The sequence below is a fragment of the Stegodyphus dumicola genome, chromosome 10, assembly GCF_044657685.1.
Source record: "Stegodyphus dumicola isolate Sdum_Otavi_A_Nest chromosome 10, ASM4465768v1".
NCBI classification, from domain to species: domain Eukaryota; kingdom Metazoa; phylum Arthropoda; class Arachnida; order Araneae; family Eresidae; genus Stegodyphus; species Stegodyphus dumicola.
In genome coordinates, this window is record NC_140777.1 from 83,924,523 (window position 1) to 84,212,880 (window position 288,358).

The 288,358-nt window shown below is 33.4% G+C and overlaps 4 protein-coding genes across 6 annotated transcripts; all 4 read right to left on the reverse strand.

Moving 5' to 3' along the window:
- Window positions 1-50,894: 50,894 nt before the first annotated feature.
- LOC118187893 (cytolytic toxin-alpha-like) lies at window positions 50,895-90,559 on the reverse strand. 2 transcript variants are annotated; one of them, XM_035358184.2, is made up of 10 exons: window positions 90,413-90,559; window positions 87,151-87,277; window positions 83,461-83,664; window positions 80,856-81,078; window positions 76,331-76,565; window positions 70,386-70,509; window positions 67,566-67,751; window positions 59,060-59,075; window positions 56,322-56,562; window positions 50,895-51,361 (listed from the first exon to the last, which is right to left on the reverse strand). In XM_035358184.2, the coding sequence occupies exons 2-10, from the start codon at window positions 87,265-87,267 to the stop codon at window positions 51,004-51,006; spliced, it is 1,704 nt and encodes a 567-aa protein (XP_035214075.1). In that variant the 5' UTR covers window positions 87,268-87,277; window positions 90,413-90,559; the 3' UTR covers window positions 50,895-51,003. The 2 variants fall into 2 exon arrangements, with proteins under 2 accessions (XP_035214075.1, XP_035214076.1); XM_035358185.2 differs by having other exon boundaries at window positions 90,294-90,428.
- A 12,037-nt stretch (window positions 90,560-102,596) lies between these two features.
- LOC118187892 (uncharacterized) lies at window positions 102,597-144,665 on the reverse strand. The gene is made up of 11 exons (XM_085825179.1): window positions 144,616-144,665; window positions 144,486-144,524; window positions 143,689-143,812; window positions 140,406-140,609; window positions 136,158-136,377; window positions 124,130-124,361; window positions 120,591-120,714; window positions 109,627-109,809; window positions 109,304-109,428; window positions 104,868-105,209; window positions 102,597-102,835 (listed from the first exon to the last, which is right to left on the reverse strand). Exons 3-9 carry the CDS (start codon window positions 143,800-143,802, stop codon window positions 109,348-109,350), a joined length of 1,158 nt encoding a protein of 385 aa, XP_085681305.1. The 5' UTR covers window positions 143,803-143,812; window positions 144,486-144,524; window positions 144,616-144,665; the 3' UTR covers window positions 102,597-102,835; window positions 104,868-105,209; window positions 109,304-109,347.
- Window positions 144,666-163,459: 18,794 nt separating this feature from the next.
- On the reverse strand, window positions 163,460-231,964 carry LOC118187891 (uncharacterized). Of its 2 annotated transcripts, none has more exons than XM_035358180.2 (10): window positions 231,811-231,964; window positions 221,951-222,069; window positions 221,653-221,856; window positions 217,352-217,574; window positions 200,677-200,911; window positions 189,481-189,604; window positions 179,970-180,155; window positions 173,615-173,630; window positions 171,362-171,557; window positions 163,460-163,950 (listed from the first exon to the last, which is right to left on the reverse strand). In XM_035358180.2, the coding sequence occupies exons 2-10, from the start codon at window positions 222,062-222,064 to the stop codon at window positions 163,581-163,583; spliced, it is 1,668 nt and encodes a 555-aa protein (XP_035214071.1). In that variant the 5' UTR covers window positions 222,065-222,069; window positions 231,811-231,964; the 3' UTR covers window positions 163,460-163,580. The 2 variants fall into 2 exon arrangements, with proteins under 2 accessions (XP_035214071.1, XP_035214070.1); XM_035358179.2 differs by having other exon boundaries at window positions 231,806-231,962.
- Window positions 231,965-264,560: 32,596 nt separating this feature from the next.
- Window positions 264,561-284,864, reverse strand: LOC118202136 (polyadenylate-binding protein 4-like). Its single transcript, XM_035374289.2, has 10 exons — window positions 283,927-284,864; window positions 283,353-283,546; window positions 276,355-276,473; window positions 274,693-274,852; window positions 271,400-271,474; window positions 269,537-269,770; window positions 269,181-269,375; window positions 268,020-268,170; window positions 265,863-266,362; window positions 264,561-265,183 (listed from the first exon to the last, which is right to left on the reverse strand). Exons 1-10 carry the CDS (start codon window positions 284,117-284,119, stop codon window positions 265,088-265,090), a joined length of 1,917 nt encoding a protein of 638 aa, XP_035230180.2. The 5' UTR covers window positions 284,120-284,864; the 3' UTR covers window positions 264,561-265,087.
- Window positions 284,865-288,358: the final 3,494 nt, after the last annotated feature.

Here is a 288,358-nt window from a genome sequence, read left to right on the forward strand (position 1 = left end):
TGCGATTAAATGAAAATAATGGATTTATATGGCCCTCAGGAAAGACAGTTGTACTCGAAGGCCTCCAACTGCGTGTGAAGAACCAGAATTGTGAATACATTGAGAAATGAAGTATCTGAAATTAAACTCACCTGAGAAGAGGAATGTGCTGGGAATAATCTTCAGAGTGTCAAAAATAAAGCAAATTCGCAAAAGGTAACCAGCAAATTTTATAATTCTGGACCAAAATCATACAAATCCAGCTAACACTGAACGCTAATCCTGCAGATCACATTTTCAGCAGAAAAGTTCAAGAGGTATTAAAAAATAATACAGTTTCATATTTGTCACATCTAATATAAATTTTATGTTAGGAAATACAGTTCACAAGTGTAAGAGTAGTAATACAAACTTAAATTCTTGGAAAATGAAACAAGACATTGGATCTTCAAATTCATTTCTGCTTTTGTTTCTCGCAAGAAGAATTAAATACAAAAATATAAGTTTGATCTTTATAAGAATGAAAACCAAAGTTCACATAACCGCTGAGATACATCTCAATAATCGCAAGGGGCGTAACCAGAATTTAGTCAACGGGGCTCAAATATTGTTAAAAATTGTTTATTTTGGCTTTTCCTTTTTATTTTCGTTGATTTTCTCTGCATTCTTCATTGAAGCGTTTGAACCCAATATGTTTCATATGCGTAGTGAGATTACTCAGGTTAAAAAGTAAAGCTTTGCACATTTTTCACCTAAAGATGAGATTGGATGCGACACATCAAACTGTGACAGAACTTGCCCAAGTGCAAAGGAATAGAGATCTACTTCCAATTGTTCCTCTTTCCTGTTGTAGAATAGCCCACCAGCGGCCGAGCGGTAAAATCGCTGAACACTGGTAGTTCGGTCCGAGGTTCGAATCCCGCGAACGGGCTGGCTGCATGGGCGTTTTCGTGGTTTTCCCCGTGTGTAACGTGTATACGAGCCAGTTTCCCTTAGAAAGTCCTCCACGAAGGCATCCCTCCTCTTAGGCAGATAGCCCTCGAGGCTTTGCCATAATCACACACACACACACACACCTGTTGTAGAATAGCAGTAAAAGAAACTTTGACTCAGATCTGAAACAACATCCTCCATCTCTGTACCTTCATATTCATTTTAATTGTAGGAAATCTTACGTAAACGAATTAGTTCTTTATAACTTTAGCCTTTATTATAACTTCTCCTTTTCATACTTCCCACCAAAACGCAAATTATATTAATTGTGACTCTTCGGTGGAGTCACTGAGCCACCTTCTAGTAGTATTTAATTGTGCAGTTCACGACTACTATTCAACATCTGAGTTAATTTGCCCTGTGCTATTCTAATTTGCATCACCACGATTAGTGGAAACTGTAGCACAAGAGAGTGCCCTTATTTTCTATGTTCTTTTTAAATAAAAAGGTTATTTTAGTCTTCTCAGGGCTTGTTATTATTCTTAAATATATCGGTAATTCATTTGACGTCTGTTAGGGTTAATAGAGGGAAACAGCATTACCAGATCAAGTATAGCTTTATAGAGTCAATAGCTTGTAGAAGCTCTCGTGTTTTGATCATGACGTTAAATCAAAACACCTACTTAATGGCTATGTCTAAATAAGCAGACAGAAACTTATGAATAATGTAAAAGACCCTTTTATTTAAAACTAAGTAAGCAAAAGTAAACGCTCCTTGTGCTTAGACGTCAGCCATCATTTATCATTGGCGGGAAATCAAAAGGTAGAATTTAAAACTAAAACTAAAATCTAAGTCTTCATAGAAAACGACTACGCAGAGATAGTTTAACCCGTAAACTGGCTCTTAACCTAGACCGGCGTGACGGTGCTATAGGCCAGAATAAAGCAGCGCCGTTGGCAGGAATGCTTATTGTAGAATAACAGATACAATAAGCATTCCTGTGGACTTCAGCAGTCAGAACACAATCTCAAACCCTCACTAAACACACTCGAACTAAGTTTACATTCTGGCAGGAAAATAGAAAGAGATAAGTGACAGTACAGATTTGTAGCATAAACTGTTAATTAACATAAATACTTTGCAAACGTATGAGACATCTGTGCGACACATCATATTGAACGCATTATGAGCTTTGGTAAACCCTTTATAATCTGGTGGAGATCTCTTTGTGTGTAATTTTTTCGAGAGAATGAATGCCTGGACTTATCTAAGAGTACAGTAAGGCTATTTAACCAAGGACAGGGATACTTTTAAATTAATAAAATTTAAAAGTAATAATTTAAAAAAGTAATAAATTTAAAAGTAATAATAATTTAATAAAATTTAATAATTATTATGAGTATTTTCTAAAGAAAATTGGCTAACTTTTGTGCTTTCTATTGGGTCAACCATGAGAACTTCCATTCCTTAGCCCATTTGCCGGGATATGAAACCGGTTCGAACAATCACTGTTTAATGATTTTAACACTCGGTCACCGGTGGACACCAGTGATTAAAAAATGGAATACCTAACAAGTGTCCAAACTTTTAGTATAAATATTAAATTGTTGATGTCATTTTATCAAATGAATGCAATAACAAAATGAGGCTTCTATTCACCAAAATTTACTGGCATATTTTGTATATGCACTAGAATATTATTGCAGAAAATACCTCCAATTTCTATAGTATTATGAGAATTCTACAGTACTTGAAAGATGCAATAACAAAATGAAGCTTCTATTCTCCTATTCTATATATTATTCTATAGTACTTAAGATACAATAATAAAATGAGGCTTCTATTCACCAAAATTTACTGGCGTACTTTGTATATGCACTGGAATATAACTGCAGAAAATATCTCAAATTTCTATAGTATTATGAAGTTCCCTTCCCCCTCCCCCCAAAAAAAAACGCTACTCTCACAAAGAGCACATGCAGGAAGAATAAACATTTTTACCAAGATACAAACACACACACACACAAAGGTAAGACAAAAAGATATTTAAATTGAATATTGCTAGGTATGTTTACACTAAAAGCAAGCACACTTATCGTTTGTGCCTTGCGTACAGAAAATTTGCAGTGCTAAATAATTATTTATTAATAAATTTAAACGAATTAAATTAACTCGAAATCTTGAAGGGATCACATCTCTAAATCAAAAATAATTACCGCTTTTAGTTTCAAAATACTTATTTATACAAAATAGTAAAAACGATACATAATTACACAATACGCAGGATGAGGATGTTCCAGGAAAAAATAAAAAATTAATATTAAAACTGTAAGAATGCTCAAACTGGGCTACTCACACAGTTTATTAAACATTCTTTTGTTTTCTTTGAACTTGTGCTTGAGTTTTGTGCCAAAGTTGTCAGTAAAAATTCATTTGTATATTATCTTTTTTCAAAAGAACTTTCTCTGTAAAACTTTAAAGAACTGATAAATCCCGCATGGTATATATATATATGAATTTAACAGATTCAGTTTCCTTTTCTCAAATATGAAATACATAACGCTCAAAAGTCAATAAGTAGCGTCCTGTATTTTTTTGTGCAAATATTTATTCTATGACCTTAAGCAAACAAAAATTCTCCCAACCAGTTTATGTACACTGTCAAAAAAGTGCGATAGGATCACCAGATGTAAAGGCACACTATTCATCTTTTGAATTCACTCTAAGATATTTTTCAAAATGTTTTTAGAATGTTTTCAAAAAGCATTCAATCTCGTTTCAAGAACGACTCAAGTTTTGCGATGACTTCAATATCGGTTCGACAGCGAAATTACTTTGGCGGTGAAGTGTTTGGTATTTTAAAACTTGTGTACAACATTATTTGTGATATGTGATATTTTAAATATGTTGTAGATCTTGAACATGAAGATTTACTTTCAACTTGAATACATATATTCGATAAGAATGAAATGGGAATTTCGGTCCTCTTATCCAAAAGAAAATCTGTGAGAAGCTTTAGATTACGAATCGAAATCATAAATGTCTGAAATAAATAATGTTCTAAAGATATTTAGGATTTGCTGTGGGATTTACAATTTTTATGAAATTGTTGAAGCCCGTGTCTTTTTAGACATTAGTGAACAAAAATAAAAGAGTAATGGAGACTCTTTCTGAATATTTTAGAAATACACACAAAAACATTTTATGTACTTAGTGTAAATTTATAGTAATGGATTTATGCAATAAAGTTATAAATTGAATACATATAAAATCGAAAGCGTAGTTTGAATTTCCTCTGCACAAATTATTGCACAGTTCATTTAAGATTTCAATGCATTTTTAAGTATTTGTTCTAATACAAACAGTTTTAAATATTTTCCTAACTATAACTTGTTGTAAATATCTATTCTGCAGTGTTGTGAACTTAATTTATTTGTTTTGAATTTTGCATTTTTGTAAATTTTTGAATTTCTTTTGTCCCATCTATGTCATACCATTTGTGCAAATGTTTTGTATTTTGTGCTGCTATGAATTTGTGTATTTTTTCTTTATTTTTACTTTTTAGTAGGAAGTAAAGGAAGTCCTGCAATCGCGAAAAATTTAGGGTATCATATTTCAACGAAAATATCCATTTTGAAAGCTACGGATTGTAAAATGGATTTAAAATGTATTCAGAAGAGATTTTTTTCGTGACGTCTATACGTATTGACGTCTACAAGTATGTATGTATCTCGCATAACTCAAAAACGAGTAGCTTCAGAGCGTTGAAATTTTATATGCAGGACTGCTATAACACGCAGTTGTGCACCTCCCTTTTCGGCTATAATCGGTCTCACTAAAAGTATAGTATATGTATATCCACTCAGTTTGTCGGCTCGGTGAACTCAGATTTTTATACTTATATGTTTGTAAACTGTGCCATTTTAAAAAAAATGATTGAATTATGTTATTTTTATGTTCCGGTTACGGTTTTTAGGCCTTAAGTTAATTTGCATACAATAGTTGTAGAATCATCAACAATTTAAAAGTTATTTAAGTGCGGGAAAGCCTAATGGTGCAACCATATTTGTTTACATTTGAAACTTAGCAGAATAGTGAATTAAGTCAATTTCTGCATCTTCAGTATCTTTTTGCCATGTGGGACCAGAAGTAAACTTTCAGTTTGGTGCACTGAAAATTCTGCCTTCTTGCCTGCTGGCCGAATTTGTTTTGCCTAGAAACTCTAATTTTAATTTTAATTTTTTTTTTCAGATTGTTTTAACTGTATTTGGTGTTTTTTATTTTTCCATTTTTAATGAAGACATTTTGATTATTTTACGTATTTCTGCCTTGCCGTGAAGTGAGAACCGAATTAATTGAATGAAAAATATATCTCCAATTAAATTCCAGCAAATAAGCTTACATGAAATGCCGCAAACAATGTGCATAATTTAATAGGCCGTAAGTCATATGGTGTTCACATCAGATTTTGTATGTAATATTTTGCAAGGTTAGAGAATTTTACATTAGTTTTCCCACTTGGATGATACACTTAATGTGAAATCAACATCATACAGATAAATATCGTTAAATTTGGATCTTTGTGACGTATATTGAATCTTCAATGCGACATTCGTCCGGTGAAAAGAAATGGCGATAAAAAGAATTGTGAAAATCTTCAACTCCGCAAGTAAAGTTGCTATAAAATGCACATAAGAATGCTTGATGCAGTTTGATCTGAAATTGGAGAGATTCATGAGTGTTTGCTTTTTATTTCAGTAAAAGAACTAGAAATGTTGAGCAATTTTTGTTGTCAACAAATGACTACATTCAGCATTGTTCCGACTGTATTTGCCTACGATATTGCTGAATGCAAAATGCTTTGGAAATGCAGTATCTGCATTAAGATTTTAATCGGGATTTATATCTTAATTTTATATATTGACATTACGAAAAAAGAACTTGCACTTTCATCTTAAGCCAGTTTGCTTTTGCTTATATTACGCATGCTCAGATCCTGGGCCCTTAGTTATAATGGCCAGAGTGGCACTGATACCTTTGTTTAGCGATGTCGGTCCCAACTGTGTATTTATACAGTCCGCTCGCTTTCTTTCGCCAACCGACAGGGTCATTCTGCTAATGAGTCATCCCGTACTCTTGCCTCTGTTGTACAGTGAAGCAATGGGGAAGGACGGCATTCATCGGTTTCTGCACTTTTCCTAAGAGGAGAGGAGGAAGAGATAAATGCCCCTTGTCGAGCAGACGATTAGGTGAAGGGTTTTATTGCCCTTTCTTTTCGCAATTTGCATAATGATCCTAGTATTTTAATTATCCCACTTCTTTCTCGTTTATCCGCATTGGGGTGCGTTGAAGGAATTTGTTTTAAGAGAAAGTTTTTTTTTTCTTCCTCTTCTTTCTATTGCTGCTGTGTCACTTTAGAACAACTTCCTGATCGTCTCTTTTTCTGGTTTCGTTTTGTTTGCGAATGCTTTCAAACTAATGTATTTTTGTGACACTTGAGTAATTGAAGAATCTTTAAAAGTGGCCGTAAAGTAAATTTTTGGTTAATGAAGCAAGAAAATTTGCATCTAGTTGAGAGCGAAATTTCTTCTTTGAAAGAGATACCAAAGTGATAGATGAAGGATTAAGACTTATGGACGGCACATTTTCCCACTAAGAACTTTTCCCAAATATTTAATTAAGCTACTGCACCTGTTCTAAAATGTTCTGGAATAAATTACGAAACTTGAAGAAACTGAAATTTCTACCTGAACAATGAGTGTTACGGCAAAATAAATTAGCTGAAATTGTTAAAGTAGCTAAGCAAGCAGGTGTTTTAAATAATCGAAATATAATATCAAAATGACTTGGATTTAAATATAAATAATCATTTAAACTGTGTGACGATCAAATTAAACAATTCGAACAATTTCGATCAAATTAAACAATTTACAATACTATTGGCTCTGACTCCAAATTAATCTTTATTTTTACAACTCCGTTTCATCAAATAACGATCAAATAACGTCAATCCACGTTTTAAATCAAAATTAATATTTATTTCGTTTTTAGCAAAATGTAAACAACTCTTTAGAACAATATCATTAATAATCTTTTGTCGCCTTTCCAAGAACAACAAAAATTGAATAATCTTTTTGTTGCCATTCTGAAAACAACAAAAAACAAATAAAACGATATTAATCAGTATTTAAAGTTTCTGTACAAGGAAGAATTCTTGTTTACTCTTCTATTATAAGTTCTCTCTTTTTTGTCTTCTATTATAAGATAATTTATTTAACTTTCTTTTCGACAACAGGTGAATGACCTATCCGCTAAAGCGTTTGTAACAAAAGGAATTTTTAAAGCGCAATTTTTCAACTAAATTTTAAATTTCACTTAATAAATATTTACCAAACCATACATAAACAATAAAAAAGAAAAGAACTGAAAGCTTTCAAATTTTATATTACTCCCATTTGGGAGTTTTTTCATTTACACACATATGTACGTTTCGAGAGCATTTGGGCTAACAGCCCTTTGGACTAAACATATTTAAAATCAGCATAATCGTCATTATTTCATATTTTGCACGAAATTAAATAAATTTTCATTAACAAATTAAGTGATTTAAAAGTAACAAACGCAGATCTTAAGAATATTTGTTCTACTTTGCCTGATGTTTGTCTGATATTAATTAGCATACTAATAAATTAAAAAGCAATAAATACTTCTGTTATTATTAATTACTAGCTGGACCTTTGAAATTACATTTGCTGACTGATAAAAATTCATTATATTTTTTATAAATTATTTTAAGCGGCCAACCACGCAAACAAATAGTACCTTAAGCCAATAAATGCAATTTAATCGAAACTCGTTTTCTTCATATTAGCACTTCTTTCGAACATACGTCTTTCGATACCCGACAGAGTTTATAGATTTCGTTTCGGATTTTGCTTTTATTTGCTATAAATGTCATTTCACTTTTCAAATTGTTGCCACCAAATATTAAATCCCTATATTATATTTAAACAAATTAAATAATGAAGAAACTGAATAAATGTACGTGTGTTTCTCGCATTGTGATAAAATAACACTACTTAGAGGCATCCAGTTTCGAATAACATTTGTTTTCACCCGAATATGGGCATCTGGAAGTCCAAATTTGGAATTTATTTTATTACCTATTTCATATTTTTGTAAAAATTTAACGAATTTTTTCGATTTGAAAGCGAGCAATGCAACACTGTACGAAAAAAAAAAAAAAAATTTATCGCCAGCGTGAGAGATTGTGTATCCGAAATCCTAAAGATATGCTCATTTTAAAATTATTTGCGATATTGCTGTTGAACTGAATTTTATGGTTTAAGTGCGAAGAACATGATATTAAATAATTGAAAGTAACACACAAAACGTTAAAAAAAGGCCCCTTTTGGTGAAGTATAAAATCTGAAAGCTTTCAGATTTAAATTAATAAATGCAATGTAATCTTCATATTAGTTATTCTTTGGATCATTTTATCATCATACGCCAGAAACGCTTTTTAAGACACCCTGAGGTTGAAACAAGCATTATTGAGTTTATCGATTCAAAACTGCAAGTTTCTTTTTTTTTAAGCCAAAGGGCGTTAACCCAAAGGCGCTATTAGTCTTGAAACGGCATTTTTCGTCAAATCACTAAAACCGTTGAATCAATTTTCAAGTTGTTGCCACCAAATATTTTCGCCTTGTATTATAAAACTATGAAATGTTTTTCTTTACATTTCCAAGTTCCTATATGTAGTCAGACACAAACACAACGCTTATAAATGCAGGAAATCACAATACCGACCAATGAATAAGTAACAGCTACTTAAAAACTTTCATATCATTTTTGACCGAATCAAAGCATAAATAACGAGCTTTGGGAATCAGGAACTGCAATAGCTGAAACACGTTTCAATTAATAAAAAATGACTAAGGATCACTTATCAATGATTTCGACAATGTCGATAGCGAATCTAGCATCGGCACAGAAGTAAATCCACGAATTGCTCTTCCAGATACAAATCCTGGTCAATCAGCTGATTGCATGGGGATTTTCATGGTTTTCCGCATGTGTCACGCGAACACGAGGCAAGTTTCTTTAAAAAAGCATCCATGAGAACATCCCTTCCCTTAGGTAAATGACCCCCTTATGCTTTACACTGACCTAAATAATCCATTCCAATCTAGTCGAGTAATCGAAATTTTATTAATTAATGCCATGTTCAAATTCTAGAACTTTTCATGAAAAATTTGCTTTTATAAACATAAAGATAAAATATTCGAGAAAAATGTATTAGTCCAAAAAAGAACAAGGAATTCCTGTAAGAGTTATTTATTGCGAAATATACTAAAGTTATTTTATAGCTTTTGATTTTAATCAGGGATTAATTTTGTTTACGAAACACTTCGGAAAAATTCAGTTTATTGAAATTCAGAGAAATACAGAATTTTCACATCAAGAGCGGCTACTCAACAAGTATCAGAAATAAACTTTTAGTTTGTGAGAAAAAGGCTCATTTGATTCCCAAAGGTTCAAATTGAGTTGGAGGACTTTGGAAACGAATCTCGTTCAACGATATTTGCTGTTATATAATGGGTCGAAAGTAAGCTTTTACTACTTTTTCAAAGCAAAATGAACAATACTGTAACTTTAACCTCATGAACAAATGTAAGAGTACAGACATCAAAATGATAGTAAACTCAATGAAACTTACGTCGAAAAGTCTGCTTAAAGCGCATCTCTAGATAAAAAATATTTTTCTACATTTCCCTTAAGAAGTTATAGTACCTTCAATTTCTTCTTTGCTTGGTTAAAGGCTTGCATCAAAATTAAATTTTGTCTGCTGGGCAAGATCTTTAACAAAAGATTTCGCTATTTGGTAAGTGAGTTTTAGCTTGGGCTTTATTCAACTTTTGCTTCATCAATTTTTTAATATGCCTTACGTACAGGTTACTTGTCCCATCTCTTCCAACTAAATAATAATAATCTTAGATTTTTGAGTTTTAGTTTATGAAATTGTATATTTAAGCTAACTAATTTGCGAAATAGAGCAGGTATTTTATAGCTGGCAGCAAGTATCCTTAAATACAAAAGCAACTTTCAATGATTTGAGGGTAATTTCAAAGTTACCACACGTAACAAGAGTTCGAACATGATAAGGTTTGCATTATAAAAACTAACCAACATTTCGCAATGAGATATCCTTAAGAAGACTTAAATTACACTATACAATAAGCAAATACAAAATAAATGAAAGTTAAACATTTTAATCATTCTTTGAATGTAAAAATTACTGTGGCAAGCCAAGAAGTGTTCGAGAATCAAGAACCCCGTGAAGAAAAAGAACTCGAAACTTGTCTCACCTTCTTCATACATTAAACTAAAACTCTATATGGATCTAAGCGAGTTATCGCTATGTCCACTGAGAAAAGAGAACATCAGAAGGGTGTAAAGGAAGGTAAGTACGTAGGCAAGGAAAGAAGTAAACTTAAATTGGAATCCAAGGGTCATTTAAGGTAAGAAATATGGTAAAAAGTAAACATAAGAAGGTTCTCTTTTATTAAGAATGCAATAAAACAGAAGGCACGTCTTGTGCATACAAAACTAGCCAGAATTTATGGCGTAACACAAAAGTAATGAATTCAAATTAAATATAAGTTAGCCAAACGCTACACGAAAATGATAATGCGCACGTTGTTTAACGGCTCAAACCTATTCGGCGTTACAAGCTGTATTGGCAAGAGTAAAGCAACGCCGAAGACAGACTGCTATCTTAGAATTTCAGTTAGTAACGTGGCCTTCAGCAGGTGGAACACGATCTGACTAAACAGCCTTCCTTTAAATACCTCCCCTTCTACCTCATCTGAATATGTGTAAAGCACCATAAAAAATTAGCATTCTGGTAAGAAAATGGAAAAGGAGAATGACGGTAAAGATACAGAACATAAAATAACTGCTTAGTTAAAATAAATAAATCCTTACAAACTGAACACATGGATTTCTATGAGACTGCTTGATGTGCTAGCACTTGTACTGAAAGGAATGCTTTTTATTCCTTACAAAGCAACTTGCAATTTACAAAGTCGTAATTATTTAAGATGACATTGACTACCACTAATTATATACACGTATTAGCAAGGCTCCTTACAATAGAGGGGTTTCCCTGCAGCTTTTTAGCTAATACTTAGACGTTCATGCAAAATACACTCATGTCCATAAATTAAGGATAATTCAGAGTCACGCGTAAATCGAACTCTAAAATAAATATATCTCCTGTAAAATCACTACACACATCTTCAAGAAGAAGAGGACCGGTATTTGGCAGTTATTGCCAAAAGAAACAGGCGGAGCACAGCCTCAGACCTGTCTCGTCAGCTCTCTTCAGCCATTGGTACGACAATTTCAAGGCAGACCGTGTACAGACGCTTAGGGCAGATTGGTCTATATGCTCGTAGACCTTTCAAATGCGTTCCACTTACTGCAACTCATTGTCGCCTGCGGTTAGCCTGGAGTAGAGAGCATGCATTGTGGACACCGCAACAGTGGGCTTGTGTGATGTTTTCCGACGAGTCCAGGTTTAGCTTGCAGTCTGATTCTCGCCGGACTTTTATATGGAGAGCTCCAGGTACCCGTTACCACCAAAAAAACATCATTGAACGACACCGTTACGGTGGTGCAGGAGTGCTCGTTTGAGGTGGAATTATTATGGGTTCCAGAACTGGCCTGAATCTTCAAATTGGAACCATGACAAGCCAAATCTATAGGGACGTCATTCTGGAACAACATGTACGTTTGTTTCGGGGGGCCATGGGCGCACAATTTGTGTTTATGGATGACAACGTCCTCACCGTGCAAACATCGTAAGCGAATGCCTTCAATCGAAGGATATCACCCGTATAGACTGGCCAGCATTCTCACCGAACTTGAATCCAGTAGAGCAAGTGTGGGACATACTTGGCCGACGAGTTGCAGCCCGTCAACCTCCCCCTACATGTCTACCGGAACTTCGGAGAGCATTGCTTTTTGAGTGCTGTAATATTCCTCAAGATCAGATCGATAATTTGATACTCAGCATGCCTAGGCGTTGTAGGGACTGTATTGCATCTTCTGGGAGACATACAATGTATTAACAATCATACCAACCATGTAATATTGGTTTTTTGTAAATAGGTTTTTTTTTTTGTAATTTGCTCCAGGGAGAACAAATCGCTAATTTTTTTAGTAATATCAAACATATAGCAACTTTTTTTGCTCTTTACCTTTTGTTTAATAAATAAGCTTTACAAATAAGTCAAATTTGTTTTGCTTCTAACTTTTCCTTTGCCTGAATTTGCATTATCCTTATTTTATGGACATGAGTGTATAATTGATAGGCAAATCCGCAGTCTATAATCGGATCAAATTACTTTTAAAATCATGATGCATGGACCATTCAGTGGCTGCAAGACGTGAGATATATGTTTTTAGGTATTTAAAAGCAAGAATAATCCTCCGAAATATTCGATTCTGTATCTCTTACAAGTTTCCATTTTTATGCTTATTCCTATACACGAACGAGATGTGACAATGTTTAGAAATGAAAGAGCTGAAAGAACAAATTAATTCATTTAAAGATTTAGTCAGAATTATATTAAAATCTACAAAACGTTTTTAATATCCCGAAAATTAGTAAATAGAGGTTAAATATAATAATATGTATGTTCATACCAAATTCTTTGCATCGTTTCTGTGTAAAAAGAAAAAACACAGCTGAGCGCTGGCTAGTTGCATGGGGGCTTTCGTAGTTTCTCCCATTCTAATGTGGAATTTATGTTACGTATTATATGCATTGCATATACATCGTATTGTCAGGCGTGAAATACTGAACATTACTCTGTAAACACGAAAATTGTTGTTTAAGAACAGAACCTTTGGCACCTTCATACTCTTATGTATGAATACGTTGTTACTATGTTCTCGTCCTTAGAGACCACACGGGAGGTGGAGGTACTTCTAGATAGTGGTAGACGTGGAATAAGTACCTGTTTATCCCTGTTAGACATCAGGTATCCCCTCCTCCCTTCACCTGTAGAAAACGAGGTAGTTAAAACGTCCTGCAGGCAAATTCCCCTCGAGTTGCTTTGCCGTAATCATTCAACCTAATCTAACGTGGAAGAAGTACCAATATGCATGCAATAAAGATTTGGGGCTCCCTAGAATTTATCGGGTTGGCAAAAAAGTAATTTCGGTTTTTAATGCGAAATAAAACTCAATTTCTTTTATACAAAAAATGAGCTTTAATCAAACAAATATCTTACGTTCTGTTCGATGACCTTTTGCCATCATTCTGGTCACTTCATGACTTCGCGCTCATCTGACTTCTGGTCTTTATCAGCAAAAAGACTCAAGCAATGTGATTTGACGTCCGATGGGGCAAGGGTAAGGGCTATACGTGAGAGATGCGATATTATGTGAGATATTACTAGAACTTGTATGGCTTCCCATCCAAGTTCTAGTGATATCGTCCTTGTTGCTAAAGATGTATGAGGCCTCGCATTGCATTGTACAATGCGATTATTTTGAGATTTGCAAATTCTGGCCTTTTTTTCTTTGATTGCTTCCTCCGGTTTCATAATCTATTGGCAGTAAACAACTGAGCTGATGATTTGGCTTCTTGGAAGTAGCTCAAAATCCGCAACACTGGTAATTGCAGCAAATTGACAGCAGCAGCTTAGCTTTCGGTATGATTTGTGTTGATTCGTCTTGCTTGAACCATGATCTTTCCGATTAATGTTATTGTAGACGATCTAGTTTTCATCCTCAGTTGATAATGCGTTTGAAAAAACAGTTCATTGCATTACATTTGAAATGCGTACCCCAAACATTAATTTTTTGTTTCAAGCGAATTTTTTTCAATTCATGCCAAACCCAAATATCGAGCTTCTAAACGAGTCCAAGACATCTTATGCGATTTTCAACTTACGTGACGATTCGATTCAATTATGACTTTAATTTTGTCATCCTCAACTTCAGAAGATCGGGTAAGACGTTGGTCGTCTTCAAGTAAAAAATCTCCAAAACGAAAATTTTTAAACCAATTCCGACACTGTGTTACACCAATCAGCACCATAAATTTTACATGTCTCTTTGTCAGCCTAACCCGCTTTCTTGCGTTTATGAAAATAGAAAAGTAAAACATGTCGAAAATGTTTATTTTTGTACCCCATTTTATAGTATTTAACTCTCTTTGGCCACATAAACTATCCTACTAATGAACCTAGCAACTTCTCGCACAGGCGTGAAATAATACCAGCACAGAAGAAGCGTGAAAATAACCCTTTATTATCATAAAATAAGAACGGAAAAGCACGTACTCCGTGCTTTACAATATCACCGACAACTTGCTGTGGAACCCAAGCGTTGTTACACAAAGTCTAAAAGGAGTAGTGCCGGACTATTCTTTTGCACCTCTTCAACAGAGCATTACATTTCACTTTGACTAATGATATTTTACTTCATTTCAAATGGTTACTTTACTTTGTTTGTTTTTAATTCAGGTTTTTGCATAGCAATACATATTTTAAAAGTTCTCTCAAGCTGCGATTCTTCCATCGACCAGAATCAGTGCATAAAAGAAAAATTAGCTTGCCTTCTTGTCTGAAATTCTCGGCTGACAAGCATGTAGTTCAGTTTAAACTTTCACCCAGCCTTCTTTAAAAAGATCTTCACTAATTATGTACTGTGTATTGAGAAACGCATTCACATCCAAAGGGGTTTTTAAATCTTAAAAGAAAAATCTGAGAGAAAATGACATCTTCATTAGTTAAAAATATATTTGATCAACGCTTTGTGAACCTCCTACTACGACATATCGATTGCATCTAACGGAAGTGATGGAAAGAGATACTCGTGCTATTATTCACAAGTTCAAACATGTAATTCACAAGTTTGCTAAAGGAGTTATGAATCCGTTAACTATTTCCAATAAAAGAAACAGGAAATTTCCTGCTTACATTAGTATGTACTTTGTCATTTAAATTGAAAAATCAGACACAATAGGATGTTATTAAGATTTAATAAAACGATATTTTAAGCGTAGAAACTTATAAAAGTATAGGATATAACTATTTAGCTAAATTTACAACAGATGTCAAAGCAATGAGTAAGCAATGCAGACTACAGCATGTGCGTCTTTATGGAAGAATAGAATAGTAAATAAAACAGAATTGGACTAAAAGAACAGAATAAATTAAAAGAGTAAATATCATGCTATTATGAAAGCAATGAAAATTCGGTCTAAATCGCGCTTGTGTTTGCTTTCATGGCAGGATTGCCAATGCAGGATAGTACTGGGTGCTTTGGCCTTTTCATGTTATACCTGATATGATTTAATAGACGGTTTGGTACTTTTAACCTTACGTATATTTCCTGTTGAAGCATTATTAGTTTCAGTTACGTCTTACATGAATTTTTCTTATTTTCTCCATTCTTCCAGCATAACTTCGTGGTGTAAAGGTAGCACACTCGGAGCGTATTCGAGAGATGCAGGTTCGAGTCCCGGCGAAGGCATTGCTCATTTTTCATGTCTCCTGCTTCAAAATAACCTAATGACTGCACAGTGACCCCCCCCGAACTAAAAAGGATTGAACGATAATTCGTCATCACCAGGATTTGGCGATTGGGTCCCCTAATCCCCAGTCGCCCTTTAAAAGGGAAGTGTATAAGGTATTTTCACACCTTCCAGCATGCCTTTGTGGTGTAACGGTAGCACACTCGGCTCGTATTCGAGAGGTCCAGGTTCGAGTCCCGGGGAGGACATTGCGCATTTTTCTAGTTTCGTGCTTCAAAATAATTAAATAATAATTACGCTATAACTTCTTGGTTCTTGCTTGTTAATTAAAATTCACAGATCCCTTATTTTTTCCTTGCCTAATGAAACTGAACCAAACAGTTTGAATAATTTGACTTCTACAAAAAGAAGCTGTTCTTTTGCATTAACCCTTTCCGGCAGGCTACCTTTTAAAGTTGGAATTTCGATAAAAAAAGAAAAGTAGGCAGTCTAATTAGGCCTAGAGAAGTACACAAGTAAAATTTTGTGAAGATAGTACTTATCGTTTTAATTCTGTGGGTGTGCCCGTAGCGGGCACACTAATTGAATAGAGCTTCGAAAAGAGTGCTGAAACGAGCATTGCTGGGAAAGGCGTAAAAGCGTAAGAGATTTTTCCTACAATTAAAAAACACTAGATTCTGAATACAGTAGCAGATTTATCATTACCTAGGGTGTGCCACGGGGAGACCTGCTACTCTACACCCCACTAAAATGCTCTTGTTTGGTTATGTGATGATTACATGCGTATGAATGAAAAAAAACGTAACTTGGGTATATGATATCGACATTATTTACATTTCGTATTTACACTTTATTCTATTTTTTTCATAGTGGTACTTTTCGAAGAAAGTGACACCACCTTTGAAAAAGCACAACCCAATATTGCATGTTTTGCACATGTACTGGGATCCGTATCAAACTCACTATCTAAAGCAATTCGTGTAGCACTTTCAGTGCTTCAGAAATGGTCAGCCCTCTCCGATCCGTTTGTAAAATAATTAAAAATCAGAAATATAAATTAATATTATATCTACAATTAGAAATTATAAACTTTAAAATAAAATTAAATAAACGTCTACAACTCAAAACTACTAAACGTAGCGCTAGCGAAACTTTGAACGAAAGCGAAAGAGAAAAAGAGAACTGCTCTTGTGAAAAACCAAACAGCTAACTGATAAAATTACCCTTGACCTTCAGAAAATCACCCCAATAATTTGCTACTTAATAACGAAACGTCCCCTCCCCCCCCAAAAAAAAAGGAGAGAGAGAGAGAGAAAAGAAGAAAGAGAAAAACAGGAAATGAAATACAGATGTGGACCCACCTTTCTGTTGTCAATGAACTGACCAATGGCATGCGGAGAAACAAAAAATACAGTCTTTCAGTTGTCCTAGAGTCTTGATGTGTCCGGTCTGGGCACACCTCGGGTTCGCCGTCCGTTCTATTTTAGGCAAGATTTCAAGATAAAAATTTAAAACTAATATAGAATAATGAGATTAGCATACAGCCACAAAATAACATAGAAATACTAATATATACTACCTTTATACCCTAAAAAAATCTGGAAGATTTCTTTGAAAAAAGAGGGTCTTAAAAAACTAAACATTTCTAAAATATATGGACTGGTTTGTGTTGAGCTACCATCTACTATAAATAAAGAAGGTTCAGAGTAACCTATAGTAACTTTTACATCCTTTATCATTCAGTTTCTCTGTGCGTACAGAAGGAAATCTTTAGGTTTGCCCAGACCGGGCACATCGTGCCGCAAAGGGTTAAACAAATTACTCTGATAATTTTGTACAGAAAGCTTTACAATTAAGGAAACTTCCATGTTTTTGAAAACTTTACTTTCAGAAAATTCAAATCGTATCTTATTCATCACCCAGTTCTCCTAAGATTAAACTCAATAAAAAATTACCCATACACTGATTTGACTGATGAGAAGATCAGCAAACACCTGGGTAACAAAAGCATAATTTACCACCAAAGGACAATCCATCAGTCTGTCGCGTGCGTTTTCCCTTCATTGCCATTCGCACAAACATAAAAGACGATAACAAACAATTACAGAAACGGTAACATAAATATTCAACAAGTTTTCGTGTTCAATCTACAAGATTGATACAAGGCAGGGGAATCCGGAAACACCTTTTCCCGAAATTAATTTTAACGCCGGCCCATACAAGGGTTAAAAAAGGATTAAAAGGTATTAACAGACCAGGCACGAAATTAGCCAATGGCGCAATATATTTTGGCAACAAAGGGTAAGATCTCTAAGTCGGCTGTCATTAGGGCAGCCATTTTAACCCTTTGTTCCGTTTTATTAATGGTTTGGAGCGGCGTCCGCTTAAAGGAAACGAACAGTTTCGATATATCCGAGCTCTATGGTAATTCGCAAATAAATGGTTCCCTTCCATTTGTGGGGGAAAGGGCTGCGGAGCTTACGTGAGAGCTTGAGTAATTACCAGGACTAGGGTAGGTGATAACTTATTAGGACATCTGGATTTGAATTTCGATGGGTCTTGCAGAGCAAACATATGACCGAATATCCTAACCTTTGTGTGCTGTTGTTTGTAACCCCTAAGCAAGCAGCGTCAAGGAGATATTACACCTGAGTACAAATATGACAGATGAAAGTTCTAAAGAGTTATTACTATACGAACTAATTATGAATATTATGGTAAGATTTCATTCAAGTGCATTAATTTATAAACTAGCTTCCAGCAAGTGGGACGTTAATTTATTAATGCCAACTTTTCAAAATAAACTCGCATTTTAAAATTAAAGTAATTAATTTCGTTAAATTAATATTTCGCAATCTCAACTGCTGTACAATAAAACAATATGTGTTACGGGGAATTAATAGAAGAAAGGAAAACTCTTGTTAAAATGCATAACTACCTCGAATAATATAATGCTAGCGAAGACTGATTGGTTCCGGTGTCATTGCATTCAGGTTCGGGTTCGAATCCCGGATGATTCAAGGACATTTGTGACGTCTTTGTGGCTTGAGAGCTCCTAAGACATGTCTAGTCGAATATTATCTTGAGAGATGTTTTATTACGAAAAGGAGGTAAGAGACCCTCTGATTCTATCCCCAAGGGCTCTATGACATGAATGGGATGGATTTTAGGCAGATGACCTCCGTATACTTTGCTTAAGGGGGCTCATACACCTTAAACCCCTTATGATCTTCGAATATGTGACTGTTGCAAGAATTGGAATAATTTATTTATTTTAAAAGCAATTACTTCCAACTTTTTACAGCTGATTACATAATATAGCTGCTTTAGAAACTAGTAACCAGAAAGTTTGTGTTGCCACAAATATTTTTGTAATTTAATCCGCTTTGTGACAAACGTTTTCATCATGTTTCCACCTTGCGCGCATAATATTTTAAAAATGGCTAATGGTACATACTTAAAATTTCATGGAATTCTTCATATGGGCATTATTTTCTAACTGAACCAAAATTTTGATCAATATTGTAGTATTCAAAAACATTATTCACGAAAACATTACAGATTTTTTTAATAAAATACATTTTATAAATTTAACTCCAAATAAAATAAAAAATTAACATGAAATTCTTAGAATTTTAGGTTCACAGTAGTTTCCAAATGTTATAAAAGCTATATATTAAATATGAAATTAAATTATGCAGCAGAATGTTTTAAACTGTGCGCGCAAGGTAGAAATTTAATGAAACATTTTGTCACAAAGCGGATTAAATTATAAAAATATTTGGGGCAACACAAACTTTCGAATTACTATTTCAGAAAGCAGCTATATTATGTAGTCAGCTGTAAAAATTTGGAAGTAATTGCTTTTAAAATAAATAAGTTATCCCAATTTTTGCAACAGTCACATATTCGAAGATCTTATGGGTTTTAAGGTGTATGAGTCCCCTTAACTAAATAGTCAAATCCAGTTTTTGCAAAATGTATTTTCAAACGTTGAGGAAAATTAAAAACATAAAGCAAACAGGTTTTCATTTCAATTCTTTTTTCAATTAAGGGGACTCATACACCTTAAATCCCATAAAATCTTCGAATATGGGACTGTTGCAAGAATTGGGATAACTTATTTATTTTAAAAGCAATTACTTCCAACCTTTTACAGCTGACTACATAATATAGCTGCTTTCTGCAATAGTAATGAGAAAGTTTGTGTTGCCACAAATATTTTTATAATTTAATACGCTTTGTGGCAAAATTTTTCGTCATGTTTCCCACCTTGCGCGTACAGTTTAAAATATTCTGTTGCATAATTTAATTCTATATTTAATGTAGAGCTTTTGTAACATTTGAAAACTACTGTGAACTAAAAATTCTAAGAACTTCATTTTAAATTTAAATTTTATTTGGAGTTGAGTTTAAAAAATGTATTTTATTTAAAAGAATCTGTAATGTTTTCGTGCATAAAATTTTTTAATATTAAAGTGTTCATCAGATTTTTGGTTCAGGTAGAAAATAGTGCCCATATAAAGAATTCAATCAAATTTCAAGTATGTACCATTAGCCATTTTTAAAATATCATGCGCGCAACGTGGAAACATGACGAAACATTTTGTCACAAAGCGGATTAAATTACAAAAATATTTGTGGCAACACAAATTTTCTGGTTACTTGTTTTTAAAGCAGCTATATTATGTAGTCAGTTGTAAAAAGTTGGAAATAATTCATTTTTAAATAAATAAAATATCTCAATTCTTGCAATAGTTACATATTCGAACATCATAAGGGGTTTAAGGTGTATGAGCCCCCTTAAGCTAAGAATTAAAGATTTTGTTTTGTTTGTTGTATTTTATCCTTCCTTCCCGCATGCCTTCGTGGTGTAACGGTAGCACATTCGGCGCGTATTCGAGAAGTCCTCGAGTCCTGCCGAGGGCATTGCACATTTTTCACGTCTCCAACGTAAAGAAAAAATCCTAATGACTCTACAAAATAAAGTAACTAGAATCCATGAAAAAGCCACGAAGCCATGAAGTTTGTTTTAATAACTGTTTTTATTAAATAAAACTTGGACTATAAATGCATTTTCTTGTGCATTTTCTAACAAAATTAGCGACAGCTCGTGGTGGTGCAACTAAAGGAACAGTCAATTTCAAGTTAAGACGTTATTTATTAGTCAAAGACTACTCAATTTAAATCTGCTCTAAGCTGGTACAATAACTCAATCAAATTTAAATATCGCCGGGGGCATAATGCAAAGCTGAATAATTATATCTTACTAGAAATGGTAGGAACTAAAAGTAGTTCCTACCATATCTAGTAAGATATAATTTACCATATCTAGTAAGATATAATTTACCATATCTAGTAAGATATAATTTACCATATCTAGTAAGATATAATTATTCAGCTTTGCGTTACGCACACTAAATGTAGCGTGCACACAACACGCTCTGTCTTATGACTCAAAAACCTCAGTTTAAATACTAGATATACTCATTTACATTTTGGAGAGAAACGGAAAAGTTATAGTAAAGCTGAAATTATGAAAAGTATTTAGTTTTAAGTAATAACTTTACAATTTAATTATAATATTAGAAGGCGAATAATTAGAAAAATGCCTCATAGTCCAATAACGATTCCAGTATTTTCTCGGGTTAGTGAAAGTGGTCTAAACTTTTTCCAAATATTTTCAAGTTCATCCATTAATATTCAAGTTTTACAACTTTACTATAATAAAACTATAATAAAAATTAAGAAATTTTAATTTTCTTTATATTAAAAAAATCTGCCAGTTTCCGGCGCATGTACTTATTTTGTTATTAGAAAAGCTACGATATATCAATGAAGGGAACAAAGGTATTTTTATCCAGAATATTTTTTGTTTTCCAAATTGGTAAAAAGGAATGGAGTAACAGGAAAGTAAGCGGGCAAAATTATTCAGAAATATTCAAGGAAAAAATTGCGTACGCAGATCATGTCATGATTTATGTAATGTAAGAGAGCATAAAAATTACAAAGCTTTCAGCCCGGCTAGTATCATTACAAAATAAGGTCATTCCAAGTTTTAAGCGTTTTTGTATATAATCACTAGATTAAACCATGAAAGAAATAGATTTATCTGTAATTTGTTTATAACGCAATCTGACTATGTTGTATACATCTCAATCTGCTACAGGTAAACGGAAACATAATATTGCATTTTTTCTGTTTTCAGACCAAACTAATTTAATGATTAATTAAAATAATTATAAATTCTAAACCTAAAATCCGTATACTGCAATGGAATTTTCTAAAGCGTTTGGTAATCTTATATATTAAAACGTGTAGAGTTACAGAATTCACATGATTTGAACTAAAAAGATTATTATTTAATTACTAGACAAGTAACGAAATATTTGAAAATTTTAAGAATATTGCTTTGCAACAAATAACTTTCCTTAAAAATATTTTAAGTGTTTAAAATGAAAACATTAATGTAAAAAGCATTAATATAATATAATTACATTTATCAATTAAAAGCAAAATATAGGAGGGATGCTTTAAATGATGTGCTTTTTTATGAAAATCTTTAAAAAAACACTTTTGTATTGATGTTATATACGAAAAAAATTCCGAAAACTCTACGCATTTAACTCCTACATCTCCTGGCAATAGGTTTACGGATTAATTTTGCTTTAGGGATTACTGCAAAACCTCGAGTTGAATCTGAGAGATGGCTTCGTGGAGAACTTTCTAAGGGGCTGGTATACACGTTACACATGGGGAAACCATGAAAACGCCCATGCAGACAGCCTATTCGTAGGACTCGAGCCTCGGACCGAACTACCAGTGTTCAGCGATGCAATAATGTTTCACTTGTGATTCAGACTTTAAGCAGAGTATTTACGTAAAAATAAAATATGTAGTAAAATTAAAATAGCCGCCCAACAGGGATAGTGATTAACGACGCTGGCGGCCGTACCGAGTTGAGTTGAGTTGAGAGCAGAATATCTGGACACTCGTACGGCTTACTAAGACTATTCGGGTTTAGCCCAGGTTCCGCAACTATCCGGGGCAACACCTCATGGGGCCTATAAGGGCATACATTGGTCCTGTATACATGCTTACATAGTTCATAACATATGCTTATAGTTACATAGTTCATAATATATGCTTACATAGCTACATAGTTCATAGTACATGCTTATATATGTACAAGTAGTTCATAATACATAAATCTTTCATAATACTTGCTTACATAGTTCATACATATACATGCTTACATAGTACATAGTTGCTTTCATAGTTCATAATATATTGAGCCTGTTACATAATACATACTAAGTTCATAATAATTTTCGTTGGCCATAGTACATACATGTTTCATAATATATACAGTGGGCCGTAATACATATGTTTCATAATATATACAATAAAAAAAAAGATAGAAGAGAGAGAGAAGAGAGAGAAGGGCCCGGCTTCGAATCCCGGAGAAGGCATGCATGTTTTTATATTTATAGTATCTGTTCGGCATGAGAGCACTCTAAATATGCGGCGAGCCGAAAGTTTTCTCGAGAGGTCGATGGTAGGAGAAGAGGGGTGGAAAACCCTTGGACGCGCCCCTCCACAGAGTGCTCTCTGTCAAAATTAAAGGGGAAAATGAGAAAAATTGCACTGTCACATGTGTAGTGCTCTACACTTCTCCCAACGACAGACGCAATCTAGCACTCCTTGCTACGAGGAATTTCGCGGGGTTGTGCTAATGTTACTCTCAGACAAGTGAGATAAGTCCCAGCAACAACAACAAAATAAGATAACATTAATTTAGTTTCCTGGGATAGAAAAAAAACTGGATGTTGTTTTTGAATGCAATTGTAACCAGCTTTTACAAGCTATTAAAAAAGCCCTTATAATTACTAGGAATAAATGATAAACCAAAATCAAATATTAACGTGTTAAAATTAACCTATAGCGGTGCCACATTATATCCTGCACGCACATTGTCATGTTTCCTGAACTTACAAAGTAATGTATTATAGCCTTTGTGAATAGTGTTTTTTCGCTTCCATTTTCCCTAATTCTCCTGTAACGATTTAACACCATATATATAGCCCTGCCTCACAATTCCCAATGGATTTCCGTGAGCCACTGTGCATTCTTTCTACCGTCCACGAAGTCGCACATCTGAGACTGCCCTCCGTTATCCAATCCATATCGAAACCGATTGTTTCATTAGTGTTTTTCCGGGACTGAGCAGTCCCAGGGGTGTCTCTAGAATGATAGAGAAAAGCAAGTCTTTGTGTGGGACGAAAACGATTGCCTTTTCTGCCGACAGATGACATTCGCATCAGTCGGGGCGTGAAAGTCGAAGTTGTTTCCACTTGGTGGAATATAAGGGACCTGGAATTAAGCGTGATTTATATTTAATCCCTACCCGGCGTGACATATGGTTATTTGTGTCACAATAGGGAGATGCAATTTTCCTGTTTTATCGATTTTTGGGTGCAGTCCTATATCCAGAAATCATTTTCCACATTTGACAAAATAATGGATATTAAGACAGCAGAGTGGAATATTGAGACTTAGAATGAAAAGCTCTAAATTAAGGAACAACAGAATGGAACATTGAGACGTAGAGGAAAACCTCTAAATCAAGGAGTATGCTATCCAGTTATATATGCATTGATTTATCCATTTCTTTAGGAGCACACTTCAAAACAGCTATCAACGCATTTGAAGGTTGCTTTCAAGAGTATTTAAGGGGGCTCATACACCTTAAACCCCTCATAATCTTCGAATATGTGACTGTTGCAAGAATTGGGATATTTTATTTATTTTAAAAGCAATTACTTCCAACCTTTTACAGGTGACTACATAATATAGCTGCTTTGGAAACTAGTAACCAGAAAGTTTGTGTTGCCACAAATATTTTTGTAATTTAATCCACTTTGTGACAAAATATTTCGCCATGTTTCCACCTTGCGCGCATGATATTTTAAAAATGGCTCCTGGTACATACTTGAAATTAGATGGAATTATTTATATGGGCACTATTTTCTAACTGAACCAAAAAACTGATAAATATTTTAATATTGAAAAATTTTATGGACGAAAACATTGCAAATTTTTTTAATAAAATATATTTTATAAACTCAACTCCAAATAAAATAAAAATTTAACATGAAATTTTTAGAATTTTAGGTTCACAGTAGTTTCCAAATGTTTTAAAAGCTATATATTAAATATGGAATTACATTATGCAACAGAATATTTAAAACTGTGCGCGCAAGTTGGAAACATGACGAAAAATGTTGTCACAAAGTTGATTAAATTGTAAAAATATTTGTGGCAACACAAACTTTCTGATGACTATTTCAGAAAGCAGCTATATTATGTAGTCAGCTGTAAAAAGTTGAAAGTAATTGCTTTTAAAATAAATAAGTTATCCCAATTCTTGAAACAGTCACATATTCGAAGATCGTATGGATTTTAAGGTGTACGAATACCATTAAATGGCTTATGAATACATGTATGTATGTGGTTAATTGAGGGGGGAAAAAGCTAACATTTTTGGAGGGGGATTTACTTTATTTTTATGTATGAAATGTATCGATATCTGTCCTCTAAAACGTAATGCTCAAGTACTCTTAGAGTTTTTGCACAAATGTAATAAAAGCTTCATCTATCGTTCTCGCAAAGATAATGACGCTAGCCATTTTTTGGTTCTGAATAAAATCCTATACAAATAACGTTATTTGTTCCTACATCCAAGTATCTATAACTGTTGAAAATTCATCCTAACTATAATTTATCACATTATTCGCTGAAAATTTCGCGGCCGGAGCAGTATTTTCGGCATACGCCGGATGAGGAAATAATATAAAGTATACATTTATTATTTGTACGGGCTTCTCTTTGGGGTATAAATCTGGCAAGGAATCAGGAGCTGTGAAAAACGAGCAATACCCTCCCCGAGACATGAACCCTGGATCTCTCGAATACGAGCCGAGTGTGCTACCGTTACACCACGAGGCACGCAACAAAGAGGGAGAAAATACCCAATGCTTCTACATGTAGATTTCATTTCCATGCCCATGCTATTAGTGTCATTTATTTTTCTTTTTCTGTCCTCCCCCAAAGCTGTATAAATTTATTTCGATTAGTTTTCTAATTTTCTTCATTGCAAATTTTTCAGAATTAGTTTGCGCTTTACAAAAAAAAAAAAAAAAAAAAAAAAAAAAATAAGTAATTATAATTACTCCGAAATTTAATATTAATTTAAATTGTTTTGGAAACGCGCACTGCTGAAAAAGAAAAATATTAAAAAAATTTCCAAGAATGTGTCGGGTCCATAAGAAATACGGAAGAAAAAGATTGAAATGAACAAATGATGGTGTCTAGTTTCACCGAGATTTACAAAGCTTTACAAAAAGCTAATATAAATATAATATTATCTTTGCAAATAGTGGAAAACTTTTAACAAGAATAAAAATTCTATTTTCAGTGCGATTTCAATAATATGCGATGCTTGTTAAAAATGCATTCCTGCATTGTATTCGTATTGAAAGTAATTAGTGTTTACTTGTTTTCCGAAGGTGGTAAGAAATTATCACATTTCTTCATATATGTTTTTGATTGTTGGAAGGCCAAGTGGTTCACATCTCCAGGAGGTCACAGCCGCATTCCTTAGCTTCGAAAAGTCTGAATAGTCTCTGCAGAGGCATGTGCTCGAACTATAATTGGATGAATAATTCGAGTTTGATCGACTGGATCTCGTGCGTCTTCTTCAACACTCTGAGCAAAGAACATGCAGCGTAAGCACATGCAGTGCCTGATTTTTAGTCCAAAGGGGCTTTGTCCCTGAAGAATTATTGTTTTTGTTTTGCGATTTTGCGTTGGTTCACTATAAATGTCCGTTTCACTTTTCAAACTGTTGCCACCTAATGTTAGAGTCCTGCATTATATTTGAAGAAATTAAATAATGAAAAATCTGTATAAATGCATATATATTTCTCGCATTGTGATAAAACAACGGTACCTATAGCCATCCAATTTTGATTGGCGTAATCCTACTGCGAATATGGGCATGGGGAAGCCCAAATTTGAAATTTGGAATTTGTTTTATTATCGATTTCATATTTTGTAAAACTTTAACGAATTTTTGATTAACAAGCGCAAGTATTTCAAAGCGAGAATTGGCAACGTTGTACAGAAAAAGCACTTTTATCTCCAATGCGCGAGTCTCTGTATCGGAAATTCTAAAGGATATGCTCGTTTTAAAACTATTTTGCGATACTGCTCTTGAATTGAATTTTATGGTTTAAATGCAAAGAACGTGATATTTAATAAATAAAGATAACAAAATGCTTAAAAAAGCCCCTTTGGACGTAATTTAAAATCTGAAACCTTTCAGTCTTTTTTTTTTTTTTTTTTTTTTTAATTACTGAGATTTAATAAAAGGGTCTTTTACACTCTTCTAGCGTTCTCTGTCTCCTTACTGGATGTAACTTAAGTCGCATAGTTTTACCTTGAGTCTCGTTTCAGTTTATGCTTCACTACACTAAAATAGCAATGACAATGAATCTGAGAGTATACTGAGCGGCTTGCAAAAAGGCTCACTGGCTTACACTGGCTATTTCAGCTCAGTTTATGTATTACAGTATTAACATACAGCATCTATGTTTATGTGAAAGTCTTACCTTAAAGAATACAGTCCGATTGCGTCAATGATGTATGATATATATTTAGAATAGATCTTGTTTGGCCACAATTCAACCCAGTTTTAAACAGCCCTTCTTTAAAATGTTATATTCTGATACTCAGTACTGAAATGGTATCGAAATGAAATTGCTGATACACAGAAAAGATCAATGTTTCAGCAATAACCACTTTACCAATAGAAATATTATTAATTCTCGGAAATTTTTTAAACATTTTTCTTTTTCAGCAGTAGTTTCTAAAACAGTTTAAATTTATATTAAATTTAAGAGTAATTATTATTATTTATTTTCTTGTAAACTGCAATTTTATTTATTCACAGTTCCATACTTTGCTATATTTCCCTCCATCTTTCAGTTAACACTGTATGGTATATTTTAATTTTATGCCATTTGTTTTAATTTTGAAACCCTTTCCTTTCAATTCCTGTTTCCACTTACAACTCCCTACCAGATTAAGGTTTTAGAATTGGATTGAAGAAGAAGAAGAAGAAGTATTTAAGAAGAAGTTAGAAGAAGTATTTAAGGAAGGTTCAGCTTACTTCGATAGAGAGTGCTAAGTGGCGAATGTTTAACTTCTGGCTAAGTCACTCTTGAAGCCTTTACGCTAGGCCGTATTATACGTTTCTATTGATATTCGCCGGATAGTTTAATTTAAGGGCAAACTATATTTGGTAATTATGTCTAGCTTCGGCTAAGTCTCGTTTATTTAATTATAGTTTATTTTCTTATTTCTTATTCTGAGTAAAAGCCGAGTAGAGGGCTTATTGTAAGCCCGAGAAGGGGCCAATTATTATTCTAATTTGAGTGAATCGCTACATAGTTCACTAGGTTCCTAGACGTTTTATCTTAGACAAGGGGCCAGGAACACTATAACACTACAACAATATGGTGAAATTTTATTTTTTATAAGGTTTCAGAATACAATAATTAGAAAAATGGTTTAATAACCATTTTATAAATCATTTTATGATTGCTTCCCATTTACCTTTTAAAAGTGTGGCTAGTTTCAAGGAAGTATTATCTAATTGTAAGAACACTTTTCTGCCAGTTTCTCGTCCACAAAATCTCTTGCTTGAAGGTTTTCCGAATCAGCGACCTGGATTCGATTTCCAACGAACGGGTTAGTTGCATGTTTGCCTTTCGTAATTCTCCCTATGCTTAACATAAATATGGGACAGTTTCTCTTAAAATGTCCTCCACGAAGGTATCCGTTCCCTCAGGCAGATAACCCTCACGAGTTTTATCGTATTCAAATAAGCATACAAAGAAAGAAAGAGGCCGTATCTAAAAAACTATAGGAACATTAGTTTTGAAATACTAATAAACATAACAAATGCTTTATTTAAAATAGATTGTTATACTTTTTTTATCTAATTTACAATTTCCTGGCAAAAAAACTTGAAAAATATGAAAAATTTTTAAAAATATAAAAAACTAACAAGAGAATAAGAAATTTTTCTGAAGAGTATAGTACTGATTTTTTTTTAAATTTTATTGCCATTATGAAACATTTGCTCCATTGTTTCAATTTTAAAATTCCCCATGAAACCTAAAGCCTGTCTTGCTCAATAAAGTGCGAAGTTATAAGATTTGATGAACTCTGCTATAGGTCAAAGCTTATTCCATACCTATGTGACCCAAGAGCAGACGCACATTGTGTGTGTCTGATAAAAGTTACCTTATTTCCACAGAGGACATACTGCAGTTTCAGCTGCGAAATAATAAAAATTTGCCAATTTTTCACCTTGCCATATCAACAGTATGTCATAATTCCTGACTGTTTGTCTCATGCAATATATATCCCATTGATGAAATATACATAAAATATGAAAAAGCAGCAAAACAAACGCTTGAATGATTTGACATAACAATGCTTTCATTCTACTTTATAGTCGTACGTCGTCTATCGGATGTCAACGATAAAGCTTAAGGGTATCAACATTTAAAAGCAATCCATCATTTGTTGTTTGGCGTGACAAAGGCAATTGGATATCGTGATCCCATTCAACAGTTTGTGTCTTTCCCACAAAATTAGAACTTCTGTGTTTGCTGCATAAACTTGTTTAGGATTGCTGGAGACGCGTCAAACTTGGGCTTTTAGAGAAGATTCTTTTGACTCTGGGCGTAATTTGGGAACATGCGTATGTGGGGTGTGGGAGAGGAGAGCGATGATGGATCAGTGTCTCTTGCGCATGTCTCCTCTAATTGCCTAATTGCATCCTCTTTGACAGCTTGACGTTAAGCACTGCACGCACGAGAGCTTGGTTAGGAAGAATTTGCTTTAAGATCAAAGTATGTTCAATTTCGATTATACAATTTCCTTGTAAAATATTTTATTATGAATGTTGGTTCAGTTTCGACGAAATTTCCTTGTAAAGCATTTTATTCTGAATCAGCGGGAATAATATTATTTTATTTTTATAATATTCTGTTATACAATGTAAACCAGTAGAGTGGGCAGTACTTTTAAAATCGTACCGCAATTACATGTATCCGCGGATAATACCAAATGCTGTAAGCAACAGGATATTTATGCTCTATACATATACGTAATAATAAAATTCCGTAGTCAAGAATACACTTAAAGTTCTAACTGTATGTTCTTTTCATTTTTAATGGCGACGTTCTCTTATTTGAAAGTACGTGGAGTAGTCAAGTTGTTTTTCCCGCCTTTTCTACAAGTACAGTTATAGAATGTTCTGTAAATATTCAAAGTGAACTGGAATAACTGACGAGGCTGACGTCATTTCTTGGAAGCTCCGCCTTTCCAGAGGCTATAAAAGGACTCGCAAAGGAATATCGGGGGCTTTTCTTAAATGTAACGATGCAGTAAACTTCATACAAAAAGTTATTAGTAATTCTTTTTTATTTACTCCGGAGATCAGATTTTTGTAATTGCTATTTACTCCTGAAATATAATAAATGGATCCTGTTTTTTAAACTTATCGTCTAATAATTTAAGCTACGACTACATCTATGATTCTTCACCAAGCTATTTAATCCGGACAAAAGCTGGTACATCACATATATATAAGGAAAAGGTAAATTTTAGCTGAGTAATTACGCATAGAGATATTACCAAAATTGATCTGTAAAGTTTAACACGTCTAGCACGATTTTTTTTATGTTAATTCTTTCTGGTACCTTCTGTTTCTTTCATTATCCGCCCCCTAATGCAAATAATGTTGAGCGTAAATAACGAGCGAATTTGTAGTTTAAAATGAGAGCTGAGGTAACCCACCTTTAAGCTTGTTTGTCCTGAGGCTTCTACCTGTAGCTGACGTCCGTGTTTGGTAAGTAACATCCGCTCTTCTTAGCACCCAAGTCTAGAATCCATGATAGCTGGAGCATATTTAGTTAATCTGTGGAATCATTAGGTTTTTTCAAAAGCAGAAGACGGGAAAAATATGCAGTGCTTTCTCTGGGACTCGAATCCTGGACCTCTCGAATACACTTCCAATTACACCACGAAGGCATGTGAAAAGAAAAGAGAAAATACCTCATATACTGGCATACTGCCACTTTTAAAGAACGACTGAGGATAAGAAGACCCAATTACCAAATTCTGGTGGTACGAATTACTGTCCATCATTTTTTATTTCGAGCGCCACTTGCAGTCATTAAGTTGTTTTTTGAAGCAGGCTTGGCTTTGGCTAATATGATTGCAGCAAAGCCTTGAGGGCTATCTGCCTAAGGGAAGGGATCCTCCGTAGAGGACTTTTTAAGGGAGACTGGCTCGTATACACATAAAACATGGGGAAAAGTACGAAAACGGCCATGCAGTCAGCCCGTTCTCGGAATTCGAACTAGCAATGTTCAGCGACTTAAGCGCTCGGACGCTGGTTGTTTTTTTTTTTTTTTTTTTTTTTTTTTTTAAACAGGAAATGTGGAAAATATGCAGTGCCTTTCCCCACCGGAACTCGCACCCTGTACCTCTCGATTACGAGTCAAGTATGCTTCCAAATACACCATGAAGACATGGGGAAAAGAGGAAGAAAATAGCTTATAAATAATTGAAAATTGACTTGCATAACAAAATTCCGGTAGATAATGGTGGCTCGTTTTCGTTAAATAGTCTATTACAGTACGTAGCTTTTAATAAGCAGTTTGATTATGTTTTATCTCTTTTTCTTAGTCTCTTCTTCTTCTATTAAGTGTGGAGAGAAACGTACACAGCAAGCAAGTGTACTTTGTTCTACGTTAAGCACTTTCAGTATATCTCTTTGGGGAAAACCACGGAAACGCCCATGCAGTCAGCCCGTTCTTGGAATTCGAACTAGCAGTGTTCAGCGAAATAGGTATGAAAACAAATGATTCGGATATTTTAACCTGATCCTCAACTCACGATAGATTAGTGAGGAAATACTGTCTAGGTACAGATACAAGTGGCCGGGACAACATAATTTTATCATTGCTTTTACAGGTAAAGTCCCACCACACTAATTGTGCATTTTCGCTACCATTTGCTAAAGAACACGCGGGGACGGTCTGAGTGTCTCCTACCTCTCTCCCCCTACCATCAAACCAAACGAGAGGACTCTTCGCTCATCAGCATTTTAACAACTATTATGAAGGACAGAAGCTGTACATTTTCCATTAACCATCCTTCTTCAGGACCAGGAATCCAGGATTATCTGTATGACAGCTAGCTTTGCTAAAACTACACCAATCAGATCAGCGCGATCTTTATACAGTTGAGTATCAAGTACAATTTCAAGGAATGACAAAATGATGACATTTTTCTGTCACTAACAGTAGGAAAGATCATTTCAGCTGCGCATATATGTTTGGGTTTAATGTCGATAAGAGTCATAAGAAGACAGTACCAGCATAGTCGAGTAACAATAATTCATTACGTTCTTCCTATTCTGGCAATACATGATTTTTGTAACTTATAAATCATTTATTTCTTTAGTGCTCAAAGTCATTTCTTAGCTAATGCTCCAGTTGAAAAGAAGTATACTATATCACGGAAGATAAGAATACATCTATATAGTAACCACTCAGTAGCATTATTAACGAGGAAAATATCAATTTCAATAGGAAAATATAAGTAAAGTCTCAGTTTCTCATGTTGAAATATCGCTCTGCATGAGCCAGTCTAAGTTTTTATATGCATTGCGAGCTGATTTTACGTTCATTTTTTAAAATTTTGCTTTTCAATACTTTGTAGAGTCCAGTAGATAAACTTCTGTATGAAAACAGGAGGAGCATGAAACTATACAAGAGAAGGGTTCAAGTACCGTTTATTGAATCTTTGAAAATTTACAGCGCGTCAACTCGATGCTAACAAACTTCGCCACTGCTTGGGCGGTAACTGAAAAATCAAGTAACGAAACTAAAATTTGAAGATATTAACAAATGACAGAACAAACATACAGGACTCAGTGAGATCTCGTAACTTAAACCCCCTTCGAAGCTAAAGGCAGCAGATAAATGCAATTAAGCCACTTGAACCAGCAATAAGCAAACGTATCTACGGCAGAGCTGACGGCTAGAGCCTAACTCTCCCTTTCTTCTACCGAAACTCGGCTTTTAAATACTTTCTACAAAGTAGAAATTGGCATTCCTTCACGCGCGTGCTACAACATTTAAATATTATGGCACTGACAATTAGGGAAAATAAGGCTTATAGGAAAGTATTTAAAATTAAATTTTAACTTGTTAGTTAAAATAAATATAAATCCCTACAACTTAAAGCTGCGCTTTTATCAAGTATCCGTATAAGGCAACAAACACATCATTCATTGTTCAGTTAGAAGCTCTTCATAAAGGCGTTAATTACAGGTGCTTCAACTACTTTCGCACGTAAAAGATATTTATCTTCCTTATACTGAACGTACAAAGGCGTAACGAATATTTTATTATAAGGAAGTCTTGCTAATTAGACAAACACGCCTAACATCAATTTTTAAACAACAAAACATTTAAACATCCTTTATATGCATTTAAAATTTATTAAAAGCACTCGTTTCTGTATACTCCTGATTTAGCCACACGTTGCGAAAACATAATTTAATATACTTCTTTATGTTTCCTTCTGTTACTTTCTCATACGAAGTAACGGAAATACTGTAATGCGGAAAATTTCGGGATCATATTTCGATGAAAATATCCATTGAAACCACTCTTGATTCCATTTGAATGATTCTTTTCTGCGTGATATCTCTATGTACGGACATAGTACACGACTCTTTTTTTCCAAAATGGGTTGCAAAATGGAATTAAAATGGATTAAGAAAAAATTTTTATGACATCAGTACATACGTACGTGCATACGTGTAAATGTATCTTGCCGAACTCAAAAACCGGTAGTCGTAGTACGTTGGAATTTTATATATGGAACTACTATTACAATACGCAGTTATGCAACTTCCTTTTTGGTTGCAATCGGCCACACAAAACATGTACATATAGAGAAAGAGATTCGTATCCTGTTACCCGGCTCGGTGGGTTCAGTATTTTTATTGTTACATGCTGGTAAATGGGAATGTCTCCTTTAAAAGCGGTTGAATTATGTTTTTTCTCATTTCCTCGTTAAAGTGTTTACGCCTTTAGTTAATCTTCTTGCAAAAGTTGTAGAATTATCAATAATTTAAAAGTGGAGCTAGTCCTGATCAGGCCGTCGTTTTTTACATTTGAAACTTTTACCAGAATAGTGAACTATGTGAGTTGGCCCACCAACTTCAGTGTTCTTTTGCATAGTGGAACCAAAGGTTAACTTTAAGTTTAGTGCACCGAAAATTTGGTCATCTTGCCCGTTGGCCAAATTGCTTTTTTTTTTTAGCATAGAAACTAAAATTTTAAATGTAAAAATTTGTTTAACTGTTAACTTTATTTGGCGTTTTAAGTTTTTCTATATTTCACAATTTTTAATGTAGAATGAGATATTATACATTTTTGCTTTGCTGTAAAATGAGTCTCTAAAGAAATTCGAGGTAATAAATTTAAATGAAGTGCAACAAAAAATATGCATCTTGCTATCATCTTTTATAGGCCATACAAGCAACTTATGTAGTGTCAATATCAGATATTTTTTAAAGCAAAACTCAGTTTATACTAAACATAAGTCTCAAGCATACAAAACGTTCCTATAAATGAATCAGATGAATAAATTTTGTCTCTGTATTATTTTTAAAATCTATATGGGGTTTTATTATACTTATCTTGTGCTTCTGATCTTTTACTTTATGCCTATTTCAGTGTTAATTTTTCCTCATATAAAATAATATTCCTCATATAAAATAATTTTTCCTCATATAGTTGCATTCTAGCACGAAAGTAAACTTTCATGAATAAGGTCGAATGGAAGTGAATTAGTGTAGAAAGCAAATATTTAACAAAAGCGTGTTTAATTTTTACTGAATACATTAAAATAATGTTATTTTGCGTGCATTTATTTTGACTTTCTGTTCCCCGTTGTTTCCCACTAGCATGATCATGACTGTTATTTCATGTTAAGCACCAATTACCAGTATTTCTTCTATAATCTGATATTAAATAAGAATATTCTTACGAAATGCACTATTATCTTATCAGTCTCATCAATATATTTTTAAAAGTACTGCATATCAAGAAGCTTAGTTACTTTAAATGTAACTCCAAAATAATTTTACGTAGTTTTATTAAAACATCTCAGTTACATAATATACTAAACGCATATATATAAAGGAACATGTAATAAAATAAAAATACATTTAAAATTCATTCCATATTCAATTCGGAATAAATCATATGCGGAACACCAAAAAAAAAAAAAAAAAAAAGAAAGAAAGAAAAAAGAAAAAAAAAAAAAAAAAAAGAAAGAAAGAAAAAACAGAAAAAACAGTGGGAAACTGCAAGACATATGGGGAAAATATGCTAAAACCATAAATCAAATATGAAAGTTCGTAGCACAAGTACTACATCAAAAGCTTTGAAATGATGAAATATATACGCCATTTTTTTTCATTTCCAAACTTTTGTTGTTCTTTGTGTTATAGATTTTATACTCCTCAATTTTTTAATTATTTTTATTTTATATTTTTTAGATCCAAATTTTCAATCTTTTTATTTTTACATATGTTAGATTACTTTTTTTTTACATGGTTTCGGATTCGATCCACTCAAACCGAAAAATTTTTATTAGAATTTTAAACTTTTTACTTGTACCTTGATTTATGCTGTTATTTTATACCCGACCTGTATACTTTGTGGTTTCCAATTTCAGATTATAAAATTTGTATATTGTTTTGTTTTCAAGTCCTGGATTATTAGTTTTTCAAGTGTTTTAGGGGAAGAAGGGGATTCGATTGACTCAATTTTACTCAATCTGTTTTTTAATTTGTCTACGTTTTTGATGCTATAAATTTGCAACTTTTTGCACTGCTTAAATTAAGCCTGTAGGAGTTAGACTGTTAAAGGACACATTTTTGTTTGTTTCTCTAAGGTTATTTTAAAATTTTAAACTTTAATGTGTCTTTATTGGTACAAAAATAGGCCGTTTTGCTTATTTACTTCTTTCGCTTATGCACTAACCCCCGCTAATGACGATTCAGCGAAAGATGTAAATTTCATATTTCATTTTTGGTTTTGACATATTCGGCCTACCTCATTTCCTTTGCTCCTGCTTTTTTTAAAAAAATGTGAGTTTTATTCCGAATTGAACGAATTGAACACACGATGAATTTTAAGCGCATTTTTTTATTAGTCCAAAGGGATTTGAATCCCGAAGGACTATTAGTTTCGTTTTGGCATTTTGCGTCGGACGGATAAATGTCGGTTCACTTTTCAAACTGTTGCCACAAAATGTTAGAGTCCTGCATTATATTTGAAGAAATTAAATAATGAAAAATCTGCATAAATGTATGTATATTTCTCGTATTGTGATAAAACAACGGTACATAGAGTCATCGAATTTTGAATAACGTAATCCTCCAACGAATATGAGCATGTGGAAGACCAAATTTGAAATTTGAAATTTGTTTTATGATCGATTTCCTATTTTTTAAAACTTTGACGAATTTTTGATTAACAAACTCAAGGATTTCAAAGCGAGCAATGGCAACGTTGTGCAGAAAAAAACATTTTTATCTCCAGCGCGTGAGTCTCTGTATCGGAAATTCTAAAGATATGCTCGTTTTAAAACTATTTTGCGATATTGCTGTTGCACTGAATCTTATGGTTTAAGTGCGAGGAACATGATATTTAATAAAGAAAGGTAACACACAAAATGTTAAAAAACGCCCCTTTGGACGTAATTTAAAATCTGAAACATTTCAGATTTTTTTTTTTTTTTTTTTTTTTAATTTTATTTTCCATTATTATCACTACTTATTGCTGCTATTAGCGCGTAAATGGATACATTTTGGACTGATTTTACTTTGTTTTCATTCATTATATATATATATATATATTCATTATATATTCATTATATATTATTATATATATAGAGAGAGAGAAAAAAAAAACAAATTTACATAATGCTATTCTTATTTGTCAAAAAGAATCATCGTACCATTTTTGCAGTTTTCATGAGTCAAAAGTAAAACTGAAATACTGAATTATTGCAATAATATGTCGTACACGTGGATTAAATTGAATTCGGCAATTACCACATGGCAAGCCTTTGGTAAACATCCTCTAAAGTGCTCTGCAAGATCAGATTTAGCTCTCCAGGCCGAAAGCGACCTTTGCCCATATCCAGAAAACAATACCCTCCCTGGAGTTGCGCACAGCCTACAATAGCCAGCTGACTATGTACTTAGTATTTGGTCAGCTTTACTCCGTTCTGGAAAGCTACCTGATACTCCATTGCGGCACGTGGCATTATGGTACGGCATATTTCGCTGTATAGCATACCAAGAGTCGGATTAAAACGGATTGAATTTCCGTCACTTCGCATTGGTTTGCCTACTCGTCACTTGTCACTAAGGAGCAGGCATTCCATTTGGAAATGCTTTGAGATTAAACTCTTGACCTCTTGTCCAAGAGCTTAGGTCTCAGGGCTTGTTAAGATCTAAGCTTTTGGACGAGAGGTCAGCAAGAATCAGAATACTAATCCAAGGATAACTTTATATACGTAAATATGTTCAGGAAATATTTTATACTTGCAAATAGATTGGAACACCAATTAAGGAATACCCTTTCCTTTAAAGTATTTAATTTTTTCTTATACATTATTTGTTTCATAATCAATAAAATGCCGTGATTAATTATTTTAAAAGAAGTTTAATACAAATAAAGAAAAAATACGGAATCTTTCAAATTTTATATTACGCCCAAAGGGGCGTTTTTTTAACTTTTTGTGCGTTAGCTTTATTTATCGCAGACCATGTTCTTCGCACTTAAACGATTCAACAGCGATATCGCAAAATAATTTAAAAAGAGCACATCTTTAGAATTTCCGATACACAGTCTCGCTGGAGATAAAAATGTTTCCCTTTCCGTACAGTTTCGCCATTGCACCCATTGAAACAGTTGAGTTTGTTAATTAAAAATTCGTTAAAGTTTTAAAAATATAAAATAGACTGTAAGGTATTTCTCCCACCTTCTTAGCGAGCCTTCGTGGTGTAGTGGTCTGCACACTCAGCGCGTAATTGAGAGGTCCGAGTTCGATTCCTGGCAAAAGCGTTGCATATTTTTCATCTTTCCTGCCTCCGAAATACCTAATGTCTCTAGAAGATAATAAAACAAATGTCAAATTCTAAATTTGAGCTTTCAAATGTCCATATTCGAATGGAAGAGTACGTTATTCAAAATGTGATGTCTCTAGGTATCGTTGTTTTATCACAGTGCGAGAAACCTACATACATTCATGCAGATTTTTCATTATTTAATTTCTTTAAATATTATGCATGGCTCTACTATATGGTGGCAACAATTTGAAAAGTGAAACAGCAAGTAGTGAACCAACGCAAAATGTCAAAACGAAATTAATAGCCTTTCTGTATGTGTATTACTAAGATTTAACCACACATTTTTAAGCCTCAGTCCCCAAAATAACTAATAATTAATCAAATGGATTACTTCTTTTTACTGAGTTAAGAAACTGAGAATCAATAATAATATAAAATTAGCAAAGCAACAATCTAGTATTTGGCGTACGTTTAGTCAAGAGCTCAATCAATTTCGAGAGCAAACAGGTATAGGTTCCTCTTCATCAGGAGCAAAGAAATCTGAAAGACTGAAAAAATAAGTCTTGCTGATTAGCTTTCGCTTCAAGAACTACAGATTTTGTTTACTAGTGCTATTTGATATTTTGTTATTTTAAATAATTCATCTGTGTTTTATAACTAACTGAGATTTTTGAAGGAACTATAAATTTTTTATATTTCTCTGTATTTCATATTTCACTGTATTCATATTTTCTCTGTCTCTTTCTGACCATTTTTATTTTCCCGAATTTCCAGGAATTTCTAGTTGAGTCGAAACGCTGCAACTAATAATTAAGTAAAAAATGTGACGCCATAGTGCAATATGATAAGAGGATAAATCTAATTAACAGGAAGGAATTCCTTAAACCTTATATTAAGAAAGAACTTTCCTGTAATTAACATCCTACTGGAGAACATTGCATAATAAAAGCAAATTTTTTAATGTCTTCTATTTTTTAAAACTTTAAAATTTTTAGAAAAATCGTAAAGTCACTACAATTTTTTTGGAAGCAGGTGATGTGAAAAATTAGCAATGCTCTCGCCGGGACTCAAACTTGGACCTCTCGAATACGCGCCGAGTTTGCTAACTGTTACACCACGAAGACATGCTGGAAGGAGGGAGAAAATACCTTATATACTCCCCCTTTTAATGGGCGACTAGGGATTAGCAATGCTCTCGCCGAGACTCAAACTTGGACCTCTCGAATACCGCCGAGTTTGCTAACTGTTACACCACGAAGACATGCTGGAAGGAGGGAGAAAATACCTTATATACTCCCCCTTTTAATGGGCGACTAGGGATTAGGGGACTCAATCGCCAAATCCTGGTGGTGAAAAATCATCATCCACCACCTTTTTAGTTCGGGACCTCTCGAATACGCGCCGAGTGTGCTAACACCTATAGCATGAAGGCATACTGGAAGGATCGAGAAAATACCTTATAAAATGATTGCACATTCATACAGTAAAATGTTTGATGATAAATGTCTCTTAAAACTCCAATTTTTTTTCGTAACCTTTGAAAATCATAATATCTATAGGATTGTTGACAATTAGTCAGACTTTAAATCATTGACGAGTAAATACATTAAAAACTGAGTAAACAGTTGATGAGTCAAATTCTTACCTTTCAAAAGGCTTAACGAAATTCCTTTTTTTCTTTGTCACAAATGTTCCATATAACTGAATTCCACAGAAAGATGAGAAATTTGAACGCAGTAACCAATCTGCCTGAGATTTGATGATCCTAAGTTAATGAAGCACTCTTCAATTATAACCGGGGAATTTAATTTTCATTCAGGCTGGTGGAAGAGGGAGTTTGGTTACTCAACCCTTTCTTAATTTAATCTACGGAATGGGAAAGTGATCTATGCTATAATAACATCAATTCAATTCCGATAGTTTTGATGTTAATTGCACTAGAATGTCCCACCAATTTACTCTCAAACGACTAACATCAAATATGATCTCTCTCAAAGGGTTATACGATAATACGCATGTAGGGTAAACTAACAAAACATATTAGTGGCTTTTTTTAATCATTGCCATTTACTCTGATTTGTGTTGATCTATGGCTTGAAAGTAAAATGAAATATGTAGGGCTTTGAAAGTAAAAACGTTGCGAATAAAACATTTTGCAGTTTTGATCTTGATGTTAAAATCTTGTTTTGATCTTGATGATCTGTATTTTTGGCGTTGTCACATTCGAAGATTTCTCATCTTTCTTACTGTAACTTCTGAACGCAAGATAAGTTTATGATTTCGGGTTTAATTACGAATTCTTTATGATAATTTTTGTAACTGTATTTTAATTTTTTATCGAATTATGAGTTATGCAAATATTATAACAATATATGCACATTAGGAAGCTTGATTTTAGTTTATACATATATATATATATACATTTATGTGTATGTATGTATAAAAATGTGTATTAAAATTAATTTTTATTTAGATATTAAAAATACATAAATAAAAATTCTAACTTTAATTCTCATTGGGAAATTAGCTTTTTAATTTAATTTCGGTACTTCCTCTTGTCATCCTTTACATAACGCAGATAATTTGCGAAATTTGAGAAACCAAAGTCGAAACTTAATACTCAGTGAGAAAGCTATAAGCCGTAGGGTTTTTTTTTTTTTTTTTTTTTTTTTTTTTTTTTTTTTTTGATTTTAAACTAAGCTTTTATCTTGGAATGTGACACATTTCGTATTCTGCTTCTTTTGCTAACTAGACAGACTTCCACTCTATTTGTCTTACGAAATACATTTCAAAACTATTAAGGAGACCAGTATAGCTCTTCAGGAACAAACTCATATTGCGCCAAGTTATTTTGTGTTGACAATAAAAATGTGTGTCAACACAAAATAGAAAATACTATTTAAAATCGTCCACGTCTGCAAGTTTCTTCTTCTTTGCACTTCAACACTATGACTGCAACATTTTCTAAATTATTTTTTTTTTCCACTGGCAGATTGTGAACAGTTACTGTGTAAACCCAGTTCATTAATGTACACAAGGCCAGATGTGGTGGTCTCTTCATTATGGAGGCACCTAAAAGATGTGCCATCATCGCCTCCTATGAAGGGACGGACAGTTACAACCATGCCTCTTCCGGGATTCGAACCCAAGCCTTTCGGCATCGCAGTCAGCTTCCCTAACCACTATACCGAGTGAACGGCATTTTTTTTTTTTCTAAATTATTGCATACTAGCAGCTTTGCTGCCAGCCTTCGTCTGGCTTTTAAATGTACCGGCAAAATGGCTGAAGGGAACACCAAACGTTAAATTTAAAAACTGCGTAGAATTTTACTCTGTAGAAGAAGTTCATAAAAAATTTTATTACGTATAGGATTTGGATTTGGATTATTCAGTTATGGCAAAGCACACGAGGGCTATCTGCCTAAAGGGAGGGATGCCTTTCGTGGAGGACTTTCTAAGGGAAACTGGCTCGTATACACGTTACACATGGGGAAAACCACGAAAACGCCCATGCAGCCAGCCCGTTCGCGGGATTCGAACCTCAGACCGAACTACCAGCATTCAGCGTCTTTACCGCTCGGCCGCTGGTGGGCTTGTTATTACGTATAACAAAATTACAATGAAATAAGCAATATCTCCTTATACAAATATTAATTATCCTAATAAATAAATTAACCAACTTCCCTTCGCAAAATCTTAAGAACTCAAATGATATAAAGGAGGTTAAGAACTTTGTTTCCTAAAGAAATCACTCAAAACTTTTCAATATCTTAAAAACAGTGAAATGAGCAATAATAACCATAAAAGAATACAAAAAACAAAAAATATAATTAATGATATTTTATCATATATTTTCAAGAGGAAAAAATTACAATGAAATAAGCTATATCCCTTAGTACAAATATTAATTATCCTAATAAAAAAATTAACCAACTTTCCGTAGAAGAAAAAAAAATCATGCAAAACTTTTCAATATCTTACAAACAGTGAAATAAGCAAAAAATAACATGAAAGCAACTCAAAAAACATAAAATTCTGCGCAGAATTTTACTCTGCAGAGCAACTTTATAAAAAAATCAATAAAAATGTATTATATATATATATATAAAAAGACAATGAAATATGCCAATCTCTTAAAAACAGTGGCATAAGAAATACGATGAAAAATTGTTGCCAAACCCATATTACTAAAAGAATGAAACTATTCAAAACGATGCGATTTCATCAAAAATCTATCAACAACAATAAGACAGGAAAATTGTTGTCAAAATCACATTTTTAAAGATGTGAGATGTGAGAAATGTACTGGGAAGCTTCATTTAAAAAATGTTTTTAAAATACAAAATTTTATCATCTTTCCAAAATTCTTTTTGTAAAAGCAGTCACAAGGATGAAAGTTTAATGTGTCCAAAAATCAAAGAAAAATAAACTGTACATTTTTAAAAATAAACTTTTTAGAAAAAATCCCGTTGAAAAGGTGTTAAGCTCCCTTTGTTAAATAAATTCGTATTTAATCGATTTATTAAAACACGAAATTTAATTTAAGTTCGTAAAATAGCTAAGTGCCTGCGTTTCATGACGATATGAAAATGGAGTGTGGTAGAGTAAATCTCGCTTTCCTATAGCCCATTATGTCTCAAAATGACGCGATTTCGTCACAAAACATAAAGTAAAAAAATATTCGAATTCGAATTTCGAAAAATCGCTTCGAGGTGCACTGGCTCTTGTCTAGATGCACCTATGTACCAAATTTCGTAGCCGTGGGTCTATTAGCTTAAGCGCAGCGCGAACGAAAGGCACACACACACACAGACAGACTCTTTCTTTTATTATAAGTAGAGATAATATATACATATATATGTGTGTGTGTACGTAACAAACCTTTTAGTTTGGAGATGATGTAGACGATGATTCATGAAGATATAAATTCAGTCGTGGCTGGTTTAACATGCTTTTTATTTTCTACGAAACATATTTGAAGGGAAATGTACAAAAACTAAACAGGCACAAGGCATGCGCCCAAGATTTAACATTACATCGGTGCTTTTGTATATCTTTATAACAATATATTTGATGTAAGAAAGATAAGAAGCAATATGTCAGCAGGACACAGCTTCCGAGGAATAGTCATGAGAATGGACATGAGCAGCTTCTGAGGTGTATGCTTGTAAAGGTACAGACAGCTTTGCTTTATTTGCATTGTTTGGTAAAGGTTTCGATTTGCAAAATTTAATATTATTATTGACAAAAGTCTTTTTTCCATAGGTAAGTACATGCATCATGAGAGTTGTATAGCAATCATATGATAATGTTTTGCCTTTGAAATGACGCCTTTCAGAGAGATTTATTATAAACATGTTATTGTTTTTGGATAAGGATTACGGATTTACTACTTTAGGATAGCACATAGAGGGTTCTGACATCAGATATTAAGCGGATTATTTGAGGTCTGATGAAATGTCAAATGTCATGTAAGATAATGAACTAAACCAAGACAATGTTCAGCCCCAAGCTGCAATTGTTTTTCTCGGCTGCCTTAGTAAATCGACACTTTACTGGGGAAAACTGGTCTTTTCAACTTTTCTGTTGTTGAGGCGTGTTTCTCACATGATTTAACATTTAATTTTGTACATATATAGAGGATTGTACTTGAAATTGTATTTTTCTGTGTAATGTAACATAAAAAAGTCTAGAGAGACAAGCAAATCCGGAAAAATAAGAATACAAGAGCATTGAGTAAATGAGTATCTCGTCAATTTAATGAGATATAGCCAAGCTGGCAACGGTTTAGAGACTAATTTTGTCGCCAAATTTGGTGAAATTTTCGTCCTGACCCTGTATCACCGTAATAGGTATTTTAACTGAATAAATGTAATTGATCGCTATATTTGCTGTAACCGTAATTCGACCCTCATATTGCCTTCCAGTAATTTCGAGAAGCAGAAAGCATTAGAAATATCTCAGCGGCCGGGTGAAAGTATATAAGGCTGGAGAGAGAGCATCTGCTTTCAACATTATTCCACCCCCAAGAAACATTGCTGCGGGCGTTCCTCAAGGTTCTAATCTAGGGCCTTTGTTTTACTTAATTTATACCATAAACTTCCCGATGTGTGATAACAATACTAATTGCATTACCGCCTGCTACACTGACGACACATATATTCTGTCTTCTTCACTCAACCCCAGTCATGCAATAACACGCATCCAGAACCGGATGCATGAAATCGAACATCGGTGCTGTGACAATAAAAATGTATGTCAACACAAAATAGAAAGTACTATTTAAAATCGTCCACGTCTGCAAATTTCTTCTTCTTTACACTTCAATACTATGACTGCAACATTTTCTAACTTATTTTTTTTTTCCAATGGCAGATTTTGAACAGTTACTGTGTATCCCAGTCCATTAATCTATACAAGGCCAGATGGGGTGGTCTCTTTATTATGGAGGCATCTAACAGATGGGCCATCATCGCCTCCTATGAAGGGATGGACAATTACAACCATGGATTTAGTTTACAACCATGGACAGTTACAACCATGGAGTTTGGATTTAGTTGCGTTAGTACGAGTGGAGAAATCGTACTAAGGCAACGAAATCCAAACTCTTGCTCATAAATCGTCACCGCGAGAAAACTGTGGATGTTGACATGGCATTATTTAATAAAAAAGTGCCTAAAGTCACTCAGGCAACATATCTTGGCGTCAAATTCAACTCCACGCTTACCTGGAACCCTCACGTCACGACAGCCATAGACAAAGCAACAGGTGTGGCAAGAAAACTTAGCAACATTATTATCTCAACATCCACGCTCGATCTCGCCAGAAAACGAAGGATCTATATCTCCACCTTACGCCCAATTCTTACTTATGCATCCCCAGCCTGGTGCGGGGCTTCAAAATCTGATTATATCAAAATTCAGACTTTTCTAAATAACTTTCTTAGAAAAATAACGGGAGCTATGGTTCATTAAAAACACTGACCTACACAAAGACCTAAAACTAGATGACATCAAAACATACATTGGGAAAATAAACAATAACTTTTATACCAAGGCTACCGACAGTAACATTGTTAATTATGCAGATAATTTCAGGTACGAACTCCTGGAAGAAGACTTTAATCTCCGCCAGTATGCTACTCATCTTTTTACATACAATATCTAAATAATTGGCTTATTCCTTTCCACTATTTCACATTTATTTTATTTTCTTACAGTTTCAATTCTAGCAGGCATAGACCTAATTTACTTCCAATTTCCTTTACTCACAGAGTTTACCACCCGAAGATCTTCATGAAAGATTTGCCCTACCCAGGAATAACTAAGGTGCTGGTAAAAGCGCGATAGATATCGCGCTGATGCCATCCTAATTAACAAGTTCCAAAGTATCTGCTTTCAGTAGCTGTTAGCTCAGCGTGAGTGTCGAGTACTATCTCGGACTTAGCTTCGCTCTTTAGCTGGGCTTAACATTGCGTTGTGTTCTTAGAGTTTGAAGTGTAGTTACTAATTGTACTCTGTGATATTGTGTGAAGAGTTGTATGACTATTTTAGTGGAAAGTTCCAGATCTCTGAAGTGTTCCTTTGATAAAATAAACTTTGTCAACCTATCATCGGAACTGCGTGCATTCTATCTATTACGAACCGGTAAGCACACAACAATTGTATGTACCAGCAGTTATTCCAAAATATCAAGAGGCTTAAGATTTAGTTGCTCCATGTTTGACGCAGTATATAGGATGGTCATAAAAAATCTTCTCTAGTATATGAACCCTTAGCGGCTAATCCGATGAACCAATCGAAATAAATTTCAGTTATTATAATTTGAAGATATGCGCTCAAGATTGTGATGATTTTTTTTTAACAAATGGTGGGCACTTGCCTATAACGGCATTGGCCACTACCAAGGCCAGAAGCGATGACCATTTTATTATGGAGGCACCTAATAGGCGGCCACCGTTACCTCCTCTGAAGGGATAGACAATTTTACATCCATGCCTTCTCCGGGATTCGAACCCGGGCCCGTTGGTATCGCAGTCAGGCTCCCCTAACCACTATACCGTCTGGGCGACGATTGTGATGATGTAAAGCAATTATTAGATATTATATAATTATTTAGATATTGTATGTAAAAAGATGAGTAGCAGCTGTTAAGGTGACAAGAAAAACATTTCTACATTTTCGAATGATAATAAGCATTTTTTCCACCTCAAACTGATGAACGTATTGAAAAACCAGAAATGGCGTTGAAGCGATATACGTATGATATAAATTATTGGCGTAAAATAGGAGTATTTTCAAAACAGAGCAATGTAAGCTGCTAGTGACAACACTAGGTAGATAACGGAAAAAACATTTATTGCAATTACAAGTTTCAACGTGTACAACGTTTCAAGATATTCATGACCCGTAACTTTGCAGCTACGTGGCCACCGCGATCTCCTGACCTTACTCCGGTGGATTTCTGGCTTTGAGGTTATCCGAAACCCACGGGGATTTCAGTGGGTTTCAGATAACCAAGGAATCTAATCCATGAGATTTGTCAGAATTGAAAGGTGCCTAAAACATGAAGTTTTACAGATTCTCTCTGCGATGTTCCGCTCATCATTTTTGTCAACAACCTCTCGCATGCAATGTCTGTGAGGTTGGACACTTTGAAAGCCAAAAACTTCTAATTCCAATAATTTTTCCTCTCTCCTCTCTTGTGTTCTTATTGGTGCTCTATAATACTCTTCTATGCGGTAGTTTTCGTCTTATGTAGCGTTGCTAAGTTATGGTTAATCTATGCTCTGATCAAATTGAGCAGAAGAAAAAGTGGGATGTGAGATAATCTCTTGTATCTGATGCAAAGATGGAGCTACCATATACATATTGTTTTGAACAAATAACTGATCCTACTACTCTATCATGATGATGTCTCTCCTTATTTGTGGCCATTATGAGTACCAGATTTCATGATGACGAGATGATTACTTCGTGTGTGACATTTTTTTACGTTAAAGAGTTTTTATTTATTCAAAACAGGGCGGGAAGAATGGATTTTAGTTAGAAGAAACAGCTGATTAAATAATTTCGTTGAAATTTATTTCTGATTTAATTGATATTTTTCATTAATTACGTAAATGTACTTACAACATTTAATTTCTGCGTCGACAAAAGTTTGTCCTCTCTCCCTCCTTTTAGTGACTCCCATTTAAAATTGTCTGCACATATTAACTTACATATTTCTCATTACTGTTTACATTCATTTATTTTTTTTTACTTCTGCTTGGTAAAAATATTTGACATCTCCAATAAAAATTGATAGCATTCGTTATGAAAAACTTTTACATCTTAATTATACTTATTACATTACATAAATAAAAATAAAATATCCAAATATTTTGCAACTTCGGAATAATATTCTGCATAATGACACCTAATTCATCAATATGTGGCATTTTAAGTATGTGGACATTCACTACCACAATTTATTAAATTTTTATAAAAGAAAATATTAGTGATACCTGAAATTTTTATTGCTGAATTTTCTTCTACTATATAAATAGAAAACTAATAACGTAATTTATTTTATTTTATTACATTTATACCACATTTTATTAAATTTTTATAAAACGAAATATTAGTGATACCTGAAATTTTTATTGCTGAATTTTCTTCTACTATATAAATAGAAAACTAATAACGTAATTTATTTTGTTTTATTACATTTATACCACAGTTTATTAAATTTTTATAAAACGAAATATTAGTGATACCTGAAATTTTTATTGCTGAATTTTCTTCTACTATATAAATAGAAAACTAATAACGTAATTTATTTTGTTTTATTACATTTAGCATATATTTTATATCTCAAAGTATTTGAAAATATAAATGTATCTAACAACAACTAATAGTTGTTAGCAACTAATAGATAATAGCAACTAGTTTTTCCCCGTTTCTGTTATTTTAGAGAAGGCACGTTTTTCGCTAATAGGTCTTTCTAAGTAAGGCTAGAATTCTCAGCCACTCTCTTGATTACAGCTTAGTGGGATTAAGTGAAGCATTTAAGCTAGGGTTTTGTACAGAACATCATTTATCTTCTGTAGAGTCTGAGAGGAAAGAAGACATTAGGAATTATTTTTCGAATTTCAGAAAATGTTTATAGTTCAATCCATTTCTTGACTTCGCAGGAGATTTCAAAATTTATCATAGAGTAAGAACACCTAAATGTATAAAATACGTTATTTTCTAAGAAGTTTACACGTACCGGAAATTCTAAATGAGCTAAGTGCAGCAGCCATCCACCAGTATATTTCATCCTCGATAATTTTCAGCCTTTTTTTCAATTATGCACAAAATACACTGGTGAGAAAAACTTAAGCAACAGGTGTTCTTTTTGCCATAACTCCAAGAGAAATCTTCTGAGAGACATGAAATTCAGAAATGTGAGACAGCAGTTTGTATTTAAACGATGACGAAACCATGGGTGCACAAAAATGAATACAATGCAAACAGTGTGGTATCAAACAAAAAAGGCTTTATTGAACTCATAGTATCGGTACACAAGACTGTCTGTACAAGAGGAAAAACAACAAGTAGATATTCCTTTGAATGGCATATGCCCTCCCATTACTGCAATGGTTGCTTCGCATCGTCTCTCCATACTCAGCACCAGACTGTCCAACAGACCTTGAGATAAGAGTATCCATTCCTCAATCACGATCTGTTTCAGTTGTTCGGTGCTCTCGGAGAATGTAATCTTGCCGCAAGCCATCTTCCCAAAGCATCCCACACATGTTCTATTGGATTTAAATCAGGTGAGTACGCTATCCAATCCTTTCGAGTGATATCTTCACTTTTCGGTAGCTTCTGAATAGCAGGAGTCCGGTGTAGCAGTGCATTGTCATCCATAAAATCGGTCTGCTCCAATGGCACCACAGAACAGACGCGTAAGGGGAAGGATCACCTCCTGACAACAGCGATCTCCGGTTACAGAAACTGTCGTAAATAGGGAGCTCTTTGCGCCCGTTCAGCATAATGCCTCCCCAGACGAAATCACCAGGACCACCATAACGGTCTCTTTCCGTGATGTTACTGGAATGAAACTATCCTGGGATCCTGGAATGAAACCGACCTCTCTCCAAATCAGCTGGCGTTGAGAATCGCTTGTGGCACTCATCCATAAAGAGAACACTACTCCATTGATGAAATGCGCAGTTTTCGTGCTCCTTGCACCATTCTAAACGGTGTCGTCGATAGCCAACTTTCAAAGGGATGCAGCATAAAGAATGGTGGGCGAATAGGCTACCTTTGTGAAGTCGCCTGACACAATAAACCAAGACATTTCTCGCCCCGTTGCTGTATACAATAGTCTAATAGCTGTACTTATGGTTTAGAAGGTTTTCCAAGCGCGCGAAACGACACTTTTGTTTATCCCGAACTCTTCAGCTACACTAGTCACACTACGCCCTCCTCCAGCTTTCCCATCATTCTTCCAGGTGTGAAGTCATCCAGGTAATTTCTTCTAGCCATATTTCACGAAAGAACTCACTTGTACTTGCAGTGAATGTCTTTAATTGCGTCTACGCCCTTCCTTTTATTGTAAACTTGACTTGAGCCCGCCGACCGCACGTATTTTGCGTACGCTCATGTCGCTTGTGACGTTTTGTTCCTGACATTTGCATACTTATGAACTTTCTACTGAATTGCGTGTTCATTGTACTCATCGCAAGAACCTCTTTTCTGCAATTTCATGCCTATCTGATTAAAATTTATATTGTTGCTTAAGTTTTCCACACCAGTGTACGTAATCTTTGTTTCTGTTCTTGTGACTTACCTCACTTGTCTGAGAGTAACATCAGAAAAAGTTCACGAAATTCGTCGGGGCAAGGAGTGCAGCATTGTTCCTGTCGTTGGCAAGATCCTTGAGCATAGTACAACTTTGCTCAATTCCACCCCTAATGTTGTTGCATCGCTGAGGGACGGGTACGAAGGTCTCCTACCCCTCTTCTCCTAGCACCAACCTATCAAAATGACGTTCGGCTCGCCATACATTTATAATGCCTCTATGCCGCACAGACACTACACATTTACAAACATCAGTGCTTTCTCCGAGATTCGAACCCGTGCCCTTCGATATGGCAGTCAGAGTAGATAACCAATATTCCGGTTGGGCGGCACATAATCTTTCGTCTGTCTTTCGTGGAAATTTTGTACGGGCTATGTGTGCTTTCTTCAAATTTCAACCCTCCTCCAAACCAAAACGATGGCAACCAGAGACTTGTGGTTTAGTTCACGGACTATATGTGGTTTCTTCAAAGGCTATTTCTTGTTACAAGGTAAACGCCTTGCTAGCATTCTATCATGTGTGCATTACCGCATCCATCAGACAATTTTATGTTTGGTTTGAAGCTTAAAATCTGCTGAACTCTGTTTAGAGATGTATTTGATAAAAGAGTTATTATTAAAGTAACTATTCGAGGGAGACCCAATCCACCTTGCCCCAGCGGGACCATATGATTAAAAATAGGTCAACCCTCCTCCAAACCAAAACGATGGCAACCAGAGAGCCGTGGTTTAGTTCACGGGCTATGTGCGGTTTCTTCAAAGGCTACTTTCTGTTACAAGATAAACGCCTTACTAGCAGTCTATCATGTATACATTATCGCATCCATCAGACAATTTTATGTTTGGTTTGAAGCTTAAAATCTGCTGAACTCTGTTGAGAGCTGTCTTTAATAAAAGAGTTATTATTAAAGTTTAAATTAAGCAAAAATATATATGACGATGGCGATAACAACATCAAAGTGGTACATTGTCGAAATGTTATGTTACATTTTATCGTCAAAAATACTATAACAAAATCATTGAATACAAAATAGAATTTTTTTTCTTAATTAAAATAAGAAACATTGTCCTAATTAAAACTTCTTACTACATATCAATATAGTATAACAAATCGAACAGTCGATAGGCATTAGCTTGTAGATGTACGAAATTCAAAGTACCAATGAACATAATTTTGCTCGCAAATACTCTTTATTAATTCAACAATTAAAACAGTAGTCATTCCAGTTTAACAGTTTAAACAGAAAAAAAAAAAAAAAAAAAAAAAAAAAAAAAAAAAAAGACGAAACCTTTGGACATAATTTCTATTTATTTTTAAAATCACAGAAACCAAACAAGCTAAATTAACCATTTTACTCTAAAATGATTTCTCATTTTGAGAGTCCTTTTTCCCATAATTAAATAGTACAAACTACGCATGGGAATGCCTGGGATACTTCGTAAGGTCCACAAGGCAAAGAACCACATGCAATTGTGACTTCTTGTACCTCTGACAAACGAGATTCTATAGAGCTGCCAAAGGTAATTTTACTAGCCGGAACTTGCATTTCTTTATCCACACAGATAAACTCTCCTTTAGCATTGCTCATGCCTGGAGCCATTAAGATGCCTTCGTATTCTTTCACCCAGTTGTCGTTGGGGCAGGAAGTGACCGCCGCTTTCATTAAAACAGCAGTTCTTTGAGAGACTCTACAGCGAGCACAGGCAATTGGCTTGTTTTTAATTGATTTAAACCTCTGCAAATCTCCACGATACCTGAAAAAGATTTTTTATAGAAATTCATAAGTAATTTTTACAGAAAAGAGAATTACAAATTAACCCCAGTGAATTAGCATTGTAATTGTCCAAGTATACAAAACCAGTTTCAAACCGCAGATTCAGAACCGCACTTTCTTCCTCGCTCATGGAATATATGAAGCTCGGAAGCTGATAAGCTTACTGTAACCCAAGTAACTTACGCATTAGTGGCGAACGGTTAAAGCTGCTGAATGCTGGTAGTTTGACCCGAGAACAAGCCCAGAGGAAAGGGTTGGCTGCCTGGTTGGTTTTTGTGGTTTCTCATGGAAACATAATAGTAGACCTGTTGTCCTCAGGTGGGTTTTGTGTAATGTAGTGGAGTTGCTTTTCCGTATATAACATGAATACGGAACAATTTCTCTTAGAAAATGCTCCACGAAGGCATCCGTGCACTACATTTTTTACCTGGCTAGTTAATTCTCATAATCAATCGGAACTAAAATCTGTAGAATGCACCGAATGAGCTCAAAATATTGACTATGCATGATGATCTGTTTCCGGTGAATTGTGCAATTATTTACAAATATTGGTTCAAATTATATCATCTTATATAAATTCAACCTCTTAAAAAGACAGAAATCACAAAAAAAAAATAAAAAAATCTGAAATGTTTCAGATTTTAAATTACGTCCAAAGGGGCGTTTTTTTAACGTTTTGAGAGTTACCTTTATTTATTAAATATCATGTTCTTTGCACTTAAACTATAAAATTCAGTTCAAGAGCAATATCGCAAAATAATGTTAAATTAAGCATATCTTTAGAATTTCCGATATACACAGTCTCGCGAGCTGGAGATAAAAGTATTTCTTTTTATATATAACGTTGCCATTTCTCGCTTTTAAAGCATTGAGTTTGTAAATCAAAAATTCGTTAAAGTTTTACAAAATATAAAATCTATAATAAAACAAATTCCAAATTTGGGATTTCAGATGCCCATATTCGCAGTAGGATTTCGTCATTCAAAATTCGATGGCTCTATGTACCATTGTTTTATCGCAATGCTAGAAATAGACAATCATTTATGCAGATTTTTCATTATTTAATTTCTTCAAATATAATGCAGGACTCTAACATTTTGTGGCAACAGTTTGAAAAGTGAACCGACGTTTATGAGTCCGACGCAAAATCGCAAAACGAAAACGATAGTCTTTCAGGGACAAAGCTCCTTTGAACTAATAACTTCTTATTAGTTAAAGGTAGAATAAAATTCAAAATTATTAATTTAGCAGGTATATAGTTCTCAAGGGTCGCAAACCTTCGCCGAAAAGGAATTCGCACCTACTGGAGAGTGCCCTTAGAAGGATTTCAAGGAAAATTTCTCAAATATGTTTTCATTTTTAGAATGGTAGACTCAAATTAATGTCAAACATTCACCTAAGACTCCAGAAAGGCTTATTTAAAGGGCTGAAGTCATGTGACTAAACTGCTGAGTACGCTAAATGTAAGCCACAGATAAGACAAATATTTTCTTTCTTATTTACATTTATTAAATGTAATACTTATTAATAATTATGCAAAAATTATGTATTTATTATGAATAATAGACCTTAAATTTATATGAACTTTCTGGTGTACTAAAAAAAGTATTTTCAGTTTCTAGTTTTATATATTTATTTAAAAAGCACGGCTTGAAAGAAAAACTTAAGTTGGTGGGGGGGCGGAAATTCTGACGCGTAAATGAGAAAGGAAGAGTTGGGTAAAAACTGAGAAACATCGCTTTGCTCAAATTTAATTTATTCTATTCTGACTTCTTCAGACCTTATACAGACATTAGGACTTTTCGGAACAAGAAACGTGGAAAACTCTGCTCTGATCAGTATTTAATCACGGATCTTCCGATTACCATCCGAACACATAACCAGTTACAGTGTGACAAAACACTGAGCAAAGGCAAAAAATTCCGTATACTCTCCCTCGCTTAAAGGGTGACTGGGAAGAGAGGAACTAATCGGCCAAACTCAGATGGTGATGAATTATTGCCCACCGATTTTTTAATTGGGCTATTAGGTATTTATTTGGAGCAGGAAACACGAAGATTCAGAGCCGCACTTTCTTCGTCGCTCATGGAAATGAAAAATCCAATTCAAGACCTATAAGATCCAGCGTCCCACAAGGAAGTATTCTCGGTCCAGTACTATATCTTTTCTACATATCAGATTTTCCTCAGCCTGGTTTGGACAATTACTCTCTGTTAGCCTGTTATGCCGACGATACGGCGATTGCAATTAAATCCATTCAAGCTAATCATGCAATAGACAAAATGAAAAATTACCTCTATGCCGTAGAAGACTGGTGCACAAATTGGCGAGTAAAAATCAATGCTAACAAGTCACAACTTTTAATTTTTAGCAAAACTAAGAAAAACATTGCTTTTAAAGACCTCTACCTTTTTCAGGAAGCTGTTCCTCTGGTCACAAAGGCCAAATACTTAGGAATTATTTTGAACCGAAGGTTCACATGGTCTAATCACATTAATAGTGTCAAGAGCAAAGCCATGGGCATAATATGCAGATTTCTCCCGGTCATTGGAAAATATTCAAATCTTAGCTTGCGTACCAAAAAACATATATATACCACTTGCATTCGATCGATACTTTGTTATGCTGCTCCTGCTTGGAACACGGTCACTCAAACTCAACTGCATCAATTACAAGTAGTGCAAAACAAATTTCTGCGCATTATTACTGATTCACACTATCTTATCCGCAATAAACTTTTACACAGAGACTTAAAACTTGAGACGATTCCAGATTACATCAGAAGATCTAATGAAAAATTCTTCAACAAAGCTGTGCAATGTGACTTTGTTAATTACTCTTAAGTCTTTAATTATGAAATTCCCTTCGAAGATAGAAGCGTCAGACCACTTGCAGCTCACACCTTCATGGGAGGAGACGACAACTTTTTCACTTAGATCATCAATTGTTAGCTATTTATACTTCCAATGCACCTGATTTTGATTGAAGTTCTTCTGTAGCTTCGTTGAATAATTGTATTTAAATTGTGTTGTATAGTTGTTTTGTATTGTTTTGTATTTAGCTCTACTGATTGATGTTGTTTAATTGTATTTGAATTTGTCATTGGAACTATCGCTGTAGTGTATCTTCTCGTATTGTTGTCATTGATTTCCATTGTCTTGGGTCCTCCTTGAAAGCTATGATCGCTCGTCACATTTTGCGAACTTGTCCGATTGGATTGTCTTGCTCCTTTTGGTACTTCTCTTCTTCCCCTTATCTCCGTTTTCTCATCTGAGATTTTCTCCACGTCCGGATTTATTTATGTCAAGTGCCCTTGGGCTTTAATTCTGGAACCGGCAACATTGCTCTTCGCAATAGCTCGGTCACTTATAGAGTCTAAGTCGAAGATTCAGCTACGCATCGCCTTCTGAATGCTGACTGAACGTGATACCAGTTATATACCTAAAGCAAGCAAAGGAAATGTAAAACTACTTTATCATTGACTGTTTAGCTTCCTTAAATTCATCGATTCTTTAAATTTTACTTGCTAAAAAATGATCATATTTTTAGTTTGGTTTGCCTCGGTTTATCTAGTTATGGCAGGGCTACCTGCCTAAGGGAAGGGATGCCTTCGTGAAGGACTTTTTCTTTTAGTTTTTAAGTGAAAATAGGTCGATGTGTACATAGATAAAGCCAAGGGTGTGCGCAGTGCCATTTTTGTGCAATTCTGGGATTTTTCTTTAAGTGAAAATAGGTCGATGTGCACATGGATACCGAGTATGTGCAATTCTTAAAAACGCGTCAAACAGTGGGTGATTCTGCACTTTACCCAAAATTCTATTGCCGACTTTTCGTCATGGGAAATTCCCAAATTGTTAAATCCATAGGATATTAAAAAAGGATTTAAAATCAAAAAAGGATTTAAAATTAAACTAGTATTTCAATGGCATCTTAAGAAATATAGAACTATATAAACTTACGCAATCTGAAATCAGCGCGTACGCTAGATTTGGCGTTTTTGCGCATACATTATAAGGTATTTCTCCCTCTTCCCTAGCTTGCCTTCGTGGTGTAACGGTAGCACGCTGTGCCGGTATTCCAGAGGTCCGTGGTTCGATTCGCGGCGAAGGCGGTTGCATATTTTTCATCTTTCCTGATTCCAATTAGCCTAATGAGTCTACAACATTTTCGCTGCAATATTTTACGGTCCTCAAAACGGAATAGTACCTTTATTAATTTATTTTCTAGACACAATATATATTTTGAAGCAAGAGTGATGTGCAACGCCCTCGTTAGGAATCGAACCACGGACGTCTGGAATACGCGCCCAGCGTGCAGACCACTACACTACGAAGGCATGCTAAGAAGGCGGGAGAATTACCTTATATACTCCCCTTTTTAAAAGGCAACTGAGGTTTTTAGGGGACCCAATCACCAAATCCTGTTTGTGGAGAGTCATCATCCACCACCCTTTTAGTTCTGCACCACTGTAGAGACATTAGGATATTTTGGAAGTAGGAAATGGGGAAAATGAGCAACGCCCTCGCCGGGAATCGAACCACAGACCATCATACTACGAAGGCATGCTAAGAAGACGGGAGAAATACCTTATAATTCGAACCCAAAATATACCTATATATATATATATATATATATATACATAATTACCTATATATATATATATGATTTCTCTAATTCACAGAACAAACTTCAATGACTTAGTTTATCATGACTTTTTCGGAACATATTAGTATGCACCATTTCTTTAGAATCTGTGATGGAGGCATCTTTTAAATTATACAGTTAAATAACCTACGTTTTACTACTCTAGCTTTAAATCGAATTCCTAATTCGTTATGAAATACAACATGCAGACGTTTATGGATTGAAGCTAGACATTCGATGTAACATGAGTTTCAAGTACCTTGTAAAATTTCTAATACAACTACTGAACCACTTACCTAATAGGACTGACTAAAAGATGATTATATTTTGCATCTCGTGGATCGTAATTCTTAAAATAATCACTAGGATCAACGTTGTCGGGGCTTGAAGGAGAACACAGAAATTCACTCGATCCTCCACTTTGACCAATATCTGAAGCTGAGGTAACTCCGCTGAGTGATGTTTCGCTGTCAGCAGAATCGCATTGACTTTTTCCCCAACGGATATATTGAGCTCCGCCAATCCTTGGCTTTAATTCTTAAAGGAAGGAAGAAAAATCTCCTTAAAATACAAAATAAAATAATATAATGCTATTGTTGCGTGCGTACGGGTTCGTTATGAACTGAATGCACAAGTTCGATGAAAAATGAACAAAATGTATTACTATTACAACAAATAAAACAAAACTCTTAAATTTCCTCAGATATTCGTGCAGTATTGCAATATCTTACAGTAGTTATCTTTTAACTACTCAAACGTTCAACGGAACTTAATTGAAAACAGCTAGAGAAAGCTAATCCGCGAAATGGCTACAATCAACAAGAGCAGTTTTCTAAGAAAACTCTTAAAACAACAACTAACTAACTAACGAGAGGTTTTCCTGACCGCTTATATAAGCTTTTTAAATGCGCGAGAATTCTCTGGTATTTTCTCGAAATCAAAAAGAGATATTTATTTATTAAATATTAAATGCACGTGCTCTTGTATTTTTAATGTTTCCAGCTTAGCTTTCTTTTAATATGCGACACGCGCTGCACTGCACGGGGAATAAAGCAATTTTATTTATAATTCTACTAACATTAACTACTTAAATACCAAATCCGTAACACTGCCCTCTTCCCAAGGACTGCACGTCCCGGGCAAGACAGGACAGGAAAAAATGCAGGGGACACCACAACATCGTCATAGACAAAAATGGTATTGCCCCACTGCACTAACCTTTTCTGGCATTTATTGAGTATAAAGACAAATGATTACATATCAGGTCATTACATTACACTGTTGACATAATAAATTACATTAAAGTAACAAGTCATTTAGATAAGAAGAACAAACATACAGATAAATTGGGGTACAGGTAATCGAGGAACAGATATATTGGTATAGAGGAAGATATATTGGTATACACATCCCGGGCAGTACAATCCCTGTACAGGAAGCCAAACTTACAACTAAGGTATACATGCAATAATAAAAATTACATTGCAATAACAAACAACATGAGCAATGTATTCAATAACTAACTTAAACAAATCAAATGCTTCAAATACTAAATACAAATCAAATCAAATACACATTTAGAAACAAAACGAACCATGGTCTTATACTATTCGCAATTATTTACACTACGTACTATAGCCATAGTAATGAGCTAACCTGTCGTAATGAATGACTTTAGGTTCAGAGTTCGATGACTTACGGATCCGAACCACGACGTCATTCAGCCTGTTCAGGACTGTGTACGGACCATCCCAAGGTGACTGTAATTTAAGACTGAGTCCTTTTCGTCGAATCGGGTTCTCTAACCACATCTTGTCTCTTTTGTTGAATCTATGTCCAGTAACTCTCGTTCTCGGTTTTCACTTCGTCGCCAAGTTGATTCGCTTTTGCGCAGAACGGTGCATCACTTCAAACCAGGCCCGGACATCTTGGATGTATTCCTCAGGCGATGAGGACTCATCCGTAGGGCGACCAAACAGGCGGTCACAAGGCAGACGGAGGTCTCGACCGAAGAGCACCTGGAGATGGAGAATAGCTGGTAGTCTTGTGTTTCTTTTTGACTCTAGTATGATTTCGGCAGCTTTCCGAGCTGGGTCTTTCCGACAAGACGTCGGCATTTCCAGGTGAGGATCCCTTCAGCGGATGGATAGTCATATCATCAAATGCTGAAAGCAGTTTGTTGTTGTTTTTGAAGTCTAAGGAAAAATTGCATTCCTTTAAAAAGTCCAATCCGAGTATGCATGAATCTGTAACATCCGCCACATAAGCCGTGGCATGGTAGGCGGCACTCCCAAACGTGATGCTCACGTTTAACTTCCCTGCTATGTCGATCTTATCACCAGACGCAATCTGAAGGGTAACACAGGATGGCGTCCAAATAAGTTTATCTTTAAACTGTTAAGCTAAATCCTTCCGAATTATGGTAACATTAGCTCCTGTGACAATGATCATATTGCAAGGAATTCCATCAATATGCCCATTGATGGACAGTCCGTTACTGTTGCCACTCACTGTAGAAATCTTGAGCGCTTTAAAACAAGGTTTTTTGTTATCTGGCAACCTCCGTTCCTCAATATGGTCACCAATTTGTTTCCTGCGTCGTTGTTGGGAATTGCTCCGTTATTCTTACTTTTCCGGTACGGGACAATTCCATTTATCATTGTGTGAATGGGTATCTCGGTAATTTGGTGAGATATCACGAAGCTGACAATGGTTTTGGTGACATATTTTGGCGCCAGACTTGGCGAGAACTGCCACGATTAATTCTCTATTTTATATTTTCTATTCTGTCAAAGAAGAAAAATGATATGTGTAATAAATGTAATATAAATGTAATAAATGATAAAATCTACGGATTGGAAAATGTAGCCTCAAGCTTCAAATGTGTGGTTTGATTAAAAAATTATAAATCTCACTTTCGAACAATTATAATATCGTTGCTTTAAATTTTCTTTTAAGCTCAAATGAATGACATAACTCATTTTATAAATTTAAAAAATGTTACCACCTGTATACATCAATAATCAGAACATACCGGGAGCTTCTTCATACTGAAAAGTAATAAAATGAAGTTTAGAAATAAAATTAAAATACATATATTATAAATTACAGATGAAGACACCACAGAATTTCAACATAAAATTTGATCAGATTTAACATTGTTCTGCTTATTTAACAATGCAACAAATATTTGAAGGAAAAAATAGAAAAGAAATTATGTTTCCTTATTGAACAAATAGAAAACCATGTTAACATTTAAAAAGTTACTTCATCCTTCTATAAATTTTCTTCCGTAAAATTACATAATCCTTTTGAAAATTTTCTTCTGTAAAATTACATAATTCTTCCCTAAACGTATGATCCTGCTGTAAACTTTCCAGTTATTAGTTTTCAGGATCTGGAATTCTTCCGGGGCAATTAGACCGCACCTCTAAAACACAGCTAGTTACTTTTCACTCTGTCATAAAAGTCACAGAAACAGAGAAAGTGTATAAAGAACCTTTTTATTAATCCAATTAAAGTTTAAACATATGGCAGCCAACTCGCGCTTATAGAAGCCAACACTTTTGACTTAAATCAAATATAATGGATAAACTTAAAATTAATGGAGTTTTAAGTATAGCCTAACAGCTTCATAGTTTAAATAGCGCACAAGCTGGCTCTGACAGAAGTCGGCATAAACGAGTCTAATGGTAAGAATTATTCAATGCCGAAGAATTCTAAAGGATCAAAGTTAGCAACGGGGCCTTCAAGCAGACAGAACATGCTCAGATTTCCTCCTCTAAAACCTTTCTTTAAGCACTACCGTCTTTCTACCTAATTTGAATATTGCGCGCAATGAAAATTTACATTCTAGCAGGGAAATGAAACGAGGCTTGATAAAAAAAATTAATTAATTTAAAATAACGGGCTAGAAAGTTAAATTAAAATGAAATTTAAGAGTTTAATTTATAAAATTAAGTTTACAAAAAAAAATTAAGTTTACAAAAGTAACCAAATTATTTGAACATAATATTTTTACTTCCTTGTACGAAGTAAAAAGGAAGTATTGTAATCGCGAAAAGTTTCAGGCAGCATATTTCAACGAAAATATCCATTTTGACCGCTATCGAATGCAATTTAACGATGTTTTTGCGTGATATCTGTACGTAAGAACAGAATAAAAGAATCTTTTTCTCCAAAAAAATTACTGAATTCTGAAGAGAATTTTTCGTGGCGTCTGTACGTACGTGCGTGCGTACGTACGTATCTCGCATAACTCAAAAACGAGTAGCCTCAGAACGTTGAAATTTTGTATATAAGACTACTATAACATGTAGATGTGCACCTCGTATTTTGGTTTCAATCGGCCGCGCCAAACGTATATAAATATATTTATATATATATCCACTCTGTTACCCGGCTCAGTGATCTCAGTTTCTTTACTCTTATATGTTTGTAAATTGTACATTTTTTGCTTTAAAAATGATTAAATTATGTTGTTTTTATCTTCCGGTTAAGGATTTTATGCCTTTAGTAAATCTGTGTGCAATATTTTTAGAATTATCAGCAATTTTAAAGTTGTTTAATTGCCGCTAAGCCTTTCTTAATGGCGGCCATTGATGTTTACATTTGAAACAGGAAACTAGTGGATTTGTTGCCAATCTAGAGAAACTTAGCTTCGCAACAACAAAGATAACGCCTTCATTTATTATTGCCAATTAAATCATGCTTAATACTTTCTGGAATTTTTTCGAGGAAATAAGATTTACTTCGTAATTTTTAATACAGATATTTTGAGTTTTTATGTATTTTTGCCTTCTCGCGAAGTGAGAAATGAATTAATTAAATGAGAAATACTCAGTCGTCTGTGAAAAACTGTTTCTTTTTTGTTTTCTTTGTTTAATTTCTTTTATATATCATTCTAGCTTTATTATAGTATTTGAATAGAACATGTGGCAACGATTAGATAATTCAATTCTTTAAATGATATAAATTTTGTGCATTATGAGTTATAATATGAACGAAATATATAAGTTAACTGTTATATAATTATTGGATTATATAACAGTTAACTTAGTTTCCGTTATATAATTATTATATAAGTTAACTGTTATATAATTATTAATAGTGTTAAGTGAATCTAGCGCCAGAGTGTCGCTATGGTAAATAAATACTAGAGTGAATTTTAAAGAATTTATTTATTCCATTGTGGTTTATGCGCTGTCGGCGAAGTAGATTTAATTCAATCCAATAAGTTTTAATGAAATGCAAGAAAAAATGCGTATAATTTAATATTCCAATTTAATATTCCAATACAAGGAAGTCCTGTGGTGTACACATCAGATTTTTTTCTTAACGAAATCGATTTAAGTTTCCCTAGTAAAATTTTATTCTAAAGAATAGACTTTATAGGGGAAAATAAAACTATTTCACACGCTCAGCTTCTTTCTATAACAAAGCAGTTATAAACACTTAAATATTTCTCTTAAAAAAGTAGGTAACGAAGTAAAACCCATAACAGAATCGGTTTCATATAGGATTGAATTTACCCTGTTTTTTTTCCGGTACAAAATCAAAAGCCAAGCTTTCACTATTTATTTTGTCAGGCCATTAGAAGTCTACGCTTTATTTGGCAGAGTTTTCTCGGTAAATGGGTGTTTATGCGATCCCAATTTGACACTTTTGTAAGCTTATTAAACTCATTAACTCATTCCTGACTCATTCCAAAATATTTTTTACTTAGGCTCACAAAATAGTAGTACAGTTAACTACGAACTTGTCGAGACCGCTATTTTAGGTTCAAAAGAAAAATTACCTTTTTTTTATTATTATTCTAATTTTCTTAGAAATTATTTTTCTTAGAAATTATATTAGGTATTTCTAATTTTCTTAGAAAATACTGATATCATTCAAACGCTCGAGTACATTCACAGAAAATAGAGACAGACACAAATTTTACAGATGAACGGTAGAATTCATCAATGATAGAGACATGTCCAGCTAGATGTGTGGATCAATGATAGAGACAACGACGGCGGAATAACAAAAAATTTATACCTACGAAATTAAATTCATATATTTATCAAAAACTCAATATTTTCTGGTTCTTTTGATTTGGTGAAAATGATTTCTATCATATAATTTCACAATTACTTTTTAGGACCATTTCTGCCTATTATACAATCATTTTGTTTTTCTATCAAGAGATTTTTAATACGAAAATAACAGCTTATAAGGTATTTCTCCCACTTCCCTAGCGTGCCTTCGTGGTGTAACGGTAGCACGCTGGGTCGGTATTCCAGAGGTCCGTGGTTCGATTCCCGGCGAAGGCGGTTCTTGATTTTTCATCTCTCTGTCTTTCAAAAAAAAATACGTAATGTCTCTACAGTGGCGCCCGAACTAAAAGGTTTGTGGATGATGATTCCCCATACCCAGGATTTGGCGACTGTTTCCCCTAAAACCCTAGTCGGCCTTTAAAAAGGCGAGTATATAAGGTATTTCTCCCACTTCCCTAGCGTGCCTTCGTGGTGTAACGGTAGCACGCTGGGCCGGTATTCCAGAGGTCCGTGGTTCGATTCCCGGCGAAGGCGGTTGTTAATTTTTCATCTCTCTGGCTTTAAAAAAAATACCTAATGTCTCTACAAGCTTACTAATAAAAATTTTCTTTGAACTCGTATAAAACTTCAAGTGCCGAGTATTTTTACTAAACTTGGCACTTGAAACATACGTGTTTACATTACCAAACTTGCCGCAGTTTGCAAGCCTATAGTATTATCCTTCATCAAATGGATTAAAGCCATGGGCCTAAGGCCAGATGTTCAAGAGACATTTCGTCGTGCAATCACATGTCCAGCCTAAGGCTGTGTATGTATATTTGTATACGTATATCCACTTTTTCTTTAAGTTCTTTTCGATTATGTGTAATATTATAACAACGGTTCTTAAAGTGTGTTTCGGCAGAGTATATTTCTTTTTTCGTTTGGGCGAATGCGAAAGATTTTGAAGTAATATTTTGCTCACTGTGTTATTATACATTTTTAAACGTAACTGCGTACTTATTAATAATTACCAATTAGTTGTGAATGATTTGATATGTGTATTATTATTACTGCGTTATTATATAATAACGTCCTTGTACTAAGTAAAGAAAATATTGCAACCGCGACAAATTTCGGGTATCATATTGCAAAGAAAAAAATCCATTTTGACGGCTTTCGAAACCATTTGAACGATGTGCTTGTGTGATATCTTCACATACGGTCAGAATAAAGGATTCTGTTTCCCAGAACGGATTGCAAAATAAATTTAAAATGGATTGAAAAGACATTTGTTTTCTGACGTCTGTCCGTACGTACTTATGTATGTACCTTGCATTACTCAAAATCGAGTAAACGTACAACGATGTGCTTGTGTGTCATCTTCACATATGGTCAGAATAAAGGATTCTGTTTCCCAGAACGGATTGCAAAATAAATTTAAAATGGATTGAAAAGACATTTGTTTTCTGACGTCTGTCCGTACGTACTTATGTATGTACCTTGCATTACTCAAAATCGAGTAAACATACAACGATGCGTTTGTGTGACATCTTCACATACGGTCAGAATAAAGGATTCTGTTTCCCAGAACGGATTGTAAAATAAATTTAAAATGGATTGAAAAGACATTTTTTCCTGACGTCTGTCCGTACGTACTTATGTATGTACCTTGCATTACTCAAAATCGAGTAAACGTACAACGATGCGTTTGTGTGACATCTTCACATACGGTCAGAATAAAGGATTCTGTTTCCCAGAACGGATTGTAAAATAAATTTAAAATGGATTGAAAAGACATTTTTTCCTGACGTCTGTCCATACGTACTTATGTATGTACCTTGCATAACTCAAAATCGAGTAAACGTACAACGTTGAGATTTTGTATGTGGGATTATCGTAACGTGTAATTATGCACCTCGCCTTTTAGTTGCCATCGACCGCACCAAACATATCTTACACGACTCGACGTGTAAGATATGACTCGACGACTCGACGTCGTGTAAATACGACTCGACAAGCTAAATTATTTTTATTCTTATATATTGGTACATTATGCATTGTCTGCTTTAAAAATTATTGAATTATATTGTTCTTATGTTCCGGTTAAGTTTTTTATACCTTTAGTTAATCTGCATGCAATAGTTGTATAATTAACAACAATTTAAAAGCTGTTTAAGTGCTACTAAGCCTAACGAGACCGCCATTTGTTTACATTTGAAACCCTTAGTAGAAGTCGGTTTGTGCACCAGCTTCAGTGTTTTTTTTTTTGCCCAGTGGGACCAGAAGTAAACTTTCAGTTTCATGCACTGTAAAATATGCCTTCCTGGCTGCTGGCTGAATTGCTTGTTTCTGAACAGAAACTCTAATTTTAATTGCAAAATTTTTTAACTGTCTTTAGCTCTATTTGCTGTATTACGTTTTTCCATTTTTAATGAAGTTAAAAATACAAGAAAATGAAAATAATTTTTACAATTTTTAGTGAAGATGTTTTGAGTTTTTATGTATTTTTGGCTTTCCGCGAAGTGAAAACTAAATCAATTGAATGAGAAATATATCGCTAGTGAAATTCGAGGAAATAAGTTTAAATGAAGTACAGCAAAAAATGTATATAATTTAATAGCCCGTACAAGAAAGTAATATGGTGTTCATATCAGATATTTCCTTTCTAGGAATATCCTTTCTTCTTTCTTTGAAAGCAGCTTGTGCATGATGGTAGAGGTGAATCATAACTACGTGAGAAGCTAAAACGTTTAGAGAGTAGTGTACTTGGAAACTGCCATTTTTCTATACCAGAAAATCTAAATCATCTTTCAAGAGAGACAAAATTTGTTTCAGTATTTTTGTTATTTCGTATTCTCCAATATTAGTAGAAGTGAATACTCTTGAAACTCATTCTTAAAAAGAAATAAAAATGCAGAGTACAGTTATTTAATGAGATACATTCCGCAAGAGAAGAAGAGGAAGAATGACCTTGCTTGTTTGCATTAGCTGTACATAAGTCACGTGATCTATGAGGTCAGCGGAATGTATCTCATTAAAGTATAGTTTATAAGCTTGGTTATTGTTATAGAACACTTTTTTAGGTAAAAATGTTGTACTGTGCCTTCTCATTCATTTCTTAATAAAAATAATAGCATTTAATAAAAAAAATGAAATTAACATGAAAAATTCGAATTTTTATTTGTCATTTTAAGTCTTAAGGGGTATCAGAAACCCCTATACCGACAATGTTAAATTGGCCATTTTCTATGTCCCTTTTCTCAAAATTTGCTGTAGATACAAGCTTGAAATTTTTTCTATAATTAAAGTATACCTATTTGATTATACTGAAATGAGCTTTTGAAACATTTTGAATTTTAGAGTAATTTACAGAATATTTCGTTAGGTATAGTAAAATTTAGCACTTTTCTCACACAAAAAAAAAAAAAAAATGTAAAATTTTTTTTTCTAAGTTTATCACAAAAAGCTCATTTCAGTAAATATTAGGAAAATTAGTAAATAAACCATAAAAATTTTAGATACCTGAGAGCAGTAGTTCCTGAGAAAAGGTACATCGAGTATAAAAAAATCACGTTTGGAGAAAAACGCGTTTTTATGTAAAAATACCCATTGATCAAAGCAGTCGATGACAAATTAAAACTAGATTTTTTACAGTTCTAATTTTCATAGAGATTAAAGAATGGTATTTTTATAAAGTTTTATATTATAAAAAATAATATATAAAGTTTTATATATGGTATTTTTATAAAGTGCAGAAAATTTGAAAGTGCAAAAATCCGAAATCACGATTTTTTGAAGATTTTGGGGTTCTAACACTCCTTAAAATATTTTTCAGTATATATAATTTTCATTTTTATTTTAATATTAAAAATAATTAGATCGGAGTTAAGAAGAAAGTAATACTAATTCAGAAGTCAAACAACAAAAAGTAATGTTTAACTACGTTAAATTCAATTTCATTATGAAGCTCTATTGACTGAAAATTATTAAAATTGTGAATTTTAAAATAATTAGTACCTTAAAATAATTTTTTTTAAATATGAAAGCTTTCAGATTTTATATTACGCCCAAAGGTACTTTTTTAACGCTTTGTGTGTTATCTTTATATATTAAATACCGTGTTCTGTTCTTCGCAGTTAAACCATAAAATTCAATTCAACAGCAGTATCGCAAAATAATTTAAAATGAGCATAGAGGTAGAGTTTCCAATACACAATCTCGGCGCTGAAATTTTTTTTTTTTTTTTTTTTTTTACAGTGTTGCCACTGTTCGTTTTGAAATCATTGAATTTCTTAATCAAAAACTCATAAATTCTTTACAAAATATTAAATAGATAAATTACACATTTTGGTATTTTCTGGTGTTTTCAGTTACTGAGTATTTTTGTGTATAACTTTGGGAATAAACGTGCCGAAAAACCAAAAGAGTTGACCAAAAATTTTGAATCTTTTTTACAACCTAAAGCAGTATATCTTCATAAGTTAAAATTCCAAACAAACGTTTCACAAAAATCGCCTTCCGAAACGAAAATAAAATATAAAATCTGAAAGCTTTCATAGATATTATATTACGCAAAAGGGGCGTTTTTTTAACGTTTTGTGTGTTACCTTTATTTATTAAATATCATGTTCTTTGCACTTAAACCATAAAATTCAGTTCAATAGCAATGTCGCAAAATAATTTTAAAATTATCCTATCTTTAGAATTTCCGATACACAGTTCCGCGCGTGCAGATAAAACGATTTTTTTCCCGTAGAGTGTTGCCATTGCTCGCTTTGAAATCCTTGAGTTTGTTAATCAAAAATTCGTTAAAGTTTTACAAAAAAGGAAATCGATAATAAAAAAAAATTCCAAATTTCAAATTTGGTCTTTCACATTTCAATATTCGTAGGAGGATTACGTCATTCAAAATTCGATGGCTCTATGTACCGTTGTTTTATCACAATGCGAGAAATATACCTATATTTATGCAGATTTTTCATCATTTAATTTCTTCAAATATAATGCAAGATTCTAAAATTTGGTGGCAACAGTTTGAAGAGTGAAACGGACATTTATAGTGATCCAACGCAAAATCGCAAAACGAAAACAATAGTCTTTCAGCGGCAAAGCTCCTTTGGACTAATAATAAAACAAAATCCTATTTCCAAATTCGGGCTTCCAGATACCCGTATGCGGAGGGAGACGAACGGTATGAAAAACTTGATGGCTCTAGGTACCGTTGTTTTATCACAATGCGAGAATCATACATACATTTATGCAGATTCCTCATTATTTAATTTGTTAAGTATAGTACAGGGTTCTATTATTTGGCGGCAACAATTTAAAAAGTGATTCGACGTCGATAGGGAATCAACACAATATGCCAAAATGAAATTAATAGCCCTTCTGTGCAAATTGCCCCTTTGGGCTAATAAAAGCTCAATTGGTTCACAATTTCGAATTTCGCTTAATGGTATTTATGATTATTTTTAAGATGATAATTATTACGTCTAAAAATTTACTACATTTTTTACTTACTATTTCTTTCTGCAACAGTCTAAATTTTCTGATATATTTTTGAGGCATGATGTATTCGCCATCCTTATAACTATTAAAAGCATCCTGGATTGGTTGAGTTGATGCCCCCTCAGCAATATCGAGATTGGCAATAGTTTTCAAGTAAACAGCGAAGATTTTATTGATCTTTTCAATGAAAGTTTCCATCTGAAAGTAAATGAGAAACTATTACTTTGAATTTGCTTTTGTGTGCAAAATTCAAACATGCAGTATTAATAGTTACTTGGATTTGTAAATAATAGTATTAATAATAATAAGTTTTTTTTTCCAGTTTTACAAACATTGAAAATTGAAATCCGGTTTTTATTTTCCTGCACTTTATGATCTCCCACATTTTCTGTAACAACTGGTCCTACAATTTGCTCACAGAAGTGCATTTTTTCACTGCATATATATATTTTTAACTAATAAAATTTCCTGCCTCATGCTTTCTTTAACCGTTGTACTTTCAAAAAAAAAATTTTATTGTTGTTGTTTTTAATAATAGAATTTGACTAAAGCAATACTTTTACAAAATTTTGTGTTTGGTAAGAAAATATAAAACGGAATGAAAGTAAAATTCATGTTTTTTGTGGAACACTTTTAAATGCTGGAAAAATGGATAGTTAAATATTTACCCTCTAATCGCATCAGCAAAATTTCCATCGCTAGATTCAGGTAGCAAGATGTATAAGATATTTCTCCCGCCTTCTTAGCATGCCTTCGTGGTGTAATGGTCAGCAAGCTCGGCGTGTATTCGAGAGGTCCGTGGTTCGAGCTCCCGACGAAGGCATTGCTCATTTTTTATGTGTTTTGCTTTTAAAAAATACGTATCGTCTGTGTGTACAGATGTTTTATTTTAAAGTTTTACTATTAAAGAGCTTTTGCGGTATTCGTTAATAATCAAATGAAATATGTTCCGAGTCACCAAATAATTATATCGGAGGTAACGCGTAAAATTTCTTCATCATTCAAGCACAAGAGTACTGCAATAAATGTCATCTAATTGTAAAGGAACAACACTGATTGAAGCAGCTTTTATTACAGCAGAAGCGCTTTTAACGATACAACACCATGCTTCTAGAGTTGAAACTAAATTAAAGGAAAGTACCGTAAACAAAAACAAAGACTAATAAATTTTAATTTTTCTGTCCACGGCATTTGTTTTGTTTATGTTTTTGTTATCAGTGTCACTTTTCTGAAAATGATCAGCCCAAGCCTACGCCATTCATGGTGACAAGCCCTTGTAAACTCTATAGCGATAAGCGATAAGCGACGGAGGACGTGGCACTGTCCCTTTACCATTTGGGTTAATCAGTACAGCACCACGTCCACCTTTATCTTACATTTCATATTACATTATATATTGTAAACTCTATAGCAGAAAACGGTGTAAACTCTATAGCAGAAAACGGTGTCCGCCGAAAACATCGCGGCAAAAACATCGCGAACGAAAACGTCGCGGAGAAAACAAAGCAAGGCGTAAACGTCGCGCTACAAAACATCGGGGAAGAAAACATCGCGAAGAGAAAACATCGTAGTTCTAAAACATCGTGGTACAAAACGTCGTCGTCGAAAATAAAGCGGTTCAAAAACTTCGCAATTTAAAAACATCGTCGTCGAAAATATCGTGGTAAAAAATAAAGTATCTGCAAATCATCGCATGACGATAGCATCGCAGACATGCTTTTTTCTGGCTTTAGTAAATGTAAATGGATATTCCCATAATGATTTGTGAGCGCAAGAAGGAAAGAAGGATAATTTTTACTTTCCCATTTTTTTATTAACTAATAAATTTTTGCTGAGAAAATAAGAAGGAAACTTAAGCATAGAAAATTATTGCAACTTATAGCACTTAATAGAATTTTAAACTGACATAGTTAACTAACAAAGGCCATTAATAAATCATTTTTATAAAGTTTTTACTAGTAATTTTTCATGAAAAGTATAATCTATAAGTTTCATTTAATTTTATATTCTTAAGTTTCCTTCTCATTTTTTCAGCAAAAATTTATTAGTTAATAAAAAAATAGGAAAGTAAGAATTATCCTTCTTTCTATCTTGCGCTCACAAATCATTATGGGAATATTCATTTACAGTTACTAAAGCCTGAAAAAAACATGTCTGCGATGTTATCGCCATGCGATGATTTGTAGATACTTCATTTTTTACCACGATATTTTCGACGACGATGTTTTTAAATTGCGAAGTTTTTGAACCGCTTTATTTTGGACGACGATATTTTGTACCACGATGTTTTAGAACTGCGATGTTTTCTCCCACGATGTTTTGCAGCACGACGTTTTCGCCTTGCGTTGTTTTCGTCCGCGATGTTCTCGGCTGTAACCCAGAAAACACTGTCATAAATTATTTTTATTCTGATATTAATAATTTTTGTTATTATTTATGTCTGTGTAATATTTAAGTAATTAAAAGTAAATTATTTTTTTGCTGTTATCTACGTCTGTGTGAAGTTTAAACAGCTACCTTCGAATGCATGGATAGGTGATTATTTTTAAAGCTATTATTGTAACTGGAGAGTTCTCAACGAATACAAAAAATATTGTTACTGTATATAACATAATATAAACAGTTATTTTAATAAAAAAAACTGTACTCAAATTAGAAAAATTCACTCAAAACTTGATTATAAATTAATGAATCTGAAGATATCATATCAAATAAGTTAAGCATTTATTATAAACTTTTTTTTCGTTTTTGTCTATTTATAGTAGATTTAACTTCCCACATGAAGGCATAATTTATGAATAACTAGATATCAAATTGAAATGTTTATCTTACCTTTTTTTGTATATTAGTAGGAATTACTGGTGGCAAATCCGACATCCAGACTCCCAAATTTTGCTTAGTTTCTCTCAGATCATCAAACTGTTCTTCTAAATCCTCTAATTCGTCTGCCAAAGCTCTATCATACAGAAAGTAAATTACAGTAAGACCCCGCTTAACGCGGGGGATACGTTCCATCAAAGTAGAGCGTAATGCGAAACAGCACTAAACAAGGCTATCTTTACATGTAAATATTGGGGTTGGGGGAAGATGGCTAGGAAATTGGTTAGGTATTAAATTTAAAAAGTATGTTTTTTTAATAAAAATAAAACCAAACATTTATTTTTTAAAGCCCAAATTAATACCACATTATTATTTCTTGCAAAAATAAAAACAAAATATAAATAACAAAACGAATATTCTTAAAAAAAAAAAAAATAAAATTCTCAGTCATATTTAGTTAGCCTTCCGCGTTTTCAGTGTTCTGCCTTTTTTTGACAAAAGCATCTAATGTTGTTTGCCTTTTTCTTTTGCGTTGTTCTCTTAAAAGTTCTTCATAAACGGATAAAGCATCTCTAACACCACGCCTTACTTTTGAGCTCCTGTCAAAATTCGGATCATTTTCAATGAATTGATCCATTATTTCAGTTATCGTAGACAAACTCCTTTTTACAAACGCCATCGAAAGTTCTTTTTGCTCTTCTTCTAAATCACTGCTGTCAACATTTCTGTTTTCTTCTTGTTCGGTTAATTCCTTGAGCTCATCATTAGAAAGACTAGCCGCTGCTTCTTGAATTATTTCTTCGACATCTTCCACATTTACCCCTTCAAAATATGTCTGTACAATACCGCACCAAACAAGAAATACAAGTACACTCTTTCGGATATGTATTTGAAACCTATCGCTGCATAATATTTCGGGGAATCCCCGTATGCTGCGAGCTATTTCGTGGAATCCCCGGGTTGAAATAAAAGAGAGCTAAACCGAAACAGCGCTAAACGAAACAGCGTTAAGCGGGGTCTTACTGTATATTAAAATATGGGTGTGATTTTTTATCAGTTATTTTTATTCTGAAGTTTATTCTTTTGAAAATATATGCATATTCTGTTTATCAGCGTGTTTTTAAAATTACAAGATATTCTCATTTTATTAGCTAGTCAACATTTCTCATTTTATTAACTAGTTAGCCCTTCTTCTTAATTATTTTCGGTCTTTTCTAGAAATACGAAAATTAAAAATACAAAGAGCTAACGAAAAGGGCAAATAAAATTTTATTGGCTGATATTATGAAAGTTTAAAGTCCTTAAATTTGTTTATTTGAAAAAAAAAAAAAAAAACAATAGTGTTTGGATATGTATTTAACATTTGCATTTTTTCTTTTTTTTTTTGCCTTATTTATTTTCTCAGTATTTAATTCTATATTATCAATAACACGATAGGCCCACCAGCGGCCGAGCGGTAAAGTCGCTGAACACTGGTAGTTCGGTCCGAGGTTCGAATCCTGCGAACGGGCTGGCTGCATGGGAGCTTTCGTGGTTTTCCCCATGTGTAACGTGTATACGAGCCAGTTTCCCTTAGAAAGTCCTCCGCGAAGGCATCCCTCCCCTTAGGCAGATAGCCCTCGAGGCTTAAAACTATACTTTTGTTACTGGCAATATGTTTTGTTTTAGTTTTGAATTTGTGTGAATGGCAACAATATTATATATTTTAATTTACCTTTATTCTTTTTTGGCGTGGAATAGTTTTCTTAACCGCACTGCATTGCAGTGCATTTTTCTGTTAAACAGTATTTCATTTTTTTAGAACAATTTATGTTTTTAGAAAGTTAATAAAGTTTGCCTACAAAGCTCATTCCTTTTAGTTCAAGGCGGCTAAATATTTACTATATATTTACTTCAACTCCATGGCAACTATATGCAGACTTTGATTCATGATTCGAAACATATATGTTTGCCGGTTTTTTTGTGTAAGAATATCTTGAATTTGAATAACTTTTTCGAATGACCGTTTACTATTTTCATCACATTTGTTCTCCAAAAATGGACGTCAGGTATTGTCCCCAATAATGATGCTCATGCCACAAACATAATTTGTAAAATTATAAATGCAAAGTAATTTTAAGTCTTAATTATCTGATTTATTTAATAACACTTAAGTGAAAATGTACTTTCACTTTTGTGAAATAAACGTAATTTGAAGCATCTAAACTTAAAGAACATCTCAAAAGTAATTTAAAAAAAAATTATGAATTATTCAAGAAATTGTAGTCCTATTTGTATTTGAAATGAAATAAACATTTCATATTTTATTTCAGGTTTTTAAAATTAAATATATATTCTCTAAATCAAAAGATCATATGTTTATTGTTTTTATACAATGTTTCTTCAAACAATTTTACATGACATTTACAAATTACAAACAAATAACGAAATGCAAAGAAAATACTTTACGATATTTTTTACACTTTTCAGAAAATATTCTTTGTCTAATTCTCAGCAGCATTTTGGGGATAAATATGCATTAAAGGATGGAGTTTCTTAACTTTAATTTTGCTTTATTCTTTATCTATGTATCTAAACAACTTTCATTATTAATATTGTTATGTGCGCACGGGTTCATAATAGATTAAATACACAAGTCCGATAAAAATTAATAAAATTTATCCTAATCCTAAGAAGTATAACAAAACCCTGGATTATTGCTCAAAGATATTCGTATGATATCTCAATATCAAGCAATATAAACAGTAGTTATATTTAAAAATACTAAAACGTTAAATTGAACGCAATCCAAAGCGCAGAGAAAGCTAATCGGTTCTCAAAATTACAGCACCTAATTAAACAAAAACTCACTAGAACAACTGAGCTGAGATGTTCTCTCTTTAACTTTTGTAGCTTTTTAAATCGGCCGCACGAAAGAGTTCTAGCAATTTCTGGAAAGCAAAACGCGTGGAATTACGGTCACAGTTAACATTGTAGCATTTGCATTTATTCAAATTAAATATCAATAACGGAGGTAAACTTTTATTTGTAAATGTTAAATGCACGTGCTCTTGTATTTTTACTTTTCCGACGTAGCTTTCTCTTAAATTCCGTCACGCGCTGCATTGCAGAGAAAATTAAACAAATTTAATTACTACTACAAAATCCGTAACAACGTAATTTCTCTGTTGCTTCATTAACTATATTTACACAGGACATTTGTAGACTATATTTTCGGGCGTAATTTGCTAAAAACTGCCATTAATTCAAATCTTCTATTATTCGAATTTTTTTCTACACCATTAGATGTTACCTTAAAGAAGTTGTATTGCCCTTTATTATTAACTTCCGAAATGCGGTACGTTATTAAAATATCTATTAAGAAAAATCTTATGATCAGCAAAATTATTTAGTCCTACAGTCAATTTTTTAATTCAATTATCTGGCATTCTTTATAATACTTCAAAATTAGTGTCACATAATAATTAGTACAAAAATTTCCAGATTACCTATTAAACACGTAAAAAGAATATAAAGCATATCTAATATACAGGACTGAATATTTTTTATTATTAAAATTCGTCAAAAATTTCGATCTTTACGTAATCGGATAGACCAAACCAAATGAAGATTATTGTAAATTTCTTAAATTATTTATTGAATTTGGGCGATTTTTTAAAAATTATTGGAGTTCTTTAATTGTTGTGCATTTACTGATAGATTTTTAGATCACAATATTTAATTCTCCACTAATTTGTTTTTTCATTTTAACTAGTGGAAAGATAGGATGTTTAATTGGAATAAAAATTTAAATCATTTGATTGTAAATTTACTGCATTGTCAAAATGTAAATTCACTTTTAAACAGAAGATGGCGTCACTAATATAACGTTGACACCATACGTTCAGAGTCGGTAATTTCCTTTCGTTGTTATATTTCTACATTCTACTGAATAAAAAGTAAAAAATAAAATATATAAAAAATCTTTTTAAATTACGTGTTTAAAACCGTATTTTTTAGTTTTCATGATATTCTTGATGATATGTAACTAAAAATAGAATCATGGGTGTCCTACAAACAAAATGAATAAGAATATCTACAGAATTTCGAGGAGCAATGGAAATAATTATGTGGAAATTATAAAACATGTAAATACAATTGCATTGATTTGAATTAAATTTCTCTCTTAAAGCTTTGATTTAGAATTCACTATTATTAGCAATATTGTGATTCCTTTTTACTTCCTTGTACGAAGTAAAAAGGAAGTATTGTAATCGCGAAAAGTTTCAGGCAGCATATTTCAACGAAAATATCCATTTTGACCGCTATCGAATGCAATTTAACGATGTTTTTGCGTGATATCTGTACGTAAGAACAGAATAAAAGAATCTTTTTCTCCAAAAAAATTACTGAATTCTGAAGAGAATTTTTCGTGGCGTCTGTACGAACGCATGTACGTACGTACGTATCTCGCATAACTCAAAAACGAGTAGCCTCAGAACGTTGAAATTTTGTATATAAGACTACTATAACATGCAGATGTGCACCTCATATTTTGTTTGCAATCAGCCGTGCCAAACGTATATAAATATATTTATAAATATATCCACTCTGTTACCCGGCTCAGTGATCTCAGTTTCTTTACTCTTATATGTTTGTAAATTGTACATTTTTTGCTTTAAAAATGATTGAATTATGTTGTTTTTAACTTCCGGTTAAGGGTTTTATGCCTTTAGTAAATCTGTATGCAATATTTTTAGAATTATCAACAATTTTAAATTTGTTTAAGTGCGGCTAAGCCTAATTTGATGGCGGCCATTGATGTTTACATTTGAAACAGGAGACTAGTGGATTTGTTGCCAATCTAGAGAAACTTAGCTTTGCAAAAACAAAGATAAAGCATTCATTTATTATTGCCAATTGAATCATGTTTAATCCTTTGTTGAAATTTTTCTAGGAAATAAGAGTTTAAGATTTACTTCGTAATTTTTAATACAGATATTTTGAGTTTTTACGTATTTTTGCCTTGTCGCGAAGTGAGAACTGAATTAATTGAATGAGAAATACTAAATCGTCTGTGAAAAACTGTTTCTTTTTTGTTTTGTTTTCTTAATTTCTTTTATACATCATTCTAGCTTTATTAGAGTATTTGAATAGAACATGTGGCAACGATTAGATAATTCTTTAAATGATATCAATTTTGTGCATTCTGAGTTATAATATGAACGAAATATAATACTGTTAAGTGAACCTAGCTCCAGAGTGTTGCTATGGCAAACAAATAGAGTGAATTTTAAAGAATGCATTTATTCTATTGTGGTCTATGCGCTGTCGGCGAAGTAGATTTAATTCAATCCAATAAATGTAAATGAAATGTAAGAAAAATGCGTATAATTTAATATTCCGTACAAGGAAGTCATGTTGTGTACACATCAGATATTTTTATCACAAATTACTGAGAATATTATGATAGCTAAGAAATTATTTTTTACTTCTCAGCACGTTTATTAAAATTGTGTACATTAAAACATTTTTATGCATATCCTTTGCTGCTAGAATTAGTTTTGCAGTTACTGGTTAGAAGTTGATTATTAATGAATGGGCTTTTGAAAAAATTAATAATATTATTAATAGCATTCAATTAATAATCTAACTGAACAAATTTTATTTATTTCTTAATTCACTGAATCATTGTACAAAACAAATCTGTAAAATTTCAATTTCCTCAGTTGATAAAATAGTATGAGTTTTTAATGTCACCGAACATTTTCCTCCCATGATTTCCTGTAAAAGGTAATTTCCATAATGTTGTAGTCCAATTGTGAAACATTTTTTGTCCTGGAATTGTGATAAAATATTGTCCTGAATTAGGGAAGTATGCGTCCTCCCAAACAATTATTTTCCTCTATTTCTTTTTAAATGTAATATTATATTGATAATAAAGGCAAAAATTTGAAAATAAAGTAACTGTTTCGTACCTGTTCTCATAATACACTGGAAGATCTTCTTGCAACGAACTTAATGGATAGAGTTCCATCCTCAGTGGATTGCCTAAGCCACCATTCACTTTCTTTACTTGATTAGGGAAATCATCGATGAGTTTCATTAAACCATCGATATCGTAAGATACTCCATGAATTGGAACGGAAGCGTAATAATTTATTTCCATCGAACTACTGTCTTGGGCGTCATTTTTCAATTTTTCTAGTTTGCCTGTTGTATTAAAAATAAAGTTAGATCAGTTGACGTTGCATTTTTTAGATATTGAAATAATTTTACAATTATTTATTAATAACTTAATTTTTGTTCGCCAATGACAGACGCATTAGACCCATTCTTTGCTTCCATGATTATTCACAAACATGTCACTAAGACAAACTACTCATAACATCTGCACTTGGATATGGGCACAACCACAGAATCGGCAGTAAAATATTTGATCTCAATGAAATAACTCTATAACTTTTACCATAAACTTAATAATTTTTGACTTTATTCTCCTGTTAATAGTCAGGCTTTTTTCCCGTCAATGAACTTTAGCCTTAAGAATCTGGTCAAGCTTTTATTCACAAAAAAACAGGCAAAAAGATTTATAAATATTGTAATATTTAATGCAAGACTATGTTCACTCTGCTGGGATAAATCCTAAAGTATGTCCTTTCGTGAAATTATTTTATCGTTTATGAATTAATTAAAATGCTTAAAAAATTGCTATAAATTACATTTAAAAGCATACATAGTGGCTGTTCCACTTTCACTTTGAAAGTCCTCAGAGAGACTATGCCTTTCCTTCGGCAGACAGCCTTCGTGTGCTTTGGCATAATCAATTAAACAAAAATCCAGACCATACTTGTTATTCGGTACCTGCCAAAGCATCACGAACAACAAACTATTAGCGCATCTTAACGAAAAAAATTATTTTTGTTTCGTTTTGTTCTTGCGCATATTGTTGACAGATGTATTCAGAATGTTATCAATTAGACTGTCATTCACTGGAACTTGTCTCTGCCTTCATATGAACTGTAATAAGTATGAAAGCAAAGTGATTAGGAACTATGCCACGTTGTCACTTATTCTGCAATTTTGCTGATCACAACATACGTTCTACTGTTTACAGGTGGACGCCATTCTTGGGACCAAAGTTAACATGAATCCCTATGCTTCCTTAAACCCTCTTCCCCAAAAACCCAAACAGAAAAAGAACAATTACAAGAAAAAGAAAAGAAATAAATAACTGAATAAAAATCTGCTCTTTATAGAAACATTTCGTGCGCTTTCTAGGATTGTCAAGTGCTTGCAAGTATTGTATCATGGGTGGTATGTTTGGTGATGTTAGAGCGGATTGCCTGATAAAATAAAAAAAAATAAAAAAAAAAAAACCCTTAAAAATGCTTCTTAGATAAGCAAAAGAAGAACAGGGAAAAAAAGAGATAGAAAGAGAAAGGAAAAGTATGACATTTTATGAATATCCGATTTTTAAAGCATGAAAAAGTGTAAAATATGTTTCCTTTTTTAATTTCAGACTCTATAGTGATGGATCGAAAACAATGTTTGCTTAAATCAATGGCGCAAACGAGGGTGAGCAAAATATGCATCGCAGAAGTCTCCAATTACCTATAGGCTCCTTAAATGATTTGCTGAGTACAGTTATATGTTTAAAATTTAAGCTAAAAAGAAAATAGGAGCTGATGATAATTTTTTCCATCGTTTTTTTTCAAGAAGCTGCTTCGAAAGATCCTAGAATTCCTTTTCGACTTTCACATTTTGGTACTTACTTATTACCCCGTCGTCGTCCGTTGAAACTGTCGCCAAGCAGCGCGATTTAGAGCTAATTATGGATAAACATACCAGCATAACATACTCATAACATCTACACTTTCGCTTGATGTCCCCCCTATTGATTCTTGATAAGCTACCTTTTGTTTTTATGAACAAGGCTATAAATTAACTTCTACTGCACAATTTTTAGCTTGCATTCTGGAAGCAAAAATGAGTTTGAGAACTATGGAATCTTATTTGAAACCGAAATCTAGCTCATTTACAGCAGGTCAAAAGAATTAACATCTGCTGAAAGGGGGGAATAGAGGGATATGGCTGACAAAACAGTAATGGATTGGAATTATCACCTGCAGGAAGATTTTACCCAAAGCATTCTAAACAAAGGTTTCAGTAAAATCGTGGGTCCTAACAAAATAATGGAAACCGACGAAAACCTTTTTACGAAGCGCAAAGGTAAAGCAAGTCGAATTCTTTCGCAAGAGTAGCTAGCTTGTGGATTGAGTACAGAGACTGACGATATTTTATAGGAAGAGTTACAAACAGAAGTGCGGCTTAGAATTTCGCATGAATGACTGGCGCTACTCTGGCGAAATCTCCGCCAACTTTCACAGTTTGATGACAGCCAACTTTCATGTTCAATGGCACAATACGTTCCCAGACTTTATGCCCTTAAAACATAATAAAATGGTCGGAGCGAGGGACCACAAAATATTTCGCATGAGGGCCCACGATTTCCAGTACGCTATTGGCTACCAGAAATTTAAAAAAGAAAAAAAAAAAAAAAAAAGGTATGCTTTACAAACGAAACTTTTTGTTCGTTAGTAGAACAATGTAATGACAAAAGAATATTAAAACAAGAATCTAAGATAGTGTTAAATCACGAAATAATAGAACAAAGAGAGAAATTAAATACAGAAATGATGAGCTGTTGCCTCGGTCAAGTTAGATCGTTATAACCTATTTCGGACAGTTAAGCAGGACATTTATTATGTCAGAATCTTCAATAATTATTGATTTTAGGAGAGATAGTTTAATGGAAAATATTCATGTTGTAGTCGAAAATACTGTGAAAAATACTCATCTAGTGAACTCATTCCTCTGTAAAATACTGCACTCATCTAGTCAATTCATTCCTCTATAAAATACTGCTCCAGGAAGAAATTATTAATGGTGTTTATTTATTTGGTCTGCTGCTGGAGCCTGTTACTTCAGTTAGAATAAAAAGGTTTCGGTGCAAATAGTTTTAAATTAGCAGAATCATTACGACTTGATAGAGATATTTGTTGCAAATCGTATGGAAACTTATTCAGTGAAATAAATTCTCAGATAAATTTAAAAACTGCGCAGAATTTTACTCTGCAGAACAACTTCATAAAAAGAAAGTTATTACGTATAACAAAATTACAATGAAATAAACAATATTTCTTAATACAAATATTAATTATCCTAATAAATAAATTAACCAACTTCCCTTTGCAAAATCTTAAGAACTCAAATGGTATAAAGGAGGTTAAGAACTTTGTTTCCTAAAAAAAATCACTCAAAACTTTTCAATATCTTAAAAACAGTGAAATGAACAATAAATAACATAAAAGAATACAAAAAATTCTGAAAAGCAAAGTATAATTAATGATATTTTATCTTATATTTTCACACTGAAATAAGCTATATCCCTTAATACAAATATTAATTATCCTAATAAAAAAATTAACCAACTTTCCGTTGAAGAAAAAAATTATGCAAAACTTTTCAATATCTTACAAACAGTGAAATAAGCAAAAAATAACATGAAAGCAACTCAAAAAACATAAAATTTCGCGCAGAATTTTACTCTCAAGAACAACTTTTCCAAAAAAAAATCAATAAAAATGGATTATATATATATATAAATGACAATGAAATATGCAATCTCTTAAAAACAGTGACATAAGAAATACGATGATAAATTGTTGCCAAACCCATATTTCTAAAAGAATGAAACTATTCAAAATGATGCGATTTCATCCAAAATTTATCAACAACAATAAGACAGGAAAATTGTTGCCAAAATCACATTTTTAAAGATGTGAGATGTGAGAAGTGTACTCGGAAGCTTCATGTAAGATCTCGCTTTCCTATAGCCCATTATGTCTCAAAATGACGCGATTTCGTCACAAAACATAAAATAAAAAAAAAATCGAATTCGAATTTCGAAAAAATCGCTTCGAGGTGCACTGGCTCTTGTCTAGATCCACCTATGTACCAAATTTCGTAGCCGTGGGTCTATTAGCTTACGCACAGCGCGAACGAAAAACACACACACAGACAGACTCTTTCTTTTATGATATGTAGAGATATCATAAATGCTTAAATTACTTGGATATTAAACTGAAATCTGTTTGACAAGAAAAGATTGTTATTTTTAATAATCCTGTAAATTTTACATTTTTTAATTTTCCGAATATTTTTTTGAATTATTTGGAATATTAATGGTTAATTCGTCGAAGATGCAATTATATACATTTTTTATTTATACATTAAATGCACATACGTTCAGCACCATCTAAAAAGATAATTCTTTGTGTGGTGCTGCCATCTATCGATAACCTTGAAAACTTTTCTTTTTCGGATTTTCAGCGAAACACAGGAAATGGCACAATCACTATTTGCCTAAAGGGGTTAAATATTATTATTCTCTAAAGAACATTATTATGTAGATGTAAATATATATAAGTGTGCAATAACCTTTCACATCTAATGTAAAAGATCCTCCTTTAGTTTTCACTCCTCCATTAATAGCTCCTTTAATCCGCTCTAAGTCGTAACTGTTTGAACTACTGATGCGTATCGAGGCCACCAAATCCCCGCCATAAGTGATGCTTCGGCAATAATGCGTGCCTAAATATTTCTTGTTCATTAAACTCCACCCGGCATTTGGCTTCAATGAAGTAGGTATAGTCTGCGTAACCTGCATTGCAAATACAGTTTAAAATAAAAGTGGCAAGATATATAGTTCTGTAGAATAGTACATTAGTTTATAGTTTCAGCATTAATAACGCATTGACATTTTTTAACTATGATTTAACTTTAATTAAATTTAAAAAATATATGAACAGAAAAAGAAAGATTCGAACTTTGATAATTGAAGATAAAAGAAATAAGAAGTTTATGTAACTGAATGTTCATCTATTGAAGAAAAATAACACTAATTACGAATTCAGTTTGATTTATTGAGCATTTTAACTTAATAGGAGATTTAATAGTCAAACTTTTACTGCATACGATTCTAATTGTATTGCTTATTGACTCTCACATCTTTAGATCCACAATAAGAGAAAAGTTTCTATTTCTAAGAGCATCAAATGAATGAATGAAATTGAACAGTATAAAATATATGTTGCAATTTTTTTAATAATTAGCTTCGATTTATTAATAGCAATAATTAAATTAGCAATATGAAAAAATTAATTGCATCAAAATAATTAGTATTTCGGAAATATCTGTGACTCTAAATACTCTCAAATCTAAGACTCACTCTATTTCTAGTGACCTTTCTATGCGAAAAAAAAAAGAATCTTTGATTCAAAATAATGTGTATTTTAAATATTTACTATGAAAATATTTTATATTTATGATAAAATGTAAAATTGTTAAAAAATGAATGAAACTATTTATCTAAAAAAATATCAAGTTCTTTCTTAAAGCTTATATTTTTCTGACCTCATTGAGTTTCTAAATATCAAAAACTAATGTGAAACCTAGCAAGAGTTATATAAATGTTTAAAATACATATCTATCTCTGTACATATATGCAATTCAGATTCTTTTTATCTCTTTATATTTCTCTGACTAAATAACGGAAATGTATTCATTCAAATAAAGCAGTAATCAAATAGATAAAAGTTTCACTACAACATTAAAATTTGTTCATGAACTTTTTTATCTGTTGGTGTGAAATAGAACAATTACAGGGGAAAAAGTCTCTTCTGGATTCTTAGTTCCTGTTTTTCTCTTTACACTATGTAACCTATTTCTTTAATCTTTTCTCAATCATACAAATCTAAATAGGCCGATATCAACTTAATGCAAATTTTGTGATATTTGTGCAACGTAAAATTAGATAAGTGTCTTCTACAAAAATGAAATTTCAAGTAATTCTAGTAATTTTTTATAAATTGAAAAAGTACATTCAAAATATTTGTATGAAGACTTTATATATTGAAGAAAATTCTTTTATCTATGTTAGAAATAATCAATAATATTCTGTACTAATTATAGATTAGGATTAGGATTAGATATTAAATCAGAGCATTTTTATGAGGAATTTGTAAGCTCTGAAAATATCCTGAATATATATAAAAAATAAATTTCTAAATTAGTTAAATTTCAAAATGTTATATTCCGAAATACAATTCGAGGAAAATCTGAGAAATATTTCTCAAAAAGGTATTAATTCAGTGTTTAAAAATTCCACCAAAACGTCCCTTTTGAAATAGAGTTGCTAAAGAAATTTTGTGCAACTTTATGCTTAAAACCATTTAGACATGAAATAAGAAAAAGGTGTGTGATTTGATTTTGTGATATTCAGGTCTTAATTTCTAAATTAATTGTATCAGAGCCCTAAAGAAGGCCCTCGGAAAATGTGAACAAAAATAAAATTTTGAATAAATAATAATTTTAACTAAATAAAACATAAAAAGATAAATAGAAATGTAAAAAAGTAAATTAAATTCATGATAAATAATTAAATAATAAACTGATATTTTTCCAAAATAATATTTTTGAGTCTCCACCTGGAAGTATAATTTCACTTAAATTTTTATAAAATATTTTAGTTCGGCTATAAAGGGCTCTGACTGAATTTAAACCCCGTTTTTTTACAAAAAAAAAAAAAATAATAATAAGTTTTCTTGAAATTAAAATTCGCTTAAAACATTTTGGGGAAAAAAAGTTATATTGAGAGAATTTACATTCCGCTTTCAAGGTGACCTAACAGAAGATCGTATTGTTATCAGTTGTTAATACATTTGCTCTCGATATAATAAACGTCCAATCTGTATTATTAATATTGTAAATGTTATTGTTGTTGCATTATTACTATTTTTCTTGCTGTTGTTATTATTTTTGTTTTTATTGCTATTCTTGTTATAGTTATTATCATCAGCCTCCTCCTGATCACCATCATCAACATCATCACTATTATTATTATTATTATTATTATTATTATTATTATTATTACTATTATTATTATTATTTACAATGCATAAAATATGGGTAGCATCTTCATAACGAAGTCTGAAGCTATTTCAAAGCAGGCAAATATTCGTGGTTAATTCAAAGGTTCACTTACCGTTTCAAAATGCACTTTAACTAATATTTCGATTCCATTGCTCTTCGAAGAACTATCTTTGAGATAATTTCCTTCCCCGCCGATGTCTACTATTCCGCCTTTAATTTTTAGAGAAAGTTTTCCGCTGATATCCAGAAAATCTTTTATTTCTCCTGCGTTTTCTACCATCTTATATTGAGAGTCGGTGAAATAATGCTCAATTTTCTGAAAGAAGAAGTCATCTTCTGAGAAAAAATTCTAAACTCACGTCGCATGAATGAAATTTCAGAAAATATTTGCTATATTTTCCTTGTCGTAAAGTTTCATTATTAGAGGAGACAAGGCTTTTGAGTCCTCAGCAAAAATAGCATGAAAATTGATTATCAGATTTTTGCAATCTGATAAAATATTTAATAGTACATATTTTCGCAAAAACTGACAGCACATAATCATTTTCAGCCATTTTGGTTTGTAACGTTATTATCTGAAACTAACCAGTTATTTATAATTGCAGCCTTTATTAAAACTTCTCCTTTCCGTTTCCTCACCAGGAGGCAAATCAGTTCAGAGAGAATTTAAAATGAGGTTTTTAGATTATAAGACAGAGCGTGTTTCAGCCTTTCGAGGCCACGTTACTTTAGTTTTGCCGTCTCTGATAAATTTGCCGTTCGCTGCTGATATTTGATAATTAACCTGTTGTATCATAAATTATAATACGACGTTTAGCTTAAGAGAGCTTCTCCTGATGCATGCGCCGTTCGCGTTTATCCTCGCGATGATGAATGATGACGTAACTGTTTATTACGTATGTATGTTATATGTATATCATTCTTACTTCTTCGCCCTTTTTCTCTGCTGTATGCAACTATGTTTAAGTTAATCTCTGTCATTAAAAATGTTCATTGATATTACAATCTATTTAGGCTCATTTATTTCTTCATAACCAGTTACCTATCAAACTGATTATTCGAATATCAGTTACATAGTTAGGTTTAAATTTAGTGAACCAGCTTAGATTTAAATTCAACTGAAGTCTTTGGCTGCTGGTCTTCGTTTTAAATTTGAATTTGACTGTTGTTTTAGTTGCACCGCTACAAGTGGTAGCTGATATTGTTAGTACTAGTGGTAGCTGATATTGTTAGTACTAGTGGTAGCTGATACTGTTAGTATATAAAATTAGGATTTTATATTACGCCCAAAAGGGGCGTTTTGTTAACATTTTATGTGTTACCTTTATTTATTAAATATCATGTTCTCTGCACTTAAACCATAAAATTCATTTCAATAGCAATATCACAAAATATTTAAAAAGAACATATCTTTAGAATTTTCGATACGCAATCTCGCGCGCTGGAGAAAAAAATGCTTTTTTTTTTTTTTTTTTTTTTTTTTTTTTTTTTCTCTCTCTTACAGTGTCGCCATTGCTCGCTTTGAAACCGTTCCGTTTGTTACTCAAAAGTTTATTAAAGTTTTACAAAATATGAAATAGATAATGAAAGAAATTCCAAATTTGGGTTTGAAGACGCCCATATTCGAATGGAGGACTATGTTATTCAAAATTTGATGTCTCTAGGTACCGCTGTTTCTTCGCAATGCGAGAAAGATACATACATTTATGCAGATTCTTCATTACTTAATTTCGTTAAATATTATGCAGGGCTGTAATATTTGGTAGCAACAATTTGAAAAGGTATTATAATGGACGAAGCAAAATGCCAAAACGAAATTAATAGCCCTTATGGGGAAAAATAGTAGTTGTTTTAACCTTTTCAATACTTTGCAATTAATTTCAGACGCAGCGATAATTCGTTAAACGTCTATAGGGTTTGAAATTAGGGTTATGCTTCCATAGCAAGCCAGACCCTATAGATTTAGTATGAGAAATGGTTTTTATAGCAAATTTAGCTTTCTTAAAAGCAAATATAATAATGGAAAAGTTTTCTATTATATGCAATCTCTCGAATATCTACTATTTTAAAATATGATATTTGTTACAATAATTTAAATTATGTAGGAAATTAGTTTTGTGTACTTCTATCCAAAATGCATATTTGTTTTTTAAGACTTTGCGAAAGAAAGTTTACACCACTCTTCTATTAATATACGATCCTAGAGATTAAGAATCTCCATAAACATGATCCATGTAATGAGAACATGTTTTTTTATTATATATTGCAGATATTTTTACATGAAAAAAGTCTTATATAATAACGTAAATTTCAATTCATATGATGGATGTAAATGATAACTGATGGAATATAGTGTGCTTGAATGGTTTGTTATTGCCATATTTGCAATGAAAACAAAAGACGCTCCTTTTGCGAATCAAGAAGAGAAGTCTAACATAATACGCCAATAAAACTGTATCAGAAATTATATGAATGAAAGATATTAAAAATTGCTGTTAGCTGTTACATTTTCCTTAAGATTCTGTCATCATATTTTTATTGGTGCTAATACATGCTTTTGATTGATTTTATTAAAAGAAACGAAAAATACTTCCTAATATAAATCAAAAATAAGGAATAAGCATTTCGATCCATAAGCTGAAGCCAGCCTGATTGTTGCTTAACGCAAGCGATCAAAGAGTGGAGCCAGACTTCCGACTCCCAGCTGAAGACGCAAATCAAAACACAGACTTTATAGTAAAGTCTAAAACAAATGACGAACGATCTCGTCGACTAGACGCCCAATAAAACGCCCTTTACGCTTTAGCAACAGTCCTGAATATTTTACCTGAACACTGCTATGGGATATGTTTAACTCCATCTGTGTATATTTATTTATTAGATTTAATACTTTTTAACGCTAATGTTGTTTAGTTTACACTAAATTACTCCACTACCAGAATCTCTTAAATTCTACTGATAAGAAAATAATGTAGTGACAACTTTTTTTTTTCTTTTCTTTTCTAACAGATTTGCTGAAATGTAACATCAATAAAAAATGTTGTTACAGTTAGCGTTCCGTTATTTTTGCTCCGATTCTTAATTCTTCCTCTAACGTCTGTAACGTCCATACACTTTTTTCTCCTATTTATATTTCTCGTGGGCCTCCCAAATGGCAAAGTGGTTAGTGACTCTTAGTGCCGTACCAAAGGCTCGAATCCCGGAGAAGACATGGATGTAATTTGTCCGTCCGTTCATAGGAGGCACCTGTTAGGCGTCTCCATAATAAAGCGACCACCGCTTCCGGCCTTAGTAGTGGCCAACACCTGTAATGGCTAGTGCCTGCCGTTAAGGAAAAAAATTCATATTTCTTGATGAAATTTTGGTTTATGCTGATGGTTTATGGTATCAGTTTTCCACTCTTTCACAATAAACAAACTTAATCTTTTTAGACAAGGCCCGGTTCATCGGGGATTGACTGTACTTGCTGTAGACTAAAGTTTCCTCAATTTCAGAAAATGAGTGCTAGTAACCATTTGTGAACGTGTTATCAAGCGTTATCAACATTCTGCAACTGAACTTAGTGAATTTAAAAAAAAAAAAAAAAAAAAAAAAATATTCATACCATTTATGAAAGGATGTGCAATTTCTTAATCATTTTCAAATACCAACACAAAGGTTAAAAATATTTTATGTCTTGCAAAATTGTTTTTAAATGAGCGAGCTATTGCTTAGTAAATACAGTCTTTCAATGAATTTATCAAAGTAAAAACAGAGCTGCAATTTAAATTTTAAATAATGTATTTTAAATATAGCAACTTACAATAGAGTTTTCTGCAACAGATGTGGGGTATATCTGAAGACCAGGTTTTTCTTTTCCCAGATCATATGTTTGGCCAAGCATCATGGGTAAAACGTACATCATTATTGCAGAAGCCATCTCCTCAGTTCTAGATGAATGAAATTTAACTCATTATAAACAATAGTTTATTCTTTTCTCATCTTTACTTATAAAAATTTAATTAATAATTACGCTCATGGCAACCTGAATTCATTCACGTTATAAGGTATTTCTCCTGCCTGCTCAGCATGCTTTCGTGGTGTAGTGGCCAGCATACTCGGCGCGTGTCTGAGAGGTCCGTGGTTCGAGTCCACCGTAAAGACATTTTTTTTAAGCAGGAGCGATGAAAAAGGAGCAATGTCTTCGCCGTGACTCGAACCACGGATACCTCGAATACTTTCCGAGTTTGCTGACCACTACACCATGAAGGCATGCCAAGAAGGCGAGAGAAATTACTTATAAGATTATTTGCAGATTTGAATTTTATCCTTTCTAACAATGAAGCAGAATAAAAAAAAATATTTACAGCGATCTTATTTCTGCACTGTATGATCATTGAAAGTCTGATTGGCAAAAGGTATGAAACAGAATACGATGAGTGTGATCATTGAAAGTCCGAATGGCAAAAGCTATGAATTGGAATGAGATCTGAGGCAGCTTTAGCCTTACTGTTGGTGATTAATAATCATCTCAAATACCAGCGCTCCCATTCCTATACCATATGTAAACGGAAGTCATTTTTACGTGTCTGTGGACGTCTACCATTTCTGTGTTTCACAAGCTAATTGAGAATCTCATTTATAATCTCCTGGTGATCAAGAAGGATGTCCTGGAGGTCACTCTTTCTTTCGGTGCAGAAGCATGTGCTGGCGGTCAATCTACTAGCGGTCAAGGTATTTTGAGAATCTCATTTACCTTTATAATCTCCTGGCGGTGATTGACTGGATAATGCACATCACTCATTGACTAATAACGTTAATACTTTGGTCTCCCATATAGAAGATCTCCTTGTAAAAGTTGAGAAAATACATGAAGTGAAAATGAACTGGGTGGTGGCCCATATTGGTGTAATAGGCAAAGAAAGGGCCGGCATGCTGGCCAAAGAGACTTCTATGGGTAGTGCCGGGGATGCGTTCGATATTCAGGCATCAAAAAGGATTGTTATTGACAAAAATCACGGATTTCTGTTTTTGATTGCTGGAAAGAGAAAACAGAAAAGTTTATTTGTTGAACTTTGAACTTTCTAAAGATATGAGAATTATATGCAATTTTGATTACAGTTAAATTATGACTGGACACCAGAGCTTCTCGTCGTAGCTCAAAACATTTACTTTGCAAAGTAATAGTCGTTATAGTTTTTGTAGTGCTGAAGGCAATGCACGACATTATGTCAAAGATTGCATATTATTGAGACATGTTAGGGGAAAACATGCCACCATAAAGGAATTCCATTGCCGCAGGTGTGTGTGTGTGTGATTATGGCAAAACCTCAAGGGCTATCTGCCTAAGGGATGGGATGCCTTCGTGGAGGACTTTCTAAGGGAAACTGGCTCGTATACACGTTACACATGGGGAAAACCACGAAAACGCCCCTGCAGCCAGCCTGTTCGCGGGATTCGAACCTCGGACCGAACTACCAGTGTTCAGCGACTTTACCGCTTGGCCGCTGGTGGGCCCCATTGCCGCAAGAAAAAGTCGTCTTCACCAGAATGTAAATCAATTTGAAATTAAAAACCAAGCGAAACTGCAATTTAAAAAGAGTATTATGGCAACCAGTCATCATTTATTAGGCTACCGCTCATCAGTTTATTAGGCTCATTAGCTGTTTTTAGGCTAACAAAATCAAAACTCAGTACTGAAATACAATATTTATAAAATAGCCAAACAGTGTTTTCAAACATTCTGAGATGTTGCTATAGAAAAAAAAGCACCTTTTATTTGCACATTTATATCTACATTGCAACATCTTGCAATTATGACGCCAGATATTCTCTTGTAACACATAAGATCTAAAGAATTTCCAAAATTTTATTTCTTGAAAGTCTTCAAACTTAAAATGCAAATAAAGAATATTAATAATAATAAATTAGTTATCATAATATGTATTATCGTTTGATTTTCATTAATCCACAATTTTTGAATACGTATTGTGAGTTCATTTTCTTTGCATCACGAAAATTTTTAAATTAATATTTATATTAATGAGTTTTTTTAAAACCTAGGATACCACATTTATTTGGGTATAATGAACATTCAACCTGAATTAAAGCTATGAGACAAAACAGTGCGTTACATTTCATAATTATGAGGGTAAACAATTAAGGGGTAGCTTTCATTAAAAATGGGTACCTTTTTAAGAGACCGACGGGAAAATAATGTTTGATAACATTTCGCTATCGTGTAATCTTTCATTAAAGTTTCCGAATTAAAACTAAGACCGTTAATAGATATCTTTTTAAAATAAGGAAATCATATGAAATTTATTCGAACTTTCGCATATTCTTTTATAAGAAAAGTATGCACTTAAGTAATACTAATTTTATTTTGTGTAACAAGAAGGTAAAATGAGAAAAAATAAATTTTGTCAATTAATTAGGTTTCGTAAATAATATTATTATTCCTTCTCAAATTTAACAAAGTATTCCAGTAAAATATATTCATTTTGAAAAGTCGGAACTAGAAAATTGTTAAAAGGAAAGAAAATTGTTAAAATTTAGAACTAAATCACATTAAAAAATACTCTCTGTTTATAAGTGTCCTTTCGAACCAGTTTAACGAGCTATAATCACAAGTATTTTTAGAGTGTAATTCATACTACGAGCGACCCCCAGCAATGTTTAGCGACGAAATTCCAAAACAGTGCGTTTAGTAAGCCATTTCTGAAGTTTGTGAATTTTCTGCAAATCATCAGAATATTGAATCAAATTTTTAAAATTAGCTTCACTTCTTGAAAAGGAAGGATGCTTCACGGATGTAACGCCGTCAAAATCGATGAAATTTTCTCTTAATTAATCCTAGTCTGAGTTGTCTAATTTTAGTTTTTAAAGCACTAATTCATCAAATGAGAAACGGAGTTAGGTTTTAAAACATTAATAGCATTGATAGGATTATTAACAAAATCTTACCTTTAAGTCAACAGTAGTGCCTTTTTGTATTTGATGTTAATAAATATGAATTAAAGTACATTAAATATGAAGTATATTTTTAATGCATCTTTTAACTGCCATGAGAAAATATTACTTACTGTATATAATCTGAAACTGCTGGGCAATCTCCTTATTCAGTCTTTACGACCTGTAAAAGCTGCCATTTTCCTCTCCGTCATAATCAATTAAGCGTGGGAAAAGAACATGTGCTAGCTTATGAATTTATTTCTATCATGTGTGTTTTGTAGCAGTGATATAAATTCATAAACCGATGCTGATTGTGCAAGATTTAGAATACTGTTTTTAAAATTACCCTCAAAAATACATTAATCTGAAAACCTTTTAACCCCAAAGGGACGGTATAAAGGGGGGTAATCAGAAGGGTTGTTAGTTTCGAAACGGCACTTTGAGTTGTTTCACTATAAATGTCCGTTTCACTTTTTAAATTGTTGCCACCAAATATTATCGTCCTGTTTATATTTAAAGAAATTAATTAGTGAAGATCCTGTATGAATTTATGTATGTTTCTCGCACTGTGAAAAAACCACGATACCTAGAGCTATCAAATTTTGAATAACGTAATAAATTTGAACATGGGCACCTGGAACTGCTGAACTTCGAATTTGTTTTATTATCTATTTTATATTTTGTAAAACTTAAACGAATTTTTGATTAACAGACTCAACCATTTCAAACTGAGCAATGGCAACACTGTACGGAAAGTAGCATTTTTATCTCCAGCGAGTGAGACCGTCTATCGGAAATTGCTGCTTTTAAATATTTTGTGATATTGCCGTTGAACTGAATTTTATGTGGTTTAAGTGCGAATAAAATGATATTTAATAAATAAAGGTAACATAAAAAACGTTTAAAAAACGCCCCTTTGGGCGTAATATAATATCTGACAGTTTTAATTTTCTTTGGGTGGGGAGGGAGGGTTATATATTCTTGATCTTTGTCCAAATAAAAATTCATTTAAATTAATTAAAAAAAAAAGAAGAAGTCATAGAAAATTACAAATAAATTTAAATATATTTTTCTTTCTTTCTTTTTCCTTGCGTGTATGTGTATGCGCATGTTTTGGCAGTTTTTAGCTTATTTAGCTCTGAGTTAATTGCATGAAATTTACGGAGCAATATTTTTTAATATAAATCCTGAGACTACGGAAGAACAATATCAATCCCGTTCATGTTTTTAAAAGGCAGTTTTTATCTATTTTACCCTAAAACTCATCTTAATGTAACTTCGCTTAACTGAATGACTATTTCCTTGGAATAACATACCGATATATTCTTAATTTATGGCAACCCATTTTCCTTTCCCTTTCACTGTGTACAAACGGAAAAAAAAGAGCTCCATTCATTCTTTGAAATAATTTTAACAAAAAGCATCTGATGTTATTATTACTAGAGCTTACAACCAGAACTGTAGCTAGGGTTTTCAGTGCCCGAGGACAACTGAAGAACTCGGGCCCCCCTTTTGCTTGCCAGGAGTGGGAAACATCATTCTAACAATTCTTAACAACAGTTTGACGCCAACTGGAATCTGCCCCCTTGATCCCCTCTAGCTGCGCCCCTCCTTACAACAAATATATCAAAATTCAAAACGCGCCGATATATAAATTTGCTATATCTACTTTAAGGTGATGTTAAAACTTTCATAGGTTGTAATTCAAACGTTTTCATCAATTTATAGAAATTACTAAATATACAAATTTTAAAAGCAAATCAAAAAGTAGCTGCGAATTTTATTTGGATTGAACCTAAATTTCGAACTGTGAGAGACGGAATCAAATAAGTTTAATAACAAAAGAGATATGCACCAAATTCATTCAACATTGAAGAAAAAACTTTGAGAGCTAATTTTCAAAAACTGCTCTTGCGATGGCATAATTTGAGTCCTAGAATCGAAATATGGAAAAAAATAAGTATGTCATTTCAGAAAACGTCCTATTTTTTGTGCCAGTATACCTATATTAGAACAAATCTATATCGAAACTTAACATATATCCTTAAATCCGCGCTTTCGAAACATGAAAAACGCAAGTTAAAATTTCGTAAATCGACCCTAACGGGAGATATAGAACTGTCCAATTTCTTTTGCGTAAGGTGTACTTTTTTTTTTAATTAACAAAACCTCATAGATTAAAGTATAAAAGCCAAATGAACCTAAAAAGAATTTCACTCATTATTTCAGATAATATAGCTATGTAGATGCCTTACAACTTGCTTGTGTCGAATGAAAAGAGAGTGACAGCACAAAGCAGATACTTAAATGATCGCAATGCCTACTGTTACCTAACAATTTTGTAGCTATTTAAGGATTAAATTGTTAAGTTACCACTATTTATCTGAAAAACGTGTCATCGTATGTGGTTTCTAATCCAGTTGCATGAGTTAAGCAGAGCTCTACAATATGTCAAAATCATTCACTGATAAGTCTTACAGAGTAAAAGTAAACAAGGTCATTTGACTTTCAGCTTTATTTTGCCAGATGCTCAGTGGTTTTGCATACAACCATTATTTTGCAGTTGTAACTAAATGAAAAGTCAGTACCGCACATAAAAAGCAGGGGCGCAGCTACAGGGGGTAAGGGGGAGCATTTGCCTCGAACGTAGCATCCAGGGCCGCCATGAAATGTTTTCCGTTTTGGGGAAACATGAGGAGCACATCTTCGCAGTCCCTGAAAATCGCAGGCGCTGAAAAATCCTTAGCTACAGCGTCCAGGAAGTGCTGCCATCTAGGGACGGAAAACATAATCAAATTAAGAATTCATCTGTTTTCAGATTAGAAGAAACAAAGCTTTGAATTTAAGTCATTGGTTAATAGGAAGTTACTTTAAAAAATGTCTTAAGGAAATCTAATTCATTCACTTGTTGCCTAAACAACATTTTCAGGGGCTGAACAAAATTAGTGGTTTGCAGACCAAAAATATTGCGTAATATTTTAATCACTATAAATCTTATAATAGTTTATCATTATAAATGCTCTGCTATAATTGCTTTCTCCTACTCCAATATTACTGAAAAGTGGCCACCTCTGCATTCTTATCAATCTGTTCACTATTTAATCACATCATGCCGAAATAAATTGCTGTCTGGACATTTCGTCGCGAAAATTTAATCTTTATTTCACTATGGTTTGTGCCATATGCCAATGAGTCTATTAATCTGTAAAATCTTTCCTTTCCACTTTTTGCTTTAGTGTCATATTTATGTGTTATAAAATTAAAAAAAAAAACACCAAAAAAAAAAAAAAAAAAAGGTTTTCATCCGCAGAGAACCCGTTGGCGCTTCGGGAAAGAATCCGTTGGCGCCGTTGCATTTTTAGTCGCCAAGCTCACGGTTCATCGACGATGAGCCGAGCCGTAACTGTGATATTTTGTAAACGTGATTTTTAGTGCATGTAAATTCAAGTTAGCAGACAAAACAAGCATATGGTAGTAAAAACTCACAGATAATAAGCATGTAGATGTAAAACTAACCGATTAAACGTGATATACGAAAATAAATTTGAATTAAACTCAAGTTAGCACAAAAAAGAATATATTAAGCATAAGACAATATATAAGCATTTATAACGGAAATAAAAATTCATTTAAAATTATAAATTAGTATTAATGTATAGAAATTAACCGGTTAAACGTGAGAAACGAAAAAAATTTGTCTTAAATTCCAATTAACACAGAAAACAATATATTCCTTACATCAGCAGTGGTTTGCTAATTGTGATGACCATGGTGATGCATCTAACTATTCTGTCATCTTAGATAATCAAGAATATTTTTTTATTTCAATTTAATCATTTATTTATGTCACACCTACCATCCTCTGAAAGGTTATTGTTAGAAAAGCATTAACAATGTATTATCTTGTTAAAATTTTACGCCATAAAAATTGATTTATTCTCATAATTTTAGGTGACAATAACCAATAATAAAAATAAAAGCATTATTTAATTATTTAAAATGCACATGCATATTTTTGCGGCCTACGGAAACAAATTATTTTACAGGTTGGAAATCTCATGGTTCTTAGAGCTGTTAGTAATTAAGAACACACGTGAACAGCCGTGTTACAAATTAGCATTCACCCCTCCCGCCGTATTTTCTTCCTTTCATCCCGAACCGAGAACTGGTCTCTATCTACGAAAATATTTCTATCTATTCGTTGTTAAAATTTCAGAAAAAATAATAATAAATAAGAGAAGAATAATGTAAATCTGCAAATGCGAACAACAACAGTGATATTTCAACAAAATGAACGCAAGAGAAATGGTTGCAAACTTCGAACAAGCGAAAACGATAAATCAGCTGGGTTACCTGGTTTGAACTATTATCGCCAAAGTTAGCGATGTTTACATTTACCGGGTTCTCTGCGGAAGTGCTTCCAAAAAAATATATATATATAATTAAAAAATACAAAAAAAGTTTTAACTCATAAAACTTAAAAAAAAATCAAAACTTGATTTTCCTATCCCTAAACTTTCTCGAGCTAATGTAGCTCCCTCTAGTGTGCATCATGATAACTAATTATGCAATTTTCCTATTTCTGCTTTGGCACTGACATTATAAATGCGTCGTTTTAGTTTTCATTCACGTCTGTTGCCATTTAGTAAAATGTTAAACATTTAGCCTTCAAATTCAGTCTTCTTTTTTTTTTTTTTCCTGTTGCGGAACACCAGTTCTCCACTGGATATTTACGTACTGGACGAACTTTCAAGTGATCACAATCCTGTTAGGATTATTCTGGACCTCAGCAGATATACTACATCAGACACCAGGGCCTTTCGTACAGACTGGCAGGTCTTTGCCAAGGCCCTCTCCAACACCCAGTACACTTTACCCACGATACACAAGGGGAGTGACATTGATAGTTTGGTCAAGGACCTCACTGAAAATATACAAAATGCTTATGCGAAAGCACAAGTTGAAGTTAAACCTGGTATGAAACACAAGCCTCAAGAGCTCAGATTATTGATTAAAGAGAGAAATGCTGCAAGACGAGCGTATCAACATACCAGACACCGTGATGATAAAAGGAACTTCAATCGCCTGTGCGAAGTGGTCAAGTTTCTTACAAATAAACTCTCACAAGATCGCTGGACTAACTACCTCAGATCTCTTTCTGCAGAGGATAACTCCTTATGGAAAGCAGTGAAGAGGTACAAAAAATGCTATAACGCCATTCCGCCCCTTCACGGCCCTCAACGGATCCATTACACCGGAACTGAGAAAGCAGAACTTTTAGCTCAGCATCTGGAATCTCAGTTCTGCATTAACAACATTTCAGACTCAGACACTGAACAGCTTATTGCTGACTTCCACTCCAAATTTACAACACAGCCATGCACAGACAACATTATCTCAGCCATGCCAGCGGAGGTCTGTCTCTATATCATGCGAATTGCGAAAAGGAAGAGCCCTGGAGTAGACGGGGTCACAAATGAGATGATCAAGCACTTCCCTGTCAAGATAATACTCTACTTCACCAAGTTAGTGAATATCATACTACGATGGCAGTACTTCCCAACTTGTTGGAAAACTGCCAAGATTGTCCCTCTTCTTAAGCCCAACAAGCCTGCGACTGCTCCTGAGAGTTACCGACCAATCAGTTTGCTAAGCTCAATTAGCAAAATCGTGGAAGCAGTTATCCTACATAGACTAAACATCTTCCTGGATGAGCAGAAGATCCTCATACCCTATCAGTTTGGGTTCAGGCGTAAGCACTCGACAACGCATCAACTCTACAGAGTTGTTGAGTTAATAAGCAGTGGGATGCAACAACATCGTGTCACTGGTGGACTTTTCTTAGATGTCGCCAAAGCCTTCGATAGAGTATGGCTGGATGCCCTCATATACAAATTACACAACCTGGGACTCCCAGGCTACATCACAAACATAATTAAATCCTACCTAACCGGTAGACACTTTGTCGTTCATGTTTCTGGTTCATTATCCACAAACCGGCCTATACGGGCTGGTGTTCCACAGGGATCCCTTCTGGGCCCTACCCTATTCAATATTTACGTGAACGACATCCCCACTACACACAACACAACACTAGCCATGTATGCAGACGACACAGCGATCCTAACGCAAAGTGCATTTGTTAGTTCAGCAATACAACAGCTACAACACCACATCCATTCGCTAGAGACTTGGCTGACCAAATGGAAAGTCAAAGTGAATGTCGACAAGACACATGCCATACTGTTTACTACTAAGAAGAATTTCCCGACTCACCTGCAAATGTATGGTGTGGACATTCCCTGGGTCAAGCAGGTCCCTTATCTTGGGGTGATCCTCAGTAAATCTCTTACATGGAACCCACAGGTTACACATATTCTCAGGAAGTTTCGAGCTAGTAAATCTTCACTCTTCCCCTTAATTGCTCGAAACAGTGTTCTATCTATTGATAATAAGTTGCTCATTTACAAAACCATGTTGCGTCCAATTCTTAGTTATGCATGCCCCGTCTGGGCATACTCGTGCAAAAGTTTGAGAAGGCAGTTACAAGCTTCCTAAAACGGGGTATTGCGTATGATATGTAATGCCCCCTGGTACATTCGGAATAGCCAAATTCGTAAAGAGTTAAGAATAGAGGATCTTTTTGATTTTTTTTGCCGCCTATCTAGGGCATTTTATGATAAACAGGAACTTCTGGACAATCCTGTGGTTGTTAACTATTGCTATGATACTAGGGACCCCAATTTCAGTAAACGCCCAAGGGCGATCCTAAATGTTAGTAATGTGTAATTTTGTATATGTGTTATGCAAATTGTTGCTCAGATTCTTTATTGTATATTGTTCTTTTTTCTTGCTTTTTGTTTTTACTAGTGGCACTAAGGCGTCGCACTTCGTATTTTGTTTCTCTTGTGTGTACATGTATTCTTCTGTGAAATAGTTGTTAAAAAATAGTTAATTATGTATGGATTAGTAATTAGGTACTTAAGGAAAAAAATTTGTATTTAACTATTAGCAATTATGAATTTAAACTCTTGCTCATTTAATTATTTAGCACATTCAGTTATATTTCTCATAATTCGAAACTTTTATCATGTTATTCGATGAGGGGTAGGGCTATGGCGCCCAGGCACCCTGGTGGTTAAGCACCGCAGTTCAACATAGGTCTGTTGTAGATTAACAAACTAAGCTATTTAAAAGCAGTGGATGCAGTCGCTTCCTACTTGTGAATCTGATTGAGTTAGATAATAAAAATGGATTTAATTCATAACCTATCTAGTTAAAAGCATTCAATATCTTCATAGAATGACATTATATATTTTTATATTATTTATTTCAAATTTTGTAAAAGGTTAATGAATTTTTTATTAGTAAACCCAACGATTTCAAAGTAAGCTATGGCAACACTTGAGTTTTTTTTTTTTTTTTTTTTTTTAAAATATGCAGCGTGTGAGATTGTCCATCGGAAATTCTAAAGCCCTGATGTTCTGAATTATCTTGTGCTTTTGCTGTTGAATGGAATTCCATGTGGCATAAGGTTGAAAAATGTGATATCTAATAAATAAAGTTAACACTCAAAACATTCATAATAAAAAGATAAAAAAAAAAAAATCGAAGCCATCTTACAAAGAAAACTAAACACTGATACGATGAACTAAGAAAAAAACTGAAATATAAAAATATATGCCAACACTTAACACCTGCGTCGGAAATTCTAAACATGTTGCTGTGCAGCTTTTAAAATTTTGTGATTTTTCTCTTGAACTGTAGATGGCGTAATAGCGAAGAAATCAATAATAAAGCTAAAAGAGCAGAAAATGGGTTAGCAGGAGTGAGTGCTATAGCAAACTCGTAGACTGCGAGCTCAGCGACAGCGCCAAAACCTTAACAAACGCTTTTGGATGACCATTAAAATCTGAAACCTTTTAGATTTTTTCCCCTCTTTTTGTTTTCTTTTTATCGAAAATTAAATTTATATTCCTTGATGAGAAATTTTAAACAGTATTTCGTTTGACCAATGTATATCAATCTGCGCTTATTGGAAATACTATAAATTCCTCATGAATTCACATTACTAATAGGACCTTTATAAATTCTTAAAACATAATTACTTATTTTATTGACAAAGGAAAAATAACACGAAAATATAACTTTATATGAGCAATGTAACTGTAAAATACGAGAATTTTTGTAACTGCTGGAGGAAAAGAAAGAAATAACTAACTAAATTATTATTGATTAGGCAAGAAGAATGATTTTTCTTTTACAAACTAAATGCTATTGTTTATTATATTCAATTTTATTCTTTCTTAAGTAACTCTCATTCTGTATAGTTTGCTGTTTTTTATAGCTTTTATGCTTTCTATTTAATTACCTCTCTATAATATTTCTCATTTTGTAATTACTGTATTAATTTTTTTAAACTGTTTTTTAAAAACAGATTTAAGGTGTTGATAGGTAAACACTTTTATAAAATATTTTATGTTTCTCTTTTATATCAAGCATCTCCTTTTTATCATCCTCCATTTTATTTGGTCCTCTTCCTACTGTCAGATTCTTAAGTGGTTTATTTAATATTATTTACACCTTAGATTATTCGAAAGATTTTTTTTTATTTCTGCTTGACAAAAGTAATATTTTGTTGTAACTGAAAATTTTTAAAACATTTAAATCAATGTTTATTCTAAGAAAATCTAGCAACAAAAGCTTTACAAAAATAAATGTAATAATAAAATGTGATATTAGATTAAATTTCCTCTACGTCAAGGTTAAGAAATTTAAGGCTGAGCAAATATTTGAATTCTTCATGTAACAGGAAATTCAGTAATGCAAGCCACATAAACTCCGAAACCCGTTTTTCGTATTTATTTTATTGATCTTTTATTTAAACATTTCTAACCTGAAAAAACTCTCAACTTCGCTCGCCTATAATATGCAGATGTAAATTCGGAAATAAATATTTGAAATGAAAGATTTAATGACTTAGTGGCTGTACATTTTTCAAATATTCATTTTTTTTTTTCTCCTTACATCGATGGAAAATATAAAACTGTTTCCTTCTTTCTTACCTCAAAAGTTGGAATTAAGAATTTTCCTTATACAAATTGAGCAAAAAAGATAAAATTTGTGTCGAGTATGTAAGTAATATTTGACATAAGAGGCTCTTTTATTAATTATTTGACATGCGCATAAAATTAAAAGTTTAGGAAAGAGAAATGTATGTATAAAAACTAATGTAAAAGAAATAAAGTTCATGACCAACTTTTCCTAATACCTTACAGCTTTGCTCTTTATCTTTTAATTCATCGTCAAATATCTTTCCTGTTGTTTTTATCTTTTAATTCATCGTCAAATATCTTTCCTGTTGTTTTTATTTGCCCATCGATTAGAGCGTTCAATTTTCAGCAGATCGCAGACATTAGAAGCACCGATTGTTATCGAGACTCTTTAAACCCTTGTCTAAGTAATGTTGTGGCAGGATTAGATCCTTAAGTAGCTCTCATTAAGCAAGTTACGCTCTGAAACTGATACCAAAAGTCTTAGCAGAAAGGACATTAAATGTAATAACTAGCGGCTTTGGACAATATTTATTCGTAACAGTTAATTATTATTTGAGCTCTTTGTCACAAAGAAGAAAACACAAAATGCAAGTTTTCTTTTTTAATCAATTTAAAAACAAAAGAAATAAAAAACTGGTTCATTTCTAACTGATCTCTCTCTCTCTCTCTCTCGCTGTTTATATATATATAATTTCTCTATATATATTTCAATGTTATGAGGCTACTCGTTTTTGAGTTATGCGAGATAAATACATACGTACGTACACACGTCACGAAAAAAATCTCTTCTGAATCCATTTTACCATCCGTTTCGGGGGGGGGAAAGTCCTTTATTCTGTCCGTACGTACAGACGTCACGAAAAAACCATCGTCCAAATGAATTCGAGAACGGTCAAAATAGATATTTTCGTTGAAATATAATACCTGAAATTTTTCGCGATTATAATGTAGAGTCATTAGCTTAATTGGAAGCAGAAAAGATAGATGAAAAATATGCAACCGCTTTCGCCGGGAATCGAACCACGGACCTCTGGAATACCGGCCCAGCGTGCGACCGTTACACTACGAGGCACGCTAGGGAAGTGGGAAAAATACCTTATATACTCCCCTTTTTAAAGGGCGACTAGGGTTTTAGGGTACCTAGCCGCCAAATCCTGGGTGCGGAGAATCATCATCCGCAACCTTTTAGTTCGGTCGCCACTTGTAGAGTCATTAGGTTAATTGGAAGCAGAAAAGATGAAAAATATGCAACAGCCTTCGCCGGGAATCGAACCACTGACCTCCGGAATACCGGCCGAGCGTGCTACCCTTACACCACGAAGGATGTGGAGGTACCTTATAATAGGGATGTGGGAGAAATACCTTATAATAATACTTCCTTTACTTCGTATAAGAAAGTAAAAACATTGGTTTGTGAACTTTATAGTTTTAGTATTTTATTTTTAATACTTGAAATTATCTTCATAATTCTAGTAAAACATGCAACACAGATATGTTTTCTGATCTTATCATTTAAATTACTATTATAACATGCAATATTTTTTTATTACGACTGTTTTTGCTACAATCATATTTTGTGCAGTTTTATAAAAGTATTCCTATTGTTCACTGATACAGTTTAATCAAAATAAATCAATTTAACCCTTAATGGACTGTTGTGCACGTACGCTGCGACCGTTCATAAAAGACTAAAGTAATATATAATGTACAACTTATTTTCTTACAGATTTCGATTTAATAATAAATGAAAAAGTGCTATGAATAACTAAAGAACGTTTTAGTTGATTGAGGGCATATAAAAACTCTGAAGTACTGTTATTCACAATAATATTTCCATCATTACTAACCTCACTGTATTTTTTATCTCAATGGGCTTAAATTTTATTTCAAGTTAAACACTCAGCCTCACCGCGATGGAAGATTTTTATACTGCACTGTTTTCAATCACTTAATCAAAAAAAATGTTGTGATTTTAGTGAAATTTTAAATAAGAAAAAAGCGAAATTCTTGTAACACTTTTTAATTTTACTCTAGTCCTCTAGAATACAAAAAGCGAAATTTTTCTATTACTTTTTAATTTTGCTCTAATTTTTAACTTTTTTTTTTTACCCTATTCACCAGAATATACAAGAACCCTATATAACTTCATATACAACGTATCTGAAGGCTTTACTGGAGCCTTATTTTCGCATTTTTTTTTTGGGGGGGGGGAGACTTCAAACTTCAAAAACTACGTTTTTAAATGATTCAAATGTTTATGCCTGAGATTTCTGTAGTTTAAAAAAATCAATTTTGTAAACAATACCAAATCTAATTTTTTTATATGTTCCCTTGGTCCCAATACTTCGAAAAATTTTCTACTCATAATAAAAAATAAAAGATTAAAAATGAAAATGAAAGCTATCAGATTTTATATTACCTCCAAAGGGACGTTTCGAGAGCATTTGGGCTAAAAATATTTAAAAATAGCGTATCTTTAGACTTGGCGATAGACAGTATTGCACGCTGGAGATAAAAACGTTTTTCTTCCGTACCGTGTTGCCACTGCTGGCGTTGAAATCGTTGAGTTTCTCAGTCAAAAATTCGTTAAAGTTTCACAAAATGTGCAATAGAGAATAAAACAAATTCCAAATTCGGGTTTACAGGTGCCCATATTCGAGTGGAAGACTACGTTATTCAAAATTAGATAGCTCTAGGTACCGTTGTCTTAATTAAATAATGAAGAATCTGTACGAATGCAAGAAAGATACATGCATACGTACAGATTCTTCATTATTTAATTTCTTTAAATGTAATACCGGGCAATAATATTTGGTGGCAACAATCTGAAAAGTGATATAACGCTTTTAGTGATTCAGCGCAAAATGCCGTTTCGAGGTAAATAGACCTTCTCGCCCCTTTGGACTAAAAATAGGGAAGAATACATTTAATAGGTGATTATCTATTTTAAGGCATGTGTTATGCCTAACTGTAAACTTAAAATTATGAAAAATACTTTCAATGTACTTTCATTGTTAAAAACTAATATTTCTATAATTTTCATCTATACAAATCAGTATAGCTTTTATATGTAACTGTTCATATTCATAAAAACCTTTTCACGTTTCTTAGTGTAATATTTTTTATTGAGCACTTTCATTTTGCATAATGTAGGCACCATATCGACACAATGCTACGCATTGCAAATAAATTATTTTACGTTTAACAAAGGACTTCTAAAAGCTTATCCATATTTTCAAACATGTAAATACTCAATATATGGTTCTTAAAATAACATTTATTTAGCACATACAACACAAGGTATAAATAGTAGCTCCCCTTCCTGCTTTCGCAAAACAAAATTAAGGCTCTGATCGTAGAAACCCATATAACTATCCGCATGAGACTCAAGCTTTTTGTCAACGCATATCGTCTCTCCTCTTGATACGTCAGTAGGAGACATAAGATAACCACCATAGACTGCTCTCCACCCTTCTTGATCCGGGCATTCTTTTTGACCTTAAAAGAAACGAAGAATATTATATATGTAGGTGGATCACTAGGTAAATAATACATTAAATAGTAAATTAGGCACGAGAAGATTTTGGTAATAGTTCAGAGAAATGCTTTAAATTTAAATGTATAATTTTATTTAATTTCCTTAATCGAAGTTTAGAATTTTAATCGAATTTAGTTTTTATCGAATTATAATTCATGATAAAAACGTGTAGGCAAATATTTAATAGACTTATTTTCTTAATTATCCTACCCCAGTTTTTCTAGTTGTATAACATAATTTGAGGTAAGCCCTGTTAAGTATTAAATGATATTTTTCTTCTAATTAATAAAAGCGCACTGCTTTAAGCATTTTACCTAGTTCATAGATAAGGCGTATATACTTTTTGATTTCTTTTGGAAGAACTGCTATGAAATGAGAAAGGTTTAATATTCAGTTTTAAAATAACTTGATGAACGTGAAGAATCTTAAGATCTGATAAGCGAATAATCGCTTGAGTTCGTGTGACAGGAAACAACAAAATAGAAGGGTAAAATAACCCTTTATTATTCCAATCAAGTGTAACAGAACTCCGTCTTGGAGTTGTACAATAAAGTCGAAACTTGGGCTTGAACTTAAGAAACTAAGAATTAAACTAAACTAATCTTAACCAAAGAGATATAGCCGAAGCTATCAAAATTCTAACAGAGTTGGCCCCTTAACGCTAATTGACTGCGAAGCTATCAAGGGCCTAAAGTACGGCCGAGCGTAAAAATAGTTTACGAGAAACTAGCCTAAAAAGTCGGACGCGTGCAGCCAGAATATCTGATATCTCTAAGACAGAAGAACTTCGCGGTTAAATACCGCTCTTCCTCATTAGCATTCAGGCATGATTCTAAAACTACGTTCTGGCCGGGAGTGGTAACTTGAAATTAAGAATCGATAGGAAAGGAAGTTTAACTCAAAATTTAACTGTTAATAAAATTAACATAATCCTTACAAATTTATCATAAAATTATCAGTATTTTATTTTGGATTTCTTTTTATTAAATTTCTATGTTAGCTAAGCCTTTCATACTAAAATTCAACAAGAAGTAGCAAATTTTTCTTAAAGCTCTTCCGTATGAAAAACAAAATCCACCAATACTTCTAATGCATAGTTTCCTTTGTTTTATATTAAATACACTAAGCTATGATAAGAAGATTAACATGTTATTTTGTCATATAAAGAGGCAGAAATATTAGCTTTTTAACCGAAACGACTATGGCTTTCTTTTTGAAGCGACTTTCCTGTTTTCTGAAACAATACTAACTGAAGTTATTTCGGATGATAGAGATTTATTGTATTATGCTCTATTTCGATACTATTATTATATACTACTTAAATGTATTCTTACGTGTATATATGTTACCGTGAAAGACCGAAATTGGAGAATGTCGACTTTCACCGGAGAATATCAACATTCACCAAATACGTCGGTAAAAGACCGAATATTTCACTACATTCTTGTATATTCGGACTCTCACTGGTGTATGTCGACAATCACAGATACGCTCTGGTGAAAGTCGAAAAGAGAGGTCATAAAGTGCCATAATAGTTTAAGTTGTTGCAATAAATAAGATTTGAATCCCATAATTTAGTAAGTTTTTTATGACTGTTATTTTATTTTCTCATTTAGAACGTACTATATAATTAAGTACGAGTAAGTACTCGTAAGTTTTTAACTTCTATTATTTTCCTTTCTCATTTTGAATGTATTGTGTGTTTTAGGTTCTCGTGTTCTTAAGTTCTTATTTCAAGTTTCGAGTGCGTTTATTCGCGACTGAATTACGTAGAAGAAAATATAATATTGTTATATGTTCAACATTCACCATTAGTACATGGTGATTGTCGACATTGACCAGTGTAAGTCAGAAATAAGAGTATTTGGAAAATATTTCGGACATACACCAAGAGACTATGTGAATGTTGACATTCACCGGATAAAGTCGACATTCTCCAGATTTCGGTGTTTCACCGTAACATATGTTATATATTGAAAATAAACTTCTTACCATGGAAGGTAAACACTGTTTGCGTCTCGTTCATCAAACAAGCAGCACAAACGACCCCCCTCAGCATAGTGTCTTCATCATCAAAAGGGAAAGGCTTGTTTTCCATAAATCCATACTTTACTCCAGCTAGGAAGCTCTGATTTTTCGCACCTGTGTACGTTTTCATAGTATTTTCATCGGGAGACTTAGGTAAACATAGGTAATTATAGCCATTGCCTGTTGAATTACGAATTGAAGAAGTTAAATATCCGGGATACAGTGTGGAAGCAGATTCTACAGCTGCACAATCGCTGGATCCATAATGCATGTAAATCGAAACACTTGGGTCGTCTAAGAGCGTTTCTACATTGAAAATTAAAAAGAAGGCACATATAAAAATAAAACTATCTACGAAATCTAATACTAGTTAAACAGAATATTTCTAACTAAGGTCGTTTGGCGATATCCTTTTTTTAAATGTGTGCAATAATAATTTCATACATGCGCAGTTTCTCCTATATCAACTACTGCAAAACAACAAGCTTAATTTTGAATTATTTCGGCAATGTTTACGTTTCGTGTCTTGTGATGGAAATGTTAAAAATGATTGAGAATCTGGGGGCCTGTAAAATAAGCTCTATTATTCGTTTCCGGACCGCCAGAAATGCGACATCAACAGAGATTCATCGTCAGATCTGTGATATATAGGATGAGAACATTATAAGTGATGGCAAAGAGGTGAGGCTGTTTAAGGAAGAATTGCATATGTTGACCTACCTTCGGACCAACCATCTGTAGCCGCTGACAATCTTCTGCTTTCAGTAGACTTTTTGAATAATGACAAAAATTCATTCACTATTTCTATGTTTTCATCTTAATTATTTACAAAGCTGATAGGAAACGTAGTCTGCGAGAATTTGTACCCTGAGTTAAGAACGTTTGCCAAGGAATACAATATAATGAAACTGGTCAATGTTTTGGCCTATTCTACTTGTTATTATGAAGAAGGTGAGGAAATGTTGATCCGTGTCGTAACGAAACACACGATCTGGTCTGACAGATCTGATCTGACGAAAGACAAGAGCTTGTGATCTTGTTATCTGGTGTGACCTATGTATCTAAGCCGCAGTTGATAGTGACGCACTTCATATTTGAAGATAATGAAATTCAAATATTCTCAACTCGCAAGTTTAGGGCAATTCTAGGACATTTGAGCCATGACATCCTGGACAGCTGAATTTTGGGACAAATTTCAGTTTGCTGATGAACTTTACTCATCAGAAATAACAATAAAGTTTGCTGCACACTGTCAAATTTGTAATATTAGCTATTTAACGAATAACAGAGCAATCCAGAACAAAGTTCGACCGCAACATACTATCTGCCAGAGCTCCATCATTTTAAGAGACTTGATTCTGCTGCTCATACGCAAGCTTTGATTGAATCTTACGATTGATTGAATCTTAAGCTTTGATTGAATCATTCCCATACAGCCTAGAGTTGGTGCTAATACATCTTCCTGCATCTGAAAAGTCGTTAAACCCCGATAGTCATTCTTAAACCGATAAAGAAGTGATAATAACTATTCAGTAATTCTTATCCTTCCAAGCGGTAAACGGTACATAGCTGCGATGAAAGTTTCCAAGCGGTACATAGCTGGGTCGCGGTACATAGAAGCACATAACGGTACATAGCTGAAACGTGGCACACAGCAGTAGATAGCTGAGACGCTATACATAGTGGTACATATCTGCCTTTCCAAGCCGTATATAGCTGCGACGAAAGTTTGACAAATTTCATAAACTGCGTGAAACACATAGCTGAAGGCATGCAGAATCTAATAAAAAGTTCTCGAATTGGTTAGTAGTAAAGTTTTTATTACAAAACGCCCTTGCTTAAAAATATCCTTAGTATCTTTGTAAATAATTTACAGAATGACAAAAATGTAAAAAATGAGGATAAAAATAAAATAGAATTGAAACTAGACAGAAATTAGTTCATTTTGAGTTACCCATACAGTTGTTTGATTGCCATAATTCTAACCTGTACTTTTTTTTTAATTTACTTTTATTTTTATTTTTTATACTTTCATTTTTGTATTCTTTTTTTTCCCTTTGTAATATTTTTTAAACTTTCTTCGACATTTTTAGTCTTATAATTATTTTGCAAGAGCATTAGGTCCTTCTAATTAGTAAATAAGTAGGGTACATAGGATCAGACAAAAATTTATTTATCTACTAGCAGCTACGCCGCTAGCCTTTGTCTGGCTTTTAAATGTACCCAAAAAAAATGCCTGAAGGGAACAAACACCAAAGGTTAAATTTAAAAAGTGCGCAGAATTTTACTCAGCAGAACAACTTCATCAAAAAAAAAAAAGAAAAAAGAAAAAATCTGAAATGTTTCAGATTTTAAATTACGTCCAAAGGGGAGTTTTTTTAACGTTTTGAGTGTTACCTTTATTTATTAAATATCATGTTCTTTGCACTTAACCATAAAATTCAGTTCAAGAGCAATATCGCAAAATAATGTTAAATTAAGCATATCTTTAGAATTTCCGATATACACAGTCTCGCGAGCTGGAGATAAAAGTATTTTTTTGCCATTTCTCGCTTTTAAAGCATTGAGTTTGTAAATCAAAAATTCGTTAAAGTTTTACAAAATATAAAATCTATAATAAAACAAATTCCAAATTTGGGATTTCAGATGTCCATATTCGCAGTAGGATTTCGTCATTCAAAATTCGATGGCTCTATGTACCATTGTTTTATCACAATGCGAGAAATAGACAATCATTTATGCAGATTTTTCATTATTTAATTTCTTCAAATATAATGCAGGACTCTAACATTTTGTGGCAACAGTTTGAAAAGTGAACCGACGTTTATGAGTCCGACGCAAAATCGCAAAACAACGAAACCAATAATCCTTCAGGGACAAAGCCCCTTCGGACTAAAAAAAAAAAAAAAAAAAAAAAAAAGAAAGAAAGAAAGAAAAAAGAAAAAAAAAAAAAAATCTGAAATGTTTCAGATTTTAAATTACGTCCAAATTAAATTACGTTTTTTTAACGTTTTGTGCGTTATCTTTATTTGTTAAACATCATGTTCTTCGTACTTAAACCATAAAATTCATTTCAACAGGAATATCGCAAAATAGTTTTAAAATGAGCATATCTTTAGAATTTCCGATACAAAAACTCACGCGCCGGAGATAAAAATGTTTTTTCTGCATAACGTTGCCATTGCTCGCTTTGAAATCCTTGAGTTTGTTAATCAAAAATTCGTCAAAGTTTTAAAAAATAGGAAATCGATCATAAAAAAAATTTCAAATTTCAAATTTGGTCTTCCACATGCTCATATTCGTTGCAGGATTACGTTATTCAAAATTCGATGACTCTATGTACCGTTGTTTTATCACAATACGAGAAATATACATAAATTTATGCAGATTTTTCATTATTTAATTTCTTCAAATATAATGCAGGACTCTAACATTTTGTGGCAACAGTTTGAAAAGTGAACCGACATTTATGAGTCCGACGCAAAATGCCAAAACGAAACTAATAGTCCTTCGGGATTCAAATCCCTTTGGACTAAAAAAGAAAAAAAAAATTTTTAATGTGTTACATATAACAAAATTACAATAAAGTAAGCAATATCCCTTAATACAAATTTTATCCTAATAAATAAATTAACCAACTTCCCGTTGCCTTCTCTCAACAAACTTTCAATATCCAAGAGAAATCTGATTCGAATTTTGAAAAAATCTCTTCGAGGTGCACTGGCTGTTGTCTAGATGCACCTATGTACCAAATTTCGTAGTAGCTTGAGAAATCCTCGAAGAAAGTACTCATGTCATTCTATTTAAATTTATGAATCTAAGCTTTTTGATTTCTCAGATGTTCATTAACATCAAAATGAACGATTTGGTATTGCATTTTTTTACCGCATAAGATCAGTTAATTTTTTTATCGCACAATTAAAACGTTATGCAGTGCTGTGAATTAATACTATACACTGTAATGTTTCGTTTTAAATTATCTAAATGTGTTTGTTATAGATACGTAAATGCGAAACTTGAAATAAAAAATAAAATTGTCCAGCTATATATCATAGCGCTAAAATATTAATCACATACATTCTAAAATTTTGGGTATGTATTTTTTTGCCAATGACTATTAATAAACAAGTAAGAACATGTTCATCATGCTGTTCATTTTATATTTTTTAATGAAAATAATTCTTAGAAATTTGTAATTATGCATTGTAATATGTTTGTAATTTGTAATATGTTTTATCCATTTATAAACCTTACCAAATGCTGTAAAAGGTATACTTGTAATTTGAAATATGTTTTATCCATCTATAAACCTTACCAAATGCTATAAAAGGTATAACTAAATTGCAATGTAATATATTATTTAAGTATAGAGCATTCTAATTATGAGGCCAAAATTGTACCAGTTAAGTTGCGGCTATCTTTGGAGTACCGAATCCAACGCCTCTTAATTTAGTTTCGATCGTGAAATGTTTATTACGTCAGCAAAGTCATTACTAAGTGGCTTCAAGGACTTACTTGGAACAACCTGAAATACACAATAAGAGAATAAATTTTATTTCGTTCATTTGCATGCATTACTTTTATGTAAAATTTTCTTTTTCTTTTTTTTTTATTTTTATTTCATTTAAACTTGCCTATTTAAAATTTTATGCTTAGTATTCTTATTTTTAAATACTACTGTTTATTTTCGTGCAATTAAATTTAATTTAAATGTTAAACTTACAATTTTTTTCATCAGTTTGTTTAATTCCTTTCGGAATTTTCCAGCCATTCCTAACCCTTTGCCCTCCTTGTATGCGTTTTTAGCACCATTCAGTTGCTCAGGTCCTTTTTCAGAATTTAATTGCGATATGGTTTCGATGAATTTTCGCAAAATTTTGGACAACCGGCCAATGAAATCAGCAATCTGAAAATTAATGAACAAAAGAAAATTATGTAATAGTAAAGGTTTGAACCATAAGAGGATATACTGTATATTCCAAACACGAAGAATGCTCATATTTTTTATCGAAATTTCAGCTTGTAAAAATTAAGAGATGTTTTGTATTTTAATTCTTCGAAAGAATTCTTGCAGGTGTTGCGATTTTGATAAAAAGCAATTAATGTCTGTTTATTATCCTGAAACTAGAGGCCCATTTTTGCTGCCCTGGGATAAACTATCTACAAATACAAAAAAAGGAATTTAAATCATTCAATCTTAATATTTCTGCTGTATCCAAATTATAATTTTTAAGCGAGCTATTTTTATTACATTTTCAGTAATAGACTGAATCAGTTACTTTTGTTCTTAAATGCAGGCAGAAGAATATTCGATTGACTAACTTAGACCATTGCAATATTTCGTGAAATCTCAATCCCTATTCTATCGCTATTGCCGTATGTTGTTCGGTAACACAAAAGGTTTTATAGTTTAATGCCTAAAGTATGTAACACAAAGGGTTTTATAGTTTAATGCCTAAAGTATGTAACACAAAAGGTTTTATAGTTTAATGCCTAAAGTATGTAACACAAAAGGTTTTATAGTTTAATGCCTAAAGTATGTAACACAAAAGGTTTTATAGTTTAATGCCTAAAGTATGTAACACAAAAGGTTTTATAGTTTAATGGTTTTATAGTCTTTTAAGAAGCAATATATAAAATTAGCAAATCATCAGAAACTGATAAATAAAGGAAAAATTGAATGGAGAACATCTAACAATGTACCAAAAAAGAAAGCAGATATAAATCTCCCATACTACTTTCTACAAAACATAGTACAATATGTACCTCTAAAATTCACATCAACATTTTTGTGGGCCATAACTGAACTTTTTTATTTAGTTTACATCAGTCAGCATATTAACTAACAAGACACGTATATATCATATTCACTTGAAACTCATTTTCGTTGAGTTGTATAACAATAATAGAAGTATGGTCAAATTAAGACTCGAAATGAAGTGTTGGCAAAATAAGTAGGATTTTAAGATTTAACAATATCTTGCTGCGACTTTTTCATTGCTATACCACTATAAACCAATGCGCTGGTGAAATTTGACTTATATAATGATATTTCCTGACTATTTACCGGTAAAATGGTCAAACTATAAAGTCACTGGATACTGGTAGTTCAGTCTGAAGTTCGAATCCCTCGAACGGGCTGGCTGTATGGACGCTTTCGTGGTTGTCCTCATGTGTAACGTACGTAGGTAAGTTGAAAAATAAGTTTCCCCTGTCGACTGTGGTCAGAGTTGTGTATGAAAGTCAAAACATAGAATGAGACATTAAAGATATGACATACCTTGATTTTATTATTCTCGTACGAGTACGTTGAGACATTTGTCATATCGCCAATGTCCCATATACCATTGGGTAGAGGTTGCTGGCGCTGTTGCAGTGCCTGCGCAAAGCGGAGACCAGCGTCTCATTTGAGCCCCGGTAGGTATGGAGAGAAGGTGCGTTTTGAATTCGTGGTCAAAGGAGGAAATGAGAGTGGTTATCCGCTATGAATGGGCACGTGGAGTATCAGGAACAGAAATTCATAACCGCCTCGTGGAAGTCTATGGGCCAGGTGTGATGTCGAAGCAAATGGTGCGGAGATGGTGTCTCACATTCAGTGATGGACGTCAGCAAGTGGAGGACATACCGAGAGTTGCACGGACGCGCACGGCCACTACAGATGAAAATGTCAGGAAGGTAGATGACATGATTAGAGCGAACCGGCGTATCACCATCGATGAAGTAGCGGAAGAACTTGGAATCTCACATGAGCGAGCTCAAAACATCATCCACGACATTCTTCGATACAGAAAAGTGTCAGCACGATGGGTGCCCCGACAATTGACCTCGACACACAAGGAACAACGCATGGGGGTCAGCCAGGAACATCTCGTGTTTTACCATGAAGATGGCAATGACTTTCTGTTTCAGATTGTGACGGGGGATGAAACGTGGGTCCACCATTTCACGCCAGAATCGAAGGCCGCATCTATGGAGTGGAAACATCCGTCATCACCTGTCCGAAAGAAGTTCAAGACAACTCCCTCTGCAGGTAAAGTGCTCCTCACAGTTTTCTGGGACGCTCAAGGAGTTTTGTTGCTGGACTTTTTGGAGGTTGGAACCATCAATGCTACGCGCTACTGTGACACCCTGTCGAAATTGAAAGAGGCGATTCGGAAAAAGCGGCCTGGCTTTCTCGCATCTGGCGTTCTGCTGTTGGATGACAATGCCAGACCACATTCGGCGACGGCAACGCAAAACCATATTGCAACTTTTGGTTGGGAGCGCCTACACCATCCGCCATATAGTCCTGATCTCGCACCAAGCGACTTCCATCTGTTTTGGGCTTTGAAGAAAAATCTCGAAGGAAGACCCTTTGGAAGCAATACTGAAGGGAAACAAGCCGTTCAACGCTTCTTCCATATGCAAAGCCCTGATTTTTTCCTGGAGGGCTTTTTGAAGCTTATCAAGCGATATGAAAAATGTCTCAATGTACTTGGTACCTATGTGGAAAAATAAAGGTATGTCATATCTTTAATGTCTCATTCTTTTTTTTTTTTTTTTTTTTTTTTTTTTTTGACTTTCATACACAACTCTGACCACAGTCGACAGGGGAAACTTATTTTTCAACTTACCCTCGTATATACGATAAGTTTCCCTCAGAAAGTCCTCAACAAAGGCATCTCTCCCATTAGGCAGATAGCCCTCAAGGCTTTGCTGTAATCACATAAACCAAACCAAACTAGTAAAATGTATTTGAAATTAAAGTTGCAGTCATTTAACTGCAGGTATTATACGAAGGGCGAGGGCGATGGTTGCACTTAAAAGACCATGACCTGCTACGCGTTACGTAAAATTAAGCACTTGAGAAAGATATGTCAGTTTTTCTCAATTAATTTCTTACTCTCATTAATGAGAAATATTACAGCTTTTTAAACAATACACCCTTGTCAGTCTGCCTCGAAACGCATAGATATTTTCTTCCAGTTAACCTCAGCTTAAATATGAATTTTTAATAGTTTCAGATTTAAAGGACTTTCGATAAATCGATAAATATTTAAAAATACAATTTAATTATGCTTTCATAATTCTGATTTGAGTATTTCCAGAAAATACGTTTGCGATGAAACAAACAGTTTCACAAATATTAATAAAACCTTTACTCAAATACTTTATAAAATTATTGACACATTTTGCAACAAGTCTGGTTCTTTAACAGTTATACTTTTCATATTCTAAATAAATAAGAGAGCTCTCTTTCCAATAGAATAGAAACTTTTCTATACTATTCCCATATTTATTCTCAGAAATGTTGGTGTTTTCGTATTATTCTAAGAGATCAAAGCACATCGGATGAAAATCAATACAATATATGTCATTTGTAACAGGAAATTTGATTACATGTGAAAGGTTTTTCATTTCGAAATATTTACCTAAAAGCTTAGTTGATAAACGAAAATATAAATTGGTAAAATTTGAGATCAGACGTTTCATACCTTAACTTTTATTCAGTATTTCTCTCATTCATTTCAAAACGAGAACGTTTAAGTATTACTGAGAAAACATACCTATGTCAAAGAAAGCATTTCAGCTTCAGTGCCTCAATATGTCTGTTATTAATTCTTGAATCGCATATAATTTCTTTCAGAAACAAGCAATGATTATTGATTTACTTCATGAAATGAACAGCTATGTTTTGCTGGAAACTTAAGAAATGTAGAAGACCTTGGTTGCCAAATAAAAGTAATGTTTGGAAATGGAAACGAGATCATATGCGCTTTGTGGAGCCTCAAGAATGGAGAGCAATTTGTTTTATGTTTACAATTTTGGGTATTCATATACCTTCAATAAACTCTTCAGGAAAAGGAATTCAAAGACACGTGCTCAGATTTATAAAGATAACTGAGAGTTTAATTGGAGCACTGCATATTATTGCAATATTTCATCTAGTTTTGAAGCTAGAACAAAAGAGACAATTTTTGCTTTGAACAAAGAGACATTTCGGTTTTGATATCTGCTTTCCTATTACGCATATCTGTTTCCAGAAACATTAAAAGTTTAGCCAAGAACATAAACAAGATATTCATGTTACACAGTGGAAGAAGAGAAACCAAAACGGCCAATTCTATGGAGATTTGGTTTCGCACACATCTTTTTCTCTATGTAAGTTTCATTCTGATAAATGTAGCTATAATCTGCTTATTCTCTTTAAGCAAGAGCCATAATTTTGGTTTGAATTTAGAAGCCCTACCAAATAATACAAGAAGTATCCCGAGAATCGCAATAAAAGTAGCTCTACCTATAAGCATAATTACTTTTAATTGTTCTATCTACTTAACAGCTTTATTACTTGAATTTATTTACGTCAAGGAACAAAGGCTAATAAAAAAATTGAATACATTAATTGAAAATTCGTTATGCAAAAATTTTGACTCTTATCATGCTAGTAATCAAATTCTACTGCTATCTGAAACAACTTTATTAATAAAAAATGTTAATAGTGATATGAGCAGTAGTGTTTTTTACATTATATGCTGCTTATTGATAAGCATTTTTGTTTCGATAGGACATATAGCAAGCAAAGGAGTTTTAAGCATGTCTCCTCTTATTTTAGCTCATACCTTATTAGGTGTATGTATGAATACATTCACATTTGTCCAAATCATTTTTCGAGCGTCTAACGTTGGAGAAGAATATGAGATACTGAAAATTAGTATACTGAGAATGGCAACGAGAAATAAATTGATATTTAAAAGTAACGCAAGAACTTGTGGCATCAGTATTCTTTCTTCTTTGCTAGATAGTTTTAGATCACGAATAACAGTTACAGCTTGGGATTTATTTCATGTAAATAAAAACATGCTTCTCACAACGTTTGGATGTGCTGTGACTTACGGCGTTTTGCTGATCCAAATTCAATAAACTTTAAAATGTTTTATGTAATTTGATGACAGAAACTGAAGATATCAAATCCATTGTTGAAATCTATTATTAAAGTAAATACTTCAGTTTCTTCTTGTATAGTTAAATAATTTTCATTCTTTTATGTATTTCTATAGACAAATTCACTATATGAACTTCTTTTCAAACAATTGTAAAACTTGATTTTCTTAGCACATGTGTTTGAAATATGTATTTTAAATGCTTTTGAAATTAGGTTTCCTGTTTTCCCTTTTCACTTCCGATTATCACTATATTACTCTATGTTTTACTAACTTATTGTTACTAGACCTAACTTTACCTACTTACTAGACCTACTTTACTTAACTTACTAGTTACCTAACTTTGTTATTTAGAAATCGTGTAATATTTTTAATAACCTTCATTGTTATGTACAAAGGTAGTGAACTTTTACTTGATTTTTAAATTAAAATTATATTGAGTTATAGTATTAAATAGTTATGTTAATCACAAATAATATTTTTTCTTGCAATTAATTATAATTCCATGGCTTCGGTCTTTTCAATTTCTAATTAGCAGCTTTAGATTAATAAAAAATGCATAACAATGCAAAACGTATTTGAAGTTTGTTTGAACGCTAAAATTATTTTTAAGTTAAAAATTAACTTTATTTGGACATAAATGAAAGAAAATCAGAACTTCTAAGTTAAAATGTTATTATTAAATTAATGTTTTTATATTAATAAAGCGATTTTAAGGTTAAACTTTGTCTTCAGTAATTCAACTATTAATACTAAATACTGCCATAGACCTAAGGATGTGGAAGAATGCGCCAAGAATTACTGTAAAATAATGCAGAACAAATGTTGAAGTTAAAAATAGAAATGTTTTTAGGGAGTGTAGAAATAAATGAAGCATGTCTGTATATATGAAGCATGTCTCTCTATATATGTGTGTTTGCTTTTATAACTTCTTGCTTATGAAACCACATTTGCAAATTTTTAAGTTTTTTGTTTTAAATAAATTCTGTGCTGTACTACGCTTTACTGCAGTCAACAAAGATTGAAATTAAAATATTTCCTGCTATTTTTAGATGTAAAATAATAGTAGAAATATCGACTCGAAGTTGTTACTTGATTTGAAAAGGGAAGGAGAAAATGGAATACAATTTATAAAATTTTAGGAAAAAAATTCAAGTATTAACGAGGTGTTTAAAACTAGGCAAATTAATTTTCTTTTTCTGCAAAAGAAAAACTTATATCAGATTGCCTACGAAACTAATGAACTTTTATTCAGAATCGATGCCAGTCCTCTTAATATTTTTCTCGAATTTTAAATTTAGCATTAGAATGTTTCTCTTCCAAAGAAGAATAAGTTTCAAATAAGAATAAGTTTCATATAAGAATAAGTTTCAAATAAGAATAAGTTTCATATAAGAATAAGTTTCAAACGTTTCCTCATTATTCTTACATATAAAATGCTTTCGCAATTACAGTTTAAAACAGCTCTTACCAACAGTAGCCCTTAGTATTTAAAAACCAATGTAAAATATTGGTGTTGAGTGCAACAAAATTTTTAAATTTTTCAGACACTCAAGTTGATCTTCTAAGCATTTATATTATTGGAAATAGTTTATTCTCTTTCAGCTTTTGATTAGTTTTTGTTCTATTTGTGTTTTATTTAAAAGAAATGAATTAAAATTGCATTTTGAATGCTATTTCTGCTTGTTAATACGCATTTCTATCATCGAAAAAAATATTTTCCAAAAATAATAGCATAACATTTTATTGCAAATTTATTGACCTAAAATTTTCTGAGTTGTTTAAAAAAATTTTAGGATAAACTTCGTAAAACAATGTTGGTAGAAACTTTGTAGAAAGAGACTAGTGGTCAATTCTTTTAATTTTCATTAAATATGAATATACAGACTACTGATTTTTAAATTACCATGATCATTATCATATTTATTTACAAAGCAAATCGAATTAACGACGACACAATTTTTGAGGAAAATTAGGAATTTTCGGAGCCTAAGTCTGCTTTCGGAGCCTAAGTATTAAAAGATTCATATGATTTAACCAGGAACAGTAATTAAGAAAGATAAAAACATGCTTTCAGAAAGAAGGAATCAGTCATTTTATAAATTACGTTTTTAATTATTAAAAAAAGAAACAAATTGATTAATTAAATCTTCTCTAGGGTCTATTGTATATCTTTTAACATCGGGGCTAATTTATACTTAATGTTAATATTTATAGCCTATTAAATTAATTTATTCATGTTGATAGCAATATTTTAGCTTCTGTATTTTAGTTGTGTCATTTGTTCTATAACTGCTTCAGATCTACCACATTTCTTGGAATTATCAAGTGACATTAACGTCTTTTTTCGCTACAACTTCTCAATATGTTAGGGAATATGTTAGGAATTTTTACAATTTATGTTATGTTATGTTATGTTTATGTATATTATGTTAGGGAATATGTTAGGAATTTTATTTGATTAATGGACCCTGATATAGACGATAAACCTTTGCCCAACAAATGAATATTTAACAGCAGACGCACACGAAATTGTCATGCTGTTTAACGTTATATATACGTAACAAAGAAATAGTGTGATACGTATCAACTGAAAAAACATTATTTTGTCTAATATCGTATTGATTACAGCATCGCATTGGAAATTTAAAAAAAAAAAAATCTGAAATGTTTCAGATTTTAAATTACGTCCAAAGGGGCGTTTTTTTAACGTTTTGAGTGTTACCTTTATTTATTAAATATCATGTTCTTTGCACTTAAACCATAAAATTCAGTTCAAGAGCAATATCGCAAAATAATGTTAAATTAAGCATATCTTTAGAATTTCCGATATACACAGTCTCGCGAGCTGGAGATAAAAGTATTTTTTTTTTCTATATAACGTTGCCATTTCTCGCTTTTAAAGCATTGAGTTTGTAAATCCAAAATTCGTTAAAGTTTTACAAAATATAAAATCTATAATAAAACAAATTCCAAATTTGGGATTTCAGATGCCCATATTCGCAGTAGGATTTCGTCATTCAAAATTCGATGGCTCTATGTACCATTGTTTTATCACAATGCTAGAAATAGACAATCATTTATGCAGATTTTTCATTATTTAATTTCTTCAAATATAATGCAGGACTCTAACATTTTGTGGCAACAGTTTGAAAAGTGAACCGACGTTTATGAGTCCGACGCAAAATCGCAAAACGAAAACAATAGTCCTTCAGGGACAAAGCCCCTTTGGACTAAAAAAAAAAAAAAGCTAATAACAAACGATAAAATTTGCTTAACACTGAACTTGGATACCAAGATTTCGGAGCATGAGATATCGATTTTTCGGTCTCCTCAAGATCTTTTTTTTAACACTTAGAAGAATAGTAATACGACAGATACAGTGAAATTTCTCATTGCTAACCTAAAACCACCATTTCTGAAAGTGACCAACATTTCTGAGAACATAACTAATTATCATTCATGAGTGAAAATCATCAATGATCACGTTCTTTATAAAGCAACTACTTCCAAGGAAAACTTAGAACATGGATGATCTTCATTCATAATTCGGTTTCACTGTATATTCTTGCTTTTATATCTTCAGATTCAGTACCCGCGGTTTCAATTATCTGGAGTTTGTCACATTCCAAAAATAGTTTTGAAATTTTAAACAATAAATTTTTCTCAAGCTACAAAATCCGCTTCAAGCGTGAATGAGTGTAACAAAGTAACTGTTACTGCACCGCAGACACTTCCTGTGCTCTTTTCTTTGGAAATCTTGATCAAGAACATAAATGGATACTTATGGTTGTTGTTTTAAAATAACCACAATCCAGAAACTTAAAAATGGATCTGGAAGAAACGTGTTCATTGAGTCAAAAGATATGTGCGTGATAAACAGCAAGTTAGACATACATATATGTGATGTACCAGCTTTTGTCAGGAATAAATAGATTGTTGAAGAATCATAAATGTAGTCGTAGCTTAAATTATCAGACGATAAGTTTAAAAAACAGGATCCATTTATTATTGGTTATGAGAAATAGCAGTTACAAAATCAGATATCCGGAGTAAATAAAAAGAATTACTAATAACTTTTTGTATGAAGTTTACTGCATCGTGACATTTAAGAAAAGCCCCGATATTCCTTTGCGAGTCCTTTTATAGCCTCTGGAAAGGCGGAGCTTCCAACAAATGACGTCAGCCTCGTCAGCCAATCCAGTTCGCTTTAAATATTTCCAGAACATTCTATAACTGTACGTGTAGAAAAGGCGGGAAAAACAACTTGACTGCGGGGCTGTGGATTTAATTCCACGTACTTTCAAATAAGAGAACGTCGCCATTAAAAATGAAAAGAACATACAGTTAGAATTTTAAGTGTATTCTTTATTATGGAATTTTATTATTACATATATATATAAACAGACATAAACGGCAAGAGTATTAAAGAGTAATGGAACGGATATTTCAACGCCGTCATTACTTTTATTGAAACTATAATTTTGAGCTGCCGTGCACTGATTTGGTACATGATATTATAAAGTACCAGTGTTATTTTTTCATTATTCTTTAATTCCCAGTGGGTCAAAATAATTATCAAAAATTTCTGTTTTCATTTTTAAGAAAGGAGAGACGCATTGAAAATGTACAATGTAGTGACCAATAGAATATGTAATTGTTCTTTAACATTGATAATGTAATTTATCATTTCAACTTTATCATTTTTATACATATTATATGAGTATCACGTTAAACACAGGGTTCTATGCTAAAATTTTATGCTTTATTAATCTTTACTTAAATAAAACACATAATAAGAAAAAATAAAATTTCGTTACTTGCATTGCAATAAATATGTCTGTGTTTGCTCAAACTAAGCAATTCAGTTATAAAGATTTATCGATTGCCCATATAGCTGTGATAACAGTTAGCCGGATAGCTGATGATATACCTTATTTTGCTCCTAGTTCATTACCTCTTATCCTAAAGCAGAAGACATGTTTCCTTTGCTTCTAATTTTATTTCGTCGAAATTCTGTAGTGAATTAGTTTCTTGTTAGTTTTTTTTTAATTTGTTAATTTTAGTTAGTGTATTTTACTAGAATATTTTAGATACTTGTTAGTTTTCTTCTATTAGAGAATTCTAGGTTTTCGTTTCGTTTCTTAGTGCAGGTACTTGTCATTTCAAAGAAGAGTTCGATGCATTGTAAAATGCCACTTCTACCAGTACCACTTCTACCAGTACTTCTACTAGTACTACTTCACCTACCAGTACCAAGCAATTTCAGTATTAATAACAATACTTTGAAAAAACACCTATCTTAGTTTTACTGATGTCACATATTGCTTTTGATACCTGAAACTAATTATTTATGTTTTCTGATATTTAAATTGTTTATATTTTACATTAAAAGTAATTTCACAGCGATTTTCTTTAATTTCAATCTCCATTTAAAGATATTCATGCGAACGTGAAGAAAATATTCGCAATAAATTCTTTAAAATCTCATCATTATATCAGCTCTTAATTCTTTTTACAGCTACTTTATTAAACAATCTTCTAAGTTTTTTGTATAATTAACTAATTAACTGAACTGAGGGGGAAAATTGCTGAATTTTAAATTTTAGAATCACAATTCATAAGTAATGTAAATATATTATGATACATTTTGACATTTTTCTCTTATATGATACAGCTTTGCATTAGTTATACTTTCATTTTTAAAGAAATGGTACTCTACATTCTAATTACAGTGAAAGAAGAAGGATGATTAGAGTTTACTCACCATTTTTTCATCATTTGGATTGAGTTCATCTGGCAAAGTTCGCATCCATGAATTAAAGCGTGATTTAGTTGTTAACAAATCATCAAAATACTCCTCAAAAAATTGAAGTTCTGCATCTAAGGCTCTGAAAAATTGCGTTTCAAAAACACCAATTTCAGAAGCTTATAAAGAATAATCAATCTTACATGATTTATGTAAAAGATATTAAATACACTGTTTCAAAAATGAAGGGGCAAACTGTTAAAAAATGGTAGAACATTCAACAATTATTTTTGACACTAAATTACGTAGTAAAAAATAAAACGTAAAGAACTTCAGATGCAAACTCAAGAACGATATAGAAGATGGGAAAGCAACTTTAATCCCAATAATTATTCTAATTCCTCGAAATAGCAATCGCCAATCTATAGTGGCAACAGATGAATTCTCGAACTTTCTACAACCATTCATCTTTATTTAAATATCTCTATGTAATAAATATTTGACCTATCGCACAAAGGCAAAACCAGCCAAAATTCTGTGACCAATTTTACATCAGATTTAACGAAAGTCTCTCAAAAAAGACTTGGGTCATTTGTCCCAACGGAAACGTGTCTAGATACGTTAGGCTTTTATCTGTTACTTTAAATAGGCATTTCAAGGTCTTTTCAACCCTCCTTCATTTACGATCGCAACGCATGTCGTCTTCATCACATAAGACAAACAACCTAGCGAACAACCTGGAAAGATGATATCTAGATAATTCCCTTTGTCTTACAGAAATCTATATAATTCCGTTTGTCTTACAGAAAATGGGCTGGTGTTCCAGCTTGCTGGAATACGTTCGCGACTGGATGGCTATTGTAACTTTGTCCAGAAATTTTGGGGAGACCGCCTGAAGGAAAGTACTGTACTTTCCATAATTGAATGAAAAAGTACATATCGACTTTCTCTCAATCGTCTACTGATCCATCGTCTCAAACTTGTAGCCGCAACTAATTTATGCTTGCGGAACTATAGCTTGCTTAAAACGGCAAGCCATAGTTCCACAAATGTACTTTATTTTCGGCCATGAATTTTGTAACAAACAACAGTTTATTTCGTTGTGCTGCATCATCTCTTAAAGTTTTTCTTTGTTTTTTGAAACACTCTGAGAAAAATTAAAAAGACACAAAAGAATGGATGGTACCAGGCAAACTGATTATTAAGTATATTTTGCATACTAAATGAATGAAATCTTAATTGATGTTTTATATTAAAATACTATTATTATTATTATTATTGCTAGATATTTGAAGGTCTTTTGAACTTGCACATGTGTTTATACGATGCTCTAATTATGTCTTTAACATTTTATAGGTTATTATTATTCTGTAATAGTACATGAACCTTTCATTTCTTTTACTGCTTGCTCTTCCTTATTTCAGTCTCGCACTCCAGTAATATATAGACTCAAAAGAATATCAAAAGTAATAAGGAAATGATGAAGGTGATTCATTTATTAAACTATTCATTGCTAAACTGAATTTACTGTAGTCTTGCTATAGTAAGTAATCTCGTGGTGTTTGCTATCGGTGCTAGTTAAGATGTGATTATAGTTACTGTTTGTTATCGGTGTTAGCTTCTAAGAAAACTTTTAAAACGAGGCCAGATTTGTTGAAGAAGTGATAGATTGCAAATTCCCTAAATCATATGTTATTTTAACAAATAAAAAAGTGTCTGGCAGATAAGTTAGTCTTTTGCAGATTTAACTAACTAGAAATAATTTTGTAAATAATCATCTGAAACTGCCTATTATTTGTAAACTAGCAAGCTGCAAGAACTTTGCATTTGTTTTAAGCTGAAATGAATTAAACTTTTTTAAGGGAAAAAATATACCTTTTTAATTTTACAAATGTTTCTTGAATGTTGGGTTCTGTAATTAAGATTTTAGGAAAATTGTTTCCAAAATGAAAATAAGATGTAAGAGTATATAAATTTTGGTTACAGCCGAAAACATCGCGGCAAAAACATCACGGACGAAAACGTCGCGGAGAAAACAACGCAAGGCGAAAACGTCGTGCTACAAAACATCGTGGGAGAAAACATCGCAAAGAGAAAACATCGCAGTTCTAAAACATCGTGGTACAAAACATCGTCGTCGAAAAAAACTTTGCAATTTAAAAACATCGTCGTCGAAAATATCGCGGTAAAAAATAAAGTATCTACAAATCATCGCATGACGATAACATCGCAGACATGCTTTGTTCAGGTTTTAATAATTGTAAATGGATATTCCTATAATGATTTGTGAGCTCGAGATGGAAAGAAGAATAATTTTTATTTTCACATTTTTTTATTAACTAATAAAATTTCCTCAAAAAGTAAGAAGAAAACTTAAGCATAGAAAATTAAATGCAAATTATAGATTATAATTAAGACACAACTTGTTTGACTTCTGAATTAGTATAGATTATACTTTACATAAAAAATTACCTTTAAAAACTTTATAAAAATGATTTATTAATGGGCTTTGTTAGTTAACTATGTCGGTTTAAAATTCTATTAAGTGCTATAAGTTGCATTAATTTTCTATGCTTAAGTTTCCTTCTTATTTTCTCAGCAAAAATTTATTAGTTAATAAAAAATATAAAAGTAGAAATTATCCTTCTTTCCATCTTGCGCTCACAAATCATTATGGGAATTTCCATTTACAATTATTAAAACCTGAAAAAAGCATGTCTGCGATGTTATCGTCATGCGATGATTTATAGATACTTTATTTTTTACCACGCTATTTTCGACGACGATGTTTTTAAACTACGAAGTTTTTGAACCGCTTTATTTTCGACGACGATGTTTTGTACCACGATGTTTTAGAATTGCGATGTTTTCTCTTTGTGATGTTTTCTCCCACGATGTTTTGTAGCACGACGTTTTCGCCTTCCGTTGTTTTCTCCGCGATGTTTTCGTCCGTGATGTAATCGGCTGACAAAATAAATTTTCTTATATTTCTATTTATGTGGTTCCCCTATTCTCTATGTTGTTTTACCTCGCTACGTCTGTCTGGCTAGCCATCTTTTTCTCTTCTTGCTTTTCTATATCTGTGTCTCTTTCTCACACACACGCACCCACGCACGCATATACAAGCACACATACACAAAACAAATTTAGTTTAATTATTATTAATTCTTGTCATTAATGCTCTAAAGAGGATATCATTCTCTTCAATACATTTTAATTTTAGTGTTTCTTCCTAATTTTAAATCATCGAAATTTCCTCTTCAGATAACAATTTGATATCATCTTACCTAATTATTTAGCTATGAATTAGTCCTATGTTATCATTAGGTTAAAGATTAAAAAGAACCTGAAAATCAAAATTAGAGATCACAAAACTAGCGGCAGCAAGAATAAAGGCAATTCAAATATCCAAACAAGTAAAATAACAAATTTTATTAAAAAGCACAGAAATATCTATTCATTCTATTAACATTCGCATGCGAATTAAATGCTGTTGGGTGCTATTCACAGAAACATTTTCAAACACAAAACGTGCTTAAGAAGGATATAAAACTTACGCATTTTTAATATGCAAGAAACCTCTATCATACATCGATAGGTCCGACAATTCCACTTCAGCTGGTACACCCCAGCCGTTGTTTACTTTTTTGACATGTTGCTCGAAATTTCTAACTAGATCTCGGAGTCCAGTAATGGTGTTGGGAATGCCTTCCAGAGGAACATTAGCAAAATAGTTGATTTCCATTGTTGCTTTACTTTCTAATTTTTTATCCAAGGTCTCCAGTTTTCCTAGTATAATAATAGACATACATTCCATAATAGACATAATACATTCCATAATAGAACATCTGGTGAAAATTTTCGCGGGAAGGTCACGTCATCCATGTGAAACTTTCAATAACTGAATTTGACTATAAGAAGTTATTAGGATACTAGCGGGCTGAAGCCCGCTACATGAAGGAAGGGATGCCTTCTTGGTATTCGAAAGTTGGACCGAACCACCAGTTCACAGCGATTAACGTATGCATGCAGTATCTTCTGCATGCGGAAAATCCCGAAAGCACACATGTAGCCAGCCCGCTCGCCGGGATTAGAAAGTTGGACTGAACTACAGTAAGACCCCGCTTAACGCGGGGGATACGTTCCATCAAAGTAGAGCGTAATGCGAAACAGCGCTAAACGAGGCTATCTTTACATGTGAATATTGGGGTTAGGGGAAGATGGCTAGGAAATTGGTTAGGTATTAAATTTAAAAAGTATGTTTTTTTAATAAAAATAAAACCAAACATTTATTTCTTAAAGCCCAAATTAATACCACATTATTATTTCTTGCAAAAATAAAAACAAAATATAAATAACAAAACGAATATTCTTAAAAAAAAAACAAATAAAATTCTCAGTCAGTCATATTTAGTTAGCCTTCCGCGTTTTCAGTTTTCTGCCTTTTTGTGACAAAAGCATCTAATGTTGTTTGCCGTTTTTTCCTTTTTTTTTTTTTTTTTTTTTTTTTTTTTTTTTTTGCGTTGTTCTCTTAAAAGTTCTTCATAAACGGATAGAGGATCTCTAACACCACGCCTTACTTTTGAGCTAAAGTCAAAATTCGGATCATTTTCAATGAATTGATCCATTATTTCAGTTATGGTAGACAAACTCCTTTTTACAAACGCCATCGAAAATTCTTTTTGCTCTTCTTCTGAATCAGTGCTGTCAACATTTTTGTTTTCTTCTTGTTCAGTTAATTACTTGAGCTCATCATTAAAAAAACTAGCCGCTGCTTCTTGAATTATTTCTTCGACATCTTCCACATTTACCCCTTCAAAATATGTCTGTACAATACCGCACCAAACAAGAAATACAAGTACACTCTTTCGGATATGTATTTGAAACCTATCGCTGCATAATATTTCGGGGAATCCCCGTATGCTGCGAGCGATTTCGTGGAATCCCCGGGTTGAAATAAAAGAGCGCTAAACCGAAACAGCGTTAAGCGGGGTCTTACTGTACCAGTATTCAGCGGTGCGGAAAATCACGAAAACACGCACGCAGCCAGGCCGTTCTCCGGGATTCGAAAGTTGGACCGAACTACCAGTGTTCAGCGATTTTACCGCTCAGCCGCTAATGGGCGCTTGTACGAAGTGTAACCGCGAAAATTTTCGGTTGATATTCCAGCAGTACACTCGTTATTAAAATTCCTTTATTTAGATTCTTTTTGGTAAACTCCAACTCCTGTCTTTAAATTTTATACTTAACATCTCTTTTGTAAATATGTTTCATAACAGTAAATATATACTGGCATTTAAATGCCTGTAAAATAGTAGAAAACATTTTAAAGCATTATTTTAAAATTTTTTTTCATTCCCGGAAGTAATACTTTTTACTGCGAGCAAACCTTTGATCTTAGTCGTAACTGTAACTGCTTTCGGCGAAGAGGTTAGTAGGATATCCTGTATAAAATATATGAAGTGGTCTCACTTCCATTATCTTTAAGGAGATAAATCCGTTTAATTTGAATTGTAATGTAAAGAAATTTAAAGAGATATCTCACATTATCTTACCCCTAAGTTGTTTTCTATCAAAATATCTATGTAGTCAACGTTTTCAAAAATGTCAGCTATTCTAAAAGAAACTATGGTCTGTCTCTGACAGCTAGCAAAAGAGACTAGTTGTCAGAGACACTAAAAATCTACTAAAGCTTGTAGTGACGTCCACCTCAGTGGAGCTAGTGCGTATTGTAACAGCTTTAAATAATATTAAAATCTTGTAGATTAAATAATTTAAATAGATGAACATTAAGGTATTTGTGAATGGCAATATTTGAAACCAGACTCGAGTGCCTCGTGCGAATCTCGTACGAAGAATGTAATTTATTTTTAAATGATAGAATATGTTTTCTCTTCTTGTTTGTACGTCGCCATTTTTGAGTGTTAAATAAAAGTTATTGCTGTGTTCCATCATTGGAGCTGCTTCATTTCGCCAAAGAAGTATTACAGTTAAATTATTTTGGAGGCACCGACCGAGATCGAATAATCGTGCGTATTTTTATTTTATTAGTTCATCACTGAACATAATATTAATGATACCAGATTATTACTTCCTGTTCATAAAGAATTGCTTTATTTTATTAGTTCATCACTGAACATAATATTAGTGATACCAGATTATTACTTCTTGTTCATATAGAATTGCTTTATTTTATTAGTTCATCACTGAACGCAATATTAGTGATACCAGATTATTACTTCCTGTTAATAATAAATTGTCTTATTTTATTACCGTATTTGATATTATATTTAATATTCTTTTTAGTTGTCCATACGGTAGATATATATATTGCTCTATGTTATTATTCTTATTTTAATCACAATTAATGTGGTAGAGAGAATGAACTTCATATAATTTAAATATTTCATTTTTGAGCTATTTTGAGGAAATATAGGAACACAGTGTTCGTTAATTTTAAACATAGAAACAATGTCTTACTTAATAAGAGCTCGTAAGGAAGATTTTCAAAATCTCGCAGCTGAACTGGGAGTTCATGTGACTGCAGATTTGAAAATAGTTGATTTAAAACAGAAAATTGTTGAAAGTAGAGATTATGATGAAGTCTTCGTCAAAGGAGTTTTAGACACAATAATAGAAGAACGGAAAGAGAGGGAGGAAAGGGAAAGAGAAGAAAGGAAAGAGAGGGAGGAAAGAAAAGAACGTAGGAGACAGGAAGAAGCAGAAGAGCGGAGAAGAAACGAACAGTATGAATTAGAGAGATTAAGACTTGAAGCAGAGACAAAGTCTCAAAATACCGGAGAAGATCCGGCCGAATACGGAGCTGCGTCACCTTATGCAGAAATTCGATGACAAGAAAGGAGATATCAGTCTATATTTGCTATTGTTTGAAAGGCAAGCAGAATGGGCTAAAATTGATAAAGAAGAATTTGTATCTCATTTACTAGGACTACTTCCTTACGAAGTAACCCAGTTAATAGCTAGAGAACCCTCCGATAAAGCTAAAGACTATGAACACGTGAAAAATTTATTGTTAAGACGGTTTAAATTAAGCCCAGAAAAGTTTAGGCAGAAATTTATGAAACATCAAAAAAGTACCGAATCCACATGGGTGGATTTCAATTATGAAATAGAAAATTATTGCAAAGAATGGGTGACTGGTCTAGGAGTTAAGACTTTTGATCAGTTGCTAGATTTGATGGTGCTTGACCAACTTAAACGTCGAGTTCCTCCTGAAATTCGAGATCATTTTCTTGATGAATGGGTAGAGATGATTTCATCTAAAACATTAGCTGAAGAACTTGATGCCTATGAAAACGTTTGCGGAAACTTTCAAAAAAGGCCTGTAGTGGATCGGCAGAAAGATACAATGCACTAAGTCATGGTAAATTGAGTTCAGATAATAAAAATAAAACTGAAAAAAAATTGTCATCAGGATTTAATTCGCAAAGCTGGTTTCATAGACCTAGAAGTCCACGTCCAGATGATAAATATGAAAAACGAAAAACGCAACAATGCTATCAGTGTGGGTCCTATCAACATTTAAGACCCCAATGTCCAAAACTTAAGAATAGTACTGAATCTCCTGCTAATCTTAACAGAATTAGTGCAAAACCAGAGGATAAATTTCTATTACCTTATACTAGTATGGGTTACGTAAATGGTCATAAAATTCCTATATTAAGGGATTCAGGTGCTAGTATTGATATAGTTTGTCGCAAATACATCACGCCGGAAATGCTGACAGGTGAAAATGTGTGGGTGCAACAGCCATTAGATTTGAATCCAACCTGTTTACCATTGGCTGAGATCGAACTAAATTGCGATCTTGGGCGAGTAATAAATAAGGCTGCCATTATTAGAAATGAACTCGACAAAGGAAGGTATTTATTAGGCAATCGAACTTTTGCACTGTTGAATAAACAAGGAAAGGAACCTGATAGTTGTCCTCACCAGGTTAATGCTGTCTCTACTAGAGCTCAGAAGAAAAGAGAAATAGCCGAAGAGAAGATCTTGGAACCGATGAAGGAAGAAAATAAAGCATCCAGAGATGTTTTTGAAGAAGAAGATAATTTACCGGAGCTAAATTCGGAAGATGAAACTCTCATGAAACTGGTAAACATTGACTCAGAAGAAATTGCACAACTTCAGCTTGCTGATAAGGAACTGTCTAAAATCATCCAAGAAGTTAAAGAAGGTACATGCAAAAATGAGAACTATAGTCTGACAGGAAAAGAGCTTTTAGTTAAAAAAACGACGGATAAAATGGGCTTTGAAAGACAGCTTGTCGTTATACCTGAAAAACTCAAGCCGTCAATTACAAAGATGTGCCAAGAAGGAACTTCTGGTCATTTGGGTGTCAAAAAGACCAAAGACAGACTTGCTAGATATTTTTACTGGACGAGGTGTTACAAAGAAACTGAAGATTTTATAAAAACCTGTGATGCTTGTCAGCGCGCTGGAAAAGGAAATGACAAAAAGAAGGCTCCAATGACATTAGTACCAGTAATTTCCGAAATATTCACTAAAATAAATGTCTATGCCGTTGGTCCGCTACCTATTTCAAAGACTGGAAAAAAATATATTATTACAGCTCTGTGTATGTCGTCCAAATATCCAGATGCTGTAGCGGGGACAGACATTTCTTCGCCATCTGTGATTGATGCTTTCTTACAGATTTTCAGTCGTATGGGTTTCCCAAAAGTGATCCAAACAGATCAGGGGACCTCTTTCGTCAGTGTTTTGACAGAGGAATTTTTGGAGCGTTTCGGCATTAAACATGTAAGAAGCTCTGTGTATCATCCGCAGAGTAATCCCGTTGAGCGATTCCATAGAACGCTAAAAAGGGTGTTAAGAGTCGTATGTATAGGAGCGACTTCGGATTGGGAGAATTATCTACCATCAGTTCTTTTTGCTCTCAGAACAGTCACACACGAAAGCACTGGTTTTACACCAGCAGAATTAGTTCATGGCAAAAACCTACGAACGCCAGTCACTGTACTTTATGAGCAGTGGCTAGAACCGATTGAAGAAAGTAATAATGTTGTCAGTTACGTTTTCGAACTTATTAATCGAATGAAGAAATGCCAAGAACTTGCCGTGGAAAACATGAAAGAAGCTCAACAACGGAGGAAAACATGGTACGATCAAAACGCAGTGAAAAGAGAATTTGCTAGAGGAGATTTAGTTCTTGTTTTATCAACGAATCGTCAAAATAAACTAGAAGTACAGTGGAAAGGACCTGGAAAAATAGAGCAGAAAATTTCAGAAACCAATTATATTGTAAGGTTCGAGGAACAAAATGAGCCAAATCAAGTATATCACATTAACATGCTTAAACCATATTACAAAAGACCAGAAATGATTAATATGATAACTGAAGTGGAAGGAGACTTAGAAATGGACATTCCTCGTTTACCTTCCAATCCAAGTATATTAAATTTCTCGGACATCATAGAGGAGAATGAACTCGAGAAAAGGTTGAAATCCGAGCAAATAGAAGATTTACGAAAGATTTTATGGAAATATTCTGGTTGTTTTTCAAATAATCCTGGACTAACAAACTTAGTTTGTCACGATATTGAGCTATTAAATAACGAACCAATACAAATAAAGCCATACAGACTGTCACCCCGACAGACTGAAATTCTCAAAAAGGAAATACAGAAAATGCTCGATCTTAAAATTATAGAGCCGGGAGAATCGGACTATACATCTCCCATGATTTTGATAGAATCTTCATCAAAGGATCCTCGGCCTTGTATTGATTATCGTAAACTCAATGCTGTTACTAAAACTGAATACTATCCTTTGCCTAATATTGAAGAACGTATCGAAACTGTAGCAAAAGCAAAATATATTACCCTATTAGATTTATCTAGAGGCTACTGGCAAATTCCGTTAACAGAAAGAGCCCAAAGATATGCAACATTTGTAACTAGTTTTGGAAGTTTCAGGCCTCTACGTTTACCCTTTGGATTAAAAAATGCCCCATATTTTTTTAGCAAAGTTATGACTAAAGTCCTGGCTGGATGCGAAGGTTTCGCTGTACCATACCTGGATGACATTGCCATTTACTCAGAAAACTGGGAAGAGCACCTTAAAAACTTAACTTCTGTTCTAGAAAGAATACAGAAAGCAAATTTACGACTAAAACCATCAAAGTGTAAATTTGCACAAGATCAAGTGAGATACCTAGGCTATGTTGTGGGACAAGGACAACGAACCCCGGATGAAGTAAAGATCCTGGCTGTAAAGGAGTATCCTACACCTAAAACCAAAACAGAAGTACGTGCTTTCTTAGGACTGGTAGGGTATTATCGCCAGTACATACCGAGATTTTCAGAAATTGCTTCACCCCTCACAGTCGCTTTGAAGGGGGTAACAAAAAAAAAGGAAATATACAATGGTCTAAAATATGTGACAAAGCTTTTAAAAATTTAAAAGAGTTGATATGCAAGAAACCAATTCTGTATGCTCCCGATTTTGATAAAAGGTTTATTGTACAAACCGATGCCTCAGACAATGGCATGGGTATAGTACTATGCCAATTAGATGATGAACAACGTGAACATCCTATCTTGTATATAAGCAAAAAATTTACTAAGTTTGAAAAGAATTATTGTACTACTGAAAAGGACTGCGCTGCTATCATCTACGCTATCAAGAAACTGCATTTTTATCTGGATGGTCAGCAAGAATTCTTGATTCAAACTGATCATAATCCTTTGGTATGGCTACAATCCAACGCCAAATGTAACTCTAGATTGATGCGCTGGGCACTCTCATTACAACCTTATAATTTTAAGGTCATTCATCGCAAAGGATCTTTGCACAAGAACGTAGATGTTCTGAGTAGAATTAAGTAATGCAACTCTTAGTGTATGTAACCACGTTTAGAAAAAATTTTATTATTTAATGTATGCTCAACTAATGTATTTGAACGTTCTCCATTTCTTTCTTTTTAAATGTGGTGTAAAAGTATTGTTTAAAACTTAAAATTTTTTGGCCTGAAATTTAGAAATTTATAAGAGAAATAACCTTTTCTCTTTAAGCAATCGAGCAAGCCGAGCTTACAAACTTTCGAAATTTACAGAATTTTTCCCTTCGGTAAAAGTCTCTCCGTTGGGGGAGAGGTTGTAACAGCTTTAAATAATATTAAAATCTTGTAGATTAAATAATTTAAATAGATGAACATTAAGGTATTTGTGAATGGCAATATTTGAATCCAGACTCAAGTGCCTCGTGCGACTCTCGCACGAAGAATGTAATTTATTTTTAAATGATAGAATATGTTTTCTCTTCTTGTTTGTACGTCGCCATTTTTGAGTGTTAAATAAAAGTTATTGCTGTGTTCCATCATTGGAGTGGCTTCATTTCGCCAAAGAAGTATTACAGTATGTTCCGGTTGGTCTTGCTTCGAAGGTGACTAGGTAATAGATTTTTAATTTTAAATAAATATGTACTGTAAATATTTTATGTGATTATTCTGAATGAAAGAACGTTACGATGATACTGAGAAAAAATTTGCTATCATGTTTTAGTTGAAATTTGTTCAAAGCGATGAAATTTATTCTAGTACAAACGCAGAATAATTGTTTTCCGGTATTTTTTTAATAAAATAGCTTAAAATAAATACTAAAGTTTTTATCATGCCTATTACATATTTAATATAAAATTCTGTTTGAGCCGAATTTAAAGGTATTGTCATTAATCTTTCCCCTTTATGCAATACTTTATAAATTTATCATAAATAAAAGCTTTCCTTCCATATGCAGCAGTTAGTAAAGGCTTCAGCAACTTATGGGCTGCGGGTCACCGATTGACCCATTTCATAATTTCAAGTCACTCAGTTGAGTTCCTAAAATAAAGTATATCATATAAAAGTAAAGTATAAAACATAAATATGTCACGAGCACTTGAAGAATACATAAAAAATAAATCAAAAATAAATAATAAGAGCAACAACTTTGTTTCATTAAAACGTTGCAGTAATGAACATGCATTTTTAGTTTTAAAATATAAAAATTGTAACATAATTTCAAAGAGAAATTTTAAGTTTTGCAACGCCGATCCATTATTTCCTCAATAAAATTTATATTGTTTATTTATCAAGAAAAACTGTTCTAAAATGAAAATACCACTGACCCGAAACGTCTTTATAATACACACTTTTGGGTTGACTTTGACCCTTAGCCAAAAAGGGTTGTCAAAGCCTGGGTTAGGATATTAGTCCGGCATTTTGAAGATCCTGCAGTCGACTCTAGGTAAACGCATCCAACCAATCAATCACCTTTAGGAAAGGATTCATATGGGTGGAATAAAAAATAGCACGTCTTTCATATATTGTTGTAGAGCAATAGTTAGCTCACCGTTCCTCTGTCCATTTCATCGAAGATTTAGCATTTAACTTCGTATGAAAGCACAACACATTGTGTCTTCAAAATGAATGGTGGTGTTTCATGAGGTCCGTGTGAAGTTTGTATTGGTGAAATGGACTAAAATATGCTATCTTCAAATCAATAGCTCAAATCTTGCATGTGATTTTGTAACACGCACAAGCCACGCATTATGTATGAACACAATCGAGATTCTCTTCAGTCATGGCTAGTATATACCTATACAGTCAATGGCTAGTACATTAACTAATGTAAACTTATATGTTAATTTGGACATGTTGCAGATAGAGCAAATGGAAGACGAAGATGTTAAGTTGTAGACCTTAAGCCAATAAGATGGTGTATCTTTGTGAATCACGGAAGAAGAGTTGAATCGTCTCTTTCCGGATAAGGGAATTGTCGGAGAGGTATCTTCAAATAAAAGAGGAGGAGACCATAAAAGGTCCGGAGAGGTCCATAAAAGGTCCTGATCTTACCTCGTTAGATTTCATTTTTTGGGGCTTCGTCAAAAATAAGATTTATTGGGAAAAAAGAATTAACAATCTTAATTGTCACAAATACAAAAGCTTTCAAACAACTGCAAGCGTTATACCAGATGTTCTTGGCAGAATACGGACTGAAACTGGATTTATTAGGTATATTTTAATTAGTGAAGAAATAATGAACTATTTACTTAAGCAGATTTTATAGCATTACTGAGAGAGACTATAGTTTTATTCTACACTGCTATAGTCTACGCTGTAGTCATTTCTTTAAGCATGAACAGTATGTCGAGACACTAATAAAATGTTCATTTAGAATGTAGAAGTGGAAAACCTGTAGAATATATCCAATTTTTATCAAATTTAATGCAAGTGTTTGTACCAGAAATGTACAGAAATTAAAATCTTTCTTATTTTGCATCTGGTATTAATTCATAGATTATTAGTTATCAATAAATGCTTTTGTTCAGTTACTTGTCAGCAATAACTCAAAACTGAAATGGTATACTGCGGGAAGCATCTTTGAAGCTGCCTTCAATCTTATGAACTGTCAGATGAATTAAGAAAGTTATTACAGCTAAAGATTTTAAATATCACACTCTTATAGGCTATTCAAACTTGCTTCCTCTGATATTCCACAGAAAACTTTCTTCTGGATGAAATACACTGCCCTCCAAACGTTAAGGAACAACATGTTTTAGGGGTCTAATTTGAGAATGAAGAAACATATTAAAAGAAATTTACAGAACATGTTCACTAAACAGTTCTTTAATCAATGCGACATAGAATATTTATATAGTTCAACAGAAACATGAGTTACAACAAAACATTACACTCTTCAGAGAAATCCAGTCTTGAAGAAACAGTATATGACAGTTTTTTGAGGTAAAACGGGGGTAGTAAAATTACAAAAATGGGTTCTAATAAGGAATGTGTCCACCCCTAGCGGCAATACATTACACTCTGTTAATTAAGTTGTCGGTTGTTAATTGAAGTTACACGCTGTCAATTAAGTTGTCGGTCAAAGAAATAGGAAGCAATGACCAGACACGGAGTAATCCTTGTTCAAGCACATCTAACGACCTTGCAGGAGGACTTAAAGCAGCAACCTATCTCCCAAAGCAGTCCCAAAGATGCTCTATCGAATTCAGGTCTGTGGATTGAGCTAGCCATTCCATCCGCTCCAAACCGTAACCCTCAAGATATTCTTCAGAAACTCGAGCTCGATGCGGTCACGAATTGTCGTCCATCAGAAGTAATCCAGGACCAACAGCAGCGGCATATGGGCGGATATATTGATCAAGGATCTCGTCTCGATATCTCACATCGGTCAAAGTTCCTCCATGGAACACCAGCAGGTCAATGTGACCACCGAGAGAGATCCCAGCTGAAACCATCATTCCAACAGCTTTGTAACGGTGTCTTTTCAAATTGTGGGATTTTTTTTTCCTCTGGTGCGTTGTTCCCTTCAGAACAGCTGACTACCTGAATCTTTCTCCAATGTGAACCTGGACTCATCTCTGAAGAGAACTGACATTCATTGTTGACTATGACTGGTCCAGGAGACACCTTATCTTGCCCAACATAAATGGGCACCTCCGTGTCCTCGGTAAAGGGAACACAAACAGCTGCTCGTCTTGCAAGCGTCTGTGCACTGTAGTAACTGAGATTCTTGTTCCTGTTGCCACTAAATGATCTGCTATGATAAATGATCTGAGCTGAGGCACAGTAACGTTACTGCTCCTATAAGGTATTTCTTCCGCTTTCTTAGCATGCCTTCGTGATGTATTGGTCAGCACGCTCGATGCATATTCGAGAGGTCCGTGGTTCGAGTCCCAGCGAGGGCATTGCTCATTTTTCAGCTCTCCTGCATTAAATATACCTAATGTCTTTACACTCCTTCGAGACGAAAGAGGTAAATAACAGTCTCTCGCAGGTGTTGTAACTCTAGGCCTGCCTAAAAGATGTCTTCCAGACACTGAATTCTCGGCTTCGAACTGATTCCATAGTCGGTAAACCATAGTACGAGAGACATTGAAACGTCTAGCAGCATCTGGTTGTGACGTCCTCATTTCCATCCATTTGATCGCCGCCACCTCAACAGATCGGGCAAACGACTTCTCCTGGATATTAATAGACTTTCCTGGATATTGTCCACGAAACTGCAATAACAACTGAAGACTAACGCTTGTGGGGAAAAAATAAAAAATTACAATTTTTGCATTTTTTTTCTTCAAGTCCTATATAGGAGTTATATATGAATACTTATATAAATATATGAATACTTATATAAATGAATACTTATATAAGTATTCATTTCTATAAAATAAAAGTAGTAGCTATTGTTTTTGCATATTTTTTTAAACTTCGTTACTGTCATGCATATGAGCTGTGAATTTACACGTTACTGACATTTTCGTAATGGTGAGCTTTGAAAACCGTGCTGTTCCTTAACTTGTGGATGGAAGTGTATTACTTGAGGAATTTTAATCATTTTAATCATCATCGCGCTTTAATCACGATGAGGAAATTTTACCATATTATTTCAATTATATTATATATTTAAGGTATTTTAATGCATCCTAAGGCGTGTCTTAAAATTACAATAAAATTTCCAAGAACAGCTTTTTTAATAGCTTGTCAGTTAAGACAATTTGTTGGTACTTACTTTTCTCTTTTAAGACCTTATTTACAATAGAACTAACCTTCTCCTACGAGGTCTAAAGCACTGCCACCTTCCAAAGATGTCTTGATTGTAGCTCGAATATCTTGAAGGTATTCTGCTTTGGAGGCCTTAAAACGTATACAAGCTATGAGATCCCCGCCGTAGAGAACACTTTGCACATAATGAGTTCCAAGATATTCTTTTCCCATTTTTTTCCAATAAGGTACAGGTTTGGCAGAATGAGGTAAACTTCTAGACACCTGAAAAAAACAAATAAAAACAAAAAAAGAAACAAAAGAGAAAGCAAAAAAGATAAAACAAAAAGAAAATGCGTTTGAAGGATTAGTGACTGTACACTGCGTAAAAGAAAAAAAGGAACAGTTCTATATATCTGCTCTGCTGGCCGATTGACGAAATTCAAATTGCGTTTTTCATATCTCAAAAGCGTGAGTTAGAACATATATATTAGATTTATTTATAGCATTATTCTAAAACTTATTAAGGTATTTTGACACAAAATCGGACTTTATCTGAATTGACATGCCAATGTTTTTTCATATTTCAATTCTTCTCTTTCCATTGCAGACAACCGAAGAAAAAGTCATCTTTCATACTTTCAAATAATTTTAACAAAGTGCCTAAACCACATTTGGCGTTATTATCGCTTAAAACAAATATGCCAAATTTCAAAACGCGACAATATGGAAATTCCTGTATATCATAGAACATTTTGAATAAAAAAACTCTAAATTTTTGCAGATGTGCCTAGAAATACATCTACTTTTAAGATGGTGTTTTTACAGAAGATTTTACAGGTTATAATTCAAAATTTGTTTCGAAAAGTTTACAAAAATTATTTAAAAATACAAATTTTAAAAATAAATCATAAAAAACGGGCGAATTTTATTTGGAATGAATCTGAATTCCGAAATGTGAGAGGAAGAATAAAATAAGTTTAATAAAAAAAAGAAATATTAACAAATATATACCAAACTCAATTAACATTGAGGAGCTAGAATTTTGAAAGCTATTTTTTCAAAAACTACTCTTGCGATTTTTACAAAACTTGGCAGTTTGGCATAATTTGAGTCGTAGAATCGAAAAATTGAAAAATGTTGGCATATCATGTCAGAAAATGTCTGATTTTGTGTTAAAATACCTATATTAGAGCCATGCTATATATAAATTTAATATATATCCTAAGTCGCGCTTTCGAGACATGAAAATGCAATTTGAATTTCGTCAATGGAGCCAGTAGAATGGAAGATATAGAACTGCCCCAATTTCTTTTTTCGTAGTGTGCATTTGATATACCTAATTGTTGTCCGCAGTAAATACATTAAAGTACTCATGATTATCGTGTAGTTATTCCAATTGTTTTAGTCATTGCAGACGTCAGATAGAATCACAAGTTCGTAAATTAATAATAATTTATATAGTTATTTATAATAATAGTTTGATAGAACATAAATGCTTAAAATTATAAAGCTTCCTTCTCGTCCCATTTACACCTATGATATACGTGGATTTGGGGAAAAAAAATTACTTCGTTTCACGTGTTTTAAGTAAATCTGCAATAATTAATTGACGTTAAACATTTGCGACAGTTATATTTCTTTTTTTTAAATATCAGTAAAAATATTATAAAAAATAAAAAATTTAAAAAAAGCAAAATCTGAAATGTTTCAGATTTTAAATTACGTCCAAAGGGACGTTTTTTAACATTTTGTGTGTTACCTTTCTTTATTAAATATCATGTTCCTCGCACTTAAACCATAAGATCCAGTGCAACAGCAATATCGCAAAATAGTTTTAAAACGAGCATATCTTTAGAATTTCCGATACAGAGACTCACGCGCTGGAGATAAAAATGTTTTTTCTGCACAACGTTGCCATTGCTCGCTTCGAAATCCTTGAGTTTGTTAATCAAAAATTCGTCAAAGTTTTAAAAAATAGGAAATCGATCATAAAACAAATTTCAAATTTCAAATTTGGTCTTCCACATGCTCATATTCGTTGGAGGATTACGTTATTCGAAATTCGATGACTCTAGGTACCGTTGTTTTATCACAATACGAGAAATATACATACATTTATGCAGATTTTTCATTATTTAATTTCTTCAAATATAATGCAGGACTCTAACATTTTGTGGCAACAGTTTGAAAAGTGAACCGACATTTATGAGTCCGACGCAAAATGCCAAAACGAAACTAATAGTTCTTCGGGATTCAAATCCCTTTGGACTAAAAACCTTAAAAATAAATAAAGTATGTGCTTAAAAAGAAGAAGATACAGGTAGGTATTGGTACTTTAAAGATTATTTGTCCATTAACATATTAAATACTTTCGTTCCCTATTTATTTTCAGCTCTTTTAGAGGTAAACTACTATCCTTCCCCTCCTTTATATTTAAATCAAATAATAATTTCATAATTAAATTTCCATTGTCTTTATGTGATTATTATTATTTCTTTCTTAAAACTTATAACTTGAAAATTCGAAATAGTTTTAATGCTATTGAATATTGAAACAACTGGCTCACGTAATTTTTAGATTCATAGCAGTACATTGATCAAAAAACAACAGATTAATCAAGAAGATTACAAATTGATCAGAGAGAAGCCTATGAATTTAAATCAATCAGGAAATTAAGAGAAACAAAATTTAACTTTTGATACTGGTAAGTATTACAGATGTTTAGAAAAGAAACACGATTTATTTAAAAATGGGCTAATAAATAGCATGCAAGAAAGTTATGTGATTTTTAATTTCTGACATAAATTACAACACTGCAGCTTAACAAAGATATTTGTAATTTTTCCTTGAATGAAGTAAAGAAAGTATTGTAATCGCGAGAATTTCAGGTGCCATATTTCAACGGAAATATTCATTCCCATATCCATTTAGACAATATTTTACGTGACGTCTGTACGTACGGAGAGAATAAATTACTCTTTTTTCCAAAACGGATTGTAAAATGGTGTTTTTCATGCCGTCTGTTGGCGTGTAAGAATGAATGCATCTCGCATAACTCAAAAACGTTTAGCTGTAGAACATTGAAATTTTGTATATCGGACTGCTATAACATCTACTTATGCACCACTATATTTTACTTTAATGGTCAGTAAAGTATAATAATCGGCAATACCAAAATATATATATATATGTAATTAGAAAGCTTTTTATATACCATCTCCAAGGAATTAAAATTCGATTAAAACCCTGAATTATAAAATTTTTTATTTAGTATTTTAATTAGTAATTTAAATTAGTATTATGTAGACCTTTATTGCATTAAACACATAAAAATTGTAAAGAAAAATCCTAAAAAAAAAAAAAAAAAAAAAAAAGGAAAAAAAAAAAATCAAAAGTAAAAATTTGAATTATTGGAAAAGTAGCCATTGTCATTGATCGGAAATTAATCAACTTATCAAGAGGATAAACCAATCTATCATCAATTAACAACAACTAAATTACGTGAAAGTGGGAGACTAAATTACGTGAAGTAAAGACTTCTATTTAGAATATATATATATATTCCTAATTTGAGCTAAATTTGCACCATTAATTGGAGATATTTTCATTTCATTAATTTGATTACATATATATGTATATACATATATACCTACATTCCCTTTACCTAGCTTAAATAAATTTCGCAATCGTTGGTCGTAGTCATATACTTCCAATTACAGAAGTGCTTTAAATGACGAAAATACTCTGTCTTACCTATGAACAATTTTTAAAAATAAATTGAGTAAATAACGAAATCTAACTTTTATGCAGTATCTCTGTTTCTATACTTATATTTGGGACAGTTTTATATTTGCTATGAAAAATAAAAATAAAGACTCCGTACGAAAATGTCGACTGGGATATTAAATTTCAAAATTTTTTCAATCAATTTTTGATGTCCTTTTCAGCTTACCTTGATAAATAGGCTAATTAAGTTAGACTAATTAGAAGCAATAAGTTTAAATGATTCAGAAATTTGTATAATTTAATAGGCCGTATAAGGAGGTCATGCGGTGTCCGCATCAGGTTTTTTTTTATTAATGTTATCAATGAATAAAAATATAGCTCTTCGTCAATAATCCCGAACGTATAGAACCTCTTGCACTGCAGATGAGTGTTTAAAATTATGCTACCAACACTACTAAACAAATCTTTTTCATTTTTATTTCAATTTTGTAGTATGAGGGAATGATATATGGTGATTTAGAAATATTTTGAGTTTTCCTTAGGCTTAGTGCTAAATAAATGCATTTATAATGTAAGTTGCTTACTGTTCTGTAGCTAACTTTGGTTAGGATGTCCACGGAATTGTGAGCGTTGATACTGTCCTTCACATATGAGCCCATTCCTCTGAATGTAAACATTCCAGCTTTGATACCAAGAGACAAATCACCTTTGACAGATAAAAATTCCTTTACATCCGAAGAAGTTTCAATAGTTTTAAAACTGGAAGTATAGAATGTTTCTTCAATAATCTGAAAAATTTTTAAAAAGTTGAAAATTATGTGCCACTGAAGACATTTTTCACTATCATAAAAACTTTTACCCTTTTTCATGATTTCTGTAATTTTTCTTTCAAATCAGGTTAAAATCTGAATACAATTTACGGAATTAGAATAATTTTGTAAAGAACTGCTATGCAGAAGTTCTTGCATTATTTAGAAATGCAGAATTCATTTATTGAAAAGGCTTCTGTTAAATATCCTCTCTCTCTGTAAGCATTATAAATCTGGCATTTTGTACAAAAACTGCAATTCATGATTTACCTTAAATGGATGAAAAGGATGACGCAGGTACAGGTACACGTAAAAGTATTAGGGATACCAACGATGTACCATGGGTTAACTGGTAATGCCTTCCCATACTGACTCTTAAAAAAAAAAAAAAAAAAAAAAAAAAAAAAAAACTGACAGCTTTCAGATTTTATATTATTCCCAAAGGGACGTTTGTGTTACCTTTATTTATTAAATATCATGTTCTTCTCACTTAAACCTGTAGAGTCATTAATTATTTTTGAAACAGAAGAGATGAAAACTGAGCAACGCCCTCGCCGGGAATCGAACAAGGACCTCTGGAATATGCGCCCAGCTTGCTGACCACTACACTACAAAGGCATGCTAAGAAGGCGGGAGAAATACCTTATAAACCATAAAATTCGATTCAACAGCAACATCACAAAATATTTAAAAGAACATATCTTTATAGAATTCCCGATACACAGTCTGGCCATTGCTCACTTTGAAATCGTTGAGTTTCTTCATCAAAAACTCATAAATGCTTTGCAAAATATGAAATAGATAATAAAACAAATTCCAAATTTTGGGCTTCTAGCTACCCATGTTTGGACGGAGACATACATTATTCAGAATTGGATGGCTGTAAGTACCGTTGTTTTATCACAATGCGAGAAACATACGCACATTTATACAGATTCCTCATTGTTTAATTTCCTTAAATATAATACAGGGCTCTAATATTTGGTGGCAACAAATTTAAAAAGTGATTTGCCGTTTATAGTGAATCAACGCAAAATGCCAAAATGAAATTAATAGCCATTCTGGGCAAATTGACCCTTTGGGCTAAAAAAGAGAAAAAGTGCAAGCTTTATAAGAATTTACGAAGAAAAATTCAGGAAATGGGCAACTGAAGCTTTCCAAAGGATCTAGAGTTTATATATAATGGTACATCGTGCAATTCCACCGTACATAATAATGATTTAGGACATAAAGAGATTACACAAAATAGTCTGAATACAATTTGAAATTCACAAATTAAATTGAACGTCTGTTTGGGTGTAACAAAAATAACAGATAAACGTAATAAGTATACAGATAAACATAATGAGATGAATATAATAAGTACTGGAATCATAATGATATAATGGAGTGTAATATTAATACTAAAGAGGTAGGTGACCATGGGGTTATTTCAGCTACAAGAGGTTATTACACTTTATAAAGTTCACAAGTGGAGTCATTTTTTTTTCATATTCACAGGATGTAAAAATTCATTTAATTTATGCGGTATCAGAACTTAACAAAGATCCAGGCCATAGGAAAAGAGTCGTTGCACATTTTTTGAAACTTCAGATAATGATGTTTATCTTTATTTAGAAACCTTTGGAATGCCAAGAGATCAGTTTGTGGGGATTTTATGTGAATATTATTGGGTAAAGGGGCATGAAGGGATGATACAGAAAATAACATACATGAATGAAATTATTAACGGCTTGTAAGGTTTATTTTCATTTTATAACAGTTATTTTAATTTAGTTTACTTTTCCTGTCTTTTCTAGCTTTAGCTTACAAATCCCCACCAGAATGAGGTTTTGGAATCTCGTTAAATGCAAATGAAAAGGAGAATGGTATTAAGTCAAGTTCAACTGAGAGAGTTAAGATTCCTGAGTAGTGCGCGTTTGCCTTTGGGCCGCGTCTCTCTAAAGAGGTTATCACACATGGCTACAGTCCCTGCTAGACGGGACTTTTCTGAGAAAAGAGATTCTGGTAGCACTGGATTAAACGGGAGGATTCCTAAGAAAAAGAGCCCCACTCGAAACAAAGTTCTGCCTAGCTACGAAAACGATGTTGAGGCTACGCGGGATTTTTTCAACCTCACCGAAAATGTCTCGGGTCCCGGATAGAGACAACCAATCAGACGAAAGTTCTCCTTCTGAAGAATCACGTGATCCCGATTTGAGCGATAACCGATTACTGTTTGGTGATCAAGTCTTTTAAGTGAGAATGGTCACCTAGCTACGTGCGTTTCCTGGAATTGTGCGGGTTCTGAGAATTGTCCCTTTCGACGTCAAGTCCCGCGTAGCCGAAACATAATGTGATTGGAGCTGTTACTACGCTCGGCCGTATCACGTGCATTTTGATACTTCGCTGGCTTATTTAATATTACGGGCCAACTAGTTTAGAATTGTGTTATTCTTCGGCTAAATCTCTTTATTTACTCATTGGTTAGTCTTCTTTCTTACATTTTGAGTTTAATCCCAAGTGGAGGCTTTGCTGTACGCCCTGAGAAAGGACCCGACTGTTAATCTTACTTTGAACAAATAAAGGGTAATTAACCCTTCTTAAGTTTACGTTTCTGTTCTTGGGTTTAAGCGATTATTCGCTTAGTTGTTCACTAGGTCCCTCGACACTTAAATTGACAGAATAAAAGTACAGGCTAAACAACTATAAACTCTATAGGCTAAACACCAATAAATTGCGGAAGGGATTGTAATACGTATTATATAGTTTACGCGCAACTTAACTTTAGAAAATTGTACAATATTCTCTTTGTAGCATTATGCGCATAGCTTGGTACTGTTATGGTACTCTGTCTATTATTCCAGATAAGATCTTATAAATTTTGTCTTTAGCAAAGGAGTAATAATTAAACAGAATAATAAGGATCTTTATATAAATATAAATATAATGTAATGTAATATATGTAAATATTTTATAAAGAATATAAATAAGTATTACATAAATAATATATGTAAATATTGTATAAATATGCTGTAAAGATATTTTATATAAATAATTTAAATACAAAATGTCTTACTCTTGGGTTTTGCACATCTTCGTTTGGAAATATATCTACGCCCACTGTTTTTCTCTCAATATCATAGGTTCGCCCAAGAATCATTGGTAAAACGTACATCATTCGTATGATCATGATGGCAAAGCTGAAAAAATAAGATAGCATTATTTATATCATTAATCATTTAGTTTGTAAGCATCTTTCAAAAATAACAGGTTACGTTTAACAGCCAACAAGATAATTCTTCAAATACTAAAACAAAATTTGAATTACGCATAAAGGATCTGAAATCTAATTGCAGTCGGTAAATTATTTCATGAATAAAATTGTTAACTCTTTTATTTATTTATTAAATATATAAATACCTGAAATTATTTTGAAAATATTTTAACTCTGAATAAATTTCAGAAATATTTCGATATATGATATATCCAGAAAAATTATACAATAGCTTATTTTGAGACATTCTTTGAATATATTATATTATTAAAATCTTTTTTTTATTATTGCATTGTTGAAATACTTATTTTACATTATTATATTATTTAAACACTTATTCCGAATGCAATTAAATATTCAAAATAAAATATTACGTAAATTATTCAAAAATATTGCATACATATCAGAATAAATCATCGTGTAACACTTCTGGGAAATGAGTACTAAAAATAAGCCAATATTATATTATAGCTCATAATTACGTAAATTATAATAGTTACATATACGTGTCTTGGTAAACGTATTCTTACTATACAAATGTATCAATGAGTAGAAATAGTCTACAGCATTCAACAGTTTATAATCATATACAAACATACCTCGTTTACAGACTGTCAGATTTCGTAAGTTTGGATCAGCTATAAGGTACAGAAAAAGATATTTATATTTAAATTTTGAATAAATTTAGTTAATGTTTTTATAAAATTACTAACAATATTTTACAGCCACCTTTTCATGGTTCGAAAATGCCAGATCTCTTATCATGTGTTGCCTTATCGAGAATTAAACCTAAATACGAGAAAATACACATCTGCCAGATAAACTAAAATAAAAGACGGTGAGCGAAGTGTGAGGAAAACAAAGTTTGTGAGTATCAAAAAGCGCATTATTTTACCCCAAAATGTCGCACAGATTTCTTTACATGCATTGGATACATTAAATTTATTGTCAAACGGATTTATTACGAAATTTGGGAAATTTTAATTTCTTCTGCCAGATACATGAATTATGATGTATTTATTAAAAATTATTTATCAATGATTTATTTATTACAAATGAAAATGATCAAATTAATAATTCATAGTTAATGAATTAAACTTAATTGATTTTTGTAAGTTTACGATCACGTAATAAATATTTATGACAAAAATTTCCATTAACTGAGAAACTACATAAAAATGAATATTTTACTATTAATAAGTTACGCCTTTGAATTCTATTTAACTAATCATACCTGTATTGATAAGAGCTATTAAACATTTAATTTTCTGTTTTGTTAGATATGTTGTAGGAAAATCCTTGTATGGATTATCATTGGACAGTTATAATATGTAGGATAAAAATGAATCAAATTCTTTACATAGTCCTCCATAATGGCAACTAACCAAAGGTAGTCATTTCTGAAACACTTTACTGTGTTAAATTATCTACTCTCCATTAAAACAAATAAAGATTTTAGTTTTGTTTTATTTTAACTATGGCAAAGCACTCGAATGCTATCTGCCTAAGGAAATAAATGCCTTCCTGGAGAGCTTTCTAAGGGTAAGTGGCTTATATACACATTACACATGGGAGAAAACGACAAAAGCGCTCATGCAGCCAGCCCGTTTTGCTGGAATACGAACCCTGCACCAAACTACAAGTTTTCAGCGAATTAACGCTCTGACGCAGCGGGGTCGGATTAGTTAGGAAATTTAGAGTAACTATATTTCTGAAGTTACATAAAATATAAATTTTATATTTTAAAGAGAATAAGCATCTTTTATGATTCAGTTATAGCATCTCGAGAGGAGAGATATCAATAAAAAGGTAAAAAAAAAAAAAAAGATAAGAATCGAAAGAATGATTTGGTAATCAAACGTTAAATCCCAAAAACATTACACGGTGTCTTCCAAACATGTTCTATTTAACTACGTATGACATAAACGTTTAGTTTTTAAAACACGAAATAGTATTTTAATACTAAAGTAGTAAATTTTATAAATCCGGCTTAATCTCATCTAATTGCTAATTAAATCGTTATTAAAATTTATGGTTTTACTTAAAATTATTAGCTAGTGTCGTATTAAAAACTAATGCGCTGAATCAATTTATTACATAAAGAATTGTAATAATAACTGCTAATTTGATGCGATCTGGTTTGATTTGGTTTATTGAGATTATGGCAAAGCACACTAGGGCTATCTGCCTACGGGGAGGGATGCCTTCGTGGAGGACTTTCTAAGGGAAACTGGGTCCTATACACGTTACACACGGGGAAAAAACGAAAAAAACCTATGCAGCCAGCCCGTTCGCGGTATTCAAACCTCGGATTAAACTACCAGTGTTCAGCCACTTTACCGCTCGGCCGCTGGTGGTCCTTCTAATTTGATGCGAATGCAAGTATGAGTTCCAAATACTTTTTAATACACCTCTAGTTATATTTCTCTTCAAGTTTTCAATTTTAAATACTCCGATAAATCCAATAATATTTCTTCGGATAACTGAACTTTTAATTTAATTATTATAAAAATTAAAAGTGGTAATAAAAATGGAATATTAAACAAAATGGCATACAAACGTAATTTTATTTTATTTTATTTTTTTTTTTTTTTCAAATATCTTTTAACAAGCTATAAGACAGTTTAATCCTTACTGGATATGTTTAGAAAATTGCTGAGAGATGAAATATTGTAATGATTTTATATTTGGTTTTTTTAATATTTCTTTTAGAAACCACAAATATTTTAATCACTGTTTGCTTTGTTTCAGAAAACGCATATCTTGCAGGTTTTTATAAATAAAAATTACGATATGTTTCACTATAAAAATATAAGCGTTTTTTCTAAAATAATTACTGAGGCGTATTTGCATACAGCCATAGTTTCATATTAAATGTTTTGAAGCACATTTCTGTAACCTATGACTTTTGTACGCCTTTTTAATGTAATTCCAGAAAACAATGCATTTAAATGTTTTCTCATTTACTGTTTTCAGTCCTGAGTGTGAATGTTTCCATCTGTTAATTCTTTTGCACTGAAAAGAATTTCCTTCTTGATTAGATATTTTTTAGCAAAAGACAATAGCTAATGCACGATGTTGCTGTCAGTGATAAGCAACGTGTAATTCCGGGATATTTTGTTATCCATTTTCAAAAGCATTTCATTTGACAGTAGTTTGAAAACTGTATTTTGTTAAAAGTATTGTAATAAATTACTATAATGCTGTTTGATATACCGGCCGCAGTTATGTATGTTATTCGAGTGTTGCCTTAAACCACATATAAATATTGTGATTCTGGAGTAACTTATGTAGCAGAAAAGCGGAGATTATTCCTATGAATAACCAGATAACATTGAAAACCGTGTAATATTCCACTACCAAAAAATTTAGCTTGTAGGATTATTAGGTTACTCGAAGCAGGAAACATAAAAAATCACAGATATCTTCCCTGGAATTCGAACATCAGATTTCCGATAGCCAACCGGCTCACCAGCGGCCGAGCGGTAAAGTCGCTGAACACTGGTAGTTCGGTCCGAGGTTCGAATCCCGCGAACGGGCTGGCTGCATAGGCGTTTTCGTGGTTTTCCCCATGTGTAACGTGTATACGAGCCAGTTTCCCTTAGAAAGTCCTACACGAAGGCATCCCTCCTCTTAGGCAGATAGCCCTCGAGGCTTTGCCATATTCACACACACACCGATAGCCAACCAGATGTACTACTACTTATACCCCAAATGCAAGCAGTAAAAAAAAAAAAAGAAAAAGAAAAATTCTTTGAAAGTTGCACAAGAAAATATAAAATCAGAAAAACTGAACAAAAAAAAAAAAAAAAAAATCTGAAATGTTTCAGATTTTAAATTACGTCCAAAGGGGCGTTTTTTAACATTTTGTGTGTTACCTTTCTTTATTAAATATCATGTTCCTCGCACTTAAACTATAAGATCCAGTGCAACAGCAATATCGCAAAATAGTTTTAAAACGAGCATATCTTTAGAATTTCCGATACAGAGACTCACGCGCTGGAGATAAAAATGTTTTTTTCTGCACAACGTTGCCATTGCTCGCTTTGAAATCCTTGAGTTTGTTAATCAAAAATTCGTCAAAGTTTTAAAAAATAGGAAATCGATCCTAAAACAAATTTCAAATTTCAAATTTGGTTTTCCACATGCTCATATTCGTTGGAGGATTACGTTATTCAAAATTCGATGACTCTATGTACCGTTGTTTTATCACAATACGAGAAATATACATACATTTATGCAGATTTTTCATTATTTAATTTCTTCAAATATAATGCAGGACTCTAACATTTTGTGGCAACAGTTTGAAAAGTGAACCGACATTTATGTGTCCGACGCAAAATGCCAAAACGAAACTAATAGTCCTTCGGGATTCAAATCCCTTTGGACTAATAACAGCAGAAAATTTCAGAAATGCTATGAAAATTCTAACTAAGTGCATGCATTAAATAAATAAATTATATGTATTAAATAAATAAAGTATATATAAGAACGACATTTTTGTATGTACAAGAAACACATTGTTTATGCATCGAGTACGTAAGGTATTTTCTCCCTCTTTTCTCATGCCTTCTCGGTATAATCGGAAAGATATTCAAGAAATCCAAGGTTCCAGCCCGGCGAGGGCATTGCATATTTTTCCCACCTCCTACATCCTTCCCCCCCCAAAAAAACTATTGACTTTTCAAGTAAACAAATAATAATAAATAATATGTGCAATAGACACGTTTGCTGTAATTTACTTAAATATATCTTCGTATGCATAGTCACATGCATGCTTTTCTGGAGCACTCTATTCCCCACACACATACAATAGGTATACCAGGTTGTTCAATAAGTTCTCGGAAAGGAAATGAAGAAACCAATTTTTATTTGTAAAAATGACTTTATTTTTCAACGTAGTTTCCCTCAACTTCAATGCACTTATTCCAACGGTCTTCTAATTTATGGATCCCTTGACTGTAGGGGTTTTTCGGCAGCTCTGTAAAATATCCCTCCACGACAGCTATTACCTCTTCGTTTGAAGAAAATCGTTTTCTACGGAGATATTGTTTGAGGTGTGGGAAGAGCCAGAAGTCGGAGGGAGCTAAATCTGGCGAATAGGCTGGATGTTGCAACAATTCGTACTTCAATTCAGTTACTTAGCAATGGTTTTTTGAGCTGTGTGCGCAGGTGCGTTATCTTGGTGGAAAAGGATTTTCTTCTTCTGTAATCCGGGTCTTCTGTCACGAATTTTTTCGTCTAATTGATTCAAAAGGTTACAATAATAATCCGAATTAATTGTTTTGCCAGTTTGAAGGTAATCTACAAACAAAATTCCTTTCGCATCACAAGAAACTGATGCTAACACCTTCTTGGCTAATTTTTGCACACGAACTCGCTTCGGCGCCGAAGAGCCGGGTTCACACCACTCATTAGCCTCCTGTTTTGATTCAGGATCATGATGGTAGACCCAAGTCTCATCCATTGTGATAAATCTCCAAATGTTTCTGCAAAGTCGCATCCGAATGTGTTTTTGCTCCATCGTTAGAGAATGCGGCACCCATTTTGCACAGAGATTTTTGAAACCCAAATTAGCACTCAAAATATTGCTCATTGTGCCCAATGAAATGCCTAAAGCCTATGTTAAATCTCTTTCAGTCAATCGACGATATTCCAATAAAATATCTTGTATTTTTCCGATGATTTCCGGTGTTGATGCAGTTTTTGGACGTCCCTCTCGCGGATCGTCTTCAAGGCTGGTACGACCACTTTTGAATAAACTAGCCCACTTGCAAACCATTGTTTTTGAAGGAGCAGATTCACCCAACACATTCACCATTTCGGTATGAATTTCCATTGGCTTTAAACCTTTCTTTACAAAGAATTTGATAACTGCACGTTGCTCAATTTTATCCATACTTGAAAAAAGCCACAATACTTTAGATATAAAGGGCGGTTAAACAATGAATAAATTAACAGATCTAAATGAAACTTTTGACGTGTTCCTAAGAAAGAACGAATATGAAAATGGCATCGAAGTTTTAGGTCTAATATTGACGAATAGATGGCGTTCCGCGAACTTTTTGAACAACCTTGTATATTGGTACTTGTATTTTAAAGTTTTCTATTTTGTTTGTTGCTTTATTTTTGCTTTCATAAATTGTTGAATGAGACAAGATACATGGAAAAGGACATTTGAAGTTTATCATGGTGCACATAAGTATGTAATTTTTTTCATATACTGGGTAAAATACTTCATTTTTCACTAACGATTTTAGTGTAACACTGTTGACCTTATAAAGTGGTTTTAATTATAGTTTCATCATTCGCATAATAGTGCCATAAAACTATGTTAAAAATTCCATTTGCAAATAAAATATTTCTTACTGTGCTTTCCATCGATTAATCGTAAAATTACTCGCATTTATACAGATTTAAATTTTGTGTCGTTTTGTCTATTATTAATTTAATAAAATTCGTAATTCAGTTCTCAAATACCTTGCCCCAGATATAAATGCAGCTGAATAAACGATGACAAAATGCGGCAAATCTTCAAGTCTCACATCAGCGAGCAGGATTCTTATTATTCAGAAAAATAAAAGTTTTTAAACCATTCACAGTGTATTATTATTGAACAGAAAATCCTACTTTCAAAAGCTCTGTCGCCAAAATTATTCAAATATGTCTTCAGTTTGGACTAGATTTCTGGAAGCTCTTCATTTTTCATTTTCAAAAAACCTGACTGTTTTAGTCAATGATCCAAATTGTTAAGCTTATTCATCCACAGTTTTAAATGAACTTGACTCCTCAATTACTTCTATTTCCTTCTCTCTCTACCAACAAATGACATTAAGAGGTTTCCTACCTTTAAGCTACACCAATGGTATTCAATCTGTGGGTCATGAAAAATTACTCTGGGGTCACAAGGTGCATTAAAAAAACTGTATACAAATTTTATTGAACAAAAATACAGCATTGGCAAACTTTTTTGGCTGGTAAAATGTGAAATTTGAATTGACTACTCTTTATTGCGGCCACCATTCGCCAAAAGAAAAATAACAATAAATCATTCACTTAGCTCACTGAAATATTCTAGCCTTTCTGCTATAGCGACCACTACCGATTAGTACTAGACATAATGACGATAACAATTCTTTTGATAGACAGAGAGTAACATCACGCTCGTTTCCAGAGGATGTGCACATAAACTGAGCCTAGATTTTCTACTTACAGGCCATGTGGCACATTTAGGAGTTTAATTAAAATTTTGATGTACAATTCCGTATTTAACTTTGTATTTGAGTTAAATGGACTGCTTTTAAACTCACAAATTTTATGCTTTCTCAGAGATAATTGGATAAAATGCAACTGAAAAAACTGACAACGAAGGCAAAAATGGTGAGAAAAGTGCTTCGATTTCGGCTGCTTTAAATTCCAACACCGACCAAATACACTTGGGGGCTTCTGCGAGATCGTCTAGATCTAAAGAAGTAAAAGCAAACAAACGAGTTTGTAAGTTTGATAGTGAGTTTATAAAATAAGGTTTTGTATGTACTGAATGTTGTAAGCATATTTTTTATAGTAAACGTTTTCACAACAAATTACCAATGTAGAGAGTAGAATAATTTATCTTGCCTTGTATCCAGCACAGCATCATCAGCAAAAAGAGGTAGTAGATGAACATTGCAAGATAAAGAGTTATATAAGAGAGATTAATATTACTGTCCTTTCTTTAAGGAGTGAGAAAAGAAAATAAGAGAAGAAACGAGTCATACAAATAAACTCCTTTGCAGGGTGTCCAGATTACACTGTTTATTGCTGTGTTGGCGACAGTCCATCACCAATTTGTATACCAATAAACCTACTTGACAGGCAACATCGCCATTTGCAGCGATTCTCGAAATTTCTCGAACACAGGCTTGCCGAGCGGTTTGGTGAGCAGGTCTGCAATCATGTCAGGGACTGGAGGCTTCGTGTCGAGTGAGCTGTCGTATAATTAAAACTCACAAGCCGTACACAATTTTGAAGAGTTATTTGCTCAGCAGCCCAGGATACAATAGGCATTATGTTTGACGAAACCGAAAAGCAACAAAACTATATCAAATACCACTCTCTGATGCAACAGTTGATAAATGTATATACCAAATGGTAGATAATGGGGAAAGCGAACTTATAATCAGATTTCAAAAAAGTGTCGTCAATTGGATGAATCACCGATTGCCAAAACGCTTCACAAGTAATTTTTTTTTCCTGCAAAATACGAATACAAAAATGAGGTCACTGAAAATTTTCTTTCTTGAAAGGAACTAAAAAGGACTATGGGAAAAGGTAAATTGGTAAAGTCTTTGCATCACGGAAACCAATATTTCTTGAACAAATCGTGTGGTGGTGCATAATGATGACATACCTAAGATGGTAGGAAATTACAGCGGACTTTCAACCTGAATCTAAAACATCTGTCCCAGTATAACAAGAATTCACTATCTGAGCCATACAAAAGCGCTTGTATCGAAAAGCAGGCCACCAAACTTAAAAATCTGTCTACGATATTGGAGTTAACCATATAAAAGCGCGTTCTTTGAATTCAAAACGTTTTCTTATATAAACGTTTTCAAAAATATGCGGAGAAATTGGCAGTGAACGTCAATAGTTTCTTTACGGAACTATTCGAACTTAAAGATGAAGTGTTTGCGTTTTTAAATGACAATGATAATGGCAGAAATCTTTTACAGTTTTTAACTGACGAAGAATGGTTATGCATGTTAGCTTACTTAAATGATATTTTTCTCAACCTGAATGAGTTGAATTTAAGTTTTCAAGAAGAACAGTTAAATATATTTATAGCTATTAGTAAAATCAAAGGCTCGAGAAAGAAATTTTGTGGTGCTCATACTGCAAAGAGATTAATTTTGCAGCATTTTCTACTTTAGAAAGTTTTGTTGTAGAAAACAAACTAAAAGTTCTCCAATTGGTTTACAAAAATGTAATAAATTACTTGACATATCTTAAGTATCATTAATACTTATTATCCTGAAGACTGTTCTGCCTCCAAATGGATCCGAAATCTCTTTCGGTGTGTGTTGTTTGCTACCCAAAAATTTATCATTTCATTTAACCCTCTCAGCGTTATGGAAGTCTAATTCCGTATGAAAGGGTAGCTTTCGTATTCGTTACACATAAAAATGTCTGCCAGCTTTTAACGTATACGATCTCCGATTGGATGTATATTGGTAGAAAAGAAATCAAGGTACAAAGTGAAAGGGTCATTTTTACTTCCTTGTACGGAGTAAAAAGGAAGTATTGTAATCGCGAAAAATTTCAGGCAGCGTATTTAGACGAAAATATCCATTTTTACCGCTTTCCAATGCAATTTAACGATGTTTTTGCGTGATATCTGTACTTAAAGACAGAATAAAATACTCCTTTCCTCAAAAAAATTATAAAACTGCTTTAAAATGAATTCTGAAGAGAATTTTTCGTGGCGTCTGTACGAACGTATGTACGTACGTACGCACGTATCTCGCATACCTCAAAAACTAGTAGCCTCAGAACGTTGAAATTTTGTATACAGGACTAGTATAACATATAGATGTGCACCCCGTATTTTGGTTGCAATCGGTCGCACCAAACTTATATAAATATATTTATATATATATCCACTCTGTTACCCGCCTCAGTGATCTCAGTTTCTTTACTTTTATATGTTTGTAAATTGTATATTTTTTGCTTTAAAAATGGTTGAAGTATGTTATTCTTATCTTCCGGTTAAGGTTTTTATGCCTTTAGTAAATCTGTATGCAGTATTTTTGGAATTATCAACAATTTTAAAGTTGTTTAAGTGCCGCTAAGACTAATAACTTTTTTGATGGCGGCCGTTGCTCGTTTACATTTGAAACAGCAGAGTAGTGGATTTGTTGCCAATCTAGAGAAACGTAGCTTCGCAACAACAAAGATAACGCCTTTATTTATTATTGTGAATTAAATCATGCTTAATTCTTCCTGGAAATTTTTGAGGAAATAAGTGTTTAAGATTTACTTCGTAATTTCAATATAGATATTTTGAGTTTTTATATATTTTTGCCTTGTCGCGAAGTGAGAACTGAATTAATTGAATGAGATATACTCAATCGTCTGTGAAAAACTGTTTCTTTTTTGTTTTGTTTGCTTAACTTCTTTTACACATTGTTCTAGCTTTATTATAGTATTTGAATAGAACATGTGGCAACGATTAGATAATTCTTTAAATGATATAAATTTTGTGCATTCTGAGTTATAATATGAACGAAATATAATACTGTTAAGTGAACCTGGCACCAGAGTGCCGCTATGGTAAGCAAATAGAGTGAATTTTAAAGAATGCATTTATTTTATTGTGGTTTATGCGCTGTCGGCGAAGTAAATTTGATTCAATCGAATAAGTTTAAACGAAATGCAAGAAAAAATGCGTATAATTTAATACTCCGTACAAGGAAGTCATATGGTGTACACATCAGATTTTGTTTAATTATAATCAAGAAAATACCGTTTATTTACGACATTGAGGAACTTTTCGCTACTCTCTTTATTTTTAATTTACGGTTATATGAAAAACCTGGAATAATCATAAATCCCTTCGAAACTCTTTCGATTCTTTGAAACATAATTTAAGATTTTTTGTCCTCTCTAATGATAATAAATGGATCTCTTTTTATTACAGTCATTTAAATACACCCAAGGAGATTCAACTATAGTGAAAGCATTTTTCCATTTTTGTTCAGATGAATGTTTCTTATAAAGAATTCTGCAACGCGTCCTGCGTTAAGCGATATGTTGTGGAGGATGACGATGCACAATATGTTTTTTTGCCTTTTTAATATTAAAATCAGCATTAATCACTTTGTTTACATTTAAAACTGAGCATTTTAATAATTTTCAACTGTCCTTTGACTTGTCGAATTTTCTTTTAATATTAAAGATCTTACCTTTGCAATATTCGAAACCTACAATTATACCACTTGAAGCCAAATTTTGAAGTTTTTTTTTTCCTTTTCTTGGTTTTCCTTTCCTTATTAGCAGAAAGACACCCCCTTCTCTTTTACCATGGAGGTAGGAAGTAAGATGGAGTCGCCCTAAACAAGTTTCTCCGTACCCTGCTCTGAAGCACCGGCGATCCCTACATGGTGACCAAAACATTGGGTCATTTACCATTGAGTTCTATGGGATTTGACGCGTTCGGGTGTAAATATTTTGTAATTACGTCGCAAATGTATATATTTTCTTTTTCTACAACACTTCAGAGTCCTAAGTATGTGAAAACAACATATTTTTAAACAACATTTCATTCTGAACGGAATTAAATGCTATACTTTTCACAGGACAGTTTTCTCAGAATGGTTTAATTTGAATGAAATATTTTCACAAGTTTTCGTTAATTACATTAGAAAAAAAAATTAAGGTAATTCGATTTTATTCGGTTAAGGTACAAAAATTAAGATCAAAGTTTATTGTATTATTAATATTAAAATTATGCATTATTTCTTTTCTATTTATAGAGCTTCTTCCTGAAATACTTTCTTAAATATTACATGATATTTTGGCTTCTTTTAAATCGAAAAATGTAAGTCAATTTATAATTAATGCTCTATTCGGTTCACTTTAAATTAGAGAATTATTAGGAATTAGCGAAATACTTTAAATAAGTATTTCGCTAATTCCTAATAATTAAATAGGTATTAAATAGTATTAAATAGTATTTGACTTTCTCTGAACATTTCTGAAAGGGAATAAAATAAGTTTTTTTTTTTTAAGTATTATTTAAAACTTGTAACTGAGTTATTATAAAATGTAAAGGGAATAATTCTTTTAATTATACTTATCAGATTTTTTTTACCCTTCATTTTAACAATACATATTCCAAAACTCTTTATTACGTTCTTAAGTGCGCATCTCATAGCATTTGCTTTACAATACCTTTTAACAGATTGCTTTCCAATACGAACAATTCTTGCTTAAATAGTTTTATAACGTATTTGTCAACAGGATTTCAATTTATGTTTACAATTCAATATTCAGGTTATTATATATTTAGATAACATTTATAATCATTATAAATTAGATACATTTAATCATTAGATTTCTTCACAGTACTTTCACATTTGTTTATAAGTGAATAAATTCTTCATTTCAAATACATTTATAAATAATTTAATGAATATTTAAGTATTTTGTCAAAGGCGGATGCATGCTTTTTGCAAGCACATGCATAAATACCCATACATATTTCCTATTTATCATTTCCGGCATGTGCAAATCTTTAATTTCTGTGCATTCACTATATTTTTCGTGTAAAGTAATTTACACTAATTTAGCATACACCCGAAAGTTTTACATAAAAAATATATATGAATATAATTTGAATGAAAATTATAAGTATTTTTAATACCCACTCAAAGGTCAGTTTTTCTTAAAAATTCCTCCACGATGGCATCTCTCTCTTTAGGCAGATAGCCCTTGCATGCATTACTCTATTTAATAAAAACTTAATCTGACCTATGTGCCTAATTACAAATATTTTAACATACATAATTTTATATTTACATTTAGCCATCAAGTTTCAAACTTTTCAAATCTTCTAGAAAATAAATTTTGGCAGATTTCTTTTAGCAATTTTCTTAAAATCTATATTTTTTTAGTTCAACAGCTTAGAATTTTATAAAACAAATTCATAATCAAAATCGCGCTGTTGTTAGTTATCGAAAAATAACCAAGATGTGATTTTTGCGTCAATGTCAGTAAACTATACAAATTGCTATTATCCATCACACTATGAATGTTTCTTTCATGCGAGAGTGTCCCTTTTTCGATTTCTATGGAACTGTCGTGTGTCGAAATACTATCAGAATCTTGTCAAGCGAGCTTCTGAATGTAAACAAAGAACACCCCGTCTGGTGACCCAAGCTTCAAAGCAGTGCTTCACTTCTAGCGCGGAATGGCCCCTCCTCCCTTTCCTACCTCCATGTCTTTTACCCGCTTTTTTTTTTTTTTTTTTTTTTTTTAAGCTCTTTTGCTTAGTTGACGTGCTCTGCTCTTTCTCCTCCTGCCTAATCCGGAGTGAGATAATGGAGTGGTTAGAAGCGTGGATTCAAGCCCACTTATTGGCTGCAATCGTTACACTTTAACAATCGTTTTGTAACAATTAGAATAGTTACAAAACACCGCAGTTGCGTTCAGTAGCAGGAGGGGTTATAAGAGTTTGTTGTTGTTTTCTTGGTTGACAATATTACCTATCGTTGCTTTAGATACCAAAAAACAACGGATTTAATAACTAGATACGAATAATTTTCTTCGGAAAGAGTAGAAACATAGCCTTCCAAAAAAATAAGGTATAGTTAAGCTCGAAAACAATTTCCAAGTACGCGACTTTTTACTTCCTTGTACGGAGTAAAAAGGTAGTATTGTAATCGCGAAAAGTTTCAGGCAGCATATTTCAGCGCTAATATCCATTTTTATGCTAATACCATTTTTCTATCGAATGCAATCTAACGATGTTTATGCGTGACATCTGTACGTAAGGACAGAATAAAGAACTCTTATATTAAAAAAATATAAAACTAATTTAAAATGAATTCTAAAGAGAATATTTCGTTGCGTCTATGCGTACGTACGTATATATCTCACATAACTCAAAAACGAGTAGCCTCAGAGCGTTGAAATTTTGTATATAGGACTGCTATAACATGTAGATGTGCACCTCGTATTTTGGTTGCAATCGGTCGCACCAAACGTATATAAATATATTTATATATATATCCACTCTGTTACCCTGTTACCCGGCTCAGTAATCTCAGTTTCTTTACTCTTATAAGTTTGTAAATTGTGCATTTTTTCCTTTAAAAAGGATTGAATTATTTTGTTCTTATCTTCCGGTTAAGATTTTTATGCCTTTAGGAAATCTGCAAGCAATATTTGTAGAATTATCAACAATTTAAAAGCTGTTTAAGTGCGGTTAAGCCTTAAGTTTCAAATAACATGGCGGACATATTTGTTTACATTTAAAACAGCAGAATAGTAGATTTGTTGTCAATCTAGAGAGACTAAGCTTCGCAACAACAAAGATAACGCCTTCATTTATTATTGCGAATTAAATCATGCTTAATCCTTTCTGGAATTTTTTCGAGGAAATAAGTGTTTAAGATTTACTTCGTAATTTCAATATAGATATTTTGAGTTTTTATGTAATTTTGCCTAGTCGCGAAGTGAAAACTGAATTAATTGAATGAGAAATACTGAATCGTCAGTGAAAAACTTTTTTTGTTGTTGTTGTTTGCTTAGTTTTTTTATATACATCGTTCTAGATTTATTATAGTATTTGAATAGAACATGTGGCAACGGTTAGATAATTCTTCAAATGATGTAAATTTTGTGCTTTTTGAGTTATAATATGAACGCTATGGTAAGTGTCGCTATGGTAAACAAATATAGTGAATTTTAAAGAGTGCATTTTTTCTATTGCATCTTTTGCGCTATCGACGAAGTAGATTTAATTCAATACAATAAGTTTAAATAAAATGCAAGAAAAAATGCGTATAATTTAATATTCCGTACAAGGAAGTCGTTGGGTGTACACATCAGATTTTTTTTAATAGTAAAGCAAAATCATCTAAGAATGTGCAAGCAGCCTCTGTAACCATTGTTTTTGAACGAAATAAAAGAATTAACCTCTTCCTGAGTTTTAATATTACATAGTGATGCTAGATGCTAGTTGATTAGAATTAGATTATTGATTTTTTTAAACTTTTGTATAGGCATGTTACCTTTATGTCCTAAATAGGCCCTCACTGCCAAAACGTTTGAATACCTCTGAGCTAGACTATTTTCTAGTTTCTTCCTCACTGAATATATTTAAACACTTGTTTCTGTTTGTTTCATTTACGCACTTGCAATTGATGGAGAATGTGAATAATATCTGCTTTACGTTAGTATCATTTCCGCAGAAAAGTGGATGTGCAGTTCACTATCATTACGTATAACGTTTTTATACTTGGTTGAAAGTTTTTTCAACGTTCTATTACGTTCTGTTTGTCCAATAACCAAATATGTTTCATGAAATACGTGAAATAAATCTCGGACTGCATCGTACTGCCTTCTTTAACAGGATAAATGAGTTTACTTTTTGTTTCCAACAAACAATCACGTCATAACTATGATAGTCCCGTGGTTATTTCTTAGCAATCATTTTTGTATTTTTAAACTAACTTCTGGCAAGTAGTTTCGGTTATTAGAAACGAATAGGAAATTTATTTCAAGGCAAGCTGGCAAAATATGCCAGCCTTGAAAGGTAAAGGTTGGAATGAAAATGAACAAAATTCTGTTCCTGCAATATAAAGGTCTAACCTTTCTTCTCTGGGTAAAAATTACCGAACTGAATGAACGCAGATTAATGAAACTTTCAAAAACGTACTCTTTAAATGAAAATTAAAATGAGAAAAGAGAAAATTTTTTTTAAAATTACAGAACATTATTCATAATAAAACAAACAATTTTTTTGATTAATTTCCTCTGTTCAACGCTTCAAACAGAATTTGCCATACACTTGTGAAACAGAACAGTATTTTGAAACCTTAAACCAAGTTGATTAATGAGTTTCGAATACGTGTTTCGTTCTTCTGAATTATTTGATACTCAAAACCGCTTTTTAGTAACAAATCTCCACTTTAAAACAAATTTCTAATAGTTCGCAAATGTTCAGATCTTTTCCCTACATGCATTCGTACTGAAATTAGACCAATAATTATATATACAATTGCTTAAAAATAGTAAAAAATCTAAGAAAGCAAAAACAAACTAATTACACAAACTAAATTAAATCATTTTAATTTTTATTTAAAGATTCTACTTTTGAATTTTTAGTCCAAAGGGATTTGAATCCCGAAGGACTATTAGTTTCGTTTTGGCATTTTGCGTCGGACGGATAAATGTCGGTTCACTTTTCAAACTGCTGCCATAAAATGTTAGAGTTCTGCATTATATTTGAAGAAATTAAATAATGAAAATCTGCGTAAATGTATGTATATTTCTCACATTGTCATAAAATAACGGTACATAGAGTCATCGAATTTTGAATAACGTAATCCTCCAACGAATATGAGCATGTGGAAGACCAAATTTGAAATTTGAAATTTGTTTTATGATCGATTTCCTATTTTTTAAAACTTTGACGAATTTTTGATTAACAAACTCAAGGATTTCAAAGCGAGCAATGGCAACGTTGTGCAGAAAAAACATTTTTATCTCCAGCGCGTGAGTCTCTGTATCGGAAATTCTAAAGATATGCTCGTTTTAAAACTATTTTGCGATATTGCTGTTGCACTGGATCTTATGGTTTAAGTGCGAGGAACATGATATTTAATAAAGAAAGGTAACACACAAAATGTTAAAAAACGCCCCTTTGGACGTAATTTAAAATCTGAAACATTTCAGATTTTTTTTTTTTTTTTTTTTTTTTTTTTTTTTTAATTTGCGTTTATTCAGTTTGGTAACTTTTACCCGGAGAAGAAAAGTTAGACCATCATATTGCATGAACAAAATTTTATTCAACCGACCTTTACTTTGAGATTTTTATAATTTTCAATCTAGCAATAAACGCGCAGATTCATCTCTTTGCATTTTTAAAACTTCATTAATGTCTATTCTCAAGAACATATATATAGATATAGTAGATATTTGCATTATTATTTTCACTTTGAAAGAAAATCGCATCAAGACAAAAGCAAGAGGTTATTACAACTCACATTGTGTAAAATCTTTAATGTTTGATTAAAATCATTCATTGCTATCAGTTCAACAAAATAAGCCATTTAAAAGCTTTATAAAATATTTCCGTGATTTTTTACGAGTGCAGCCTCCTATTATTGACAGAATGTTTACAATTCAGATGCCGAAAATATTCTATTACAAATCTTTTAAGCAACGAAAAAGTATCAATACGATGATTTCGTCTTTATTTGTAAAACTGAATGTTGAATACTTCAGACTATTGTTTAATTTATTAAAACGTAAATATGAATGATTTAATAAAAAGACTTTCCTATTCGCATATAATTAATTATGTACCTCGACTGCAGAGTTCTTTTCTAATTATTATACGTGAGCATTGTCATTTTTAACAAAAATAAAGCTTATGTGTAATAATAAAATTTTATCTTCTAGTAAACGATTGCTATGTTATTACTAGTAGACTCTTATTATATTGTTACGAAATGTACAGGCGCAGTAAGATAGCTTCCCCGCGAAGCAGATTTAAGGCGAGACATCGCCCATTTGGCGACATTTGGCGACAAAATTGGCGATATACCATGGACGGTTGCAGAACCTTCTGGAACGAATTCTTACCGGTTTGGCCCAGAATGTTCTCGAACACAAGCCGAAAACTATATAAACCCTGCAGGTCTCCAGTCAATGTCTCAGTGTGTGTGCCTCGTCTAGCGAGCTGAAAGTCAGTCATTCAGCGAGTGTCTCGAAGTCTAGCGCAGAGTTGGTCGTCGAGTGCATCGAGAGAGTCTTTTAGTGCATCGCGAATTAGTGCATCGCCGAGTTTTGTCTTAGACTGTGCTGAGTCGAGAGCTATACTCTTGTGTATCGTCGAGCGCATCGCGAGTTGTAGCGTGGAGAGTCTCGAGAGTACGCGAAGTTCCGAGAACGACCAAGCAGAGTCGAGAGCTGTACTCTAGTGCTTTTTCGTGAAACTGTCTCCACCGTGGTAGCCTGATAACCTGAAGGCTGTGTCGCTGATCGTGTCAGCGTGTTTATAGTAGATCTTCGACGACTGTAAAACGTGACTTTGGAGCTGTCCTGAAAATACTGGTAAATAAAGTGTGTTTCGATATTTCATCAAGTATCGTCGTTATTCACTCCAAATCTACGAACCCCTACGAACGTGAATTGAGAAAATACCGTAACAACTGATGTCAGGAAGAGAAAAACGCAACAACATATATCTTTGTTCCTTATTCCATTTAAAAGATAAAAATGCGATTTCATTAGATAATAGTGGTGGATATTAGTTTTATTTTTAAATAAGAAGAAAAATATAATTTCCTGGTGATTTCTGTTTCTGAAAGATTCTGTTCACAAAAGTCACATTCGTTAAATTTCTCTTTATTTACTTATATGAATCTAAGTTAGCATAACATGCCAAATAATGCTTATTGAAGGTATTAAGGCAACAAAAATTGGTGTAATATTAAAAGATTGGGAGCAGTAGCTTCGAAGGTTTAAATACAGAACCTCCTTCTTCAGCTGCAGAAGGGCAAATGATGAACGGAAACATCTTCCTTCCTTTCATTATTATTTAGTACAGGCTTCGCTTTCATCATCTGCAAATTTCTAGCACTAATATTACTTATATGAGCAATTATTTTTCACACAAAATGAATTTTTTTTCTCTTATTCGTACGTTTAGTATATTAACTTATGACACATTTTAGATGTTAAAGTTTCATTTAATAAAGTTTCATTTCAGATGTTCATTTCAGGTGCGGTGTCCGCCGATAACATCGCGGCAAAAACATCGCGGACGAAAACGTCGCGGAGAAAACAACGCAATGCGAAAACGTCGTGCTACAAAACATCGTGGGAGAAAACATCGCAAAGAGAAAACATCGCAGTTCTAAAACATCGCGGTACAAAATATCGTCGTCAAAAATAAAGCAGTTTAAAAACTTCGCAGTTTAAAAACATCGTCGTCGAAAATATCGTGGTAAAAAATAAAGTATCTACAAATCATCGCATGACGATAACATCGCAAATATGCTTTTTTCAGGTTTTAATAATTGTAAATGGATATTCCCATAATGATTTGTGAGCGCAAGATGTAAAGAAGGATAATTTTTACTTTCACATTTTTTTTATTAACTAATAAATTTTTGCTGAAAAAGTAAGAAGAAACTTAAGCATAGAAAACTAAATGCAACTTATAGATTATACTTTTCATGAAAAATTACCAGTGAAAACTTTACAAAAACTTATTTATTAATGGCCTTTGTTAGTTAACTATGTCGGTTTAAAATTCTATTCAATGCTATAAGTTGCTTTAATTTTCTATGATTAAGTTTCTTTTTTATTTTCTCAGCAAAAATTTATTGATTAATAAAAATATGAAAGTAAAAATTATCCTTCTTCCCATCTTGCTCTCACAAATCATTACGGGAATATCCATGTATAGTTATTAAAGCCTGAAAAAAGCATGTTTGCGATGTTATCGTCATGCGATAATTTGTAGATACTTTATTTTTTACCACGATATTTTCGACGACGATGTTTTTAAACTGCGAAGTTTTTGAAGCGCTTTATTTTCGACGACGATGTTTTGTACCACGATGTTTCAGAACTGCGATGTTTTCTCTTTGCGATGTTTTCTCCCACGATGTTTTGTAGCACGACGTTTTCGCCTTGCGTTGTTTTCTCCGCGACGTTTTCGTCTGCGATGTTTTCGGCTGTAACCTCAGGTGCTTATGAAAGTTTTCTTTCAAACAATTTTTAATCTTTGTTTCGTTGATGTACAAAATTTCTTTATTTCTGTGGTGAATTTGTAAAACTGAAAAAGAAATAAATGTTTAAATTAATTCATCAAAATTTTATTTCTGTGAATTTAAAAAAAAACTCTTCAAGTTTAATATTTTCTTAGTATAAACAGTGAAGTGCTGATATAAAATAAACATCATTTATTTTCCTCGTTAATACGTACAAACGACACAGGGTAGTAACTTCTCTTTTTCATATTTGTCGCAAGGCAAAGTACCGCAGCTCAGTTTAACGTCAGTGATATAATCTTGTTTTTCTGTCTTGGACATCACTAATATATCCTTATCATTATAGGTATTAGTAGTCGAATCCATGCAAATGTAATCTCCTTTTCTGCTTCTCATATCTTTTGTCATCATGTAGCCTGTATATTCCAGACTCCATTCCGGAGGACATGTTGTACGTCCTGGAAAAGTGGTTGCCGATGTTCTGTCCTCGATGAAACATAGCCCGCAAGCTACAGGTTTCTCACTGGACACCTTTCGGCCTTGCACTAAAACAGGTGCCAACTTTGAATAAAACCTATAGCAAGAAAATATATATACATGTAATATAAAATTATATGAATCAGAATTATAATATAACTATAAACATTCATTCTTCCTCTCTATTCTAAAATCGTAATAACTTATCTGCATTGCGTCATTCAAATTAATCATGCGATCTTACGTAACCGTTAATACCAGATGCCTCTTGACGACCCATCACCGAATTGTAAACCAAAACTTTTCTTCTCTTCGCGTGCTTCCATCTTTCATAACGACGCACTTCAGCTTTTGCTCTCTACTGTGCTAAGATGTAATTTCGCTGGCTTGCTTTCTATCCCAACAATATCAAAAATGTAAGTCTTCGGACTAGCGTCTACATCCCAAAACGGCAGCCTATGAGAGAGGCGATTCTATTATTTTCATCGGGGAGTAGGAGAGTTAGAATGGTTTTCTGAGGATTGCAACAGCAGTGGACTGCTTACATTTGGAAGTTCAAAAAATTGCTAAAGTGGATTGTTTTAGTTTCTACGGTTACTTACAGGGAAATATTAGGCAGTTTTTTTTCGGTTTGCTGATAGAGGGCAAGTAGACAATTTTCCTTTATAATCCGCTTTTATCTATTTAAACTTCAGAAGATTTAAAATGAAGAGAATATATTTAACACAACAGAACGCAATCTTAAGACTTGAAAATCTTTTAAAAGACAACAGCAAATTTTTAAACATTACTGTAAAAATTATCTTCTCTTTTAATTATAATAAATAATGAGATAATGCATGGATGAATTGTTAATTATATGATAACATTTATAAAAAGTTTTTAGTGATGAACTATAAATAATATTTTTAATTATCAATGTATTGTTTTTTTTTTAAAGATTTACAAGTCTTAAGCTTGGTTCTGTTGTGTTAAATATATTCACTTGATCTTAAATCTTCTGAAGTTTAAATAGATAAACGCGGATTTATAAAGGTAAATTATCTATTTGCCATATATCAGCAAACCAAAAAAACTGCCTAATATTTCCCTGAAAGTAACCGCAGAAACTAAGGCAATCCACCTTTGCAATTTTCTGAACTTCCTAATGTAAGCAAACATCGCGCACTGCCGCTGGCGTTCCTCAGAAAACCATTCTAAATTCAATACTCCCCGATGAAAATAATAGAATCGCCTCTCTCGTAATCTGCCGTTTTGGGATGTAGATGCTAGTAAATCTTCTGTAGAAAGGCACGACTAGAGTACCAAGTGATTGTGGCCACAAATATCAATTGGAAATAAAAATGGAATTAAAACTGCCTCGACTGCCAAGTTCTTTAAATACTACGCAATCAAAATTCTTCTTCAATATGGATCTAATCACGCATCTACACTGCTCCGTCTTTTTTCCTTTGCTCTTATTATGACAATTACTATTTCCCCCCCTTCAAAAAGAAAAAGGCTTAGCAACAGAGAAGCCTTTTTAAAGAGAAAGAGTTAAAGCACTAGCAAATGTAAAAAAAACATAAATCATAAAATTTTTGTCCTGTAAAGTATAATTTATAAATATAAATTTTTTTTAATAATTTTTTTAATTTTTAGAGTCCTATTGAATTTTTTAGCACTTCAATCCAAAAGTTTTTATGTTTGAGAGTTCACATAATCATGTTCACAATTCAGGGAAGGTTATTGTGATTACAGATTATCACAAAATAAACTTTTACATAATCATTACATATAATTAAATGTAATGCACATAGATATTTATGATACTTATTTCCATACTGATAAATTATAATTTAACATCATAAATAATAGGATTAAGATTTTCAGAATTTATGGTTTCACCGTTATCATCTTTCTTTTACAATTCCTAATTTTACCAAACTGGAAGCCTCGCAATACTTCTAAACAAACATATCCATCAATAGAGCTGTCCTCTTGAGCTAACCAGTGTGTTCTATGCACTGGTGGCCCAGGGTGCCTAGAAAGTTACTTGAAAAGGCCTCCGTTCCTTGCATTAAGGTAACTGGCCTTTGAGAACTGCAGCAATACATTCCATAATAAAAAAATATAATAATATTAATAATATTTAAAAAAAAACTGAAATGTTTCAGATTTTAAATTACGTCCAAAGGGGCGTTTTTTAACATTTTGTGTGTTACCTTTCTTTATTAAATATCATGTTCCTCGCACTTAAACCATAAGATCCAGTGCAACAGCAATATCGCAAAATAGTTTTAAAACGAGCATATCTTTAGAATTTCCGATACAGAGACTCACGCGCTGGAGATAAAAATGTTTTTTCTGCACAACGTTGCCATTGCTCGCTTTGAAATCCTTGAGTTTGTTAATCAAAAATTCGTCAAAGTTTTAAAAAATAGGAAATCGATCATAAAACAAATTTCAAATTTCAAATTTGGTCTTCCACATGCTCATATTCGTTGGAGGATTACGTTATTCAAAATTCGATGACTCTATGTACCGTTATTTTATGACAATGTGAGAAATATACATACATTTACGCAGATTTTCATTATTTAATTTCTTCAAATATAATGCAGGACTCTAACATTTTATGGCAACAGTTTGAAAAGTGAACCGACATTTATCCGTCCGACGCAAAATGCCAAAACGAAGCTAATAGTCCTTCGGGATTCAAATCCCTTTGGACTAAAAATTTGCATGCATTCATAAAATGAGAGCCTCCAACATTATCTTGCATGAAGAGGGTAAAAGGAACTACTGTACAGAGGTAATTGCAGGCCTCTGTTGAAGGAACCAGTACACCCTCATCATACTATACTTAACACACAATAATCCATAAATTTTAACATGCATTTACCATAATTTCATATTACGTATCTGTAATAATTTCACTTATTTTTTACACCTACGTCATTTTTAGAATAATTATAAAATTCGTATTCAAAATTCTCAACAAAATTTCAAAAACATAAAAACTTATCTTAATATCCTTCCCTATGAATAATTTTAATAGCTTAAAACTCGTTACTTAATTTGCTCACACATAATTTTGAAAAATTAGAAAAATTAATGAACAAGAATTTCAGATTTTCTCAAAACAAATTACAGAAATTTTAACCAAAGTTGAAATGAAAACTATAGAATCCGCAGCACATTAAATAATTTAGTTCCTGAGCTAGATTCACACGAATGTAATAATTTTTGAGCTGTTGAAAAAGCGGAAGTGCAAATAACTTTCTGTCGTACATACTTGCAAACACTAACTCAGATCGACCTTGAACTCGCTGTAATGCTGAATTCCTAAACGGTAATTCACTGATGATTTAAAGCACTTTTTTTCTAAATATTATAGACGTCGGCGAAGCAAATTAAATATTCCTTTTTACTAGGCATTCGAACTTCTCAATTTATCGAGAGATTACTTTCAATCTGTAAACACTACGCGTGATTATTTTTTTGAAGCACTTGCAAAACACCACAGCAGAAGAATGATCTGTTATTTATTAAACACTGAAAAAACAAACTTGATGATTTACTTCTTTCACATTATCTTGGATTTATCACAAAACGATGATTTGAAGAGCTGAATTAAATTTTCCATTGAGGTTTCAGGCTGCAGGAAACTATCCTACCGGCTTAATTGTCATAATAAGAGCAAAGGAAAAAAGACGGAGCAGTGTAGATGCGTGATTAGATCCATATTGAAGAAGAATTTTGATTGCGTAGTATTTAAAGAACTTGGCAGTCGAGGCAGTTTTAATTCCTTTTTTATTTCCAATTGATATTTGTGGCGACAATCACTTGGCACTCCAGTCGTGCCTTTCCACAGAAGATTTACATTTTTGATATTGTTGAGATAGAAAGCAAGCCAGCGAATTACATCTTAGCACAGTAGAGAGCAAAAGCTGAAGTGCGTCGTTATGAAAGATGGAAGCACGCGAAGAGAAAAGTTTTGTTTACAATTCGGTGATGGGTCGTCAAGAGGCATCTGGTATTAACGGTTACGTAAGATCGCATGATTAATTTGAATGACGCAATGCAGATAAGTTATTACGATTTTAGAATACAGAGGAAGAATTAATGTTTATAGTTATATTATAATTCTGATTCATATAATTTTATATTACATACATAGAGTAGAATTTTATTCTAATGTTAATAATATAAAATTAGCTATATAAAGTAGAATTTTAGTCGAGGTTAAAATGCTAACAAAACTTCGCAACTGCTTTTTATGAGCTGAGAATATATCGATACTTTAAATATTTACAAACAAAATAGAATATTAGAAACGAATATCTGGTTCCAAATCAAACATGACTTTTAGCCTAACATTTGAAAAAAGCTGAACTTGCCGAAAACTAGCATATTTTCATTTCTGGTAGAGAGTAGTTATGAAAGATGGAAGTAGAGAGCAAAAACTGAAGTGCGTCGTTATGAAAGATGGAAGCACGCGAAGAGAAAAGTTTTGGTTTACAATTCGGTGATGGGTCGTCAAGAGGCATCTGGTATTAACGGTTACGTAAGATCGCATGATTAATTTGAATGACGCAATGCAGATAAGTTATTACGATTTTAGAATAGAGAGGAAGAATTAATGTTTATAGTTATATTATAATTCTGATTCATATAATTTTACATTACATACATAAAGTAGAATTTTATTCTAATGTTAATAATATAAAGTTAGCTATATAAAGTAGAATTCTAAACGAAGTTAAAATGCTAACAAAACTTCGCAACTGCTTTTTATGGTCTGAGAATATATTGATACTTTAAATACTTACAAACAAAATTGAAGATTAGAAACGAATATCTGGTTCCAAATCAAACATGACTTTTAGCCTAACATTTGAAAAACGCAAAACTCGCCGAAAACTAGCATATTTTCATTTCTGGTGAAATTGAAGAGAAAAGTAGAACTGCAGAAAAGATTTAATTTGCGCATTAATAAGTTAATAAAAATAAGCTTAACATGTTCAAAAAGTAATTTTGAAGTAGTTATCAGAAGTCCAAATCATAGAAAACAATTAGCTGTATATTAGACACATTATGATCACTCATTTCAAATTTGATTAAGCATAGACTAACTGATCTGAGGAGAAATATACCATCAGAAAACAACAGGAAAAAAAGGCAATCCTTCTGGAAGCCAGCTGCTTCCCTGCATTGGATAGTAATATTTAGATACTGAAGCTGAGAAATAAATTATGACGTTATTCTTAAACATTCTTGGCAAATGCTTTGGCAGTAGTTCGTCTAGCGGTGGTCCAAGGATTTCACCTCTAGCGTCGCAACTCGAATGCCCTCCTCCCCCCATTACCTTGTATTCCGAAAACCGACAAAATAGAGCTGAGGTCCTATTCCATTATTCCATGCATCATAATTCAGGCGTCACGCCTGTTTTGAGCACTCTGATTTTTTCAAAGTAAACTTGCCGGTCATCCAAGACAACCGGTGAAGGTAAACCGCTTGGGATTTCAAAAGTTTTCTCAAATTCGACGCGTAGTGACGTGCAGCACAGGGAAGGAATGCAAACCTCCCTCCCCGAGGTTTACCTATATTTTTGCCAGATTAATCTCAACATCAGTAATGATCCTTCCGCAGGTTCACCTATGGAAACCTCGTTACGACTTTTACTTCCTCTAAATGATCAAGTCTGGTTATATTTTCGGCACACGGATGCGACCCGAAAGCTGCTTCCAGAGCCAGTCCGAAGACCTCCCTTAATCATTGAATCGGTAGTAAAGCATTCATTTGATGACGCACAGCTTTGGAATCATGTTCATAAATTAAACCCTCTAGGTAGGCACTTATTAACAAGAGTGCTTACTTAGGTAAAAGGAGGTAAGCATTTACTGACAAGAGTTTCAATGCAGATGCAGACCTTGAGATAATAAGAGTTGATGTCCCACTAGGTATCCGGATATAATCCCGACAGCCGAAATCCCGACAGACGGAATCCCGACAAGCCAAAATCCCGACAAGCCAAAATCCCACAGGGTCGAAATCCCGACAAGCCAAAATCCCGACAGGGTCGAAGTCCCGACAAGCCAAAATCCCGACAGGGTCGAAATCCCGATTGTCCAATATCCCGACAGGGTCAAAATGCCGACACGGGCGAAATCCCAATAAGGCCTAATGACCCCTTAACATACTTCCACAGCTGCAACTACTATATGCTTTGATGACTAGCAAATCTGAAGAAAATTACAAAAGATTATTCCAAGATTTAATTGATTTCGCTGAAGAAAATAATATTGAACTGAGGCCATCTAGAATCATTAGTGATCTAGAAAAGGCAGCTATAAATGCTCCGCGCACTCAAAATGCTGTCGAGGATTGGCACAGAAGATGGGACACCTTAATTGGACGGGCCCATGTCGGCGTTTATAACATCGTAGAAGGATTTCAAAAAGAACAGGAGCATGTGGAATACCAAGTTGAATGCATTCTTCGCGAAGAACAACAACCAAAACGTAGGAAGGTAGATGATGACAGAGAAAGGAGAATTATGACTGTTGTGGACGATCGTGATAATCGACCTGTGATGGAATATCTTCGTGCTATCGCTCACAATGTGTCACTGTAAATATGTCGTTTGCATGTGTAAGTGATGTTTTCTTTTTCTTAATAAAAAGAATTTTATAAATCTTCATTTCAAATTTTAACGGTCATTTCAATTTGTTAAAAATTATATTAAGTAATGACATAATTTTTATGATTTTTTGATTTAAACTTTTAATTAGTAATATGTAATAGTTAGTTAAAAATTGTATTTTATTAAGATAAATTGAGTGTTTATATTTAGATATTAACTTGTCGGGATTTTGGACAGTCGGGATTTTGACCCTGTCGGGATTCTGGACACTCGGGATTCTGACCCTGTCGGGATTCTGGCTTGTCGGGATTTTGACCTTGTCGGGATTTCGACCGTGTCGGGACTTTGGGTTGTCGGGATTTCGGCCCTGTCGGGGTTTTGGACAGTCGGGATCGGGATTCTGGCTTGTCGGGATTTCGGCTGTCGGGATTATGACCCAGACCCGTCTCACTGACGGTGCAGTCAATCAGGAAAGAATTTTTATTGTGGCATTCCGTGACTGCTGAAAAACTAATACATCTGCACCGAACGCATTTAGGGTACATACAAAATGTCTATGTTAAAGTATTATGAAGTGTTTTCAATCAAATATCTGCATGTAAAATAGATGAAGGTTGTTATTTTACCATAGTTTTTAATTCTTTAGCAGTCGTATAGGACAATGATGTAAAGCATACACAATAATTCAAACTTCTACACAGTCTTTTACGGTTAATGATGACACTAATCAACTGGAGAACTTTCATTTGGGATACGTCTATAATATTCTGTTCCAATTAGGAAAATATATTAATATTTTTCTCCCTTATTTAGACATCTTCATGGAAAAGTGTTTGCTTAATTTTTTATACTTATTTATCCTTTTGTTTCTTCATCTTACCTGTGATGTCTTTTAAAGACATTAGCATCTTCATCCGTTTGAGTGTCATTTGTAAGGCATATAATGTTTGCAGATCCTCCTTTAATTCTGTCAGTTGAGGTAATAATACCAGAGTACAAGGTCTTTGCTCTTTCTGAATAGCACTCCCCTTGTCCCCAGTGAGTATACATAGCACCACCGACATCCGTTGTAAGCTCTGCAATCATCAATACGCGCTTTAAATATCATCATGCACATTTGGTAATAATGTCAACATAAATAACATTTCAAAAGTCGTTTTAATTGTAAGTAATAATAATTAGATATTTGTAGAGTTTTTATTATTTTAATTAACCAGTTATTATTATTTACACCTTTATGCTTACTTCTTCCTTCTGTTTCCATGCTAGAATGCAAATTAGCTCGCATGTATTTAAGATGAGGGTGTTAGCTCTTGAGGCGACGTTACTACACTGCTAACTCAGATAAGATTTGTAAGTTAGGTTAGGTTGGGTTATTGTAATTACGGCAAAGCCTGGAGGGCTATCTGCCTAAGGGGAGGGATGCCTTCATGGAGGACTTTCTAAGGGAAACTGGCTCGTATACACGTTACACATGGGGAAAATCACGAAAACACCCATGCAGCCAGCTCGTTTGCGGGATTCGAACCTCGGACCGAACGACCAGTGTTCAGCGACTTTACCGCTCGGCCGCTGGTGGGCGATAAGATTTGTAGACTTTTCCTTTGCATTTTAAATATTGATATTTAAATATCTAGGTATTGAGCCAACTCCGCATTAAATTGATTTGTGTAGCCTTCGATTACTAGTTACTTGAATTTAGATTTTACATTTGAACTTACTGTTAGGTTTTCTTACCTTAAAAGATGGTTGAGTTGTAATCACCAGGTGTGCCTTCTGGTCTTCTTCGTTTTAAATAAAACGGTCTTTTACACCCTTCTCAAATTTCCAGTTGTTATTTTAGACTTAGCGATAATTTGCCTAACGTCTACTAAGTGTTTGGACATTAATTGAGGATTGCAAAACATATCAAACTTTATACATTAAATGAAAAAGTACAGTGCAAACAAACAAAACAAAACAAAATTATCCGAAGCTCCAATCAGAATAAAGGAAATAACACCGCTACTGCAATTATCAATTAAAAATTACTTATGAATTCATAAGCTATCTCATTTGGGTGATTAGTAAAGCCCACCAGCGGCCGAGCGGTAAAAGTATATGAACGCTGGTAGTTCGGTTTGAGGTTCGAACCTCGCGAATAGGTTGGCTGCATGGGCGTTTTCGTGGTTTTTCCTCATGTATAACGTGTATACGAGCCAATTTCCTTTAGAACGTCCTCCACGAAGGCATCCCTCACCTTAGGCACATAGCCCTCGAGACTTTGCTGTAATTAAATAAACAAAACCAAACTTGAGTAACTAGTATGACTATGTGAAACAAATGTAATGCTCCATATCTTCAGCTATTTTTTAATCTTATATGTTAAATTTTAATGATATTTTCTGCTAATTTAGAGACCTAATTCCTAACTTTTAGTACACTTTCTATAAATATGCAACGCAAACAAGACTCGCTAAACAATCTTTCTCTGAATAAGACTGATTTTAGAAAATCTAACTTTTGTATTCCTTTTCTTTGTGTTACTTTAAAAAGATGACTGGAGATACTTTAAAACTTTTAAAGAAGAAAGATTCAAATTGTAGTCTATCCTCAACAGAAAGAAAGAATTTTTTATGCACTAAGCATTACAAAGGAAGATATCAAACCAACTTCAATAATAATATACACAAATTAATAAAATATCAGTGTTAAAATAAAATGTCAATAATCAAGAAGTTAAAAATGAGAGATTACGAAAATCAGAATACCTGAACTACGAAAGATGTTTTCATGAATCAGAGTGAAAATTTTAATTGAAAATTAGAATAAAACATTACTTCAAGTTTGGAACAGTGAATCATGCCATATGAATACACCATTAGAAATGTTAATTTGTTATTTTTGTAAGTATAAATAATTTATCAATCCAAACATCTCCAACTAATCAAATCATTAAATATCAAATTTAGGCATAATACTAAATTTCTTAATATGAAAAATTTACAAGTTAAAATGTGCCCAAAAAATCAAAAGTACTGCGAGTCTATTACACACATATAAATTGAAGACAATAATACAATAATAATTTTATATCTTTAAATACTATTTCTGAGAATAATATAAAGCATAGATATAAAAAATCGTACATTACCTTGGGCACTGTGTATCTGAAAAAATAAAAGAAAAATGTTTAATTTTGCAACGTAGAAAGAGAATACATTAAATATTCAATATAGGAAAATGTGATCAATTGCTATAATATTTTATTATATGCTACGTTTCATATTTTTTAAATTAAAGGTTGTACTAGTAACATTATGATTCTTAACAATTTTTTTTTATATCTGCGCTCACAGTTAAGAAGCAGCTAACAAATTTAAAATGCATTTTATTAAAGACAAAATCCACTGAAAGAAAAAGTATATGTTTCAGTCATATCATATTCGGATGTTGGGTTTTTCCTCTAGTTAAGTTAATTATTTAGATCAATCAAACTTTTCAGTTGCTCTCTCCATTAAATTTTCATATTTCTTAATAAAATTATTCATTCCAGAAATATGTATATGAATTTCATATAAAAGAAGAAGACATATCTGGGTAAGATAAAAACCTGGGTTAATTAAGTCATTGAGCAACTGTCGATGTATCGTATCTGTAGGTGCTGTTTAAATCACATAAGAGAATTATTTAAATATATTAATCTTTAGTAAGTCCAAGCATGGTGACAATTAAATGACCAAATTGCTCCAGCAGAGCTAAGCCAGAAAATCTGACTATATATGCATACCGATTGTTTACCTAATGGCACTGACGAGCTAAAACATTATGACCATCTCCACATCTTTCAATGAACTCGTCTGTATGACATGGAGGACACATGATTAACTATAGGTTTAGGGCTTCCCTGCTCCGAGAACTTAATCTCACTGCAGGTCCACTCTCCCTTTGGGCACGTCGTGGAGGTTCAACCTCCACTATTACCCTCCAGAAGAGCAGCCCACCACCTGGGGACAGGCCCCAGGCAGCACCGGTCGTCTAATGCTCCTACCAGTCGCTTGGGCGAGCCCGTCGCAGCGGGACATTACCCAGCGACCCCGTGGAAGACCCCCGGGTTACTAGTACCACGCCGCGCTAGGACGTGCCAGACTCCGGGGCCGGCCAATAAGTGACCTTTCCCAGAGCCTTCAGAACCACCAAGTTCATAAATTTTATACCCCCGTGGCCGAGACTGCCTAGGTACAGATCCTATCCAGTAACTTCGCAGAGTTCTCTACGTCGACCCCCGGGGGGGACACATGATTAAGTGAGAATATGGTATTTAACCGCTGCTGAAGAAGGTGAGGAATCATCGCTTAGTGCGGTAGTCCGGCAATAAATAATCAATCAGTCAGTCAGTCAGTGAGGAATCATCCCTGCACTTACTTTTGGAAAGGCTGCTGATCTAAGCGAATTTGATAAAAGATATATTGTAATGGCCCGAAGACTCGGAACGAGTATCTCCGAAGCTCCACTATTGGTACATTGTTCACGATCTGCCATTGTTAGTATTTATGCAAAGTAAATCAATGACGGTGAAACCAGCAGTAGACGCCAAGGCGTTCAACGCCCACGCATCATCAAAGAAAGGCCGACAGAGACTGCCCGCTTGGTACAGCAAAATTGGCCCCAGACAGTGGCTCAGCTGACATTCCAATATAATGCTGGTTCAAAAGCAAATGTTTTGGAACACACAATTCAGCTGACAGCACACTCATGTGTCTCTGTTGACCAAGCGTCATTGTCAGCTACGCTTACAGTGAGTATCGAGATTAGACCATGGATTAGTGGAAAATAGTTGCCTGTTCGGATGAATCGCGATTTCTCGTCCATCACGTCGATGTTCGTGTCAGGGTACGCCATCTTTCAGGCGGACAGTTGCTCCCCTCCTGTACAGCAGGACATACACACTGTGGTGGTGGTGGTATTATGCTGTGGGAGATGTTTTCAGGGGCGTCTCTGGGACCCTTAAGTTATGGTAGAACAGACCATGAAAGCTGCGAACTAGCTGAACATAACTGCAGATCAGTTGTACCTTTACTTGACATCTACTTTTCCAATTGGAAATGGAATCTCCCAGCATGCCAACGCCCCAGGTCACAAGGCTCGAATTATGTTGGAATGGTTTAAGAATCATAAGTATGAATTCCAATTAATGTCCTGACCCTCTAACTCGCCGCATCTTAAACCGATAGAGCACATTTGGGATGTTATTCAGCTGCAGCTCTGAGCTCAAACACCAAAATGTCGGAATACCTCGGCATCGCGTCACTGCTGAGATGACTTGTTCCGAATGTTGACTAGTCATCTACCATGAACTCGTGGCATCCACGCCAAGGCGAGCTGCAGCTCTTTTGCAAAGTTCGTGTAATGCGTTATTAAGTATGTGGTCGTAATTTTTTGGCTCTTCAATGTATTAGAATCTGGACAGTAGGTTATATATTTATACTATATCTGCATATACTTTTACTGCACTTGCTCTATTTAGAGATGTTTAATTCAGAAAAGGTCTTAAATTTCCGATCATATTTTCAAAGCTAGTCAATTAGTAGTAGAAAAATGAGAAATGTATTTTTTTGGTTACAGCTGAAAACATCGCGGCAAAAACATCGCAGACGAAAACATCGTGGAGAAAACAACGCAAGGCGAAAACGTCGTGCTACAAAACATCGTGGAAGAAAACATCGCAAAGAGAAAACATCGCAGGTCTAAAACATCGTGGTACAAAATATCGTCGTCGAAAATAAAGCCGTTCAAAAACTTCGCAGTTTGAAAACATCGTCTTCGAAAATATCGTGGTAAAAAATAAAGCATCTACAAATCATCGCATGACGATAACATCGCAGACATGCTTTATTTTTTTCAGGCTTTTTTTAGATTATACTTTTCATGAAAATTTACTAGTAAAAGCTTAAGTAAATTATAAATGATCTTTGTTAGTTAACTATGTCGGTTTAAAATTCTGTTAAGTGCTATAAGTTGCATTACTTTTCTATGCTTAAGTTTCCTTCTTACTTTATCAGCAAAAATGTATTAGTTAATAAAAAATATGAAAGTAAAAATTATCCTTCTTTCCATCTTGCGCTCAATCATTATAGGAATATCCATTTACAATTACTATTAAAGCCTGAAAAAATAAGATCTTAAGACTTAATCTTATAATATAACTTTATAATAACTTTATATAACTTTATATAACTTTATATAATTTTATAATTTATATTTATAACTTTATATAACTTTATAATTTCAGCCTTTACCATAATTTTTCCTTTCCGTTTCTTTATCAGAACGTAAATGAGGTTTGCTAGTATTTAAGCTGAGGTTTTTGGATTGTAAGACAGAGCTTATTTTCGGCCTGCTCGTGTATTCTAATTTTAGTTCCTGCCAGTTCTGGTAAGTTGTATTAATTCGGATTTGCATGATTTAGCTGAAGACATTTAAATTTTATACGCCGGTTAGTATTACTGAGCAAGCTCAGATTAAAATTTAATTATGTAGTCTTTGACTATTATTCTGCGTTTCAAATTGATCTTAACTGTTCTCTATTTAGTTGCATCATTGGGTCACCACGAGCTGCGGTTGATTTTGTTAGCAAAAGAACATGCATTTATATCTTAAATTCTGTTTAAATAAATAATAAAAAAATATTTAAACCTTTCCCTTTTTTTGAAGTTACTTTGAGACACAGCGATTATTCGTTTCATGTCTGTTGACGGTTTTTAATTAAACAAATAACGAACTAAATAAATTTCTAGCTTTCTCTCATTTCTTAGAACTTTTCTTATATCGAGTTCTTCTGAACAACACACAGTTGCAAGAAATTTATTAAAGCAACGCATATGTAACCACCTTTCGGAAACAAAGAACGATATCTAGTCTAAAGTTATAAGAGAAATTACACATCTTCCTTGCGGAATTTAACGCCGCTTTCGTAACATGTGAAGTTTAGATCTAGAAGATTAAAAATTTGAAGTCCCTCCTCCCGGAGAGAATAACTTTTCACTTTACGTTGTTAAATTGCCTTATTTTTATTTTGTACAAAAAAATTATTCTTTAAAAGTATTTTTAAAGGGAGAAGGAGGAAGATAATGCAAAGCAAAAGTTTCAAAAAACAAATTTCAATTATTATTATTTTCAAAAAGAGGAAATTTTTACTTATTTTGTTTTAATTTATTGTGGTGTATTTTAAATCAATAAAATTAACGAAAGGATATTCATGACGAAAACATTGAAAATACTGAACATTTCAGCACCGTTGCACATTGAACAAGCGAAGGTCAACTGAGCCTTTTCTTTACAACTGTAGGGACATCAGGTTAATTGGAAAAGCCGGAGAGATGAAAAATTAGCAACGCCTTCGCCGGGAATCGAACCACGGACCTCTGGAATACCGGCCTACTGTGCTGACCACTACACCACGAAGGCACGCTAAGAAGGCGGGAGAAATACCTTATATACTCCCCCTTTTAAAGAGCGAGTGGAATTTTTAGGGGACCCAATCGCCAAATCCTGGCTGAGGAGAATCATCATCCAACATAATTTTAGTTCGCGCGCCATTGTAGAAACATTAGGTTATAAGGTATTTCTTCCGCTTTCCTAGCATGCCTTCGTGGTGTAGTGGTTCTGCACACTGCGCCGGTATTTCAGAGGTCCGTGGTTCGATTTCCGGCGAAGGCGGTTGCATATTTTTCATCTTTTCTGCTTCCAATTAACCTAATGACTCTACAAAGTTAATTGGAAAAGCCAGAGAGATGAAAAATTAACAACGCTTTCGTCGGGAATCGAACCACAGACCTTTGGAATACCGGACAAGTATGCTGACCACTACACCACGAAGGCACGCTAGGAAGCCGGGAGAAATACCTGATACAACGAAATTTAAGAAAAAGCATTTTTTATAAATATTCATAAGCATATTATTATTATTAGCTAATCCTGATCCAAACTAAGCATAATTTTAAATGTACGTGAAAACCATCATTAATTCCTATACTTCAGAAAGTGCATTTTTATAACTATGTCACGTTTTATATAGCTACAGCAATACTGTAATTCTGTAATTTTTCAAACAGGTTTTAACTTCTCTACAGAATATAAGACACAAGATTAACTTAAAATAAAAGGGAAAAGATCGGAAAGATTTCAAACTTTATATTACACCCGAAGAGAAGATTTTTCATTTACACACATACATATTTTAATGGCATTTGGGCTAATGTCCCCTTGGACTAAAAATATTTAAAAACAGCATATCTTTAGAATTTCCGAGAGACAGTCTCGCGCGCTGGAGATTTCTTTTTTACCTGTAGAGTGTTGCCATTGCTCGCTTTGAAATCGTTGAGTTTGTTAATCAAAATTTCGTTGAAATTTTATAAAATATGAAATAGACAATAAAACAAATTCGCGCTTTCAGGTACCCATGTTCGTCTGCAGGACTATGTTAGCCATAATTCGTTGGCTCTAGATACCATTGTTTTTTCACAATGCGAGAAAACATACATACATGCAGATTCTTCATTATTTAATTTGTTTGAAAATAATACAAAGCGATCATTTCTGGTGTCAAAAATTTTAACAGTGATACAATGCTTTTAGTGATTCGACGCAAAGTGCCGTTTCTAGACCAATAGCCCTTCTAAAGAGTGACATTCTCATGACAGATTTTTTGGCTATTATCCTTGTACACAGATAGTCCTGCAAAAGCTTCGAGAAGTAGGCGAACTCAAACATTATGTTAAGTTACAACAGAATTTTAGATTCGAAAAATTTTCTCATTGTTTAGAGATGCTCATTAACCATTTGCTAATGCATTGCTTTTAAAATGTTCTATAACTGTGCAGAACTGGAAAAAAACTCGAGCTGTCCCGTTATAATTATAAGGAAAATAATTGCGCTAATTATACAGATAAATTTAGTAATATCAATTTGATATTAATGAACTTATCTATGTTTTAATTTAAAATATTTCTTTAAAATGAATCTAAAATGTTAAACAACAAATCACACATTAATTTTTATATCCAGAAATGAAATGTATGGAAATGTATATATTACTACATAAAATTCAGTAATTCTTAATTAAAATTCCTTAATCTAAAATAATCAAGACAGAGAGTTTGTTTGCTATTTACTGCGAAATATTTTTCTGACTTTTTTTAAATCAAAATGTAATTTATTACATATTTAATGGTAGTTATTTAATTTTCACAGAAAAATGGACAAAATTTACTCAATCGCTAATTTAAAATAACGAAAAGTTAAATTTATTTACTCACACTATATAATATTCAGTCAAAAGTAGCATTCAAAAACCATTTCTTGAGTTAAAATATTATACCACCATACAATTTACAAAACTATTTCAGTAAGGGTTAAGAAATATTTCTAATAGTTTCATTAAAAAAATTCTAAATCAATTTCAAACTATATTTTTAATGAAAGTTATAAATGAAATGATTGATAATTACAATTTTGTGTCTTAAAACGAGGAATTTTCGGTAATATTTATCTGGTAGGCTTCCCTCTTCACCTTTGTAAGCGTCAAAAGCTTCTTTAAATTGCTCAACTGAGGCATCTTCTGCCAGATTTAGATTTCCAAGTGTTCTGTAAAACACAAATGAAATCTTTTCAAGCTTATCGTTGAACTCTCCAATCTGCAAAAGAGAAAAATAGTTTGAGAGATTGATGCGAAAACGAAATTCAGAAAATTATTAGAGATCAAATAGGATTATTAAAAATTTTTAGCAAAACTAAACAGGGAAAATAGCTGTAAAACTCAAGTTTCTGAAAAGTTAGTTTTCAAATGCAAATTCAATTTCTAATACAATGCTTTGAAAAGAATTCACCTTTCATTTGTACACTGACTTACTGCTATGTTGACTTCTGAGGTTGTCACATTTGATTTAAGTTTCAACAACAGGAGACAGAAGACCATCAACAGAGCAACTGCACCATCATTACGACTTTCATCTTTTGTGCTCTATTGATGGAAACTATCTACCATCTGCTATCAGCGGTATTTATTTGAAATAAAATTTTACAAAGTTACAATGGTTGCGCAAATATACATATGACATACAGAGACATATTATACAGGTCTTGTGGTGTTTACATATATGGCAATTTTAACAATAAAGCTCATAACATAAATATTTAGAGAATTGTTACTTAAGTTGAAAATTTATGTTTACTGATTTTTTATATATCAATTTTGAAGAATAACCAAATTATATAATATAAAATGTCATTATACATTTTAAGAGAGTCTAGAAATAAATGAGTAGTCTGTAACTGTAGAGATAAGTAAAAGGTAAACAGTCCTTGAGTATATAAGTAGGTCTTGAATAAAAGAAGAAAACAGTCCTTGAGTTGTAGTCTTTAAATTAAAAATATTTGAGTAGAAATTCATCGAAGTCAAGATACAGGGGTTGGACAAAAATATGGAAACACCTTTAAAAAAACATGTTTCTTTCCTTAATATGGTGTAGGAAACCCGTTGGCATCCAAAACAGCTTGCAGTCTTCTCGGAATGGATAAATACAGTTCCTGTATGTTTGCCAAGGAAATATTATACCATTCTTCCTGCAAAACGGTAGCAAGTTCAGATAACGATGTTGGCGATGGATAACGAGAACGCACTTTCCGTTCCAATGTAGAACACAAAGGTTCGATAATATTCAGGTCTGGTGACTGTGGTGGCCAGGGGAGATGGGACAACTCATCCTCGTGCTCCGAGAACCAGTCCTGGACAATGTGAGCTGTGTGAACAGGGGCTTTGTCGTCTTGGAAGACACCATCACCATCGGAGAACAAAATTTGTACCATGGGATGAACTTGATCGGCCAAAATGTTCACATGAGTCTTGGCAGTCATGTGCCCTGACACAGTTATCATGGGGCTAGCAGAGAACCACGATATGGCTGCCCAAACCATAACAGAACCCCCGCCATGTTTCGCTCTTGGCAACAACAGTCTGTATTATATCTGTATTATAGGCTTGAGATGGCATTCTCCAGACGTAAACTCGGCCAGAAGTGCGAAACAATGTGAAAGAAGACTCGTCAGACCATATTACTCGCTTCCACTGCTCTATAGTCCAGGCTTTTATGACTTAAACACAACCTTTTCCTGTTACGGGCATTAGCATCCCTCATGAGTGGCTTCTCAATTGCAGCACGGCCAGCAATTCCCTGTTTATGAAGCTCCCTTCTAATTGTTTTGGTACTCACAGGGTTCGGTAACACAACATTCATTTCAGCAGTAACTTTTGCAACTGTGGTCTTCTTATTTTTCGTCACAATTGCCCTTAATGATCGTCTGTCACGATCACTCAGGACACACTTTCGTCCGCGCTGTGATTTAGCAGCTGATGTTTTTCCGCTTTTCAAATATGCGGAATAAATCTTCGATACAGTACCTCTTGAAACACTAAACACCTCGGCTACCTTGCTTACGGAAGCACCTACCATACGTATAACAATTTGCCCACGTTCGAAGTCTGTTAACTCTTACGTAATGCAATGACAACCTCACATAACAGTACTCCGACAACAACTGAACTGTTTATCACATTTACGAAGTTGTATAGGTGGCGTCAGTAGTCAAAAACGCCAGCGCCACCTACATATTTCATTAAAATCAATCTTTCTTTTCAAACATGCATTTCACAAGGTGTTTCCATATTTTTGTCCATCCACTGTAATTGACATATAAACATGTACAATGATAAATACAATAAGATTAGACAGGACGTAATATGGGTAATTAGATTTTCTATAACAAGAATTTCAGAAAAAGCATGATGATAACATATTACACGAAATTTTGAAGAAGGATGAATCCTTAGAATACCGACGTTCCCAAGTAGGAGGGAGTATGCTATGTAAGTATTTACGGTGCTTTGAGATTGTCACAATTTAAAGATAGATAAGTTATAAGTGATTTTTTTTACGAAGTACTCGTATATTGCTTTTCTTGATTTGCTTGAACCAAAGTGGAGCAGATGTTGAATTATAAGGTTTAAGATGAAATTCTTTAGTAATTTCACAATGAAACAAATAATGGTCTATTGTTCCATCGTGTCCACAAATGCATTGGCTTGAAGAATGTAATCCAAATCTATGCAGATAGAAAGGAAATGGACCATGATCTGTGAGTAGAATTGTGATTGCACGTTAAGTAGATATTAGATTTCTGGAAGGTGTAGTTTCAAAAACAGTTAACTTCATTCTGATTCGTTCGTTTATGACTCGTTTCGTCACATACTCATTTAATCCGGAAGGCTCGGTAAATTTTGTGGCAAGCGGGGTAGGTTAAGTTAAAATAAAAATCGTGTTATTAGAAGGAAGTTTCTCCTTCTTCACATTGTACCTACTGGCTAGCAATCTAAAGTTTCGAATTTCGAACTCCGAAGAGGCATAGCTGATTTTTATGTTTCCTGTTTTGAAGAGCTGCACAGACGTTACATTCTGAATGGAAATTTGGCCGTTGATGATACTGCTTGTCTGACAGCCGCTTGTCCAAGTATAAGTGAACGCCTGAAGTTGTAAAGATTGGTAAGTGTTTAACGTTGTAATGGCTAGTAGGTTAGTTGTGCGTTTAGTCCGATTCAGTTAGTTAACTTCGCTTAAGTAGAAGTTAAAGCTAAAAGTTGCTAGAATGTAATCTAGCTAAAAAAGTTAAAATTTGCTAGAATGTAACTCGTTCAATGTATTCTACGTCTCCAAGTAGCCATCAACATCAATTTGAATAGCCTATTTTGTTTTATTTTAAGCGTAATTTCTACAAGTTGTGAGAAATAAAGTTTTATGGTAACCTTTTATCTTTTGAGCTTATTTTGATCCACAAGGAGAGACAATAACCGGCCAACACGTAGAGTTAACTTCTAAAACAGTTAAGTAGTTTAATTAAGTTCTTAGGCATAATTGTTATAAATGTACCCATCACCCCCGTTTTTCACAGCATCCTCCAGTGATTTATTTATATATTAGCATAAGCGGACCTATTATGAGCTACGTACCAAAAGCTTAGTTTCCCACTTAGAAAATGACAGCATAAGAACTGGCTTGCTAAGGCCCTTATCTATTACCTTACAAAAACACAATCTCAGTAGTTTGCTACTACTTTCTGAGCTGAAAGAGTGCCCCACAAGAAGTCAAACAAAGAAAATATTTTGGCTCATTCTTACTGCTTTACTTAAGGGACAAATCTTCACTTTTTTTAATATGCATAATTCTATGTACCGTATATACTCGCGTATAAGTCGATACCGCGTATAAGTCGACCCCCCCCCACTTCGACATAAAAAATTCATAGAAAATAAGAAACCCGCGTATAAGTCGACCCCCCACTTTCGAAATCGATCGAGAAACTTCGAAAAAAATTTTTTAAGTACTGCATTTATTAATTTTTTTAAGTACTACATTTATTCATCTGAGAAAAAAGTAAATATACGATAAAAAATACCTTGGTAAATAAACAAAATCAAAATCCTTCAACGTCTGATTCATGGTCAGATTCGCCAAACATTTCATAGAACTCTTCTGTCGTCATTGGCTCGTCATCATACATATTTTCAGTCTCGAACTCTGTATTGTTACAATCACTACTACAGCCTTCGTCGTCATTTTCACTTTGAAAAACAGCATCATCTTCCATGCCGTCTAGTTCGTTGCTAATACAACATTTTTTAAATGATTTTATAATCATTCAGAGGGTATTTCGCAGGCATTCGCATTTTTTAGGGCTAAAACATAAAAATTTCCAAAAGTGTCCACAATTTTGGCCACCACTGTAGTTCGTAACATAATTTAAGTCATGAAATTACTTCAAGTAAGTGACTTATTTGATAAGTCGTCCAATTCGAGTACGTGAAGAAAACAACTGCATTATACAAAGAAATTTTTGAACTTCCGATTCTTTTAATTTTTTATGGCCCTGCGTGTAAGTCGACCCCCCCCCACTTTGAAGTCTTTTTTTTGCCCAAAATATCTCGACTTATACGCGGGTATATACGGTATTAAATTTAGTATTTATTATTAAATGAAAATTTAATATTTTGTATATTAAATTAAAAAAGCAAAAAATAAATATTTTTTAACCTTGAGAGTTTTTCCATTTCTGGAATATTATTTTACAAACGGTTTTGGTAGTGAACAGGTAATCTACTGCAAGAACAACTTGAAATGGACATTCATTTATAAGATTTGAAGTTTAATTTACTTCTAACAAATGTTCTACAAAATTCAAATGGCTTTATTACAATCAAAACCAAAAGAGGGCAATATCACCTGCTTTGAATTCACTAGAGACCCAATAATAGAAGAAAAAGATTTGGCATTGTTGACATATTTGTTATATTTTATTACATGGCAGTTAATGAAAGACAGGAAGAAAATTACACAGAAAAAAAATTAAAAGGAAGCAACAACATTTAAACATAGCATAGCATATCGGCTGAATGTCAAGTTATCTTTTTCAGTAAAAGATAATTTTCTGGGAAGAAAATAACTTAAAATAAGATATAAGAAAAAAATAACAGATTGTTTTAAAAGACTTTTCTGGTATCAAAATACAAAGCGAAAATTTAGCTGCAACCAGAAAAGGAGAGTCTCAAAAAGCATAAACAATTGCTTTCTAGCAACTGGCAATTATTCAAAGTGCAACAGACTTGAAAATGCGTCATATAATCCGTGAAACGTTTTTAGCTGTAATGGGGCTTTATCTGCCCTGCTGGGTTTCGTACAAGGAATTAAAAATAGTTATAGTTTAAATAAATTGTTGGTATAATATTAGCTAATGATTTTACAATATTATGATTCGAAAACATATGCAGAATATTAACGATTGTTTAGCATTTAATAACGCGATAATTTGTAACATTACATCCAAATAATTGGTTAAAATTTGAGGCAAAAGAATCATAATCTGATTTTAGAATAATGTAAAACAAATTTGTATTTTTTAATAATTGGCTCATTCAAAGTAATCTTATCGAATTCTAACTTATACACTATAGAAAAGTATTTCTCCTAATTTCCTGGCGTCCTTCGTGGTGTAGTGGTTCTGCACGCTGGGCCGGTATTCCAGAGGTCCGTGGTTCGATTCCCAGCGAAGGCGGTTGCATATTTGTAACCTAATGATTCTACAAGTGGCGCCCGAACTAAAAGGGTTGTGGATGATGATTCTCCGCACCCAGGATTTGGCGACTAGGTTCCCTAAAACCCTAGTCGCCCTTTTAAAAGGGGAGTATATAAGGTATTTCTCCTAGTTTCCTAGCGTCCTTCGTGGTGTAGTGGTTCTGCACGCTGGGCCGGTATTCCAGAGGTCCGTGGTTCGATTCCCGGCGAAGGCGGTTGCATATTTTTAACGTAATGACCCTACAATGCATGCTAAACAAGGTGTCTGCAAAGTTCCTGAGCATCTTCAACAGCTTGCTGTTTGGCAGTGGAACAAATTATACCTTTGCTACTTTCAAAAGCAAGTTTCAAAGATTTTATGATAAGTCATACAAGTTACACAACCACGATATACGACAAAATGAACCGTGGTTGACGGTATTCCAACTGCAGTGCATGCAAATGTAATTAATCAATGTATCGAAGTAAACTCAGGTTTTTGTTTGTTCAACGAGGAAAAATGATTCCAAGAATCTTATTATGCAGCATTCTACACCAAGCTTTCACTTTCGGGCTGTCTTGCTTCAGCTCCCTTAGGGCTTTCGTATCTCCAGTTTCTCACATGTGTGCATTAATCTAAAACATATTGTTTAGAAAAACATTTGATATACGTGTACAAACACCAGACTTGAAAATGTACAGCAGTATCTCTTACAGTGTGACCACAGTAATGAGGTAAAATAATTTAGGACTTTTGTGGATACCCTGTATATCTATAGAAAGGAAATTACTTTTTCGATTAATGTATAGTAAACCCTATTGCGCATATTTCATTATTATCCTGTCTCTGTAATTTATGATTATTTGAGAACATACGTATATAACGTTATAAGGTTTCCAAAAATATCCATTAATAAGACTTATAATTTTTGAATGCTTTATGTATTCCTTAATCTGTTATTGATTTGTTTTCGTCATAATATTTTAGGGCAGTTCTTTATTTTCGTCACAATATAGCTTGATGTATAACAGTTGTTTAATATTTTAATAAGATTTTATAAAAATTCACTTCCGAATTTTTTATGTGTCGGGTTTTCCTTTTTACGTTTGTAGCCGAAATTACAGATTCCAGAAGCAAATCTGTTGTTCTAATGTGGATCCTAATATAATGGATATAGTTCTGTTTATGTATTTCAAAATCTTGGGAAAATTTTTAATCAAAAGAATTACAAGATTCTCCGCAACAGTCCATAAACATGATATACCTGATGCCATCGAAAACTGTTCGTCCAGATCGAAATCCGGTCTTACCATCATGTATTTTTCAAAATTCTGTATGTTAGTCTACATGTATTTCGTTTACTATTTGCACAACAGTACAATATTTCATTATTATATTTTAATTAACACGCAAAGAACTTTTTTTTTTTTTTTTTTGTAAAAATGCAAAGTGATACCTCAAGGAGTAAAGACCTTATTTTATCCTAACCAATTATTTTTAGTTATGAAACTTTCCTTTCTCTTCTGTTTTCAGTTTGCCAAAATGCAAATTTTAATGACGTAGTATGAAAAGGTTGGTAGACGGTTGCACGGATTTTCGGCGATTTACGTTGGCGCAATTGTTGGCGCGATTTTTACAAACGTCAGCCATCTTGAAAAACGCTGTTTTTACGCATAGTAAAGTATTTGAAACTTTAAAAAAATATATATATATATATATATCGTTAAAAGTACTGGATTAATTTTTTGTTGTAAATGTCATTTTTTAAGATGGTAAGCAAGTGTAAATAAATACATTTACTATGAGTATAAAATACTAAAGTAAGGTTATTATTACTTTCATATAGCAAAGAAAAGAATAAAAACATTGTGCCAACGTTTAATTAAATTAAAATATTACTGAAATTAAATATCGAATTAAAACCATCATGCCAACATTTAAAAGAATTAGAATATTATTAAATTCAAATACTTTAAAATACGTTATATACAATAGAATATAATTAACATTAAAACGTATAGACAATAATTATCTCAGCAATTTATGAAAATAGTGTATTAAATTTTTTAACAAAAATTGAAGTATACAATTATAAAATAAAATAAAAATATGTACTTACATTTTTTTGAGTCATTTAACCTGTTGTTTATTGATAAGTACCACAAAAAAAATCGGAATCATAATTTATATAACATCTTTGAAGGAATTCGAAGATGTGAATTAAATTTTAAAACGGCGCGGAAATGCACAAATTTACATTAACCAATCAGGGAGCTGATTATAGCTCGTTAATGCACAAATATTCTATAACTAATCAGGGAGCTTATTACATCACGCCTAGAATTAAAATTATTTAAAAATTCATACATAATAAAATCATTTTTTAAAAAAATTTAAAAAAAAGTTAAATTGTATTTTAATATTTAACAGCCATAAATAATGTTTAAAACATTAGATTAAATTTATACATATTAAAACCAATTACTTTTAAAGTAAGGTGATGTCACTGATTACATCATCCACAACATAAAATTCCATAAAATATGATAAACAATAAAATTTCTATTTCAAATAAAAATGCAAAATTAAATTGATTTTTAATATTTTGAAGCCATAAATACTATTTAAAACGCGGAATTTATGCACAATAAAACACATTATTTTTTAAATAAAATGACAACAAAGTATCGGTTACCATAAATAACTTATCCAGCAATGGGTTTACCATAAGTTGTATTACTCGCCAAAAGAAAAATCGCCAAAATCCGTGCAACCGTCTACCAAAGTAGCACCTATGAAAATCTAAATGAGTTCAGAATCAGTATTTAAACAGCAGTTTTAAGAGTAGTAGTAGGAGAGTAGTTCCTAATTGATGTCGCGCATTTGAAGTAGCTTTGTACGTGAATAGTTGGTGCTTAGCCACTCTCTTTAGATCATATTGATATTCTAGGTTCGACTTTGCTGTGTGCAGCCGATTTAGCGGTTTGAGATAATTAAGGAGTCAGTCGTGTAACACATCTTACTTATTGTGATTTTGCATTTTTTTTAATTTTCTGTTCGAGTTTTTTAGCGACAAGTGGTGATAATTATAAGCATCGAGTGAGTTCAATCTTCGTTTAGTTCAAATAAAAAAGTACAAAAGTATTTTGTGAATTAAAATTTTTAAAATCTTGTAAAGTCTGATAGCACATAAAATGATCCAAAACTTAAAAAAAAAAAGAAAAAAAAAAAAAAAAAACTTAAAAATCTTAATATATTCTTAATATATTTATCTTTATTTAATATAATCTTAATATATTTATCTTCTATATAAAATTTGGTTTGATCCTAGTATCCGGTGCACACGAGATTTGGCTACTTTTGGCGACTTTATGATGAGCAGTAAAAATGGGACATATACGATGAGTAGTAAACGGGTCATTCAAAGAATATATATAGTTAAATATAGTATATATTATGTATATACACACGTAGTATATAGTGTATAGTTTAAAGACGTTCTTTGGATCATTTTTGATGTTGGCGATAATTTTCAAAATCGCGCCAAGGCTGCACCGTATACTAGGATTTTACCATAAAATTTTTCTAAAAAAATCTGGAAAGATTCAGATTTTAACGGTCGAGCAAAGCAGTTTGTTAATGTTTTCTACGCTCTCGTTGAGCTCGCAGTTTACCAGTCTGCTGTTACATTCACGCCTACTAACCTCCTATTTTTTTGTCTTTTTAGCTTTATTATTAAACATCATTTTCTTCGCACTTACGCCATATACAATTCAACAGCAAAGTCACAAAATTCCCCCCTTCGTTATTCAACAAGCATACAAGCACAGTTATTTTAGATACACTCTCTTTAAGTTTTACCTCATCCTCCATATCTTGCGTTAACACTGGTGGAACATTTAACAGCCATTCCTGAAAAGCCTTTTTGGTGGCTCTGATGTCATCAAATTGAGACTCAAGACGATCCAATAGGTCAACAAGAGCTCTAAACGATTTTTAAAACATGTTTTAGTTTTTGTTCAAAAAGCGAAACTTTGAAAAAATTACAGATAACAAATTCATCTCAAAACTAATACTTTTACTCTATGATATCTTCCGTTCAATGAACGGAAGTAATTTAAGAATACCAATCCGATACACGATATTAATAAATATACAGTAATAACTTACATTACGGAACTCCCTCGTCATAACACAAAAATTGACTATAGTAAAAATAAACGGGAAATAATCAAATACTATTTACATGCAGTGTCGAAATTAGGTTAGTCGAAACAGGGTATTCATAAAACTTTTATGCGGATTTTTCGTAACCATTTGTCGTAGATATGTACTTTCAGTTCTAAAAATTTTTTTAATAAGGAAGATAATCATGTTATGAAGTCAGTTTTATTTAAAATTACGAAATTCATTTTTTTACATGGTTCTCCGGCCTATATAGCAATATTTAGTAAAATTTTACATTCATTTTAAAAAATAAAATACAAAACATTTTACTCCTGTATGAAAAAAAATATTGATATATTTAATTTCCCATTTTAAGATTTTTTTCCAAATGTTTCATTGCCAAAAAACCATCATTTTGTCAAGGAGTCGTTTAAAATAAATTAGACTAATTCGAGATTGGTTTACCCACTAATTCGAGATACCATTAAGTGATGTTTCTGTGATATTAAGTGATATTTCTCAGTATATATTAAGTGATATTTATAAAAGTGGAGCACTCTATAAATTTGTTTAATATGCGAAAAGTCTTTTTATACAAATAATTTATAAGTTTATAAATACTAAAAATACATGCTCGTTTATATCAGAAACTTTTAATATTCGCGTACGCGTTTTTTTTTCCTTTAGAACATCATCTGATAGTATTACAAATCAAAATTTATCCTATAGTCTTCACATCAATGCCCATCACTTAATCTGTTAACATCAGAAAAAATTTCCTAATTTATATTTTGCTTTTAAAATAACGTACATATTTAAATACTTTTCCTTAAATTTGTGTACGAGTCCTGAACTTTCAAGGAACATAATCTCAAAATTTAAATATCTCTGACATTTTTACTGTATGGGGGCTCAAATATTTGATCTTTTATTTTTTATAATGAGCATCATATATTTCTGGAAATAAAATCATAGTAGAATCATAAAAGTAGCCCCTAAAATTCGAGGTTAATAAGGAGGAATAGTTATTTTAAAGGATAAATCCAAAAAACAATTATATTGAAATTTATATAAATTAAAACCACTGCAAAATAAAACCAATCAGTCAGCAATCTATTTAAAATCCTGAATAATTCTCACATTCATCATCTAAGGCAAACAACATCAGCTCCTCAAGCACATCCTGACTTTTGTTGTTGAGAAGCTCATCATATGGGTCCCATTCTAGCGAGTCGATTCCCGTTGCATTACCAGTAGCCCCATGTCAAATCATTCTCAGTGCGATCCATAGCCTTATTTGGTCTCTATTCACTGTTTCATTTTTTCCCCATGATTTGATTGCGAAATCACATAACACACCAAGTGACGCAGCCCACATAGCTTAACCTTTCGCATGCGACTTTTCGCCACTTATCATCCAATTGTTGCATTGTTTACGCCTGTGATCTTTGAATGATTGATTCAAAGAGAACTCTAACGATTTTATCACCGAAGTTAAGCAAGCTAATGTAACAGGAATCCTAATATTGTTCCATGCTGAGCGACTTTTAGTGTTCTCATTGACGTGACTACGAAACATATAACACACCAACAAACGGCTACAGACGAAAACATCGTGGCAAAAATATCGCGGACGAAAACATCGCGGAGAAAACAACGCAAGGCGAAAACGTCGTGCTACAAAACATCGTGGGAGAAAGCATCGCAAAGAGAAAACATCGCAGTTCTAAAACATCGTGGTACAAAACATCGTCGTCGAAAATAAAGCGGTTCAAAAACTTCGCAGTTTAAAAACATCGTCGTCGAAAATAAAGCGGTTCAAAAATTTCGCAGTTTAAAAACATCGTCGTCGAAAGTATCGTGGTAAAAAATAAAGTATCTACAAATCATCGCATGACGATAACATCGCAGACATGTTTTCTTTCAGGATTTAATAACTGTAAATGGATATTCCCATAATGATTTGTGAGCGCAAGATGGAAAGAAGGATAACTTTCATATGTTTTATTAACTAATAAATTTTTGCGGAGAAAATAAGAAGGAAATTTAAGCATAGAAAATTAATGCAACTTATAGCACTTAATAGAATTTTAAACCGACATAGTTCACTAACAAAGGTTGTTAATAAATCATTTTTTATAAAGTTTTTACTGGTAATTTTTCACGAAAAGTATTATCTATAAGTTGCATTTAATTTTCTATGCTTAAGTTTCGTTCTTACTTTTTAGCAAAAATTTATTAATTAATAAAAAAAATGTGAAAGTAAAAATTATCCTTCTTTGCATCTTGCGCTCACAAATCATTATGGGAATATCCATTTACAATTATTAAAACCTAAAAAAAGCATGTCTGCGATGTTATCGTCATGCGATGATTTGTAGATACTTTATTTTTTACCACGATATTTTTAAACTGCGAAGTTTTTGAACCGCTTTATTTTCGACGTCGATGTTTTGTACCAACGATGTTTTAGAACTGCAATGTTTTCTCTTTGCTGTGTTTTCTCCCACGATGTTTTGTAGCACGACATTTTTACCTTGCGTTGTTTTCTCCGCGACGTTTTGCCGCGATGTTATCGGCGGACACCCAACAAACTGTGTTTATTTCGTAGATCTCCTGGTTGCCTCTGCCAAACATTTTCCATCTACAATTTTACACCAATCTCGTCCATCCACCCCTTTTCATGAAAATGTACGAAAATGCCCGACGGGAATTTTATTTTGGTAGTTTTCCTTTTGAAAATGACCGTGGGTTTCAGTTTTGTCTCATCTGCCATTCATGTTAATACTACTATAAGCCAGGTCTTCTCATGGCCAATACTTCTGACATGAAAACCATTTTAGGTCTTTTGTTTCCAATCCGATTGCTTATCAAGTCGAAGTTCATCGATTTTTCATTCGTGTTCCCAATATTAGATAACGGAAGGTTGTATTTTTGCCCCACACTAATAACAAACTTGTTAGATCTCGTGATTTTATGCTAAAGATCTTGTCGTAATTTCTGCGCAGTTTTCGTATGCTATCTTATAACTATATTTTTCTGCTCATGAAACGATTGCACTAGCTACTGCTGCTTTAAATTCTTTCCTTTGTTATGAATTAGCTCGTGTTCACTTCAGTGCATAAACCTTAATCATATTTCTTTTAACAATACAACCAATTTTGCTTCTGTTCTTGAACCTATTCTTCTGCAATGCAATTTTATAAATGTGCGCAAGAAGCTATTGCTCTCCATACAGAAAATTTTGTCATTGTCATATTTTTCATAACATCTTCATTTTTTCTCCAGTTCCTTAACATCTTCCCTGTTACCCGTTCTGCAGCACAGGTGTTCGATTCCTTAGCCTGATTTATGACTTAAGCTTGCTTCATATTTTCCTCTTTTCGTCGTATCCATGATTAGACGCACACTTTACGAATTTTTCGCTGATTATGCTTATAATACAATTTTTTTAACACAAAAGCTGCAACGAAACTCGTTACAGGTACATGTGAGTTCACGGTCGGCACGTGCTTCTTTAGGCTGTGCTGCCAGATGCGAGAATATAAAACTAGATGATGATCGCTTATTTAAACTAAATTGATAGGCCGTTGATAGTTTGGTGGTCGTCTTATAGGACAGATATATAAATATGCTAAAATTGTAAAACTTTGACAAAAATATATACCTCGTCTTACCTGAGGATAGTCTAATTTACAGAAATATACGCTATAAACGTTTGTAAATATTACTTTATGGATTGAGAGACTGTATAAAAAGCTAAATTTCGTTATTTTTATAAAACTGATTTCTTTTAATTGAAAAAATATCATAATATTTTGAATGCCATAATATTAAAATGCAATAATACTAATATACCTAAATATTTTTTTTTAACTAAAACAACTTTGGAATTACAACTATATACCTATGACGGTTGCAATAATAAAGACCAGGTAAGGATTTTCATAGACATGTTATATACTGCATAGGAAGCGAACATATACCCCAATATGTGTTCGTGTGGGTACATAAATCAAAATTCACATAATGTACACGTATTTTGTAAATTTATCTTTAAAAGAAATATTTTTGGGGTGAAATGTTGAAATGTTCATCTATTTAAAGTTTTGTATAAAATAGCCGAAAACTGTGTATTTGTTGTAATGAGATCCAAATTGTGATCTTTAAATCCTTCTGTCTTACGTATTTACATATCCCAATGAGCAGTCAGTTAAAAATGCTCTCAGCCCCCTACATCAACTCGCTCTAATTTTTTTTCCTCCATTCCATTTGATTCTAAGATTTCTTTTGAGGAGAATTTGACTTGCTACTAACTACGTACTTTGAGGACTTTGTAATTTACTTTTGGTTTTAAACAACACCTGCATAGTATCAGAAAAATTGGTATGTAGAGACACTTTATAATTGTGGAGTAATATAGGTAATATAGTAAATATCTGTAGCAATTAACTAATAAATCGTACATCAAGAAATTTTTATGCAACAGTTTGTTTGGAAAATATTAAAATTTTTTCTCAACTATTAAAATGGCTAATACTACCAAATAATCTAAGTACCGAACATAGAATAATTTAGAAATAAAAAATATTAAGAAGAAATTGATTTTCTTTTTTGCTTGAAATTTTTAAGGAAATGAAAATTGGAATTAATTTTAAATTATCTAAATGTTTATCGATTTATGACTAAAGTGCGATTAAAAGAAATGGCAACAAAGGTAAACTCTTTTTATCATATTCTGATTTGTTTATATTAAATCCGCAAAATATGGAATTATACAAATTAATAATTATTACAGGAAAACTTAACAAGGATTTTAAAAGATTTCAAGACTACATATCATTCGAATTACTGGTTGCACACTCATAATGCATATTTAAGAAATGGATCCTGGCTAACAAAAACATACGGCATTTTAATCTTTTAATGGTCCTGCAATGAAAAAAATTCTATTTAATAAGTCCTTGCTCTACTACAGATTTTGTAAAAATGAAAGTGGTCATCAGTCGACTTCAGTGAAGTAAAATTTACTTTACCAACTAAGTGCTAACCAGAAAGTTCATTAAATTCATAGGCCAGTTATTACCTTGATGTTAACTGTGTAGGGTTTATATTTATTTTAACTAACATTTATTTTAAGTTTAAACTATCTTTCCTGTCAAGCCTTACTTTCCCCTGGAACGGCCAATGCCAGAGTATGTAAATTTTAGTAGAACGCGCAAGAATTCAAATTATCAGCGGAAGTATTCTGAGTCAAATAGAAAGGAAACGAGTTCGAGGTGTGCTGTTCTTACTTCACGAGCGCGGAGGTAGTTAGCCAGAAATTGAAGAACCCCGCGTTTCGGCCTGTGTGCTTGCCTGGAAGAATTGTTAATCGTTCAACGTGATCTTCAAGTTTGCTGAATTAGCAGCGGTATTGTAAAACGCGGTGAGGTTAGTTACTGTTAGATAGCCTCGTAGTTAGAGTCTTGTCTTTAGTTTCTTTTCAGGTTATATTTTTTATTTTACCGCCGAGTTGGCGTAGTTTGTGAGCGTCAAGAGCACGCACTTGTAATTTATTACGTTGAACAAAAAGGGACTTAAACCCTTAACAAGACTCTGTCATTTATCCAGTTTCAACAGTCACCTCTTGGTTGCGTGCAAGTTGGAGGCGCGCAACGCTACAACTGTTTAACAGTTAATTCAATGCACAATTTCGAGTTTAGAATGAAACAGATCTTTATGAGGTTTAGTGTTTTTACAAACTGAAAATATTAATGTAAACTAAAATGATGTCTTCTCGAATAAAATTTACAAACTGAGATGAATTCTCTTCATTCAAATATTCCAGTTAATTACAATATCCTCAATCTCGAACATACAAGCTATCTTACTTTTTATACTATCTACAAACACCTGAGACTGATATGTTGTAACAATTTTTTTAAAACGACTTAGCAAAAGCAGTTACTAATTATCGAGGTTTGCTTCACAATTATTGCAATTAAAGGTACTCAGCTCCAGTTTCAGTAGGTCTTTCGGTTCAAACTGATAAGCGATAAGCAATGGAGAACGTGGGCACTGTCCCTTTACCAAAAGGTTAATCGGTATAGCACCACGTCCACATATATCTAGAGCCTAAAGAGGAATCATAAGACGCCACGCACCGGGCGCTCAAACCCAAAGCCAAATTCAAACCGGGGGCGGTCCAACAGACCAAATGCCCACGAAAGACACTCAGGTTCAAACTACCGTACTTTACTTCCCGAATTATTTGATCCTCTGACTTCTTTGTACAAAGTAAATAAAATATGCCTCTAATGTAGAATTGGGTGCCCCTTCGATTAGTGACAAATTTTGTTCAGTTTTGGCGATGAACCTCATTTCTGGCTACCGTGATAGTTTTAACTTTGTTTTAGCATCCTGATTTTTTTAAGTGAAATTAGATCGATTATACATGGACACCGAGTTTGTGCAATTCTTTGAGTTATTATTTTGGTTTTGTTTACCGGCCATCTTGAAATTGTGCCTCCCTGGCGCTGATCTTGGCGTCAAAAAAGAATCGCTAAAAAAACAAGAGAGACCCGATTGTAAACTTTTACCGAAAATATTGCAATCGTGAAATATTTCGGATAATATATTTCAACGGAAAAAGGAGAGAGAGACATATAGACAAAGAATATATAAATGAAATTTGTAAAAAAAAAAACTTTTAAAGTAATGAAATTTTTAAAATTTATTTAAAAAGCACTTAAAAAATAAACTCTTTCGCTACTGCTGCAAAGGAAAAAATTAATTTAATAGCGAATAATAAATAAAAATTCTCTCTCTAACATGCAACCTGAAATTTAGATGGTAATTGTGTGCTATTGGGGAAATTAATAACTAAAATTTGTAAATAAGTAAACGGGAAATTCTTAATTAAAATGCCAAACTAAATAATAAAGTATGAGAAGTATTGCAGATTCCATGGAACGATGCCAACTTATTAAAGTGTGTGGTGTATTTAAATTATGGCAAAGCACACGAGGGCTATCTGCCTAAGGGGAGGGATGCCTTTCGTGGAGGACTTTCTAAGGGAAACTGGCTCGTATACACGTTACACATGGGGAAAACCACGAAAACGCCCATGCAGCCAGCCCGTTCGCGGGATTCGAACCTCGGACCGAACTACCAGTGTTCAGCGACTTTACCGCTCGGCCGCTGGTGGGCCTTGCCAACTTATTAAAGGGAAGTGGAACCTCTCCATACAACGCGGTGAGTTAGTTACTTTTAGAGAGCCTCGTAGTTAGAGTCTTGTCTTTAGTTTCTTTTCAGGTTATTATTTTTATTTGACCGCCGAGTTGGCGCAGTTTGTGAACGTCAAGAGCACGCACTTGTAATTTATTACGTTGAGTAAAAAGGGACTTAAACCCTTAACAAGACTCTGTCTTTTATCCAGTTTTCACAGTCACCTCTTGGTTGCGTGCAAGTTGGAGGCGCGCAACGCTACAGTGTTAAGAAATATGGTGGCTTAAAATATTGCTATTATCTTGTAGGTAGTACATTAGGTTGCTTTAAGCAGGAGAGATGAAAAATGTGTACTGCCCTCGCCGGGAATCGAACCACAGACCTATCGAATACGCGCCCAGTGTGCTGATCATTACACCACGAAGGCGGGAGAAATACCTTATATACTCACCCTTTTAAAGGGCGACTGAGGATTAGAGGACCCATTCGCCACTGACAATTCATAAAGAGCTCGTTTCATCATTTCGCATTTCTGAACGAAATCCCAACTCCAATAATTTTCTATTCAATTTTATAAAATCCGAATTTAAATCTTAAAGAAATTCAGAAATTTAAAATAATTCTCCAAAGCGCGGATAGATAACTAATTACAATTAATTTATAAGATATTTCTCCCGCCTTCTTAGCATGCCTTCGCGGTGTGTTGGTCTGCACGCTGGGCGCGCATTCCAGAAGTCCGTGGTTCGATTCCCGGCGAAGGCGTTGCTCATTTTTCATGACTCCTGCTTCCATAAAAATACCTAATGTCTCTACAGTGACGCCCGAACTAAAAGGTTGGTGGATGATGTTTCTCCACACCCAGGATTTGGCGAATGGGTCCTCTAATCCTCAGTCGCCCTTTAAAAGGGTGAGTATATAAGGTATTTCTCCCGCCTTCGTGGTGTAATGATCAGCACACTGGGCGCGTATTCGATATGTCTGTGGTTCGATTCCCGGCGAGGGCAGTACACATTTTTCATCTCTCCTGCTTAAAGCAACCTAATGTACTACCTACAAGATAATAGCAATATTTTAAGCCACCATATTTCTTAACACTGTAGCGTTGCGCGCCTCCAACTTGCACGCAACCAAGAGGTGACTGTGAAAACTGGATAAAAGACAGAGTCTTGTTAAGGGTTTAAGTCCCTTTTTACTCAACGTAATAAATTACAAGTGCGTGCTCTTGACGTTCACAAACTGCGCCAACTCGGCGGTCAAATAAAAATAATAACCTGAAAAGAAACTAAAGACAAGACTCTAACTACGAGGCTCTCTAAAAGTAACTAACTCACCGCGTTTTACAATACCGCTGCTAATTCAACAAACTTGAAGATCACTTGAACGATTAACACTACTTCCAGGCAAGCACACAGGCCGAAACGCGGGGTTCTTCAATTTCTGGCCAACTACCTCCGCGCTCGTGAAGTAAGAATATCACACCTCGAACTCGTTTCCTTTCTATTTAAATCAGAATACTTCCGCTGATAATTTGAATCCTTGCGCGTTCTACTAAAATTTACATACTCTGGCATTGGCAGTTCCAGGGGAAAGTAAGGCTTGACAGGAAAGATAGTTTAAACTTAAAATAAATGTTAGTTAAAATAAATATAAACCCTACAACACCATAAACAGTTGAATTTTTATGTCTTTAATCGTTCAGCAACTTTGACGGATAGAATTATTCAGCATCTCCCAAGTCCTGAGTTTGACCATTATCATGATTTTCTGCCTTTGTTTCGGACCCTTTTTCCAAAATTTTGATTGATATCAAAGCTACCGCGCTTTTCATTTTGATTTTAAATTTCCGAAGTTGTTTAATAGCTTTTATCACATAAGATGCCATTTTGTAAATAGTTCTGATGTTTAGAAGCAACTTCTATTATTTTTTTTAAAGAAAATGATTTGATTTTACCGTGACAGCATGAAATTTTTGCATATTTATCTTTATTAAATTTTACCTAATAAATATAGTTGTCTCAGTCTTTTCTGGGGAGTTTTTAGAGTACGCTGTAGGCTCGAAATGCGTCTCTCGAGCAGGCGAAATAAAAAAAAAGGGCCAAATGAAAGAAAAAAAAAATATTCATTTATTTTTATTTTGTGTATCTGAATTACTTCTGGCAGCTGAACTTTTACTACTAAAACATCTCGCTGAATACAACTCTGTATGCCTCTCTCTTTTAAAGTATGTCTAATCTAAAATAACACGTTTTTCTAGAAAGACCACTTTAAATTTTTAAGGTATTTTTTCCCTCTTTGCCGCTTGCCTTTGTGGTTGAATTCGAAGCACTAGCATCGGGAGGTCCGGAATTCGAATATCGAAGAAAACATATCGGAGTTGGAGAAACGGTGTGGAAGACCCTCGAACCCGTCCCCGGAAGCGTAATGGCAGACCGCACATTGAGTTGAACAGTGTAAGCGAATTTCGCTTACTGCGCATGCTTGATGCTGTACCTTTGGCGCGGGGAGAAATATTGGCGACTAAGCAACCCTACGTTAGCTTATTCGTGATCTCCATGGCTGTCGAGTGTGTTCGAGTGATGTTTAAAACTGCAATGTTGTGGAACTTTGCTTATTAGTTATTTTAACGTCCATGCCGATTGCACTTGCTTACTTTTCTAATATATGTTTCATTTTAATTTGTCAATAACGGTGCATTTAATATTTGTTAACATATGTTCGTAATAATTCGTTATTTAAATGTAATTTGTTTACATGTTGCAATTCAGTAATTGTAAACTGGAGTATCTCGCTTAATTTGTTAGCGTATATTCGCGCTTTTATTTTCTCATTTCAAAGAATTTAATAACTAGCATTAAAGAATTGTAAAATTTCTTCAGTGTTATTTGCAAGCACTCGTTATATTCCTCAGTGTTTCTTTATGTATGTACGAATGGAACGTATGGTAAATCCTGAATTGTTTTTATTGCTTAAAAGTATAATGAATAAATTTTCAACTAATATATCCTAAATTTCAGTCTTTTTCTGAAAGAAAATTTGTACAGTTCCAAAGGAATGTTCAGAATTTCATAGGTATTATATTTTACATTTTGAATGTAAACACTGCTTCACATTACTTCGCAATAATTTCAGCTTTCTAGTTGTTTGAGCAGTATAGCAAAAAATAGTATTTTAACACAGTAATTAATTTACATTTACATTATACTCTACGAAGATTTAAACGCCAGATTTGTTTACAATTAGATGGCGATACATCTACCATATACCGTATTTATCTTCTTTTCAAATATGCCAACATAGTAATTACGCCAAATTGTTTTCTGGGCATGCGCAGTATGCGACATTCGTTTAACACTGTTCAACTCAATGTGCGGTCTGCCATTACGCTCCCCGGAAGTGCTCTCTATCAAAACCGGGATGGAATTCAGCATAGTCATACTATCACCTATATGGTACTCAAGGTTCTTGCCAACGACTGGCGCAATCTTGCATTCCTTGCCGAGATGAATTCCTTGACTTGTTCTGATGTTACTGCCACGCAAGTGATATAAGTCACAAAAACAACTCAAGTATGTACGCTTCTTATATAATATCTGTTATTTCTGTAGTTGCATAAATGTTTTTTTAACAGAAATAATATTAATAAGGAATAAAATATTGCACAGGAGTAATTATGATGCTTACTTTGTTTCTAAATATCTAGGAACATCTGCATCAAGAGCTGAGAGTGGGAAAAGTTCCATGCTGAGAGGAACTCCAATGCCATTGTTCACCAGCTGAGTTTGCTTTGGGAAATCCTCTACTAATTCCATTAGTGACTCCATCGTATTGGGAACACCTTTTAATGGCACCGTTGCGTAGTAATTAATCTCAAGAGAAGCTAAATCCTTCAGATCTTCTTGAAGACGAGAAAAGTTTCCTGGAAAGAGGACAGTACAATCAAAATAAGCAGAGATAACAACCTTAACCTTATAAGGTTCCAACCTCTTCTCTTGTAGCTATACATGTGGAACCTGGAGAACTGGCAAGCGAATAATCGCTTTAGCTCAGGATACAGAAACGTAAACTGAAGAAGGGCTAATTGCCCTTTATTTCTCAAAATAAGAATTTACATTTGACTCTTGTCTAAGAGCGTATAAAAGGCCTCCACTCAAGTGGACAAGAGACACTAAGACAAGAGCCAAATGCTTGAACTCAAGAGTACTAAGAAATCAAACTTAACTAATGCCTACCTAAAACGATATAGCCGAAGCTATCAAAATTCTAAAAGAGTTGGCACCTAAATATTAACTAAACGGCGGAGCTATCAAGGGTCTGAAATACGACCGAGCGTAGTAATAGCTTAGAGAGAGAATAGCCAAAAGGCAAACGCGGGCTAGTCAGAATCTCTGGTTCTCTAACGAAGTCAGTGGAACTTCAACTAAATACCGCTCTTCCTTCCTTTGCATTAACCGTGATTCTAAAAATACACTCTGGCAGGAAATTGTATGCTGAAATTAGAAGGGACAGGAAAGTCGCTTTAACTAAAATAACTGTTAAAAACTTAAAATAAACCTTACAACCTTCTAATTACTAAGAAACACAATAAACTGTTAGCTTCAATAAACATGTTATTTACCTCACACGACAATTATTTCTGATTTCTTTCTATTTTTCAGACTCACCGTTAAAAACCTGATACTGGGGATATCTTTTCTATTGATATGAGGATCGGATAATCCAAGATTTTGTTTAAAATTAACTTGATCAAATAAGGTGGTGGTGGTGGTAGTAGATTTATGGCGCAAAGCTCAATAGGCCATATGCGCCAAACACAAGATTCTTTTATAACATATAAACTAAAATGAAAAAAAATATATATATAAAGACAACAGCAAACTTTTAAAATCGAGGCAAGTAAAAAGATATTTAAATGATGGGATGAAAATGCTGAATATGACTTTGATAATGAGATATGCAGTATAGATATAAAATCCTAAAACATCTGATTAATTAAAATTCCAACATAAAATCTCAGGACAAATATCAAATTAAATAATAGAAACCTGTTTCCTTGAGATAGTGAAACAAATTTGTATTGCCCTCTCTTCCGATTAAACGGTCGAGAGGCAGGTCGCAGCTATTAAAATACTTGTCACGAAGACTATTAAAATATGAACATTCAATTAAAATGTGATAGACTGAAAGACAAACATTACAAGTTTCACAAATAGGCTCGTTCTCAGCTTTCAGAAGGTAGCTATGTGTCACTCTACTGTGACCAATTCTAAGGCGAGTCAAAAGAACTTCCTCCCTGCGATTGCTAGTAGTATCCCAATGCTCTATTTTAGGCTTCACCCTTCTCAACTTGTTATGAAGTTGAAGGTCCCAAAGTTGCTGTCATTTCTTTCGGATCTTCTTTTTTATGACACAACGGATATCTTTAAAAGAGATGAGGCGGCCGGACATTTCAACAGCAGATTTCGCTGCGATGTCCGCCAGCTCATTGCCCTTTATTCCTGTATGTCCGGGGACCCAGCAGTACTGAAGTTCAAATCCACCACATGTCAATTTAATATTCAGCTTGAGAACATCCACTATCACAGGATTCTCAGTGCTAGAAAAGGATTCTAAAGCTTTCAATGCACTGTAGGAGTCCGTATATACAATGAATTTTCGATGGTGCAGCGTTGAGATGTACAAAAGCGCATAATATATGGCAGTCAGTTCGGAGGTTAAGACAGAGGAAGCGTCGTGTAAACGTCTGCCTTCCATTTGGTCACCAATTATAAATGACATGCCAACATGGCAAGCTGACTTAGAGCCATCTGTATATATGGGAACATAACTCCTGTAACTATGCCTGTGCTCAGCAAAAATTTGTCTGTAGATGCTCTCATTAGTAGTTGTTTTTCCGTAATTGTGGAAAATGTCAAGAAAGTTGATCAAATAAGAATTCTATACCAACGAACTTTGATGACTAACAGAAGTATTGGCAAGAACTGTGTTAAGAATTTGCTAGGTGTTTACAGAGCTTGTATCTATTACTTTGTAGATTCAAATTATTGTCAAATGGCTTACCCCACAAATGACACTGATCACCTGGAACAACAGGTGGGACAAAAGAATATAAAGATACTGAATTTGTCAGAGCCATAATTAAGAAGTCATAAAAAACACAGAAATATAAGACAGCCATAATAAACACATCGGGCACTGTTTTTTGTTTAACGCAGTGATGCCTAGAATAATGAAATTTTTGGAATTTCATCACAATAATGCTTCGAATAATCTTGTGCTCGACGCCTAAGTCTTGTGCTCGACGCCTGCATTCTTTATGCAGGACGCATAATGAATTTTATCTCCAACAGTTTATTATAAAGTCTTTATTTGCCAGGAATTAATTTAATTTATCTCTGGTCCAAAATCATGAAAGACTGTAAAAAAATGTCAGAGGATAGTTAAAAGACTGAAAATATTGAAAATGATAGAATTTTACTAATTTATTATATTTATAAAAGTATGTACGTGCGCTGTGTATGTAGAAGCAGTTTTTTGTTCCGTTAAGTCGAAGTCTTCTCCATCTTTCACTCAAGATGGAAGATCTTCTATCTGTCTAGATATTACATATTTGCTTTTAAAAAATATTCCAAACTAGTTTCACTGTTTTGTAGGAATGGCCTGAACTTTAGTATAGCATTGATCATTGAACAGATCAATCACTGTGTTTATCGAGTGTGTTTATCGAGTGGCACTGGTTGGCTGTGATTCTAAACCATTTTCCACTTCTAAGTAAATAAACTTTAATTTTTGAAATGTGAATGCCTAATTTCCTGAACATGCTTGAAAATTGAAAGTGAGTATGTATCATTTGTATTATCCTCCTCATCATCAATTTCCATCTGAACTTCTTCACTTCGCTTTCTGATCAAAGAATACTTGCAGTTCTTCTACGGCAGTTTGATACTAAAGGAATCTTTATTTATCCTCTTCTCTGCTTTTTACCATTGTTTTATGCAGACTCCTTCTTTTTTTGCTTCCTCGTACGAAATAAACGAAGTATTTTAAGAATCGAGGTATCATATTTCAACGAAAAAACTCCATTTTAATAGCTCTCGAATACTTATGAATGATACTTTTGCCTGACATCTGTACGTATGGACAGAATAAAGGACTCTTTTTCCCAAAGCGGATTGTAAAATGGATTTAAAATGGATTGAGAAAAGGATTTTGCTTGACATCTGTACACTGCACACACAAAAAAAGGGGGAACAGTGTAATATCTCCCGTTCTACTGGGCCAATTGATGAAATTCAAACTGCGTTTTTCATGTCTCGAAAGCGCTACTTAGGATATGTATTAGATTTATATATAGCATTGGCTCTAATATAGGTATTTTGACGCAAAATCGGACTTTTTCTGAAATGACATGCCAATGTTTTCCCATATTTCGATTCTACGACTCGGCAAACTGACAAGTTCTGTAAAAATCGCACGAGTAGTTTTTAAAAAAATTAGTTGTCAAAATTTTAGCTCTTCAATGTTAATTGAATTTATATATATTTACTAATATCTCTTTTTTTTTATTAAACTTACTTGAGTCCTTCTCTCAGAATTCGAAATTTAGGTTCATTGAAAAAACTTTTGAATTTATAACCTATAAAATTTTTATCATCACCTAAAAGTAGACATATATCAGGCATACATCCAAAAAATTAGAGTTTTTAATTAAAAATTTCCTACGATATACGTGAATTTACATACTGACACATTTTGAAATTTGGCATACTTTTAATACAAGCGATAATAACGCTAAATGTGGTTTACACACTTTTTTAAGTTATTCGAACTAATGAACGATGACTTTTTTCTGTTCGTTTAAAATGAAAAAAATCTGATGTCTCCAGCACATGACTTCCTTGTACAGAATATTAAATTATACGCACTTTTTCTTCCATTTCATTTAAACTTATTGGATTGAATTAAATCTACTTCGCCGACAGCGCATAAACCACAATAGAATAAATGCATTCTTTAAAATTCACTCTAGTATTTGTTTACTATAGCAACACTCTGGCGCTAGATTCACTTAACAGTATTATATTTCATACTATATATGAGTTATAATATGAAATATAATACTTAACAGTATTATATTTCATATTATAACTCATAATACATGAAATTTATATCATTTAAGGAATAGAATTATCTAATCGGGGCCACATGTTCTATTCAAATACTATAATAAACCTAGAATGATGTATAAAAGAAATTAAGCAAACGAAACAAAAAAGAAAGAGTTTTTCACAGACGATTGAGTATTTCTCATTCAATTAATTCAGTTGTCACTTCGCGAGAAATACAAGGCAAAAATACATAAAAACTCAAAATATCTGTATTAAAAATTACGAAGTAAATCTTAAACACTTATTTCCTCGAAAAAATTCCAGAAAGGATTAAGCATGATTTAATTGGCAATAATAAATGAAGGCGTTATCTTTGTTGTTGCGAAGCTAAGTTTCTCTAGATTGGCAACAAATCCACTAGTCTGCTGTTTCAAATGTAAACAATCAATGGCCGCCATTAAAAAAAGGCTTAGCAGCACTTAAACAACTATACAATTGTTGATAATTCTAAAAATATTGCATACAGATTTACTAAAGACATAAAACCCTTAACCGAAAGATAAAAACAGCATAATTCAATCATTTTTAAAGCAAAAAATGTACAATTTACAAACATATAAGAGTAAAGAAACTGAGATCACTGAGCCGGGTAACAGAGTGGATATATATATAAATATATTTATATACGTTTGGTGCGGCCGATTGCAACCAAAATACGAGGTGCAAGATACGTACGTACGCACGTACGTACATACGTTTGTACAGACGCCACGAAAATTTCTCTTCATAATTAATTTTAAAGCAGTTTTGTAATTTTTTTGGAGGAAACGAGTCTTTTATTCTTCCCTTACGTACAGATATCACGCAAAAACATCGTTAAATAGCATTCGATAGCGGTCAAAATGAATATTTTCGTTGAAATATGCTGCCTGAAACTTTTCACGATTACAATACTTCCTTTTTACTTCGTACAATGAAGAAAAAAAAGAAAGGAAAATAGGTTGCTATAAATTAAGAAGTTCGCCGAGTGAATTATTCTTGGTTCAAACTGGAAAAAATGCGCAAGATAAATTTTTGAATTTCTCCGTAAATTTCGCACCAAATTTTACAAAATTTAATATTCAAGCATAATTTGAGTCGTATAATAGTAGATAGAAAATGCGGGTTCACCTGCACGCGGTGTGCGGTGTGGGCGTGGCCAATGACGTCACACAGAGGGCGGGACCAAAGGCAACGTCATCACACTAGGAGGCGTGGTCACGAGTGGAGTTGAGGTGTTGGTAGATTGCTGATTGAGTTGTAGACCTCCTGCTTCTCATTTAAAATTAGTTTTGTTTTAATTGGCAACGGGGTCATGGCATCCTCTAGGGATAAAAAATGAAAATAATTTATTTAGGAATTGCTTGAAAAAAGAAAATAATTTATTTAGAAGTTTCTTTTATTAAAAAAATGTTCTATGATTCAAAATATAGGATTGAACCCTGAAATATCTGCTTTTCTGCAAAGAAATAACTGTTAAAAATATTGGAAAGAATAACATAATACTCATTAAAATTTCACACACACACACACATACACACGGGCTTTTATCGAAAGCCTCAGCTTTCTGACACCTGAGGGTCTCTCTTCACAGTTTCACAGTCATGGGGTTTTTTTGAATTCCCAGGTGCCAGCCCCTTCCCACAACTCCACTGTGGAGTCATTGACTAATGATGACATTCAAAAAAATATTAATTTACTTTTTCTTTATCAGCCTCTATTTTATAATGACCGTACGCTAATGTATGGATGCCATCCTCCAAAATATACCTTCTATCATCGAATGGGGAGAGACTTAATTTATTCTGGCGAAGAGTGAAAAGATGATGCTCTTCACATGCAATTCTATATTGAATCTCACGTCTAGACTGCAGGTTTTGAAGGCAGTGCTTGTAATTCTCATGCAGGATTTTACTTCGCATGACGTGACGTGAAACGCCCTTTGCCGTCTTCTTCTCCCCCGTCTCCGATAAAAAGGAATACAATTTTGCTCTCAGACCCACAAATTCATAAACCAATTTAGATGAAAATTCATCTTTCATACATCCAATTTTTTTCATGTTTTTCTGACTGTAAAGAGGATGATTAGGGGGATAGTCTGATGTATCATAAATGTCGCAGCGATGTTTCATATCCTCATATACATCCTTCGTACGAATTTCATATGTGAGAGAATCTGTGTCAGTGAATAACAATGACGCATTTTCTCCGTACTCCTTCTTTATAATATTGTAATGGAAGTTGTACATCAGAATTTTACTTAATTCCAAAATCACAAAACCTACATAGATTGGTCGATTCAAAGTGAGGGTGTTTTTCAATCTCTCCACTGCAACAAGATTCTCACTGAAAATTTCGAATCGTTTAAAAGTGGGACATGCTACCAATTTTTCTGCCTTTTTCCGTTCATTCACAAGTTGCACGTTAACATGGTTTCTTATATTTTCCATAGTTTTACCATAGATGGAATTATTCAGTAGTTTAAAGAAATCTTTCTCAAAAGCAGATTTTGAGTTCTTGCGTTGTTCTGTATTAAAATCAATATATGGTTTTAGCCAGGCCTTCTGCTTAAATTTCAAAATCCTATGTACGGCAGTCAATCTCAAACCTTCCTTTAAATAAAATTGTAAGTTCTTATAATACACAATATAATTTTGTTTATGCTTCAAATTGGGGATTAATTTAATTTGGCTATTGAAATTTTGATAGGGGAGGATGTTCTGAGAGAAAGGAGAAAGATCTTCTAAATTAATTTTTAACTTTTCAGGTGCGAGAGGATAATCATTATGAGCGTCATGTAGTTCAGGAGGATACTCCAAATCAACTTCTAAAATATAACCTTCTGTTGAATTTTCACTAATGGAAAGAATCCATTCAGGGGTCACAGCTTCCGCAGAAATCCATTCAAATTCGCCATAGGGTAATGCTTGCGACATCGCCCATCCATACAGGTTATTTGCATCTAGATACATGATATAGCTCTCTGGGTTTGATGAATCGTAATTTGGCATATAATGATTATTTGCCTGCGCCCACCGCTTTGTAATCACTGAAATTCCCCCTCGTATCCCCTGTTCAATGAAGAGATGCATATCTACATCGGTTAAAAGTTCTAGAGGCTGCTCAATCATTTTTAAACATGCTTGCCAGGACAGACCGGGTGATGTCATTACATGAGCACAATCGATTTCATAAAATTGCAAACACAATTTCCTAAAATTTTCGAATACGTCTGCCAGTTGTAAAACGTCTGATTTCACGTACAAGTCGTGATATTCCCCCATTGTACGGATGTTGAAGCTGTTCCATACTGCCTGTGCATGTTCGTAATCTGACGCTGAAATCTCCTCGTCCGTTAAACTATTGTGAAAGGCGGCAGGAGGTGGTAACACCGTCTCTTCAAACATCTCAAAGGACTGGATGTAATCGTAAGGGTAAATGCCCTTTTTCAAGAGAAGAGAAAGATCCCCTTCTCTTACATTTTCCTTTAAAATGTTGAATTTTTCTGCAGGCAGATTTTGTACCAGTTTTTCAAGAGATGTATTCAAAAACTGGAAACTGTCGATGAATTGTAAAGAAACTTTGATCTTATTGTGTTTCTTGCTAAGGCTCTTATTGTGTTTCTTGCTTAAAAAGTCCTGCTCTTGTTGTGGTGTCATAGTTAATGGAACGATGTGAGTTAATGTTTCCGCAAGTTCATCTTTTTCACGGATGATATTTTGCAGAAAATTATCTACGGCATCTGATCCTCGATACACGTGAGCAGGTTTTAAACTCTTGCCATCGGGACCTATTATGATGTAAGCGTACCCGCAAGCTTCATGCTTCATAATGGGTTGTGTGTATGAGGTAGCATGACTCGGTTCCGATGTATGCACTTTTTTGACGATAGCCTCAAAGTCAGCATATATGATATATGGAATTGGATGTTGGAAATGTTGATTTCTAAATAAAAGAAATTTATCTTCCTCCGAAGGCATTTTAATATGCTGCTGTGAGTGTTCTTTACAGAACGTTATATGATTTTTTAAATTTCGCTCCTCTGAAAATCTGTGGAGACAGCGATAGCAGTAAAAGGTGTATCCCTTATGACGTGTTAAATCTCCCATTAACCGCGAAAAATTTCTAATGAAGGAGGCAGTCATTATTGCCTCATTAGAAATTTTTCGCGGTTAATGCCACAATTTTCAGAGGAGCGAAATTTAAAAAATCATATAACGTTCTGCAAAGAACACTCACCGCAGCATATTAAAATGCCTTCGGAGGAAGATAAATTTCTTTTATTTAGAAATCAACATTTCCAACATCCAATTCCATATATCATATATGCTGACTTTGAGGCTATCGTCAAAAAAGTGCATACATCGGAACCGAGTCATGCTACCTCATACACACAACCCATTATGAAGCATGAAGCTTGCGGGTACGCTTACATCATAATAGGTCCCGATGGCAAGAGTTTAAAACCTGCTCACGTGTATCGAGGATCAGATGCCGTAGATAATTTTCTGCAAAATATCATCCGTGAAAAAGATGAACTTGCGGAAACATTAACTCACATCGTTCCATTAACTATGACACCACAACAAGAGCAGGACTTTTTAAGCAAGAAACACAATAAGAGCCTTAGCAAGAAACACAATAAGATCAAAGTTTCTTTACAATTCATCGACAGTTTCCAGTTTTTGAATACATCTCTTGAAAAACTGGTACAAAATCTGCCTGCAGAAAAATTCAACATTTTAAAGGAAAATGTAAGAGAAGGGGATCTTTCTCTTCTCTTGAAAAAGGGCATTTACCCTTACGATTACATCCAGTCCTTTGAGATGTTTGAAGAGACGGTGTTACCACCTCCTGCCGCCTTTCACAATAGTTTAACGGACGAGGAGATTTCAGCGTCAGATTACGAACATGCACAGGCAGTATGGAACAGCTTCAACATCCGTACAATGGGGGAATATCACGACTTGTACGTGAAATCAGACGTTTTACAACTGGCAGACGTATTCGAAAATTTTAGGAAATTGTGTTTGCAATTTTATGAAATCGATTGTGCTCATGTAATGACATCACCCGGTCTGTCCTGGCAAGCATGTTTAAAAATGATTGAGCAGTCTCTAGAACTTTTAACCGATGTAGATATGCATCTCTTCATTGAACAGGGGATACGAGGGGGAATTTCAGTGATTACAAAGCGGTGGGCGCAGGCAAATAATCATTATATGCCAAATTACGATTCAACAAACCCAGAGAGCTATATCATGTATCTAGATGCAAATAACCTGTATGGATGGGCGATGTCGCAAGCATTACCCTATGGCGAATTTGAATGGATTTCTGCGGAAGCTGTGACCCCTGAATGGATTCTTTCCATTAGTGAAAATTCAACAGAAGGTTATATTTTAGAAGTTGATTTGGAGTATCCTCCTGAACTACATGACGCTCATAATGATTATCCTCTCGCACCTGAAAAGTTAAAAATTAATTTAGAAGATCTTTCTCCTTTCTCTCAGAACATCCTCCCCTATCAAAATTTCAATAGCCAAATTAAATTAATCCCCAATTTGAAGCATAAACAAAATTATATTGTGTATTATAAGAACTTACAATTTTATTTAAAGGAAGGTTTGAGATTGACTGCCGTACATAGGATTTTGAAATTTAAGCAGAAGGCCTGGCTAAAACCATATATTGATTTTAATACAGAACAACGCAAGAACTCAAAATCTGCTTTTGAGAAAGATTTCTTTAAACTACTGAATAATTCCATCTATGGTAAAACTATGGAAAATATAAGAAACCATGTTAACGTGCAACTTGTGAATGAACGGAAAAAGGCAGAAAAATTGGTAGCATGTCCCACTTTTAAACGATTCGAAATTTTCAGTGAGAATCTTGTTGCAGTGGAGAGATTGAAAAACACCCTCACTTTGAATCGACCAATCTATGTAGGTTTTGTGATTTTGGAATTAAGTAAAATTCTGATGTACAACTTCCATTACAATATTATAAAGAAGGAGTACGGAGAAAATGCGTCATTGTTATTCACTGACACAGATTCTCTCACATATGAAATTCGTACGAAGGATGTATATGAGGATATGAAACATCGCTGCGACATTTATGATACATCAGACTATCCCCCTAATCATCCTCTTTACAGTCAGAAAAACATGAAAAAAATTGGATGTATGAAAGATGAATTTTCATCTAAATTGGTTTATGAATTTGTGGGTCTGAGAGCAAAATTGTATTCCTTTTTATCGGAGACGGGGGAGAAGAAGACGGCAAAGGGCGTTTCACGTCACGTCATGCGAAGTAAAATCCTGCATGAGAATTACAAGCACTGCCTTCAAAACCTGCAGTCTAGACGTGAGATTCAATATAGAATTGCATGTGAAGAGCATCATCTTTTCACTCTTCGCCAGAATAAATTAAGTCTCTCCCCATTCGATGATAGAAGGTATATTTTGGAGGATGGCATCCATACATTAGCGTACGGTCATTATAAAATAGAGGCTGATAAAGAAAAAGTAAATTAATATTTTTTTGAATGTCATCATTAGTCAATGACTCCACAGTGGAGTTGTGGGAAGGGGCTGGCACCTGGGAATTCAAAAAAACCCCATGACTGTGAAACTGTGAAGAGAGACCCTCAGGTGTCAGAAAGCTGAGGCTTTCGATAAAAGCCCGTGTGTATGTGTGTGTGTGTGTGAAATTTTAATGAGTATTATGTTATTCTTTCCAATATTTTTAACAGTTATTTCTTTGCAGAAAAGCAGATATTTCAGGGTTCAATCCTATATTTTGAATCATAGAACATTTTTTTAATAAAAGAAACTTCTAAATAAATTATTTTCTTTTTTCGTCCCTAGAGGACGCCATAAGCAATTCCTAAATAAATTATTTTCATTTTTCATCCCTAGAGGATGCATTAACCCCGTTGCCAATTTAAAAAAAAACTAATTTTAAATGAGAAACAGGAGGTCTACAACTCAATCAGCAATCTACCAACACCTCAACTCCACTCGTGACCACGCCTCCTAGTGTGATGACGTTGCCTTTGGTCCCGCCCTCTGTGTGACGTCATTGGCCACGCCCACACCGCACACCGCGTGCAGGTGAACCCGCATTTTCTATCTACTTATAATCTAAATATGGAAAAAATTGGCATATCATTTCAGAAAAAGTCCCATTATTTTTTAATTAAATTTTATATAATCTATATATATACATATATATCGCATAACTTAAAGTGATTCAAATTTTGTACATTCAGCACATTCAAATTTTGTACATCGGACTTCTGTAATATGTACTTAGTTGCGCATCTCCTTTTTTGGTTTGGTTGCAATCGGCCGCACCAAACATATATATACCCACTCTCGTAACTCAGCTGAGGCTCGGTAAACTCAGCATTTTTATTCTTATATGCTGGTAAAATGTGCATTGTTTGTTTTAAAAGGGGTTTAATTATATTGTTCTTATGTACCGGTTAAGGTTTTTATGCCTTTAGTTGATCTACGTAGAATTATTAACAATCTAAAAGTTGTTTAAATGCTACTAAGACTAACGAAGGCGCCATTTGTTTGCATTTAAAAATCCTAGTAGAATAGTGAATTAAGTCAGTTTTTGGACTAACTTAAGTGTCTTTTTGCCGAGTACCAAAAGTAAGCTTTCAGTTTTGTGCACCGAAAAATATGTCTTCCTGCCGGCTGGCTGAATTGCTTGTTTTTGACTAGGAACTCTAATTTTAATTGTAAAAAACATTTTACTGTTTTTAACTGTTTTTAGTGTTTTGTTTTTTTTCTCTGTTCGACAATTTTTAATGAAGATGTTTTGAATTTTTATGTATTTTTGCCTTGCCGTAAAGCGATAACTGGATTGATTGAAAGAGAAATGTATCTCTAATGAAATTCGAGGAAATAAGTTTAAGCGAAAGTAGCAAAAAGTGTGCATAATAGGTCGTACAAGGAAGTCATGTGGCGTGCGCATCAGATTTGTTTTGAGAGGATATTGTTTTTTATATAGTTATACGTCTTAAAACGTAAGGTAAAACAAATTTATCTACCTTTTGCACAAATGACAAAATTTAAGTGGTTCGTACATAATACAAGATAAGTTTGTTACGCGGATATTTTTCGGTCACAACGCATGTTTGTTGGACCAGACGTTCATTACAGGAAGCACCACAGTATTGACCGTTGTTTTATATTTAAGTTTAGTTGAAATTTATTAAATATTTCTCATGAATAATTGTGTTAATTCAAAGTAAAAATTAAATACTTAAAAATTATTTTAAAAAAGAAGTTATTGCTTTCCAGCAAACCGTCTTCTTTGTGGCAAGGTGTCTATCTTTGTTCGAATAATTAAAGTTAGTTGCAGTTTGGTATTGTAATTTCTTATATTTAAGCAGCAAATAAAAGGTTGAGTTTAAATTTCAGCTTGTAGTTTACTGGCACAACAACACTAACTGATAAGACAAATGAAATGACAGATGTTTTCCTCTTATCTTCATTCTAAAATGTCAGATCCTATGCTTGCGAGTTTGGAAAGGAAATAACTTAAAACTTAAAAGAACAAATTTGTGGTTAAACTTTAATAACTTATTTTTAATTATCTAATTCAAATCTACGTTAACTACTTAAAACTATGTTAAGTAATGTTGCACTGGGAGTATTAACTACACATTAGTATGAAAGTTAACAAATTTTCGAACGCAACAACAATTGTTCAGGAATATTTTTACATTTCGAAAATAACAGAATCCATTATTATAATCTAAATCATAATAAATTTTAATTGCGAAGTTTATGGAAGGCCTTAAAAATATAAATAATATTAATAAAATTTCACACAAAAAATATAACCTAATGCAAAACACCTATAACCTTAACCCTTTTTTTTTAAGTTTGAACGGACTATTGGGCACTTTAAAAGGTTATATTATTTATATATTTCTCACAAACACACTATAATATTCGCATCGTGCACTGTTTTTATCGGCCAATAACGTAACATAAAATACTTGTAAGTTTAAACAGGTAGCTATTTATATTTTACAAATTATAAAGAAATCTGAAACATTTTACTTCAAATTATACAATAGGTAAGTTCTACTAAAATTTGATCTCATCTCTCTGATTTTTTCTCTAAAGTCTAGAAACTGTGAGATCCTGGCAAATTTTTGCCCTTACTTTGTGATTATCATTACTGGCAATAACAAACCCTCACATGTAAAATGCAATTTAATGATAGTAAATAAAGATTGAGTTACGAGCTATATGTTACAAAGTACACAAAAAATACAATTAAAAACCCTCTGCAACTTGCAAATGCAAATTAAATTAATTTGAAATATTAACATAGTCGACGTAATTGATGCTGTCGTTAATAGTCGCCCTGGTTGGTACCCATCCTATCGCTGGCCCTTATTCGAATCTACGAAAGGGTTTGGTTGTTTATAAGTGTATAGTGTCTGTGCGGTATGGGAGCCAGTGAAAGCTCTTCTTTAGAGGGGTTTGGTAGCTTAAAATATCCTGATTCATCCTCTGAATGTTTTTCATCAGAATTATGAAAACATTTCTGCTTTTTCCCAGCGTAATTTTGTCGCCCCCTTTGATGCATCCTTGTAATTTGTAACATTCTGGATGGTGATGCGACTAAATGACCGATGTAGTTCTTGACGAATGCATTAAGTTGATAGTGTTCCGCCATTTGTAACAACAAATATTAACATGAAACATTTAGCTTTTTTTTTTTAACTTGAAATAAATCAAGGCCAGCATTTCTTCTACAGCCCTACTGCTTCTAAGCTAGAACCTGACTAAATGAAATTTCTGTTTTCCGAAAGCCAATAGCCTAAAATGCAGAGGGGCAATTCAAATAGTTTAGGAATAGATTTGTTGTATAAGCAGTAATGAGGGGCTAACTATGTAAGGAATTATTGCATTTCTCTGTGCATACACTTGTTTTGCAAGTGACTAGCATGTCCAGCTACTAGATGGACAATTCATAGTCCAAGACCCGTCGATAATGCTACTGATTTCTCATTTTTCCTGATTGCGAAACACATAAAATGGTATCCGCAAATCAACAGCGATAAATTTCCCGATTAACTATCATAATTAGTTTTAACAAATTGCTGACCAAACTAAAAACAAAATTAGGAAGCGTTTCTGTCTAGCAGGTGTGATGCTTCTTTGGTGATATGAAGCACCTCCAATGATGGAATACAGCAATAACTTTTATTTAACACTCAAAAAAATGGCGACATGCAAACAAGAAGAGAAAACATATTCTATCATTTAAAAATAAATTACATTCTTCGTCGCACGAGGCACTCAAGTCTGGTTTCAAATATTGCCATTCACAAATACCTTAATGTTCATCTATTTAAATTATTTAAACTACAAGATTTTAATATTATTTAAAGCTGTTACACGGGAAAGAGCAAGCGGAATCACTTCCTTGCTTAAGGATCCTTTAAATCTTATCTTTCCAGCAACGGCCTGATAAGCAAATTAACTCCAATCTTGAAGTACACGTAATTGCTAAGTATCAAACTTGTTCATTTTCCTTTAAATACTATACCAATTTGCACTTTATGGAAGGATCATGAATCAAGAACATGGAAAGAATAGAATTAAGCAAAACTTACTAATTAAATGAAAGTCCCGCAATACCAGTAGCAAGCTTCTTCAAATATGGAAAATATTGAACTGCTTATAAAGTTGTTAACATTTTTTCTGCATGTGGAGCCTATTCTGTCGGATCTTATTTTCAAGTACAATACCATCTTTCTTCTATACTAGCTGCTAAAGCTTACTCAAATATGTAATTATTCGATAGTCACATATTCCATATTACATTCCCTTATTTAGATATTCCAATTATGCATCATAGTAGCTAATCTAGAAGAAAAGAAGCACTAAACGTCTGGTATACAGCTAGCCAATTAACCACAATTTTAGTCAGCTGTTTGGCAGAATGCAACAAATGGCCGGAGTGCTTTTTCTTTCCTTGCTAGGGATGTAGTTTTTTTAAACTACGATAAGTAAGTCCAGAGCTGAGTTGATTGCTTAAGAGTTGATATGTTTATAAGGTATTTCTCTCGCCTTCTTAGCGAGCCTTCGTGGTGTAGTGGTCTGCACGCTCGGCGTGATTGAGAGGTCCGCGGTTCGATTCCTGGCGGAGGCGTTGCTAATTTTTCATCTTGCCTGCTTCCAGAAAAGTACCTCATGTCCCTACATGTTTTTAGTGCCACGCGTTTTAAACACAGTTAAGGTCTGCTGTTCTTTTTTCATCATCAAATCGTCTAGACCTTTGTTTTTCCACTTCGTCAAATTATTTTCGAGGGAAAAATAGAACACTTCAAGCTATATAATACCGAAAATCTCTAAGATCTACGGCTGTTGCCCAATTTTGGGCTTTTAAATGTCATGCTTCAGCTTCAAGCTATATAATACCGAAATTCTCCAAGATCTACCGCTGTTGCCGAATTTTGCTCTTGTAGATGTCATGTCTTCAACTTCAAGAATATTTCTATATTCTCCAAGATCTACAGTTTTTGCCTAATTCTGGGATTTTAAATGTCATATCTTTAATTTCAAGCTATATAATACCGAAATTCTCCAGGATCTACAGTTGTTGCCCAGTTTTGGGCTTTTACATGGCCTGTCTTCTTGTTAAACCCATCTTCATCCGGTGCGTGCATTGGATTTGGGTACTATGGTAGCCTGATGCAAAAATATTGGGTAGTCATCAGCTAATGATACCATTAGAAGATGTTATGAAATTTGATAATAACAGGTAGTACAGGTTATTTATGTGTAGTTATTTCCAATAGAAAGGTATCGTATCAGCACCGTAGTTTATTGTTCTACGGCTCGTGAATCTGACGTTAAGTTCAAAGCTGCAACGAATAGTTCTAAAAGATCATGATTTTACTTGATCTCTGCATATGAACTTATTTTTTTAGTAAGTCCAGGAAAGAATTTTAACATTGATAAATGGCCGAGCCAATTATTCTGCTTACCTGGAAGCTCTAAGTCAGGTGAGAAAATCACATACCCTTACGGAATAGAAATTAAAGGAACTTTCCCTGAGTGGCAGGAAGTTTTGGCATTGTTATCTTAACAAATCAAATACACTGACTTCAAAAATATTCCATTCCAAACTGCTAGGTTAGCAAAAGAAATGAGATCAGTTACCTTCTATTCCTAAACCAAATGATCCAGTGTCCGCTTGAAGATTAGTCTGAACAGCAGCTCGGATTTTTTCTCTGTCCGCTGCATTCTTAGCAGTGAATCTCAAAGATGCCACCAGATCACCTCCATAAGTAATACTTCTGACGTAATGTGTTCCAACATCCCTTCGATCCAAGGTTCGCCAACCGACTCTTGGTTGTGCTGTTGAAGGCAAAGTTAATGTCTCCTAAAAAAAGCAACATATATAAACGTTCGAACAAAACTTCTGATTGTTTGATAGACAAAGAACTATGTAATTCAAATGATCAGTAAATGATAAAAAAGCCAGCACGGAAGTCAGGGGGATTTAAATTCAAAGGATTTTACACGCCGCACTGAATATTTGTCGCTAGTAACACCTTCTTTTACTAACTAAAATAACGCTTCAGATGTTAATGAAAATTATATATCAACTGAATATATTATAAATTAAATATACTTGTATAACATTTATTATTTTATATATACGAGGGTTGGAACTTTAATAGTGGCAACACAGCTGAAAAAAGCTTTCTGAAAGCTACAATTTCGTATTTTTTTTTTTTTTTTTCCAAGAGAGGAAACACATATTCTTAAAAAGAAATGTTTGAGTAAATTAAGCGAAAAACTCTTTCATGATTAAATGCATCTTTCTAGAACTCAATGAATTAAAGGATTTCTAACATTTTATTTTCAAAAAACAAATTGTTTGCTGTTTTTAACCCCAGTATTACAGAGTATTTGAATTTTTCTTTAATTTTAATAAAATAGGTACTGCGAAAATTTTTATTCATGTTTGCATTTTTTATGTCCTAAAAGTGAACGCAGATATGGAACTGAAAGAAATCACATCACTAGCTTGGGCAGATAAAAAAATGGTGTCCGCCGATAACATCGCGGAAGAAAACGTCGCGGAGAAAACAACGCAAGGCGAAAACGTCGTGCTACAAAACATCGTGGGAGAAAACATCGCAAAGAGAAAACATCGCAGTTCTAAAACATCGTGCTACAAAACATCGTCATCGAAAATAAAGCGGTTCAAAAACTTCGCAGTTTAAAAACATCGTCGTCGAAAATATCGTGGTAAAAAATAAAGTATCTACAAATCATCGCATGACGATAACTTCGCAGACATGCTTTTTTCAGGTTTTAATTATTGTAAATGGATATTCCCATAATGATTTGTGAGCGCAGTATGTAAAGAAGGATAATTTTTATTTTCACATATTTTATTAACTAATAAATGTTTGCTGAAAAAGTAAGAAGGAAACTTAAGCATAAAAAATTAAATGCAAATTATAGATTATACTTTTCATGAAAAATTACCATTAAAAAACTTTATAAAAATGATTTATTAATGGCCTTTGTTAGTTAACTATGTCGGTTTAAAATTCTATTAAGTGCTATAAGTCGCATTAATTTTCTATGCTTAAGTTTCATTCTTATTTTCTCAGCAAAAATTTATTAGTTAATAAAAAGTATGAAAGTAAAAATTATCCTTCTTTCCATCTTGCGATCACAAATCAATATGGGAATATCCATTTACAGTTATTAAAGCCTGAAAGAAGCATGTCTGCGATGTTATCGTCATGCGATGATTTGTAGATACTTTATTTTTTACCACGATATTTTCGACGACGATGTTTTTAAACTGCGAAGTTTTTGAACCGCTTTATTTTCGACGACGATGTTATGTACCACGATGTTTTAGAGCTGCGATGTTTTCTCGTTGCGATGTTTTCTCCCACGATGTTTTAGAGCTGCGATGTTTTCTCGTTGCGATGTTTTCTCCCACGATGTTTTGTAGCACGACGTTTTTGCCTTGCGTTGTTTTCTCCGCGACGTTTTCGTCCGCGATGTTTTTGCCGCGATGTTTTCGGCTGTAACCAAAAAAATGGATGTCAGATGTTAGTCTAAGGCAAAACGGTGGAACTCAATTCGTATTCAAGAAGCAACACTAGAAGGAAGAAATCTCTACTGTTTCAAATTGTATTTTGTAATATTTATGTAATTTATTATACAATGTTTTTTAAGACAGATAAATAAATACAAATTTTGTAACCATTTTACTCTGTGTATAAATATTATTTAAGCCTTAATTTTGAGGAAAGCATTTTAGAGAAGACTGTGTACTATTTTTTTTTAAGTTAAATCAAGGCGATCAACAAGGACATTTGTCACTGTTTACCTACAGGCTGGCAATCAATTCCTTAGTGTAATCCCCCAGTGTGTGAAAATGCACAAATTTAGATACTTAAAATTAAAATTAAATCGAATTCCATCGACGTCCTTCAAGGCTGTTAGCCACCAGTGCCCTTCAATGCTCCATTAAGGTAAAGGTGACATAGATTTTAAAAATTAACTTCATTTACTGACGCGGTGCAGTGAAGCAAATTTAAATAGATTTTTAGTGCCGAAGCGCCCGGGTTCGAATCCCGGAGAAGGCACGGACCTTTGTAATATGTATAGTGTCCGCGCCGCATGAGGAGCTCTAAATATGCGGCAAGTCCTCCCGAGAGGTTGATGGTAGGTGAAGAGGGGTAGGAGACCCTCGGACCCGGTCTCTCTCCGCCGGAGCCGCTCTCTATCAAAATTGGAGTCGGAACTGAGCTAAATCGCACTGCCACCTGTAAGGCGCTCAAGGCTGCTGCCAACGACAAGCGTAAATTTGAGCTCCTTACCACAATATATTTCGTGGGCTTGAGCTGACTTTAAGTCAGACCAATGAGCATTAGCAACAACAATGTACTAGCACCTGAGCTGTATACACTATGTAAGGATTATGTTAATTTTATTAACAGTTAAATTTTAAGTTAAAGTTCCTTTCCTGTCAAATTCTTAACTTCAACTTACTACTTCCGGCCAGAACGTACTTTTGGAATCTTGCTGAATATTTAATGAGTAGGAGCGGTATTTAAACCACGAAGTTACTTACAGAGTCAGAGAGAATCAGTGTTTCTGATTTACGCGCGTCTGTCTTTTCGGCCACTCTCTCTCTCAAAGCTGTTATTACGCTCGGCCGTACTCAGGCCCTTGCTAAGCTTCGTAGTCAAATAAGTTAAGGGGCCAACTCGATTTGAACTTTGATAACTTCGGCTATACTTCTTTAGTTAATCTTAGTTTTAGTTCAATTCGCAAATATGTGGCATCTCCTTAGAGAGATGTGTTATGCCTCCATAATGATACGTGTGTAATCCCTTCAACAGCATGTGAACAACATCTTCTTACGCAGTGTTAGTGAACGCTTGTGTGCCTCACGGTGCACACATTGCTGGGGCACTGCCCAATAATTAGTACTACAACATCCTCGTGCCTTTTATCAGTGTTTTTATCTATGTTCTTAGCGATGCTACAATAATCAACGCCTTAGCAATCTAACCGCACTCTTCTTCTGCACACATGAGTATTCATGAACTCATCATTCATCATTCAAGATGTACTTGTATTTATATCCAACAGAACTACCTTACACTAACATTGTGCTCCAGCTTTCATGTGACTTCATGTACTCCATTTATCTTTTTATGCCTTAAGTGACTATGTGTATGTACCTGTTTTTTGTGCTCTCTGTTTATGCATTTTACGCATTGTGCTTTGTGTATTGTTGCCTATGCATTTTTACGTTTTTTTTTTCTTTGTACGTCTTATTATCCAAGTATTTTTAGTTTAACTACCTACTATCTGTAACACCACAGCTTTCCTCTTCAAACTGTAATACAATCCTACTAATGCCCTTGTAAGGCCATGTACTTCCCTTTGACAACCTCAATAATCTCCTGGTGCAGCCTCGTGTGGTTCCAGGAAGCTTTTGCCGTAGTTAGAGGAGGGTTTGGAACACATGCCTGTTTACCTCTGTTAGACACCAGGCGTTCCAGTCCTCCGTAACCTACCTACCTACCTTAGTTTTAGTTCAATTCTTAGTCTTTTAAGTTCAAGTCCAAGTGCGGGCTTTGTTTGTACACTCCCAGGCGGAGTTTTGTTAAATCTTATTGGAATAATAAAGGGTTAGTTACCCTTCTATCTTGTTGTTTCTTGTCACCGAACTCAAGCAATCATTCGCTTATCAGTTCTTAGATTCTTCACTTCCAACATTAACTTAGAATTCCGAAGTGAGGAACTCTACAACATAACATTTAATGTAAACATTTCGTGTTACAAGTTTCACTGGCGTTCTGTCAATAAATTTGTATCTGAATATAAATAATATTTACCAGTAAATAAAAACCTGGAGGTATTAAAATAATAAAAACAATTCCTTAGAGAGTTTTAGTAATCTAAGAACTTACAGTTTCGTAATGAACTTTCACTAAAATTTCCACTGATTGTGACCGAGAATAAGTTTCTCTCATGTAATTCCCTAGTCCTTCGATCTGAATCTTCCCAGTTTTTATCTTCAGAGACAATTCTCCCGAAACTCCGAGGAAATCTCTTGCTTCTTGATTATCCGAAACCATTCGGTACATTGAATCCGTAAACTGCCTTCTAATGATCTAAATAATCCAATAAATAAAGTTACAAGCAGTGCTCACGAAATGTATGCAAACTAGAATATGCGGTTGCTAAATGAAGTTTACTGTCACTTACCGTAGCATTATCTATTTCTGCTTGAGGAAAGATATCTACACCCGGACTGTCTGTCTTCATATCATACGTACGACCCAAAAGCATGGGTAGTACGTAATACCATATAGCTGTCATAGTTCCTAAATATAAGAAATTTATTACAATTTGTTCTATTATTAATTAAAACTGTAGGTAAATTGCCATACGTTTGAGCGTACATCATATTACCTAAATGCCTGCCATTTATTTACCAAATGCGTAAAGTAGACTCAAAGACTACATATCGTTATACTCTATTAAAGAACTGGATAAAAAAATTCTGATGTGTACGCCACATGACTTTCTTGTACGGAATATTAAATTATACGCATATTTTCTTGCATTTCATTTAAACTTATTGGATTGAATTAAATCTACTTTGACGATATCGCATAAACCACAATAGAATAAATGCACTCCTTAAAATTCACTATACTTGTTTACCATAGCGACATTCCAGCGCTAGGTTCACTTAACAGCGTTATATTTCGTTCATATTATAACAAAATTTAATTTTAACAAAATGCACAAAATTTATATCATTTCAAGAATTATCTAATCTTTGCCACATGATCTATTCAAATACTCTTAATATATCTAGAACGATGTATAAAAGAAATTCAGCAAGCAAAACACAAAAGAAACAGTTTTTCACAGACGATTGAGTATTTCTCATTCAATTAATTCAGTTCTCGCTTCGCGACAAGGCAAAAATACATAAAAATTCAAAATATGTGTGTTAAAAATTACGAAGTAAATCTTAAACATTTATTTCCTCGAAAAAATTCCAGAAAGGATTATGCATGATTTAATTCGCAATAATAAGTGAAGGCGTTATCTTTGTTGTTGCGAAGCTTAGTCTCTCTAGATTGGCAACAAATCTACTATTCTGCTGTTTTAAATGTAAACAAATATGTCCGCCATGTTATTTAAAACTTAAGGCTTAACCGCACTTAAACAGCGTTTAAATTGTTGATTAATCGTACAAATATTACGTGCAGATTTACTAAAGGCATAAAAACCTTAACCGGAAGATAAGAACAACATAATTCAATCATTTTAAAGCAAAAAATGCACAATTTACAAACATATAAGAGTAAAGAAACTGAGATCACTGAGCCGGGTAACAGAGTGGATATATATACATAAATATATTTATATACGTTTGGTGCGGCCGATTGCAAACAAAATACGAGTTTCACATCTACATGTTATAACAGTCCTATATACAAAATTTCATTGTTCTGAGGCTACTCGTTTTTGAATTATGCGAGATACGTACGTAGATACGTTCGTACAGACGCCACGAAAAAATTCTCTTCAGAATTCCTTTTAAAAGAGTTTTATAATTTTTTTTTTTTTTTTGAAGGAAATGACGTTTTTATTCTGTCTTTACGCACAGATGTCACGCAAAACCAGCGCTAAATTGCATTCGATAGCGGTCAAAATGGATAATTTCATTGAAATATGCTGCCTGAAACTTTTCGCGATTACAATAATTCCTTTTTACTTCGCACAAGGATGTAAAAATGCACAGTTTTACTGTAAAATATTATCCTCATTCGATGTAAATTCGCTTGATTTTTTTTACTAGTTTTTTTACTTCATTAAAAAAAGTATCTTACAAATATTCTAAACTGAGAAGCGGCATCCTTATCTAGGTTAAAAATTTTCTAAAGTACATTTATAAGACTTGGCTTCTTCCTTTAACTACTTACTAGCCAGTGACTACGCCCTCTTGGCTACGCTTATTATCCACTCTCAAAGGTATTACATCGAAGAACTAAATTCAGCTACAACTTCATAAATCTCATCTTAGGCTTTTAAATTAATAAATTCTAAAGATGTTCCTTGCGGATTGGTAGTAAAAATTAATAAATCTGGTTTAACTGTATTCGATAAATTAGTACATCAGTTCTCAACCTGTGATGTGCTTTACTCTGAGGGCACACAATCATTTAGTCAGGATAAAAGGCGAAAAAATTGGTAGTAATGGCTGAAAATAACAAAATGTTTCTAGTGAATGCTGATAATATTAAATTTAGGAAGTATAAATTTGACATAGTATAAGAAGGAATTCAAGTCGGAAGACTTCCGCTGTGACTGTTATTGCAGAAATGGATATAAAAGCAGTTTAATTAGTTATAAGAAGCCCCCCGTAACTGTCATATTACTCGATTCTTTAAACGTCCAGTGCAGCGACGCTTTCCTTATTCTTTCACTGAGTATCGTATGAAAACGATTGCCAGCCAACCCCGTTTTTAGTGCTGAAGGAATCTTCAAGTCAGTTAACTGTTACCTTATTCTTTTACGGTCGTAAAAGTCAAATCACTTTAAATACAGATATTTGACATTAACTTGTGTTTGAAGTGTTACTTAAATAAAAATGGATAAAGTGATAAAAAAATTTAACTTCCTAAAGAACTCATAGTTCTGTAAATAATAAATTCTTGCCCTTGAACTATAAAGAATTATTTTATTTATTTGCTAGATACCATAAAAAGTATTCTTTTCTTATTACTCAGTGAATTTCATTCAAAAAGTAAAAATTCTCCAGGATTTTCAAGTTCCAGAGAAAGTCTAAAGATTACGTATAATTAATTAGCAAATTCCACACCAAATATTTAATTGATTCGTTCTTTTTCCAAGGAATTCTTCTTTGTATAATATTAATTTCGGCTTGAAAATTCTAAAAATCACATATTTTATATAGATATTACATAAAACTGGGGTTGTAATTTTATGATTTCTAATCCATTATACTCTTTTTTTTATTTCATCCGTTTAACCCAAAAATAAAAAGTGAAAGATTTTTTTTTTAAAAAAGGGAGTTTAGATACACTGCGAATAGGACTGATTGATACAGCTTAAATTTAACTCTTCTATTAATAACAATCTGTTCAAGTAGCTGTTGATTACTAAGGTTGCAGGATATTTCATTCCAGCTGGTGTCAAACTCTCAGAGGTCTTGTAATTTGTGTTAGTAGGTTATTTTTAAATTAAATTACTTTGAAGACAAATTAGCTGAAATTAAAAACAAATAGTTATCCTTCAGAATTTCAGTTGTTTTCCATACTTATTGCAAAACATTGCCACAAAGGTCTTTTCCATTGCCAGACTTCGATTTGTAGAAGTTGTTCATTAACAAACTGTAAAATTTAAGTTACATTCACATCAGCCAGCTGAAACAAAACCATTTACCTAACACGCAGATTCATTTTTCAGGGATAAAACAGATGTTACCTGAACGATCACAAATCACTGATGTATTGTTAAGTGCTCTTTGATAGCCGATACCTTGGCTGCAAAGGAAAATCCATCTGATGGGAGTTATGCAACTGGAGTTTTCCCACTCGTAGTATTTTCACCACTTTAAAGCTAAATAAGAACAGAAGGAACATTTTGGTGCTTACAACTTAGTCAACCACTTGTGGCGAGAAAACGTAAAGTAGCAGTAAGTCAGATGTAAAATTTAATTAAATAAACTAGTAGCCAAAGACTACACACATCATTTAACGCGAAGTTAGCTTAAGTGGCGTGAATATTTAGCTATCGGCAATTAGTATAATGCGAGGCCGAAGACTACAAATCTTATCTGGTATAGCATCCTAGTAACAGACATTGTAACATCCTAGTAACAGACATTGTAACATCCTAGTAACAGACCTTGAGAGGCATAACACGCTCTATCTGAAAATCTAAACCTCACCTTAAATACACGCAAACTAATTTGCACTCAGACGGAACATCAGAATGGAGAAGTAAGAGTAAAGATCCAAAACATACTGTAACTGGTTAATTAGCATAAAGAAATCTTACAACCTTGTTTAATCAACTCTGTATGTTTTCTGAATCAACATATTAATATGTCAATTATCCTTGAAATATATCATTTATTGGTGCAGTTCATTAATTTGCATAACTCAGAGATAATATTTTGTTTAATATGATTGCTGCATGTGAGCAATTTTTACAATTTGGGCGTTTATTGATATTTATTTGGTTTGAACCAACTAAAGTGTTCTTAGTAGTAACTTACTAAAAAGCAATGACATGTTTGACAAACAGTTACAAACAGATGCTAGGCTAGAGACTCTTATATACCTGGTATAGCCTAGTGATCTTAAAATAATAATTTTTAGTAGTATATTTAATTTTGGTAAATAATGGGAATAAAAATCTAATAGCACAGATGAAAGAGATAATAATCTAATAGCACAGAATAAAAATCTAATAGCACAGATGATATGAGCTTCAGAAATTTGAAAAATTATGTCTTTTTTTTTTTTGCCAATATATTTAAATGAAATTTCTCCAAGCATTCTTAAGGACACTAGTTCGTTAATGTCAGTAAATAAACAATAATTAAATATAGGATTATTATTTAAAACAAACGTTAAACAATGGGTTCCACAAATTGTTTAACAGAAAGATCTGGCTGTCCTAATTAATAGCACTTCAAAATTCCAAAGAAAAACACACAAAAAAGGTGAAAGCTACCAAATTTTATATTACGTCCAAAGGGGCATTTTTTTCATTTACACACACATACACGTTTCGAGAGCATTTGGGCTAAAACTGTTTAAATCTTTAGAATTAGCATATCTTTAGAATTTCTGATAGACAGTCTCGCACGCTGGAGATAAAAATATTTTATTCTGTACATTGTCGCTACTGCTCGTTTTCAAATTTCTGAGTTTTTAATCAAAAATTAGTTAAAGTTTTACAAAATATGCAATAGACAAACAAATTAAAATCGGGCTTCCAGGGGCTCACGTTACGGTGTAGGACTACGGTGTATGACATGTTACGGTGTAGTTATTCAAAATTTTATGGCTCTAGGTATCGTTGGTTTTACTTCCTTGTACGAAGTAAAAAGGAAGTATTGTAATCGACGAAGTAAAAAGGAAGTATTGTAATCGCGAAAAGTTTCAGGCAGCATATTTCAACGAAAATATCATTTTCACACCTATCGAATGCAATTTAACGATGTTTTTGCGTGATATCTGTACGTAAGGACAGAATAAAAGACTCGTTTCCTCCAAAAAAATTATAAAACTGCTTTAAAATAAATTCTGAAGAGAATTTTTCGTGGTGTCTGTACGAACGTATGTATGTACGTGCGTACGTACGTACGTATCTCGCTTAACTCAAAAACGAGTAGCCTCAGAACGTTGAAATTTTGTATATTGGACTACTATAACATGTAGATGTGCACCTCGTATTTTGGTTGCAATCGGCCGCACCAAACGTATATAAATATATTGATATATATATATCCACTTTGTTGCCCGGCTCAGTGATCTCAGTTTCTTTACTCTTATATGTTTGTAAATTGTACATTTTTTGCTTTAAAAATGATTGAATTGAATCATACCTTTCATTGCTAGACGATCATCTCCCCCCTTCCAAAACTCGAAAAATACATATACATTACTTTATTTGGCATTTAATATTTATTAAAATTTTTAATATGTTTTATAAATTAAACAAGAAAAAGTATAGAAAATATTCATAAATATCAAATTTGAATAAAAGTTATTTTTATAATCATAAACTATAACTAAATACTAAAAGCGTGACCACATAATCCTCCTGAAACTATAAAATCCCCCATGGGGGAATTCCTCCTGGCTGAGAATCCCTAATTTAGGCTATCATGGGATCCCTGATTTAGACTACCATACTTTCTGTATATTTAGAAAGTGAAAAAATATGTGATGCAGATGTTAGATACGCAATGTTTGTAGTTTTTAGTTAGATATATCATTACACAGTATTATAAATTAGATATATCATCATATTGAATACATTTTTATTTAAATCAATCAGACTAAACAAACATAAAAGAGATTCTTAAGAAATGGATGTACAGATATTTCTTTTAAATAGTTTAGTTTGATAATTAATAACAGGCATATTAAACATGAAAAAATAACATCTTATATTTTTAGAATGGCAACAGATTCGAACGAAAAGTTAAATAACGCATTAAAGTGAAACAATGCAATATCGAGTTTCGAGAAAGGCTCTTTTAGGCTAAAGAAAAATAACATTTACAACAAAAAAAATGTATAATGTAAACAAGCAGAACCACTACTAACAAGCAGAACTTCACTTTCTACGAAATATTTTACATCAGGATCAGCTTAATTAACACCTCTCGAAATTACATATTGTATTTAAGTAAATAATATACTTAATTCTGAACAAACATATATTGAAATAATTGTATGATATTTAAAGTTAATAATCTAGAAGTTAATAATACCTTTAATGACTGGTATGATCACTGAAAGATACACTTCTGAAACAAAAGGTCATATAACGCTTATATTGTTTGAAATCCTTACAGTTGCAACACAGGTTGTTTCAAAATCTCTTTTAAAAGTAATTTGTAATAAATCTTGTTTTAAAAAGTATATAAAGATATTATTTATAACATTTGTTTAAAATTCATTGCAAATAATAAACAATTTTACAAGATCCAAACAAAACCACTTTTAACAAGTACGCACAACACAAAACAATGTTTACAATGAGCTATATACAGGGTGTTTATAAAGTCGCGGACCCATTTTGATGTTTAATAACTCATAAAATAATCAGTGGCGTAGCGAGCATAACTGGCGCCCGGGGCAAAATACCTTTTTGGCGCCCGCCCCTCTCTCCCGAAAAAAAAAAAAAAAAAAAAACACAGTGATATGATGAAAATCCATGGAGGTAGGAAAGGGAGGAGGGTCCAACCCGCGCTAAAAGTGAAGCACTGCTTTGGAGTTTGGGTCACCAGATGGGGTGTTCTTTGTTTACATTCAGAAGCTCGCTTGACAAGATTCTGATAGTATTTCGACACACGACAGTTCCATAGAAATCGAAAAAGGGACACTTTCGCATGAAAGAAACATTCATAGTGTGATGGATAATAGCAATTTGTATAGTTTAGTGACATTTACGCAAAAATCACATCTTGGTTATTTTTCGACAACTAACAACAGCGATTTTTATTATGAATTTGTTTTTAAAAATTCTAAGCTGTTGCACTACAAAAATATAGATTTTAAGAAAAATGTTATGCTTGAAGAATGAAAAATACCTTACGGTACATTTAAAATTGTATACGTCTTTCGATACCCTTGATAGAGTATTCGCTACTTTTATTTTATTTTCCAAACGTCAAAATGTTTTAAATAAAACAAATTTTTTTCACATCCATATATTATTGTAACATGTACCTTTTAAAATTTTTTAGAGGAGAGGCTTTACTGCTGCTCATTTTAAACCCATCGTTTTAATTTCATATATCTGAAAAATAATCACTTTGAGCTTACACGTTTTATAAATATAAAATTATGCATGTTAAAATAATTGTAATTAGGCACATAGGTCAGATTAAGTTTTTATTAAATAGAGTAACGCATGCAAGGGCTATCTGCCTAAAGAGAGAGTTGCCATCGTGGGGGAATTTTGAAGAAAAACTGACCTTTGAGTGGGTATTAAAAATAATACTTATAATTTTCATTCAAATTATATTCATATATATTTTTTATGTAAAACTTTCGGGTGTATGCTAAATTAGTGTAAATTACTTTACACAAAAAATATAGTGAATGCACAGAAATTAAAGATTTGCACATGCCGGAAATGATAAATAGGAAATATGTATGGGTATTTATGCATGTGCTTGCAAAAAGCATGTATCTGCCTTTGACAAAATACTTAAATATTCATTAAATTATTTATAAATGTATTTGAAATGAAGAATTTATTCACTTATAAACAACTGTGAAAGTACTGTGAAGAAATCTAATGATTAAATGTATCTAAATTATAATGATTATAAATGTTATCTAAATATATATATTATATTATATAAACCTTAATATTGAATTGTAAACATAAATTGAAATCCTGTTGACAAATACGTTATAAAACTATTTAAGCAAGAATTGTTCGTATTGGAGAGCAATCTGTTAAAAGGTAAAGCAAATGCTATGAGATGCGCACTTAAGAACGTAATAAAGAGTTTTGGAATATGTATTGTTGAAATGAAGGGTAAAAAAAAAATCTGATAAGTATAATTAAAAGAATTATTCCCCTTACATTTTATAATAACTCAGTTACAAGTTTTAAATAATACTTTAAAAAAAAAAAAAAAAAAAACCCTTATTTTATTCCCTTTCAGAAATGTTCAGAGAAAGTCAAGTACTATTTAATACCTATTTAATTATTAGGAATTAGAGAACTAATAATTCTTATATTAATAATAAAATGAACCGAATATAGCATTAGTTGTAAATTGACTTACATTTTTCGATTTAAAAGATGCCTCAGAAGACAAAAAATCATGTCATATTTAAGAAAGTATTTTAGGAAAAGCTGTATAAATAGAAAAGAAATAATGCATAATTTTAATATTAATAATACAATAAACTTTGATCTTAATTTTTGTACCTTAACCGAATAAAATCGAATTACCTTAATTTTTTTTCTAATGTAATTAACGAAAACTTGTGAAAATATTTCATTCAAATTAAACCATTCTGAGAAAACTGTCCTGTGAAAAGTATAGCATTTAATTCCGTTCAGAATGAAATGTTGTTTAAAAATATGTTGTTTTCACATACTTAGGACTCTGAAGTGTTGTAGAAAAAGAAAATATATACATTTATATGTATATTTACGAAGTAATTACAAAATATTTACATCCGAACGCGTCAAATTCCACAGAACTCAATGGTAAATGACCCAATGTTTTGGTCACCACGTAGGGATCGCCGGTGCTTCAGAGCAGGGTACGGAAGAAATTTGTTTAGGGCGACTCCATCTTACTTCCTACCTCCATGTGAAAATCTTGTTTGGAGACCATTTGGCGCCCCTCTGCGAGCGGTGCCCGGGGCATCATACACCCCCTTGCCACCCCCTCGCTACGCCACTGAAAATAATAAAGATAGATTAAAATTAATAACATAAATGGTTAGATAGACTCAAAAAGTTTCATGACCCTTGTCAATGAACTTCCACGTGTGCCCCCCTTCGTCGCACGGAGAATATCAAGTCAATATTCAATTTCACGCCAGGTACCGGCAAGCATGTCGGCATCCACAGAGGCTATTGCGGTTGTAATTCTGGCTTTTAGGTCATCCATGTTCGACATTCTCCTCCTGTAAATGTTGTCCTTTACAAATCCCCAAAGGAAAAAGTCCAGCGGCGTTAAATCTGGTGATCTGGGTGGCCAAGGAATTGAACCTCCTCGCCCAATCTATCTTCCTGTAAAATGATCATTCAAAGAACTACGAACGATGGTACCCCAATGAGGTGGTGCACCATCTTGTTGAAAAAAGACATGTGGCTGAAGCTCTTTTAGTTGTGGAAATACGAAGTTTTCCAACAAGTTTAAGTATAAGCAATTAATAAGCAGACGATATTTAGAAATGTATAGATATTTAGACTGGAAAATGAAATTATCTGAAATTAACCACACGCGTAGACGATATTTACAAAAGTAAAGATATTCAAACCTGAAAAGCAAAATATATGTTATTCCATCAATAAATGCCATAAGTTTGTTTATACCTTCATTATCTTATGAGTTATTAAACATCAAAATGCGTCCTGGACTTTATAAACACCCTGTATATAGCAATCGTATCAGTTGCCACTTATGCAATTAAAGATTTAATTCACCATGTATATAAAAAGTAATAGTGATTGCAACAATATTTTACCCCTTTATATAATAATTTCGAAAATTGTTTATAATAATATTAGCAATTATAAAGAGAGAGAGAGAAAGAATGTAAGAAAAAGGATTTAAGAACAAAAATTAATTTTGGCTACCTTACTTGCAACGTCTCAGATTTTTGTACGGTTCAACGAAAGGCGGATATTAAGCGAAAATCATGGGAGATGTCGCTACAACAGATGCAGATTGAAGAACTTGATCACAACTTTTGACGTAAACTGAAGGAAAATCTGTTAAAGCATGTAGATGCATTACTTAGAGAAAATAACATATGGCTTTTATTTATCAATTTACACCATGGAGCGATATCAAAAACTGGGAAATATCAAGCACAGAAACAGATTTAAGGTTTCTCAAAAATAAAAATATTATCACGTGATGCTTTTTGCAGATTAACTTTTTCACGATAGAATAATCTGTTTCTCTGATTTAAAAAATAATTGAAAGACTCTTTTCTTATAGTTTATGGGCTCTCAAACAAGGGGAATTTCCCTCAGGGGAAGGAATTCATATTTTAAGAGAGGAATGCTGTCAGCTTTTTTATTACTTCCTTGTACGAAGTAAAAAGGAAGTATTGTAATCGCGAAAAGTTTCAGGCAGCATATTTCAACGAAAATATCCATTTTGACCGCTATCCAATGCAATTTGACGATGCTTTTGCGTGATATCTGTACGTAAGAACACAATAAAAGACTCCTTTCCTCCAAAAAAATTATAAAACTGCTTTAAAATTAATCCAGAAGAGAATTTTTCGTGGCGTCTGTACGAACGTATGTACGTAGTTACATACGTATCTCACATAACTCAAAAATACTCTCACATACGTATGTACGTACGTATCTCACATAACTCAAAAACGAGTAGCCTCAGAACGTTGAAATTTTGTATATACGACTACTAATACATGTAGATGTGCACCTCGTATTTTGGTTGCAATCGGCCGCACCAAACGTGTATAAATATATTTATATATATATCCACTCTGTTACTCGGCACAGTGATCTCAGTTTCTTTACTCTTATATGTTTCTAAATTGTACATTTTGTGCTTTAAAAGTAATTGGATTATGTTGTTCTTATCTTCCGGTCAAGGTTTTTATGCCTTTCGTAAATCTGGAAGCAATATTTGTACAATTATCAACAATTTAAAAGCTGTTTAAGTGCGGTTAAGTTTTAAATAACATGGCGGACATATATGTTTACATTTGAAACAGCAGAATAGTCTATTTGTTGCCAATCTATAGAGACTATGCTTCGCAACAACAAAAATATCGCCTTCATTTATTATTGCCAATTAAATCATGCTTAATCCTTTCTGGAATTTTTTCGAGGAAATAAGTATTTAAGATTTAGTTCGTAATTTTTAATACAGATATTTTGAGTTTTTATGTATTTTTGCCTTCTCGCGAAGTGAGAACTGAATTGATTGAATGAAAAATACTCAATCGTCTGTGAAGAACTGTTTCTTTTTTGTTTTCTTTGCTTAATTTCTTTTGCACATCGTTCTAGCTTTATTATAGTATTTGAATAGAACATGTGGCAACGATTAGATAATTCTATTCTTTAAATGATATAAATTTTGTACATTATGAGTTATAATATGAACGAAATATAATACTGTTAAGTGAATCTAGCGCCAGAGTGTCGCTATGATAAACAAATACTAGAGTGGATTTTAAAGAATGCATTTGTTCTATTGTGGTTTATGAGCTGTCGGCGAAGTAGATTTAATTCAATCCAATAAGTTTAAATGAAATGCAAGGAAAAATGCGTATAATTTAATATTCCGTACAAGGAAGTCATGTGGTGTACACATCAGATTTTTTAGCTATTTAGTTACAAGTTCTGGTCTTCTTCGAGGGCCTACAATTAGATCAGGACTCTAAAAAACAACTTGTGTCTTTTCACTGTGCCTTATAAATACCACAGAGTCAGCGAAAAGGTGTAAAGGACCCTTTATTAATGCAAATAAAGTTTAACATACGACACCAGCTCATGTTTACACAAGTCAACAATTCTGGCTTTAAACCAAATATATTGGATAAACTAAAAGTAATGAAATTTAAGTATAGCTTAACAGCTTCATAGTATAACTAGTCCGGAAAGTGGCTCTGACAGAAGTCGCCGCAAACAAGCTTAATCGCAAGAATAACTCAACGCTGCAGAATTCTAATCAGGAGAATCAATGTGGCCTTCAAGCAGACAGAACACGCTCTGAATTCACCCTCCGAAACCTTCCTTTAAGTACTTTCTTCTTAATACCTAATTTGAATATTGCGAACGGTGGAAATTTGCATTCTGGCAGGGAAATGAAACTAGGCTTGACAGGAAAGCCTATTAACATGAATTAACTGGTTAAAAAATTTAAATGAGACCTTATAAAGTATTTAATTTTATTTCATGAATATGAAAAAAATATTACCTTTATTCGAGTTTTGGTACTTATCAGCGTTTTCCATACTTTCGCTGTTTAATTTATAAAACATATTAAAAATAGTCTAAATCTTATTAAATGTATACTTTTTTTTTTCGAGTTTTGGACGAGGGGGGAGGTATGATCTCCTAGCATTCTTGATATGGGTGCATAGTTAAAAACCACTGTTCCAGCTTAATTCTAAATGCAGCATCACAGTTATTCGCATTTCCGGCAAATTTCAATTCAGTACACATGAATTTTGGAAAATGAGTTTTTAATGAAATTTAAACATTTAATTTAAATAATTTAATTAGTGATAATTTATATTTTTTGTTTTGTAAAATGAGTTTTATATATACATATATATATGAAATGTAATTTCTCATACATTATTTGTTTTGTGCAGCTGGGGCAACAGGAATGAGACAAATTTTGGAATATAAAGTGGTAGGTTTATTTTAGCATCCATCTCACAAGCGTTTTCTTATCGTACCTTGAGCAGAAGCCCTATTTATACATATGTGTGCGTCACGAGGCTCATCCAATCAGCGATATTAATTGAAATCACGAGGTGACGCTATCCTCTCATCAGGAGTGTTCTTAAAGACTTTATGTAATATGACAGATTTATGAGTTTGGCGATTTGGCGAGCGCCAACAGGTTAATATATTTTATACTAAAGAAAGGATTTCGCCAAAATTTAGGAACAGGGATGCAATTTAGGTAGAGAATCGCCAACACATTATTAAGCAATATTATTAGAATTTAATTTAATCAATTGATTTAAAAATATCATTACATATATCTATCTTGCATAACTCAAAGTCCGTTTTTAAGTAGCCTCAAAACATTGAAATTTTCTATATGGGACTGCTATAACATGTAGATATGCACTTCCCACTTTGGTTGCAATCGATCGAAACAAAAATATATAAATGTATGTATATATATACACACACACACACACACATATATATATATATCCACTCTGTCACCCGGCTAGGTGAGCTAAGTTTTTTTAGTCTTGTGTGTTTGTAAATTGTGTATTCTTTTGCTTTAAACGTGACTCGTGACTGAAGTATATTGTTCTTATGTTCCGCTTTAACGTCTTTATGCCTTTAATTAATCAGCATGCAATAGTTGTAGAATTATCAACTACCTAAAAGTTGTTTAAGTTCCACTAAGCCCAACGAAGTTGCCATTTGTTTACATTTAAAACTTAGTAGCATAGTGAATTAAGGCAGTTTCTGCACCAATTTCAGTGTGTTTTTGCCGAGTAGGATCAAAAGTTTTCTGCAGAAAAAAAATCTGTCTTTCTTCCTAATTTTAATTAATTTAAATTCAAATTTTAATTGTAAAAATTGTTTTTTAATGGTTTTTAAACTCTATTGGTGTTTATATTTTTTCCTGCATTTTACAGCGTTTAATGAAGATGTTTTAAGTTTTTATGTATTTTTTCCTTTCTGCGAAGTAAGAACTAAATTGATTGAATAAGAAATATATCTCTAATGAAATTCGGGGAAGTTTTAATGAAATGCTGCAAAAAATGTGTATAATTTAATAGGCCATACAAGGAAGCCATGTCCTCATTTTTAATGTGGGGGGAAGGAGAAGGGGGAATAAACGATTTTTAAAGATTTACTTGTAATGCTACGTGAGTGAAAAATTAACTAATTAAAACTGGGGGCTGGACATGTGAACAAACATTTTAGATGTTCCCTTACAAAAATAAAGAGTGCACTATGAATGACTTAGAGACTGAAATCAATATCATTAAATATAACTCATATATTTAATTATCTTAGAATGTAATTGTATTTACTTTAAGAATGTCATTTTCTTCAGCCACTCATTGTCTACTGTCGGATAGCGATAAAAAGGGGAGGTGCACAGTTAGATGTTAATCATTCCCCTATACAAAATTTCATTGTCCCACATGTATACGTCACGAAACAAAATCCTTTTTGAATCCATTTTACACACAGGGTGTTCTCGGTAATGAGAGATCTGACCATTTGGCTAAGCAAGCAATAAAAAGGTATTGTGATATGGACTTAGTGATGTCTGCTTCCATGTCTTATTGGAAGCATGTGGCTTGGAAGAAAACTGTGAATGATTGAAATGCTGAATATCTTCGAAGGCTCAGTGGATAAAGAGATTTTTTTCCAAGTGTTTTTCAACGACCTTTTGCAGCCACCGACTGCATTTATATCCTCATGAATCATGGTCTACATCATCTCCAATTGAAAAGGTTTATTACGTACACACACACACACAAACATATATATATATATACTTGAACGTCCGGCGGTCATACGAAATGACCGCTGTTCTGGATATTATAAATTGTAATTTAAATGATTTGTGCAAAGGTGTCTACTAATTTAAACTGAATTACCCAGGGCAAGCTGCGAGGACGCCCCTTTGCTTACTGCACCACGGGGTTTCCCCTTCTACTTGCTTAATATACACTGGTGTGCAAAAATTAAGGACGAAGTCGAAAAATTAGCATATCAGCTGAACGAAGAGGCAGAGCGGACAGAAAGGTCAATCAGGAGATTAAGTAAGGTGATGTACGGTAGCACATGCGCAGATATGCAGGTAGACGTAATGGGGGAGTGTCTGAGTAGTATAAAGCATGTTGTCGGTGTAAGATCAGTATTTCTGGCAAAGAGATTGCACGCCGGACAGCAGTTAAAATCACACCGAGTTGCTGCCTCAGCGAGAAATGGCGAATAATCAATCTGTTAGACGACATCTGGATGCTTTTACCCGAGGTCGAATCATTGGGAAGTTGGAGGAAGGCCGCAGTGTGACAAGTGTGGCTGCAGAGTTCGGAATGGCTCACAGCATCGTTTCACGACTTTGGAGACAATTTCAAACTACAGGAACAGCTATCCGGGGGTTTAGTAGTGGTCGTCCACGAGGAACCACACCCGCAGATGACCGATATATTGCCTTACAGGCCAGAAGAAACAGGCGGCAGAAAGCGGGAGAAATCACTAGACACACGACACAGGCGACTGGACGACCGATATCGCGTTTTATCGTGGCCAGAAGACTGCACGGTGGTGGTCTGTTTGCACGACGCCCTGTACGGTGTGTACCTCTAACGCCTGCTCATCGGAGAAGGCGTTCTCTGTGGTGCCGGGAACACCGGAATTGGAGAGACAATGAATGGGGACGACTACTCTTTACAGATGAGAGCAGATTCAGTCTGAGTAGCGATTCTCATCGCATACCCATCTGGAGAGAGCGGGGAAGCCGCAATCATCCCTCGAACATCATGGAAAGGGACAGGTATGGAGGTGGCGGTGTTCTCGTTTGGGGAGGCATCATGCTTGGTATTCACATCTTCGACGCAGGTTCAGTCAACGGGACCCGTTATTGTAACGAGATTCTTCTTCCATATGTGCGTCTTTTTAGAGGCGCTATGGGTCCGCAGTTCCTTTTCATAGACGACAATGCACCATGCCATCGCACAGTAGCTGCCGAACAGCTCTTAGAGAGTGAGGATATTGAACGTATGGATTGACCGGCACGATCTCCGGATCTCAATCCCATCGAGCATGTATGGGATTTTCTAGGCAGACGCTTGGCAGCTCGTACCTTACCACCAGTAACGATTCCGGAGCTTCGATTGGCGCTTCAAGACGAATGGGCAGCAATGCCTCAACAACTCATTGACACCCTCATTCTCAGCATGGGCAGACGCTGTGAAACCTGCCCAGCAGTCAGGGGAGATCATATCCCCTATTAAAGACCGGATGTTTCTTGCTGGACACCCATCACAGGGGTGTTTCCGCCTTCAGTCGCATTGACCTAAATGCTACGTTTTCAATAAAGCTTCTTTTTATCCCTCTGATTTCTCTTTTAGTAAGTGTTGATTACATTACTCATGTCCTTACGTATTGGGGATCTTACGGTATTAAATATGTTGATTTGGAAAGCTTTTGTACAAAGTTATATTGAAAAACCCGTCAAGTCCTTAATTTTTGCATACCAATGTAAGTTTAGGGCAGCTCTCTATTTGCTGGCCTCCTGTTTTCTATGATTTTGTCAGGAGCTCCGAAGCCTTTCCAGTCTTGCCTAATTTTATTTGTTCTTCGAACTTTTAGTATTATTATTCACATAATTAGATTTTTATCTTTTATGTGTCCTTATATTATTTTTCTTATGGTCTATGTATGCTTATGGTCTAGGTATTGTACTGTTGATGTATCATTTTTCCTTTGTATCAGTATTATTTTTAAGTATTATTATTATTATTATTATTATTTTGTATTATTATTAAGTTGGTTTGTTTCCTTTTATAGGACTATTAACATAGTTCAGTTATTCCTGGTATATTTTAGTATTTTTTTCATAATAGTATTTGCATTTTATATTTTTTTCTTTGCTCTCTCTGAACCGAGATATTAGGTTTTTATTGTTGAATTGTATCTCCTTGTACTATGAGTTATTTACTTAAATCTCGTGGAATACTTCATGAAACACAAGGAGTTTTGTATTTGTTTTCTTAGTTTAAAAAAAAAATCCGTTTTACAAACCGTGAGTCTTTTATTTTGCCGTTATATACAAATGCTATGCAAAAAAGATCGCCCAAATGGATTTGGGAACGGTCAAAACGGATATTTCTGTTCAAATATGATACATGAATTTTTTCGCGATTATATATTTCTTTTACGTTTCGTACAGGGAAGTAAAAGAAAAACATGCCTTTACATGCATTTTTATCATATGAAAACATATCAAAAATCATTAACTATAACTAAGGCCTTTAATTATAGGCAGTATAATTTGATCCTAGAAAAGGATATTAAATTAAGGCCCTTAATTATAAGCAATATTTCTTCTCAGAAGTTTCTTTTGTAATCCACAGCTTCAAATTTCTGCTAAAGTTAAAGCAGAGAAAAAAATTTTAGTGCAACTAATCATTTTGTATGGATTCCACATTTAGATTCCTATCACTTCGACTGTTCTGAGTAAAAAACGCAGCTGAGAATTTTCTTAGAGATTTATTTTTACTTTTAAATATACCTACTTTCGGATATTATTTTTGTACGTTTGCCTATTTTTTATTAGAAAAAATTCCAATACAGTTTTAAACATTAGTATCTTATCAGTTATTAAAGCAACTTGTTTTGAAGTATTCCATTAATAATTGATATATCTCAATTTACATGTATTATTACCGTGGAATCTTGACCTATATGATTGCTATGATTCATAATAATAACATTCATTTGCGTTATGCCTCTAAATATCTATGTACTAAAAATGCATTGGTTTGTAAGCATAAGAATGCAATTCTAAGCTGATTTTATTAGTTTAGTGCAAATGGTGATTCTAACTTCAATTGTTAAGAATTTTAGCAACAAAACTAGCTCTATAAATGAAATTTTTAAGTGAGGCAATAGCAAACTATATTAAAATTTCCTGAGTCGCCCCAACTTCTCAGCCTGGTTAGGGCTCACCTGCTGGTTATCGCCAAGTGAGGAGAGAAAAACCAGTTGAGTAGTTAGTATATTTCTTATAAGGGCTATGATGTGAAGACTGTATGTCTAAAGGATACGATATATTTGTGAAGAACTTGTTGATGGAAAATGGTTCCTATTCAGAATACTTGTGAAAGAAAACATGGAACCCTCATTTAACCAATGCTTTTCAGTCAAAGGAATTGGATTAGACAAATAGCTCTTCATTTTATCCACAACCATCCTGCTTAATTGCTGTGTATACTCCAATTTTCAGCAGTGATATCAATTATGAACTAGTCTGTTACTAAACAGAATATATATTTTTAATAAATAATAAAACTGCTTTTAGTTTCAAACAGTGTATCTATTTTCTACAGCTTCAGGTAGAAATAAACACGCAATAACCTTGTTAAGAACATATATGCAGTTTATTAGGAGTAATAGAGAAATTTCCATCCAGGACTCTCTTGCTTAACTGTGTCCTACCGTTAGCAGTAATAATATTAATTAAGAATTAATCCTTTACTAAATACAAAGCATAGTTTCAATAAACATTTTAAAAGTGGCTTATATAAAGTATTTACCTAACTGCAAACTGACTTATTTTTCTTTAATTTTTCGTGATTCAAAAATGCCCATCGACTTAGAATCGTAGCATTAATATGGTTGATACAACAGGTTGATACCCTTTACCAATAGAATCGAAACTTTGGGAAAATATCGACAAAAGCAGCCATACATTGTTCATTGTTGGGTAGGTGTTAATGGAGATACCAAGTTCATGTTATTAAGTACGAGTTCTAGTTGTTGGTTTAGATAAAGGGGTTGTTACTATACTGCCGATTTAAACGGGAAAGTGAATTTACTTGCTCAACAGATAAGGAATTTTGCTGCACTACTGTTGCATAGAATTGATGAAAGTGGTATCAGAAGGTGAAGACGGAAAGAATCAGACAATGGTTAATGCAAAGAGGTCAAATATTTGCGCATTCCAGCAAAGGAAAAGCATATGAGTGGTCGAAAACTTAGTGCAGTGGGTCTTATTCTGAATGATTTTGCTAAGATGCAGTATGAGAAATGCGTGTTACTAGAATGTCGAGCTAATTCAGATTATGGCTCATGAAATTACTCGAGAGCATAGAATCAGCAATTTTAACGCAAGTTTGGCATTTAGTTCAACTGTTCATGAAGCACTGGGGTTTTCGCTTCGTAAACATACGTCAATTGCACAGATGTTGCCAGAAAATTACGCAGAAAAATTAATAGTACGTTATGATAAGGAGTTTCATGATATGATGGCATTTCAAAAAGAACGATCATATTGGCCAAACTTAAAAACTCGAATATATTTTGCTATGCCAGCAAATTATACAGCAAAGGGAAAATGAAATAAAGAGGTAAAAATTTCATCAACAGGAAATGAAACACAGAGAGTGACCATTATGCTTCGGTCACTTTTGCTGGGTATAAATTTCTTTCTCTCATTGTGTTGATGTAAAAACACTGCCGAAGTCGAAAATGTTCCCGAAAAGCGTCATAGAGAGCGCGAACGAAAACAAATGCTTTCGTAAAAACATGGTGATTGTTGGGGTGGCACCGTCTTCCTGCAACCTTGTTGAGATCTGAGTCTTCCATCTTGCATGCAACAAAAATAATAAAGAAATATTTTAAAGAAACGAAATAGGATTGGCTATTATTGCGAGCTGGATAACCTCAAATTTTTCACTACTTCGATCAGCATATTAACAGACCATCAATTGACAGATAGAGAAAATTGCATACAGAGGAGCCCTTGAAAGAAACTCGAATGCTTAAACCTATGGGATGTCTGAAGTGAGATAGTCTACCTCATGTATGCACTCGAAGAATATTTCTGGAGAAAACTCCGCTGATGCACTTTAAAAGTGTTCGATCTCGAATGCACTTCACGTCACATGCAGTTGATGCTCTGTATGAAGACAACAACAAAGAATCAAGTACCAGGGCTTAATTTCTAAAATTAAAAGTGCCGGAAGACTGTCATGGAAGAAGCAAATAATAAATAAATAAAATAACTAAAAACTAAAATAATTAAGTAATGAAATTAAAATTAAAAGAAATGTAAAGAGACAAATAGAAATTTAATAACTTTTAAATTAATTAAAAATAGTTCAATAAAAAATAAATCAATCCGACCTCGTCTTATTTGGGGCTCCGTCTGGAATTACAATTCCACTCAGAAAGCTAAGAAGTGCCTCCCCGATCTCTGTTTGAATTTAAGCCCTGTTTAAACGTAAAATACACTATTTCAAAGAGTGATATATATATATATATCAAGCAAAGTAGTAATTATAATTTTTAAAAAAACCAATTTTGGTCTAGAAAACATCTTGCGCAATATGCTGCAAAATAAGTAAAATATAAAAATTGTAGTAAGCTCGCCTAAAAGTTACCAAGAGCTGCTGCTCCAAAAGGTTCAACACGTTTTAAAAAAAATTAATACATATGAAAATCAAACCATTAGACATGTAAAACATTAAAAAAACAGAAACAGATAAAAAGGTAAGCGGAAAATGGTAAATTAGCCAAATTCGACTTCCAAACTGGCTTTTCAAGGGAAATTTCATTTATTTGAATGTTGAATCAAGCTAATCCCATTACGCGTTTCGCCGAAACAGACAATTGAAACTTTTTCGCTAAAAATTTTTTTAAAATTTAGACAAAGTGTCTTGGAAATTTTAATAGTCTCAATTCTCTGTTCCAATATATATATATATATATATATATATATAACCACTTTCCCCCCCAGCACACAATGAAAAGTGATAAAACGATTAAAGTGTCACAAAGGAGAATAGTGAGAATTCTAGAAACAGTATATAGAAGGAAATTTTAACGAAAATCTGTAGCTTTGAAAATAAAGAGGGAATGGCCCAGGTCTTTCTTATCGCAATGCCCTGTCGATATAATTCTAGCCGTCAAACAGAAATTTTTCCTGAATATGATCTGATAACAGCGTGAGAATAATGTAAGCTCCTCTATACTATGGCAGTAGTGGTCCCCCGCGTTTACATTTAAAAAAGTGTACAGGAGCTCTGCAGTAGGAAGTCACTAGCGTGGCACGTGCACTTGCACAGTGATGCCTTTTGGCTCTTTCAGGGAAAGAAAAATTAACCCGCTCTCATAAATTCATTACATTTCCTTGGAAAAAGCCTTTGACATGTGCGTTTGGGGCTTTTTTTCCCTCAAAAGTCTCAACCTCTGTCCGAGGTTTGTGACCGAGGGAAACACAAGCCTACATTCAGAAGTTAGAAGTCCTGTGCGCTCCGGCTAAAATTATGATTCATCTCAACATTATCTGAGAAGTACCCGAGCCGGGCTCCACTGGGCTCCTGCGCAATTTAAGCTCTATCAAGTACAATGAATCTGAGTTACTAATGACACTACTTGAATAATTAAAATGATGTCAAAATTGATTCATTAATGCTCCAGTGCTTAGTTTTAATTTTTTATTAATTTTTCTTCAGTAAATTCCTTGCAATCGGTTTACAATCATTCTCGGCTTATTAGCGGACAAATACGATATACAAGAATTATTTTTGAAAATTCTGACTAGAAATAACTATTTGTAATCCCATTGTTAATTAAATGTATATCCAGATGTTGATTGGTGGTAACGAAATGGCTATATTTTGTGTTTGTTTATCAATCTTTCTGCTTTATTAAGTTTTATAATTCAGTTTACAGCAGCGATATTAATTATCGATCTTTTTATATGAATGGTGAATATTTTCATTACTTAAATGTAAGGAATTTAATTACAGGCAATATGCATGTACATGTGGTGAAAAATATATGCGATTATACATACATACTGTACGTGGAAGCAGGAAATTTAAAAAAAGCGGGGTAGTGCCATGCAGAATGCGTAATTAGAGGAGTTATGGTATTACAGGTACAGCAAATACAAACATAAGTTCCAACTGCACTGCAAACATCAAAACAAACTTATAAAAGTTCAGGAACATCTTGTCATTTATATGGTATCAAAGAAAACTGGAAGTTTATCATAACATCAAAACTGGTGATCGTTTGGCAGCCTAACATTCTATAGACCCAGGGTACTTAACCCAGTGCCCGAAGCGACATTGCATAGCGCCCTCCAGGCTTTGGTAACAATTTTTTTTTTCTGCAAGTCTTTCTTGGAATTGCACATAGAGGGGGTTCTATGTGCATATAGAGGGTCAGAAACTTTGCTGGCGTTTTCTTGAGTTTCGGAAACAGCGAGGATTATGTCGTGTCTTAACTTGATCCTTCTTATTGCCTCTGTCCGGTTTAAAATAACGATGCGAACGCGCGCCTCGGGCCTGGGAGGCCTGACTACCCAATTTCGGAAAAAAGAAGGAGAGATAAATTCCGGAAATGCCTGTGAATGACACTAAAATGACCTTGAACTCAGCTACTGAGAAGATCGAAAAATTTCACCGAAAGAAGTAATTTCTGTATTATATTTTTGTAACGACCGAGCCTGGCCAATACCTCCTACATGGAGGAGGTACTGGCCTGGCAGGCCTGACGCGCTTCCTCAAGGGTTAATAGTACGATAAAGATTTAAGACTGAGAAAACGATATTACAAGGCTCACCACACCGAAAAGGGCTGACAAAGAGTGACAAAAGAGGAGAGAACTACAGGATAGAGAAGCGTATTACTTGTTGATCTGAAAGGGAAGTGTGTGTTTAATGTGTGGTGCTTTTGTAGCGTTGGCCAAGAAATACACTGGTGTGCAAAAATTAAGGACGAGACGGTTTTTTCAATATAACTTTGTACAAAAGCTTTCCAAATCAACACATTTAATACCGTAAGATCCCCAATACGTAAGGACATGAGTAATGTAAGCAACACTTACTAAAAGAGAAAGCAGAGGGATAAAAAGAAGCCTTATTGAAAAAGTAGCATGGAGCGCAATGCGACTGAAGGCCGAAACATCCCTGTGATTGGGTGTCCAGCAAGAAACATCCGGTCTTTAATAGGGGATATGATCTCCCCTGACTGCTAGACAGGTTTCACAGCGTCTGCCCATGCTGAGAATGAGGGTGTCAATAAGTTGTTGAGGCATTGCTGCCCATTCGTCTTGCAGCGCCAATCGAAGCTCCGGAATCGTTACTGGTGGTAAGGTACGAGTTGCCAAGCGTCTGCCTATAAAATCCCATACATGCTCAATGGGATTGGAATCCGGAGATCGTGCCGGCCAATCCATACGTTCAATATCCTCACTCTCTAAGAGCTGTTCGGCAGCTACTGTGCGATGACATGGTGCATTGTCGTCTGCGGACCCATAGCGCCTCTAAAAAGACGCACATATGGAAGAAGAATCTCGTTACAATAACCGGTCCCGTTGACTGAACCTGCGTCGAAGATGTGAAGGTCTGTACGACTACCAAGCATGATGCCTCCCCAAACGAGAACACCGCCACCTCCATACCTGTCCCTTTCAATGACGTTTGAGGGATGATTGCGGCTTCCCCGCTCTCTCCAGATGGGTATGCGATGAGAATCGCTACTCAGACTGAATCTGCTCTCATCTGTAAAGAGTACTCGTCCCCATTCATTGTCTCTCCAATTCCGGTGTTCCCGGCACCACAGAGAACGCCTTTTCCGATGGGAAGGCGTTAGAGGTACACACCGTACAGGGCTTCGTGCAAACAGACCACTACCGTGCAGTCTTCTGGCCACGATAAAACGCGATATCAGTCGTCCAGTCGCCTGTGTCGTGTGTCTAGTGATTTCTCCCGCTTTCTGCCGCCTGTTTCTTCTGGCCTGTAAGGCAATATACCGGGCATCTTCGGGTGTGGTTCCTCGTGGACGACCACTACTAAACCCCCGGATAGCTGTTCCTGTAGTTTGAAATTGTCTCCAAAGTCGTGAAACGATGCTGTGAGCAATTCCGAACTCTGCAGCCACACTTGTCCCAATGATTCGACCTCGGGTAAAAGCATCCAGATGTCGTCTAACAGATTGAATATTCGCCATTTCTCGCTGAGGCAGCAACTCGGTGTGATTTTAACTGCTATACGGCGTGCAATCTCTTTGCCAGAAATACTGATCTTACACCGACAACATGCTTTATACTACTCAGACACTTCCCCATTACGTCTACCTGCATATCTGCGCATGTGCTACCGTACATCACCTTACTTAATCTCCTGATTGGTCTTTCTGTCCGCTCTGCCTCTTCGTTCAGCTGATATGCTAATTTTTCGACTTCGTACTTAATTTTTGCACACCAGTGTATAATGCGGAACGTCACTTTCAGACGAATCATGAAACATTTGCAACGAACAACCCGGAGGGTTCGGAAATTAGGAAGAAGAAAGTATGTGAGCTGAAATTTAAGCTTTCAGCGCAGCAATCAGTATTTGTTAGCCTAGTTTCAAAGTCAAAAAATGCAACAACGGGTTCGTTTAAAATTGCTCACTTGCTGGCGAAGAAGAAAACCATTTCAAGACGGTGAGTTGCTGAAGGGAACATTTCTTTCAGGTGCCGAAAGCCTCTTTGACGGATTCTCTAACTAAACGTGAAATCATCAGTGCGTTTCAGAACCTTCAATTATCAGACAGCACTGTTTTAAAGAGAGAATAGAAGCAATTGCTGATGACATACAGTTTCAACTGAAGAGAGACTTGGAAGCATGTGAATGGTTTTTCTCTCCAATTTGATGAGTCTACGGATATTTCCGACACGTCGCAGTTAGCTGTTATGTTAAGAATGGTATTTAACGACTTTTCTGTTTTGAAGATGAGAACGCAAAGAGAGGGGATTTACAACGTTTTTAAGACGTTTTGCGGCAGAAATTGGCTTGCCGCTTGAAAAGTTATCAGTTGTTACCACAGACAGAGCACCTGCCATGACAAGAAGAACCAACGGTTTTGTTGCTTTGTGCAAGAAAGACAAATGTTTTACAAACTTCATGTCTTATCACTGCATCGTTCATCAAGAAGAGTTGTACGCAAAGATACTTCCATTTGAACACGTCATGAAATTTGTTACGTCGATTATCAATTCTATTCGTGCGCTCCTTTCCAACACCGGCTTTTAAAAGCACTGCTGGAAGACTTCGAGGATAAAACAGTCGACCTCATCTTGCATGCAGAGGTCCGATGTTCTGTTAAGGTTTTTATCTCTAATCGAGCAGATAAAAGAGTTCATGCAATTTAAACCTGACAAATTCAGTAAACACGTTGAAAAACTAAGCGACTCTTTGTGGCTACTTGATCTGGCTTTCTTCGCCGATATCACTGAGAAACTCAATATTTTAAATCTGGATCATCAGGGTAAAAACAAGGAACTGGCTCAAATGATGGGATCTGTGAAAGCTTTCAAAGCCAGATTGACATTATGGTGGTCTCAAATGAGATCAGTCATTCATTTTCCAAACAAAAAAATGGCGAATGACAATTTTGTGTCCTTACGATTTTCCAGCCATCTCGAGACGCTTCTGGACCAATTTGAAAAGCGATTTCAAGACTTCAGTTGCCTGGAGCCAGTGGTGAGCTTTTATCTCAACCAATTCACTATTCACCACGAAGCAACTGAAACCGCCACAGCAGTTGCAAGAATTATTGCCACAAAAGTGGAAAACCTGGAACTGGAAATAGTCGAAATGAATAATAATATCATCCTGGAAGCACATCCCGTAGATGTAGACCTCTGAAAATTTGTGGAAAAGAATAAGTTTCCATTATGAAGAAGTGTTGCATATAAAATCAAATCTTGTTTTGGGTCTAAATACCTCTGTGTTATCTCGTGAATTATTAGGTATATTAATGTTTTGTTTTAAGTTATCATTAATCAAGTATTTTTATTTGCATTGATTTATATTCGTAAATTGCTAAAAGCCTTATTTAGCTCATTATTCTTGCAACTTAAGTTGTGTAACAAAAGACAGGAAACTTTTCTTTTAAGCATTCGTTTCGGCATCTGGTTTATGGCTTTTTCTTTTTATTAATAGAAGAACTGAAGGCAGCTAGGAATTTTGTCACATTTCTTCGCTGGGGGGGGGTTACTAAATTGGGCAGTAAAGGAAGTCGTAAATCGGCTTACTCGTTTTCACTTTGTGTATATTGCAATGCTTTATTTCAGTTCCCTCTAGGACAGTGGGTGGTTTGTAAGTGTAGACAATTCGAAACTTTTCATTAGTTTCCGCTTGTTAGCTGGGAGGGGGCGTCAAGATTATTTTCCCACGTTCAGAGTACAGATGGCCAGGACTTCTTTGTCGGATTATCTTGTTTTTGATTCATTGTGTGGGTGTAATTTCTCAGCTAAAGATAAAGCGAGTCTTGAGTTGGTGAAATTTAATTTTATGTGATTTTTTTAAGCCTATGAAGATATGGGGGCGGAGAGAACGAGTTTACCTCGAAGCTTTCACAACGTTAAAAGTCAGTGTGATTTCGAGCTGCAAAGAAAAGGTTAGAAAGGAAAATTGTGGCGGGACTCGAACCCTTGCGGGTCTTGCTCTCGCGTGTCGGAGCGGAGTCTTATACAGAGTGATCTGAGCAGCGGCGATGTGAAAAAGAAAAGCGAACGAGGGGCGTTTCGCCCTGCTTTGCCGTGCTGGCTTTGCCGTGCGGCCGGTTGCCTGAGCAAGAGAGCTTGGGCTGCGTTTTTCTTTGCTCTAGTGATGCATTCTTTTTTGCGAGATGTTTAAAAGTTTTGTGCGAGATGCAAGGAACATTTTGCTGCGAGATGTATGGAGAAATGTTTGCGAGCTGAAAAGAGCATTTTATTGAGAGCTGATTACTACTATAATGCGAGATGTATAGAGCAAAATCTACCAAGAAAATTTAGCACAGACTCTTCACCCGAATCTCCGGTTAATCTCTTCCGAACCCGAAAATTTGACATTCCTGAAGTGAAGATGCCTGACACTAGGAAATTCCAGATCCAGGCGTTGTTATTACTATCCGGCACTTGTGGTTCCATACTCATAGACGTTCCACACAGAAATATGTTCCTGAAGAACAAACTTATCCCTGATCTGTGAGTTAGTTTTAAAATAAAGGACCTCACCGCGTATCCAAAAATTCTTGCGCAGAATAGTCTTCTACGCGCGAGTGTTGTGTTGGATAAAGGAAAATAGACTTCCTCTGTGAGTAGGATTTTGGGATACTCCCCTCAAGATTGTGTATTCCGGAAAATTTGTGAGTGATTTTAAAACTTCCTACCTCTCTGTCCTCTCTAATTCTATAGAAGTAACAATCATTTATTTTTATATGTAAACTAAGAAGTGATTAGAAAATCTTGAATAATGATCAGTTATTTTAAGGCCTGTAAATGAAGAATTAAGATTTTGTTTCACCAGCTAATTAGTGAGCTACTGAATATTCAAAATAGTAAACTTACAAATTAATATGAGTATGTTAATTTTGGAATGAGATATGTGTAATTTTTCATCTTAAAGTTAATTTGTAGGAAACTGAGGAGTTTACCCAGTTATCATATGTTTGAATTAATCTAGAAATTTAATAATGTGTTTGTTTGGCATTTTAATTGCTTTTAATTATTTTGAATGTAATTTACTGTGGTCTGTCATGTCACTCCAATTGTTTAAGCAAGGAGACTTTCAAGAAACTTGGAGCACAACTTGTGTTATGGATGTTCCCTTTTTACACGGGTAACTCATAACGCGATCCGTTAAAGTTTAATGTACTAACCAAGTTTACGATTAATGATTTGAAAGTGTTTTGGGTTTTAGAATAATAATCTTAATGAGGGCGCGTTTTTTTATGGGCTAGCGTTAACTACTAACGTGATAATATCGCCAGGGGATGGCCTGAATATCACCCGGGATGGAAATGTTATTGTGGTGCCCGCTTCGCTTTCTGAGACTGCCTTGTGTGCCCTGAGCAGTTTCAGAAAGTCTATAGCAGCATAGACTCCAACCTTCAGCAAACCTTGTCAGTAGTCAACGCGCGAACGACATTTTTACAACTTTGAAAATCTGCGCGTAGCGTATGTTGTAATTAACCATTCATTAATTTTAAATTAATAATTAATTGTAATCAATTTTATTACATTTAAAATCCATATACATATAAAACTGAATAATTAAAAATATACCTTGTAAATTATATGCACATTTAATTAGAAATTTTCTTTTAACTCCTCAAGCATTCACTAATAAAAAGTATTTCAAATCACTACTAATCATAGAAAAAATCAGAAGCTATAAATCATATCTTTATTCTGGATATGATTTCTACAGGGAAATAAAATTTAAATAACCAAGAATGATACATATAAGTATTAAACAAAATACGCATAATTTATGAATGCAAAGATTTATATGTAGCATGCTTAGCAAGCTTAAGTTCTGATTTTGAGAATGTTTTTTAATAACACAGTTCTTCATTTGCCTGCATATTTATTTTTTCAATCAAAACTGCTTCAAGAGTTTTAAGACCTAAATTTGGTCGAAATTCCGTCTGATTTTTTTTAACAATAGAAAAAATTCTTTCGCAAGCTGCATTTGAATGAGGTATTATTAAGACAGCAAGCATTACAGAAGGCAATACTTTGTATTTAATACACCCATTCATATTTTTTAATTTGGCAATTTCTCCCCATGCTATATCAATACGCAAATCTACAATTTCTTTCAAATCATCTACTTGATACATGGAAAATTCAATTTCTACTTGATTAAGACATTTTTCATCAATAATGGATGGAAAAGTATTCATCAAGTAAAGAACAGATGAAAATGAGACTTCAATTCTCAAGTTGATGTCAGCAACTTCAGCATGTTTTAGAAATGGATCAATGTGGAAATTTATCAATTATATATGAACATGCAGTTACAAAAAAAGCTCGCACAGAATTGAAAAATGATTTCACTTCACTTTCATTCAACTTGGCATTTTTTAAATATAGTCTTGTTTCCGCACCAATCACTAAATTTTCATTTTCGTTTTGTTTACTATACTTCTGAAATGGAATAGACGTTAGAGTAACATCTTCATTTTCTTTAGAAATTACCGATGGTTTTACGAATCTAACAAATAAATTCATTAAAAGTTCAAAAAGTTCTCTTCTCAATTTATGTATATAAGGAGCTTGTTGTTGCAAATTAATATTTACTGTTATAAACAAAGGCAAAGTATTTTTCAAAAATAACAAGTACAATTTGGTGGTCGGTGACTGTAAAATTTTTTTAATGTTTTGCAATCTCTTTCCTTTATTCTCACTGTTATCTGGTTTATCTCCAAAAAAATTTATCACAGCATCCCACTGTTCCCAAATCCTTGTTATAGATTATAAAAGAGACAACCATCTCGTACTGCAATATTTCAAAATTTTATGAGATTTTGCATTCTGTCCCAAAATTTGTTGAGCAACTTTGAAGCTATGCTTCCGTTTCGAACTTTTCTCCAAGTAAAAATATATATCTATTATCAACATTTCAATTTCTGAGCCAATTAATTTTTCAGTAGCTTTTTTTGCAGCGATATGCAAGAGGTGGCACGGACAACCTCGGGTGATTATACTTGGTTGATGCATTTTGATAAATGATGCTACACCTTTAAACTTTCCAATCATATTACTAGCATTATCTGAAGAAAATGATAAGCAATTTTTCCATTCTAAACCTTTGTTTTTAAAGTTTTCATTTATACAATTAAAAATACCTTCTCCTGTATTATTCGTGCATTCTAAAATAGAAATCAATGAAGTAATTATCACTCCCTTTTCTTTACTGTAGTATGTTATAACCAATGGGTACAGTTTGTTATCATTGTTATCATTACTTCCATCAGTACTTAGAGAAAATGATGCACTGCACACTGATTTTATAATATCAGCAACAGTATTTTCTGCAAGCGTTTTCACAATAGCAGCAGTTTTGGTATGACCGCAGCTAAATTTATTTGCTATGGCAGAATCCGGAAACATTGCTTTGAAAAGCTCTTTGGAATGATCCGAAACAGAAAGCGGTAGATTATGTTCAATTAAAAAACGAACAAAATAGCATTCGGCTTTTATAGGATCTGTTTCATCATCTTTTATTAAGAAATTTGTTATTTCTTTAGATTTTACGGTGCCAAGTTCTATATGCTTTTGAGAAAACACATGCCGTTTACAGTCATCTTTTCCGCCATGAGCAACTGAGAAGTCTTTGTTGCATACACTGCAGAGTGCGTGATTCACAGAAATTTCGGACGCTTTAATGCATGGAAATTCTGAAGAATATGAATCTTTAAACTTCTGCTTTGATAATTTTGGCTTCTTCGTTCGAGGCAGCATTATGATTAAAAATCTTTCACCTGATTCACAGTTCACAAGACACACGCTAAGCTCTCGCCGTAAACTACACAATGCAGCCGAATGCAGCCTAAACACGCATCAGCGAGGAACCTGGGAGACAGACAATTGGGTGGAACTATTGATAAGTCATTAACGGTTGGAGTTACTGATCTACGATTGGCTAATTCTTCAAAACTAGGAACGCACTCAACACGTGATATATGATAACACGAGTATTCAGCCAATCATCGGATGAATTAGTTGGTTCCGTTTTGCGTACTGGTTCTCCTGCTCTTGTTTCTGTAGAATCCGTAGTTTTTTCCATACTTTTCGTAGCTCGTAGTTTTTCATGAATTTCCGTAGAAACTACGGAGAATCCGTAGTACTTGGAGTCTATGTAGCAGTGGTACTCACCAAAAAAAGTTGAGTACCACTGCTATAGATCCTCCACTACATCGCCCCCATTCTTATGAAAACAATTCAGTCAGTCTTACTATGTTACCGGATACTGCTACTTGTAAAGTTGCCACCTGTAAAACTTCACTTACTCCTCTATACTTTTTACACAAAAATATACAAAATTAGCATAAATTATTTTTTTTTACTTCGTACAGGATGCAATCAAATTGTTTTTGTAAAAAACCTGGCATTAAATCTTCGCCTTGCAAAATTTTGCTTTATGTAACAGCCCGGTAAAGCCTCTAAGTTAGCTCTTGGATTCAAGAAAAATTGGCATTCAAGAAAAATTGTTTCAATTTTTTGTCAACAATCCGGCAAACAAAGTATACTTCTAGACATGGGCGTAGCCAGGAGCCAGGATCGGAGCTAGGTTAATGAAAAGATCTTAGACCGAGAAAACGAAACTACGATACGAATTCGTCAGTGGTAGAGGAGATAAAATTGCTGAGCACCAGTCATTCGATTTTAAAGCGAATTAATTATGTGGCTGCATAAGTGTTTTTGTGGTTTTTTTCCCCTCATGTATTATAAACTGAATACGAGCCAGTTTAGCCCAGAAAATTCTCCTCTTGACAGCTTCCTTCAGGATAGCACTCACACGCTTTGCTACAGTCGAATAAACGAGCAAATAAATAACAAAACTGAAATACACGAGTTTAAACAGATCGTTGAAATATGGGAGACAAGAATAAAGAGACTTCTGAACATTTTTTACTTGATCTCTATATTGCAACAGTTCTTCTGCTATTTCAACTAAATCGTTCTAAAACTTCTTTTTCTATTTCTATTCTTGTTTCTTGAACAAGCAAGCTTTCGATGCACATTTAACATAAACAGCCCATTTGAGCTATTCTCTGCCATTATAGAGCGGAACCAAGTTTTTACTTTGCGCAGAGTACTAAATGAGCGAGATATAAGAGCACGTTTCGTTTCTCGGAAAAAAAAAGAATATCGCTTCTTTTATCAAATCTTCCATAGTTAACTCCGTCGTGTTGTCGATCTCTAGTTTCTTCGTTTTTCAGAAATTATACCAGAGTTCTCTCTCTAAAATTTTCTTAAATTATAAAAATCACGAAAGCACTATGCTTTTTTTGGTAAATTCTTCCACTGGCATCTTTAGCATAGCTACAGGATATAATAACAACAAAGAAAATGCTGGTAAATTTTCGCTTAAAAATATATCTTCCAGTGATAAGATAAGGAATAATCAATCAATCAATAAAGCTTTTTACGTCTCTCCTGTGTAAAAAGTCGCAACTGGGGCATTAATCCCCCCCACTGAGACTGCCCCACTTTTGGCAAAAGGCAGGTCGCAGCAGGTGTTTCACAAATTGAACGCTCTGGCCGCACAAATTCCAACTTTACCACAGTCCATTTTTCGAATTCCACTTTGGAACATAAATACATTCATTATGTCTGGAGAACAGGGGCCTCACCCGCCATATCTTATAGCCTTCGAATCGTGGCCTCACCCGACGAATCTTTGGCCTCAGACGATACTACTCCTCGATCTTCCTCTTATTGGGCCGAGCCCGAGGGGTCACCACTCCCTGTTCTCTGCTTTTCGACGGAGGTGTGACCTGATAAACTGAAGGACTGACTGGTCGTTTAAATGCTCTCGCCAGTACTAAACGGGCAGCGCGTCCCATCAGGACGTTACCTAGCAAACTCGGTGCCTTCCAACACCATGGTGCCATTCCACACCAAGCTACAGAACCATCAGGTATACGTCTTACGCCAAACCCCCGAGGTCCAGCCGTATAAACGACCCAACCCCGGGTTCTGGAACCGCCAGGTTCCCCCGTGGCCGAGACTGCCTACGTACAGATCCTAGCCAGTAACTTCGCAGAGTTCTCTACGTCGACCCGCGGGGAGAGGAGACCTTTTTCCAGAAGTCATCGGTTGTAGATGCTGGAGGATTTGAGCGATGTGTTTGCAGTTTTACAATTCTCGATGCTTGCAATTCAATGCCAATGCTCTCAGTCATAGCACTTGCGAAAGACAGAATTTCCTAGCATCAGGGCTTAATTTCTAAAAGTAGAAGCGCAGGAGCTCCATAGAAGCCCGCCAGGAAAGAGAAACAAGAGTAAGTAAATAAATAAAATGAATATTAAAATTATTAATAATTTAAAAAATTAAATAGTCAAAGAGCATCAAATGAATCCTTTAAGTGATATTAATAATCCATATTTATTAATTATTATTTAATTGATACATATTATTATATTAATTAATTAATTAATTAATTAATTATTAAAGTAACTGAAAAATAAATTAAATAATTAAAATTAAATAAAATTGAAGAGTTAAATTAAAATTTAATAAGTGATTTTTAATATAATTTTATTGCTAAAAATAAAATTTTCGAGATCACATTTCTAATGAAATAATTGTTCAGTTACATAAAAGAAGTGCCGTAGCGTTTTTTCCTGGTTAGGGCTCCGGTGGGCTCGGTACTTCTTCATTTTTGCCTCCGGTGGGCTCCGGCGCAATTTAAGCTCTGCCTGGCATAAAACATCTGTTGCTCTACGATGTTCTTTTCCAAGCATTAAAATTCTGTTTATGTGTAATTATGTACCCCCAGGGTACTAAAATTCGGAGCTGGGAAAAGATTAAAGCCGTTCGGCTATGAGATTCTACAGAAGACAGGGAGCCCTTAAAGAATAATATAAGAAACAGAGAAAAATGTTCGCTAACTTGTTAATTGAAACAGAAAAAGTGTTGCATTCGGTTTACGGGGGTGCAAGTGCACCTCCCTACATCCCCCTGACTACGCCCATGCTTCTACGTACAATTCAGAGCAAGCAAATGACCGCAATGAGGCATTAACACAGATGTTTCAATCCATTCTGTTGATGAAAATTCAATACAAATGACTTCAAATAATACTGCAATGAATGAAATCTTTGACCAACAGTATGAAACAGAAGAGCATGTAAAAACAGTTTAACACATTTAACAGGTTAAAGGTATATATCACAAACACTATTTATTCTACAGATTTGATAAAGGCAGTACACAGCAGGCATAGTACCAGAATGTCCACTGAATGGGAAGGATTAAGTTGACTGTAGCACTTGCTGCTGTTAATTTTTCAGAAAAGGACAGAGAAGATATAATAAAACCATATTCTTGAGTTCCATCAGTGAATAATAATATTATAAATAAAAAATTAAAACCATATTCTTGAGTCCCTCAGTTAATAATCCTATTCTTGACATCCATCAGTGGTTTTCAAAGACATTCTGGACCATGGCATAATAAATAGCAAATAAATAACGATCCACAAGCTAGCATATACACTTAACAGTGTGTAGGCACAGAATAAGGTCTGAGGAAGACATATGGACTCTACATTACCCTTCTGGCAAAATTATGACAGTCTTAAAAAAAATCTTATGCCAATATTTCAAACCTATTATTTAATTAGCTATAGAAAATTTTTCTGAATGAATTGTTAAAGTAAGGCAAGAAATGAGTAAGCTCAAATGGAAGACTAAAATCCTCACAGACCCCTTCCATCAATAATAGAAGGAAAACTATACCCTGAAAACGTAAATCAAGGAAAGTCTTAAAAAAGAAAGTCAAAGAAGTAATCTACTAGCAGATGCTTCCTGATAACCAAACAATGAATAACTACAGTGGATGGACAAAGATATGGAAACACCTTGTGAAATGCATGTTTGAAAAGAAAGATTGATTTTAATGAAATATGTAGGTGGCGCTAGCGTTTTTGACTACTGACGCCACCTATACAACTTCGTAAATGTGCTAAACAGTTGTTGTCGGAGTCTGCTATGTGAGGTTGTCATTGCATTATGTCAGAGTTAACAGACTTCGAACGTGGGCAAATTGTTGGAGCACGTATTGTAGGTGCTTCCGTAAGCAAGGTAATCGAGGCGTTTAGTGTTTCAAGAGGTACTGTATCGAAGATTTATTCCGCATATTTGAAAAGCGGAAAAACATCATCTGCTAAATCACAGCGCGGACGAAAGTGTGTCCTGAGTGATCGTGACAGACGATAATTAAGGGCAATTGTGACGAAAAATAAGAAGACCACAGCCGCAAAAGTTACTGCTGAAATGAATGTTGTGTTACCGAACCCTGTGAGTACCTAAACAATTAGAAGGGAGCTTCATAAACAGGGAATTGCTGGCCGTGCTGCAATTGAGAAGCCACTCATCAGGGATGCTAATGCTCGTAACAGGAAAAGGTGGTGTTTAAGTCATAAAGCATGGACTATAGAGCCGTGGAAGCGAGTAATATGGTCTGACGAGTCTTCTTTCACATTGTTTCCCACTTCTGGCAGAGTTTACGTCTGGAGAACGCCATCTCAAGCCTATAATACAGACTGCTTGTTGCCAAGAGTGAAACATGGCTGGGGTTCTGTCATGTTTTGGGCAGCCATATCGTGGTTCTCTGCTCGCCCCATGTTAACTGTGTCAGGGCACATGACTGCCAAGACTTATGTGAACATTTTGGCCGATCAAGTTCATCCCATGGTACAAACTTTGTTCTCCGATGGTGATGGTGTCTTCCAAGACGACAAAGCCCCTGTTCACACAGCTCACATTGTCCAGGACTGGTTTTCTGAGCACGAGGTGAGTTGTCACATCTCCCCTGGCCACCACAGTCACCAGACCTGAATATTATCGAACCTTTGTGGTCTACATTGGAACGGAAAGTGCGTTCTCGTTATCCACCGCCAACATCGTTATCTGAACTTGCCACCATTTTGCAGGAAGAATGGTATAATATTCCCTTGGCAAACATACAGGAACTGTATTTATCCATTCCAAGAAGACTGCAAGCTGTTTTGGATGCCAACGGGTTTCCTACACCATATTAAGCAAAGAAACATGTTTTTTTAAAGGTGTTTCCATATTTTTGTCCAACCCCTGTATCTTCACTGCCAACGGCTGTATAAACTGAAAAATTTGATACTTACACGTGTGATATTAAAATTTGATACGATATACGTATACCCAATGTTCATCATTTGCAAAGTATATCTTGCAGTAACGCATGAGGCTTTGCTTGAACTCTTTCTCATTAAATCAAGGGATATTTTCATTAAGCCTATCTTACTGGTTCTATCATACAGGAAACTGCACAGCATAATTTTGTAACTTTGTTTACATTATAAAATCTAAGAATATTGATTACCATGCAAAAATTTCCAAACTCTCTCTGTATTCTACTGTATCAAAAATAAGCTTTCCAGTCACTTAAAATATCTGATGATGATAAAATCTTTCTTTCGATGAGTAAAGATCAGTGCTTTTGAAGAAGCAACAGATACAGTCAGTCAAAATATTTGATGATCTGTCAATTAAAATCTTTCTTTCGATGCATTGAGATCAAAGCTTTTGAAACAGCAGTAGGTAGTCCTATAAAGTTACAGATATTTACTTTTAACTTACTGTCATTTACATAATTTTGTACATTTGTATAAAATTATGCAAATGTCAGGGTATTTGTGTAAAATAACTCTCAAAACACTAGACAAAGGCAAAAGCCTACTGAAATATCACTCTTTCTCCATTCTCCGCCTCATAGAGAAATAACTCCAACTTTTTGTATTTTGAACATGTATTACACAAACACAAAACTAATACTAATAACTGGAATATATAAAGCAATAGAAGTTAATTTCGGTTTCATTAATGGCTCCCACGAGCCTTCTCTGTGACCTTTCTGTCGGTCTCCGTCTTGGAAACTAAACTTTTGGCGCCTTCAGATTGAGAGACAGCGCCCTCTATATATCTTGTTGGTTGGCGTCACTCATACATCCCCCCCATCCAAGATTGAAATAGGGTGAAAGCCTATTGAAATATGACAAATTATGGTGACGTCAAACAAAAGAGTAACTTACCTACTAAAGTCAACAAATCAATCAGTACTGAAGCTGAAAGATACATAATACAGTACTTATATAGGTTACTCCTACACCTACTACAAGACTTCTTCTAAAACTGTAACATATAAATGATTGACAATTAGTAATCAAACAACTCTAAATGCAGTAGAATACTTAAAGTTTCTATAGTATACTTAAAAATTCTCTGAGAGTAGCTGCAAAAGAAAACAAACACAAAAAAACAATAATCCTAAGAGTTCATAAATGTCAATAAAAAGTTTTCTTTCACACAAGTCACTTAATAGTCTCTAGTATGGACAACGCATTTGCATTGTTCAACTTAGCACCTAGGCAATGTAAAATTGTAGTATCATACTTTTGTAATGCTAAAGCCCATCTCTGCAACTTGGAAGATTGTGGTGCGTTCTTTGTGATGAAAGTTAACGGATTGTAATCAGTTGTCAGTTCCACAGGTGATCCAAAAATCCAAGTTTCAAACTTTTTCAGGCTCCAAATAACAGCATAAGCTTCCCTCTCGATAGTTGGCCATGCTTGTTGTGTTTTGGTTTCTGGATGGCATAACTAATCGGGTACAAATTTCCTTTTTTCCGATGAGATAAGCAGGTTCCAACACCTGTTGAAGATGCATCACATTAAATTATAAAATATAACCCTAGAACAGGGTTATAAAGACTAGGTGCTTTCGTTAGGCATTTCTTTAATTTATCGAATGCTTCGTCGTGTTTTTCTGACCAGCACAACTCTTCGGGACTTTTTCTTTTGGTGAGCTCGCTTAATGGACTTAATGGATAAGCTGTTTCGGCGTAACGTGGAATGTAATCTCTGTAATAATTACATAGGCCTAGAATGCTTTTCAATTGTTTCTTTGTTTGAGGTTCAGCTAATTTCTGGAAACCTCCACTTTCTCTGGGTCAGTACGATAGCTGTCGGAACCGATGATATGTCCTAGATACCTAATGTGACTTTTAGAAAATGAACATTTCTTGAGATTTACGGAAAACTTTAGTTCTAACAACTTTGAAAAAATGGTGTCAAGATGTACTTTCCAACTATTTGAATAAACTGCTATGTCATCGACGTAGACTCGAGCAAAATCTTTGTATTTAGCAAGGGCCTGGTTCATCACTCTCTGAAATGTTGCAGCGGCATTGCGTAGCCCGAAAGGCATGACTTTAAATTGATACTGAGTTCGATGTATCTTGAAACATGCTAAATCTTGACTTTCTCTTTCTAATGGTATGGCCCAATAGCCCTTGAGTAAATCAATGGTGGATATCACTTTGGCTATTCCAATGTGGAATAAGAGCTCTTTAGGATTTTCCATAGGGAAGTCATCTGGTTCCGTTACTGTATTAAGGGATCTAAAGTCAACGAACGCAAAGGCGAAGATTACCGTCTTTCTTCATAACGCATACAATAGGATACGAAATTTAAGCGTTGGTTTTCTCAATCAATCCCATTGACAACATTTCTTCGATTTGTTTGTCTACTTGCGGCTTCAATACTTCTGGGATTCGATAAACATATGGCTTCTTTCTTTCAGTATCATTTAATCTTATTTTATGTTCTCCTACTTTGGCAATTTGTACCTTATTTATAAATAAGTTGTGATATTTTCTTAACAAGTTCATTACGTCATTCCTTTTATCATCATCTAAATGGCTTAAGTCTACTTCGTTAAGATGAAAATGATCGGACTTGTCACTCACACTGGGTGTGGGATGAACTTCTCCTAGTTCTTCTTCGTTTTCAAATATTACACCTACTGCCTGTACCTTTGGATTAAATTTTCTAATTTTATCTACGTGTACTCTTCTTATTGTACCATCTGTCAGTTTGACTCTGTAAGAATCTGGATTACAACGAGATACTATTTCTGCAGGTCCTATCCATCTGGCATATAATTCATTACCGAAATCTGCACTCAGCAGGTACACTTGATCTCCCGGATTGAATTCTTTTTATATAGTCCTTCGATTAGCATATCTTGCATATGCACCTTGTTTCAATTCTGCAATTATAGATGCTTGCTCTGCTGCTATTTCTAAATTCATTTTTAGCTCCTGTAGATTGTAATGTTGCGAGCTTCCAACCTTCACGCAACAATAGTGGTGACTGCTAAGAACTGGAAAGTAGACAAAGTCTTGAGAAGGGTTTAAATCCCTTTTTATTCAACTTTAGAAATTACAAATGCGTGCTCTTGACGCTCACAAACTACGCCTACCCGGCGGTAAAATAAAAATAAGAAACTAAGAAAAGAATAGTAACAAGTGACTAACTACGAGGCTCTCTAAACGTAACTAACCTCACCGCGTTCTAAAATACCGCTGATAATTCAGCAAACTTCTGAATATTACGTTGAAAAATTAACAATCTGCCGAGGCAAGCACACAGGCCGAAACGCGTGGTTCTTCAATTTCTAACTAGCCACCTCCACGCTCGTGAAGCAAGAAAGCACACTTTCGAACTCGTTTCCCTTCTATTTAACTCAGAATACTTCCGCTGACAATTTGAATCCTTGCGCGATCTACCAAAATTTACATACTCTGGCATTGGCAATTTCAGGGGAAAGTAAGGCTTGACAGGAAAGATAGTTTAAACTTAAAATAAATGTTAGTTAAAATAAATATAAACCCTACAAGATAATCAACAGCACTTTTACCCAATTTTATTGGTAATGGAATTTCTCCTGACCATGACGATTTTAATACTGACAACGGACCTCTGGCCTCTCTTCCATTCATTAATTTCAATGGGGATACTCCCGTAGTACAATTTGGAATTTCGCGGTAAGCGAAGAACAGGTATGGTATGTGTTTGGCCCAGTTTTTAGAGTCGTTTCTAATGATATGATGAAGCATACGTTTTAGAACTTGGTTATACCGTTCAACTAATCCCGAACTTTGTGGATGTCCTGGTGTTGCAAATCTAGGACTTGCTCCTAATCTGGCATGAAATTCTTGTGTTAATTCTGCAACAAAATTGCTACCTTGACCGCTAGCTATTACCCGAGGTGTGCCTGTTCTCATAAACATTTCTAATAATGCGTCGCATGTTGATTTTGCTGTAATTGTTCTCAAAAGGACAGCTTCTGGCCACCTAGAACGTTGATCGGCTAAACATAGTACATATTTGTGACGTTGATCGGCTAAACATAGTACATATTTGTGTTCTGACTTCTAACTGTTCCCAATTCTAATTCTTTCTCTAGCTGCGCTAATTTTAATTTCTCAAGTTCAACTTTTTGAGCTTCTAAGGTTAACTGTGTTTCCCTAGCTTTTATTTCATTTTCTTCTCTAATTTTTCTTTCCTCCACTATTCAGTTTAATAATCCAATTACAAATTCTGGATCATCTTTAAATGTTCCTCAATTTTACCTTTTAATTGGATCAACAGTTTGTGTATCTTCAATTTCACCAAGGTTTACTAAATCTTCTTTTTTAGTATTCTTATACATTTTAATTTATATATATCATACATATATATATCTTCAATACATCTATACTTTAAGTAAAAAAAATCAAAAGCTTCCTACCTGCTTCTCTTGAAGTTTCGCTACTGTCATCTAAAGCTCTGGTTCAAGTGAGAGAGTATGTAATATCACCCCTTTCTTCATCCTCCGCCTTATAGAGAAATAACTCCAACTTTTTGTATTTTGAACATTTATTGCACAAACACAAAACTAATACTAAACTACAATACTAATAACTGAAATAGTATATAAAGTAATACAAGTTAATTTTGGTTTCATTAATTGCTCCCACAAGCTTTCCCTATGACCTTTCTGTCGGTCTCCCTCTTGGAAACTAAACTTTTGATGCCTTCAGATTGAGAGTTAGCGCCCTCTCTATATATCTTGTTGGTTGGCGTCACCCATACATCACACCTACCAAATACGAAGATACAAAGAGCAGTAAGAAGGAGTTTTATGTATAGTATTTTTGCATGTCCAATGATGATACAAATGGCATTAAGTATACCAGTGCTCCGCAACCGGTGTGCCATGAGTAGGATATAGGTGTGCCGCAATCAAATACATGTATTTGACATTTTGCAATTTTTTATCATGTATTTAATGCACAATGACATTTTTTTACTTAATAATGTCTATTTTAAATGTTTTTATATATTTCACTGTTGTGTGGTTGTGTGTGTGATTGTATGTGTGTCAGCATTTGAATTTTTTCGGCACTTCCTTGATAACTCGGAACTCTTTGGTGTGCCACGAAATTCCAGAAAGATTTTTTGTGCGTCGCAGGAGAGAAAAGGTTGCGGAACACTGAAGTATACAATTCTGATAGTGGTATAGACACACTAGTGCTTTGAAAAAATGTAAGGGTATTAGCACCCCAAATTTTTTATACAAATACCCCCATTGTCACCCCAAATTTTTAAAAAATGCTTAATGATTAATAAAATTTTTATTTCATACTCACCAAGTACTTATATATGACAAATTGTATATAGAGTACTTACATATGACAATTACTTAAAATGAATTAAAACTATTTAGGCGTGGTACCAGGACAGCCCACCACCCCTGATTTTGGCTGCCCACGTACTTTTATGTCCTGCAGCTCCCCTAGGAACTGCCCTGGGTATTAGATACATCAAGTAACAGGTAAGCATCAGGAAGTAACTGCCCACATGAGAATGTTGCATAAGTTCTCATATATGAAAACAATTTGCCCAAAATAAACTGGTATTTAATGCAGATATACCTGTTTTTGTTTTGTTTTGTTTTGTTTGTTTGTTTGTTGATATGTTGCTTTTTAAAGCATTTTGCCAATATAATTTTACCTGAAGGAATGTGTGGACTTCATTTTTGAATCCTGATTATTATAATTAAGTTATTTTGGGCAAACTGTTTTCATATATAAGAACCTATGTATCATCCTCATGTGGGCAATTACTTCCTGATGCTTAGCTCTTACTTAATGTATCCAACACCCTTACGTTTTTTGCAAGGCACTAGTTTTTCCATACCACTATTGGAATTGATGTACTTGATGTCATTAGTATCATCATTGGCCATGCCAAAATACTGTACATACAATTTAAATTCGTTATAACTTGTTTAAATTGTGTGACGAAAGTTTACGCATCTTTTACTGAATAATACAGTACAAAGTCCGTAATCCAGACTAGGATTAGGATTTTCCGGATTAGGGGTTTTTCCGGATTTATAGATCATGAATTTGAATCTGGTAAGATGGCATGCAGAAATTATACAATTTAAAATATGAAACCATAATTTATGAAATAAAGAGCAATTATGATCTAAAGGTTATCAAAATTTACAAAAAAAAAAAAAAAAAAAAAAGCTTAATATTTATTTGTTTACTTTATTAAATATTTCTTTCAATGTAAATTGTTTAATTTCTTTGTTTTTTGTGCTAATACTTTCTCTTTAATTCTATAAACAGACCTCATTTCTTGTTCAGTTACAAAGTTACACTGTTCAAGTCCTGTAATTGCTGTTTCGAGAATACCAAATAACTTGTCGATTGAAATTTTTTCGTTTTCAATAACCTCTCTGTCACTTTCTTCACTATAGGAAGTGGTATTTTCTGGATCTAGAACCATACTACGGATTTAGCCGTCCGTTAACTGATTGATGACTGGGGCATTGTCGTTGCAATGAAAAACATGCTTTCACTTTGTAGATCCTTTGGCAGCTCCAGAATTGGAAACTCTTTTTGACATAATCGAAAGTTCAAGCTTAATATTTATAAAATTGCTCTAACAGTCTGCAAAAAGTAATAAGGCGGATCCAATTAGAAGATTAAGGAACTGCACAATCTGCAACATTAACTGAAATGCCTAGAATCAGTAAAGATAATTTTAGCCTAGCTTATACCATCCGTCATCGTACATTAAACGCGCAAAAAAAAAAAAAGTTTGTGGCTTTGAGGTCTGGATTGTAAATTATTCCAGATAATGTATGTCCGGGTTATGGACTTTGTACTGTAATTAAGCATAGACAACCCCAAAACAATTCCAACCAGTTCAACTACCACGCCTGAAGAAAAAATTCTGGAAAGTGATATTTCACCCAACACAGTCTTCTGATATTACACCAACAGCTGCAATATCTGAAGACTAATGTTTGAAAAACAAATTTTTCAAACATTCCAAATCATCAAATGAAGTAAAAGATGTACAATTAGCATAAGAAATTTTTTAAGAACTTGTATTGCCAAATACTACCGACATACATTACACAAACAATGACTAATCACTGGACTTCTTCCCATTGGTATTTCTTATTTGATAAAATAAAGAACTATTATAAGTGATGTTATTTATAAAAAGTTTTAATAATAAACCAGTAACAAGTTCAATATACAATAGTATACCATATGCGTGACACTCAGTTCAATAAATGAAAAAACAATTGTGATGCAAAAAAAACTTTATAATCACAATTTTAGTAAAGAAAAACCTACACCTATCAAAAAGAAAAATAGTCTCTCATATCAAATAGGATATATGTCTGTACATTTTTTTAAAATTATTTTGGCTTTTTTTCTTTATTTTGGCTTTAAATTTGCTTTTTTACTTTTATACGTTTGTTAAAATTTAAATTTAATTTTGTTTAAATATATATATATATATAAAATATACTTATATAGAATATATACTCATAAATAATGATATAATAATAAAAAAAATTTATTTCTCTCTCTCTCTCTTTTTTTTTTTTTTTGGGTGCTCCGGGGAGGGGGGGTCCATTTCTTAATGATATAAAACCTAGATATAAAACACGTAGAATTTTTCTCTTTTTTTTCTTCCGCCCCCCTAATTATTGCCTTTTATTTTAATGCATATAACTGAGAACAAATGTTCTTGTGTACTTGCTCAGGAAACAAGAGGGTTAAGCTTCTTTCTTCTTTTGGCAACTGATATATATTCTTTAGCATGATGAGCTGCAAGTAAAGCAACAGCTTCTTCAACCTATAAAGAGAAATAAATTGTGTGAATTTTTGTAAACAGGTCAATTCTAAACCTGCCATAAGTAAAAGAATTGATTTTAAATAAATGAAAATACATTAAATATTTAAAAAGCAAAATTAAGTCATTGACACAATTAAAAAAAAATTCAATCTGTGCATAAGCTCACACAAGCAAACAAACTGCTATAACCAGTTTTTTATATTAGAATTTTAAAAGAAAATGGGATAGGTTGAAAAACTTGTTTTAAATATTGCACACTTTTACTTCTCATACGAAACTTCAGACAATTAATAATTAAAAAAGACATTGTGGATCTTTTAGTATCTTCTATCATATAATTCCCCTTTTGATTTACTGTAAATATTGTTATTCTAATAAAAGGAACTGATAAAACAATAACATCAAATTTTAAAAAATGATAAAAATTTTCATTCTTTTTAGCAATTAAATTTTTCTCATTTTTTGCTAATGAAATCATTTAGATCAAAATATTGTAATGTATATTTTTCTCTATGTTTCATATTGACAAGTAAAGTTATTAATCTAATATTCTGCAGTTTAAATTATAAGCATGTTTCATAAAAGCATGAAGACTATATGAGATTTAAGTTAATATCTGAACATTATTAAGCAGACAGAAAATTTATTTTTTGAAACTCATAACTATATATGTACTTACTTTAGCATTCAGTAACTCTTGATGTTCTAACATATGCAACAATTCAGAATTATCCAATTCCAACAACATTCCAGTGATCTTTTCAGCCTTCTGAGGATACCAGCGATGTATTACAGGAAACAATCGTTCACCTAGCATTTGCTTCTGCTCTTGAGCATTGGCATCTGCTAACATGGAAGCAGTTAAAGGTTCTTGGCCTCGTATATGCATGGCTTGCTGAGTCACAGCTTGTTGAACTCTTTGAGGCTGTGGTGGATTATGCATGTTAGAAGTATATTTGTATGTGACTGGTCTTTGATTGACATTTGCAGAAGCAATGCTAGTAGGTCGTGCGGCACCTACACCAGTAGGACCCATTGCAGCAACTCTTTTTCCAGATACAGCAGTGGGTTGTTGGCCTGTTATGGGTCCAGCATTCATACCGGCTCTCATTCCTGGATTTTGCGAAGCTGCAACTACTGGACGTGCAGCTGCTCTAGCAAACTGCATAGCTTGGGATGCTAAAAAATATTTTAAAATTGTCATACATGAACATTAATGAGCTTTATGCAGAACATTAGAAAAAAACTCATGCATGGATTGAAAACTGAAAAGCAAATAGGTTTAAATATAAGAATTCTTTGCAAGTCCTGTGTGATTTCAGAATTGAATAAGATGTTCATATTTAAAGCCTACTACAAAATACACTGGCTTTTTTGTCCGAAATACATTACTTCATAATACAGCAAAAAGTAATAGATATATATTCTTCATATGAGTAGTAACAAGTAGTTGATCATACACATGACAAGAAGAGTTTTAATAAACAATAAGAAGAATTAAGAAGAGTTTGTTGAACTTTTAAAAAGAAATATTTATCATTTTATGAGTGACATAAACTATTATAAAAACAAAGATTGGACCAGTGCTACTAGATAAATATGAAAATTTCTCGAGATTGTTACAAGATCATTTTGGAACATATCATCTGTATGAAAGACATGAAATATTGCATAACAAAATTAAGCGTTGTAAGTTTGATCATCATCATTCCAACTACTTATAGTACCCTTTTCATACCTGCCAATTTCAAAATCTTAAAAAAAAAAAAAAAAAAAACTTTTTTTTTTTTTTTTTTTTTTTTTTTTTTTTTTTTTTTTTGAGAGTGCCTATTTGTGAATACCAAAAGAAAGCGAGAAGTTTTCATGCTGTGTGGTGACACAATTTCAAAGGAATTCGAAATGTAATGAAATTCGCTTTAAAATACATGGCTGAGATTGCTGAACTTATAATAATATGATTCTGTTTGTAAAGTACATTAATACAAATAAGATATTCTAAATTTTACGTTCTTTGACTAATTAAAATTTTTATCATTCTTACATTTTTATGCTTAGAAAATCTCAAGTAACAAAAGAAAGCTTTCATTTATCAAAGAACTTTTAAAATGAAGAAAATAAAATTTAAAAAATATATATAAATGTAAAAAAAAAAATCTGAAAGGACTTTAAATTACATCCAAAAGGGCATTTTTTTAACATTTTGTGTGTTACGTTTATTTATTAAATATCATGTTCTTTGCACTTAAACCATAAAATTCAGTTCAATAGCAATGTCTCAAAATAAATTTTAAATGAGCATATCTTCAGAATTTCCGATACACAGTTCCGTGCGCTGGAGATGAAAAAGTTATTTTCCCCAATTGAGTGTTGCCACTTTTTGCTTTTAAATCGTTGAGTTTGTTAATCAAAAATTCGCTAAAGTTTTACAAAATATGAAGCACAGTTTTTCAGCTCTCTAAAAGCTAAAAAATTAAAAATCGTGGGTATCATCATTATGATAACTCATAATATACCTTTTCATCACAATTGTATTTCAAATTCCAGTTTTCATTTCTAAAACACTTTTCCATTTATCAGTAAGCTTAGTTTAACAAAAATCATGAAATGTTACCTAAATAAACTAAGCTTTGTAAGTTTGATTATCATTAACATGACTAGACATATCTTTTTAATGCAAATATACTTCCAATTCTAGTATACTTTCTAAAATAAAATTTCTTTTCCATTTATCAGCTAGCTTACATTAATAAAACTTTTATGCAAATACTACTAATTAAAAAATATTTCATAATATAACATCTTAAGAACAACTATTACATATACACAGAAAAAGTACCTGCAGCTGGTTGACCTCCTGGTCGCATCTGAGGCTGAGTGGGCCATCGATAAGTTGCACGCATTTGATCCATTTGTGGGAAGTAACTTCGCTGAGCTTGACGTATAGTTGGTACAAAATAGTTGGTACATTGGTTTAACATCCGTCCCAACTAAAATGCAAATTTTATTTTTAAAATACCTAACAGCATAAGTCAACGAAAGCTTTTAAATACAGAAAAATGTATACATTGGCAACTCAAGTATACTTAAACAGCTCAAGCCTTATCTGAAAATTAACATAAAGACGTCAAGGTGCTTAAATTTCCTATGAAAAGTACCAATTTCAAATCTGGAATGCCTTTACTTGCTAACTCCATATAAAAAGAAAGAAAAAACATTAGCATTAATAAAATAAAAAATATAAGGTCAAATATCTATTTCATAACCCAAAATTTCAGCCAAATAATTTCTACCACATCCATTCAGGCCAAATTCTAAAATTTCATTAAAATTTTTTGAATGTCATACTCATACCAACCTCGAAAAACAAAAAACTGGGATTTTTATTGCTGCATAGCGACAGCATTTCAAAACAACTCCAAACTGACTTTAATTCATTTTATAATACATCATTGAGGTTACTGACTATGATCATAATACGATTCTGAAGTAATCTGTTCTCATTAGACATAAAATGATTATCGGATTAAATGAAGATAAGATTCCATATAAATAAAAATATTTTTATGTATTTCAGAACAGAACTTCCTTGACACTATATGAAGAATCATATGCAGGAGAACATAATAAAATGCAATTAAAATGTTTATTTTTGTAAAACCTTATATACTATTTATTCATACATGCAAATTATGAAAAAAAAATTGTAATTAGCAACCCATCTTCCTAGTATACACAAATTAAAATCAAGATTTACTTCAAACACATGCAATTTCACCGACAACATGTGAAAAAACCCATCACCATATGAAAACAGAATTTATTCTGGAAACACCACATCATGCTTAACATCTTGAATTACATTAATTAACATTTCAAAGTACCATAATTTTTTCATATCTTTCAAAAAATTTTAAAATTGCTTTTCTTATAAGCTGGAATTAGAAGAAGGTTAAATAATGTGCAAAATAAAAAAATGCCTACAATAAAAAGTATCTACCTGCATGCGCATCCTGGCCATCTGAGAAGCTAAATGAGCTTTGCGCTCTTCTTTGCATTGAGCTAAAGCAACATACAAAGGTTTACACATAACAATTCGCCCATTCATTTTACTTAATGCTTTAGTTGCTTCTTCTGCAGAGCTAAAGCAGACAAAGCCAAATCCCTTGGAATGTCCATTTCTATGTGTCATGACCTAAAAATTTATTTTCCAGAAATATAATTATCAACAGAAGTTAATATTAAAGGTGATCAACTATAATTCTCCAAAATTACATGTAATAACAATGAATATTAAAATTATAAATGATTTTAATAATTTGGTTTCATATAAGAAAATATTTTTAAAAAACCTACTTTAGCACTAGTTATTGTTCCAAACGGTGCAAATTCTTTTCTTAAGCATTCATCATCAATAGCATTATCAAGATTCTTAACATATAAATTTCTACCCTGGTATTTGTTCATACGTTCCATTTTCAACAACTGAAATCTTTGTTTCAATTCTGCTGCTCTTTCTGATTTCTTTTGTGCACGACCAACATGTAAAGTCTTTCCATTGAATTCTTTTCCGTTGAGATCTTCAACAGCCTATTTTTTAAAAAATTGCAACATGACATAGGTAATATTTTTAAAAAATTAATTATGCATTTAGTTAAAATTCACAAGGAATCCCAACACTATGCCACCACCCTACATTCAAATTATAAAGTACATATAAAAAATTATTAGCATACCCACAAATGACATATATCTTGGGGAAATTATCACCTATTTGGGTAATTACTGTATCTCCATTTATCAGATAAAAAAATACCCAAAATTCTTACTTACACATTAAACAATCCTGTTGAATATATGTGCAAAACTAGGTCATATGAAAAAGTCACAGCAACTACCCCTCCCCAAAAATGATTAATACCTCACTCACTTTGTTCGACTATAAAAAGAAAAATATTAAATAAGTCACCTGGTATACTCTAATAAACTTTTGTTTAACATAATTGGAGTACCAAACTTCTGATGACTGTGACATTATATATTCATTGTCATATCAGATAACAGAAATTCAAAATTTTAGGATACTCGACTAACATTAAAACTAATTTTGTGTTCAGGAAATATATTTTTTCCCAGTATAATTTTCCAAAAAATTCAGCCATGTTAATGAGAGGGGGGAAGCTTCCATTACAGTATCACAGATGAAAAATAGATACAGCATTTGTTGGACAGAATGAGGGTAATAATGGCAGCTATTGATGTGAAAATCTAAAAGCAATTAAAACAGTTCAAAAATTAATAAAAATGTTATGCTACATATTTTCACTACCTAATAAAGTTCTACAAGTTTTCCTAAATACATATTTATTCAAAATTGTCTACAAACTGCATACCATGAAATAATTTTTCATTCGCTTGCATGCTGCAATGATGTCATATGAGATGTGTACCTCATGAAGCAAATCAAAGACTGTGGTACTCTTCTGTTATCAGCACTGGATTCAGAAATGTATGCATGGATGGATGGATGTATTCATGTATGCATGTGTGTATGTATACACATATAAATATACAGACATATATATATATATAAACACATGTATACATTTCTGAATCCGGTCCCGACAGCAGAATACCAAGACTGCTCCCAGATTTAAAATACTTAAATCCAATAAAAATGTATACATTTCAAAAGTTTTTATGAACTTTGAAGTTTGTAATACACAGAATAATTTGCTTTACATTTAGAACAAAACTTTGCAATTTGTTTTAGGTTAGAAAAAATATCTTTCAGAAGCTTTAAAAATACTAAGCCATATTATTACTGAACAACTTATATGCTCCAATTCTGGGTTAAATTCAATAAATATTTTGCATCTTTTACAGATTTAACAGAATAATTACTTATATCTAAATATGTCTTTACATAATAAACAATATTTAGATAGGCACTTACTGAATATCCCAGTTCACTGGCATTAATACATATCTGCTGACATTTCGGTAATCTTTTTCGGAGAGGATTTCAAAAAGAGACAACATGGACAATAATCATTTACATGTTTTCTTTAGCCAACTTGATTCTCTACTTTTAGTTCACTTCAACAGTTAACATTTAATAATTACTAGCAAGTATAGAGTACTGAATGTGTTGCGAATGAAGATAAAAGCTAATTTATTTACACTTTACAAAACAATTATTTTACAATTTAAAAAAACCTTTTCAGCATTCTCTGGTTCTTCAAAGTTTACAAATCCAAAGCCTTTAGATTTTCCAAGCTCATCAGTCATTACCTATAACACAAGTTACATATGTAAAATTAATGAAAATAAAATACAAAATAAATATTATTTAGCATAAAATGAACACAATTTATCTTTTGCAAAATCAAAAAGCTATGCATAACATTAAAAACTGCATACAGAAACTATAATTTACATATCTGCACAGAAATTTATATTAGTAAATTTATAAGCTAAGGCAACCATTTAAAAACCATTGCTCTGGTTTTTTTCAAAAATTTCTTATAAACCATGTGCATATTCTTTACAATGAATTTTTTTTTAAATTTTCAGCATTCTTATTAAATATAGACAGCTAAATGTACACTATTAAATTACAAGATTTAGCAAAGATGTAAAATAAGGGCTTATAATAAGTCAGACATATGATCCTATTTGACAAGGTCCAATGATTAAAGCATTTAGAGATATCATTAAAATTGACCTCAAGAAATACATTCATATTTTGGAAATTGGTCCGGCTAAAGTGAAGTATAGGCTGTATGCCAAATTTGGCAACTTTGTTATTAGATAACAAATTGGAACTTGACAACCTTATTTTTCTTATAACTCAAAGCAACAGGATTGTAGAATATTACTCTCTCCCATCATGTCTTCTCCATTTTTAATTTTGATTTATTTATCAAGTGCCATATTTTGTTTTTGATTTATTTATCAAGTGATTCTGATTTATTTATCAAGTGCCGTATTTGCCCAAATGTATTCTCATAAAAACATCACATTTTGGATAACTTACAGCTAAAAATTAGTTTACCTAATTTTAATGACTCATCAAAATTAATTCTTCCTTGTGGATATTAACAATGATTAAATAAAAACAGCCAGTTATTTCTAACTACATGATTTCTATTTTCCACACACCTCTTCTCAAACCAAATTAAGAACTAAAGGTTTTTACATTATCATTTATGTCATCAACCACTTCATGTTAAGCAATTAACTTGAATATTTTCTTTACAAGTGATAATTCTAAAGCATTTTGTAGATTTAAAACAAAAACTTTCATGCACTACAAAATCCAAACACCCCAAAATATCAGATACACCAGAAAATATTATGCTTTTACATATGAAAAAACAAACAACTCTCTCATGCAAGAAGCTCTCACTATAATGATCTGCTAATCTCTACAGCATTCAGCATAAAAGCCAAACTTTCAGTAATTTTCTTCAATGAATAGACTTTTAATTTCATAAATTTTTCTCTATTAAATATTATTTTTGCTGGGAAATTTGCATTTCTAGTTTGTGGCTGTGTTGTTGTTGTTACTAATCTCCATGACTAGTAATATACTAGACGAGGTCCACGAGTCCATTCACCTTTAAAAAATCAAAAACAAGCTTAGGAGACCCGTAAAGGTCCACAAGAAACAACTCCAGGCACTCAAGGATATGAGTCGGTGATGCGGGTGCATTGTGACACTTAGAACAAATTGGGTGCACCTCGGTACCACTCTCAAAAGTAAGTGCCCTCAGGTGCCCACTGAAGAATCGGGAAAGTGTTGTCTGAACACATCTTTCGCAATCCATAGCAAGGGATCTTCCAGGACAATCAGCTTGATATCAGGGATGACATGGGGAATGAGCCAAATTTGCCTGTCAGCATGTCTTCTAATGGAATGCAGTTCAAGATATGCCAGTGAATTGATAATTGGCAAAGGTTCTTCAGAAGCCTCCTTCGCCAGAATGTCTGCCATTTCATTCCCCCATATACCAACATGGGAAGGAATCCACTGAAGATGCACTTCACAGAGTGACGAGACCTGCCTAAGTTTGCTAAGAATTGCGGCTCCAGCCCTATCACCAACTCTTTGCCAGTTTGAAAGATATTTGATAGCACTACGACTGTCAGACAAAATCCATACTGCCTTAAGATCTGTAAAGTACAAAACAGCATTTAGTCCCTCTTCGATGGTTATAAGCTCACTCTTAAAAACCGAACTGAAGTCAGAATTTCTTTTCTTTATTTTAACAATATTTCCATTTGTGCATTTAATGACAACACCACTACCGGAGTGATCCAGATCAAGGCTTTACCCCTGATGCCAAAATCTTTGTAGAGTTTAACTATTAGTTTATGTTTCCAGACACGGTCAAACGCCTTTTACAAGTCTAGAAAAGACGTCACAGTATGATTGGTAAATCGTTTGTTTTGGGCATCTCTAATCTTCTGGTTGAGAAAGACCAATTGATCAGTGGTGCTATGACCTCTTCTGAAACCGTATTGTTCTTTTGGTAGGAGGTCGTGGGTGTCCAGGTGAAAGAGCAACCGCCCCATGATAATTTTTTCCATGACTTTACATGCAATGCTGGTTAGGGCAATGGGTCTAAAGCTCCCATTGCCCTAACCAGCCGTTTGTGGCTCTGCTGAGCAGAAAAGGGTAAAGTAGATAATTCATGGTAGAATCCCCAAAGTAGTTGAAGATTGTGCATCCTTCCAGTGTAGTTGAAGATTGTGTGTCCTTCCAATGTGGGACTGTGTGTCTTCCCAGTGGTCTTATCGATGTGGCCAACAGCCATGAATCATTCTGTGGTGTGTCAATTTCAAGGCAGGAAAACTTGCAGTGGAATGTAGCTATGGAAGACTAGATTATAACAGGAATCTAGCACAGTATCTACTTTATAATCTATCTACTTTTATTGATAATTTACTATGCCACCAAGTATCTGCCAAACAAACTGAACTGTCAAGCAGACTCAACTTATGTTATACATGTCAAGTACATTCATCTATTATTTATCATATGGTTTTAGTAATGTGTCATAGTCTGACATAATTTGTTCATCTGTTTTGTATAACTCCGGGAAAGCCAACCATTAAAATCTTATGTTTTCAACTTACAGCAAATGTACTCACTCCTTTGGTAGGAAACCATGTTTTACACTACTGTGTATCACTCTCAATAACCTTGAAAAATTCCAAACCACAATTCTGAAACAGTAATAGCTGTTAATTTATTTAACAAGCTTAACTTTTAAGTTTCATTTTTCTTGAAAACTTACTCTGGAAGACATTCTCTAAGAGCATAACAAATATTTAAGCTCATCAAATATGAAACCTAATAATCTAATCAGTTTCTTAAATTTTAGAGATGAAATTCTACAAATGAACAGCGACTGAAAATCAATATTAAACCAGACATAACTATATAAGGGTGAAAAAGAAACACTCATTCTAATTTCCATGTTATAATAAAAATATATAAAAACCTTGGCACTTGTTATTTTTCCATACTTCTCAAACAGCTCTCTCAGCTTTACATCATCAAGATCATCACCAAAGTTCTTGATATAAACATTCATGAAGTGGTGAGCTTTTTCACCAAAGAGCTTCTCACGCTCTTTACGGGGGATGAATTTTCCAACAAAACTAGAGAAGATGAAAACTAATTTGAAATCTGTATCAACATTGCTGGTTCAAAATACACATTCATAATCAGATGATCAAATACTACACCTCTAATTAGTAAGTTAAATTAATCAAGTTTGTACACTTTAATATATTAAGTATTTAAATTCTCAAATGTCAAAATATTTTTTTTTACATCTAACAATGATTAAACACCACAAAAAATAAACGTGTTTTTTTCCCCCCAAAAAAAAATTAATTTACAGTTTTAGTGCAAATGAAGCTAATAAAAAGTACGCTGAAAATCAAATTAGATATGATAAAAATATTTTTTAAATGAAGAATCACAATAACTATTTCTTATTGAGTAATTCATTAGTACAGAAGTAGATTATATCCAAACATAAAAAAAGCACAGATAGTTGATAAAATTATGTTCAATATCGAGACCTCCAGCCAAATATAAATAAAAATAATAAAAAATACCCCTATTGTAAAGTTTAGGAATACAGAATATAATGTGAACAAGTGGGATTCTTCTCAGACTATCTGAGATTTCTACATGTGATTTTAAAATGCCTGCTGGCTAAGAAGTAACATGATTTCCAATAAAGATGCATCAACTGATTGACATTTTAATGCTGGCAAGGATCACACTTTTAGCTCTTGGCTGGTTGATGGGGCCCCCTACAATCTCTACGAGTCCCAAATTTTGCTGCCCAGTATTTCCATAAATTCTAAAAATGTTGTCACACATAAATTCTATTATCCAGTACCTCTCCTAAATTCTAAAAATTTTGCCATTCCTAATTTTTGATACTTGGTTTTAAAATTTTGCTGCCCTTATGTTCGGATTCTCAGTTGCTCCTGCTCTAGCACTAGCCCTATGTATAGAGGGGCCTAGCATTTTTCTATTTGATTTAAACAATTATGTTCTCATGTTCTCATCTTCTTATTAGATTTAAATTAATGACCTAAAATCCAGAAATTTCCAAAAGCATTGAAGTTCCAACAATTCTGGATGCAAGACTTTGTACTGTATTTACATTTTTGATAACTTTTATAAACTACATCATTTACAGGTACAGCTTTAATACAAATTCTAATGAAAAAAAACTTATCTCGTATCTATCTTACTACTACTGTTACAGCTTTCCCATATTTTAAATTCTTCATTAAAAGACATTTTCAATTTTATCACGTGGCTCGAAATTCAAAGTGGCAAAATTCAAATTATTAGGGAAATTTAATTCAATCTTAAAGTTTGCCCAACGCCTAGGTTCATGAAACTATTTCATTTATTATGTAATAAATAAGGATGATAAATTAATAGAAAAGAAAATCCTACATCATTTTTGCTCCAGCAGCATCACAATAGGGTTGAACAACAGAATTTCAATGAACTGTTACAATACAAATGGTTTGGCATTACAGATAGAGGCATAAACACTATGCTAATCTTTTTAGTGTTTTATGCATTTTTATAATTTAGTACAAATGTTAAAAACTTGTTATAAACTTACACTTTTCTTCCATTAAGAAGCAAGCCATTAACTTTCATGATCGCATTATTTGCTGCTTCTTCAGTTTCAAAATGAACAAAACCATATCCTTTTGAAGTGCTCTCCTCATCAGTTGCTACCTATTAAAATATAAACATGTTATAAGTAACTACTACAGTCAAAAGTCGTTAATTCGGACTCCCATAATCCGGAATGATCTATAATCCGGACCTCAAAGCTACAAACTTTCTGCGCATGCGTCGCTTTGACGCACGCGCATAGGCGTTTACGCGGGCGCGTAAGACCTTTACTGCTGCAAATATGTGTGTGCATATGTGCATTTAATATATAATGGACGGTATAAGCTAAGCTAAAATTATCTAATTCAGTTAATGTTGCAGATTGCGTTGTTCATTAATCTTCGAATTGGATCCGGCTTATTATTTTTTGCAGACTGTTAGAGCAACTTTATAAAAGTAAGCTTGAACTTTCGATTATGTCAAATAGAATTTCCTATATATATTTACTAATATGTAAAGGATTTACAAAGCGAAAGTATGTTTCGAAATCCGAAATCTGTTTATCAATTTCACGCTGCTCTGCGGCGGGAAGGGGGGGGAAACGCTGCTTCACGCAATGAATTGGAAGTTGATCTGTCAGCACTATCCTTATCTTCACGGCAGATGTTTTTATTTTATTTGGCTTATAATTCCTTACTAAATGTAGTATTTCATGTCATGTACTCCGTCTTTGATATGATTTAAAGCAATTATAGGACTTGAACAGCAGAACTTTGTAACTAAACAAGAAATTATGTCTGTTTAATAGAATTAAAGGGAAAGTATTATCACATGAAACGAAGCAACTTAAACAACTTACATTGAAAGAAATGTTTAATAAAGTAAACAAATAAATATTAAGCTTTTTTTTGTAAATTTTGATACCCTATAGATCATAATTGTTCTTTATTTCATAAATTACGGTTTCATATTTTTAATTTTGTAATTTCTGCATGTCATCTTACCAGATTTAAACTGATGATCTATAATCCGGAAAAATCGATAATCCGGAATCGCCGAAGTCCACTTTTGACTGTATATATATATAAAATTATGTATACTATTAAATTACAAGATTTAGCAAAGATGTAAAATAAAGGCTTATAATAAGTCAGACATATGATCCTATTTGACAAGGTGCAACGATTAAAGTATTTAGAGATAGATATCATTAAAATTGACCTCAAGAAATACATTCATATTTTGGAAATTGGTCCGGCTAAAGTGAAGTATAGGCTGTATGCCAAATTTGGCAATTTTGTTATTAGATAACAAATTAGAACTTGACAACCTTATTTTTCTGATAACTCAAAGCAACAGGATTGTGGAATATTACTCTCCACTGTCATGTCTTCCCCATTTTTGGTTTTGATTTATTTATCAAGTGCCGTATTTTGAAATGGTAAAAACATGAACTCTCTTTTACTTTCTTAACACTAGAATATTTGATTAAAGTTTCAATTATCATAATCATGGCTGATGCACAATGAGGAAGCTGTGAGTGATGCCGAGTTTGTGCCATTTGGACTTTTTTAAGCAAAAATATATTGTTGCATAGGGAGAACAACAGCACAAAAAGAAATTAAAGAAGGATTTCTCAAAAGGTATTAGCTTCATTTAATAATTTAAAATTTGCTTTTAAAACTCTTGACATGTTGATAAGGCTTGCTGACCTTACAATAGATCAATAATTTGACTTTTTTTTTTTTTTTTTTTTTTTTTTTTAAGTTACTAAAATCATTAACTTGCACCCAATAAGTAACTTTTACCATCAGTCCAATATAGTTCCTGAATACCATTTCCAAATAGCACTACAAGTTCATTCAATCTTAGGAAGACCTATGCCCATTAACAAAAACAACTGTGGTAAAAGTATATTTAAGGGTACTCCTTGGCAGTTTTTGGCAGTACATGGATACCGAGTGCCGCTACGCAAGCCAAAAAATTGCACAAACTCGGTATCCATGTACACATCGACCTATTTTCACTTAAAAAAAACATCCCAGAATTACACAAAAATGGCATTGTGCACTCCCTTGACTTTATCCATGAACACATCGACCTATTTTCACTTAAAATGTCAAAGAAGCAACCAATTCTACAGTAGAGGCAGACAAAAAATACATAATCTCAATAAACTACATTTTAAACCAAACAATAAAATAACATAAAAAAGGAAAAACAGTAAAAGTATAGTTTAGGGTACCATTTGGAGAAACTTGGCAATTTTTGGCGGTAAATTGATACTGATTTTGTGCAATTCTTTGACTTGTTATTTTGGCTTGCGAAGCGGCGATAAATCGCAAAAATCGCCGCTACACAAACCCAAAATAACAACACAAACAATTGCATAAACTCGGTATCCATGTACACATCGACTTATTTTCACCTAAAAAAAACCTGAATTGCACAAAAATGGCATTGTGCACTCCTTTGACTTTATCCATGTACACGTCGAACTATTTTCACTTAAAAAAATCTACGAATTGCACAAAAATGGCATTGCGCACTCTTTTAACTTTATCCATGTACACGTCGACCTATTTTCACTTAAAAAGGAGCACCAAATTCTACAATATAGGCAAACAAAAAATACATAATCTCAATAAAATACATTTTAAACCAAACAATAAAATAACATAAAAAAGGAAAAACATGTTATACATTTAAGCACTACCAAAAGCAAATATTCACTTACCATGATTTTAGAATTTGCTTTGTACACTCAGAGCCACGTAAAAATCAAAATTCAATCATACTCAAATGGCTTTTCTCAAACCAGGTACTCTTTCTGATCGAACGCTTCACATAGTGACCATCTGAACCTTTCTTCCTACAAACCCATTCAAATCCATCTAAAAGGTTTTTACGTTCGACTAGACGCATATCCTTCCTACATACAGGACACTTATAATGGCTACTAAGTAAACCTTCATTTACACACCAGTCAATTAAAGCTCTTTTCCCCTTTCGCTCCAAATCGTACAGAAATTAATCTTACTACATTCGGTCATTCTACTGTCTAAAGAATCAAACCAACACACACCACAAAAACGCTTACAAAAGATCTCATGATTCAAAATTTCCCAGAATCATGCACTTGATTACGTCACAATAGGGTTTCCATAACAGTCAACTACTCAGGCTACCATAAATGAAACAACTAGGCGATAAATCAAACAACTTCGTCATAATACAAAGGGGTACCTTAAAGTCTACTCTACCTGGAAAAACTTGTTATGCATATAAGCACTACACAAAGCAAATATCCACTTACCTCATTTAGAAATTTTTTCGTCTTCAGTCATACAAAATTCCTTAAGAGCATCCAAAAACTTCCTAAAATTATCTAATCTCGAATCCATATATTGGTGTCACCATATAAATTCACAAAAATAAGAGTAAAAAGTATCATAAGTAGTTCCAGACTGTCTGGAAAATGGCTACTAAGTAAACCTTCATTTACACACCAGTCAATGAATGCACTTTTTCCCTTTCTTTCCAAATCATACAGAAACTTCAAATTAATCTTACTACATTCAGCCATTCTACCGTCTAAACAATGAAACGAGCAATGTATTTCCTAACAATACATACCACAAAAGCCCTTACAAAACATTCCACGATTCAAAATTTCTCGGAATAATGCAAACGATTATGTCATAACAGGGTTTTCATAACATTCAACTACTCAGGTTACCATAAATGAAACAACAACTTGGAGATAAATGAAACAACAACTTCATGATAATACAAGAGGTACTCTAAAGTCAACTCTAACCACAACTGTTGACTGGAATAGTTATAAAAGATCTTTTCAAAGTATTAAATAAAGAATCTGATTGATGAACAGTTGACAAAAGCAAAATAATAAAAACAAACAAGTTCTTTTCATAAATAGTATGTGAGCTGTCCAGTCATGATGTCAAAAAAAAATCATTAATTCAATGCAAAAAAGAGCTTTAAACAAAACAGTTCTTCAGCAAGATATACACAGAAATTCATTTACATATGAAAAAGTGCAAAAACTCTCAACAGAAATGAATTCAGAACATGTTGAGAAAGATACTACTATACATTTTATACAACACCAGGCAAATGCAGAAAGATGGATACAGTCATTTATATATAAATCAAATTAATTTTTACCAAGAAGAAAAAGGTTTCCACATTCAAATGATAAAGATTATGGAATTCCACAAAACAGCAGAATGAAAAGAAACAAGGTAAAGCTCAACATAACTTTATATCAAACCTAGCAAGATCCAAACAAGACAAATCACAGGGATGAAAAGCTTTTAAAACAATATTAACATCAACTGCAGATAAGAAATATGTGAAAAGCTGTAAGCAAAAAATAAATATAATTTGGTAAAATTCTAGTATACGCTACGGCCTTGCTACGATTTTGAAACCTTTTGTCAAAACCAAAATGACTCGTTTGTACGGCTCATCATAAATACTGCATTAAGTGCTCATCATAATGTTGCCAAATCCCGTGTACTAGGAGTAAACCTCATTTTCTGATGCTTAGTGTAACATTTCATTTTAAATTTTATTTGATTTGGATTGTCTTAATCTACTGTACCTTTATAGACAGGGCCGTTCCTAGCAGAAGTGCAGCACATAAAAGTATATGCGCAGCCAAAGTCAGGGGCAGCTAGACACTAGTGATACCATGCCTAAATTTTAAATTCATTGTAAGTACTTGTCATATGTAAGTAATGTAAGTACTTAGTGAGCATGAAAAAAAAATTTATTAAGCATTGAGCATTTTGTTTTTAAATTTGGGGGCGGCAATCTTAAGAAAGTATGCGGGCAGCCAATGACCTGGGAACGCTTCTGTTTATAGAGCTTTATATAAAGATTTAGCCAACATTTCATCAGTAAATATTTATATTTAATTTTATTTTGCATGAATATATGGGACATTACTAATTTTATTCTTACAATGGTGTGTGCATTAATTATTAATTTCATATTTTTATAAAATTAACAAAACAGAGTGATGGCTAAATAAATAAGCAAAAAAGTAAAGAAGCTTTACATATGTCTTATTGCTTACATAAAAACTTTAGAATGACAAAAAATAACAGTGATGCCAGATGCATAAAACATAATAATACAACAAAACAATGATGCAACTAACTGCACATAACATCAATTAAATGCTGGATTCTCAACAATATTCAGTTGTGTTTAAAAGGATTTCAAAAATTTAAAGTTTTCCTTCTCCACTCAGGATTTTCTCAATATGAAATAATAAAAAATGGCAAGATAAAAGTAGCCAAAGAATATAAAGTATAGAGAATGGTAATTAAATATGGTGAAATTTTAGTCCAGGGACTTAATTCATTCCTGAAGGTCATTTGTAAACAAACATTTTTTTTTACAGAAATTAATGTAAAATGGATTAATTCATTCCTGGATTACAGATGATTGCTTATTTAAACTTTGCAGAACTTTGTGCACAAATTTATAATCCCAAAATGATTTTTTTTGGCTTATATATGATAAACACTGAATTAAACAGATATATACATAAAAATTCAATTTTGTTGTACCTGTATGAAGAAAACTGCTGGCATAATCAAAAAATGATGAGTTAGATATTTCCACACAAGGAGGCATAGTTCATGATGCAAGGTAGGTGTGATTTGTATACTTGCGGGCAATTTGGCTGCTCTCCATTAACAATGTAACAGCTAAGTACAAAACTGTAAATGGCAATTTATAAATAAAAAATGTAACAGCTAAGTTTAAAACTGTAAGTGGCAATTTATGTTCTTATAGCTTACATTAATGACATATCAGCCACCCAACTGGTACAGTAGTTAACTTTGCTGACTGCCTGCCGAAGGGCCCAGATCGAATCCCGGAGAAGACAAGGATGTTTGTAAATGTAATAGTGTTTGTGGGGCATGGGGGCACTCTAAATATGCAACGAGCTGAAAGTCCTCTTGAGAAGTTGGTGGTAAGAGACCCTTGGACCTGTTCCCCCTGGGGTGCTATCCATTTAAATTGGGGGCAAAACTGAACTAAATTGCACTGTCACCTGTAAGGTGTTCAAGCCTGTTGCTAACAAAAGGCATATCTTGCACTTCTTGCCATGAGGAATTTCGTGGGGTTGAGCTAACTATAGGTCAGACAAGTGAGCATTAGTAATAACAACAATGGCACATCAAAAGTTGCGAATTTAACTTTAAGCATGAACAAGGTTTATGTTGTGTACTTGCCGAAAGACCACTGTTAAAACTTTTAAGCTTGAAAATTTAGAACTGATAGTTTAAGTGGTTTAATCCTGGCATACGGTATGCACAGGATTTGGTGACATTATGATAAGCAGTAAACAAATCATTTGGTGTTGGCAACAATTTTCGAAATCGCGCCAAGGCCGTACCGTATATTAAAATTTTACTGGAAATGAAATTTGCATGATTCAAATTTCATTAATTTAATAAAATGTATTGCTAAAAGAAACCTTCTCTGGTTAAAGACTAAAGTTAAATACAAAGATTCATCATTGTAGTGGGAGACCGGAAGGTGTTAAAAAAAATTAGGCGAGTTAGTAGCTGTGTTACTCTATGAGAATCAAAATAAGACAAATAAGAAGGTAATCTCAATAAGGGAAAACCTCAATGTGTTGCAGCATGCACTCCAATGCTAGAGAGCATACATCAAGAAAGTGAAGTGACTGTAATGAATATGCATATCATTTAAATACATTACGTGTAAAAAACACACTAGTTATTTAAGAATGATTACAATCATGAATTATATCTGCAATAAATTAATGTCAACAAAATCAAGTTAAAATTCTTTTGAAACAAAAGTTCTTCAATAAATAATTAGTTTTAATGGATTTTAGGAGTTAGTTTCCAGTCAAAAGCCATATCCGGAAACAGATGTAAAAATACTAAAGCAAAAGTACATTTGATACATTTTTAAAAAAGGACTTACTTTACATGATAAGATATTTCCAAAGGCAGAGAATGTGTCATACAGCACTTTGTTATCAATAGTTTTGTCCAGGTTCTTTACGAAGACATTACCTACACCTGATTTTCTTAGAGATGGATCTCGTTGTGACCACATGATTTTAATTGGCCTTCCTCTGATGGTGTCAAAGTTCATTGTGTCTAAGGCCCTTTCAGCTTAATTAAAGAAATAACACTAAAATTAGAATTATATATGTTCTCTTACCATGAAATAAAAATAGGGAAATTTTAACTATTTAAACATTCATATTATCATACTTTTTATATTCCAAATTGAAACATCAGAAAATCTCTGGTTTTAATTTGTCTATACGTACATTTACATTCAAGAACAAGCACAACTGCATGCAAGCAGTATGTAATTACATAGCTACCTACCCATGACAGCATAAAACATATTTGCCCACAATTAGATGAATACCTTAGCAACACAGCTGGCCAGATGTTCGACTTTAATCACAATATATATGAAAATAAATTTATACTTTAAATTACTGCCAATAACAAAAAAGATAAATAATTTAAAATATACTTACCGTCAACAGGCGGCTGAAAATTAACATAGGCACACCCAAGCGAGCGACGTGTAATGAAATCTCTGCAAACTCTTATGGAAAGAACTGGTCCTGCTGTCGAAAATTTTTCAAAAAGCATAGCCTCTGTAACATCCGCATGTAGATTTTCAACATATAAAGAAGCTATGGGATAATTTGGCCCACTCGGATTCATTTTGTTCACGAAAACGTATAGTTCAGCCTACAATAGAAGTAATTTCCTATGCAAGAGGGGATTCCCCTTTCTGCCTTAAGTTATTTTAAAACTATTTTAAATATTTTAAGACTTTTATTTAGCATTTTTTATTATTTAAAAAAAATTTCTGGCGCACGAATCAGTAAAATATTTTTTGTTTATAATTTAAAAAATTTTTTAACTTCGCACATGGAACCTCGTCAGTGACTCTAGAAAGTGTGACTCTTTGACTCTTTGATAGTGGAGTGGTTATACAATAGCTGTACTTTGTTGTAACCTAATGGAATTCCACATTGGGCATAATGATGGAAGTTCTGATTTGGTACCCTCAGAATGATCTTGATGGGGATAAAAGAAGAGGAGGTGAGTCTTCGATAACGCGGTAAACATTACTTTCGCTGGATGAGAGTGGTGAGAATTCTGTTTTGTAAACAGCGTTGACGATGATGCTGGCGCCATCTATGGACGGCTGAGGGAAACATGCATTAGTGAGAAATTCAGTTATTTTGGAATAAAATACTATTGTGAATGCGTTGCATGTGTTGTAATGAAAATGTAGTATTAAAAGTAAGAATAGCAGTGATGAAAAACGGAGATGATATTGTCCTGGCAGAATATGGTGAAGCGATGATCTAACACTATAAATCGGAAACACATTCACAATGCTGAATGTTACCTCGTTTTCGCAAGACAAGATGACCAACATAGTACTTACCAGGGCTTGATTTCTGTAGGGTTACCATCCCCCCCCCCTCAAATTTCTTCAGCGCTTCAGTTTCTCCTCCTCTAGCATGCGTGATAAGTTCTAAGGCTATGTGCATATTTTGATTTATTAAAAGAATTTATTTTTAGAAATGGGTGTTTAGCAGTTACCAAGACCCAAAAAATTCAAAAACAGAAGTTCCGGAGCCCTCTTGAAGGCGTTCAGGAAGAAGGAGGAAAATAAATAAATAAAATAGTAATTAAATTTAAATTAAAAATTCAATAAAAATAAGGCTATTAATAAAAATTTAATAAATTATTAAATTAATTACAAATAGTTAAATAAAAGAAATACAATTTCGGACCTCCTCTTATTTGGGGCTCCGAATGGACTTAAAATTTACTTAAGAAGACACTACTAAGGACCTAAGGATTAAGAACCTAAATTTTTATTACTTATATAAATTAAATATTGCTAGCTGGTAATATTAAGAAGTTATTTTGGAGAATTAAAATATTGTTGCGTGCGTACGGGTTCGTTATGAAATGAATGCACAAGTCCGATGAAAAATGAACAAAATTTATTATTATTCCAACAAAAATGCTTAAATTTCCTCGGATATTCGTGCAGTACTACAATATCTCACAGTCTTTTAACTACTCAAACGTTCAAGAAAACTTAATTCAAAACAGGTAAAGAAAATCCGCGAATTCGCTACAGTCAACAAGAGCAATTTTCTAAACAAACTCTTAAAACAACAACAAACTATAAATAACAACAACCGAATTGAGAGGTTTTCCTCCTTTTTATAAGATTTTAAATCGCGCGCGAGAAAATTTCTGGAATTTTCTCTAAAGCAAGAAGATATATTTATTAATTAAATGTTAAATGCACGTGCTCTTGTATTTTTAATTTTCCCGCTTAGCTTTCCTTTAATATTCATCACGCGCTGCACTGCACAAGGAAATAAAACAATTTAATTTATAATTTTGACTTTGACTTATGACTTACTTTTTCTGGTCATTAACTACTAAAGAGTTTTCGCCAGTAGATCGCATTAAAGTGCACTAGGCAAAGATATTTTCAAATAAATGGTACTAGGGAAGTACCAACACCCGTGGGCGAAGAAAATTCAGCTGAGTGAGCAGGCATATTTTAATACTTACGAAAGTAGGCGTTCATCATAAAAATTGTGCAGTGGTAAGCAATGGCATTAAATTGAAGCATGCAGGCAGGTTCATTGAGTTGTATGCAAATGCAGGTGGTGAGTGCAATATAGCTAGTAAGAGTACAGGATAAGCAATAGTGAGACATCATGAAAATGGCGCGAAGACAATTTGAAGCTGTGAATGGCATAAGAGTTCAAAGTCCTTCAGAAGTATGCAGTAGCTAGATAGGCCGTAAAAAGTTCAAAAGTTCGTAGAATCATACGATAAAGTAAAAATTTTTACAAAATAATTTTAAAAATGAAATAGTAACATAAAGTCTTGAATAAAAATTTTTCTTGATTAACATAAGATGCAACACAAATAATAGGATAGAGTCCAATTTCAGAGTTCAAGTAAATTTTAAAATTAAAATTTACAAGTTACCACCATGACGAATTGTGATGAATTGTCCTTGGACGTTTGACAGTGTATTCAATGGTTGGATCATAATCCAACATTTGTTTAATTGCGTTATACTGACTATGCTTCATCTTCTCGAAGAAGTTGTGAGCTGTCATGAGTGTAAAGTTATGCACAGATGGAATATCCAGGTCGTTATGAATTATAGAGTTTCTCACGTACCAAGGTGCATTCACAATGCTATGTAGAATTTTATTTTGAAGTATGTTCAGTTTTTTGCGCTCAGTTTTATTGGCGATTGCCCAGGCCGGAACTGCATATAGCATGATCAGTCGAATTAGAGATATGTAAAGCATTTTCTTTATTTTTAGACTGAGCTGATTTTTTGCCGATAATAGGATAAATTGCCGTGTAGGCTGCATTTGCTTTGTTTAAGATATAAGAAATATGACCTTTGAAGTTGAGAGACTTATCTATGTAAACACCTAAATATTTATAGGAATTAGCTACAGGGATTAGAGTTCTATCTAAGTGGATATCATTATTGACTCTTAATCTTGTTTTGTATCTCCGGTAGAGCACAATACAACATTTAGAGGCGTTGAGCTTAATTTTTCCAAGTCTTGCACCAGTGATTGATCATATTGAGATGCATTTGTAAATTACTTAGAGCGAGCTGGGGACTTCTGGATTCAGTCAGTACTACAGTGTCGTCAGCGTATTTGAGTATTTTCGTGTTGAATGGGTGCGGGAAATCATTGATATAAACATTATAGAGCCGGGGGGAAAGAACGGATCCTTGCGGGACCCCGCTATGAATTCTTTTTATGACAGATAAGGCGTCACCGCAGCGAACTTGAAAAGTCCTGTTTTTCAGATAGGAACTAATGAGTTTTACGAAACTGTTTGGAAGCATAAAATTATTCAATTTTTTCAGGAGGTCTGCATGCCACATTCTATCAAAGGCCTTTTCGAAGTCGAGATAGCATGCAGCCACCCCGTTTTTCTTAGTAAAGGCTTGCGAAACAACTTCCACCAAATTGAGAATTTGATGAGTCGTGCAGTGTCCACTGCGGAAGCCGAATTGCAGATCATCTATTAAATTAAGTCTTTCGAGATGGTTAGTGAGCCTTGAGCAGAGGATTTTCTCAAAATCTTTTCCTAATGAAGGTAAGGACTGATAGGTCTGTAGGAAGTGACGAGCTTAGGATCTTTCTTTGGTTTTAAGATATTGACTATTATTGAGTGTTTCCATTGCTGAGGGAAATAATTATTTCGGATGCAGGCATTAAAAATATTGACTATGTTAGTAATACAACGTCTAGGAAGGGCTTTAAGTGCTTCATTGCTAATCTGATCATAGCCTTTGGCTTTCCTTGGCTTGAGTTTGTGAATAATTTCTCTTACTTCTCTTGGTGAAGTAAAGGGAATGAAATTTGTTATAGGATAATTGTTAATACTGTCAATGGTAAAATTAACTTTTTCTTCTTCTTGGGAGTTATTCTCAGGCGGGTGAGGTTGAAAGATTTTCTCTAATTCATTAGCCATTATATTAGCAATCTCGTCCTCAGATTGATAGGAGATTCCCATGTGATGGATTGCATGAGTTTGATTTGGTCTGCTATTTCTTAGAGATTTAGCAATTTTCCATACTGCTTGATCTTGAGGATCCAGGTTTGATAGGAGAAAGTCTCATTTTTTGTTTCTGAATTCCATAATTTCATGCTTGATTTTCCTGTTTAAAAAGTTGATGTGCCTTTTGGCACGAGAGTCTCCGGACCGCTGCCATTCCTTATGTTTTCTATTCTTCTCTGCAATAATATCTTTTATATATTTAGGAAGGGAGAGAAAATTAGTGCTTTTGCAGGGATAAGTCGCATTATTGATTGCATCTTTCATTTTAGTGGTGAATTTATAAATTTCATCTTCGATATCACCGCAATGATT

Excerpts from the sequence above, each read along its gene's own strand:
- LOC118187893 (XM_035358184.2), bottom strand. The coding sequence starts at position 87,267 with ATGGCTTCTGCAATAATGATGTACGTTTTACCCATGATGCTTGGCCAA. Across the intron at positions 76,566-80,855 it reads TTTTACATTAGATGTGAAAG|GCAAACTAGAAAAATTGAAA; the intron begins GTTATTGCACAC and ends TTAATACAACAG. Across the intron at positions 51,362-56,321 it reads CTTTTAGTCAGTCCTATTAG|GTATCGTGGAGATTTGCAGA; the intron begins GTAAGTGGTTCA and ends AATCTTTTTCAG.
- LOC118187892 (XM_085825179.1), bottom strand. The coding sequence starts at position 143,802 with ATGATCATACGAATGATGTACGTTTTACCAATGATTCTTGGGCGAACC. Across the intron at positions 140,610-143,688 it reads AAGATGTGCAAAACCCAAGA|ATTATTGAAGAAACATTCTA; the intron begins GTAAGACATTTT and ends AAAATTTTTCAG. Across the intron at positions 109,810-120,590 it reads ATCCAAATGATGAAAAAATG|ATTGCTGATTTCATTGGCCG; the intron begins GTGAGTAAACTC and ends ATTAATTTTCAG.
- LOC118187891 (XM_035358180.2), bottom strand. The coding sequence starts at position 222,064 with ATGACAGCTATATGGTATTACGTACTACCCATGCTTTTGGGTCGTACG. Across the intron at positions 180,156-189,480 it reads CGCAAGATATGGAGGATGAG|ATTGGAGAGTTCAACGATAA; the intron begins GTAAAACTTAAA and ends TCTCTTTTGCAG. Across the intron at positions 163,951-171,361 it reads GTCTTTAAAAGACATCACAG|GTTTTATTCAAAGTTGGCAC; the intron begins GTAAGATGAAGA and ends TTCTTGCTATAG.
- LOC118202136 (XM_035374289.2), bottom strand. The coding sequence starts at position 284,119 with ATGAATCCGAGTGGGCCAAATTATCCCATAGCTTCTTTATATGTTGAA. Across the intron at positions 283,547-283,926 it reads TTTTCAGCCGCCTGTTGACG|CTGAAAGGGCCTTAGACACA; the intron begins GTAAGTATATTT and ends TCTTTAATTAAG. Across the intron at positions 268,171-269,180 it reads TGGCCAGGATGCGCATGCAG|TTGGGACGGATGTTAAACCA; the intron begins GTAGATACTTTT and ends TTTGCATTTTAG.